The 263,583-nt window shown below is 43.3% G+C and overlaps 2 protein-coding genes across 2 annotated transcripts; one reads left to right on the top strand and one right to left on the bottom strand.

Moving 5' to 3' along the window:
* Positions 1 to 35,880: 35,880 nt before the first annotated feature.
* MTUS2 (microtubule associated scaffold protein 2) lies at positions 35,881 to 176,288 on the top strand. Its single transcript, XM_065730147.1, has 14 exons — positions 35,881 to 38,157; positions 42,537 to 42,777; positions 51,752 to 51,958; positions 123,886 to 124,047; positions 133,665 to 133,763; positions 137,599 to 137,807; positions 161,008 to 161,074; positions 162,345 to 162,559; positions 167,334 to 167,439; positions 168,993 to 169,066; positions 170,230 to 170,328; positions 171,413 to 171,532; positions 174,567 to 174,664; positions 175,992 to 176,288. Exons 1-14 carry the CDS (start codon positions 35,881 to 35,883, stop codon positions 176,206 to 176,208), a joined length of 4,191 nt encoding a protein of 1,396 aa, XP_065586219.1. The 3' UTR covers positions 176,209 to 176,288.
* A 6,483-nt stretch (positions 176,289 to 182,771) lies between these two features.
* SLC7A1 (solute carrier family 7 member 1) lies at positions 182,772 to 220,637 on the bottom strand. Its single transcript, XM_065730146.1, has 12 exons — positions 220,512 to 220,637; positions 202,223 to 202,606; positions 199,110 to 199,268; positions 197,295 to 197,469; positions 195,583 to 195,707; positions 193,886 to 194,108; positions 192,979 to 193,118; positions 191,373 to 191,475; positions 189,077 to 189,288; positions 188,691 to 188,839; positions 186,234 to 186,342; positions 182,772 to 184,519 (listed from the first exon to the last, which is right to left on the bottom strand). The coding sequence occupies exons 2-12, from the start codon at positions 202,590 to 202,592 to the stop codon at positions 184,410 to 184,412; spliced, it is 1,875 nt and encodes a 624-aa protein (XP_065586218.1). The 5' UTR covers positions 202,593 to 202,606; positions 220,512 to 220,637; the 3' UTR covers positions 182,772 to 184,409.
* Between the last annotated feature and the right edge of the window lie 42,946 nt (positions 220,638 to 263,583).

The raw sequence follows: 263,583 nt of genomic DNA on the forward strand, positions 1-263,583 counted from the left end.
TATTGGAACAAGCTGCTCAGGTGGTGGTGGAGTCATTGTCCATGTTCAAGAACTGTGGAGATGGGGCACTGAGGGATGTAGTTAGTGGGCATGGTGGGCATGGGTTGAGAGCTGGACTAGGTGATCTTAGTGACGTTTTCCATCCTTAATGATTCTGTGATTCTAATATGAACAGAATGGTTTTAGCCAACTGCCTGTCCGTATTTACCTGCACTATAAATGTCTGATGTAAATTCAGATGGATCCTTCCCTGGAATATCTGTTGGTTGTGTCTTGTGACTCTTAACGTGGGAATTCCTGAAAAGCTGCCCCAGTCCTCCATCCCCTCAGTCTCTGTGGAAAAATCCAGCCCATTATTTTAAGTTTACCATTTTACTTAGAGAGGGGCAAAAGGTTTGTCATGCTAAGCACGTTAACAGCTTTCTTGACAGATTAATTTACATAATGATTTTTATTTGTTATGTGACTTGTTTGCTATATGAAGGCATTTCCTCACACCCATGTAAAACCAGCATACCTATCAGTACAAACACAAATACTCCGTTATCTGCAAGGGAATTAAAACAATCACTGTTAATCACTCACAGATACAGAAAAGAATATTCCAAGCAAAAAAAGAAAAGCCATTTCCTAGTCAAAGATAGAATTCTTGAATTCCTTTTTAGCTACACTGGTGCAAATTGAGAGTTGCTAGTGTCAATTACATTTTGTCTGTATTTTCACTGACTTAACAGAGACAACAATCAGGCCCCTGGCTTCTAATCAAGTTTGATAGTACCCTGGTGAGTTGTTATAATCCCTGAAATGTCACTGTGTGCTAAGAAATCAATTGTGTTATGAAAATTGCTCAGCTTTTCAGTGGTGCTAATGTAATCTGGTCCAATTATCTAATTTCACCTGCTAAATAAAGAAACTATTTGGAATCCTTTCCAGTCGAGATCCATATTTGTAATTCTCAGCACATTTTTGGTCAAGGAAAACAATTTTCAATATGCATCATAGAATAATTAGTCACTAGCAAGTACATTGTCTTAAGTAATTTGTAGTTAAATTAAATTTGCACAGTCTGTGATTGCAAACATCCGAAAAGCATTATGTAAGGACAGAAATATGCAGTGAAATAGCAGAGAATTTGTATAGCTGATGTAAGAACGCTACCTTGCTTTATTGTACTGCAGTCCTTTGCTGTTGTCTGTGCATTGTGCTCATTGTTTAAAGTTGAAAATCCAGCATCTAAGAGTTGAAGTATATGGCATTTTGGGTCTTAGTATGTAAAAAATAAACATTTGCTCTTATACTGATCAGTGGGCTGCATTCTTAGAATCATAGAATCATCAAGACCTCTAAGATCATCTTGTCCAACCATCAACCCATCCCTACCATGCCCACTGACCATGCCCCTCATTGCCACATCCACACAGCATTTGAGCAACTCCAGGGACAGTGACTCCACCACCTCCCTGGGCAGCCTGTACCACTGCCTCATCAAAATAACAATTCCTCTTCTCCATTAGCTGTTCTTGAAAATTACACAGAAAGTACAAACTTATAGTTACAGTAGTTATTGCGTATTTTTTTTGTTAGCTCTTATGAACATCTGTCAGCTTTGGTTACTCCAGAGGAGTATTCCGTACTTCAAGGTCTTGATGTTTCAGGTGAAGATTTTCAGAGTTTTGTCTTTTGAAGGAAAACCTCATTTTTGTCTTCAGTGTACAATTATTAAGTCTAGAATGAATCTTTTCAGACATTTAGTAAGTAAAAAAGAAAATAAGTAGAAATATTTCCACCTTTTCCTATCAGAAATTTCCCAGGGAGCAGAACCAAGCTCAGAATTTTTGAATTCAGTACCTTGAAATAATCCAGTACATGAAATGAGCTTTTTGGAAAAACAAAACAGAACAAACAAACAAAAAAACTTGGTTTGCAAATCTCAAAATCTGGTCAAAAAGATGGTGATACCTTGGAGTATGAGCTCCAAGCAAGCAAACAAAAACAGAATATTTTAATATTTTCTTTCACAAATATATACTCCATCTGGTTTTGCTTTCATAGGAGTACATGGGTAGCTCAGAAGACTTTTCTTGTCTGCTGTGCTTTGTGCACAAATCCTCTGGGTATGGGCATTTTTTTTTTCTGAAGGCAATTTATTTGCAGTGCAGATAGCACAGATTGTTTCTGCTACTGCATGTCTCTGGTTCAGCTCCTGGAAGGTAACTGAGCTATAGTCCTAAAAGTTCTGGTGTACACAGTAATTATGTGTATGCGCTTCTCAGTAACAAGTGCACCTGAAACACATTTTTGTATGCTATAAATACAATACTAGAAGAAAACACAAAAGTAAGCATGCTCCCATCTGCAGTCAGTAGGCAGCTGTTTGTTGTTGGTTACCAAAATGTAAATTTCTGTCATTTGGAATATGTTGGATCTTGTAGTTGACTTTACTGTGTCTATAAAACCAAAGCAGTAGGTGAAGTTCACTTAGTCATTCTGCAAATAAGGTGGATAGCTACAGATTTGTTTATTTTCCAAAGAAAATAATGCCAGTATGAGTCAGTGAACATTTACTTTGTTCTTGGAGTGCTCTCCATTGTACAGAAATGCCTCAGAGCACCTGGAGCAGAGCTGCTTGCATAAGGTGGTTTATGACTGAAAGCTGACTAGTATTTGGAGTTAGTATGAAGTGACAAACTTGCAACAGGTTTTTTCTTAGAAAGCTGTGTTGCCCTGCAAATGATGTGTCATGCTTTTCACTCTGCTGATGCCTCACAACACACCATCATCCTGCCACACTGAGCTGCTGTACCGTATAGGATGCAAGGCGTGGCTTCCAGACATAAATATGATTGATAGACACCATCTGTGTCCTACTTCATCGTGTGATGGATGTCCCATTGACTCTTCAGATAAGGGAAAAGCTGCTTTTTTTCTTCACACTCACATTTCTTTTATGCTGAAATGACTCAACCATACAAAATGCACAAAAAGAGTTTATGCATTCAGGACTGAGAATAAGGTGAAAACAAGCAGAACCATAAATTAAAATTATTTTGTGGTCATGTGTGTAATAAAAAAGACCACATTTGTTGCACTGGGGAAATTCTTCACAGGAAGATCTGGATATACACATATTCCAGCGAGAATTATTGCCATCACAGTTTGTCTTTCTGGACAACTTCATCTTGCATATATCCTGTCTAAGTGTAAGATCACAGTGATGAGAATGCTGTGGACTTTGGATGATTTTTTAGGATTTCTTTTATCCTCCAAGGCTCAATCTCTTCGTAGTACTAGACCTGATAGTGGGCTGTTAGAAGGAATAGTGACCTATAATGTTCTTCCCCAGTGCTCCTTACAGACTGATCAGTTTATCATCTGCTTGTGTTATTATTTTTTTTTTATTTTTTATTTATTTTTCTTTTATTTTTTTTTATTTTTCCCAAGAGGAGAAATGTGGCATGTGGTAAGAACACACTAACAGCACTTCAGGATTATAAATTTGTTATAATTGCTCTATTACAGTAGAAACAAAAAAAGAATAACAAAGAGAAAGTGTTTCATATGATGTGTTAGTTGTTTTTTTTCTCTGCTTGCCCATAAAATACCGCTTTATCCCAACTATCTCCAAATATCACGTTTTATTTTCCAGAAAGAAAATTCTAAGCTTGGGGTACATTTCATTAAATCTTTGCTAACCACTGATGCCCAGAATACGTACTGTTTAGCATAATCACATTAAGTCCAATTTTCACAAATGCCTATGTTCCACCCTCCACATCTCTTAATCGCTAATCCCACCTCTGTGAAGAGCATTTTGGGAGAAGCATGCCATACAAGATGAAATTAAATTGTTCTGAGGCTAGTTTCTGAATGTTACATGGAAGATTTTACTCTTGGCAACACTCACATCAGCTTGCATTTCTTTCATATGTGAGGTAGAAAGTTGTATTAGTTTGCAGCCTGATACACTGACAACACAGACATTTTGTTAGCACTGTTTCATCCTGGGCAGTAGTGGAAAATGGAAAATCAACAGAGTGGTTGCTCTGGATGGAGCTGATCTACTGGTAACTCTTCACATCACTCCTGGGCAGGGATTAATCCTAATGCTGAGTAGGCACAGTAGTTTGACTGATACTGCAAGGATTCACATATTTAAAGGATGCTGTTACGTGTAGTTGTCAATCATAAGCTTTCTCTTTCCTGTATTTTGTCTAGGAAGAAAGCAAAAATTTGGGGGTGTTGCTGAGGAAAGGAGAATCAAGGTTAGTTGGTTAGTACTGTAACTGAGAAAGAACTGTTAGAAATGGGAGATAAGCATTTATAATAATAATGTGGAGGCATCATATAATACAAGTCTGGAAAGCACCTTCAATATTGAGTATTCCAGTGACAGCAAGCTCCTCTGGTGTCTTAGGATATTGGACCCAAGTAAAAGATTAATAAAATATTAAGCTGGCAATAGCTACTTCTGATGGATGCAATTGCTCATTATCTGAAAAACAGTCCAAAGAACTTAATCAAAAAGAAAAAAAAAATCACTATTAAAATTGTCCTCCTGAAATGATTTGCACATGAAAGAATCATCTAAGGATCATTTCATCTTGATTGTGCCCCATGCCGTGTATCAAATTACATCAGATTTATGCAGCAAGCAGCCATTCCTCAGGAGCATCTGGCTGATAAAGGCTTATTCTAGCCACGAGGCAATGAAATTGTGTAAGTCATCCCATTTTGTGGATACAATTCTTCATTCAGTCAGTGGAAAGAGAGTAAAAAATCTGAATGTATCTGTTATAATTTGTCCATCTAACCTGGGAAGTTTTTGCTTTGTATGACAGTGCCATCCGAAGCTGTATAGGGTAACCTGTTATCTGCACTGAGCTGGAACCTGCCAGCAGTGCATTCGACAATACATTACCCCATAAGGTAATGGGATTGCTTGAAATATGAGGCCCTGCTTCAACTGAAAAATGTTAGACTGTCCCTGAAAAAGTCAAAAATCAATTACGAGAAATGGATGTAACGTACAAGAAAATATAGCCTTCCTTTCTGATCTCTGAAAACTTCTATTAGCTTGCAGTTCATTGCTAATGTTTCCATAAAAATTAGATGTCTTCTCCCATAGGCCTTGCTTGAAAATCTCATTCCCTCTTCATACATACGGTGGCAAGAGATTCTGCATGGAAGTGTAGTAAATTGTTAAAGATATTCCATTTCATATACAAGTTTAATTATTGTAATTTTCTTCATGCAGTTTTTCACTTTCTGTTATAATAATAATGACATAGATAAGTAGCAGTAAGATAATACAGTGAGAAAGAAGGATTATAACGTGAAATGGGAATTAAAAAAAATAAAAGTTTCTCTGTCAGCAACACAGTAATAAAAAAGACCTTGGTCTGAGAGGACGTAGCAACTTCTCAGCTGCTTAAACTTAAAATCTAAAAATGTGTTGAAGAGAGTATGGTGATTTCCCCATGGATTCTGATAAAGATTTTACAGGTGCCCAAGCCAGTACTTACAGTCTTTAAGACAGCAAAATCTACTTGTCGGCTGTTGACTTCCCCTCTCCCATCTGAAGAGTTTCCAAAGGCTTGTCGTTTTGCAGGAGGATCTTGGGTGATTCATCTGAGTTAACAGAGCTAATGTTTGACTGCTTTGCTTGAGATTTTCTACTGGCACCACTGGTGTGCCTGAGCATGAGCTATGCACCCAACACTGGCCTCATGCCATTCACTCTTCTTGGTTGCCTGGTACATGTTCCATCTAAAATTGTTCTGTGTTTACTTTGTTTCCCTTCTGGGAGCAACCCTAATTTCACATGAATTGTAAAAGAGAGAAAGTTGTCCTCTCTTAATTGCTTTAAATACTGTCATTTTTTAAAATTATTATTATTTATTTTTATAAATAAAAGTCCAAATTGCTCTGCAGCAAATGCTTCAGATTCCCCATCAAATGCTGACCTGTGCTAGATGGAATCATAGAATTTGATATTTTTAATCAGTTATGATATAGGCAGTGTATTATACTGTGGCACTTGAACACTGTGTTCTATCTTGAGAAATTCATAGAGAAATCTCTACCAAAAAGTTCTGGGAGTGCAACCCAGCTGTATTAGACTGAGTTTATTTGCACAAGTTCAAACCATGCCTTCCCAAACCTTCTGGTAGTACTATGACCTCGTAGGCCATCAGTGTGAACAGACATCCCAACCTTCCTCACAGATGCCATGATCTTCATCAGAAGACAAGATTCTGGTTGAAAAAGGCAGTCTGGCTTCAATTTCAGAGTGGTAGGCACCATCTCTAGATAGTGGGTTGCTAGGAACCTGAATGCACCTCAGAACTGGAGAGGCCAGGACACTGAGAGATGCTGCTTTCATTTCTGTGTTCTTTGTCTGGAATGACAGTGTTGATCAAAATCATTCTTCATAATCTCCTGGCAGCATTTCCCAATGCACTGCTTTTTGGTAGTTTACAGAATAACACTTCTAGCAGTAACTGACATCAGAAAGTTGTTTGTATTCATTTAAAAGCTTGATCAATGCAAAAATTAGGTAAGGTTTGCAGGAAAGGTAGTATTGCTTATTATAACAGCTGATACAGCTGAAAAGGCAGCACTACATTTCTAAACTCCTAAGTCCTTGTCAGGATTGCTGCAGTGACAGAGACCACAGAGAAATAAAAATCTGCCACATCCATTTTAAAATGTTATCCAATGCTGTATTTTAGAACAAGGTTAGAGTAAGTTTGATTTACAACCGTAGCACGTGTTGCGAGTCTGGAATCTCAGTAACATTTTATCACCTAATAAAGAAGTTATTTATTTGACTACTTCTTGTGGCATATATCAGAAGATAAACAGGGTATAGATGAATAAACTATGTGATTGAGTGCTTTGTGACTAACCTGTTTGTTATGCCATTCATTCCTGAATTTATTCCACAATAAATACAGATAATACTGTTACATTTTCAACATAAAAGCCAACCACACAAAAAAAACTCTCCAGCTGGAGGAATCAGTGTGCTTTGCAAGAAGCACATTTTGTCAGATTTTCATTCTGATGGTCAGTTGCAAATGAAATAGGTAAGTTCTTATTTTCAGGATAAAAAGTGATGATAATTCATGAAATAATTCTTCCAGCTAAACAAACTAGGAAGCTTAATTAAATATGAAAGGAGTGTGTGTCATTCCATGACCTCACATTTCCTTTCCTATTAGCATGGTATTTATGGACATAAAGGGGAAAAATTATTTTTTTTTCATCTGACTAAATCTTATGTAACCTTAAAACTAGCTTATTTCTCCTTACCCTGTTCTGGAAAGTCTCATTCAATGTAAAATCATATCTACAGCTGTAAAAGATGCTCTTCCTTTTACACAGAAGTACAATATTTGGGCCCTGATGCAGTAAATGTAGGCAGATGTGACTGCAAGGCCACTCTCTGTAATCTTTGTTCAATTGTGGCAACTGAGAGAAGTGCCTGATGATAATTCTCTCCTCAGGAAGGGCAAGAAAAAGAACCTGGGGACCTACAGGCCACTCAGCCTCACCTCAGTCCCTCAGAAGATGGCAAACAGTTCATCCTGGAAACCACTTCTAGGCATATAAAACAGAAGGAAATCATCAGTAGTCCACATGGATTTGCTAAGAGGAAGTTGTGCCTGACCATTATAATGAAATCACCAGCCTCTGGACAGGGGTTAAAAGTGACTATTGTCTGCCTGGATTTCAGTATGGTCTTTGACACCACCTCCAATAAGATCCTCATAGAGAAGCTGTTGAAGTGTGGGCTGGATGAGCAGACAGCAAGGTGAATAAAAAATGAGTTGAATGGCTGGGCACAGAGGGTAGTAGTAAGTGATGCAGTGTAGCTGGAGGCCAATAACTAGCAAAGTGCCACAGAGGTCACTACTGGGTGCAGTCTTGTTTTACATCTTCACTAACAATCTGGATTGTGGAGCTGAGGGTACCCTCAATAAATTCATGAATGGCATGGAATTGAGGGCAGTGGCTAACTCACCAGAGGACTGTGCAGCCATCCAGAGGGACCTCAACTGGCTGGAGGGGGGCTAACAGGAACCTTGTGGTGTTCAACAAGAAGTGCAGAATGCTTCTCCTGGAGAGGAGCAGCCATAGGAGCCTGAAGGCACCCGGCTGGAAAGCAACTCTCCAGAAAAGGGCCTGGAGGTCCTGGTGGACATGGAGTTGAATGTGAGCCAGCAGCATGATTTGCTGCTAAGGAGGCTGACAGTATTCTTGGCTGCACGAGGCAAAGTATTACTAGAAGTCCAAGAGAAGTGATCCTTTCCCTCTACTCAGTGTTGAGGTGGCTGCAGCTGGAGTGCTGGGTCCACTTCTGGGCACCCCAGTACCAGAGAGACATGGGTATACAGGGAGAGCCCAATGGAGGGCCGCCAAGATGCTGGGGAGCCTGGAGCACCTCTGTTGAGGAGAAGCTGAGAGCTGGGACTGCTCATCTGGAGCAGGGGGACTCAGAAGATCTCAGCAATGTGTAAATATCTGAAGGGGGGGTTGCTAAGAGGATGGGGCCAGGGTTTTCTCAGTGTTGCGCAGTGCCAGTACAAGAAGCAGTGGACACGGACTCGTACACAGGAGGTTCCCTCTGAACTCCAGGAGCACTTCTGTGGTGTGTGGGTGACAGAGCACTGGTACAGGCTACTCAGTGGCTGTGGTGTCTCTTCCTTGGAGATCTCCTGAAGCTGCTTGGACATGGTCCTGATGGAGCAGAGGTTGAACAAGGTGCCCTCCAGAGCTCCCTTCACACCTCAACAATCCTGTTATTCCAATTCCGTATCCTGTTTCGAAAATTGATATTTGGCACCCATCTCTGTTTATCCTGTCTCCAAAGGAGCAAAGTGTAGTAGACAATGAGTTCTAGTGTCCTGTGGTCCTGATCTCCCTGAACTGAGAATAGGGATTCTGCCTACTCATTGTCAAATGTTTACATAGCTGAAAGATTGTGTTTTGCCTGTAGGCCTAGAAAAGACACTTCTTTTTTTAATTGGAGAAGTAATGTTCATTGGAGCTAAAACTTTCATTTTCCATCTTTTTCTTCTCCGTCTCTGCCTAATATTTGCTTACTTTTAATCATCTGCTGGGAAGGAACTGAGACTATTTTGCTCTAATCCTAATCATTTTTTATCCTGTCTTCTTTCTCCAAATACACTGTGTTTCAGTTGGTGCCTCACAGTTACCAACTTTGCATTCTGCTGATTATTTGGACAGACATCACGGGTCTTGTTAGTGGAGGTAGGGGATATAAACAATGTCCAGCCCCGACACAAGCTTTCGTTATTGATCACTAGGCCTCGGAGGGTGATGTAGTTTCGTAGCCTCCTTTCTTTCTGGACGCAAGATATTGCAGGTATTCACATTTTTTTCAGGTGTAACTGGCTAATAAAAGCCACTACATTCTTGCTGGCACTTGTCTTGCTTACCTTCAGATCTGTATTGACATCTGTGTTGGAAGTAATTGCTTAGATTCTGTTCAGTCAGTGCACAAACGTAGATGTTACTAGGGTGAGAATCACTAAACCTTTTTTAGATGGTTACAGCAGTTATTTCTGCCCATGGACTGCAAAGAAAGTCTGAATGCTAATATTAAATGCCTGAAAGGCAGAGGTTTACAGTGTCTGCAGGCATGGAAAGATAGGTGAGACTGATCTCTCTGCTGATATATATTTGGCGCTCTCCCCTCTTTATGTAAAGTGGATAAATGTCAGCTTCTCTAGCAGCTGCTGCCTCTAGTACTGAAACTTAAAGAGGAGGAGACACATTTTGATGGGGACCCCAGTCTGCTCCAGACCCTTGCACCCACTAATGTGCACCTCTGTATTGCTTAATTCACCATATTGACTGGCAGATGGACAAAGGGCAGGACCTCATTTTTGTGGCAATTCTCATCTCTTAACATGAGTGATTGAACCCAGTGGAGGTAGTCGGCACAAGCTTTACAGTCTTTGCAACATATTGTTTCAGTTTGAATCCAGTATGTGTATCCAGTTTGCAGCACAACTTTACAGCAGTATTGAGAAATATCACCAGGGCATTATTCTTCCTTTCTTAGTGACTAAGCATATGAAAATGTGATGATGTTTGACAATTTAACCATTGTTGAATATTAATCTAAGTCTTTGCTGAGAGCAATTGCAGAGCATAAGATGAAAGAAAAATAGCGTCTAAATTGCAGTTTTCTGAAGAAATCAGTTTGGATTTTACAAGTGGACTGTTAAAGTTTCTGCATTTTGTAGAGAACAGAGCAAGCCAGACTGTAGTACTAGCAGTACTAGCAAATTTTTGCCTTTGTATGTAAGTTGCATTGGAGCTGTCTTTTTTTTTTTTTAATCATAAAATGTTATCACACTTTCCTAATATGCATGTTAACATTTAAGTACTTCTCACATCTCTGTATCTTCAGAAAACAATTTCTTCTATTGAAGTGCTGACATTTTCCTGAAATAGGAAACACCCAATTCTAAACTTGATTTTCACAAAGTATATTATTAAACAAGCCATCTTTAATTATCTCCTCTTTGACTGCTTTGTTGCTTGAATTGCTCATTGCTCCTGCAGAGAAAATGAAACCCCAAATTTCCCTAATGCTTACGGTAGATGTCAACCAGAGTGCAGACTCTTCAAAGGACCTCTTCTCTGACCTAATCTCTGTGCTCCCCAGTGCTCCCCAGTGATTATGAAGTTGTTCTAGCAGTGACTGTGAGATGAGAAGTGATCACTGCTAGTCTTCATTATCCACAGAAAACCCTTTGTACTGTTGAAAAATGCAAGCTGCATACTGATTAATTTACCAAAGGCAACTAAGGTCATGGTTGCATATAAAGTGGGAAATAAGCCATGTATCTATAGGATAATCCAACAAGATGAGGAAGTAAATGAACCGTACACAACAGATGTTAGACATATCACTTAATGGATGATGGAAAGATACAGGGAGCCATGCAGGATAGTAAACACTTGGTGGTTATTGTGTACTGTGCACCTTTCAGTTTTGTGCCCATTTTTCAAAGATAAGTAAGGTTGTGTTGGGTTTTGTAGGCTTCTGCATCCCTCCCCTACAAATGAACTGGAGGCAGTAGAATGGAAAATCCTGAAAGACATCTTCCCTGCTTCTGGCAGAGAATTTCAGTTCAGCCTAATCCTAAGTGATCAAAGTATTGTGCTAGGCGGCATGTGATTTTGAGAGAACATCCTGGCAAATCAGTCTCTTCTATATTTGTACTGTGTGCTAGATAGCTGAAACCTCTGTTGAGACTTAGCTTTCCAAAGGATGTCATCCTGCATTTGGATATCACCAGACAGGATTGGCAGTATCAATCCATCAGTTACTGATTGGGCAGGTGAGCAGGCTTCATCTGTCAGGCCAAATTCTGTCAGTGTATCAAACCCCTGAGACCAGCTCTACCTGGGACTAGACTGGTGCACAGCTAAAAATGATCTTTCTTGCACCAGACTGTCAACATTGAGTCTGCAAATTTCATTCTTTTGTGTGTGTCTGACTCAAGATGAGTTTCTACTAAAGACAAACGCGTGTAAGGAGATACCTTGGATTTTGTAGTTACCATCTTTGCAGGAGAGTATGCAGTTGTGGTATTGCTGCTGGCATTTTATGAAAGCCAAGCAGGCAAGACCTCAGCCCCCACAAAAGAACAGCAGATTTTTTTTTTCATGTATTTGTACTAACAATCTATTTTCTTCTTTCTCATTTTTTTGCAGTCTTTTATTCCTAAGCATTCCTAAGCATGACAGTTGAACTCTCTGGGCCAAGTTTTAACTTGCAGCTAGTATTTATAGTGGAGAAGTAGGCCATGGAAAACCCAGCTTTGAAATGGAAATTCTGCCTCAACTACAGCCACAACAGGGCTGCTCACTGTCCTATTTTGTTTTCTTTTTCCCATCATCAGCCAAATCAGGCTCACCACCCTTGTTCAAAGGAGAAGCATTAACTTTCCAGAATTCCCTGTGCTGCCACTTAGGAGCTGGCAGATGCCATATTCAGTACTCCATGCATTTCAGCATGTCTTGAGTTTCTAAGAAAATACACTCTTTTCTTACTTCCAGAGCCTTGGAGCTAGCTCTAGGATACAGGGAACCCAAACATCATTGAAGGTATGTTATCTTATTACAGTGCTTGCATGTTATTTCTAGGCCATATGTACTTCTGCTGGATTACTCTCTGCCAGCTGTATGCGTCTGCTGTACCAAGCTTCCATGAAAATCAGTAGCTGGTCAGAATGGCATATGCTGTATAGTAAAACAATATTAGGTATCTCTGGGAACAGTTAATATGTCACTGGAAAGTTCCTCAAATCTTTGCCCAAGGGCAAAGTGAAGTGAGAGGTAAAGCGGAGGTCAGCCGAACATAAAGCTGGGCCTGCTATGTCACCGTACAACCCTGCGAGCTATTCTTAACATATTTCTCTTTTTAAGCTGTCTCTTTTGTCATTGAATTTGCTTCTAAATATATGAATTGTGATCTCATTCTCTTCTGAGGAGTACTATTTTTTTGGCAGATGGCAAAACTTTCTGCAGAGCGGCATACAAACGTTTTTGTGTGAAGCACACTTGTCAGTGATGCTCAGGAAATGGTCGGGTGTGCTTTGTGCCATACTGGTACACAGTACCTGGGAGAACGGAGCTTCTTGTCCAGCATAGCATGCCCACATCTTGCACAGGATAGCATAAAACGTGACTCCTCGGCATTTTCTCCAGTGCTGAAACAGCGTGATTTTAGCTGACAATCTTCCCTGGCCATCTGGTGAAAGAGTGGGAAAGAACTTTGCAGGGACTCATTATTTCCTAGATTAATATTGCTGACAAGTGCTCCACGAGGCAGTGTATTTGCAGGGTGTTACGCTACTAGAAATGCCATTAATTAATTTGCCCGCGATCTGCCAAACACTGAGATTCTCTATGCTGGCATTCTGCTTTCAACATCACCATCTGTGTACATCACAGGATATACTGCAGTATTGATTTCAAATCTTTCTTGAGATGTTTCCATTTTTGGATGCTGAGGTGGGACGTACTCTCGATCTAACTGCTTTCAGATGTTGCTCTGTAAAACAATCTTACACACTGATTAATTTCTCCCTTTATTTTTGTAAACCATTATTATGGCAGTTCATAATTATAAAATCTTTTAAAATATATTTAAAATAAGGTATTATATTATGTTTCAATGTAAACAGCAAAATACAATATAGACTATCCATATGTATGTATATGGAGAGATGACAGCAGTTTAATCAAAGATATTGACATAATGAATGTAACTGTCAGAGATGTTAAAACAGTGACAGAATTTATCCTGGTTTCAAACTACTAGAAATATATCAAATATGCTTAACCTGATTTTGCTTTCGCAGCTTCATTCGATTCTGATCAGTAATGATCAGAAGTCCGATGCAGTTCCTCAACTAGTCAAATAACTGTTGCTTTTTAGTTTCTCTATCTATAGAGTCCTTATGAAGAATAATTTCAAATTAAAATGGCTTTCGTTTCTCTTTGACCTTCTGAATTGCTTACTGTGGCTTCAAGGTCTTTCAACACTTGAAGTGTTCAAAAGCAGTCTGATCTCACAAACTGCTGTAGGTTATTCTGTTGTTAAACCAGATGCCCTGCCTTATTTACTGTGAAATGGAATAGTCACCCAGTGGAGCAACACTAAATTCACTGACCTATATTCATAGGCAAAGGAGAATCTTTGGTGGAACCTCAGGGATGGAAGAAGTATCATTTTATCTCTTCAGAGAGAAAAAGGGGGAATCAGAGTGTTTATAGAGGAGTTTACGTAGAAGAAAAATATTTGGGAGATTGATGCCTGTGTGGGAAAATCAAAGGCATTTTAGACTCTTACAGTGGAGACAGAGGGAAGTGGTGGATTTGGGAGTGGAGTGTGGGCAAAAGGAAATTGAAAAGGAAAGACTTACAAGGTGTTATCAAGGAACACTTTGTTAATGGAGCTGAAATGAGGACCTCGGTGAGAACAGTGGTCTTACTTGGGAGAAACTTCTGGATTTTGTGTTCAAAAGTATTGCCCCCTCAAAGCCCAGAGCAGGCAGGTGAACTTGGGAAAAGTAAAATATTGCTGATTATTGAAAATGAACAGGTAAGATGAGCCTACACCACTCAGTATCTTATGTTGTTAAATGGCTTTAGGACAACACTTTCTGACAACAGTAGTACAGTTAACCTAGAAACCTCCTAGAGATGCCCACATAAAACTTGTATTCTTTTGTCATAATTTGCATTTGGCAAAGGTTTTCTTTATTTGTACAAACCTCTTAAAGCTCAAACGCAGTGAAACTAGGGGTCTTGCACCTGCTTATCCTGGACTACAGGTGAAGTGTTATTTCATGCTCCAGTGAGGGGATTTGTGGTTTAGAGCCACTGACAGAGCTATTGGGAATGGCACTGAGCGTTGCTCTTTTCCGCATGCACTAGCTCTCTGCTCCTGTGCTGGGTGGTTTTAATTCGGGAGTAGATGACATAAAGAAGCTGAGTCACTACTGCAACAGAAGACAAGCTCTTGAACAGTGTGAAGTGTGAGACAAGTGTGGTTCCCAAACAGGCCATAAGATTGCACTTTGCTTTTAGCTGCTGGAATTTTAGGCGGTGGTTTTCCTTGAAGGAGTCAAACCTGTTTTTCAAAGGCTTTTCCAGAGCCCTGCCTACAGGATTCACCACTCCAACTCTAGGAAATACTGTTGCAAAGCAGGCAGACAAGACCTGACTTTAACCATATGAAAGAGTCAGGATGATTCAAGCCACGTATCCAACTTGAATTTCCATCAACTAGTCAATAAAGGATATACTGATACAGAGAATATTCAGAGCTGGGTAGGAGGCTGCAAACTGAGACTGCTTCTGTACGTTCATTGTTGACGATGAATTGCCAATCACCAATAAGCCAAATCCTAAATCTCAATTCTGGTCACTTTCACCAGTATGAAAGCAAAGGGTAGGTTGTTGCATGTTATTGCAGGTAGAGCACAAACTAATAGGAAATAGCTTTATATATAATGATTAAATTCTGAGATAGACAAGGGATGAATTAATTATAGAGATACAAGTGTTTAAAGTCCCCATCTACACTGTTTTCAGTAGTTTCTTTGATCGTCTCACTTCTTGTGCAGTGCACTGAAGACCTCTTTTCTCACATGAATATCTTCTGCTGCCCCTTCTCTGCACTGTGGGACTGGGACTCTTTGGTCCATATGTCCCTTGCTCTGATTCTTTCAGCTTTTTCCTTTCATTTCAAGACCAGTCTGTTATCACAGCAACTTGGACCGGTTTAAGCAACATGCAAGGCTAGAAAAACTGAAATAAAGCTGAGTTGTGTAGTGTGAAATGTCTTCCACTGAAGAGTTGAATGACATAGCATTAGAAAGGATAAATTTGAGCATCGCATCTGATTTAAGTCTGTTGCTCTCTCACAGCATGATGGTGCCCTGTGTGCTTGAGCTGTGTGTGTGCAAAGGTTGGACTTGATGTCTGAGTACCCTGTCTTAGCTTTCCAGCTGCTATTTATATTGCATTTGCTCATAGGACAGCCAGCTGAGAAGAGGACCTTGCTGAGTGAAGTGTTGTACAAGGAGTTTTGTACACTCTTTGACCACAGTTTGTAGCGAGTCTTGATAAGTCTTTGAGTAAGGAAAACCATGTAAGCTAAACACACAGGGCAAGCAAGGTCCAGAAATGGGAGAAAAGTCTCTGGTGAAATCTCCGTGAATCATAAAACCATTTTTTTTTTGGATTTGATCTTATGCTTATGGTCACTTTTTTTCTTGGATAACTTTCAATAGCCCATGGTAGCTAAGCAAGTGAAAAACACCTGTATCATGTGAATCCAACACCAGCTGTGAATTCAGAGATGCAACTTAACCCCTTGTTATAAAGGCTGAACCAAAGCACCTTGGTCCCTGATCATAGCAGAGAGGCTGGAACCAGATTATCTTTAAGTTCCCTTCCAACCCAAACCATTCATGAGTCTATGACAACAATGAACAGGCCCAGTATCACTAAACATTTAGCTAATCTTTAGCCTTTCCCCAAGCCCCAGCTTTGTATTGCAACGTTTCAAGTAATACCCTCTCACTAGATTATACTCCTCACTGAAATAGCTGTAATGTGTTTCATAATATTTTTCTGTCCCAGCTGGATTGTGTCATAGCTGATCTCTGAAGTCTTTTCAGATTAATGGGATTAAACTTTTTTTTTTTTTAATGCTGGATTTTTCTAAGCATGCTATTCAGTTGCCTTCCATACTCCAAATACTGAAAAGCTTGCACTGAGCCATATTTATTTCTTGACTAGACCCTGAATTTGCATGAGGGGATTCTCTGCATGGCTTTGCAGCCTGGCCCCTTATAAAACATTGTTTCCAACCCTATAGGATGGTGGTGCACAAATTCTAAGCAGGGCAAAAAAGAAGATGGAGTTTCTTCCAGGAAATAATTGTTTATGATGATGGGAAAGGATGATGACAGTGTGTCTATGTAGCTGCAGATTACATCTGGGAACCTAAATCTGAGCCTTGTTTAACTCAAGAAAGTGAGCTATGCAAGAAAGTTCCCAACTGGATGCATTCATGCTGAAAACTCTGCCCCCATCAAGAGCTGTGGACTCCACCACAGAATCACAGAACTGTAGGGGTTGGAAGGAACTTCTAGAGGTCATCTAGTCCATTACCCCCTGCCAAAGCAGCTCCCTAGCCCAGGTTGCACAGATAGGCGTCCAGGCGGGTCTTGAACTGTTCCAAAGCCTCACCACTCTTCCTGATAAGAAATTTTTCCTAATATCCAACCTGAACGTTCCCTGGTGCAACTTGGGGCCATTCTCTCTCATCCTATTGCTGTTACCTGGGAGAAGAGGTCAACCCTACCTCACCACACCTACTTTCAGGCAGTTGTAGAGAGCAATAAGGTCTCCCCTGAGTCTCCTCTGGAGTGAACAATCCCAGTTCTCTCAGCCACTCCCCATCAGAATTGTGCTCCAGACCCTTCACAGGTTTTTTGCCCTTCTCTGGATGGGCACCAGGTCCTCCATGTCTTTCTTGCACTGAGGGACTCAGAACTGAACACACCACTCAAGGTGCAGCCTCACCAGAGCTGTGAACAGAGCTGTGAACATCACCTCCCTGGTGCTGCTGGCTGCACTACTGCTGATGCAAGCGAGGATGCCGTTGGCCTTCTTGGCCACCTGGGCACACAGCTTACCATTCTTACTACTCTTACTATATCTTACTACTGCTATATACAGAGATGCTTGTATGTGTGAATATGTGTCATAAATTCCTCTGTACGATTGCATTTGCCTTATTTTTTGTCTGTCATGTCAGAACCTCACAATTGCTCTGAAATCAGTGAGTTCGAGAAGTTAAGTTTCTAGCTGTGCTCAACTTTCAGCTGTACTTTCATTTGTGTAAGGGTAAGAAGACAGAAGTAGTATGAGCTTACTAAGCGTCACAGATGAGGACAGCTCTGGACATGGTATGGTCCCACCAGTGCCAGATGTGACATCAGACTTTGGTTGCAAAACTGTCTGTCTTTCAGCAAGATAACATTCCATGAAAGTCATGGGAATAGATTATATTTTTTATTGCCTCCAAGATAACATCCTAGGTTTGTATAACAGCACAGAGTAAGATGAAGTCACATTCCAAACAGTGACTTTGCTTATCAGAAGGAAGCAGTATTATTTCTGTAGGCAACAGCCATGGCTAATAGCTTTGCTTCTCAAAAAGTATCTTACGGTGTGTGATAAGGTAGTGGCTTCATGCCACAGTTTCTCACACAGATCCCTATTCCAGGGAGATGGAAACTGTTGATGATAGGAGAGCTTTGGACCTTAGCTCAGAAGGTGTCTGTGGAAGGTGTGTGTGCTGCTGATAATTATTGTGTCATTACAACAGGAAGGCAGAAGCCAGCCTGAATGCTCACATGCTGTACTCAGATAGGAAAGCTCTTAGCATAATCTGCCACTGATCAAACAGGGCTTGTGCTAAGCCAGGGCTTGGCTGACCGCAATATTCCCCTGCCAAGGAGGTCAGGGGTAGGCCAGGCTGCTGGGAGGTGGTGGAGATAACCACCAGCGTTACTTACTGGTACAGCAGGGCTGCCTCAAGGAGATGAGCAGCTCCCATTTGAGATTTCTAGGTAGGTTCAAGAAGCACAGTCCAGACCTTGCAGCAATGGAAGTAGGTTAAAGTAAGAGGTCTGTAAGAAAGCAAAGAAAGAGAGGAATATCTCGTTGTCTAGTTCATAGGAGAAAGGGATATAGTTTAGCAAAATACTAGGAAATGAGATGTTACGGAGAGTCAGTTAACCTAACTCCATACTTCTTCAGTCTTGATAGCATACATTGCACTTTTCTTTCATTTTGTCAACTTTCCCAAAATATGAAGGGTTTCCTGGGAGTGACAGCTCTGCTTGAGAAAGGCCAGGGCTGTTATTTGCAAGAGGGTGCAATTTCCTCCTCTTCTATGATTACATTTCTTGGCTGTCTTCCTATTATTCTGTGTATTTCAGTCTCTCTTACTACTGATTTTATTTTCCTTTTCATTACAAATAACTGATTTCTCAACACTTCTATTCTCTTTCAATTTTTATAACCTCTTCAGCCATTAAGATTGTCTCCTGCCTTCTTTTTTCCCCTCAACTTTCCTTCCACTGACTGCAAATATTCTTCAGCACTCTGATACTGTCCTTGTGTCTGTCATGGGGTAAGGCTAATTGATATAGTAGCTGCAGTTTCTTTATAAGGTGGTGAGGTGGCTTCAGGCCAAGTTGATTCTCACCCTTTTGTCCTGAAATGTCCAATAAAAACAGGGAGTCAAAAATGTGAAAAATATGTTAAAATCTCTTCATATTTTTTTATTTATTCTTGATGATTTTGGAAATACTTTTTCATAGCTCATTTTTTAAAAAGTTCTTAAAAATAATCAGTTTTTCACTGTTACTTTTTCCTTCTTCATTTCTCTATTTAGAAAAAAGGTAGAAAATTTTCCCCAAGAATAGATAGAACTTTTATGGGATGACAGGTTTATTTTGACCAAAAAGCTATTTAACCTGTTTTAGTAATTCCACAAGGGTGAAAACCTGTTCTCTTAAAGACAGCAGATGTTTTACTGTAAATTTTTGTTGCCAGGATCTTGTACCAGGAGGGAGATGGGGCAGAAGACACTCAGCTGCACACTGTGGGATTCTACTAATGACATACGGTTTTTGTTATCCAAAGCCACAAACACCATGTGCATGTATTTATTTACTGTAGTATTTCTTACATAAGCTCTTTTCCAGAATACTCTGTGTTATTAAGTACTCAATGCCAGAAACAGGGTGAAGGGACAGGAGGACAGAGAAAAACAGAGAGAACAGAGAAGAGTTTCAGGTTCCAGGAGGGTAAGGTTCTGAAGAGGACAAGAGCTATCACCAGTCAGTGGCTAATCCCTGCTTGCTGGGCATTCCAGTCCAGCTGGTTCCAGTGCTCAGGAGCATTGCTAGCCATGTTCATTTTGTTAGCCCAAGTGTGGTCTATAAGGGCTGCCTCACCCTTGTCCTCACCCTCTCCCTTGCCCACTCCCCCTCCCCTTCCTCTACCCCTCCCCTTCCCATCTCCCCTCCCCTTTCTCTCTCTCGCCCTCTCCCTCTATCTCCTCTCCTCTCCTGTTACTTAATATTCTTTTTGAATCAAAGTATGTAATTTTACTGAGATTGCAATGCTATGAGAACACAAATGAGCACATCTCATGAAAAGCTTCATGTCAAGGGGCATTTTTGTTGTTTGGAAAAATTCTTGCCAGCATAACTTCTAAAACAATACAGTTAAAATCAATGCTTGGAAAACTTTTGTACAAATAGCAGTAATTGCAACTGAAAGGTATAATTGTCGTATCATTATCCGACATGATGAATTTGAAATGCCATTCATTATAAAAATAATAAATGGGACATTCTGTGTAAACAAAGTAATCTCGTTCACACTGTAATTTTCACAGATAATTTCTGTTTATGTGTAAAACCTGATCCAGCAATTCAATTACAGATGAGAAGAGAGATTGTACACAAGAACTCACATGTGCCACCCCAGTGTACCCATTCAAGTAAAGCAGGACAGTTTATGTTTAACAACAAATCTTCTCCCCAAAGCATTTTCTCCCCACAGTACCCCTGAAGAGACTACTCTTTGCATGAGTTCATCTGTCATTTGAAGTTGTTTCTGTGCTTTATTTGAATGCATTTTTGTCTGCAGATCCTTACTGAAATGCTCATTAAATTATTTTCAGTGCACAGTGTCTGAATAGGGCAGATTGAACTTCATGTGAGCCCTGATGTACCCAGGGCTTCAAGCTGCCCTGTTCAAGTCAAGGCTGCTCACACAGTGGCCTCTTCCACCATCCTCACCTCAATATTTAAGGTCAGAGCAAGATAACATAATTCCAAGTGATCTTCGTGAGTACTGAGATTGCTGTGTTCCCAAGCAGCAACGCACAAGTACAGGAGTAGAATAGCTTAGCATTTAATTCCCTTGAAATGATTATGATACAGCACTTCTGCTAATAGACATCTGGTGGTACTTTTCTCCCAGTATGCAATTTACCAAATATTTTCTGGATTTATTTGTATCTGAGATTGGGGTGGGGGGAGGAATTCAGACTTGCTCTAACCTGTGGGTTTTTTTTGTAATTCTCTGAAGAATCAGAAATGAAACATTGGTGGAGATGGGACACAAAAGACAGAGACAAGAGGAGACAATCATAGCTCTTAATTACTCTGCCTTTGTTCAGATGTTCAGCTTACAAAGCCTGTCCAAATTTTAGACAGAATGGAGACTAGCAACATCAGATAAGCAAAGACCAGAGAATTCATCATGTTGTCTCTGCATCATGAGCACCACTGCCTGCCAGGATCTCTGGGATCGCTGAGCAGCAGCACATCATCTCCCTGCTGTTGCATGGACCCCAGGCATTCCTATCCTGAAATCTCACGTATCTCTGCCTGGTTTCTCAGGGACTGGAGGGTGTAATTTATCCATATTCTTGGAAACACGTAGTGTCTTCATACAGATGAGACTGGACTGTATAATCAAGTGCTGTGGACTCTGTGATCTAATATTCCCTTTATCCTTACAATCAGTTCACAGAGTCCCAATCAAGTATGCCCTAGCACACAAATCCTATCAGTGCTGAAATCTGTACCTTGTAGTTGATCATTGAAAGCTGATTTAAACTGAGACTTGTGTTGTAATAGAAGGTTCTTACTTAATCATGTAACTATAAAGAACATCCTAAAAATTTAAGTATGTGCAGCACAACTGTAGTGCAGAAAGCACAACTGAAGTGCAGAAAGCTGGTTACACTTCATTTGCTGCCACTGTGACTGCATAGCGTTTGCTTTTATGTCTGAGAAGGGGCATGGGCATCCTATCAGGTAAGGGACAGTAGATCAGAGACACCATCTGATTCCTTATGCACTCACACCACTGGATTTTGGCTACTCCTGCAAAATAGATGTTATTTCTCAGTTAATAAAGAGGATGCTGAAGGGACTTCGTTACCTCTGGTTGTGCTTTGCACTTTCCCCAGGGATAAGATAAAAGAATTCTTGTGTGCTTTGAATAGAACAGTAGATGTCAGGACTATAGGAAAGGGAAGGGAGAAGATGAAAGTTGAAACACTATTACGTATACATGTATTACAGAGGAAGCAATTAGTGCCTTGTTAGGTTTTGCAAGGATTCAGGATCTGCAGAAGTGTCCCCACAGCTTGTAAAATTCTGTTTTTGCACTACAGCGAAGTCCATTACCTTTCTACAGTAAAGAATCTATCTCTGTCATTTTAAATATTATTCTGTAAATGTTTTGTAGTCATTCATATAAAATGAACTCCAGACTGAAATTTATCATGTAGTGTGTTTTTCCAAAAAATATATTATGCCCAAGAGAGCAATCATTTTCGCTACTTAAGCTTAACATTGTGTGCAAACAAGAGAGGAAAACCTTTCATGGAGTGTTCCCCAGTTCTCATAGTATCATGTATATAGCACTTAATCTGCTCCAACTCCTACATAGGCATGCTCTTTTTCACTGTCTTTAGCCAGTACTAGATGCAGCTTTTGCAAACAGTGAAAGAAAAGGGGGGAAAAAGGTGTTTCCAAATGGCAGCATGGCTAACAATAGTGCATGGTGGCTCCTGTCAGCAAACTTTCCAAGGCTTTTCACTAGGAAGATCATAGAATTGGACCATAGATTGGAAGGGACCTCAAGAGATCAAGTCCAAAAGTGCTGAAGTGCTAAAGCAGGTACCCTACAATAGGTCACAAGGTTAGGCCTCCAAATGAGTCTTGAATATTTCCATAGAAGGAGATTCCACAACTTCTCTGGGCAGCCTGTACCAGTGCTCAGTCCCCCTTACTGTAAATTAGTTCTTCCACATGTCAGTGTACAGAGCATCCACTGCTCTCCTCCCATCTACCCAGTCAGTGAATCCATGTTGAGTACTCCTGATAACCTTCTCTTCCAATTGCTTGGAGAGGGTATCCTGAACAAGTTGTTGCATCACCTTTCCCGGGACAGAGTTCAGGCTGACTGGCCTGTAGTTTCCTCAGTCCTCCTTGTTGTTTTTTTTGAAGACTGGAGTGACATTGACAAGACCTTTCACAGATGTTAGACAGTAGTTCAGCAGGCACCTCTGCCAGTTGTGTAAGCATGCCTGGTTACATCCCATTTGAGCCCATGGATTTGTTTGTGTTGATTTTGGCTAAGCACTCTCTGACCACATCCTCCTTGACTAGCAGGAAGTCCTCCTTTACCCAGACTCTCTCTCTTATGTCCAGAATCTTGGATTCCTGAGGTCTAGTCTTAGCATTGAAGACTGAAGCAAAGAAGGCATTCAGAATCTCCACCTTCTCAGTGTTCCCTGTTACCAAGGTACCCACCTCATTTAGAAGGAGACTCACATTTTTTTTACCTTCCTTTTACAGTTGAATCATAGAACTGTTTGAGTTGGAAGGGACTTTCTAAGGCCATCTTGTCCAACTCCTCTACAATGAACAGGGACATCTACAGCTAGATCAGGTGCTGAGAGCATGGTACAACCTTACCTTGACTATCTCAAGGATGGGGCATCCACCCCCCTCTGGGCAACCTGTGCCAGTGCCTCACTACTCTTGTAAAAAACCTTATATCCAGTCTAAATTTCCCCTCTTTCGGTTTGAAACCATCCCCCTTGTCCTGTTACAACCCACCCTGCTAAGGAGTCTGTCCCCTGCCTTCTTAGATGTCAGGTACATCTATCTTAGTTGACCAGAAGCATGGAGAAGCATCCCCCTAGTAGATGTTACAGCATGTCTTAGCAGCTGTATATGTATTTGTGCAAAAGACATTGCACATTCTAAGTAGTTTTAATGTGTAATTACAGTACAGATTTAATGTCTCTACAGATCAGATAAGGCTTCAAAAAGTCTTCCAAAAGATACTGGCGTGCACTTTTTGGCAACAGCATTTGCTGGAAGAAAAAAATAATTAATACACTGAGCACAGAGAAGCTATTTATAAATAGGCCTTCTTGATGTTTTTTCTTGCTCAGCAGTAATACATTAGCTATTTGATTCCGATTAGATAGTTTAATATAATGCTACAGTGGTATTTAAACAGTTGGCCAAATACAAGAAAACAAATCACGGTGTTATTAAAAATGCACCCTTGCGAGTTTTTGCACTATATTTACTGCCATTGGTGGCAGTCAAGCAGTGGAAAATTTCATGAAAGATAACTCATTTTCAGAGGGATAGAAAACCCAAGAGGCACTCTGCTTTAGGTTGTTGCTCCTGACAAAGGGTTGTTTTCTTCCTTTCATTATGCTGTTGGGTATTTATGTTCTCTGATTGCCTTGGATAGTTTACTGCAAGTAAACAATGAAACTAAATGAACAAGTCACTGATTTTTCCATACCAACCACTTTGTAGCATGAGGAAAATAGTTTCCTAATGCTTATCTTCCAGCACTTTTTCATAACAGATTTTTGATGATTAAAGCAATAGGTGTGATCCTGCTCTGGTCAAGGCATTAACAGTGCCTACAGTGATGCCTGTGGTGCAGAACTGAGTCAAGGCAGGAGAGATACTCATGTAGCTCTTTTCCCCTTCTTCTCATTTTCATTTTGTTATGGCTAATAATGATACTTTAGGACTATTATCTGTAAGACAGACCAATTGAACTGCTATTTCTTTTCCAGATTCAATCATCCAAGCAATTACATAAAAGTTATTAAAGCAGTTAGTGGTCATAATGTGTATTAGTCCATTAGAAACAAACCAGGTGTGACCTAACAGTCTTCATTGCTCCTTTTGTGTAGGCATTCCTGAAAATCATAGCAGCCTGTCCTCACATCTGCTTGACATGATAACAGCTCTTAGAAGTCATATCCAGGGAAAGAATCCCAGAATAAAGGATGTGAACTGTTGGATTGACACCCCCAAATGATCACACTGACTGTTCCATTTTTAAATATACAAAGTTACTCTATAGTATTCATGAGGGTTACCTCACTTCACTTTGAGATGGGCAACGTCAAGATCAGTCTAGAGATCATGGTACGAATTTGCCAGTGTCCTAAAATGTTTGATGTCAAGACATCCTGACTTCACTAGTGAGAGCTTCTGACACTAAGACATCCTTACTACTGCATCTCCATACACTCCTATCAAAATTAGGGAAACACTGCAACACTTACAATTCATAGCCCCATTACTTTTGCGAAGTCCAAAGTTACACAGATGTTTCTTGTACAAACTAACAAAGCTCTTCACTAACCAAGCTTTTCCAGACACTGATTATTTTGATTTGGAAGGTCTCATACAAGCAGCATACAAGTATGAACAGTTGTCTTTCTTCATGCTGTACAGAAGTGAGAGTTATGGCACTTGGAGTGCAAACGCTTTGGCCTCTACATAATTTTACTGTTCAGAGCCCTTGAGGTCTGTAAGATGAGTTAAGACAGTGAAGTTCAGCATATATGTAAGCATTTTCTGGACAGAAGCTTATAGCTCACGTAGTCATTATTTGCTCATGATATTAGTTCCTTTTATGCCTTTTTTTTTCCTAGAGTTTCATAGAGTAGTTGGAAAACAAGAATGGAAGGGAGATTGCTTTATTAATTCCTCCTTCTCATGGCTCGGAATTTAGGATTTCATCATTTCTAAGAGAGAGTTGTCTAAAATGTTCTTAAAAAATATACAGTGACAGTTCCATATCATCTTATGAAATCTAAGCAGGATGACTGATTAACTACCTTAGCTTTGTATAGTGTTTAAATATAGAACATGGCTATACTATTAAGCATTTTTCTTGCTTTTTTTCTTTGTATCTTCTGATTTCTTACTAAGCTTCTGAGCAACATCACGTTCAGAGCTATACAGCAGTTGCAGATGTCTCCAGTTTCAAGCAAAAGTTTCATATTCCTGTTTGTGTAGCATTTCTTCTTCCAACAGTTATATCATTCTGCCTGATTCTCGACATATTTATGCACTTAAAAAGACTCAAAATGTATGCAAAAGGTCATACAAAATATCAGATAGTACATATCCATTTCTTCTTTAGTTCTCTGAAAACACATACGTAAATCAATGTTTGCTGTTTTCCATTGTCATCTCCTTGTGACTGTTTCCAATCATCTACATTCCTTTCCAATTAAGGTCATGGTGAGTGTTTATCACTGATGATATGGCTACTGGTGCACTGTGGATCATGAGATAGAAGGAAGCCAACTGGCAGTAGACTTTTTATTTGTAGATCTCAGTGTAAAAATCCCATTCCAGGTTCAGAAGCTTATTTAGAATAAGGAGACAGTTTTACCTTTAAGTTTTTCATACACATATTAGCAGAATCATATGACTTCTAGCCACTGACAAAAACTTTTACAACAATAATTGTTTTAGTATATGTTGAATATTTGGATTTGTCTTCTGAGTATTAACAGCATGGCACTAATTTATCTGTGCTAAATGGATTTCTGAAGACTCTGTGCACTTTATGTTACATAACTATAGGCACAGTACTGAGTGCCCAGACTGGGACAGGTGGAGACTGCTTAAAACTCAACAGACTTGAAAATAAATAGCATGGCATAAATGAGACCCAGAATGACTGTATTCTTCCCTTTGCTGATGGCACGTGCGTGAGCTGTCATAACACACTGTTAAATGTAGGTAACATGCCTGTGCCACATCATCATGCCTCCAGCTTTATTACAGCTCCTCACTCAACAGCTTGGCTTCTAACCACAAAGTAGATTTACGTTTCAGGTGGTGCTGGCTCCATTACTGGAGGGCTGGGCAAATGATGGCTGCTGCAGTCTCTGGGTACTATTTTGAACTAAATACACTGTGTGGGAGATACAAGTAGTTATTGCAGGCACACATGCTTGCATTGTATCTTGTTCAGTGGAGTTTCAGCAGTGTGTCATGAAATGATCTATGATTCTTCCTGTTACGCTATTGCTATTAGAGTTAGGGAACAACTTGGTCTGGAGGTCACCTAGCCCAAGCTCTGCACAAGCTGGATATTAGGAAAAATTGCTTCTCAGAATGAATGGTAAGCCATTGGAACAGGCTGCCCAGGGCAGTGATGGAGTCACCATACCTGAAGGTGTTCAAGAAATGTGGAAATGTGGCGGTGAGGGACATGGTTTAGTTGTCACAGTGGTGGTGGGTCAGCAGTTCAACTAGATGATCTTAGTGGTCTTTTTCAACCTTAATGATTCTGTAAATCTATGAAAGCTGGACCATCTTCAGCATTAGGTCAGGTTTCTCAGGGCCTTATTGAATTAAATTTTGATAATCTCAGGACAGAGATTGTATGACCCCTCTTGTTGATCTGCACCTGTGCTTCACTTCTATCATTAAGAGTGTTTTCCTCATAATTAGTTTAAGTGTTCCTTACTGGGACTTGTGACTTCTGCTTTTTTTCCTTAGCTGCACACCTAGGAGAGGATTCTGGCTCCGTTTTCTCTGTTGTTCCTCTTTTTCAATAGTTGGAGATAGTCGTTATGTTCTCCTCAGACTTGTCTCTTCTAGGCTGAGCCAAGTTAGGTCCCTCAGACTGTTTTAATACATCGTGTAGGAATGATATACTCCAGATCTGTAACATCTCAGTGGCCTTCCTCTGTATAATGTCCAGTATCAACTTTGTACTGAGGTTCCAAACATGGATGTAGTGCTCTATATGTCTCGTTTATGCCAAGCAGAGGGAAAGATTGCTTCTTTGACCTGCTGGGTACACCCTTGCTACCGCAGCCCTGTACATATTTAGCCTTTACTAAAGGACACACCACTGACTCATGTTCAGTGTCCTCCACCGGCACTTGTCCTCCAACCAGCTCCACCAGCAAAGCTGGAAAGTCCTGAGCAGTCCCTTGGGAGACTACATCCTTCTTCCTTCAGTTTGTAGACACAGCCAGACTGGGGGGGAAGAGAACTTGTAGATGCTTTCTTTACAGGACCCCATTCTTCAGAGCTCATTGCTTTGTTTTGCCCAGAAGCCTGTCTGGTCCTCAGCCTCTTCTCAGCTTCTGAAGGAGGGAAGAGGACTGCACTGTTGGGTAAGTAGAGAGTGAAACTACAGGAAGGTGAGGCATACAGATTAGAGGTAATATCCTTTTTTCCCTAGGCTGAGCTCCTGGGTGCTTGCTAGTTCTCATTCAGTGTTTCTGGTGTGCTTGATAGTTTATTATCTGATACAGTCAAAAGATGCCTGATGCATAACTGCAGGTGCTGTTATTCAACTAAATAAAAAAAGTAAACATGAGTATAAAGATTTTAAATCCTATCATTGTATTACATATATTTTCTGTTGAAAAGTAGCATGAGAAAAATTCCCAAAGCTCATAATGGAAATATTTCACATTTTATTTATACATGTAAAGAGTGTGTGGTGATAGAGTGGTAAATAATAAGGTGATAGAATGCTGAAGCTGAGTCAAATTTATGCTGATTTATGAAAAGGAGACCGTAGTCTTTTGACAGAAGAATTTCTCCAAGTGCTTTTGAGCAATAGATACACTAAGCAGAACAAATATAATTGTTTATAGTGCACTGCTATGTGCTTGTACTACCCTTTCAGGATCAGTAGCAGTGGGAAGGTAATGCGTTAGCTGTGCTTGACCTTTCCAAATAATCAGATTTTGCTTTTTGCTTTCTGTGCTGTGAAATGAGAACTTCTTTGCCAGTTTGTCCTTGGTGAGCCTCAGCTACCGTGGACCCAAGATGCATGGGGTGCAGCATGGGGTTCCTGCTCCTGGATTTGTAGGGCAGCTTCTAGTTCAGTCAGTGCCTTGAGTGGCATAATTACAGACAGTCCTGCCTTCCTGGCAGTTGGAGTTACTCCTAGAAATCTGCTTCGTGTGCTTCACAGAGCCTGGTATGACACTGAGTAAAAGCACACTGAGCATTACACTCTTGAGCAGGTCGTTTTAACTGGTGTAACTGGAGTCCATTAGTGCAGAGTCCAGTCTGGGTTTTACCACAGTTTTGGTTTTGTAACTGCTTCTTTAAAACAGATTGGCACTGCTTTTTACCTTAGGTCTTAAGTCACAAGGAAAAATATTCTGTAAATGCAGATCAAACGAATTATAGACAAATGTTTTTTACCAGAGTTTAAGAACATGAACTGACTTTCTGATAATCCTTCTCAGTTCCTTTGGTTTTTACTGATGAGTTGCATCAGTATATCTGCATAAGTTTGACAGCATTACAAGAGCTGGTGGTGATTCAAACTTCAATGTGCAAACCTGGCAATCTAGAATTAGGGTCCTGAATCCATCTTCTCGTGTTCAGTCGAGGTGCTGCATTTACTTACCATTGGATTCAGTAGAACTCAGAAAATGATGGGGAAAGGCAGTTTACCCTTGGCTACACTTGAAGTTAAACTGCGTTCAGCACCATTTGAAACTGCTTTATCAGCAGTGGGTGAATGTGCTGGAATAGACAAAGCTTCTCAGTTTCTGTTTTTTGTTCAATAGGAAGCAAATTTATGAAGTTTTTTTGGTGTTTGTTATAACTAAATATATTTCTCCGTCTCCCAGATGTTTTTGGGAAAGCAGGAAAGATTTAGCAGTCTTAGCAACAAACAACAAAAAAGTTCATTTTGGAAACATTTCACAATCCCCCTTTCTGTGTCAAGATGTTGTGCTGTACAGAAATAAAGTAAGTGCTGTGCTGTTGTGGGGCCCAACGCATCCACCGTCCAGCTGCTGCAGATCTTTTGATATGGTGCAGTATGCAGTTGTGGATGGAGGAGGATGATGTCTGTTTCTGGCTGGGGCTTCAGGGTGACAGTGCTTGGTGAGGACAGGCAGATCCCTTTGCTGTTCCTTCCCATCTCATCTGATGGAGGAGAACAACAGGAGACAGGGGTGAGTCCACTGCCTCTTGTTTGCGTTAGCAGCACACCACTTCGTGCTTTGCTGTGCACAGTACTGCCAAGAGGCAAGGTGATGCGACGCATTCACAGAGCACATTCCCTGCCAACATCCAGGGACAAAAGGAAGAGTCACAGTTGTCTCTGAGCCTCGTGTCTGAGCTCAGCCCCAGGGCAACGTGCATGGGTGGGCTGAGCTGTGGCAGCACAGACTCGGTCTTTCTGCTGATGTTTGGCTCCACTTGTTTAAGAGAAATCAGTTTTTGTCATGACTACACTTCCTTCCAAGAAAACTTATTCACCGTTTTCTTTCTTGCCGTTTTCATTTGCTCTGCAGTGATAGATTTCTCTCCTGAGGTCCTTTGTTCAAGTCTTTCTTATACTGCCTGTGTTTTGCTCGTGGCTGTGGCATTATGGATCTGTGTGGACAGCTGCTCTCAGTGAGGGCTTTCCTTGCCTGATTTACCAGCTTTACAACTAAACCAGCCAGTATGTCTGCATCTAACACCATCTCTCTTCACAGTGGTTTTCCCTAAGGTCCTACTGTTTGTTCTCCTTTGAAGTCCTGAATTGAATGACATTGTGCCTCAGATAGCATAAGATGTTCCTGTGCCTTTAACCAGGTGCAGTTATATGAAAATGAAAATAAAACCAAACATTTGTTTAAGTTTAGCTGCTGTGGCTATTGGTCAGCTTCCTGATTGCCATTGCTGAGGCAATCAGAGACTTCTGCTTTTTGGGAGGGATCTGATGAGCCGTGTTGCTTAGATCAGGGTGTGTTGTCTTATCCAACAGTGAACATTTAAAAGCAAATGGAAATGTAAAAAAAAGAAGTCTTGAAAAAACACAACTATTAAGGCTTATGCCTTGTGGATACTTGATTGATGTTAATAATTAAAATAATTTGTCAGTTTTGATAATGAGAATCTTTAATCCCAAATCCCTTACTCCTTTGAAATAGCATTAAACAGGATCCTCTCCACATAACGTGCTCTGAGAATTTAGTCCTCACAGGTAATAAATTATTAGGGCAACTCCTCATGCTTATATTACAAAATGCTGTTTTAACAAAAGAAACATATATTTACAAGTTTCTTTTGAAAAGGAAATAATTTATGTACATTATTTGGTAAGACTTATGGTCTGTTTAAAGTTAAGATGTACTGATCCCCAGAGTGTAAGTGGAGATAAGTTAAGGAAATGTACAAAGATTTCCGCTCTTTGCATTCCCAAGATCAAGAAAATGCAGTGCTGGGCATTTTCTAGTTGTTAATGGCGGTGGGCAGGACCCATCTGAACCCTTCTCAGTGGTGTCCAGCAGTGTCACCACCTCATTTGTGTAGGCCCAGCTTTCAGGAGCTCAGGAGCTTGGTGAGGGGCAATGCCCACACGTTTGACATAGCTGGCATGTTTGGTGTGTGCAGTGTGCTTCATGTGATGTGAAAACAGGCAAAATCAAAATCAAAATGCTGACCGAAGAAGTGAAGAAGAAACATGTCTTCATAGGCTTAGTGAAAGCAAGAGGCAGAGCACTCCAGTGGATTTGTTATCTCACAGTTATTTAGGAAAAAAATGTGTAGATGGCATGACATTTGTATTTTGTACAGGACAGCCTCATCCAGAGTGTTAGAGCACTGCTTTCATACTTCCCTTTTAAAAACTTAAAAATGAATTTAATCTTGAAATATTAAAGTGTAAAATAAAAATACTTCTAACTTAGAAAATGTTGAGGTTCAGTGTGGCAAATGTTTACAACCTGTTTAGTTTAACTTGATAAAGTTTGTTTAATAGGAATATAAGTTTTGATAATTGTGATTAACTAAACCCTGTATTTTAGTGAAAAGTAAAAGGTAACCAAAAAGCTTTGCTTTTGCATATGAAATCTCTTATTCCTTACCACTAGTTATTTTATATACAGATTTGATACCTACATTTATTCAGATATAACATAGGCCATTTTGGAAATAATGAAAAGACTAAAATTTATTGTCTGTAATAGCATTAAAACCACTAAAACTTTGAAATTCTGAAATGTAGCAAAACCATACTCTACAAAAGCCACTGATCTTTTCAGATCACTTCAGTTTTACAAGTGAATATGAATTATCTTCCTATCATTTTCCAGTGTGTGAAAATGTAGCATTTGATTCACCATTTCTCTTCTCTGCCTCTGTCTGCACTGCTCTTCAAGCAGAATGTTGTCTACTGAAGAGTCTTCTTCACCATACACATCTGCCTTTCCATCTGCAGTTGGACTAGTTGTTCTTAGAGGTCTTTTCCAACCTTAATAATCCTGTGATTCTATGAGTAGGAACCACTGGGGAGTGTATCCAAATGTTAGTTCTCAGCCTTTCAAATCTCATTAACAAAATTAACACATGCTTGGCTGAGTGCTTCTTCACCACTTTTAATTAATTCCAATTGTATGTTACCCACTCCATGGAGTTTATTGGCTTTTTTTTTTTTTAGTGTCCTTGTATCAAGTTTCAACTTCCTTAGCCATTGGAAAAAGTTGTTCTTAATTATTTGGGCTTCTCAGGAAGACATTCACGCCTCCTACCCTGCCAGCACTGCATATCAGGTTGGATATTAAGAAAAATTTCATCTCAGAAAGAGTAGTGAGGCGCTGGAACTGGCTGCCCAGGGACGTGGTGGGGTCACCATCCCTGGAGGTGTTTGAGAACCGTGTGGATGTGGCACTGAGGGACATGGTTAGTGGGCATGGTGGGGGTGGAATGGTGGTTCAACTAGATGATCTTAGAGGTCTTTTCCAAGCTCAGCTATCCTGTGATTCTATGATTCTATTTACCTCATCTGTGGGATGTAGTTCTTGCAGTCCTGGCGTGAGATGATGTGGTATCTCTTCTTCCAGAGAAGTCTCCACACAGAATGCCATTGGTCTTCCCAGCAGCATTTCTCAGGAGACAGTTCTACATTTCAGGAGACTGTTGTTCATGCCACTTTCTGTAATAACTGCACCTCTTTCATACCCTATACAAATGTATTCTATCAGTCTTCTTCCCCAGTGGCTGGAGAGGATTTCCCCTGCAGGAGCAGGTGGTTGATGGGTGGCTGCTGCCCCCCTCCTTGCTGCTACAAAACAATTGTGGTTTTTTTTCAAGTAGGTGCAAACAAGTATTCAAAGCCACAGGTTCACTGGCAGATGGTTAACATGGTGTTCTGGTGCTTCTCATATACTATTTAGTTCTAGAAATCAGACAAAGCAATCACCTTAATCTGTGCACTGTGTTAATTTTACAGTTGTATGTTTTCTGCATATCTTGCTGTAAATATTCTGGTTTAATTTTCAGTCCTGGGATATGTAAGCAGCTGTGACAGTCTGCACCGGGAAATGCTTCTACAGGAGCCAGACTTCACACCACATTTTTATTTTTATTTATTTCTTTTCAGTTTTACTTTTCTGTGTGTTCTGATAATTCCTTTGCATATCTCATAATTATTGCTTCTCTGTTTCTGTGGCAAATTGAAAACAATATAACCAGTCAATAGAATAGTAATGCTTTACCATTATTTTCTTTTACTCAGTGCCTAGTGAGGATAACATCTCTAGCATTGTCCTTACACTGATTATTTTAGCAAAGCAACAACAAAAAAGCCACTGTTAACTATTTAGAAGTTCGTTGTTGCTTTCCTTTTCCAACCAGCTCTGTTTTACCAACTTGAGCTCCAGTCCATGTCAGGGGGTGGACATCAAGCAGCTCAGCTTGATCAAGAAGCTTCAGCTTCTCCCTGCTGTCTCCAGAGGGTGAGGTGGGACCTATGGACTAAAAGTGCTTGGGATGGAGTAGAACATAGGGCAGAAACTGCAGTAGCACAGGGGAATAAACTCTTGTAGACCTCTTGACTTAGTCTACCCAGACTTCAGCAAAGCCTTCAACACTGTCTCCCACAGTATTCTGGAGAAGCTGGCAGCCCACAGCTTGGACAGATACGCTCTTGCTGGGGAAAGAGCTGTCTGGAGGCCCAGGCCCAGAGGATGGTGGGAGAAGGACTAAAAGAGACATTGCCTGACCAGTGAAGAGCAACCACAGCTCAGGTTTCACAATGAATATGGAAATACTGTTATTTTCAATTTGGGAAAAAAAAAAAAAGAAAGAGAATAAGCAACACACAAAAACAAAAACAAAAAAAAAACCACAGAAATCGATGTATTAAAATATTTCATTTAATAAATACTTTTTTTTAAATGTAAGAAATAAGGACAGAACACAGAAGTAGTAAGTAGCTTAAAAGTCCTACTTTAAAACGCTTTGAGGATGAGATCTGTGATAACAATTCCATGGTGCTGAAGTGAAACTCCTACTGTTCTGTTTCATGTATTCATTTAATTAGCTATTGTTTGCTGAAGAGATGCAGCTATGCCAGGAGCACTGAACCCAGACTCATACGAAATGTGTGTATGTTCATCCAGAGAAACCAGGTCTGAGCTCAAAGGCAGTTAATGTGAGCAGAGCTGAATGACTGCACAGGCTGGGAGGACCCACTCATGGCAGGCATTAGAAACACGAGCTCAGCCTTGCACCTAAACCCTATACACAGAGCAGGGGACTTAATCAGCACTTCTAATTAGAGCCCCTGTGAGTGCTTGATTAGAAACCCAGCACAGCTGGGAGTGTTGCAGGTGCTTTGAATTCTGGGTAATGTGGAACACATTCTGATTTCCATTGTCTATCTTTTAGTTGTAAAGAGTACCAAACTATTCAAGAAATATCTGAGAGTATCTCATATCTGAGATATATGAGTATGGACAGAAGACGAAAAGAGTCACCTCATGAGTGGGGATAAGGAAAAGACAGAAGCATTTAAGCCTTTTTTTGCCTTAGTTTGTAATATTAATGCTACCCAATCATTGAATTGCAGAATCATGGCCAGTGGAAACAAAGACTTTCAATTCACCAGAATTGTAAGGGAATAGTGTATCAGCTTATCATTCATAAGCCCATGGGGACTGATGGATTCACTCCACAGTGCTGAAGGAGTCAGCGGATGTTGCAGCTGGACCCCTCACAACAAAGCACCAAAGGTCTTGCGTGTCTGGGGAGGTCCCTGTCAGCTGGCTGCTGGCCACCACCATACCCATATACAAGAAGGGCGTGAGGGAAGACCCAGGAAACAATACACCTGTCAGATTACTAAGATCCGACTTTCCCTTGATGAGCCCGCACTGTCTATGTCTTGTAATTGGTAATGTGTTAACTTTCTATGTACTATAACATCATGAAGGGAGGAAGGGAAGGCAGTGGATGCAATCTTTCTGGATTTTAGTAAAGCTTTGATGCCATCTTTCACAGCATCCTTCTGGACAGACTGTCCAGCTGTGAGATAAACAGGTTCGTGTTATGCTGAGAGATGAACTGGCTGCAGCTCAAAGGGCTGCAGTGAATGGGGCTGCATCTGGCTGGAAGCTGTTACTGGCAGTGTTCCCCAGGCTCAGTTCCAGAACCAGTTCTGCTCAACATCTTCATCAGTGATCTGGATGTATCCTTAGCACGTTTGCTGATGACACTAACCTGGAAGATGCTGTTGAGTCCCTGGCTGGAGAGCAGCCCATTGGAAGGGACGTGGAGGTGCAGGTGACAGCGGCTCAGCATGAGACAGAGGATGGGATATAGGGTGTCAGCACAAGCAGAGCAGTGATTTGTACAAGGCAAAGGAAGAAACCCATACATGTCCCCTGTTAGAGCTGGAATTTTAATGCTTATTTCTTGTCTCTACAGTGTTGCTTTAAATGCTTCAGTAGTAACTCTTTGTGCAGTAAAGGCATTGTTCTAGCAGTGTGAAAGTGCTCAGAGCCTTGATGTGGGGTTCTGTCCTCATGTTGCTGTTTACAGCTATCAACATTTTTAAATCTGTGCATCTTAAAAGCAGTACCAACTGCTCTTCTAACCAGGACAGTTTTAACTACATCTTCTCAAGACAGAGACAGAGATCTGGGCTATACTAGGAAACTTTTCTGGGAGTAAAGCTGTGGCTGAAAGAGAATCTGAACTGCTTGAAAGCACTCCATTCTGGAAGTTAGCTGATTTTAACTTTATTTTTAGATAGTATAATTCGTGATATTGATGTAATGTTGTCTGTTTTTTTGTTTTCTTTTAGGTTGGCTGGATTAACTGGCTGTCATTCAGACAGAACTTGACAGATCTATTTTGCTTTCGTTGAACCTCTCTACTGCACATCATTAAGGATTTCCTGGATCCCGAAGCTGCACTGAAGGCAACTGAGCAGCACAAAAATGTGACTTTGACAAGAGACTCCAAGCTTTCTGCTGAGGAATTTCTTACTGATCATTTTGTAATTTAAGCCTATAACTGAAGCATGCATAACAGTTAGTTAATCTGATAGGGGAAAAAGGCTTTCTCATTACCTAGGGCTGCCAAAAAAGCAGTCACTTGAAGCTTCAGAATGAGTGCTCCATTAATCCCAAACAAGGCATGTTACTCCCAGCTTCAGGACAACCGCAGTGGAATAAAAAATAATAATGAAAGCACAGTGAGTGTGGGAGATACCAATGCCAACCAAATCATGACAAAAGATAGAACCACAGAAGGGGATATCAAGGAACAGGGTTTGACAGATGAGGGTGGAAATATACACTCTGGAGGATCAGAGAAAGTTACTCGTCTGGATACAGAACAGCACAAACAAGTGTTCAGAGACTCTCGGACCTGTAACACCAGTGTACAGGAAAGTAAGCTGCCCTCAACCATCAGCAGGGAAATGGGGAAGGATAGCAGGACCAGTGAAATTAAGGATATAGCAAGGCATATAAGGATTAGCCGAGGACAAAGTTTGTCCAATTTAAAAAGCAGCACAAATGATGCTAACCTGGAGATAGTTTCAAAAGGCGACGTTGACTTCACCCAGAATTTTCCTAAGGGTAAAATGTCCAGGACTGTGGAGATGGAAAGAATAAAAAGGCTCTCTTTGGGCAGACCCCGTAAATTTTCTCCTCACTCTGAAACACTTACAAAAGAATGTGTTGGCCGCGTGTCTTGTAAACGTCTGCTTTCTGCATCATTGGATTCCATTGACAGATCACACCATTTGATTGGAAATACAGAGAAATCACAAAAAACTTCCACAGATCATTTTCTTGGGGTGGTGTTTCGTCCACTCGACAATACCTCAGAGGAAAATACTGTCTTTTATTCCAAACCATCTACCTCAGGGAGCAAGAAAGTAAGTAAGCCAGAAAATGTACCAAATGTTAACACTGAAAGCACACTGCATACTTCTCATACCAATCATCATTCAGCTGTTAAGCCCAATGAGATTGCTAGTAAATCAGAAGCACAATTAGGTCAGAGTGATAAAAGTAAGAAACCAGAGCTTAAGACTGCACCATCTCTACAATCTAAAAACACATGTCAACAAAGGATTGAGAGAATTATGGTGGTAGAGTTTCTGGGATGTAAGAAAGGTGGAAGTACAACAGAAAAAGAACAGAGAGAGTCTGAGTCTGACACATCAACATTCCAAACATCCCATTTTCAAGACATCTGTGATAAAGCAGAGGATCCCTTGTCAGATCGAGTTGTAACCTCTCCTGATGACAAACTGCCAAGTGATAACTTCACCATCCATGGGGAAGGAAGAGGAGGCAATGACAGTGGCAGTAGGGCAGCTACTCAGGTTAGTGAGGAAGACAGAGAAGTGGAAACAATATTCCCACTCACCTGCGATGGTAGTTCCAGTAGCAAAGTGACACCTAGAAAGAATGAAATTTTACATGAAGCTGATGCAGGTTGTACTCAAACAGTCGGTGAACAGGTATCTCTTAACATGAATCTACCTGACAGCACACCCTTGCAGGTTAATGAGGACAAACTGATGCAAGTTGAAGGAAACACTGAGGATGCTGCTGTGCCTGCTTCTGATCTCTTGGAACAACACGGAGTGTGCAGTGCAGAGATAGTGTCAGACCAACAACCTGACAACCACAACAGTGATGTCGAAACTTCAAGCTTTTTGGTTCCAAATAAAAAGACAGCTCCTGCACAGAAACATCTTCCAGATGCAGCACCAGAGAGCTGTAAGATTTCAGCAAAGGCTGACACCTTTTTATGTGTTCCAACTCATGTGCGCCCGGTGGCAATGCTGGATGTTAATAGTCAGCCCACACTATCAAACAGTAATTTGAAAGACCTTTATGCACTCCCCATTGACAAACTGTCACCCTCCTCAGTCCTACCTCCTGTTGACAGTACACAGTTGATAAACATATCCCCCAAAGTGCCTATGAAAACTGCCAGCAGCAGCGCAATCCCCAAACCTATCCTGGTCCACTCCAAGGGCTCCCTTGCAGATAAGGTGGATGTGGACAGTGACAGCAGTGAGAAACTGGAGGACAGCATGGAGGTAAAACCTGCCATACCCAAACCCAAACCTGTGAGACCTAAAATCATCACATACATCAGAAGAAACCCTCGTTCAATAGAGCAGCTTGATCCTTCGTTTGCACCAGCGGGACTGCCGTACGGTACCACAGCATGTGCAGTGCCCATCTCCACGGAGCAGAAGGCATCCAGTGGAGGGGAGGGGAAGGCCCCCAGCATCTTGTATGACAAATTTAAACCCGATCTCCAGAAGCCAAGGCTCTTCAGTTCTGGACTGGTGGTGTCAGGAATTAGGCCCCCAGGTCATCACTTCAGTCCAATGGGTGAGAAGTTTTTGCAGGAGGTAAGCAGGTGGCTTTGGCCTTTTGTATACCAAGTGGTGAATGTTTGCTTACTTGTTGCTGCCAGAAGTTAGTTCTCAAACCTTAAAGAAGAAGGAAATCCTAAAGCAAAGCAATATGTGATCATTAGAAATAAATGTGACCTTTTCTGGCACTGACCTTGATGTGCTGTCTGATCTATGACTGGAAGTTGTCACCATGTTCCTCCAGCATTTCCCAGCATACCAGTCACCTGCTAGAGTATAAATAGAGATGTTTAGATAGGAAAAGCCATGCTGTTTGATTATCCTTAGATGGAACTTAAGTTTTTTTCCAAAGAACATCTTTGTGAAATTAATGTAATTTGCCCACAGAGACTTTTCCTCCTTAATGGGACTTTTGGCAGGTTTTTGCAGTCTGAGCACTAGCAGTCCATATGCATTCTCTTATGTTTAGCTATACAGAAAAACAGGAGCTGTCGGATTTCATTAGATTATGTACATCATGCAGGAAAATATTTCCTTTTTGACTCATTTTAAACAGTTTGCTCTATTGCCTAGCATCTTAAGTAAGAAAACTCCTTTCCTGGGAAAGTTGTCCTGAGCAGCCAAAAGGTAATGGAATTCCCACTGCCCAGTTCTGAGCCCTCATATCTGTTTGTGTTTCCACATTGGTAATCTGGGCTCCCTGCAGTCCCTGCTGGCAGGTGAGCATTGTGGTTGAATGCTGTCATTGCTTGGTAGGTTGTGAAAGGACAGGGAAGAGGGGGTTATATTTAGTCCTGTGATATAGCCTTGAGTCTGCTGCTTTGGACCTATGGAAGCTGGATCAGCAGAGAAGCTTTAAACATAAATACCCAAGATCCCACAACTATATTTAATTTTAACCAAAATAACATTTTTTAAAATAAAAATTACTCTTTTTATATACCTACCTCATTCTATATACAGTATCCAAGGAACAGCCTTGAAATAACACATTCGTTGACAGAGTTGGCAGTCAGAAGCCAGCAAATACCCACATTAAAATTGCACGTGTGCATGTAGATTGATCCTTCTTGCATGTTAACAGACAGCCTAACAGACATATGTTGAAGAGATCTTGGAGTATAAGTTTTTGTAAGGGTATTATCTCAGACAAAGTACTCGCTACCCTTTCCCATTCAGGTTCTATAGCCCTTGCCTTATGTTTTTCATTCAGAGGACAGATTACTGAAGTCATTGTGAGCTTGTCTGTGCCAGCCATTACTAGGGTATGTTCACAATTTCCCTGTAAGGTGAGAGAAAATTGCTGGATTATTACCATTTAACTGAAATTAAAACCAACATAACGCAGGCTTTGCAGCTGTCTGGCTGTTTATAGGGTGATATGGCCTTCTCTAGACCATAGGTTTCTATAGTCCATACAGTTGGTATTTGGAAAATCAGGCAATGTCACAAACACAGCTGGGAACCAAGGACCAATTTCTGGTAACTGTGGAGGACTGCTCTTAGCATGAAAAAGACTCAGGTTGTGACACATCTGCAGTGTGGTTTCCTCTAGACTAGAGTTATCAGGACAACATTTATTTTCTGGAGAGGGCCCAAGGCATCTTATCCCCCAATATGACTGAGTGGATCTATCAAGTAAAAGAAAAGCAATTGGAATGGGTTGAGGTAGATCAGAATCACCCTGGCAAATTGACAGTGCTGAGACTCAGAGTTTTTGTAGACAAGGAGATGCTAGGGCAGGACGACTACTCTACATTAACTTTGTGAGGGAAACATTCCTAGACTGCCCTATTTCACATACCCGATTTGGGCTTCGCTGTACTTGGATCAGCATTTTATAGCTCTTTACATAGCTATGATGGGGGTGTTAATAGCTGCTATCAATCAGACCTGTAATCTCTAAGCAGCCTTCAGCTAGCTAAGCAGTAGGCACAATTAAATGCCCCCTTGGGTGCTGAGAGCTGGAAGTTGACAGGGAGGTGCTGTCTTGGGCACGACCTGTCTGAGGAAGGCTATTTGACAGTGTTATAAACGAAGCAACACAAAGGAAGGTGTTGAGCAACCTCACCTGCTGGCGGGGCTGCCAGCTCTGCTCAGAGTTACTCAGGCTGTGGAAGTTCCCAAGTGGTTCATGTGTTTGCTTGCAGCTCTTTCTGACAAGTTCATTAAATGGGAGGAGTGGGGAATGCACAGTACAGTTCTGAGCTGAGTTTCCTGTTAGCGAATGGGCTGTACTAATCCAAATCTGTTTTAGCAGCTCTGTAATGGCCTTATAATCAGTAGTTGCATATGGTTCTATGGCGTCCAGTTGAATTCTGCACTTCAGGAATTCTCTATTAAATACAAAAGAAGAAGGTATGTATCTACTTAGCAAGTTTATGTCTCTCTATGAGCTCAGATCTCCAAGAACCAAATCTTTTTCCTGAGATATTGTTGGGTAAATCCTTCTTACTTCTCTCAGCTTGAGAAAATATTTTATCCTTGCAATTACTATGTGTGCATATATCTGTGATACCTGTAGCATGCTGTCAATAAAGATGAAAATGAGGTAACTGGAGGTTTCATTAAGCTGACCCAGTTTATCAGAATTGCCTGCATTCTATATTTAAGGATTTTCCCTGTTCCTCATACTGAAGTACTTGGCATCGGTGTATTTATTGGCAGTCAATATGAGAGGATAAGAAGAGTGTAGTGAAATCTGATTGAAATAAATTCATCAGGGAGAAAAAAATAATGGAATCATACCCAGGAAAACAGGCTTGTATCTAGAAACTGAAAATAAGCAGCTAAGCATCTGCTACAATCCAGGCATAGAGAATCATTTGTACGGTGAAAACCTGCATCCCAACTTGTGGAAGTAGGTCAGTAGAAAAATGGAGACTGGGATATCTCATGGCAGGAAGTAGTACCACAAATTTAGAAACAGAGGAAAAATATAACACTTAGTGTTCGTTGCTTCTGTCCTCCTAGTTCCTGTGTGAAGACCTCAAAGATTCCATACTTAATGGTTTAAGGCCTATCTTGTCTCTTTTAGCAAATAAAAGATTTGCTAAATTAGGATTAAAGCTCTTGAAGCAGCTCGGATCAAAGCTTTTATAGCCAGTGTTAAAGTGCATATTCTAAATGCTTATAATTGCTAAATAGAAATTGATTTGGCATATTATATGCATCATAACTTGCAGCAGAGTTAATTAATTGCCAGTTACTTTTCTTCCTAGGTAGCCTATGGCACTTTTTTTTGATTAATTTTTAAGCAAATTTAGTTCAGAATTCCTATTTCCTAAGCCATTTTTTTTTTCTTCTGGCCTAAATAAAGTATGCTGAAGAAGTACTTGTGGGTTCTTTCTGGATTGTGATGATTTTGCATTCTATAAGGAAATACTGAATAAGTAGATCTTTACTCAGAAGAGCAAACAGTTCTTTGCGAATGAGTGAAATGAAAGTCCAGAGAGCTTTCTGGTATTGCTGTATGCCCTCATCCTGAGTCTGGGAAAGCAGAGCACAGAGGTGAGGGTCAGGCTGTGGATGCAAGAACTCAATCAGGGAACCAGGGCAGCTGTGTTTTGTAGCACTGATTTGGAATATTCTGACAGCCCTCTGAAAATACAACATATAGAAACATGTACATCTCTCCATGTGGATCTCTTCAGGAGCTCAGAGGCACAGATTATACTGCATATTTTATAGCAAGGACATAAGGATACATAGAGATTTTCTCACAGACAAACAATTTGACAACACCATTTGTCTCATAAAAAGAACTTAAAATAGCTTCGACTTTATGCATAACAGTTTAAGTTAAAACAGACTCTCTTTAAAGTACATCTATCTCAGTAAGTGTATTTTAAATAACTTCTAATAATAATTCCACTTGCACGCTCTTGGTGTATTCACCTATTTAAATAGTGTCACTTTTCAGGACTTCATTAAATAGCTTCATTTTCTCTAGCTGAAGATATGTTTTGTTTGTCTTTTTGCTTTTTGGGAAGATAGCCATTCTTTATTTGGGTTTGGCCAGATTTTGAGCTTGGAATATGTATGGAACTTGTTTTAGTGAGGCACTGCCACAGGTTGCCCAGAGAGGTGATGGATGCCCCATCCTTGAAGACATTCAAGGTCAGTCTGGATGGGGCTCTCAGCACCTGACGGAGCTGTAGGTGTCCCTGTTCAGTGCAGGGAAACCTTTAAGGGTCCCTTGCAACTCAAGCAATTCTGTGATACTATGATTCTGTTTGTGGTGGGGGGATCATATGGATTGGCCATCCCTTCTTTAAAGAGACCATCAGTCTACATGGGTCTGAAGCCCGGATTCACAAGGAGAGAAAGGTAGCTTTTACGAGCAATTGATGTATCCATATGATGTATACATATTGATTTACTGCATAATATCTGTGTTGATGATTTTTCTTTAGGTTGGGGAAAGGCCTGCAAAAGATGAATTTTGTCCTCCACCATACACTCACTATGAGGTCTCACCAAGTTTTTATCGGTCTGCCATGATACTTAAGCCACAGTTAGGACTGGGTGCAGTCTCCAGGTTACCATCTGCCAAAAGCAGGATTCTCATTGCAAGTCAGAGATCTTCAGGCACGTGTCTTCATCAGCAAGGAGAAATAGCGACTGCTCCCAGCCTCTATCATCCTGATGCTTCAGGTATAGTATCATCTTTCTTTCCTTTCCTTTAAATATAGTTACCAATAAGATATATATATTTCAGATAGAAATTACACAAAATGAGCAACATTTTGACCAGGTACTACAAAGCTCCAATAGCACTCTTTTTATCCTCAAGCAAGGCTGACTGTGGAGTCTGGGTCTTGCACAAAAGTTGTTGAGCAGGTTCATTGCCAAAGGAGGATCCATTTCAGTAATAATTCTCATTATGCTCTGTTTCATCTTCCTCCTCCTTGTAAGTGCCTGAAAAATCTTTGCTTTTGTCATGTGGAAGGCAATGGAACATTTTCCCCACCATAAAGACCCCATTTTTCAATCTGTCTGTGACACTGGACATCGTGTTGTTCTCTGAAAATGCGGATAGTGTTCAGTGGGAGAGACCTCGATCCTCTGAAACCCTGATATTCACCACTTTGGATACAACATTTTTGAAACCTTTTGCTTCCCAGCTACTGTGCAGGGCACAGCATGACCCCAGGCAGAATTACAGGGGAGGGAAAAGGAAGAGAAAAGTCAGAAGGAGAAATGTACAGCACCATGAGATGGAGAATAATCACCTCTGCAGTACACTCCTTGGTCGCCTGGAATGGCTTGAAAGTTTAACAACATATATTTAAGCAGCAGCAAGTTCATGAACAACTGAAAATCAGACATTGTCAGTGAAATAGAGCTGCTGTTAGCAGCCTACAACTCTGCGGAGATTTTTAGATTGTAGTCAAAAAAGATTACATTGAACAATGGCTTGAGGTCATACAGTCCCTCCTCTTGCCCCAGGACAGAATTCCTTTTGAAAAATGTTTATTTCACTTATTCATGAAAAACTATAAAAACCGCTGTAGTGATTTTGCAGCCTCTGAAGGAGGGCTGCTCCTGTACAAGACTTGTTTCAAGTTAAAAGTTTTTCCTTGGTATTTTGCCTCATTTTTGTTACTATTTACTTCCTCTAATATGTGAAATTGACGTGGCTCTCTTCCTCTTTGCAGCTATCTGGAAACTGTTTCTCTCCTCACTGTATTTTTCTCTATATCACTTAAACCTCATAAGAAATTTAGATGTGGAATGGAAGTATGCCAGAGTATTTTGACTTAACCAGAGAAGAGAGTGTCAGCCTCAGTACAGCCTACCAGGAATCAACATTATCAGCAAATCAAGGTTCTCTGTAGCACAAGGCTTTGCCGTTGTCCTTTACTATTTGACTTTGTATCTGGAGTCTATCTACACTGATGCTGTTAGAAGAAGCTGATCAATCTCTGCTGCATACAACTTAATTTTGCAGGATTATGCACTAAGTATTAGTTATCAGTTTAGCCCTATAAATTGAGTGCAGTCAGCACAGAATGTAAGAATCCAGGTGCAGAGAACAATTGGACCACATTTTCCATTTAATTGGAAACACTGCTAGTTTAGGATACAACTCAGATAAGCTCTTGCATAACAGAAGGAAGTTTGCTAAAAATGAGTGGAATATACAAATAGGTCCTACTAACAAATCCAATAGTGTTTTCTGCTCTTCAGAAATGAATATTGCCCTGATTTTTATTCATCCAGTGTAATTATCACTGATGATTGCAGGCATAACTTTCTTTAGCCATTTTTAATCTATAGAGAACTGAATATGTATATGTATTAATTTACTGTCTTTCTATATTGATGTTTAAAAATCTAAACACTGTCAACCTGACTGTCATATTTATCATCTGTAATCCCATCTTTAAAAATTCCAGTGAATGAGAAGCATATAGGAAGGTACTAACAACACTGGCTATTAGTACCGTTCCTATTCTATTGCAGTTCCCATTTCCTGAAGTTTTCCTACTTCTCAACAGCTGGGATATTTTGGAATCTTTATCACTGATTATTTCCTGGACCTCTGGAGGTCAAAGTTAGTCTATAGCTCTCTATAGTTTCCTTCCTACAGCTGTTATTTTGTTTGTTACACTCCAGCCTATTGATACCTCACTGTTTCAAAGAAACTATTAAAGATAACTCACGGTACTCCAATAATTTGTCTGCTATGTCCTTCAGGATCCTGAAGTTTGCTTCATCTGGTCTGTGGACTCTGACTGCTTTTATTGATTTTAAATTACCCAAGACTTGTTCTGGAGAGGCTGCTAATGTCTCCAGTTTTTCACTGTCCACCCCAGGACACCTATTTTTTCATTTCTGGCATCTCACTTTCTGTTTTCCTTGTGAGATGAAAAGCATGTCTGATTTTTTGTCTGCAACATCTTGTTCTGTTGCAAAGTACTTTGCATTGCTTTGTGATGATTCATTGCCTCCCGTATCAGTCTTGTATTTCTGATTCCTTTGATCAGTTATGTTACATTATTTTAGTTTTGGCATGTTATTTCCCACTTACAGACTTGAGATTAGCTTTTAATCACTTTACCTCTGCTTGAAGCCTTTTGACATGTACATCTCAAATGACTTAATCTTTCATCAGCATCTAACTTTTTAAACCAGCATATCAGTCTTTTCATCTTTGATAATTCAGTTTAAGAACAAATTGCTCGTGAAAGAGGCTCAAGTGACAGCAGATGGGACTGAAGTAGGAAAAGGAGAGAGAGGATAGTGGGAGGGCTGCCCCGAAGCCAGCAAGGGGCTGAGCAGAGGGGGTCAGAGAAGGGCTGGTGTTAACATTGTTAAGATGTAGTATCAGCAAGACGTGCCCATACCGATGCGGGCCATATGAGTCATATCAAACGAGTGATGTTCATGTACTCAACACCATTTCCAGCTTTTTATCAACCACTTTTCTCTAATTTGGCAGTTCATTGTGGTATTAAACTTTAATCTGATCTATTGTTTTTGATGCTATATTTGAGAAACAAGATTAAATGTAGCTTAGGTGTAGTCATATTTACAAATATAAGGAAAAGAAATGTGTAAACATACATAGTCAGTGTGTTGGTAGTGATGCTGGTAAGACCTTTGGTCATATGGGTATGGTGGAATGTGAGGGCTGAGTGGTCTGCAGCGAAAGCAGCTGGAGACCAGCAGGTATTTTTGTCTCAAGGATACCAGTCCTATCTTCAAGAATGCTAATCAGCATCTCTTGCAGCTCAATCCTGAGCTTTTAATCCACTTTTTAATCCCAGTGATTTCAGTCCTACCTTGAGGTCATGGAAACAGGGATCTAGTCATTTGCCATCCAGTGACAAAGTGCGGGGTACCACTTGGGCTCTTTAAATGAAAATTGCCATGGCACAGTATTGAGAACAGAGCCCATGCTTCGTAATAAGGACTTAATCCCCTCTGCCATGCCTTTCCTAATGTAGCAGTCGGCTTAAGCAGCACTGATAAGATGAGTGTTTTGGCCTGTGTATAATAATATTCATTAAAATGACTGTAATTGATAAATTCAATCCCTGAGCAGCTGTGGTAGACTGCAAGAGGTTTTTGTCATTGTAAGACATGCCAGGTAGGAAGTAAAATAATACTAAATGATCCTACAGTTCTCCAAGTGTAATGCCTAAAATGTGACTGGGGCAGTGGTCATTCTTCACGTGTAGGACATTGGGCATATGCACTGCCAGTGGCTGTGGGTTCCTTACTGCCCAGTGCTGCTCTTTAGGTGATGCTTTATGTTGGATGGGTCCAGCAAGCACTCTGAGTTGTAGGAAAAACATTGTGCACTGTAGGTAAGATAGGAAGTCCTTAAACAGTATATTGGGTGTCTGAAAGCTGAACATTTGTTTATTTTGTGTTGACACCGCTCTTTCTATGGGAAAGTTGTAATTCAAAACAAGCACTGAAGTATACTGTATCTATAACTTATAAATTATGCATATCTTCTCCTTGGTTATGAAGACTTGGAGCAAACCTGCCAGGATTTACATTCATTAGCTGATTATTTTAATAGTATTAATGTCTAATTTCGAAAAGTACAACAGAGATCTCATCATTAAAACTTTATTACATTTTTTCAGTAGTATTTATGGTAATTTTTTCTCAAAGAGCTAGTTAATGAAATCTTGTTTCCTTATTACCTCTCTGTGCATTAAATTTTCCAGTCCTGAGGGTCTTTCCGTTCCTTTCATTTCTAAATAAGTCAACTCTTGTTAAAGATTCATTTTATGTATGCATCAGGACAGCAATACTTTGTATTTACTCAGGCACATACATACATATGTGTTTGTGTATTTGCAGACGTATCATGGATTTCATTGGCAATGCTGATGTGTCTACAGCATTTTCTTGATAGGATTTCAGTTTTGGTTGTGTCGATTCTCAGGAATACCTAATACCTGAACAAATATGTGAAGAGTTATGTGCTCAAAGGGAAACACACAGCTCTTCATCAGCATCTTGCTGTGGACATCATCATCAGGCTTAAGACCTGGCCAAGTGCCACCATCTCCGCTCCCCACAGTAGGCACAGGGCAGCGTTTGGGGGTGTTTGAATCTGAAGCAGGAGATACTGAGCATTTCTTGCCATGTAACAGTGGCCTGGCTGATCAGGATTTAACTGATATTCAGCAGTGACAACTCTTTTGCCTTTGGACTGTCCCAGGCTTGGTGACATTTAGATAAGGGAGCATGAAGAGAGCCAGGCACCATCTGGGCACTGATGTAAAACCTCTGTTTTGAGGTGTAGATAATGAATCCTTCTGTTCTGAGTCCTCTTTACTCTGTTCTTCTACAGAGGAAAATCGTTTGTCAGTAACTGGGAAACCACAAGGATTATGGGAACAGAATCAGTTTCTGATTCGGAAGATATGGTTTTAATATCTGAAGATACCAAGATAGGGTAACTCTGAGGTGTCTTGAAAAGCTGCTTGTTTTATCTCTGATGGGTTAAGCGAAATTGCAGGTAGCTTCCTTGCCCTGGATTCTCTGATACAAACTGAGGAGAATGATCAGAGTGCCATCTAAAAGAAGATACACTCCCTGAGAGCAAATTGCATCTAATGATTACAGTTTTTAGGGAAATGTTTGTCAAAATAAAAAAAAAAAAAAAAAAAGAGAAAGAGAGTGAGAGAGAAAAAACAGCAAAAAAATAACCCCACTAGGAAATCGAAGGCTTAGCACAGATCCTGAATCACAAGTGGAGCTGAACTCTTGAACTGCTACTCTTCCTTGTATGAACACATCTGCGTAATTCATTACTTTAACATTTCATTTCTTTTAGCTAAAAGCTATTTCAGCTTTCACGGAGAAGTCACATTGAAGTTGCTCATTAGCTATACACGTTCATGGGGATGTCATTCGTATGCAGTGCAAATGCAGAAGTCTCACTCAGGCTCTTCTTAAGGCTCACAGACACATCTGTTTTGTGCCAGTCAGTTGCTATCTCAAAATGTTTTCGTGTTCCTAGGTGGGAGCAGTTTGAGGTGTCACAGAAAATCACTTGTGTGCCATGCAGACAACAGCACTTAATTCTATAATTAGCTTCAAGCAGTGAGGCAGCTGGAAAGATGTATACCAACTTTTTTAGCTTATTTTGGCAGATTTTTATTAAAATGAAAACTTCTCATTAATGTAACTTCTGTTTTGTACGTTTAGACCACATTTGCCAGACTGCTTCTATTCTTCTAAGTAGCAGAAAGAATATGCACCTTAAAACTTGATGTTTTTTAGAAAAAATGGGTGCACGAGGCTGCCACCTCCTGTGTTTTAATGAGTAAAAAAGCGTACACTGACTTAGCTTTAAGGATTTGAGTGCGTCCCTGAGGTGTGAGCCTGGAGGTCCTTGTGGTACAGACAAGTTGGATTACAAAAAGGAGTGAAAAATAACCTAAAGTTGATTATGAGTTTAAGATACAAAATATGGTTAGCTCAGGGGGAATTTGAATTGAAGTCACAAACTGAAAATTTCATAAGCACAAAGGTGTGAATATAATATTACCAAGTCATCAGCTCAAGTCTAAGAGATTGGATTCAAAGAAAAGGTGGAGATGTGGAGATGGGTGGTCATTTTCTGGTCCAGCAAGGTACTGAAATTGTCACTAAATACTAGAATTGTAGAATTGTTTGAGTTGGAAGAGACCTTTAAAGGCCATCTGGTCCACCCCCCTGCAATGAGCAGGGATGCCTACAGCTCCATCAGGTGCTCAGAGCCCCATCCAGCCTGACCTTGAGTGTCTCCAGGGACTGGGTATCCATCACCTTTCTGGGCAGCCTCTGCCATTGCCTCACCACCCTTATTGTGAAAAACATTTTCCTTATATCCAATTTAAATCTTCCCTCTTGTAGTTTCAAACCAGTTCCCCTTATTTCATCCCAGTACACTCTGCTAAAAAGTCTGTCCTTTTCTTTCTTACAGCCCCCCTTTAGATACTGAAAGCCACTCTGGGGTTTCCTCACAGCCTTCTCCAGGCGAAGAGCCCCAGCATTCAGCCTGGTTTGAAGAAATTTCTTCTTCTGTGATAGTGCTTATGCTTCCACACTCCCCCTACGGCACTCAGCACAGCACTGGCTGTAGGCACATAGTCACATAGCAGTGCAGAGAGGGGCAGCCTGGGGACTTCGTGCAGGTGTCCCAATAGTTAAGCTGGGGATGTGGGAGTCCAGGTGAACCTCAAGTTCCTAGGATAAATACATTTCAAATTGTTTTTAAACAAAACCATTTCCAACCCCTTTCCCCAGTAGATCTTGCCCTATTCTGCTGCAGGAAATTGGTGATATTTAGAACTTTTTTTCCCTCAAGTAGAAATATTTCTCCTTCCACTTCAATTTTCAGTCATTCTTGGGAATCACAGCTCTCCATTTGCGTAGCACATTCGTGGTTGCACATTTTTTTGAAGCTTGCAAAACGCACGAAGGACAGCCCCATGGCTTTTCCCTTCTGCCATTGACCTGGGTGGGTTCATTGCTGTGCTTAAAATTAAGGAATCAGAGAACGGCTTGGATTGGAAAGGACCTCAAAGATCATCCAGGTTCAACACCTCCTTCCATGGACAGGGGTGCAAGGTTTGACATGGATCCTCCTGTTTGCTTCACGTCAGGGGGCTACCATTAATGCAACACTGGCATGAAGTGATCTGAATCCCACATTGTATGAAGACACTCAAATAGAATCATAGAATCTTCAAGGTTGGAGAACACCACTAAGATCATCTAGTCCAACTGTCAGCCCACCACCTTTACTCTCTGGGCCCAGCCATCCAACCAGTTTGTTGTTTTTTTTTACCCAGCAAAAGTTACACCCAGCAAAACCATGGGCTGCCAGCTTCTTCAGGAGCATATGCTGTAGGAGTCAGTCATAGAATTTATTAAAAGCCAGGTAGACTGCATCCACAGCCTTTGTGTGGCTAATGTGTTCCTAATGGTGGTGACTATGTTGTAGTTTTTTGTAGCTGAGAATTTGTCAAACAGTGTTAATATCCTTTTTGTATCTGCTTTAGTTTCCATGGAATTAAACAGGAGGCATTACTTTCATAGCAACCTACGTATAGAAATTATTTCATTTGCTGAGCAAGGAGTATTTTCTAGTGTCTTTTATAGGAATATGTTTTATAGGAAAAACAAATTCCTTTTTTTTTTTTTCTGGATGTTACAGCTTTTGCAATTTCAAAAGAAAAGGGTTCATTCTGTTAAAAAAAAAAGATTATAGTGTTGTTACTGTCATGAGGTACATAACTATGTTTCAAAATCCCCATAACATTTTTTTCTACTCAAAGGAGTTAGTCTTATTTTCTGTAAACTCTCATCAAAGTGTAATGCTTCATTAAAATTAATAAGGCTTTGACCTACATAGTTTACAAAAGAATTAAGCAGTGTAATAAAGTGAAGACTATATTCTTACTGTGTGGTTAATTTCTACTTTTCCTTTATACTATTAATGTTTTCTGCATCCTTTGAAGTATACATCAGGATGATGCATGAATAGTTGTCACCAAATGGGAACAGAAAGTTGACTCTGTGACCTTTCTGACCAAGTATGTTGATGGTAGTAATGCTGCCTTCTCTTCTAACCCTGTGGTCACTTAGGTACTTTAGAATCACCTTTTAGATAACTCTTCTTCTTCTAAAGATTCCACAAAGAACAGGAATCTTATAGCACCAAAAATACAGAGAAAACTGTCCAAGGTTTACGTGCAGTTGGAGTAGAGATCCACCTGGTATCCGGACTCAGTGCTTCAGTCCTTCCATGAAGACAGTTTGGGACCTTTATGGACCCATCTTCTGGATTCGCCTAGAAAAGTTTGCCTAAGCAAACTTAGGCAAATATTAACACTTAGGCAATTAAGCAAATAGCAGGATAGGAATTAGGAGGACACAAAATGGGGAGAGGTGCCCAGCTGGCATTACCAGAACAGACATGGTAGCCAAATAGTTGTTGTTGCCTAACTCCATCCTCCGTAAGTCCTCTATTGGCAGTTGTCTGAGACCTGGGATATGTCATTCACGTAAGCTGATGTTTTACAGTGATTTAATCACCGTTGGTGGAAATGGCTAGTGGTGTGTTAAAAAAGTAAACTTCCCAGTCCTTGTTCCTGGGCTTGGTGCAAGAGAAGGACATTATCTTTTAGCAAATTTGAAAGAAAGACTTCAAAGAAGTATTTTCTTTGATGAAATGCAAAGAAGTCGTGTGTCCTTGAGGAGAACCATTGGTGTCCTGCAATAGCTTCCAAAACGGAGGCTAAGAATAGTGTGTTTGTCCATGTGTGTGTTTCTTTTAATTGACACATAAGAAATCTAAAAGTAGGAAGTGATACAGCATAAAAGAAGATATTTTTAAGAAAGTAGCAGACTTGAACTATGTTACTCTGCTGGAATTTTGACTTTATGTGTTACGGGTTCTTGCTGCATTCCACATCTTAAAAAGTATTGCAAACTTCAGTTGTTTCAAAAAATTACTTTTTAGTGGAGCACAGTGTAAGATACCACTGCAATTTTGAGCAGCCACTGAAACTGCTATTCAGTCTTTATAACAGGTTTTATTTGGCAATGTTTAGTATGTCCCAGATGAGCTCGTTTGTTAAAAATTCTTCCTTTCTCCTTCTTTCAGTTGATCTTAAGAAAGTCCCGTGTCCAAATGCTGCGAAGTCAAATCTCCCCAAGCCGTGTCCGTCTGCACTCCGCCCTCCAGGTTACTCGCGGTTGCCAGCAGCCAAGCTGGCAGCATTCGGTTTTGTCAGGAGCTCAAGTGTATCCTCTGTCTCCAGCAACCAGTCAAACGACAGTGCTCAGAGTGATCAAAGCAGGACAACCAACCGTAAGTCCAGAAAGTTCTTTTTGGGGAGTATGTAAAGGATTGTCCAGGCTGGAGTTTGCATACAAGACCTAATGTAGTCTTCACTGTACTCACTAATCATTTCTTTGCCACTGAGTTGTGAGTTTGGTATCTTGATCTCCCGTTATAATTTAAAAAAATAATAGATGAATAGTTGCTGGATGTACATGAACATAGGAGTTGTTTTCCCTGTAGCAGAGAAAATTGCTTTAAGGGTGAGGCTGAAGCATATTTCTATTTGTTGGGTTTTTTTTAATGTAAAATATCCCTTCATACAAGCTAAAGTGAGTAAATAACCACAGCAAACTGTGTTTGGTAAGGGCACACTGCAGCCGTGAAGAACAGTTTTGAATACAGAGCATCTAGAATGAACAACAGTCATTCTCATCTGCTTCTTTCTGTCCCTTAACATGCAGAGTAATAAACATGGTTTACGAAATTGGTGGTGTAATGCCAGAGGTATAAAATGGGATTGGCAGTGTTATCGTGGATATTGTCTCATCTCCAGACTTGGAAAGATCCTGTGGCTGAAATGTCTTTTCACATCCTATTTTCTGTAACAACCGTTAATTTTGTTAAGTAGAAAGTAATACCCGCTGGAGTGTGCAGTCCTTGGGAAGTGTTTGTGTGCCTTGGAGCGGGAAGGGAGACTGAGGGATTTGCATGCCCCTTTTCTGTCTTTGAAGACCAGATTGAGCCTGAACTGTGTCAATATCAAAGCAAGTGTTATCAGCCTGGGAGGAGTGCAGACAGGGGAGCAGGTGACATATAGTGCCACAGGAGACAAGATGCTGCAGGCTCCAATATCTTCCCAATCTTTCCATGTTTGTATTAATTCAAAATGAATGACAATAAGCAAAATGAGAATGGTTGAACACCCTAAGGATTTTCTCCTTTTTCTTTTATACGGGATCATTGAAATGTAGAAGACTGATGTGTCCAGGGAGCTCTGACTTTTTCAGTGTTACCAAACATATCCTTATATCCTTGTTTTACTGTTGGACTGTTTATTTCAGTTTAGTTCCTGATGAGTTTTGCTTTGAGAGTAGTCAATCTCTTTTGCTTCACATTTTCACCCTATATTTAGGTCTTTGGAAAGCATTTCTTTTTAGCTAGTGGTACAGTGTATGTCTTTGATTACATCGAGACATTGTTAAAAATAGAATTACCTAATTTCTGATAGATCTAAGTGACATCTTTGTGAGAAACGTTGTTATCTAGCAATTTCTGGTGTGAATCTGAAAAAAACACCATACAGTCATAACACTATCCTTGAACACAGTTGACACATACACGTTCATACATTTGAGAATTCTGTAAAAGGAAAATGCTCTCATCTGTGGAATCGGAGTCAATTGATTTCAGTTCAAAAACTGTGAAAGAAGCCTGAGTCATCTGAGACCCAGAAAGCTACATTTGACTCTTCTTTCATCTTAAAAGAAGCTGATTTCATTTGTATGTTCTAGTGTATTTTTTCTATTGTTTTTGTACATTGAACCCTTAAAATCTCAATCTGAAAAGGATGTGGAAGTATTTGATGCATACATTTTACTCCAGTCCACTTAGTTGAGGGTGATAACCATCTTCATCATTAAGATTAGGATTTTGTGACCAACTTGTGCAAGAACGTTTCTGGAAAGATATGAAAATTACCCAGAGGAAGTGTTCTGCATGTACAAATTCATGTAGAAACAAGTTCAGCCTGTCATCTCATGAAAACTGAGACTTGTCATTTCTGCTTTTGCACACAAGTTAGGTAGCTCTTCTAAGCAGTTGTCCGATTTTTTCCACTTCACAGGAGTGCAAAAGAGTAGGCACTTCCACAGGGTCATCTCTCTGATGTGGTTTGTGACATGCAGTGCTGCCTGGAACAGATTTCACAATGATTTTGTTTTAATTCCAAGTGGATAATTTGTCTTTAACTCCAAATGGATAGTGCTTCCTCCTGGTTGCGGCTGAGAGAGGGAAAAAATTTTTTTCCAAGGGAATCCTGTATTCAGAGCATTTGCCCTTGGATATGTCATTATTCAAGAATCCATCAAACCATTTTCTTTGTATTAAAGGCAACAAAATTCCCATTAATCACTGCTGTTAGGACAGCTTTCTTTCACATGTGATAGAGAAAAAGATATTGTTTCCTTACTGCTGAACTGATTAATAGTGTGAAACTGTATCATGTTTTTTTCCAGTTACAGTCTATGAGCCATAAAGAGTTAAATTAGGTGCCCAATACTCAAGGAGCACCAAATCGTTGCCTTCCATTCTACTGCAGCTTATTAACACATAGCAGCATACACTTCAGCACTCTCAGAAAGTAGCTGAAGAAGGAATGTAGGGAGAAGTATTGACTCAGGAATCTGGCATAACATATTCTTTCCTTCTCTGTCTGCTAGAAGAATGGTTTCATTTCAATTAAATAAACAGTTGAAACTGTAGTTACTACCTGAGATCATTTATTTGACTAAATCAGGCTTAGTAGAGGGCAGGATAAAGTTTCACTGATAATTTCCTAGCTCAGTAGGGTAGAAAATACAAAATGATCCAACTTCAGAAATCTTCAAAGATCTGTGATAACACAATTTCCTACTACAGCAGCATCTCTGAGTGTCAGTGAGGCAGAAATAATTGAAAATATCTTACAGACCTTCATATGTTATAAATAGAGGGCCTGCCTCTTGAAAATGAAGGGGCTCACCTCAAGGTCTTATGTATGCCTTAAAAATAATCACTGTGCACTGTGGGTTTCTGAAAAGCAGATGGCTTTTACTGGGTGGGAGGAAAAAACTGGCTTGTTCTGGGGGCAGAGTGTTTTATGGGAAACTGTGATTCTTGAAAGGGTCCTAATGTGATCCTGTGCTTACTTTTCTGTCTCCTGCCTGGTGTCTCGTGGTGCTGACTCTTCCCTAACTTGTGATGGTTACATTTCTTCTCAGAAATCCCAAGCAGCATCTCATTTTGGCTTGCTAATACTGATGCCATCTAGAGAGTAAAACCACTCTTGCTTAGAATGAGATATGGTACTTGTGCTGTGGGGAAGTTTGTTAATGGCACTGTGGTTCAGCAGCTTTGTTCTCAACTAGATTTCTACTCTTCCCCTGACCTGCCTCAGAATAGAAAGGATAGGTACAGCAGAGTCTGTGCTTTGCTCTTCGGCTGTCTCTTCTTGGCAACAGCTTGCATGTTCTTACTGACTCAATTAAATGGATTTGCAGTGGTGAGACTGTGCTCTTCTCCCATGACAGGGACAGAGTAGGCTGTGCAGCACTCGCCTGCTTGCTTTCTGCTCTTTCTTGGACTCTTGCCCCTGGGGTATGGGTATAAGCAGGGCTGCTGTTCAGTGATAACACACCAACTCCAACGGCCATGACGTCAGCTGTAATGGGGCTCTGCTCCTAGAAGATCCTATGCCACGGAGTGTGGGCTGCAGGGACATCTCTGGCATCCAGCCTGTCACCAGCTTCTGGGTCAGGAAGCTGACCTGCAATGTAGGGTCACGGTTCCATTTTGGCCATCTAAAATCCACTTTCAGGTGCTTGCATGCTGCACACACAAGGCAGCCAGAGTCTGTGAAGCCCAGCTCCCTCATCCTGTCTTCACAGGAGAGGTGCTCCAACTCTCTAGGCATCTTCATGGCCCTCTTCTGGACCCTTTACAGCAGTTCTGCATCTTTCTTGTGCTGGGGTCCCCAGCCTGGACGCTCCAGATCAGGCCTGATGAGGGCAGAACAGAGGGAGACAATTCTCTCCCTTGCCCTGCGGGCCACCCCTCTTCTGATGCAGCCCAAGATACTGTTGACTTTCTGTGTTGAGGGCACATACTGCCAATGCACCTTCAGTTTTTCTTCCAATACCCCAGTACCATCAAGTCCTCTGCAGGACTGAGCTTAATCCACTTCTCGCTCCGCCTTTACTGATGCTTGGGATTGTCTGAGTCCAACTACAGCACCTTGCCCTTGGCTCTGTTGAACTACATGAGTTTCACACAGGCTCATCTCTCACATCTGCTCAGATCCTTCTGGATGGCATCCCTTCCCTCCAGCATGTCAATTATACCACTCAGCTTGGTGTCACCTGCAAACCTGCTGCGGGTGCACTCAATCCCACTGCCCACATCACTGATGAAGCTATTAAATTATACTGGTGCCAATACAGACCCCTGAGGAACACCACTTATCAGTGGTCACCCACATAATTACTTTTATGTACAGCAGAATAGACTGTTAGGTGCTGAAGGCATCACATGGGAAACACCTCATTAAGCACCGTAGAACAGTTTTCATTTGTGGAGCACTGGATGAAAGAAGGATTACTTAGAGTGAGTTGAAGTATGATAACTGCAATGAGTTTGGAAATGGAAAGATGTAGCTGTAATATCAGGAAATACTTCTTAGTCATAAGGTCTGCTTGCCTGTTAAATAACCTTCCAACTCAAGTGATGAAAGCCACGTTGCCTGAGATTCTTAAAATAGAATAATAGTGTGTTGTAAGGGACAATTTTTCTCTGGTAAAGTGCTAGGCTAAAACCATAATGCTGTTCAGTATATTCCCACCTTTCTGAGTGCTGAAGCAATTTCTTTTCAAATGGAGCAGGAAAATGGTGATGAGTATTTGAAAATTTGAATTAGTATATCACCACAGCTATTTTTTGTTTCTAATTTTAGAAATAATAAACTGAGTTTTGAGTAACCTTCCACAATCTATTCTTTAACTAACAGGTTTAAGACTGGTTTGGGGCCTTTCCTTGTTTGGCCTTTCTAAATGCTGAATTTGCATTCTAATAAGAGAGGATGTCAAAGCATGCCAGATTTGGGTGGGCGGAGAAATGAGGTAATTAAAGTGAGTTTCTAATAGATGTCTGATTGCCTCTGAAAGGGTACAGCCTTCATAACGATGATGTGCTGGACTGGTGTACAGATTTTTCTCAAAATTACTAGTGAGTAAATACAAATATTTTCCTATATGAAAACACATTCCAGTGACATTTCTATGACTGATTTTATGTTCACTTTTCTTCACATTCAGTTTTTTTCCTTATGATCTTGTTCTGATATTAACATTTTTATGGAAGAGTTACTTTATACCATCGCCACACTCTGAATAGAACTAAAATAGAATGGTCTTGAGTTGGGATTTTCAGCTTTGTGAACAAAGCATCTGGAAAAATGCAGTATGTCAGCCAGGAAGTGAAAGGGCTGAAAAGACATTTTAGCTGCCTTCCAGAATTCCAATATTTATTTTTCATACTTTCATTGTTACAGCTGTGAAAAAAAACCTTCAATGGAGGCCGTGGAAGCGTAGGCTCAGAAGTTTCTCCGTATTTGCAGAGATGTAAAAGAAAGTGGTGAACTGTCCATTAATTTCAGTGGTGACTCCGGAAGTACTTTAGGTGTGATAATACTTAAATTGTTTAGATAATGTTTTTTTTCCTGTTTATAGCATTACCTCTTTCACTGCGCTCTGAGTGAGGGAAGCAGTGCCACATGGTTGGGATCTGCACCACTCTTCCTTTTAGATGTAGACAACGATGTAAAACATTTGGGGGAGACTGAACATACTCCTTTTCTGAGCTGAAAAATTTCTCAATCCCCCCCAAACCCATGATACTCAGTTCTGCAAAGTCTCGGGCTCTTTTTGTGAGCAAGAAACAGTTGAAACATTTTGCCAAGCTCTGCTGACAGCTCAGCAGAGTGCTTAATCATGATGTTTGTTATCCCATAAGAAATCTGCATTTTTAAAAGTAAGAAGGCCCTTCTTGGGATGCTTATGTGCTAAAATTGTCCTGGCTCAAACTTGTCAGTTCTAGTCCCAGTATTCGGCACTTATTTCTGGCTGGCTTTTAAAAAGTGACTTAAATGATCTGCCTCACTTTTCCCAACAATAAAATGGGGTGGGAGGCTGCGAATGGTTACACAGGTAATGGATAATGGAGTGACAAGGAAAAGGGTTGTGACAAATCCTCTTTCCTGGCCCACTTCCATGCAGGATTATTTGACTGATTACAAGCACCTAATTTAGTCACCGTGACTCTTAGTGTTTAAGCTGCAGAGGGCAAAAAGCAGTTCAAGGCATTGCACCCAGGCTGCCGGACACTGGTTTCCTTGGAGAGGGAAGTTATTTCTGTCACAGGCACACAAACCACCTCCTTTGTTTGACTCTAGGGGGATTGCTGGCAGCTTAGAATCATAGAATATCCTGAGTTGGAAGGGATCCCAAAGGATTGTGGAGCTTGGTTTGTTGGTCCATCTCTTGAATGTAGGGACAGCTTGTTTAAGTATTCCTGTACTGTTTATCAGTCCTTTCTTTATCTGAAAATTGTCCTGTGGTTGTTCTTGTGATGCCTTGGTCAGTAGGAAATCCTCACTGCTTTTCTTATCACAGTATAATAGGCTTCATTCAGTTATTAGAGGGATACAAAAAGTGCCACATCTAAAGTAACTATTTTTCAGTATTCAAATCTGTTTTTCTATAACATCTGATATACAGAGGTCTTGAAGGCAGTGCCCCCTGAGAGTGATGCTGGGGGTTACAGGAGGCTGCAACCCTCTGTGGCCAGTGTTAAAAGGCAGGTGCTGATGGAGTACCACTTTCAGATATGGGGAGAAGCTCAGAGCCTGCAGCAGGGACAGGCACAGCACATGTCCTGCTGGGGAATGACAGCACTCGCTGCAGAAGTACTGAAAATGACCTTTTGAAAATACAAAGGCAGCAGCTGGAATATATCTGTCACATCCAAATTGAAGCGCCTCTGAAGACCAGAGGACTCACTATTAATCATCTTCTTTCCATATTCTAATCTTCTTATTCTATCTGATAAGGCGAGCAAATGGTCTTTTAGAAGTGGACCTTGTGGACATTTATTGGAATGGATTAATCTTCTGTTTTATCCCTAAGAAAAATGAAGAAATACAGTTTTGAAGAAATGAGAGCTCTTCAACTTCTTGTTCCTAATTTCTCCCTTCTGTACTCATCTTCCTTCTAATGGAATCAGAGTTAAAAATCTTCACAGTCTGCTACTAATGAAGTAGGTCTTTGCCAGGACTTTTGAGAAGCATTCGATTCCAGCCTCCCTCTCTCACATATTAGCATTACATTGTATAACTCAATACTTAGGTAGGGTTAATTCGGGTTATCTAACTACTGGGGCTTGTTCCTGGAGGCAGCTCTCGCCCACATATTTCATAGACTTCAGTTTTTGTGCTCTTTGAAATCTGAGATTGTGGAAATCTAGATACATTCAAATCTGAAAAGAGGCTTCACCAAAAAGCACTGCATACTGTGTCTGGTTGGATTCTGCCTTTTGTGTTGTCCCTGAGATCAGAGGCACTGAGCACAGTGGGAGACTGGCTTTAAAATGCACAAGTCAAACAAGTGCCCAATTAAACTAACTACTGTCAGTGACAAATACCATTACAAACTTTGATGGCATACTTCTTGTTTTGTTTTGGTGGGGGTTTTTTGTTTTTTTTTTTTTGTTTGGTTTTTTTTTGGAAGGGAGTTGGGAAATAAGCATTGATTTAGAGATGCAAGAAGTTTGATGTGGTAATTAGGAGCCAATTTTGGGTCATGGTGAGACAAAGAAATATGTATGTCACAGTTTGGAATTACAGAATTCTTTCAAATGATTTTTGAAATAGCATTTTCCTATGTATAAGTTTTCCTTAGTGTCAGTGAGGCTTTTTCATCACCCATCTTCATTTCTCTAAATAAGAAGCAAACAACCTTGATGTTGAGTGAGTCTTTGGACTCTTTCAAGAAGGGCCAAATTAAACAAGTGTGGCTGAGGTGGTATTATTGCAATCATATTATGAGTAGCTGTTGTCCAAGGTGAAATATTATGAAATCATTATGCACTCAGTTAAATCCACAGCGTGCCTGACTTTCTGTAAACATGACCAAAGTGAAAAGTACTGCAAATATTACCAGCTAATCACATTTAGCCCACATGGTTTCAGAAGACAGAGCTGTCCTCTTCACGAAAAATCAATTAACGTAATGTTATGCCCTTGTAAAATGGAGTGTGGATAATGAACACAAATAAATAGGGATGTGTAAAAGTTGCATACTTTTTGTGGATCACAAATAGCTGATTAGCTTAGGAGAACCATGCAGGGTTAGTACAGGTATGTATTAATAGAAGAGCAAAGGAAGACAAACTTCAAAGACGATTTTAATCTTTGATCCCATCATGAGTCCTGCAGAATACTTGTGAATTCTAATTTAGTAGTGTGAGAAGTGTTACAGCCAGGAGAGTGCAGTGCTATTTATAGACCAGAACCTTTTCCCATGTAGAGATTGGGCTGGAATCCCACCCATGTCATTTTTTCCATCGCACTAATCTAGCCCGAACAGGCTAAAATTGAGGTCATTTATGTAAGACTTACAGGTGCTCTCAAGAATACCTGCAGTAAAAGGAATTAGCATCTTTTGCACCTTTCACTGTTGTCACAAACCTGTTAAATTGTGATCCAAGAACTTAAAAACTGCAGCTTTAATAGCCTTCCCTTCTGACTTGCTTCGTGGCTGTCCCTAGAGGTCTGTGTAAGATTGCATGAGGCTGGAAACAGCAACAAATATTGTGGTTCTTTGTCTTGCAACAGGTGCAAGACGACAGGCTTTCCATTTGGGATTTCCTGAGTTAATATAAATGCTAGAAGAAATTCAACTGAAGTCTGACATAAGTAAAATCAGCACTGGCAGAAAAAGAGAGAGTAAATTGTCACCCTCCAACAAAGAAAGTGAAGCTGAATAAAATGGAAACAACTGACCAGTGTTTTCCTCCTGGATGGCAGTTATCACAAAACGTTAGCCATCAGTGGCTAGCAAATGTCCAGTCCCTTGGACATGAGGCTGACACGTGGCAGCATGCCTCCCACAACCCCATCCAGCCTGGCTTTCAAACACTGCCGGGGATGGGGCATCCACAGCTTCACTGAACAACCTCAGATGAGCCCAGATCAGATAGTTCTTTCAAGCTGTGGACCTTTCTCCAGCTGAACATGGTGTTGGTCTTCTCTTTTTGTTTTCTTTTTTAAAGCAGCCTTCTCAAAGAAGACAATATTCCATAATTAAACTAGCAACAAAGAAAGTAAATAGTTTCTAATTGTCAAAGAAGAATTGGTAGTCATCTCTCTGAAAAAAAAAAAAACAAAAACCAGAGAAGCAATACAGTAAACCAAGGAATGAGTGGTTTTTAACCAGTATTTTTCTTCTTAAGAAGAGTATGTAATTTATGTGGCACTTTTTATAAGCTTCAGCTCAGTTCTTGCTGCAGAACATGGGGTGATCTAGTGTACTAATATTACTTTTGTAATCTGAGGAAAGGGGATTTCCCAGTGAACATTATTGCAATCATTTATTTAAACTGAAGGCCTATTTTTAGGTAGGTCCTGGGATAAAACCTTCCTTCTCTGACATGTTGTAATGTTGACTAAATGTATTATATACTGCAGCTAGGTATCTAAGGAATTTTAATTGTCTTAGAGGTACACAATAGCTTTTTAGAATTAGGGTATTTATCACTTGTCACAGCTCATAATTTTAGATACAGAACAGGCCTGTACACTGTCAAGCTGTGTGGGAAAGTAGGAAGAATGAGAGGTAGCATCATATTATCTGTATGCCATCCAAAGGCAGCAAAAGCTGGTTAAGTTCTGAAAGTGTCTAATATGTACTTTGAAGAAGCTTAAACTTGAAAGTAAGATGCATACGAGAATGTAAAAAACATAAAATAAACATTAGCTGATGCTAAGGAACTCACTCTTAGGCACACAGGTCAGTCACACTCTTTTGCTAAAGATATCTGATCTAAGTAACATGCTGAGTTCTTCAGTTTACCAGTGACCCTATGGAGGAAGGATGCTGGAGCTCAGCGGTGGTGATGGGAAGCTTTGGGGATGGCTTGTGCTCCTGAACTGTGCTCTACATGTTGTGTGAATTAAAAATAGATGCAGATAAAAAAATCAGATAGATTGAACAAAGTCCCGAAGCAGCTCACTAAGTCATATAAGCTTGCTATCAGTCACAGCTGGGAGTTCACACTATTGACTGTCAGGCTGAACAGTTTGCAGCTGGGATTAATTTGCTATTCCCCACTTCAGGGCATGCCAGCTATCATGTTAAAAAAAACCATTAAACCTCATCTAAAACATCAAAGATTGATACATTTTAAAACAGACAGGCTTTTTCATGAGGCCTACAGTCAGAGCATTCCCAGATTTGTTATCATGTCATTTTTATTTTCTTTTAGATTGGTTAAGATAGCTGGAAAACCATTCCTAAGTGGTGTCCTGCTAGCTGTCACCAGCTGGCTCCTGCCCTGAGCTGTGGGCTCTGTGTGGTCAAGATGAAGCAGAGTGCCATGCTCATGCCCAGCCCTGGCCTAAGTGAGGGCAGAGTGTCACAGGTTCTTGGCCTCAGAGAGGGCAGAACTTCCTCTGACAGCATTATGGTACAGGAGCCATGCAGTAATTGTGTAAATGCCTCTTCTATACACTTCTAATTTGGGCAGTAAAGATTTAAGCACTGTAAATGGAAGTGCTGGTTTCCTAATGACTCTTACTGTTTGCAAATGAGAAGTATTTATCAGAAGAATGATTAGCATTGACTTAACTTAGTCTCATACATGTCTGCACAGAGCCTCTCCTTCATCCTCTTTTCCTCTCTGTTACCACTAGTGACCCAAGGATCTGTGTAGTCATCTAATTGTGACTTCTCATCTTCCTATATATTGTCTATTTGGATTAGTTGGTCTCCTAAAATACCATGTTTCCTCTTTCAGCATCTTGGTTACTGTTGCATTTCACAATTCCCCCATGCTTCTCTGTTCTGCTGCTTTTCCTCATGCTATTAGACAAGGGACTGTCCTGTTGGTGCTGCTCATCAGCTGCTGTGCACGCTGCTGGTGATTTGGAAGACTGGAGCTAAAGCAGGAATTGTGACAACATTTGTCATCACTGCAGCAGAAACAAAGCTTTATCCTGCTCGTCTGCAGTTTGCAATCAACAAATGAAATGTGTATGTGATTAACTTTGGTAACGCTGCCTGTAAACTACTGCCTGCAGACTACTGCCTGCTTGCTTGAGCATTTACTGCATTGTAAAGGTGTTATGGAAGGATATTTCTAGAGGAAGCAAGTTCCACTGGAGTTTGAAACATTTTTCCCCAGATGAATTATAAAGACACCAAGACTATCTCCAGACGTGGCCTTCTGAACCTTTTGCAGCTTCTGCCTCCACAGCAGAGTCCTTCTATTGCTCACATCCGTGTCCTGACTTACCTTGGAGCAAGACTGGACGTGCTGCTGTCTCCTTTTGGCACCTGGGGCTGAGCAAACTGATTGCAGCAGATAATGTGCCTGATCAAATTAGCCCCACAGATTGAGCGTGCATAAATTCTGCCTGTGGCTAGCAAGCTGCTGATGCCACAGACATGCTTCTGATGGCATGCCTGATGTGGAGTGAGGAGCCCACATGGTGCTGCTATCTGCTGGTGTCTCATCTCATGCAGCTTCAGCGCTCGGAGGTGTGAGCAGGGTGAGGCTGTGACCAAATGGTCTCCTCTCTCTCAGTCCATGCCCTTGGCCTGGTGTTAGACCTGATAATACTAATACAACTGTGCATTGAGAGTAAGTGTTAAGATAGAGAAGCGCAGCAGAATCGAATAAAACCCTGACAGCTAGGATGGTAGGGCACGTAGCGTATTTTATGTTCTGTATTATATACTGTGTGTATTCCTGTATATTGAGTGATATTTTAATGGCAGCATTTTGGATATGCTTAGAATAAACTTGTTTAAATTCAACTTTTCTTTAACCTTAGCTTGCAGACTTGGGGTGGGGAGAGATAAATGTGCCGCAGTTGACACTGGACTTCTGTTTCTCATCAATCTAAATTCTTCTTATTGTATTTCAAACTATTCAAGGATGGCAACATTTTAGCAAAGATACAGTAATGAGTCATCTTAGAGAACTTATTGTTCATGTGTTGAGGGCTGGAAGGTTTCAGTTTTATGCTCCCCTTCGATCTTTGCAGTATTGTGATAGTGACTGAGTAATTCAAAGGAGTGGATAAAAGGGTATAAGAAGTTCAATGACAGTGTGAGGGTGCTGAAAGATGGGAAGGGATGGCTCATCTGGGATGGCCTCAGCACCCATTCCACTCCAGGGGTTCTTGAGGGTCACTTCCAACTCAGGATTACTCTGCAATTCTACAAAAACATTACACAATAGATTGCTAGCTACTTGAAGTGTACATTTTGTTACAGATACATGTAGAACACTAATTATCTGAAATATGGAGAACATCTCCCCACTGCGTTCATAGTGCCGACACCATTGATTCTGTGGAAGTTGCCTTGCACTATGTTGTTAGTTGGAGTGATGAAGTGTGGTGACAGATTTCATCTTTCCTGCCACATAACATGACTAGACACAGAAACCTTTATGTTCAGTGGGAAAACTTGTGTTAGTTTATTGGCAGAATGTGCAGATTAACATGCTGAGACTTATAAAGCAATTCCTGTGGAAAGGTACTGGTGAATATTGTATGCATCTACTGCTTTCCTGTCAGAAAATTGCTGGCTGGCAGGCAAACGTTATTATGATGCTGCTTTGTGGGAAGGAAAAGTGAGCAACGTGTGAATGTGCCATGTTTCTCATGAGAGCCATCTCAGAGCATACTGGAAGAAGATTTACATGGGATAGTGGGAGCCCTCATGCCTCACACCCTTTGTCCTGGTGTGGTAAGTCCCAGAGACCTGCAGATATGTTTCCTGGAAGTACAATTGGGAAACCATCCATCAGCTGTGGGAATGGTCCTCTAGAAAAGATGGCTTCCCTAAACCATATTAGGAGAAGCATGGAACACTGCAGAACTGTATTTGAAGTGTTTCAACACAAGTGTCATATTTACCCATTTCCTTTCATCTCCAGTGGAAGGAAGTTCTGTGCCTTTGGGGAAAGTTTTAGGAACATTTGTGCCTTTTTGGGATGCAACCTTGTTCCCTGCAGGCTTCCTGAGCTGAGAGCTTGCACAGAAGCATCTCAGCAGTGAAATAAGTATAGTCCTTCATCTCTATAAAGTTGGCTTTAGCATTTACCATATAAAAGTATTCAAATTTATGAGGCAGTTTCTCAGAGCTCAGTGAATCCTATGGGTGACTGTTACAAAAAGTGGCAGCTGGACTGCCTCCCTGTTAACACTGCACAGGGAAAAGAGGGAAGTGTGTGATGTGAACTGCAATTACAGCAAACTAATCAAAGAACAGTGAAGAGAGAAGTCAGACATTAAAGGCTCTTTCTCATGGACCATGAAACAGAACTAGAAATGTAGACTGTGTGTGTATGAAATACTGGTGCACAAATGCAAATCTGTACAGTCAGCATATATGCAGAAGGGACCATATTTGATAACAGTTACCTTTTTCAATTAGGAAATTATAATGAATATGTAAAATATTTCACAAAGCTTTCTTAGGAAGATCAGAGATGTAAGGTCTTTAAAAATAGGGCAGGACTGTGAGACACCCCTGTTGAAAAGTAGGACCAGCTATGCTGAAGTTATTTGGTGCAGATTTTTTCTTGTTTATAACGTGTTTAAATGATAGAGGGTCCTGAGCTTGCTTGTAAAACCTACTGCTCTTCTCATTTTTTGAAGATCATTGATGACATCTAGTCTGTGTTTCTCTAACAGGAGTTTGGAGCAGTTTCTCTGGTACTGTGAACAAAGGATACAATTGTTTCTGTCTGCCTAATACATATTTGAAGACCATTGTCATGTCTCATCTCAATTCCCTTCTGTAGAAGTAAATCAATCCAAGTGCTTCAGCTTTTTCCCCTTGACCATACTGTCAGAGACCTCTGATGATTTTCTGTTCCTCATCTTTGGACTTTTTCTGCTGCGTCTGAGTGTTTCCCCAAAAATGAGCTAGCTACATATGTTTTACTAAATGAAGTGCACCACCTGTCTGGCTGCCACCAAGAAGCATTCCTTCTTCCTACAAAGGATGAGATGTAGTACTGCTTCCAGTATTTATGTGCTGGCTGCTCCTGGAATAGCTTTAACCCATCTGAACTCCACAGCCTCTGCTCTCTCGCAGGCTGAGGACATGACACTTCTAAGTGTGTTTTATCCTCTCCTCTGTCACCTTCAAAACTTGCCATAGATGGAGGTGAGCATCCAAGATCTCCTTAAGCTGTGTTCAGAGTAAATTTGTTTGTGTCTTTTATTGATGGATTTGTGAAAAAAACAGCATTTAAAAAAAAAAAAAAAAGCTGGCATGTTCTTTGTGTTCCAGCCAAGCTCACTTTAACAGCCCAATCAAGTGAAAATACAAACAGCTCTAAAATGAAGTTGTTGAAGTTGCCCAGCATGAACTGCAATTGCAGCAGTTATTTTTCTCCTTAATTGTTCTGCAATGTGGGGACATTAAAATGTTCGGCCCTTTCCTTAATTTTATGGTCTGTACTGAAAGTCAGCTCAGCTCAGCTACACTGAGTAAGCACAGACTTATCTGTATGACTTAAAAATATACTAATAATTGTTCATCTGATCTATACATCATATTGCAATTGCTTGGACATATTTACCTTTTTTTTTCTTTCCTGGAGTTCATTTATTTGTTTTCTCCTCAGCTCTGTTGGAAACTATTATTTAAATCCCAGAAATTTTCTTACTAATGAAAATCAGTGTGCTAATTTCATACCAGCAATGCCTTAACCTATTCAATGCCAGAGGGACCCCAATGCAAGGAGGAGCCTGTGGATACAGTTTTATGAACATGCAGCACTCACACCAGCACACTGCTGATTGAAAAACACAGGAGGCATTTCTTCAAAGGATCCTGAATAAAGCCTTTGGTCCCATTTCCATACAGGAAAAAGGGATATTTTTTTTCATTGCCCTAAATACATTTGTTAGACTCCCTCATTTTTGCCTGTAGTTGAAGCTACGCCTAGGAAAGATTTTAAATGTGGCTAATCTATAATTGAAAACAATTGATGTATATATCTGACCTGACAAATATTTCAGCATTTGAAATCCTTTCAGATCCTTGGAGAGTGCTACTGAATCTGTTAAACATGCAGTTACCATGATTTAAAGATCCAGACCCTAGAGATAAAGTGACCCAGTTGTGCTCTACACTGCTGCATTGGTTTAGATTTTATTCATCCAAATGATTTTTGATCCCTGTAAACACAGTCAAGACTTTGGAGCATTGCTTGTGACACAGCAAAGCAGTGTTCTCTGCCAAAATCTCCATGGTGGGTTCATGGCCCTGTGTTGCACATGGCATTCAGTTTGCAGAGGCATGGCCCAACCTCCCTGCCACTAAAAGGTCTTTGAAACACTTCAGAATAACTGTAAGTTTCAGTGATAGTAGATGCTGTGGCAAAGAACAGCCTGGAGGTTTTGAACTCAAACAATTGTTTCTTCAGATGTAAATCTTCTCTGCAGTTACGAAAAAAGCAAATATTTTTCTTTCCTTTGAGGTACAGTGATGGCTTTAACATGATTTAAACTGCAATTCAGAGTTCATACAGTCTCTTAATGCTTTATTATGTAATGCTAGCTAGGACCCCCTTGTATAATGCAGTTTCATAATGCTTACCTATGAATTCTTCCTGTTCTAGAGAGAGAGGAAGAGATGATTGTATACAAAATGATATAATGCTTAGCAATTATACCTCCTGAAACAATAGAGATGCGTTTACTGGGATAAATGTGCCAATGTTGGTCATCATAGAACCCACTGTATTGAGCTGTTAAAAATTATGTTACTGGCAAAAATATGTACATATTTATCAGCAACTGTCGATATTTAAATGTACTGTCTCTAAAGTGGTTGTCTTTAAGGAAAGACTGTCACATTCATTCTTTATATTCTACATGGGACCTCTGACAGTTAAAGAATGCAAAAAAGCACATATGCTCTTTTCCAGGCATCCAGTGCTGGTGGCCATACCAAACAAGTAATGGTTGTAGGCACTGCAGGTAGATTTTGGAAAGCCTATGCTTCCCTATTGACAGCTGATACAGGGCGCAGCTGTACAGAAGGCTACACAAGCTCCATATATTTCCCCCACATACTTCCTCCTCTGAAGGCACATCCCATCATCCTTGTCCCATATCACTGCCCTGAGGTTGAATATTAAGTGTATTTATTTTGTCAAGGGCAAGCACACCTTTTTAGGCTTTGGTAGTGAACATTCCCTTTAATCACGTTTGCAAATAATCTGCACTATAGGAAGGAGAATTGTGGCTTATGGAGAAAAAATAAATAGATCAATGAGAATATAAACATACAAATTGTCTATAGCTTTTTACAAGGTCTGAATCTGAAACCCAGTTAGAGCAGAGCGCTCATAATTAACTGGGCCAGCTCAGGTCCAATTAATTATGGAGGAGAGACAGGTCTCTCCTCCACCTACCTTTGAACTCAGTCATCATGTGGCCAGAACAAGAGCAAGTACAGACCCTGAGCCTTGGGCAGCTTGTTGCAGCACAAGGAGCATTGAAAACCCCTTGCTGCATCTTGGCCTCCAATCCAACAGAAATATATACAGCACATCTGTAGCACCAAGACAAAGTACCATAAACAAAAATCAGGGTTGTAAACCTACAGTGCCCTGGAGCTGTGCCTGTAAGTGCCAGGGACAGGGTGCTGCTTTTGCACTCAGTGAGGCATCACCTTGTCAGAGGCATTACAACAATGTGTTTCACCAATAACATGAAGTTAGAAATTACAACACATTCAACCATATGCCCAGGGCTATCTAATCATTTTCTGAAAAGACCTGGATGGGGAGGAACTTGTTTGGACAGGATGGACTTTGCTGTGGGATAATTTAGTAGTGATAACAATAATAATTCCCTCTTCCATCTAGAGGTAAATGTACCTCGTCATTGTCGCACCTGAAATTTTGCAGGCTTGTAGGTTCTCTGTCAAAAGAAAGATTCCTATCACAGCTGAGCTGTGTTGTACTGAACACACAGTGAAGTAATGTGCTTGGGTGTAGCACAAGGAAGATGCTGAGTTGTAGGTCTCACCTCCCAGCGCATTGGCTCTGTGGCCAGGTCACGTGGATCTGCTGTGCGTTCTTGCACACCCAATCCATGGGAGCCTAATGAATCTGCCCTATATCTGAGTCCTGCTCTCTGGAACTACAGGTCGAGTTTACCATTGGTAACTGGTGATGGTGACATTTTGGTGAGGATCATGTGAAAAAGGAGTTGCCTACAAAATAACGTGTGTGTCTGTCTCCTGGTGTTAATGTGTGGTAGTGTTCTCCGTTCTATGAGGTGAGCCATGGTCGTTGATTGCTTTAAATCTGGATGCTTTCTACTCTGTCACTGTCTGAATATGGTAACTTTCTGTTTGTTATCATGGATGATGTATGTACTCTTCCAAATTCACTATTCTTACTGTGAAAGCAGTCACTGTAATCAAGTGCAGATTGATGGAAAAATTATTTCTGTGAATATGAAATGTTCCTGGAATACAGCATTTTCTGTTTTGCAATATGCAGAAGCTGGATCACAATTCTGCCATCTGTTATTTTTTGCCTTCTTTTTCCATGTACAGATGATGATCCTGGGCTGCAATTTCTCTCCAGAGAGTTGCTTGTAGTAGCAGCATCCTGCACTTCTGCACCCAGTCTATCCCACTTAACCAGTTCTTCATGAGTCATTTGTACTTTACAGTGTATGTTTTTATTCTAGCAGGCTGTATGGATTGCCTCATGTGCCATTGATCCACTCGGAGCCTATCTCCACTCTACCCTATTCTCCTTTGTTAGGGTCATTACTGTCTTGATCTTTTGACAGAACAGAATCCAAGATTTTTTCCATTCCAAGTATGCTGTGTCATTACCAATGATTTCTGAACATGAAGTATTCCAACCTATTTACATTTCTAGCCCTATTCTGGAGTGTGTATCTTGTACATTCTCTGGAAATTTGTCATGGATTTATGTCTCAAAGTGGTTCTACACAGGTTCCCATGTCTCCAGACGTGGTGCAAATCAAATCTTGAGACTGTATTGTCAGGAACTGACATGAGGAGTGGTTAGAAGATGTTCTCACAATCCCTCCTACTGCAGTGAAAGGTTCTGTGGGTTTTCTTCTGCCGCCTCCTTCCCTGGAAGATGGGCAAAAGAAAATGACCACATCTTCACAGGTCTTGGCCACGGATCTAGTGGGAAAACCTACAAAGTGCAATAGCTCCTTGCTGAGTTTAACATCCTCATTTGGGCTAAAGGGCATGCTTGGCTCCAGGCAGCTGCTTGCTTGGGAGATGTTTTGTCTGTCTCACAGAATTCCCCCCATGCACAAGCTGCAGGATGGAATATTTACACGAGGAAACAACAATTTCTACTTTATTCTGTCAATTTACAGGATAACAGCATCCGCAGACAAGGGCTCACCAGCATGTGTGCACTTGGAAGTCGCTATTGACTTAAGACTCTGCCCACTTTTCCTCTCATTGATGTATAGTTTCTTCAAAACACGCAGGCATTTTGCTGAGATGCCTTTGAGTCTCAGCCGGCTTCAAGCCAAGTTTGCTTGTCATGTAACCTTTCTTCTCCCCGTGTGCAATATGTTTGTGCTGGTTGCTAAGCAGATTACTTCCTAGTTGCATATTTAACAAGAATGAAAATGGTAACACAAGAGTTCAGAGGTGTCAGATAGCAACATGGTATTTTTTGAGTAAGGAAACTGTAAATAAGGGACTAAAATAATGATTACTGCTGCTTCCTGGGATGGATTTTTTATGCATGAAATCCTTGAGATTTTGCTACTTGTTGTATTTCATGTTGTGTCTTTACTTCCATCAATGGTTGAAAATGTTTGCCAAGACAGCAAGAAATTTCAGCAGAGAAAATGTAAGTAATGTAATATTTATTAGGAAATAGACATGTTTGAAGGTTTTACTATTTTCCTGCCATATCTTTTCTCCAAAATTTTGTTGGCTGTGGTGCAGTTATGCTTAGCCTCTTTATTTACTCTTTTCTGTATGATTGCCTTCAGGTACAGGTTGTTCTACTGAGGACTTACTATATTCTTTAGGCAAAATGAATCCAGATCATGTTTCCCATTTATGTCCTTGCAGTATAAAAACATGATTTTACTGACTGCAGCCTCCTGGTCCACAGAGCTTCTGTAAGGTGCATATCCTAAAGCGCGAGAAAGTCAATCAAACAGTATTGTCAGGTTAATCTCACTACTGAAGTTCATTTGAAGCTCTGTCTGAAAAAGGATACAAGATTTTATGTTAAGACTCCATAGTTTGAGTGTCATGAAGTACTGAGTCACCTGCTGGTCTGTATAACATAATAGCTCTATGCAATAGCACTTGATCTATGCAGGTCTCTGTGATTCCTTATTTAATCTGTTTTCTTTTTTTAATGCTCCCAAGCCCTGATTAATGCAAATATTTAATATTTGATAGCATACCCCTGGTAACACTGTTAGCTACAGGCCTCTAACTGGACTCTGTGCTACAAATCACAACCCTCTGAGCACTGCCAGACTGTCAGTCCACCTCACTGTACTCTCACCTATCCCACACTTTTGAAGCTTTATTACATGAGATGTAATAAAGACAGAGACAGTGTCAAACAACTTGCAGAAGTCAAAGTACACAATATCCAATGTTCTTTCCTCATCTACTCAGTCAGCAGTGACATCATAGAAGTCTACCAAGTTGTTCAAGCATGATTTTCCCATGCTGAATCCACACTGACTGCTCCTGATAACTTCTTCCAATTGCTTGGAGATGGCATCCAGAACAAGCTGTTCCATCACCTTTCCAGGGACATAGGTGAGGTTGACTGGCTTTTAGTTGCTTGTATCCTTCTTGCCCTTCTTGAAGACTGGTGTGACATTGGCTATCCTCCAGTCTTCAGGAACCTCTCCCTTTCTCCATAACCGTTCAAAGATGACAGGAAGGAATTCAGCTGAAAAAAGAGATCTCTTAATTCTTTTTTACATTCTCAAGTGTTTTATTCTTCCCTACTGCCCTTGACAAAAGCTGAACTACCCTGTTTCACAAGAATTATAGAAATGAAACAAATTGACAGTACACACTGGGTAGGGGAGAGAAAAAAAAATAAAAAAACTATTTATTTACTGACCTTTCCTTATCATACATGAAAGAAAGATAGAGAATACTGCCATCATTGCTAGTATCCTTTCCCTAAATGTGCTGGCATAACAGTCAGTATAAATAGTTGAAATGAACAGTTTTACCTACTAAGCATTGCCTTGTGCCTGCCTTCATTAAAATTTATCTGCTATCGTGTTGCCCAATCATCCACTTTGATTAGATCCTCCTGGAATTCCTCTCCATTCTCAGACAGTTTCTGTAACCTAAATAATTCTGTGTCCTCAGCAAATTCACCACCTTGCATGTTGCTTCCTCCTCAATATTATAACCAAAGTTGTTGAGCTGCACAGATATTGAGGGCACCTCTACATGTTCAGCTTGGCAGACAAAAAAATAAAAAATAAAATAAACACTATTTTCTTTATCGCTTTCCTTCTCTTTTTTAAAACTCTTGCATTCCCTGATACAGTTGCAAACTGCCATTAATATTCTCCCATGGGTGACTTTACTAGCAGACTTAGATAAAACCAAGTAAATGTGTTGCTTAGTAGCTTTGTGACTTCATAGAGTTCTGCCAGGTATAGTGAAGATAATGTATTCTGACAGAAATTTTCCTGCTATTTCTCTATATATGTTTAATCATCTGAGTTACTTAAGACTTCAGTGATCTTTCTTATGTTTATGTGAGTGTTTGTATTTTACAACGCAAGATGAGAAAAAGTGCATTCCAAAATTGAGAACACATTCCTACTTGTTCCTTTCAACAGAAATATTAAAAAGGCAAAACCACAATGCTGATGGTCCTCACCATCATTTCTGTAAATGAGTGGGGCTTGTCCACACTTAGCTGAAAATCCAATTAGGAAAAATCCCAGGTGCTCTCATTTACAAAACTGTTTCCACGTCTTTTCCATTTTCTAGAAATGTTTGCAGTTTGTCACCTAGCATTTATTTAGTTATTTCCTTAGTGTAGTGATTAATTAGTATTAGGAGAGAGTATATCTAGCTTATGTGCTATTAAAGGAAACTGGGGCAAAGCAGTCTGAGGATACCCAGTAATGGATAGATAAGATTTACTCTCCACATATGCGGTTATTTTGCAAGTTGTACTTGTAGATTAGAATTAGAAAGTGATATTATTTTCCTCCTTCTGTAATGATTATATTCACTTTAGGTGAAGGAGCTGCTGGTGCAGGAAAGAGCTAATTGCCAGTTGCATGAAGGGCAGATTAATGTAGGTTGTTCTCCCTCTGCTGACTTTCAAAGCTGTTGTTACTGCCTGTTCTGCTGTGGGTGCATTTGCATTACCTCGTGAAGGTATTTTTTGGGTCTTCAAAATGGAAAAGAGAATCTGACTTGATACCCCCAAAATGGATCAGAGCAGCAGTTTACCAGTTAGATGTTCAACAGCAGAAAAAGAACAGTGGGCATGCTCACATCCCAGCACACAAATAAAATACGATTTGAATTGTGAATGGTCCTTTGTGGAGCAAGGAGTGGAGCTTAATGATCCTTGTGGGTTCCTTCCAGCTCAGGATATTATGTGATTCTGTGGTTCCAGGAGAAAGTATCCTGTTCCTTGGCAGTCTTTTAAAGCATCACAACTCAGACAGATGAGTTCAGAGAAATCTATGCCTCACAATTCCAGCTTGGCCACGCTTGTAATATAATGTTTTCATCTGTACGTTCATCTCTGAGGAAATTACTCTTGAAATGTGTTTACTGAACTATTTGTGAGATTTGGCCACAAAGGATTCCATGCTGGCTTGGGAATATTTCCCTCCAGTGCAGTTGATACTCACAGCTGCTCAAACAGCAGCCATTTAAATGTAATTGCAGATTATGTCTTAACACTATGAAAAAAAAAAAAAAAAAGAGTCCAGATTTGAAGTGGTTACCTGCTCTGCTTGGAAACTAAGCATTTTGCAGTTGCAAAAGAATGAGTACCCAGCAGATGCATCTGTAATTGTCTGAAACAGCAAATAAATGAGAGGTTGGTGTTTATTGATTATTAATATTTGAATGTGGAAGGGCTCATGCTATTATTTTTTAATAAGGAAACTATAAAATTGGCTTGGGTATGGTACTACTGTTACATCCTTTTGTGCAGTGTGGTGTAGGGCATATTGCCATGGGTTTTTAACATTCCTCTAATGTCTTAATAATTAAAAGTAACTCTACATTTCTGACTGGAACAAGCTCTAATTGACTAACTGGTAATGATAAATTTTGGCTTCCCTTTGAATGGTTTATTAGTGCTGTCAGGATTTGTTTAAGTTCCTTCATCTACAGCATTTTCCCATACCATGCACTGAATGTATCTTAGAAATCACAATAACTAAAGCAACAAAATCAAGCTGTTGTAAAATAAGTGATAGATGTATGACATGAAATTCTCTATGCTAGAATTTCATGACATGATGGTTGGACTTTGAAAACACTGCTCTGGTTTAGGATTTCTGATCAAAACACCGAGGCACAGCTTGCTTTTGAATTGCTCAGCTGTTAAAAGGAACTGCAGTGTTGCTTTCAACTTAGTAGCTCTCAGCAGCTCATCTCTCAGCTTTCATGAAATTGTAGAAGGCCTGTTGGTCTTACCTGACAGTTTAGGTGATCCAGTTAAACCCAGGTATTTCTACTAGATGACCCTCCACTCACTTTGCTGTTGAGTTCCTGAAAGGAAGGCCATGTTCTATGAAAGCCAGGTGGGCATAAATCCTCTCCACAGCCAGACACTGGGACCACAGACATTTGATGAGTGCTGTGAAAGGTGGACCTGGGGCAAGGCTTCTTATGTCCTCCAGAGTTCTCACTGCAGTTCCAGCTCTCAGCATGTTACATTAGTCAGGGAAATGGAGGTCCCTGTCATAGATATGTATTTGTATACAAAAATAAACACGCACACACACACAAAAAAAGAAAAAAAAAACCAAACGAACAGGAAGCCACAATCAAATATCCCCAAAGTCTCCATGCTTCTTGGGAGCTGTAAATCTTAGAAATCTCATTTTACATTTCAGCAGGCTCACATATCTACTTGCTTTAATAATCTGAAGATAGCAACTACCTCAATTTCCTTAATGTTTTGAGGGACAAGCAACTGGTTACCGTTCTGTCTTAATTTTTTTTTTAATCTGTTGATGCAAAGAAGAAAATTCTGAAAGATTTTCTCATGTTATCTGAAAATTCCCTTTGTATATCTGTGCATTCTTTGTGCACGCTTTTGCAGAAGGTGTTCTACCATAATGCTTTTAATTATTTTTTGTAATGTAAAACTATATCTAATGATTCTGTATCTTGCTCTCAGTTATAAATCAACATTATTATTTTGAGAGTCACTCGATGCTCTGCGTGATCAACTGCAAACATTAATATGAAAGTATAATCAGAAGCTCTTCAGAAATGGTTGTAGATAAATCCTCAATAAAACAATGAATGGTAGAAATAATTTCTTCCTTCCTGACATTAGCTGTTGAACAAACAAAAAAAAAGCTAGGAGAGGTTTAATTTCCTTGCAGTTGTCATAGTGGGAAGCTGTAGTCTCAATGTGAACAATGTGTAGGTTCTAGTTTATATTGGTAGGCTTTTGGAACAAAATGGAGTAGCTTCTCTAGTGGGAGAAGCAAGAAAAAGATGCTGTTGTAATTTGTACATATTGTGGCCTAGATAGAGTTCTGGTTAAAGCTGTCTTTGTGAAGATGGGGCAGCTTGAAGTCTCAGGTGCTCTAATGCATGAACCATTATTTTTGAATCCAGAAGCTGAAAAATTTTCAAATCTGCCAAGCAATCAAGGGTTGTTTTTTTCAAGTTATTAAATATCCGAGGAGGGGTTGTATGGGAACTTCTGTGTCACAGCCCAAACCACTGAATGAGCACCTGAAGGAAAGACTCAGTCAGCTCTGGGAGCACAGGGATTTCACCTGTGTGACCAGAAGGGGCAGAGCCAGGCCCCATTCCTCTTTGACCTCATTTAAGGGCTGACTGCCGCTGAGGAAGGATCTCATCTTGGAGGTTCTTCATTTTGGGAGTTCCTTCCTCACAGTCCTCAGTCTTCAGAGGTGGGCATTCATTTTCATTCTTCTGTAACCTCTCCTTGTTCGCACTGGACTCTGTCTTTACAACATTTACAGGGGTAAAAAGACACTGAACAGGAAAATAAGGTCCACGTTGGACCTTTAGTCCCACTTCTGAAGGAATTCCTCCTAGCTGTTGTTTGTATCCGTTAAAGAACTCTGCATGTTTTATTGCAATTGAAGAGTGTTGTTCCTGAAAGGCTCCCACGTCCATTGCCACTCTTCTCACTTGTTATTTTTCTGAAGGAAGTATTTTCCCCTAATAGGTTACAATTCTTCTGGGCTTCCTGCAAAGATTGTGGGAAACCACAGGAGTGCTATAAACCATTAGCTTGATTTCAGAGCCAAAAAGGTTTAACAGCTCATAGTTCTGCAGAAGCTTTGCTGGACATTTGCTTTAAAGGGGCTCTCAGTCCACGTGTAGGTAAAAATATTAAATTTTGACAGATATTCTTCCTCCATCTTTCCTACCCATCTCACATTATGGTGATATGTTTATGATTAGGAAAGTCCATGAAGATTAGGTAGGTCTGAGCTGAAGGCAAGAGCACGAGTTAGTGAATTAAGGTCAGGATCAGGTTAAGCAGGGACCCAGAGCGAGGTCCAACCCAGTGGCCACAGGGCAAGCCTTTAGTGATGTGACCAGGAACAGCCATGGCTGTGACACAGCTGTGATGGATCTTGGGACCTGAGCCTCAGCCCAAGGCAGCTCCTGAGAGGAGGGTAGCCCTTGCCCTGGCTTCCTCCAGTCTTTTGTTCACAGCTGGTATTGCTGGCTGTAAATCCAAAGAACCAGGCAGAGGAAAAGTAAGGGCTAGAGAGATAAGCTTGCTGTGTTAGGACACTGAACTAAATGCCTGTAGTTTTACAATGTAAAACAAAATCAATAGCCATAGTTGTCAGCAAATATGAAAATAAAGAAGAAAGTATTGTGTCAGGATGGCACAAAAGGCATGCAAGTACTATAAAGCATGTAAGTAATGTTATAGAAAAAATAAAACACAGAATGATATCCATACTGCTGGAGAGATGTCTGTGAAGGAGGTGGGAAGAGCCTGTGGCTCAGAGCATTTTCTAAATGGCCTCAGTGATGCTTTCTACCTTATCTTCCAAGGAGGAGCCAGTGACTTGACTGTAGCCTATAACCATTTCCTCCTTTATTAGAGCTTTTGACAATGAAAGCTCTTCTGATTTCCTGACAGGTAATTCAAAACTTCTTTCTGAAGCCCTGTGAGAAGGGTCCTTAGGAAGTATTGTTGGGGTGTGAAAAATGTTTTGGCAACGCACAGTGTCCTACTAGTTTCTAGAGTCAGTAGCCAATAGGATCTAACTGAACGCAAGAGTAATTCTTATGCCTGCTGTCTGTGAACATCTGTGAGCAGATATTTTTATCACTTCTTTCAGTCATATTAAATTTAGTAACATCCTTTCTTGTATTTTGGTTATATGCAGAACCATAAGTTCTAAAGATAAGTCTGTGACAATAAGAAGTTCTAATTAGTTGAATGAGCCTTCAGACACATGGTGAGCCTTCTCTGTAAGTTTCAGACTAGCATAAAGAGTTCCTGCTAGTGGTTCCAGCTGGAAACTTGTGTAGAAAAATCATTGAGTGAAGTTAACACTAATTATTACTGTTTTGTTTTTTTTTAATTCTTCAGTCTTAAAGACAGGTATTGGTGTGTGATTGTGCATTGTTGTCCTGTATTGGGGTGTTTTAACAAAAGATACACCTTGGTTGTGATGTGCTGGCAGAGCAGGTGTTATCTCTTTGGTTTAATCCTTCTTTATGTCCCTTTTTCATTGTTATCAGCAGTATCAGCTAATTTTAAGCTTGCCCTTTGAATCTGACCAGCAATCAGATACCCTGACCTTCCTGCTGCTGATAGGGAAGGACTCTTTACTGCCTAATGACGCTTCATATAATATTCACTACCTCAGTGTTCCAATGTTACACTTGGAATCAAGGCACATGGTGGCTCTGTTTGTAAGAAGAAAAGAAATAAACTTTGTGTTCCAGTTTCTCATCTCTTTCGTGGAACTAGTGATGTATTTTTCCTTTGTTGAATACTCTCAATGAGAAATCATGAGGCTTTCGTGAGAAGGTCTTGAACTGAGTCTGCACAGAGAGAAGGGAAAGGATTCTTCACTCATTCTCACAATATTGCCCAGGGAAGTTGTTCTCGCTGCTTACAGTAGCTTCTGACTGTGAATAATTGCTATGCTCCTTTGTGGATAAAAGTCTCTCACATCTGACTGATCTTTCTGTTGTGATGGAGGCAAACACTATCTAAATGCTGAGTTTTCCCATCTTGAGCTCCAGCCTCTGTGCAAAGCAAAGAAAAAAATCTCAAAAAAACAAGGGCTGAAGCAACTTAGCTCAAAGTCAGAACAAAGAAATAAATGTGCTCTGACAGCATTAGTTGACAATGTCCTGCTGGTGAAAGGTGAGGATCAGGTGTCTAGGATGACTATTTTACGTCCATCTGACAGAGATGATGCTACTGATCCTGGATATTTTTTTTTAATGGGTGAGGCTATAAACTCTGATGGAAGTCTGTGGAGGCTGTTTTATGGTGTTCTTCTCTTCCTGATCAGTGATGCTACTGATGAGGAGGATAGCAGGCAGGCAACTATGTTCTTCTGCTTGCAGAGCTTTTCTATTTATTACTTTAAGCATCTGTCTTGTCACTTAGCTCCTGCTGTGTATTCTGCCTCTACGATTGTTATTTTATGTGCAAATGAACAAGGAAAGTAGTAGGCATTCCTAATAAAATTAGGATTAGGAAAATTTACATCTCCGTCCTTGCTGAGACTATGAGTTTTTGGACATAAGGAGTAGTAAGGAAGAAGAAGATTACCCCTGAAAGCTTTGAATGTTTGTTCAGCTTTAGTCATTCACAGTGTCCTTGATGATTTAGCTCTGTGTCATTGACAGATGCATCATTCTTACTTTGTCTTAGCAATTTTCTAAAACTGTTCTGTAAGTGAGAAAGACAAGAAGGCTGGGTGATTTATCCAGTGTATGTAATGCACTTCTTTTTCTTTTGATGGGAGAATTTAGAATTCAGAGTGACACTCCATGCTTCTTATTGGTGCAGAAAGAAAATGTTGATAATATGCTATAGCGAAAGAAGGAATGATTCAGCATTTGAACATGCTCAAGCAAAGATTACTTCATCGGAGAATAAAAAACAAACAAATCTTTTACAAACTCTGCAACACCATGCAGACCAGTGACGGGCCACAACTAAGTGGAGGTGGCTCATAAGTTCATAAGTTCATAAGTTCATAAGGTTGGAAAGGACCTATAAGATCATCTAGTCCAACCATCCTCCTATCAGTATCTCTACCCAACTACTAAATTAAGTCCTTTAGCACCTCATCTAAACACTTCTTGAACAGCGCTAGGGATGGTGCCTCAACCACCTCCCTAGGCAGGCCATTCCAGTGCCTGACCACTCTTTCAGAAAAGAAATGCTTCCTGAGGTCTAATCTAAATCTTCCCTGGCGCAACTTGTGGCCATTCCCTCTTGTCCTGTCATTACTTATCAGGGAGAAGAGGCCTACCCCCTCCTGAAATCCATGAAACCTCATGAAATCCATTTCCAGGCTTTGCTCTCCCAAATCCTGATGCAAGACAACGGAATTCAGAGAAGCAGAGCAAAAGTGAGCCCTTTTCTGCAGGAGGATGTGCTGTAACAAGAAAATGTCTTTTCTGACCAGTTAAAATAGATGGTACAAACTGTAAGCTGAGGAAGTCTAGAAAACTGTTCTGCTGACTGTATGTAGGTGTCTCTTTGAGACAGAGATTGATAGCCCACTAAATCCCTTCTACTATGTTGTCCAGGCTGTTGTTGGTATACTGGGAGCAAGCACAATTTGCGGAGACACTTGCATTGTTATTACCCCTGAGTAGGCATCTCATCTGGAGCTGAATTCCACCCTCTTCTCTCCTGTCATGTAAATCTTCAGCATTAGGTCACGTCTACCCCTATGTTCATTTCTGATTGCCAGCCAAGGATGCTGGAATTTTCGTAAGAAGGTCATATTATTTGCTTGACATTCCAGCTATACTGCCATCAAACATGTGGTTGTCATATGGATTGATATGCTCACGATAGCTGGATAATCATTATCTGAGCCCCACTATTAGATTAAATCTAGCTTGAGCATGCAGATCAGCCTCATCTCCCAGCTGCAGCACAGGCACACATCCATCCCCATAGCCTGGAGGTAGAATGTTGAGGCTTAACTGAAGTATTATTAAAATGAGCTCTACTCCATCAAGTCACTTCCATGCTTAGTGGTATGGCTTTTTGCTCTGCTGCTGTCACCAAACTGCTGGCATCACAGCTTTGTTAATTTTGGGGAAATCTGGATGCACACATCTTTCCTTTCTTTGTTTTGTTCTCCAGTAGTTGCTCATCACCATTTCTGGAAGATGTGCTTTAGAGCCCAGCTGTTTTCCCACATTCTGGCAGTTATGAGAGGCATGCACCATTTACTTTGCATAACATGATTTTGTGTTTGTTTGGTTTTTTTCATGCAGCATGTTGGGGTGCATGCTTCTTGTGCCTTTTCCTACCTCTGAGACTACTGTAAACTGACACACACAAAAAAAAAGGTGGGGGAGAGAGAAGCAGTCCTGTGTAGTTTGCATATTTTTGTTTATTGTAGCACTCTTGGGAAATCCTTGTCACACTTTGAGCTGGGAGAAAAAATCAGTAAGCTGTCAAAAGGTTGTGGTGAGGTGGTTGGTCAGCCTCTTCTGTGTAACTAGTGATATGATGAGAGGGAATGGCCTCAAGTTTCACTGGGGGGGGGAGGGATTCAAATTGGATATTAGGAAAAAATTTCTTCAAAAGAGTGATCAGGTACTGGAACAGGCTGCCCAGGGAGGTGGTGGGGTCACTATCCCTGGAAATGTTTAAGAAACTTTTAGATGTTGTACTGAGGGACATCGTTTAGTGGGGAAACATTGGTGGTAGGTAGATCGTTGGACTACGTGAGGCGTTTTCCAACCTTGGTGATTCTATGATCTTAAATAAATATATAAGTAATGGAGCCACAAGTAGTGCGCTCCACTTCTTTGTATATCCAGATTCTCCATGTCTGATTAGGAAATGTTTAATATTTAAAACTGAGGAGGCAAAGTATGAATTCTGGGCTTGGTGCAAAGTCCTGACTGTACCAGCAGAAGATAAATTTATATACAGTTTGGTGATGTATATTATTTGATGATGCATAAATTCTCAGAGTTGTTTAAAATGCACTATTTGACATTGTTTTGGATTCATTTGTTATTAACTCAGCCTTGAGGAAATAATTCAGTAGCTGTTTCATGTAGGGAATCTGAAACACTCTGTAAATTTCCAGTGCTTGATCCAAATCTCTCACAAAACTGCCCCTGTTCTCTTTTCCCCTTTGTCACACGGGTAAAATCATACAATCACAAAAATATCCTGAGTTGGAACAGGCCCATGAGGATCAATTGAGTGCAACTTCTGGCTCTTAAAATTAAGTAGGCTTAATTCACTTAATTACTTGTATGAACTGATTGCAGTAGTTATCCCTCACCACTTCATTGGAAACATTTATTTCCACTCAAAAATATTGATGGTTCCAACATAGCAAAATACTGACAATAGCAATAAGCACAGCAATAACTTGTAGCCAGTGTGTAATCTGGGCTTGATGTGTGTGTAATTGATAAAAATTGCTTTCAATTGTTTACAATGAAGGACCACACCATGCTCTCTGTATTTGTCACTATAGCTTTGTACTGGTTTTTGATGGCCTTCAGGAGCATTGCAATAAGACAGGAGGTCAGTGCACTTTATTGCTTTCAAATGAGTTTCCATACGGTCTGTAGTGTGTAATATAAGAGCTGAAGGCTCCCAAGCTTTATGATGAAGGCATTGTTTTGGTTAGGTTAACACTAGCTTGCAGGGGCTATTGTGATCCTCAGGGTCTGGCTCTGTGTACAGCCCCAGCTGAGTGTGTGAGCTGGTGGCTGAGGGGAGTGACAGACACTCTGCCTGGGCTTGCTTGTCTTCTTTCTTTCTTGGCTTTCAGCATTAATATGTGGAATATTCCTTATTACCCCATCTTTTCACCCCAGAGGTGCCAGAAAAGGGGCTACAAAAGGGATAAGGGAAATGTTGAGCCTTACACATATGTCTCTGAATAAATGTAGACTAAAAATTGCAATAGATTTAGAAATCAGAGCAAGATTTCTAAATACAGGAGAGAAGCTCAGGAAGTGCTTCTGCATAGAAGTAGATTAGAAAAGACCCACTGCTTTTCAGGTGGGGCTTGTTCAGCCTATGGACCGAGCAGTGGCTGATCGCTGTATCAGGTCAGTGGATTTTGACACATAAATTTTCCAGTCAGTCCCTATATTCTGCTTATGTTCCTACTCAGGTACAAGGAGTCTGATTAGGCCATACTATTTTTAAGCATTGTAGGAACATCTCAGCAGCAGTGAGTGAGCAGAGATGCTCCTGCTTTGATTTTTACACATACATAATAGCTATGATGTTTTTCATCAGTACTTTCATTCATCTCATCTTGCTCGAGTATAATGGGAACTGCCTACAGTTATATAATTTTCTTTTCAGAATTACAAGTGTGTCATCATAACTGTAGCTATATCCCCTCTCTTATTTTTTCACTGAGCATAAATAGCTGCATGTTCATGGCATTTAAGATGCCACTGTATGTGTATATGTTGACTGCTAAAATGGCAGCAAAGTGCTATTTTTTTTCCAGAAAATATGGAAATGTCTGTAGTTTCATCATTTTAAATGAAGAAAGATTCTGAATTATTTTTGGCCAGTGCTTTCACCTTCCTGAAATAAATTCTCCTTACAATTTTGACCTTAGGATTCTTTGGGATTTTCTCCTTCATTGTTATTTTCACTGAAAGAAAGAAAGAGAGGCAGAAGGAGAGGGGGAAAAAAAGTGCAATAGATGAAATTACAAAAAAATTTCTGCTGTATTTGAACACAGGGAGGATAAAGGTGGTAAAGCACCATTCCTGTGTGATGCAATATTGCTGTCAGTTTGACAAGGGTGGGGATCTTAAGCCTGAATTAAAAACAGATTTATCTGATAAGTTTTCAGATGATATAAATCAATTGTAAAATAATCTGTTCTCCGTGCTTGCATCGGAGAAAACAAATAGTATTGGGCAGGAGTTGCAGAATCACTCAAGCTAGACTTCGGAGAACTTTTTAAGAAGTTACAGTAGACTGTGAGAAGGCTGTAGAGGTGGTGCTGTCCAAGGTCTGCAGAGGGAACGCTGCTGCAGCTGGTTCTGTCTTAGCATGGGGAGATGGAGGAGGTGACCTTGCTGAGTGTTTCCCGTGTCTTTTTTTCAATTATGCTATTTGAATATTTAAGGCTATTTTGAAAAAGGTAGTATAACTTGTTTTCAAATACCTAATGGCAGGGAATTAATGCATTTAAGGAAGGTCAACCTTTATCCCTCAGACACTAATTTGTGTTTAACCTTACTAGCAGCAGCCTACTCCTAATAGTATAATTAAGTCTATTCCTCGATTTTTCCCAGGTTTGCAAAGATGTCTCACGTGGTAAATAGAGGCTTGAAGATTCCTTTGTGCATACGTTGACCCTGCCACTAAGAGGAGCTGAGTGCTTAGTGCTGGTGCTGACTTTCAGATCCCTGGTGTTAAATGGCTTCTACAGAAATTGTGGAGGAAAAGTTAAAAAAAGCTTTCCCAGTATTTTGATTGCTTGTGAAGATGTATTTTGGTTTTAGGCACACTGAAGCCAGAAGGGCATATTTCCACCTTGCCACTGAGAATTTCAGCATGACACAGCTGTGTCACACTGATTAACAGCATTCAGTCCTATAGACTCTTTAAAGAGGAAAAACATCTGAGCATCTCGAGTCTTTGTAGAGATAAAAAGTCTGGGGAGTAGTAACACACTGCTTCTGAAACGTTTAATTGAGGGCTCAGAAATAACACATGGCCACTGCATAACGTTCTCATTCATTGTGAGGGGTGGTTGGTCTTCTACCACAGGTGAATTTCATGTTATTTCAATTGGTTTTGTTTCCCAGAGCACTAAATTCTGAGATTATTGCTTCTGTCAAATGGTACCTTACTCCTTTAATCATTGCAGTAAAGTCAGTGGGTAAAAATACTTCATCTTCTGAGCAAAGATAAAAGGATCTGGTCCATAAGGAAAAGAAATCCCAGACCGCTGCAATTGGCAATTCACTGTTTTCCCTCCTTTGCTCATTTTCTGATGTATTACAATTTTTCAGCAGCAAGCTATTTCTTGTGTAATTGCATTGGAATACCTCGGGCTCAATTTTCTAATAACATTGCGTTTTGTGGGGAGATTAAATTTCATGGGTAGTCACAGTATATAATCTTCTCAGTTTTGAGAGAATATAACAGAAATTAAGAATATAACAGAATACCAATGCCTGCTATGAATTTACTATGTCGTGTTTTGAATTACTACCTTATTCTCAAGTGAAACTTTGGCCTGGCTAAACATTAAAGTTGTACAAGATCTTCAGCAACTGCTGATGGCTGTAATGCTGTCAGCAGGAGCTACTAGTTTAGATTATATCTGGTATTACGTCTGGGGCCAGACAATTAGAAAATTAGTGCATCTCAGAAATTGAAATCTCAGGTTTGCACTTCTTCCCTGTCTGATACTATCTGTACCACCTGTAGCTTGCAGACTTCTTTTAATAATTGCTGCATTAGACATAGCTGTGCCTGACGGAGGCAGAGGCATGGTTGGACAAACACGTCTACCTTTTGTTACAGGCTAGATTGGGCTTGTATTTGCAAATGAATATCAGATGGATGGAAGGGGATATCACCTCAGAGGTTTAACCTCTTCATACACAGAAACCTGTTATTTCATATAGCAACTTTAAACCCTAACTGTTCCTAGCCCTCAGTGCTCAGGCCTGCACAGGGACTTTCTCTGGTCCCAAGCCCTGGTGTCACCCCAGATGCCATCATTCGCAAGGCTGCCCACTTTAAGACAAAGCAGTGATCACCAGTTCACTTTAAATTGGTCACTCTTTTTAAGCACTGGTAGTAAACCCAGCTGCTAGTTGGGAAGCCTCGCTCACACTTCTTTCTACCTCCTTTGACAGCCTCCTAAATCCTAACTTCAGCAAGCAGTGTAGTTATGTTTTACTTGTTTTACTGATCCAGTTCTTTGTTGGAGAATAATCTGTTTCAGAGTGCAAAATCTAAAAAATAAGAAGAGAATTTGAGATAGCAAAGCTGATAGTTTCCTATTACCTAATGGTTTTGGGGTCTCCTGTTTTCTGTGAATTTGAGTTGATTCAGGTAAGGGTAGAGAGAGGGTGAGTCTGGATTGGGTGTTATGGGTTACCTCAGCAGAGGTGACTGGCCTCAGGAAGGGGAAGAGTTAACCTGCCTGTCCTCAGCAACTCTGAAGATCACCCTGGGCAGTGCCTCCTGGCAGTCTGTTTGGAGGTATGGCAGAATTGGTGACTGGCTGTAACACAAAGCAGTGTGGTTCACAGCAGCTCGTCCTTCCTCTTCCTGCTTGAGCTCCCCAGAACATCAGGAAAATTAGCCTGGTACTGCTGCTGCTGTGCACTGTGTTGGTCTGCAAAGCAGAGACACGTGTTGTCTGTGCAGTGCTGCTAGGAGTTGGGTTCTGATGTGCCATTTGGCCATGGTAAATAGATACAGACATACTAAAAATTGCGCAATAATAGAGGCTGTCTGTGAGGTGGAGTTGTGTTTTATCACTTCAGTGGGGTTGGAGTGCTAATCACAGCAAGGGCCCAGCAGATCTCTTGTGGCTGCCTGGAGCAGTCCAGCAAGCTTTATGGTGCTCTGCCCTTCCCTTCTCATCACTGGAGATCTGTCACAGTATGTCCATGTCCTACCTCACAGTGGTGTAGTTGTGCCATTTATCCGTGCCTACGGATGAGCCATTCTTCTTACTGCTGTGTCTGCTGCGGGCAGCTCCAGCTCTAACATAGCATCTAACATAGACAGGGCAGGCAAAAAACAATTGCTAATTATGGTAAAACTTCCAATGCACATTTCTCCACTTTCCTCTGTGTAGTTTGTGCCAGGACTTCTTTGTCATGTATCTTCCTTAATGTATAATGTACTGCGTCCCAGTGTCAGCCCCTGTCCTGTTCCCTGCCATGATCTCTGTGCCCTCCTCTTGCCCATCCTCTCCCTGAGCAGGGGGACAGAGAAGAACAGCAGTGATCAGCCCCCCCCATTAATCCCTGGACTGTTGCGTTCATAATATGGCTACTTCTAAGGCAGAGGCTTGCTAGATAGTGTGAGAAAATTGTGTTGCTGTTTTTTTCCTCAAATGCAACTGTGGGCCAAAAAAGAGGTATTTCTACCCACAACATGCTTATGTATCTGGGCCTGGTCCATGAATAGTATTTTAGGACTGAGCTGTACTTACATTTATCCAACTTGCTTCATTATGGAAATTATTTAGGGAGATGTAATGATACCAATGCTAATGGTACCAACACATACAGAGTGAAACATCAGACAAAGGGAAGTATATTCTTTAATTTAATTACACAGATTTTAGACCTACATACAAATATTTTTCACTGTGACTAACTAGGTTCTGGTGAATTTTCTTGCAGAGTGTTTGACTGGTTTTCTTTCTCCTCAGCTGAAAATCTGTGTAAAGGGCAGGCTAAATAATTCACACATGTTTAATATTAGAGTGGTGAGCTATTCCTTAAAGGCCAGCATTTCCTGACTTCGTTTTCATGCTTGAGCTGATCTCTGCACGAACCGAGAAGCCCTCCTGTAGCATGCAACCAGCTTTCTCACTTAGCTCCTGGACTTTTAAAAACAGCATAGATGGAGGTCTTTCCCTCAACCTTAGCACACATTTTCTCTCTTCCCTTTTTCCTTCTCATTCACAAATACAGTAACTGCTCACACCAGTCATATTCATGTCTGCTGCATTAGAAGTCATAATATATAGAATCAGCAGACAGCAGGATTTCACTTCCTAATGCTTCTCAAGTCATTTTACTCTAAACCATAATCACTGATTTGTTTTAGATGCCTTAATGTTTTCCTTTGTCAGTGTGATTTGTCTGGACAGCCTTGTGAGACAGCTCCTTTAGCTTTTCTTAACCATCAAACAGCAAGGAAGGTAGAAATAGTTCTTTCATTTGCTTAATTTATTATTGTTGTTAGAAAATATCTTTTAATACCTGCAACAAGTACTGAAAATGTCGCACATCATTTTGATTATCAGTATGAAATCTGAAGATGTAAAGAAACTAAATTGTACATTGCCACATGTGCCTCTGTTTTCAGGATAGAGCTACCATCTGTGTGGAGTCGCATACATATGATATCCCAAACTATTTAATTTGACTGAAGGTAAAAAATAAAACACATACATCCATATGACACAGCTCTTGGAGCTGCCCCAAACTCAATCTTTAGGATCACAGAGTCAGTGAATGTTTAAGGTTGGAAAAGATGTCTAAGAGCACCAAATGCAGCCATCAACCCATCACCATTGTACCTTATCACAGAACCTAGAATAATTAAGATTGGGGAAAAAAACCTACAAGTTCAGCAAGTCCAACCATTGATCCATCACCATCATGCCTACTGAGGCATGTCTCTAAGTGCCACATCGCCATGTTTCTGAACACCTCCATGGTCAGTGACTCTACCACCTCCAAGGGCAGCCTGTTCCAATGCTACCACTCTTTCATTACCCACATTCCAGTCTGAGGTAACAACTTTCTCAAACAGTTCTTCATTTTCTTGGCCTTTGTTTTTTGGATTTTCATGTATAGATGGCAATGCTGTGAGTCGTGGCTGCAAAGAACAGAGATACGACTCTTAGTTCATGAAACTGACACATACATCTATAAGGAAGCAGTGTAACCTTTCAGATCTCCTGAAGAACAGTTTATATGGACAACAGTAAGTCTTTAGGAAAGCTAGGAAACTGTTGGTGTATATCTTTTAGGTAGGCAGAATCCTGATTTACAGGGAATACGTTTTGGCCTGCACCATCTTAATGTAGCAGTGCTAGTGTCTAGTATCTTCTGGATGTGATTTTCATTTAATCCAGGAGAGAAGTAAATGCACAAAGAAATGAAGGAATCCATTTAACAAAAATGCATCACATAATAATGCACATACTGGCTGGAGATTTTCTTGTTACGTCCAATTGCTCACAATGTATAGTTTTACAGATTGCCTTTATTTCAGCAGTTTTCATTGTTCTGTGCATCTTCATATGCTTGAAGTTTTTTTTCATTTTGTCTGTACAATTTATTTTCAAAGGAGCTTTCTCTATTGGCTCTTAACTAAAACTTATGTGACAGTTTTGGTGTTTATTATGCACACACACCTCTATTCTGCTGAATACAGGTACGAGTACACACGCACAACAATCATATGCAACAGAAATGTAGAGAGGTCTGCAGGAGGTTGCGTCGTGAGAAATTCACAAGGTCTACAAGGGATTGTAAATTATCTGCAAAGCTTTCTGTGGTCATTGCTTGAAAGTCAGTGTATCTGCACTGGATATCCATGTCCAGCTGCCCCTCCACCACATGGTTATTAATTACCTGTTTGACTAATTGTGAGGCTTCCTGTTACCCTCCTGCTGATGATTTGCCCTTACTGGATGAGCATTGGCTGTGCTTCTACATCTCTTCAAGAAAGTACTGACGGGCATTGTTTGTTCCACAAATAAACTCTCTGACATCTTCTCAGGGTATTTCCTTGTTTATTCTTACCTTTGATATTCAGTTTAATTATTTCTGTTGAACTGACTCTAGTTATTTCCCAAAGAAAGTACTTACATATTAAACTTGTCCCTTCCAGCCATTCCTCGTCTTTCTTCTGCAGATTACCAGTCCCTAATGAGATAGTGCCTTCTTCTTTCATAAGCACTTGTACAAATTCACAATCTAAATTATCCATGTGTATTTTCTTAATTCTTTGTGTATTGCTGGATTAAGGGCTTCCAGCTCCAGACATTAGTACAGTCTTTCTGCACAGAACTCTGTTTAATCAATATCTGTTCAACTGGGAATCACTGTGAGGCACATTTCTGAGCTTTCTCCAAAAGCTGTGGACACGCTGATAACGTCCTTCAGACTCACTGTGAAGCCGTGCACTCCCAGAATCAGTGCTTAGTGGGATGATGTAATGGAGTGACCATTCCAGAAACCTGCAGGGGTTTTCCTGGTCATTTATTTGATGGTCTACAGGTGGCAACAGAAATCACAGAATCCTAGATTTATAGAATGGCATAGGTTGGAAGGGACTTTAAAAATTGCCCAGTCCCAACTCCCTGTCATGGGCTGGCTGCCATCCACCAGTTCAGTCTGCCCAGGGCCCCCTCCAGCCTGGACTTGAGGGGCTCCTGGGAGAACTGAGGTGTAACAAGGCAGAGTATCTTTAGATGAGCAACGTATGAAGGATAGCTCTGAAATGCTTAATGCTTGTTATCAGGTGGTAGGCAGCCTGCATTGAAACTGCCATGTGGGGCAGTAGATGAATTTGTGCTGAGCCCTCACTACTCAGTGAACAGCCCCACAGGGCGGTTTCTGGCACACCACCGAAACCGGGATCTAAAAGGAGTAAAGGAAAACCAGGATATGGCTCTGGAATTTGAGATTGTGCCATAATCCCTTTGCCCAGGAGGGTAGAGTTAATATTTCCTTGGCAACCTGTTTTGCAGTATTCTCTGTTTTGCAGCCTAAATGCTTTGTTAACTCTGATGCTGCTGTTACTTTCTGGACATATGTTCCTTCTTTTAAAATCTCAGCTTTGTAGGTAAATATATGAGCATTTTGTTTCAGAGTGAATTTTGTTTCATGTGCCAAGGTCCAAAAGTGGGATTTGGCTGCAATATTTTCACACAATTTTTAAGCTATGGGAATATGAAAGTGAAGAAATGTTTGTTTTCAATGAAATACTTCTGGTTAAAAACACACAAAAGTTTTTTTTTTCTTTTTTGTCTAGAAAGTATTCAGAGGAAATTCATGTTGCAACTTTATAAAGTTGACTGTAAATGGACTAAGACTTTATAAGGTAGAAATAAGCTGAGCTCACAGATAAAAAGTGACTGATCAGAAAAAATAGTGCTCACTATGGGCAGGCCACTTTGGTGAAAGGACAATCGTGGTACTTTTGATGAAAGTTGTGTTAGAAAATGAAAGTGTACTTAAGTGTATTTTAGCTGCACATTATCCTGTAATAAGCTGAAGATAGGCAGGAATTGTCCAACTTTTCCATGTTCCAAAGCCTGTCTTTGCATACTTGGGAAGCAGTCAGTTCTGGCGTGATGACTGCAAAGGGTGTTACCTTCCCATTCTGCCACAGGCACAGAAAATTAGCTGTCCTCTAGGGCCACATCTGATGCTCTCAAAAGGCTGGAGAGATGTATATTGGCCATCTAAAATAGTAATTATTTGTATGTTCGTCCATCAGATTCAGGGAATTTAGAATTGAAATAAAACAGAGTGGATGACAAGAATTGGTGAAATAGTATCATATGAAGCCTTACATCATTTTCCAGCCACTTAAACACATCTTGTGTTTGTGAATGCCTTCCCTGAAGTTGTGAGCGTGAAAGCAATTGCATGATTGCCTCTTTTTGTCAGACAGCTGGCTTTCTAGCATGGGCAATTTTCCACAGCAATCTATCACACCAAAACACTGCTCCTCTGAGCACCGCAAGACCACAGATAACTATGGCAGCAGGGAACCCATATGTAATTACTAAAATGATATCCTCTACCAAATTGCACAGAGTAGTCACAAAGGAAGGTCAGCAAATATGCATTGTTCCTCCTGCCTGCCACACTACAAGGAGTTTGAACATCAGCCCTTTCTACCTTTGCTTCTTTAGCTCTGCAGTTTGCTTTCAATCTCTTTTTATCAAATCTTCCAAATTAAGCTAGTGTTTTAGCTATCGTGCTTTGAGATCAAGATTTTATTTATCCGCTTTGAAAATATTAATGCACTTAAATGAGAAAAACACTGAGAGGTACAAGATCTGTCAGTTCCTCTGCACACAAGAAGAACATGAAAGCCTTTCACACAATTAACTAGATTTACTGTTGTTATTGCTGTGTGCTTTTTTCTGTATAACAAAGAAAAGAGCAGTCTAATAAAGGAATCAAACAAACAAAATGTCCTTTATGAAGTGGAGCTGATAATGAATATCTAAAGAATTTTGTTTCCCTCTTCACATTGATATGAAACAGCAGGTGATTTAACTGTGAATGGTACAGTAAATTAATATTGCCAAGAAGCACTGAGGAAGACACATGCCTCTAATGATAAAATATTGATAAAGATGTGACATCTCTGTCACATTAAATATGCTTCCCATTTGGTACTCTGGAAGAAAAACGGAGAGGGCAGCATTTAATCCAGTCATAGTCTATTAATGAAAATCTCATTTCAGGAGATGAGAACAGCTTGGAGTATAGACAGTTTTTAACAGATGTGTATCTTCTTTTTTTTATACAGACTTCACGCCTGCTTGTTTAGATGTGTGTCTGGATATCACTGCAGAAATTATAGCTGTGAGAATACTTGGAGTTGTGCATAAAAAGTCTGCAGTCTTCAGTAGATGCAATTTAAAGCATCAAAGTCGGAAGAGCTATCTGTGTTTTTATGGGAGTTCTTTTATATAAAGTGTGACCTATGTTCTTATTTACTGTATGCTTTCCTGCTCTCTCACAGACACATAGTGACCATCTCCAGTCAGCTCCAAGCACAGACAGAGAGAACTTCTTTTAACACCCCTCTTGTTACTTGCTGACAGGTCAATTCTCACTGACGTTTTTGCAGAGCAACCCCTCCAGTGGTCTCATGAGAAGGTCACAGGTTGGATGCTCAGCGAAGAAACATCCCAATGGGAACTGCCTGTAAAACATATGGCTCGGGTGACGTATCACCTTCCTGTGGGATTCAGGTTCATGGAATGGTTTGAGTTAAAAGAGGCCTTAAAGTCCATCCAGTTCCAGCCCCCTGCTGTGGGCAGCGTTGCCACCCATCAGATCAAGCTGCCCAGGCCCTCACCAGCCTCTAGGGAACACCTCTGGGCAAACCTGACACATGGTGTGTGGAACAAACAGTTTCAGAGTGTGTGTGACAGGGACAGACCAGCACAGGGAATACTCTGCCCACAGTCTCTCTTGTTGACGATCGTAGAATGCCTTGGGTTGGAAGGGACCCCAAGGATCATCAAGTTCCAACCCCCCTGCCCTAGGCAGGGCCAAATGATGTGGATGTTTTTCTCCCAGTGTAGTACTGACAAGAGGTGCAGCATAATTGATCATTTGAGAGCTGAAAAAATGCAGCTGTGAAAAGAACACCTCTGCCTAGTAGTCCTTGGACTGTGAATATGGTAAAAACAGCAGCATTTGAAATCCATACCTGGGAAATATCTTGTATCTTGTCATACATTCCATATCTGTACAATTTAGAAACTCCTGTTGGATTTTGTCACACATGAGTGATTTCCATGCTCAAAAAAATTTTAGAGATTTGTTCAAGTTTTTGTAGTAAATAATTGATTAGTCCCTCACACGATATTTTTCCTCTGTCTTTTGGAGCATCTGGAAACTAACAAACAAACAAAAAAAAAAACCCAACACTGAACAACACTTCTGAAAAACAGCAATCTTTTTAATCTGCTGCTGAAAAATGGAATACGTCCCTTATTTTTTTGTGAACTTTTCCACTATTTTTGCAGCAACACAGTGTCACATTCCCATAATCATAGATTCTGTGCAAAGGCACTTGAGATGAAAATGTCAAAGAAAACAGAATCCAGTATGTCTCCAAAGAGTAGAGACTAGGGGAGTTCATAGGCTTCTCTTGTTATTCTGCTGCTCTTCAGGGCTTGTACATAACCCAAAGAGAATAGGTTTGGGTTTTGCTGCTGCTGCGTGCAAGACTCTGACTTGCTGGTGCTTGGCAGGGAATATTCCCCAGATCTCTTGCTGATAAGGACAGAGGGAATGTGAAGTTACTGATTATACTATTTAAAGAAACTGAGAATAAACAAAATCCTGTTATCTTTTGATTTTTCTTTGAAAATTTAACATTCTTTTTTTTTTTTTAAGTAAAAATGTTTCCTTAGTTTTAAACAGTGAAAGCAAAGTGGACCCAGTGGCGTAATACATGGAGATGTTTGCTACCAGACTTCACATAATATTAAAACTATAAACCTGTCTTTGCTTTAATTAAACTACTAAAGCTGTTAATCTTTTAACCAGAAGAATTATTGTTCTGAAGGGAAATAATGGAAGTGAACAGGCGAAACCCATGATAAATTAAATCTCTCATCTTTAATTATTAATCATGCCATAATATTTATGTAAAACTCCTAATTTTTACAAGCCTACATGTCACAGGGCTATAATCTATGGCAGTGCTGGGAGATCAGGTGCTGGACACTGCTGTCCCCTCCCTCCCCATGCTGCCAGAAGGAGACAGGACGCAGTCTCTCTTGTTGACCCCAGGGATGCCTTGACTTTTGAGCTCTGCATCGCTGCACCCAGACTCCCCCAACTCAGTATTTTGGAATAAGAAGGTTGTTCGTGTTGCCACGGAAACCTTAATTCTGATTTCCGTGACTTGTTTGCTGGTTAAGATTTCAATCTTCAAAGCTGCATTAATTTTTCAAAGTGTAATATTGATATAAATGCATTTCCTGTGCAGTGTTCAAAACGTTCACAGCTGACATTGAGGGAAGGTAATTTAGAGTATGAGTTTTGTGTAGTTGGAGGTGATGATTACAGAGGAGCTGCAGAAGTGACTTCTATGCCTGTTTACCCTTGATAATTGCAGGGCTGCATCTTGATTGCTTGATATATTTTCATATATCTGTGGATATTCTTACATTTTCCATCAAACCAATTGGCGTCATCCTTCAAGAATGCACATATTGTTTTTTGGAATTTGTGACTCATTGCCTATTGGCAGTGAACAACAGAAGTCTACAGAATTTAGCCTGAGAATTACTTAATCACAGAATAATAAGGATTGGAAGGGATCTCTGGAGATCACCAGTCCAACCCGCTGCTAAAGCGTGTTCCCTGGAGTAGGTTGCACAGGAGTGTGTCCAGGTGGATTTTTACTTTCTCCAGAGAAGGGGACTCTACCAGCTCTCTGGGCAGCTTGTTCTAGTGGTCTGTCATCCTCACAGTATGAAGTTCTTCGTGTCTGTATGGAATTTCCTGTGTTCCAGTTTTTGCCATTGTCCCTTGTCCTGTTGCTGGGCACTGCTGATAAAAGCCTGGTCCCATCCACTTGACTCTTGCCCTTTAGAGATTTGTAAGCATTGATAAGATTCCCCTTCAGTTTTCTCTTGTCCAGGCTTAACAGAAAGTTGGTCAAGCACAGTCTTCCTTTGGTGAATCCATGTTGACTACTGCTGATTACCTTCTTCTCTTCCACTTGCTTGGAGATGACTTCTAGAATAAGCTGCTGCATCATCTTCCTAGAGCAGGTGGGGCTGACTGGCCTGTAGTTTCCCAGCTCTTCCTTCTTGCCCTCTTTAAAGACTGGAGTGACACTGGCTTTCCTCCAGTCCTCAGGCACCTCTCCTATTCTACATGACCTCACAGGGATGATAGAGAATGGGCTGGGAATTGCTTCTGCCAGCTCCCTCAGCACTCGTGTGCATTCCATCAGAGCCTATGTATCTGTGTGCATCAAGTTTGCCTAGATGTTCTCTGACCAGATCCTCCTTGACCAAAGGAAAGTCTTTCTTTCTACAGACTCTCTCCCTTTACCTCTAGGGTCTGTGAGTGAGCCCCATCAATACATAGGGACTGGGCAAGCTTCTTGGGTGATGGAGCACTGTCACAGCTGCACAGAGAGGTGGTGGAGTCTCCTTCTCCAGAGACATTCAAGACCCACCTGGACGCCTACCTGTGCAACCTGGGCTAGGGAGCTGCTTTGGCAGGGAGGTTGGACTTGATGGTCTTCAGAGGTCCCTTCCAATCCCTACAATTCTGTGATTCTTCTGGGAATTTATTACCAGCAGGGCTCAAAGGCCACATCACCATCAGACAGATGTCCACTGAAGTTATGAGACGAATCAGCATCTACTGCAATACACCAGCAGCTTAGGAAGGAGAGATTTCAGCCCATAGTAACCACACTTATAGATCTATAAGGAATAACAGTACCTATTTAGTGGATTCATCTGCCCTGATGTTGTCTTCCTTCCTCTCTCCTTGTATCACATAGCTTTGGGAAGAGCTGCTATGAGTGTCATGAGACAGCATCCCAGCAGACAGTCTCCATTGGTTTTATCTCTGGTTTGACAGAAATACTCACAATTTTCTTAAATTTCTTGATGACCCTTTTTCCTGGGTGGGCATAACCCGCAGTGATGGACATTTCTATGAACCCCCTGCACAGCTGTCCTGCCTGTGTTCCCATACCTGCTCTGCTTGTATCCCCCTGGCTTGCAGCTGGGCTCTGTGAGCCCTCAGGAAATGCATGAATGCATGGTCTGTGCTTGCTGTAATTCTCATGTCCCCGACTGCTTCTCAGGTTAACCGAATTTGAAGTAGATAGTGTGTATCAACCCCAAACTTCTATTTCAAAAAGCTGTAAGGATTGCGTATCATCCCCAAATTCTGTTCTGGACTGAAGCCTGTGCTGTGAAAATCAGAGTGGTTATATGGTGCTTACTGAACAGTAAATGGATGAAAATCTCTGGTAATATCCACAGACTGTTATTGATATTAAGTGGGAGCAGTGCTTTATTAACTTCTGCATGACAAAGCTGTGACAGTGTAACCTTCCCAACACCTTCTGCTCTTTTATCTCACGTCTGTGAAACTGCCACTGACATTCTTCCAGTGAATCATATCACAAGCCACCAGCTGAAAGATTATTTCAGTAAAGACAATTACAGGAGAGGCATCTTGAGTAGCTTTTCTGAGCTGAAAGACATGGACCGCACTGATACAATCTATTTGTAACATACCTAGTGTTTATTTCCTGGTAGCCTTTGTAAAATAGAGTCCAAAATAATTGCGCTGTTCCGCTTTAATTAAGCAGGTGACATTTTTTAAAAGCATAGTGGTGTAAGAGGTCCTGCATTGTATTTTTCTGTAAGTTATCAGAAGTCTGAAAAAAAGGAAATGCTATTTCTGATGCACTGAGCTTGTGTACCAAGAACTCCAGATCTTTTTATTTAACCTAGCGAATGCGCTTTTTGCACACTTTGTAAATATTATGTTTGATTGAAAATAAGTGAATTGTTGAATCAATGCTAATCTGAGGAGCTGGGCAATTACTCCCTCTTTGGTTCATGGCTTCAGACTTATTAGTGTATGCACGCTCAGTTGCAAGGACTGATTCATTTGGAATTGATAACTAAGTAAATGCTTTAAAATCTTTAAGCAGATTGGTCTGGTGGGACCAGTTCTGTGCTGCTCTGATAACTGATATTCTGTGCCTGTGAGCGTTGCCATTATTTGTGTCTTGAATTGATCTTTTGCTTCCTGCACTTCAAAGTGTTTTGCCTGTGGCTGCTGCAAGTGAGCATGAGTGACCACAGTGCAATCTGCAATTTTGCTTTTTGCAAAACTGACAAAAATTGAAGGGGTAACTGCAAGAATAGGGGTAATATAGCTAAGAGCCCTCTGAAGTCCCATGTATAAAACATGCTCCGTTCAGTGGTAAGATTCCTGAACAGTAATGTGGCATAGCAGAGCCACACTCACATAGCACAGCTAGTCCTGAATGGTGAGTCTGCAAGAAGTTTTCAGAGCCTGGCACAGTCTGAGACTGAACTTGATCTAAAAGAGGGAAGATTTAGGTTAGATGCTAGGGTGAACTTCTTTAATCACAGCATAGTGAGATCTTGGCTCACAGGCTGCCCAGAGAAGCTGTGGGTGCCCCATCCCTGGTGGTATTCAAGACCAGGTTGGATGGGGCCCTGGGCAGCCCACAGCAGGGAGTTGGAACTAAGATGGGCTTTAAGGTCCCTTCCAACCCAAACCATTCTGTCTTCCTGTGTTTCTTTGAATTTGCTTTTTAAGTACTGAAGGGTCAGAGCTAGGGATTTGCTGTGGTTAAGCTGTGATATTCTCTTGAATTGTATTAAAAGCAGAAAACTAAATACAGCTTTCTCAGCACTGTTGCAAAGACAGTAAATAGAAGGAATTGTGTTGCAAGAGGAAAATAATTGTCAAAACTAAGGGAGAAAATAACACTATCTTTGACAAAATGGGCAGCAGTTAATTACAGGCCTCGAAGTCTGAAATGCCTCTGCCAACATCATTTTGCAAAGTCATTCTCCTTTCACTGTTTTCACAGTGTGAAAGGCGGTACAGATATAGCATGATAAACGATGGAGTAAGAATCCGTCTTTCAATCTGGATCATCTATCTGATTCAAGCCAGAGAGAAAAAAAATATTTACTGCCCTAGCTACATGACTCACTTTGGAACCACTGTTATTCCCTGGTGCCCAAACTGTCAGAGGTTGTGCGTGTCCTCGGCGCTCCTCTGGCCTCTGTGGCAGCCCTCCTCCCTCCCTCCTCTCTCTTCTCCACACTTGAAACTTGAGGAAATGACAAGTTCTCACATTGTGTCCTGATAGCCTTCGAATGCTATTAAGTCAGAGGCCTGGCAGGCTGAGGCAAGAAATACATTTTAAAAGCAAAAAAAAAAAAATCTTGGAAATATTGTGTTACCACATCACTCCATTTATATCACAAAGGAGCGTCAGCTGGGTTGGTACCTGCACTTGAGTATCTGCATGGTTCTGTGTTTTGAAAATGCACTGGTGTTTCTTAAAACCCAAGTGAATATTGTTTTGGAAACATGTGATTTGGTGGTTTTGTAAGCTGAAATATTTGCATTCATGTAGCCAGGGTGATACGAGGATATAAAAAGTCACTAATTATGGGGAAATATAGTATTACTTATTAGACTATCTAATAGAATTGGGGGGAAAAAGAAGCAGTGTTGCAGACACACAAGGTTTTCCTCAGATCTGAAATAACTGTCATAAACATTAAGCTATATCTAACTACTTTCATCTTACATTTATTATGTTAACAGACAATTTAAAAGAAAAAAGTCCCTGGCATTTGAAGACTGGAGGTAGATATTAGATTAGGGAGAGGTGAAAAAAGTATTAGTTCTTCTAATAGAAAGAAAAGTAATAACAACCTGGATGCCTACCTGTGCAACCTGGTCTAGGGAGCCTGCTTTGTCAGGAGGGCTGGACTAGATGATCTCTAGATCATCTCTCTTCCAACCCTATAATTCTGTGATTCTCCATTGAGACTATAAATTCAACTGCCTACTTGAGTTACGAATTTCATGTCCTAGGCTTAGCTTTTGAAGGGCTGAGAAGTCAGAGATAGAGTGGTTATTCTGAGAAAACACACTTCCCGTTGACAAGTGGGTATCTTTGTCCTCTGCCAGTTATTTGAGGTGTCTTGTTCTGGAGTGGCCTATTTTTTGGAGGGTATCCAGTTTGTTCAGTGGAAGTGCATTGGCTGTAGGATACCTGGACTGGTGTTTCTGGTGTGGGATGCAGTTGCTGAAAGGAAAGCAGCCTGCTGCAGTTGGCACATTTTGCACTTAGGGGTCTTTGCTGTAGTACTGTATTCTGTTCTCCAAGAATTGTCCTTTTGATGTTACAATTAACGCACAAATAAAAGAGAGATGTAATGGGAAAACTACTTCAAGATAATCTGTCACAAGCCAAATTGTTTGTTGATGGTTTTTACCTTTTCTCTGTAGGATGGTTTATGATGAGCAGTAGTAACCACTGGGTTTTCATCTTGTACTCTGCTAAGTGTATACACAGTCCATGCCCCTGAATCCTTGATTAGGGTAGGGAAAACTTTCCTTAGAAAACGTGGACGAGGTGGATGTTCCTCATGTGCCTTAGGGCACATCAAAGGTGCATCCTGAGAGGGACCTGGACAGGATTGAGAGGTGGACCCATGCCAACCTCATCAAGTTCAGTAAGGCCAAGTGCAAGGTCCTGCACCTGGGTTGGGGCAATCTCAAGCGCAGATACAGGCTGGGTGGAGAGTGGCTTGAGAGCAGCCCTGAGGAGAAGGATTTGGAAGTGTTGGTTGATGAAAGATTCAGTGCAAGTCCACAGGGTGTATTTGCAGCCCAGAAAGAAAACTGTATCCTGGTTTCATCAAGAGAAACACAACCAGCAGGCCAGGGGACCGGATTCAGCCCCTCTACTCTGCTCTTATGAGACCCCACCTGGAGTACTGCATCCAACACAAGAAGGACATCAAGCTGATAGAGCAGGGCCACAGAAGGGCCACAGTGATAATCAGAGGGCTGGAGCATCTCCCCTATGGAGACAGACTCAGAGATCTAGGGCTCTTCAGCCTGCAGAAGAGAGGGCTCCAGTGGGACCTTAAAGCAGGCTTCCAGTTCCTCAGGGGGCCTACAGGAAAGTTGGGGAGGGACTTTTTATAACGACAAGTAGCAACAAGACAAGGGGAAATGGAATTAACTGGATCAGGGTAAACTTATACTAGATAATAGGAAGAAATTCTTTACTGTGAGGGTGGTGAAACACTGGAATAGGTTACATAGTGAGGTTGTGGATGCCCCATCCCTGGAAGCATTCAAGGCCAGGCTGGATGGGGGCTGTGAGCAATCTGGTCTAGAGGGAGGTGTCCCTGCCTATAGCAGAGGGTTGGAATTAGATGGTCTTAAAGGTCCAAATGGTTTTTTTCTATATTTTCTATGCCTGTTGCATTTGTGGAGGTTGACTTGCTGCTCTGCAGGGGCTGAAAATGTTTAAACATTCAACACTGTGGTAAAACTGATACAGATGAAAAACATATCCCCAGCTGCATTAGAAAGCAGCAGAAACTAATTTGGAAACAGCTGCCTTACCATACATGTAGATGGCAAAGTAAGAAAGCCTAGGAAGCAGTTGGGAAGGAAAAGAGTCTCTTTCTGCTATATATTAATGGAGACAAAAAAAGCAAAGGAAGTTATAGCAAGGTTTGGGTGTGCAGTATTGGTCAAATCCCACTGGAGGATTTTATTTTTGTATGCCTACTTGCCTCCTTTCTAAAAAGCTGTGATTGGTTTTTATCCTTTCCTTACAGTTCAAACACTTTTTTGTTTTGTCTTAGTGATAGCTTTATTCTTTGTGAGAGCTGCTTTATTTGGAGGTGAAAAAACAGAAGTGAAGTGGATAAAATTCTGAGCAGCATAGATGTCACTTCAGATTATGGCTTTCAACTCACCCTGTAAGGCTGCACAAAGAAGTAGAAAATGAAATTGAGAAGTGCTTGAGGATGGAACTGAGGGACTTGCTTTAATAGGGTCACATCTAAGGATTGACACTGGAGGAAGAACGTGTCCTGGACATCAGCTCATTTCTCATTTCTCATCTGCAGCAATACCAGGACACTCCTTTCACTGGTGCTTTCCTGTTTCAGGTCTGTGGTGACTGACCCCACTGGAATCTGCATACCCCTTTGCTTTCACTGCGGCTTCTGTAGCCCGAGGAAGGAGCATTCTCATTGCATTTTTCTGGAATACATTTCATTTAGTTCTTCCTTTATCAACACTCCAATGGATGGGTCTGTGACAGCTCTGTAGGTTCTGCTTCTGGGTAGAGACTTCACAAAGCAGGTGGTGTTATGACCAAAAATTCTTCATTCAATCTTAAGGAGAGAATAACAGAAACATGAGGACATGATATTACTAGATGATCTTTAAGGTGCCTTCCAACCCAAACCTTTCCATAATTCTACTTCAGGTGTCATAGACACTTGGTGGGGCTGAAGTGCACCATTTGAGATCAACTTGAACACACGTTAATTGGGAAAGACTCATTAGTGAGAATGACTGATTGAGATGACCAACTTCTCCCTGTTTAGCATGCCCTAAAATTTAAGTACACGTCAGAAATAGTACTAAATACAGTTACTAACATTATTGTTCGCATAAACAGAGGTGATGTGTATAAAATCAGCTTCCTTTCTTCTAGGGAATTGTAACAGCCTTTGCCTAATTACTAACATTTTCAATTGAGAGAATTTCGTTGTGATGAGTTGCCTGTTACTTGATGAGACATTTTGGGTGTAATTTAAATTCAGTGTCAGCGTTCCATGTTGGTAATATGATTTTATTTTCACTGTTGCTGAATTTACTTTACTCTGTCCAACCAATATATTTTAAATTATGAGGACCACAAAAAATCCATTTGCCACTCAAACACTTGGCCACTGTGAGTGGTGTTGGCTAAAGCTGTTTTATAGGTCACAGACCACATGCTATACAGCAAAGCATCCAACAATAGTGCTATAAAAATTATTTTGCAAATCATTTCTGTTACTCTGTAATATGCTTCCTGCTGCCTTACACCCACATTATTCTACCTCATCAAATCTGCATTTTTCTATGTGTAGATGTAGTGTTCAATATCCATCATTCTATCCAATGTATTTAAATGTGTACAAGATCCATGTCATTCATATGACTCCACTGAATATATTATGAACTTCTCCCTAATTTTGCTTTCTTCCTCTGCAATGACTGTTGTTGTTTTTTTTTCATTGTTTGAATTTAAATTAAATTTCTAGTGTCTTTTGCAGTTCTCCAAGGGAATTTAAATGTAGTTTTCCTAGGAAAGTGACCAAAGAGTAGGTTATGGTGTGGTTATGCACTGATGATGTCTAAGATTGTAAACAGCTCAACCTCTTCTGCAAAAGGAGAGGAAAGGGTTGGTTAAGTAAATGCTGTGCCACAGTCAGTGAACGAGGTTTTTATTTTCTGTATGCCTGAAGCCAGAGAAGATGAGGCTGTGAACTGGTATAGGTTTCCTTTGTGCTTGAGTACTTGACTAGTCATACAGTGGCCAAAGTGCTGTAGCATAGGATGTCAGTATCCTCAGGGATTTTCATAGTGATAGTTGTGCTCAGTACTTTTAGGAGCAGAGTGCAGCCCAACATTTAAAGGTATGTCCTCAGCAGGATCACATCTCCCTTGGAGACCCACTCATCTTCCTTGAGCACATTGTACAGGTGCCTGGCTTGATGAGGGATCGTGACCTGAGCCTCATTTTAATCCCAAGGAATTTTGCTCATGGATAAACATACTTATTTCACTGTGTATTCTTTATTATCTCTTTTTAAAAATGTTCTTTCGTAGATGAATGTGTCTCCATAATAACACCTGTGTTTTAATTACAAACATGGATAGCAGACACACCAAGGAGCACAGTGCTGGGGTGAACCAAATACAGTATCTGGAGACTTAGCCACTTTTTGGAGAAGCACTACCCCACTGTGAAGGTCAAGCCAAGCAATTAGTGTACTGATGTGGGCAAGGCAGCAATCTTACTTTGACAGAGCCCAAAGAAAACTGTGTATTTGTTTGTTGTCCTCTCCTGACACCACTCCCCTGCAGGTTTTTTCTCCATTAATTGACTTAAGTGACATCTCTCACTGTGAGTAAGGGGTCACAATGGAGTCCTTCAGCTGGGACAAGGGGAATGTGCAGGCGTATTTCCCAAAGCCAGGAAGCATGCTTCACTAGTATCATGTGCAGCAGCAGTGGGACAGCAGAGATGGATGCCCAGGGCATGCCCAGGAGGACAGGAAGGAAAACGCAGACAGGGAAACGCTGAAAGTCTGGCTGGAGCAGGTGAGGAGGTGTAGGTCTTGTCGCATCCTCCTCCCATTCCAGCTCTACAGGAACAATAGGACTGTGCCTGTTGAGCTGCAAGAACAGTGCTGCCCAGATGGCAGCAGGCACCCTATTCTCCTCACAGCCCGGCACCTTCTAACTCAGCCAGATGGACCAGATCATGGGAACAGGTGGGTGCCCTTGGGTCTGCAGCCTTGTGTTCAACACCAGGGAGCAGGCAAGGGAAAGAAGAGTTTTTACATGCGAGGTTTTCTAAGCCACCATTTCATCTTTATTTTGCAGAAGTGCATTGTATTCCTACATGTAGAGTGGGGAGGCAGGGCCAAGTCAGCACAAGGTCATGCTCTAGGGTGGTAACTTGAGGATTGGGGTGTCTGGCTCTTGCCTTGCCTTTGCTCTTAGCTTTTCAGCCTCCTTGAAAAACAAGTGTGTGGCAATTTTATGTTGCTGTCTGCTGTTCCGCAGTGCTGTGTCAGAGCAGGTTCAGGAGAACCAGTGGTAACACCAGAAAAGATTTGCTTCCTTTGTTGCTTCGTTGTAGTAACACTAGCTTTTGTAAAACCTGCTTGACTTTTTTGGTCACTAAATATTGATGATGTCTACACAGATATTTACACAGTTTCGATGCCTCTGAGCAATTACTCCCTACTCTGGAAGGATTGTCACTGCTTTGAACCTTGCACACAATTTAAGACAGCAAACAAGAGCAAGAGAGTCATGGTAATGAGTCACTCGACACAAAGGTGGTTGGATCAAAGAGGCTGTCTGTCATCTTTCCTGCCTGCGACCTCACGTAAACACTTCGTGCTCAGATCCTGGCTGTGCAGATGTGTAAATTATTCAAGCCAACAGACAAATTAGACACTATACATGCCAGAAGTGGGAAACAGGTAGCAGCAGAAGTCGTAGCTGTGAGATTTGTTTGGGGCAACAGAGGGAGTAACATGTATTGTAAAGACAAAAGAGTCGCTGTGCGATGTGTGGCTTGCACTGTTCTTGGGTCTTGAGGGGCCCATCTTTCAACATTAAAGAGGACTCTGAAATGTGACCTGTAAAATCCTTGGGAAGTACAGTTCTTTTCAACAGAAAGTTACATTTGCTTAGTGTCATGTCCTGCCCATTAGGGGTAGGTAAAGGGTCTTACTTCAGAGATACCAAAGTAAGTTAACATATGCAAGTAATATGTATGGAATTAGGTCAGGAAGGACACAGAAACTGAGACAGACTGAATTCCTACAGAACTTTATGTAACATCTTCTGTTGAATTTCTCAGTGTAGGATTTCATCCCAGGTACTTTGCATGTGCTAGCTTGACCATCGTGCTGGTCTGTCATAGCAGGGCCAACAGCATTGCTGTAGGAGACGTGGGGTGCACTGGTGTGGAAAATGCCCTGTTGGAAGCATTGAATGAGGCTGCACGTGGTGTCTGTAGCTTTCTTCTTTGCAAAGTGCCCTGCACGCACAATACCCAGTGAGCTACAGGCCAGGGAAGAGAAGGAAAAGCAAAGGAAGTATGCATCAAGACACTGTTATCTTATGGCAAGACTTTTTTGTCTCCTAGAGTTGTACTGAGAGTATGCTGGCTGTTATAACACGGGGAAAGAAAAATAAACAAACAAAAAAATACACAAACCTTCATTCAGAACCTATTTTTACTGAAGATCTCATACTGCAGAACTGCAGATCCACCAAATGGACCAGTATGGAGAGTGCTTTGAAGGTAGTCAGGGTGGGAGGTGTCTCTGTGGCTGGGGTGCAGCTTTTCACAGCTGTAGCCTCTGCTGCTTTTGGAAAGCAGGATGAGAGAGCTGTGATGCTTGTGGCTCAGAGAACTGTGGCAGACCTGAAGGATACGTGAGGTGCATCTGTATGAACATGAAGAGAAAACGAAATGGTGGTACCTGCTGGGACAAGTGTAGCATGAGGAGAGGAGACAGTGTATACACAGGCATTCATGAGGTTAAGGGGAGCTCCAAGACTGATTTCATAGAACCAAGTGCCTTAGGTTGGAGAGGACCTTAAAGATCATCCAGTTCCAATGGCACTGCCACGGGCTTTTCACCACCCAGCAGCTCAGGCTGCCCAGGGCCCCATCCAAACTGGCCTTGGGCATCTCCAGGGATGGGACAACCACAGCTTCTCTGCAGAAATAATTCAAAGGTGTGAGCACTGCTCAGGTGGGAGAAGTTGGGCTCAATCATAGTTGGGCTGGTGATCTACCTCTGCAAAAATAAACTTCTGGAAAAACTCTGGGAAAACATTGACCATTCTTTGGTTTTGCTGAACTACTTTCCTAAACAGTTTGCATTTATGCAAGAATAAGTCTGGGTCTGTCACGATTTTTAGTTATCAGTATTTTTTCATTTTAAAAACACCATGTTTTGGCTTATTTATTTTATATTTTTTGTCAGAGATGCACGTTTAGACATGCATCAATGCTCACAAGAGGAAATGATGCACCTTTTTTGAGAAGAATTTGTGAGGCCACTGTTCAGACAGGTCACAAAAACTGCAGCTAGATCTCATTCTCTACTTGCTCTACTAACTTCTCTGTAGGTGTTAATGAAGATATATAATTTCCCAGAATTACTTTGCATAGGAACAGTATGGAGATGCTCAAGAAGCATCAACTGAGGCTTTTTTCAGTTCCATGGAAGCTAGGAATGAAGCCTTACTGTGTGAAGCTTGAAGGGAAGGATTCACATGCCAGAAGGCTGATAACCCTATATTTGTATATGTCTTTATACATGGAATAGGGGTGTCATAACTTGTCAATATGGTCTAAAGGAAAGCAAGGTAATGTAGGCACAAATGTCATGCCTTAGGTGTCTGTTCAGTCCTTAGGATCCAAATGGTCATTAGATTCATTAGGTGTGAGGATTTTTTCCCTTATCCAATTGGAGGGGACCTTGAGAACTGTGAGCAAATGGCAGATCCTTCCCATTGCCACCGAGGTTTGCTAACACCATGGGGTTGCCCACTCTCCATTTAGAGCAAGAAGTCCACAAACTGAGGAAATAAATGTGTATGCCTGACACCGGTCCTGGAGCTTAGCATTGAAGTTCTCTGGGCGTCATATATGGGATTTGTACTGAGCACGGGAGCAATTTCTGACCTTAAACAGTATAACTCTAGCAGCTGGAGTGAAAAAAAAGGGACTGTTGGACCCAAAGCAAAAGCACTGAACTGTAAAGCAGCATCTCCTGTTCATTTTATTTCTGTTGGCCATTCTGTCATCTGGTTTTAAAACCGAATGGGATGAGGACTCACCTTGCTGAACTGGATTCTGAATCAAGATGTCTGCATCAGGCTTCAACGGAGGAGTTTTCAGGTCTAATACTAAGCTGCAAATTTAAAGCAGTCTCTTCTGTACTTTCTGCAACTATATTTGATGGCAGCTTTTTCAGAACAATGTATTTCTGATTGTACAAGAAGTCTACCACTTGCTTCAGCTAACCTTTTCAGTCATCCTGAATTTCCTAATGGTTTTCAACTGATTATGGCTTACATGTTGTTCACCTTAATTGGTGGTTCTTGAATGCTGCCTATTTTAAAATAACTCACACTCACTTCAGTTGCTTTCTAAAGGTAAAGCCTTTTCTTCTTCCTGAAACAGGAAGGTTGCTACCCTTTTTTTTTGTTAAATTGAGTCCATGCCATCATTCATATTATCACTTTGCAAAAGCTGCCACCTTTTTGGAAGCATTTCTTGATTTAAAAAATGACCCTTTTTTAACAAAATAAACCTTGTAGGCTTTTTTTCTACAAAAAATGAGTGCCTTTCACTGCATGGTTTTTTTAAGATTTGTTTAGATTCCTGTGCTTCAGAACATGTGCAGTTCTTGAATTTGGCACACAGTGCCCTGCAGTTTTCTTCCCTATATCCTATTCATATCCCAATTGTGAAAAATCTTTCAGCTTAAGTCCAAGAATCAGGGATCCAAAAGAAAAAGAGTCACCCCACTTCTTTGCCCATACAGTGCCATGTTTAGCAAATGTAACATTTTTCCAGTGGTGGCAGCTGTATTTTCATTTTACTGATAGCACCTTCCTTTTGGTAAACCAGAAGTTTTGCTTTGTATTACTATTTACATGTTTCTCAGTTTGGGAGGAGAAACTTTCTGTTCATTATAGCAGGACTGGTATATGAAGGGAAATTGCTCATTTCCACTTTGAAAAATCCCCTTAATCAGATTATAGTGAACACGTTTTCCTGTTATTTTTTTTAATCCCATAACATCGAATTAATTTAACTTAAACTCTTTCAACTAATCATGCAATATATCTTCCTCATGGGTGGAAAGTAAATTGTTCTTTACTGAAATATGGAAATAAGAGACTAGTCATTTCATTCTATCTTTTTTTTTTTTTTTCCACAAAAAATACTGGTGCTAAAATATGTCTTTCCCAGTTAAGTTACCAAACTGGTCAGTCACAAGCAGCCTGTTCCTTGTACCAAGCCTACTTCCATAGTATTGAATTATGGGCTTCAGTTTGGGTATTTAATATTTTATGGTTTCAAAATTAAACTTGCTGAATGAAACTGTATGCTGTGATTTCACCCAACAACTTTATGCTCTCAAGGATTTAATCCATGGAATATCCTATATTTTAGAGAAGATTGACTCATTAAGGTAAACCTCAACAGCTGCAAGTTGCCTTTGATAATGTAGAGGATTTGGAGGGCTCACTAATTCCTTGCTGCAGAACCTTTCTTGCACTCAGCATGCAGACTTTATTTGGTCAGAATAACTGATGAAGTGATGTTCAGGTTACAGTCCAGCAGAGCACTTAGGACATCACTTAATGGAAGCACTTGAGAACTCAAAGTTAAATAAATAGCTTGTTTAGGCATTCATGTATAAGCAGGTGCTTTAAGAGCAAAGCATGTTTCCCTGTTGCAGGAGCTTTCTGGTGGTAAATGGTACTTGCTGTTAGTCAAATCATCATCAAATGGCCATATCAGCAGCACATATTTCTCCTTCTTTACTGGCATTTCACTGCCTTTTAGCTTCTTTGATGCTTAGCAAAATAATGAAATCAAGTAACATATTACTTCATGAATATCTGGATCTTAAGTTATTGTACAGTTGAATAGAAAGAGAAGAGCTGCCATTGTGGCATTAATAGTGTCGTTATCCTTGCTTTTAATATTATGGGCCATTGTATTATTTTGCAAATGAGAAATTAAAGTCCCAAGCAAATTAGGTTTGGGATTCATCTGCCCTAATTAGATACCTTCAAGTTAAACTTTCTCAGTTTGAAGTTTTCACCATAGACTTCTTTTCTCATCAGCATAGACAAATAGGCACCTCTTGAAAGTGGTTCAGGTCTTCCTAGAAGGGGGTTTTGCAAATGTCACTTCTGTGCTCATTGTAAAGAGATTGTAGAGTGGCTGGTTCAATTTTAGCCCTGCTTTTAGGGCAAATTAACCCACAGTTTGCTGTGTTATTTGTGGCCACAGAAGTGTCAGTGTATTTTAGTACACTAAATACAAGTTTGGCTTTTTTTTCTGTCTTTCATACATGGACTTTGAATGCCCACTGGTCACAAGGTCTGAGGATATTTCCTCTCAGGACCCTGACTCACTCTGCTTTTGTTAGCTCATATTGGACATGATTGTACTAATGACTGCAAAAGTCCACAAACTGTTACAAGATTTAAGAGATGGGTACTCTTAGGGTAGCCAAGTGTAGAGATACTTGTAAGCCATTGAACTACTGGCCAGATGACAGCACTTCATTATATCAATACCAAATATCTGTGATTCTGTAATCCCTACTAAAAACTTAATTTTGGAGACTACTATTATGAGAAGAAGTTGTCTGTTCTGTTTGCTTTGCCTGTGTGTGTTTCACCTTTGTTAAACTTCATTTATCTGATGTACAGAATGAGAAAGTACCTCCCTTGTTCCCAGTGAAGGAGATGTTGATTTGCTGGAATTAACAAAACAGGCTTTCTGAAAAAGCCACGTTCAGGGTTACAGGTTTCTCCTATTGGACTGTGATGTAACTGTTATCCCCCAAAATCACAGTGTCATTCTCTTGCAGACTGATTTAAATGGTTGATCCTAAGACTTGGCATCAACTTGAGGGCTGGCAGTTTGCCTGAGTATGGAGTCCCGTCATGCTGTTACGTGTAGAGGCAACATCATCGCTCTGTCTCCTGACTCTTGGCTCCTGTCAGATTCTTTTCTGTCATTACTTTTCATTATTCCAGTAGGGGCAGAAGAGAGGGAGACCAATGGATGTCGCATTTATTTATTTTTTTTAAACCTCTTCTTTTCCTCTCTCCTGGTTTCAGGATCATAGGGAAGTTCTCCTCTTAGATGTAATATGATGCTGAGAGTACGGAAGGTCTCTGTCTTTTGCATAGATCTTCCTGAGCTGTGGGACAAGCAGAAGGAAAAGCTGACTGGGCACTGACCCATGTGTGGGCAATGGCAATGAAGCCATATGCATGCATGGGGCCAGAAGAGGCTCACTGCCCTCATCCCAGCCTCCCTGCAGTCATTGCTGCACTTTCCACCAACACCATCACCGGTTGTGTTTGTATTTTATGGAGTTACTACACGTGCTGTTGTTCTATTGCAAGGCTTTGATGGTTGCGTGGCAGTGAAATAAAACACGTCGCTTTCTAACAGTACTGGTTTCCAAAAAAGCCGATCACTGACCCATGGCTGCATACTTTTCCTCTCCCTGCAACCTGCGATGCTGGGCTGTGATCTCAGTTCTCACATGAACAGGGAGCCCTGCACAAATCAGCAGAGCTGGCATAGGCTGATAACTTCCAAAACTGGTGGATCAAAGAGGCTGAGAACAGAGGAGCATCCTGGGTTTTTGTTTTCACTGAAACAGTTTTCTTTTGACCCTATTTATTTATTTTATCAGGCAGATGATACCCATTCATTACATTACTCCTATTTGCTTTGTACAATTCTGGATTTACAGGGTAACTTGTAACTCAAGAACCATTTTCAGCACTTACAGGACTCTCCTCTTTATCAAATGCTGCGTTCAACTTCACCAAAAATAGCTTAACCTCAAGCATTTTTGACATTGTTATTATTCTCTTACATTATTATCTAGGCAAGTGGATTAGTTCGTGTTTCTATCCAGTTATTTTCCCAGTGTTATCAGATCATTAATAGAATTACAGATACACTGACAGAACAGCTGACAAACCAGGACTGAATGCTCCGCAGGAAAATAGACAGTCTGGTGCTCGGGCCTACACCGTGCTCCACCTCAGCTAAACTCAGATCCCAAGTCTTCAAGGATTGAGTTGGTTTATCTGAGGTTATAATCTCAGGACGTCACCACAGATTTTATTCCGTTTCCTCTATTTTGTCAGGATGGTGCCTGACCTCTAGTGGCGAGAGATGCTCATGGATCCCAGTCGGGAACAAGCAATTAACCAAAGTTGATGGGGTTGTTTACTATGTGCTTTTGTTGGAAAATGAAAATCAATGAATGTAATGAAAAATATATTAAAGTGGGATATGTTGCCAAATATGAATCAGTTTTTTTTTTTACCAATAACCTGTCCTGGAGGCTGAGCTTTATGATAAACTTTCAGATTCCATTGCTGGTGGTAGTGACAAGGGGGTAGCCTCTTTTTGAATGTAACAGTGATAGGATGAGAGGGAATGGCCTCGTCTTGTGCCGGAGGAGGTTCAGGTTGGATATTAGGAAAAAATGCTTCTCAGAAAGAGTAGTGAGGCACTGGAATGCCCAGGGAGTTGGTAGAGTCACCATCCCCAACAGTGTTCAAGAACTGTGGAGATATGGCACTGAGGGACATGGTTAATGGACATGGCAGGAATGGGCTGATAGCTGGACTAGATGATCTTAGAGGTCTTTTCCAACCTTAATGATTCTATGATTCTAACTCAGGACCTGCAAGAAATGTATTTCCTAGAGATGGGCTCTGTGTAGGCAGCTGATTTGTGCACTTCTGCTCTGTCTGGTTGGTTCCCATGCCATTTCCAGTGCAAAGGGCTGTTTTTCATCTGTGTACCTGCGGTCTACACAGAGCAGGGCACAGTGAGGAAAGCAAATGACACATCACTCGCAGAATCCCTCCATGACAAACATATGCCTTCACACCAAGAGCTGAAGAAGGGAAGGAAAAAAGACTGTTGGAGGAAGACCACCCACATTCTCTCCATGAGAAGACTTTTCCCAGTCATTAGGGGTGGGTCTTTATTCTGGACTCACTCCAAATGATGGGGAGCCAAGCATTTATTGTAGGAGAAGAAATAGCTCTTGGGAGTTGAAATATAATTAGGCACTGACTGTATAAAGCAACTACTTCTGCATCATGCATACACTGACTGTACATTTTGGTAGACATCTTCAGAAATGCCTGGAGTAGTTTAGTTGCTTATTTGGGATACTACTCAAGGTTTTGTATTCCAAGGTTTATTGTTGCAGGAAGATCCAGACTCATCCCATGCTCCAAACTGATGCATTTGGGCTAAGGTGACAGCAGGGCACTTACTCCGTCGAACCTGCCCACATGATGCTGAAAGGACAGAGTATTCAGCAATGCCAAAATGTAGATATGAAGCTTTTCTGTAACCTTCTGCTGTCGATCACTATGAAAGCAGCAAACTAGGTTAGCTGGATGTGTTAATCTGACAATACGGCTGAAGCTTTGTTCCTAGGTGACCTCCAAACCTAGGACTGTATGTTCTAAAAAGACTGAATAGCCTCTTATTGCCCTATGCCCTATTTCAGTAGTGAAGCAGGAGCACAGCCAGGTTCAGCCCCACTGTGCTAAGGGCTGTGCAGAGTATGAGTAAGTGACACATCTCAGCTCTCTGCTTTGTTTCTTTACTGAGGTGTTTGCTACCTTTGACCATCCCAGTTGAAAACTGTGGCAAAGGTACATCTATACACACATTTTCCAAAGAATTTTCATCATAATAGTCTTTGCTACATACCAGATGTCTTTGTAATTGTGACTGTTTTCTATATCTGTCTCACGTTATGTCTCAATTGTTTCGAGGCATCCTGTAAGCCATACTAGAGGAGACCTTTAATTAGTATGTTAAAAGGCCTTATGTAGACTGCTGTATTTTCAGAATTACTTGTTGTACAAGCAATTGAACATTCACAGAAAGGGAAGCCATAAATGAAGAGAACTTTCATCTTGCAGGCTCATAGAAGTTGTCATATGCTGTGTTTGTGTTAAATGGTAGTACTTATTCATATAATTAATAGCTCTCATAATGTCTTATCTGATCTGGACTGTAGGAGGGATATCATTCTTGAAGCACAAGTCTCTGTCTTTGTGAGTGCTTGGCTAAGCCTTGGCCATGGTGCACCCCACAGATCTAACCCTTGCCAGCAGACAAGGGCCACCCGAACAGCACAGTAGCACTTAATGCCCTACATCTCCAGCTCCCCCCATTCAGGCTGTGTACAAGTGGAAAGTCAATTTTTATGCTGGCTCAAAATCCCACTAGTGATTCTGCAACTTCAGGGGGCCCAAATGCTCTCCATGCCCTTTGCATTTGGAAAGGGCACCAAGAGGAAGAACCTGGTTGCAGATCTTCCCATCTCTTAGTAGACAGTTCTTCTGCTTCTGAGTGGGTAGTAAATGGAAAACACGACTCTGTATGAGTTCCTTGTATACAAGTGTGTGTTTGTTTATTTTAATGGGAGATGTTGAGTGGTCCTAGTTTTATGGAATGAGACCTTGGGGAGACCAAACCTCAAGGCTCAAGTAATCTGAGTAAGAAACACATGCATTTACCTTCTGAAAAATAGGCAGGCTTTCAGAAGTAATTGTGCCACCACATAAAGAGTTTAAAAACTTTTATAAATACAGTGGAGGTTGATTTCGGGTCATAATCATATCGAAGATAATCATGAAGCTTTAATTTAATGAAATATATTAAGCATAGCCTGAAAGCACTTCCTGTTCAGTAATCCACTCAAGTCAGCTTCTGAAGGATTCATGTCATGTTTAAGTTAATAATATATTTCTTAACAGTAGTTCTTTCAGTAGCAGATGTGTGACAGCCACGTTTATCATCAAACCTCCTCATGTAGGACTGTGCTCCTGTTTATCCTAGGTAATGTTGCTCCCCTGGTTTTCTCAGGAGTCTCTGGGTATCTCCAAGGACAGGCTGTCATCTTCTTTGGCTGATTGTCTATCAAAGACCCTTCTTTAGAGAAGAAACCACCTTCTTTGCTACCCCCCTATGCCTAACAAAGGTTCATGAAGTGCACAGTAAAATGCAAGCAGAGAAAGCAAATGCTGTCCATCACAGGGAGTATCAGAAGCACTGCCAACAAGTGGCCCTTCTTTCCCTCCCTGTTCATGTGTGTGGGGAACAATGCCAGGCACAGCAGCTCCTCTCTGTTCTGTGAGACATGGGCATCAGGCATGGCACAATCTGAAACCAGCACTACTACCAAAACCCATCCTTTGGCAACAGCCTGGACATCTGCTAGCATGCAACAGTTAGGAGCTCACCTCATATTTGGGCAAGAGGATGCTCTCATATTGTGAGACTCTAACTACAATCCTTGCAAGTAAATATAACCCCAAATGACTCCTTGCTTTTGACTGTATTTCCATGGGGATATCTGGGGAGTTGTCATCTGTGTAGCGTTGGAGGAAACCAGCAACTTCCAGCCATGGGTTATTAGAGAAGTGAGTGTATGGAGCAGTATTGCTACCAGACCCAGTGCTCACTCATATTCTATGTGATATATTCATTCTTAAATCCCCTATGCAGACCATTTTAATTTTCAAAATTTCCCATGATTTTAAAGTACGTGTGTATAATAGAACTTATTTTCCACCCATTTTCAGTGTGAGTAAAATTAGATAGGTGTTCCGCCATGAACGTTCATGATAGACCCTTAGTACCATTTTATAAATTTTTTAAAGCTTAATTTATTCCCTTCATATTTAAACCCATGAATTTCTCATTACCTAGCGCATCCTTCCTCCTGTAGGCAAACAGCCGTAGTTGCCACATGGTTTTAAAATGAAAGCTGTAGAGATCAAGGTGGGTTTCATTAATGAATTACTGCTGCGATATTGCACCACAGGTGCTCACAGCATGGTTGGAAGTGACTTTCACCAGAGATTTCTCCCATTTACCAGAACTGCATGGCTGCAGATGAAAGCAGACCAACTTCACCTCATCTACAGATAACCTGTTCTGTTTTTGGTTATTTTTTCCTGGAATGCTCTTAACAACATAAACTAATATTTACTTAATGCCTTAAATCCAAAGCAATTTACAATTAATCTCCATAGCTCTCTTGCTTAAATAATGATGCTGGAGAAGCCAGGCTGATGCCCCAGGATTCTTCTTCAGTGCAAAGTTCTGTCCTACATATCATCACAGATTTCATTCAGTTTTTCAGCGTGAAGACAAATGCTGACAGCAAATACCTTGTAGTCTGAAGCTCTCCTGAAGAAACCATGTAATAGTGACCACATGACACTGGCTGCTCTGAGGGTAGCGCTGGCTCTCCGCTCCCTTTCTAGGAAAGAAAGTAAATAGAGGGCACCAGCTGAAACCTGCAGCATCTTCATTTATGTTAAATTAAAAATTTTATGTTAAATTCAATCTGCTGTCATTTAGGTCACAAAGAAGAGATGAGCTAAGTGACAAAATGTAAAGCAGTGCATTCACCTTTTTTCAGCCAGTAGTTGTAGTCTACTTCTCCAGTGAGACTTTTCCATTGCCTGCGTCCTTCCCTCGCTTCAGGCAGTGGTAGAGCTGTGGCTGAGATGGGCTGGGCAAGTCCTCCGTGAAGGCTGTTTGGAGAATTCAGGAGTGAGCAGCACAGCTTTGTCTCCTCCTTCCTCTCCACGAGTAAGAAAAACACGCTCACTCGTGTGACTCACTGCTTGCTACCAGAATTGCAACAGTACAGTAAAAGTTGCCCCTATTAACTCTAGGAATTTTTAAGTGAAATCAAGTCCCTTACATATATAATTTTCCAATTTTGGTGCCAAAAGGAGTGTAATCTTTTAACAAGTTTACAAAGAAAATGAATGAAGGGATATGGTTCTTCTGCAGTAGGAAATCTGCTGTGTCCTGCAAGAATCTCCTTCCCTGATGGGGGTGGCTGTCTTCAGTAGCACTGCTACAGATCTGTGCTATTACCCACACGCTGTGGTGTCAGGGACCAAATGGCTCAATATCTTTGTTTGTGTTTAATGTAGAGGAGGAGCTTCTTAAGCACTTCCCAAAGCAAATACACACTTAACATCTGTGCTCACAGAATAGTGTGATTCAATATCAGAGTCCATTAAAAAAAAAAAAAAAGTATGTTTCTTTAAATAAGGGATCTGGGACATGCCCTCAGGTTATACTTCCCTGCTGAAGAAGGAGATTTAAAAAAAAAGACTAGAAGCTTCCTTTGCAGTAACAGCAGCTGTGATTTTCACATAAGCACCTGCCTTCAGGACCCAGGAATGTAGGAGTTGTTATTATATGCAACACCAAGGGCATGAGGTGAGGCTGCCAGGTTGTGGGGGTGAGGGGAACACTACAGAGCCAGCAAAGCAGTGCAGGATCTGCAATGCATATCTGGCCCTTGAGCTCTCCCAGGGCCTCTGCCCATCCTTAGCAGTGCTAAGAGCACTCAAACTCCTTGTCAAGAAGCGTGCGGCTTTGAAGATTTTTTGCTGCAACTGATCACTTGGATTACAATTTTATTGTAGGGAAAGGCTTAATATTCCTGCGCTCACGCAGTACAGACACTGTTAATTAAATGCACCTGCATTATTTGTATTAGCATCAAACATTGCAGATCATATTTCTGGCTGTACTTCATGACTCCTTAACCTAATTCAAAGTTTCCTCACCCCCCCCTCAACTATACAGAGCCTTTCTTGAACCTGTTAATAATTTCAGATAAATCTACTGGAATTTGAAACTGTACTACAAAATGAGAAGCTCTTCTACTTCAATAACTCATGTATCAAGAGTATGATTAAAAAGCTTTCATGTAAGTAGTCCCTTTAAGGACTTAACTACAAGAGGATTCATACAGAGGTGAAATTAATAGGATATTCCTCGTTAATCCTGCAGCTCAGTTTTCACTTGTCAGAGATGGACAAGGGAATTTATCTTCAAAGGTCCTAATTAAGGAAAAAAGTGTTGGCAAAGGTGCATGTAATTACATCTTTTTATAACATCAGAACTTTGCTTCATGATGGATTTAGAAACACGATCTTATAAATAGACTATTTTTGCAAAATTAAGTAATTTCTTCCCTACACAATAAGAGACCCAAATCCAGCCAAGCACCCAAGCTCTTAAAAGACCATCACTTGGAAGTTGTGAATGGTCACAGCAGGCCCTTGTGAATTTAGATGTGACACAACAAATGAAGAGTTCATAACTCTGAAATCGAGTTCAAGTAATTACATACTAATTACTGCCTAACTTGAAATTACATGAATCCCTCACGTCCTGACCAGGCATAGAATTATAGAGTCATTAGGGTCAGAAAAGACCTGTAAGATCATATTGTCCAGCTGCCTACCTACCACCAATATTGCCCACTAACCACATCCCTCTGTGCCACATCTCCACATTTGTTGAACACCTCCAGGGACAGTGACTCCACCACCTCCCTGGGCAGCTTGTTCCAATGCATTGCTAACCCAGCAGCAACTTGCTGCGATGCAGAAGACCAGGAAAGGTTTAATGAACATTTTGTAACTTGTATAACTCCAGTGCCAGCAACTAGTGCTCATCCAGGAAAGCTCCCCTCAATACATCCAGCTCAGCAAGAAATGTGTGTACAGAATGTAAATGGTAATATAATACCATCACTGATATTACTGCTGCCTGAGCAAATAGTGATATATTGTCATTTTTCAAAGTCTGACATTGGATATTACTGTTCTCTGTTTATTATTCCCCTTTCACTGTTCTACTCCAGCCTCTACCTTTATAGCCCTGTGGTTATCACTTCTACGTGCTTCAATTAGATAGTCTTCCATGATATTACTTATTAGCAGCATTTATTTAATTAAGAGGAGCTACTAAATTGAATGCTGCTACTACCGTCCAGTAAAACTTGAATAGGGAGGGAAAGAGGAATTGTAAAAGGACCAAATGAACAAAATGCTTGATACTTCAACAAGTGAAAAAACTAAAGATCTTTGTTCTGTAAGAGCACTGGAGGTTTTTAAGAACTACATTTTCTATGTTCTCCCTGTGGGTTTCAACATGATTTTGAGTTTACTCTGATGAGCTTTCTCTTCGTGAAAATGCAGTTCAACACCTGTTCCCTGCAAAACATTATAGACCAACTGGTTTAGATTATTTCAGTTTGCAGAAACAGAGCTAAAGCAGTTCGTAAAACATATTTAACTGAGCCACTAGGTCACAGCAATTTGTGCTGCTGACTTGAAAAATAACTGAATTTTGCTTGAAAGCATCTACGAAAGACTTTTTTTTTTTGTAAACGTGAGATAAGGAAAGTTTGTAATAGGTCACACTGGGAAATGAAAATTCAGTCTCTGTGGATAATGCCATTTGTAAAATGTACTTGTTTTGCTTGGTGTTTTTTCTCTCCTGGTGTAGGTGAATTGCAGTTTTACTTCCAAGCTCCTCATAATTGATGGTATTTACTAAACATACTTTGATCAAATTGATTAAGACGTTTTGTATAGGAAAACATCAGCAGATATTGTCTTCTTAAACTGCAGAAGGGCCTTTGACACTGCTCCTGATAAGATCCTCAGAGAGAAGCTGATAAAGTATAGACTGTCTGGCCTGAAGCCCTCTCAGCCTCTCCTGATATCAGGGCCCATCTCACCTCACTGACCCTCATGGAAGAATGAAGGGACAGCTCATAGGTCAGTGGGTCCTGCTTCTCCCACACTGTAGCTGGGGTTTCATAGGCTTTGCCTGACAGGAGTGCTCTATCCTGTCCCTTACACTTCGTAACAATTAAGCAGCTTCTTGGACATGAGTGATAAGAGTTCCCCTTCCTCTTTCCTTGTCTACTGGAGCACAGTGTCTCATATACAGCAAGATGAATGGTTGCACCCACTGAAGCCTCCTGTGATGTGGGAGAAGGGGACTCAAATGGTTCAGGTCAGCCAGGCTAACCCAAGCTACTATACAAAAGGTGGGCCAAGATTTTCCTTGGACAGCATATTGCTCATGAGGGTGCATGTCTGAGCACACTGAATCTCTGCTCTGAGAATAGCACTGTGTAGCTTTGGTGTCTGGCCCCACCTTTCTGCTCCAATCAAAGCACTGCTCAGCATTGGACAGCATGCTCAGCACTGCTCAGCATGGGACATCCCGTTGAGCTGCTTGTGGGCTCAGCCTTCACACTCTGAAATGGAGACATCTTTTGGCTTGAAACTCCTTCAGGGTTGAAAAGGTGATTATGAATAAGTAGTGTGAATTGAACTTGAATGTGAATTGAAATTTGAGTTAAGTTCTTAAGCAGCTTTGAGAATCTGTGCCTGGGTTCACAAAATGCAATTAATTAATGTCTAGCTGGAGACCCTCTCAGGTTCTTACATCTTTGAAGTTTCAATGTGGCATCTCCCTTCCCTAGCCCATATGTCATGCTCTGAAGACATTGTTAAGCCAAGGAAGGAGGCAGACGTATTTACGGACTCTTTGGTCTAGCACAGTTCCATGTAAACTGTAGCACTCTGTGACTTGGAAGTAGGAAACAAGTCTGGTTGCTACCAGACCTTACATACTGACAACTGTTAGGGCATTGCTTAATTTTTCCTAGTCTGGTGATCTGCGGCATACAGCTTGGATTGCTAAAACTGCTGGACATTCATTAACACAACTGGAGTGTTGTTTTAGCCTGTAAGTGTCCAAATAAGGCACTCCATCAGTACTCAAGAAAATTAGAAGTACCAATTCCTGGAAAGAGGCATTTATTAATGGTATAATGCCCACAAGTGTCACCAGATGTTATTTCTTATAAAAAGACATGTGGCTCTAATTTGGCACTTCTCACCTTCAGAAGGAACTTCTTACAAAGCAGATATCACTTCTAATCCTATCTTTCATGGGGGCCATGCCCTATTAAAAATGGCATGCCAATTCAGAAGTAGGCATGGTGCCATTGGAGCAGATGGTTATGAGCACAAGTTGTATTGTAGAGCTGGTGTTTGGAGAAATGTGAATGCTGGGACTGAAGCCTACGCAGGAACATCAGAATGTTACTACCCAGGAACAATTTTCTAACCTAAAGAAACCTAAGAAGGTTGATATATGCCATTAATGCTTTAGAGGAGGTAGAAAATGGATGTTATCAGTATCTTCTATGTGGTTGTTTAAGCTTTTGGGCAATCACTGGTGATCTCAGGGGCCATTCTAGCAGCTTAGGACATTGGAGCATTTATTTTCTCTTTTGGCAAAAATGACATCAGTGCTTGGTGTTACTCCAGCAGTGCCTGGGAACTGATGCATGTAGAAAACTACTCTGCTGGGCAATGAAGAGGAGAGGTGGCCCTGGATTTGCATTCACTCATCCTATCTGTAAAAAAAAAATTAAAAAAAAATAACCATCTGGTAATTTTATCTAGTATCATAGCATTGTAACAGCACAGACCCCCCAAGGATCACACTGTGCCACTTGGTCAGTGGCACTGCTTCAGAGCTGTACATTCACTTGTGTCTGCTGATGATTACACTGTGAAGTATTTTACAGCATTGAACTATAGAACAGTAACCCACTAAGCAGAGAAATAAAATGCTTAGTTGGCAAGCAGCAAATCTTGTTATCCATCTATAAAAATTGCCACTCTGTAGATAAAAGTCATAAATAAATAGTGGGCCTTAATTAAAGAATGGGAATATGTTCCAGCGTAGTGAAAAGTGTGTCGTGCATTTTTAAATATCACCTGATTATTCACAGCAGTTTAGGCATTTTCCTTATCAGAGCATTACCCATGGCAGTGATTTAAAATTTCATTTTGTACTTGGAAACTGGGGCACAGAAGTGCAGCCTAGAAAAACCCAGCGGAACAATACATCCCAACATTTTGCAGGCCATGAAAATTCATTCTGGCCTCATTCATCATCAGTTTTTCCTGCATGCTTTCTCTGCTTGTCTGTGTTGTTTGCTTGCTGTGTGAATTTTGAGAGTAGCTGAACTTCATCTTTTTGTTACTTGTAAAGCTCATTGAGTTTTAGGACTGGAAAGTGTTTTAGAAACACTAGTGATATCGGATCATTGCTGCAACAGCTAGACGTACCTTTGTTGTTATTAAACTTGGAGTCAAGTAGTGTGTAGGAGTCTCTGAAGGGATTGATACTACCCTGGGTAAATGTTTGTACTTCAGTGAAAATTTATGGTGCTAGCACATTCCCATTGTCTCAGGTGTGATTGCAGCTGTGGCAGGAGCTCGCAGCTCTACGCCTGTTGCCAGCACAGAGAACACCTGACCTACTGCAGAGAGCTGGAAACTTGCTCTGTTTCAAAAGGCTTTGCATAGCAGCCCACAAGACAGGGAGCCACAGAAGCAGCTGCTCTTGTATTCTGATATTCCTCGGGGACCCGCAAGCATTGTCAGACAAACTGCTTTTCTAGAAGGCCCCCAAATCCTCCAACAAAAGCAGACAATATTGCCATTGAGTGGAGGCAGGAAAGCCATGGCTGTGGGTTTCCAGAATGCAGCCTGTCCCATCACTCTTTCTTCTCTAAACAAGACCTGCCCATGCAACTTGGGCTTAGTTCACTTCTTGTCAAGCACAGAATTCCCCCCACTGATTTCATAGTCGTATGTAATATCATACCATATTCCATTTTGTAATTCTAGAAAAGGAGCAGTTCCTTCTAGTGGCACATAGAAGAGAGTCTTGCTCTTCCAAGAAGCAAGCTGCTGCAGGTCAGGGTCAGGTGGTGAAGAGGACATCACCAGTTTAAGGAGTGCATTCATACAGAGGGCTGCTTATCCATATGGGAACCTGAGAGATTTTGGTCCTGGCTTTCTCTGAATATACAGCCAACAACACGTAGCTGTCCTTGACTTTATAGAATCACTTCAGTTGGAAGGGACCCTTAAAGGTCACCTAGTCCTAACCCCTGCAGTGAACAGGGTCACCTACAGATAGATCAGGTTGCTCAGATCCTCTTCCAGCCATGACTTGTGCATGCCTTCACTGGCATAGTGGTGTTGGGATGAGTGGGTGCAGCTGGGACTCTCCAGAGTACTTGCAAGTCTTCAAAAACCTTCTTCCCTGTACTTTTTCACGAACTCTAGAGTAGGATTCTTTGGGACTCATAGTGAAGAGGTGTTGAAAGTGAGACTGAAGGCCTTTAGCTTCAGCAGATTGTTAAGTACTTCCCTGCAAAGTCAGCCATGCTGCTCTGCATAGAACACAGAGTCTGCAAAAATAAAGGGCAATTTGTACAGGTGAACCCAAATGACTTACCAGGTGCTTCAAAGGCAAGCAAGGAATCTCCCATGGTTCAGATAAAAAGCAAAAGTTAAGGAGTAGGAGGGAAGAGGTACAGTACAGGAGGAATGCAGTCACCTGGAAATTCTTAATGCATCTGGTGTCTGTTTGGGCTTTTGCTTAAAGAAAAGGAACTCAAAAGACTCTGGGAGGGCTGATCCTACTGACTCACCTGCTGCACATAATAGTGGCAAGCATTATCTCATGATGGACTGACAAGTACCACTTGATGAACAGTCTTTCTAATTTTCCTTCAAGAGGAAAATTCCTCTGTGCAAATGAAAACCCTCATGTTCCTCTCAGATCAGGAGGGATATGCAATCCTGTAACTTCTGCTTTGTTTCTTCTTTGCTATTTGCGAAGTGGAATCCAGCAACGTGTGTAGTGAGGTGGAGCCCTCTTTGTCCCCGCTCCTAGGGGACAAGATGCTGCCCTGTTGACATCCATGCGAGCAACAAGCTTTTGATTTTTGAGGCAATTGATACATGCCCTAATTTCATATGTGCTGTGGTGTTGTACCCCACCTTCCCCTTGCCCCCTTTTCTCAGGCTTAACTTCACTCCTTTATTCCTGATTCCTCTACTTCTCCCTGTGCATCACCTCGGGAGCACAAGGAATGGGACTTTTATGGCCCAACCATAACAGCTCCACTCTGCCACTTCTTTCTCTTCATACTTTTCCCCTTCTCCATCGTGGTCCATGGGCTGCAGACCTTCAGGATAAACCTGACCACCGCAGGCTCCTCCCCACAGGCAGCAGCTCTGGCCCAGGGCCTACTGCTATGGAGGCTCTCTGTGGCCTGCTGCCTCCTCGTGGCTGCACCCACTGCTGCCCTATGGACTTCTCCCTGGTTATGCGTGGATATCTGCTCCGTGTGGTGCCCGAGGGCTGCAGGGGGACAGCCTGCTCCTCCATGGGCCTCTCCTGGTCTGCAGCTCTGCCCTCCTGCTATGCTGCCCTTGGGGGGCTGCAGGGCAGCCTGCTTCTCCGTGGGTCGCTCTTGGTGAGTGCATATCCAAACCAGCAGTAACTTTGTGAGGACGCAAACAGATCGAGACATTTGCTTTTAGATGCTCCTGTCCTTGGGCACAGCTGCAGCTGTTCCACTGACATGACTTTACTGAAGTCAGTGGTCTTTCATCAGCAGATAATTCAGCACAAGGTCTTCTGTGGTTATTACACAGGTGAAGAGTCCTTGTAATTTGGGTGTAAAACAACTGTCTGTTGTGCCAAGAGGTTGTTGTCTACCCATCAGTGTGAATATGACAAATGCTGCAGGTTTTCCTTTTCCCACACAGAGTATAGCAGATTGTTTTGTTTGAATTTTTAGTGTGTCTCATTAGTTGAGCAAAGGTCAAATGTTTTTGTAGAAATCCATGTATACTGCCAATTAAATACATTAAATTAAGATGTATACAGGCAACCCTAAAGACACCAAGAATCTTACATTGTTTTGTCAGAGACAGAACGTATATTCTTCCTTTAATTTAGAAAAGAGGATTCCCTTTTCCATCCTTCTCCTCTAGTAGATTTTCAGTAAGGATGCTAAAAAAAAATCCCTCTTGCACACATTTAAGAAGCCTTCATCTTATAAAGACTGGGAACTTGAACATGCCGATTATTTTAGGAATGTTATCATTTCCATGCAGGCAGTACCTAAACAGTACTGTGTTGTATTGTATCATTTTAAATAATGGAAATAAAAATTACAGCCATTTTCTGAAATCTTGTGTATTCCTTGCAACTATCTCCACTCAGTTTTTCAAGCAAAACATTCATCCTTCTGCAAATGTTCAGTCCAGACATGCTGTAATTTTTTGCTACTCTTAGGCTTTCTACTCAATAGATAAAGAAGACACTCCAACTTTGTCTTTTTCAAATGTTAAGAAAAGATTGATTTCCTTATATCTACAAGAAGCCTGGAATGTGATTATTCCCTAGGTGGGAAATGCAGGAGGAAAGCAAACCCATTATAGGTTTTGAAAGAGCTCAATATAAACTGGAAACCTTGGCAACCCAAGATTCAATATGAGAATGTGATTGAAGTGGATGTGAGAGTTAAAGCAGAATTATTTTTTCAGCTTATTATTCAAATGTCTGAGCTTGATCTGGGGAAATGTTTGTAGGAAATCTCTCCTGGGTGAGAGAGTTCAGTGCCTTGCACCACTGAGACCTACTCTTGCCCTTTAGAGCAAGAACCAGTAATGCCCAAGTCTTAGGATGAGGGTATTGGGTGGCTTCTGTGGCAACTACAATGCCTCAGAAGATTGCTACACTCATAGATTTAGAAACCTCTTGATTTTCTTAGGAACCTCACAGCCAGATACCTTTAAGGAGCTGGCCAAAAACAAATTTGGTGTCCTTTTTAGAGTTAGAATCCAACAGCCACCAACACTTAGCATTTAAGTAAGTTGCTGGGAACTATTTCTATGTAACCATTTGTACTGGAGAAAATCCATGTAACTTTGCCCAAGTTGAAATGATAATAAGCTTTTACAGATTGTAATTGCTAATACAAGCTCAGTTTGTGTGCCACAGTTCATATACATTTTTTATGAATTTATAATTAGGGCAGTTTTGGTCTCCCTCAGGTTCCAGCTTTGGAAATGAAGAACAAACCACTCCGAAGGCATCTGCACCTTCTAAAGACATACCCAAGGGCAGCAGCAAGAGCACAACACAGGTATCGAGCAGCACAGCGACTCTGCGCAGGAGCTTACTTCCAGCACCGAAAACTGCCACTGCACCTGCTGGTAGGTGTTCCAAGCATGAGTACTTGAAATATCATCTTTATTAGGCCAGGGATTATATAAAACTTTGTTATGATGCCGTTTTACTGCTAAACCGATTAGTTTTCCTGTCATTCTTGGGCACATTGCCAAAGTGCTGATTCAGTCTCCAGTTGCATAGGGGTTTTTTGAAATGTAGTCAGCAATACAGCTTTGGTAAATTTGGGTCGGTTGTCCTTCTCTCCCCTTCCTGTGCATCCCACCTCCTTAGTGACAGAGCAGTGTGAGAAGCGGAAATGTTGTCGACTCAGTGCAAGCACTGCCCAGCTACAGCTGAAGTATTGGTGTGTTGTCAACACTGTTTTCATCAAAAATCCAAGCCACAGCAGCATACTAGCCACCAGGAAGAAAATCAACTCTATCCCAGCCTCAACCATTGCAGTAGTCCTGAGAAGCACCAAATGTATATATCACTAAGAGAAATCATCTTGCGTGGAGTTAGTGTAATATGTTAGTGAATGAAACAAACACCACTGTGTTTACATGATGGTAGTGAAATAAGAGATTATTTCACCTAAACAGTACCTGGATTTGTTCCACAAACTATCTGACACAAAGTTTCTCTAAAACCAGAGAGTGGCAGTTAGAGTAGACCACTCCATGGTCTAGGGTATGGGGTTGTGTATATACGGAGTAGGAAGGAATTAAATATAAAAGAGATTCTGTTTAAGTGTGAAAATTCTATCAAGTTCAGACTAGATTACCAATTTAACTTCCAAAGTAAATTAGTTTACTTAAGTCACCAGCCTGATTCTGTATGGCCCTCATTCAGCAGCTCCTTGTCTCTGTGTAAGTCTCCCAGGCCTCATTGTCACACACTACAAGTGAAGGAAAAATCAGTACAAAATATTACATAAAGACCTTTTGCACTGCAAGTTCTGGTCACACTATTTCAAGAAAAAATAGCTTGGTTGAAACACCTGCAGAAAAGGGCTTTCTGCTATAACCAGTGGCTTGAAGAATCTCCTAGGGAAGATGAAGCTGAAACAATCTCCCTCAGGTAGTCCACCAAAGTGGAAGTCAAGAGAGGTGGTCTTTTTTTCTATCACAGTCACCAGTGGCTCTCTCTTACTGACAGGAAACTGTATACTGCCATCATCTACACTCACTATGTGGGTAAAGACCAATCTGTCATCACAGTATATGGATTTCTGGTGACCAGATAAAAGGTGACAACATTTTTTTTTCCATCATCTTTTTCTGTTTTTTCCTTTGATTTTCCTTTCCTCTCTGAGGGTCCCTAGATAAGTTACATCATTTCAGGCTACAGTAGTTGATTAGTAGCAGATTTTCCCCTGCAAGAGCTTTTCTTTTTCAGCTAGTGATACGATATTGTAACAGTAAGCTTTAAAGGGCTATTTCAAGGTTTCTGCATTGCTGTTGTTATACACAATGGACGGGACCAAAAAAAATCCTACAGTTGTTCAGTGCCCTGGTGTGATTTTAATGTGAGCAAAAGTACCAGCAGATATATTTATGGTCAAGTCAAGAATTTTTTTATTAGAACAGTGTTATGATTTCTCACAATACAAAGTATCTGTTGGAAGCAAGGAGAACTCAAAGCAATAATAATGACAATTTTTTAGCAAGTCTAATTCTGCTTTTCTCCCAATAGCATATGAATGCTGTCTGTACATCCAATGTGATAGGGAGCTCTATAGGATATAATAAATATTTAAATATTTAAATACTCCTTGGACAGTTTTGCACATCTTTTAAATGATGAAGCCCCAAACTATCTTTTTAGGATTGAACTCTGTTAAATTGGAAGGATAATACTACAGATCAAATTAAGCAAGTGAAGAAAGGGCAGCAAAGTATTCATATTGCTCTGTGCTTTATGATCCCAGGAAAAAAAAAAAGCATCTAACAAAAACCTTTTAAAATTGTGTCAGATACCGTGTTTTAAATATGCCAGAGAAAGTGCCTGAGTGTGCTGGAAAGGCCAGTCTCCAAAAAGATGTCCTTGAGCAGAGAGCCTGTGAAGTTGAAAGTCTGCTTTTACAGCCACCGTACGAGGTCTGCTTGTACTGCCATTGCAAATGGAAGGAAGAGCTATTGCTGCCACAGGCAACCAGCCTATGCCAGGCAAATCTGAGAAGACTTCACAGAGAAGACTTTTAACAGTAAGAGAGCAGAGAGGTAAAATCAGTGTTTCAAAAGTGTTTAAAGAAATAGTAAACATTAATCCATCCCCAGTCACCCATCTTGGGTCTCCGATGCTGGCATGCCTTTGCAGTGAGTGCTGTGCTTGGAGAGTTAGCAGCACTGATAAAAACTTTACCAGTGCTTCAAACTGAAGATGAAGGAAGTAGTCAACTCTAAGTGGACCAGGGATTAAATGTCTTGAAAACAGGAGTTAATAAATTGATAATATTCTACAAAACTATCACATATTGGCAATTGGACAAACAATCCAATGACCAGGAAAGAAATCAGAATGTAGAAAGACAGAACTATAGAAAACATAAATTACTTGAAACATTTTTGTCTTAATATAATTATCTTGTTTCACTGACCATTTTGGATGCCCCTAGATTGAAGATAGATTCCTTTGTTCTCAAAGAAAATACAATTGCAAGAGATCCCAATACCAGTTTTGAGGAGAGGCTTAGAGAATGATTTTCCCAGTAGATGTATGTTCATTTAAATGCTGAAATAAGTGACATTTAAGGGAAAACTCAAGAATGCCAGGTGTGCATCTCCAGAAGTCTGAGCTGGGTATGGGTTTAGTCTTATCACGTTTTCCTGGTTGTCAGTATCGTCCATTCTTTAACATTATGCGTAAGATATCAAGGCCTATGATGACAAAGTAGCTTGGAGGATAAAAAGGGAAGTGGTTCATCTGTTAGTTCCTTCTTGAGAAGGAGATTCTTGGCCTTGTGAGACCACTTGTTGCTTAACTTGTATTTGGAACTGGATCACGAGGACAGCCTCTACAGAAGGGTGATTGGAGGGGCACATGTCTGCCTCCCATATCAGCCCACTTTCTCCACAGCCCAGGCCACTGTGGTGTCATGGTTGGAAGGAACAGAACCACCCCAATTTACTGTTTCTTTTCACCTCATGAGCAGTGCTGCTGAAGTCAGCCATGTGGTAAAATTTTTGAAAAGCAGAGGAACCACAATTATATATACCTACCTCCTACATGTTCTGTGTATTTGGACAGTGGTACAACAGATTTTCTAGGTGTAATACTCCTAGTAATTATTACTCCTAGTAATAATTGCAGTAGAGCTTGACACTACATATTAATTTATAAACATATACTGTGTAGCAACCTGCTGTGTACAGTATGCAGTTATGTAAGCAGGGTTCTTAGAGTGTGCCACTGCTACAGATAGGATGCACAGACACTGTATGTATTGTCTTCAGAATCTTCTACAGAAGTAAAGAGCATGGAAAATATTTCACTAAGAGTAAGTCAGTCTTTTCAGTATAGAGAAAGTTTCTGAAAGAATGAAAAATCAAGTGATGTAAGAAATGCATTTGTATTTGAAATTCAAAGAATTACCTTAACTGTTTATGAATAGGAAATGATTTCAAAAAGGAGCGTATCTATCTATTTTAATGATTAAAAAATAATTAAACAATTTAATGTGTTAGATGTTACCTGAGAAGACCACCTGCACTGCAAATTCTCATTAAAAAAAAACAAACTGACAACTGCTCAAGAAGTATTAAGCTTCTGATATTGCAGTAAAATTGCTTGTCAAATAAATTGGGCTAGAGGGCATAGATCGCCTTTAATTACTTAAAAAGGACTTCCATAACTGCTGCTTTGCAGTGATTCAGATGGTAAAAAAGTCCTGGGATGAGACAATAGCAGTGTAAATCCATTGTCATGCAGATTGTTTTGAAGACATGAACTGATTATTTCTTGACTTGACTTTGGAAGAGTGCACTTTATCAGTTTTCGGAGGTGTGCACAGCCCTTTTTGGATTTTATGAGACCCCTTAACATATTTGCACATCTGTCAACATAGAGAAAGTAAAATAAAATAAAACAATACAAAATACTTGAAAGGAAAAACTGGCATGTGTCCTGTAATTTCACTTTTAAACTGTTTTGAAAAATGCAGTGATAAGCCAAAGTACTTACCATTTCTATTATTGCTTTTTATTTTGTTTTAAGACTTAGGTGAAAGCAGCTCTCCATCTGGAACTTTGCACTAAGATAAACTTTGGAAAATATATAAGCTTCTTCCTTCCGCACATTGATAAAAATAGGTGATCTTTTATGCACACACATGCTGAATTTTCTGTTTTAAATGTTGGAATATGCGGGGATATCTGCAGAAGGAAGTGCTCAGAGGCAGATTAACAGCTTCTCACCTTTTTGGGGAGGTGTTTTACAAACCCTGTAGCTTAATCCTCACTGTGGGACAGTCCAGATTGTAAATGAAACCAGGATCTAATTCTGTCATAGTTTGAACAAAAAAAAATATTTGAAAACATGCATATGGCCTGAAACCTTTTTCTGTAGTTTCCTTTTCATGCTCAGGTTCCTCTGGGAAAGGCTTTGAGTATCTCAGCTAGCTGCAGACCTCAGATACACAATGAGGTGGCTGGAAAGTGGCTAGACCATGGAAAGCCCTGTTGATAAATAGTTAACTTCGGCATCCAGCAGGGATTGATACTGAGCAAGTATGCTTCCCTTGTTCATTGAAAACCTGAACAGGGGGAGGGAGCACACTCTCAGCAAGTTCATAGGACAGAGAATTAGTTGGTGTGCTAGAGGTTAGGGCTGCAGTTTGGAAGGACCTCAGAAGGCAGGAGAAATGTGGCAGCAGGAACTTCATGAAGTCCAACAAAGGCAGATGCAAAGCTTTCCCCATGGGGATTAATGCCATACAACAGGATAGGGCTAGCTGGCTGGAAAACAACTTTGCTTTGTAGAATTACAGAGCTGAAGGACTTTATGTGTTCTCTATGTCTTGTGGGGTTTTGCGTGTGTGTTATGGAATACCTATTTCAGCCTATTAATTCTTATTTAATGTTTATCTCACAGACAGGTGGCTATTGTTCCCCATAAGAAACTACATAATTTATGTGCAATGACAGCAGTGATAAAGAATTCATTTGGGCAACTTGTTACTGCTAGGCCCATTAAATTAAAGACAATCAAAAGCATTGTTCAGAAAACTAACCCAGTCAATTCCTGAGCTTTTACAAGTACCAGTAAATCATATGTAACAGGGCAGGCTGTTAAAGACAATCACTCATGATGAAAAATAGCAGGCTGGTGTTATTACAGCTCTCACCAGCAAGCTCACACTGTAAAACGTGCTTCTTTAAATCAGCTTCTGCAAAACCCAAACAACGCAGCCCCAGCAGGGCGAGGGATGATCTGAGGTCACTGTAAGGGGGAGGAATGAGGACCAGTGTGCTGTCAGGGATGGAGGAGGAGAGCCTGCTACTGCTCTGTTCTCCCTTGCAGACATTTCCTGTTAAAAGCTGAACAGTACATACCTGGTATGTTGTGTTTGTTCCTGTGAGGAATATGAGTATATGAAGTGCTACGCTGCAGGTGGAAGTGAGACTTTCAGCTGCAGGTTTTCCAGCCTCTTCCCCTGGAACTGCACTCCGAAACTTGGCTGTAGCACAACTCTGTGAGGACACTAAAGTGCCATGGGATCCATATAAAATGACAGTAAGAGGAAGGCAGGCTGTTTTACCTCTGCAGCTAACATGAGATGTTTTAAGCTAACCTGGATTTTTCTATTCAGTCCAAAGAACAGTTCAGATCCTCAGGGTGTTTTGTTTTGTTTTGTTTTGTTTTCCCTGGAATTTTTTTAATACTGTATACAATTTTTTTAATACAGGAAGAAAACACTTTGAGACAAATCATTGTAACAGTCCTTGTCCTTCTTTTTTCTCATTAGACAGGCTTTAAATCTGAAACAAACACAAAGGGGAAACTACAAGCGTTAGCTTTTTCTGCTTCAACAAATATGTAGTCTTTCTTCTACATCTACTTACTTATTCAAAGCCTTTCAGTCTCATATATCACAGGATGTACAGAGTCCCTAGAGAGAATTAGACTGCTCTTATTCTACAGAATCCATCATATTTCCAGATTTGCTCACTTTGTCTCAAACAGTATATGCACGGGTGTGTCATTACTTGTCAAGGACATGACTAGTTGTGGGAGTCAGGGGGAAGGCAGGAGAAAGCTCGAGGTGGCTATCTGTGTCTGTGAGTGCCAGAAAGCACTTCCTCAGGGTTTTTGAATGTGCAAAGTGCTTTTTTTAACTTATAAATTATGCCTGACAACAGCTGGTATCCAGATGAATGCAGCCAGCCCCATTGAATCGTTCATGACGTCCACAACATTCTGGGATCTGGTTTGGAATAAATACTCAATGCGTAATTTATTAGAATCAGTCTGAAGTGTGAAAGCAAATTGAAGCTCATCCCACTGTACCAACTTTTGAAGACTCAGAAAGGTACAGGCAAATACCTAGGCTGGTTCTGCAGCAGCTCTTAAGGAGATGGCTCAGATGGTGGCTGCTTGGCCCTGGGCACTGGCTGGGGGTAGACCAGCAGCTTTCTGTGTCTGCTATTTCCAAGAGATTGTCGGGTGATTTAAATTTAGTTTCTAGGACATTTTGTTTTTGCTCCTCCTGTTTGGTTTGAAGTGGTTTGTGTTAATTAGGAAATGTAAATACCTTGCCAGAACTGTGCATTTGGAGCAGAAGTAAATGCTGTAATCACACTGGTAGGAAATACTAGCAAGTATTCATGTACAAAATTACCTTCTGGCCTGAAATATATATTTCTTTATGCAAGAATAGCTTTTAAAGGAGAGGAAACCAGGAAATGTATATGGGCACCTAACATAGCACTATGGGAACTGCTGTTCCCCATTTCCAACCTGTGGGCTGTAATAGTGAGAGTTTCAGTAAAGTTTATTGCAGATTATAACATCAAACAGAATTTGAACAGTGCACACATTCAAGAAACACACACTTGTGGTGCTTTGTTTCCTGTTATAGTTGTATGCGATGTATTTTCTATTGTTTTCATTGTATACACTAAACCTTTTCACTTTTCAGATAAAGTGTGATGGTCAGGGTATTATTTTATTTTTTTTTTCTATTCATTCAGAACCATCGTAATGACTAAACTGTGACTTGTTTCCTGAGTCACAGTGGAGTATCAGACTTTCTTTCTCAGCAGTGTGTGGTGATAGGATGAAGGGAAATGGCCACAAACTGAAGCACAGGAAGTTCTGCACAGATGTGTATGGGAACTTCTTCCCAGTGCAGTGAGGGAGCAGTGGCACAGCTGCACAGAGAGGTGGTGGAGTCTCCTTCTCTGGAGACGTTCCAGACCCGCCTGGACGCCTACCTGTGCAACCTGGGCTAGGGAGCTGCTTTGGCAGGGGGTTGGACTGCATGATCTCTGGAGGTCCCTTCCAACCCCTACAATCCTGTGATTCTGTGAAAAACCTTTGAGTTACTTCTTGGACACTTGGGTAAAGAGCTCATCCTGCACAACTTCCCGCTGTGCTATGCCCTACAATACAGCATTGTGCTGATCATCACGTCAGCACTCTCCTATTTTAAATCTTTGGACAAACTATTTTAAACTTGAATTTCTCTGTCTCTGGGAATTGAGAAAAAGACAAACTATGTCATTTAAAAATTAGTTTTCTGCACAGGGCTGGCCCATCCCGTAAGGTCTCCCTGCAGGTGCTGAGTTCAGCGAGGCAGTAGCAGTTTGCTCCTGGGAACTGTCCTTTCTTTCCCATTCTGCAATTCCTAAATCCCTCCTTGCTTAGGAGCTGCTGTCAGGATTGTTTTGCTCAGGGGGGAGAACTCAAAAAATCTTGTGAACTGATGGAGGCAGTTATCCTCACTTCCCCACTTTGTTATCAGTCTTTTTCTCCTGTCTTTGCCAGGATAATTGGTATCTTTGTTTGCAACCTATTTCTAGCTCACTCTGCTAATCCCTCCCATGCAAGAGTCCCTGATGGGCACTGGCTGTGATGCACAGACCTCATGGTGCCCTGTACAGAGTAGTGGAACCCTCCGGGCTTCTCTGCTGCTTTCCTCTGCTTTCTTTCAACTGAGCTCTAATTGGGGAATTGCTGTTCCTTGCTTTGTGATTAAGGTTAAGATCCTGAACTGATTCCCCAGGTGTTCCTCATTCAGAACTTCTCAAAAGCAGTTATGTCTATGCCCTTTGTTTCCACTGAAAGCGTGAGGAAAATGTGCATTATCTTCCATGCTTGTGCTTGCCATTTGACAAAGAAAAATTGATGGATGAGCTTGAGGTATGGCCCATTTGTGTGTTGTATTTTTATTCTGAAATCCGCTACAAAAACAAGGCCTTATTGCCTTGAAAAGTTAGTGCTCAAATCTGTAACCTTGCAAACTATATCTCACAAAACAAGCTGTGCTTTTGGCTTGCACTTCCCACTTCATGTTGCTTTTCGCTCAGTCCTTAGTAATGAAATGGTGCCATAAACTTGTTTTATGTCCTGCTCTGTAGAAAAGTGCAGTGTAGCAGGTGGTAGGCACGGGAAGCTTATACCCTCCGTCACGTCACTGTGGAAAGTGTTCATCACAAATGAGAATCATGACCTCAACGTCTCAAATTTACAGCCAGCAGGGAAGGTGGAGATGGACCAAAGCACTGATGTGAAGAAGGGTTCTTCATCTGCTGGTGATGACCGATGGAGCAATTTGCCTAGGAATAGGAGGAGAGGCTGTTAGACTTCAGGTGCCATCCTCCAGCAAACGCAGCTGGACACGAGGCCTGTGTACGTGCCTCCGTGCTCTGCAGCTGCACTTCCCAAGCAAGTGCTGAGACAGAGCTAGGAAATAGGAACCACGGCTTGTGGAGTGTGGCAGATGCTGTGTCTGCAGCTCTGCTCACAGGGCCTGACACAGGTAAAAGTGGCAGGGTGACCCTCAGTCCCAGGGAAGCCTGCTGCTGCTGTTGTTACCAGTGGTGGCTTTGGTGAGGGGGGAAGCTAGTCATCTACTAAATGTCCCTGGAATGTATGATCCCCATATGTAATTATCACTTTTCTCCACTGTTGAAACAGCTAGAGCACATTTCTGTAGAGCAAAATGGAAGACAGTGTTAGGGTCTGGAGCACAAGTCTGATGAGGAGCAGCTGAGGGAACTGCAATTGTTTAGTATGAAGAGGAAGAGGCTCAGGGAAGATCTCATTACTCTCTATAGCTGCCTGAAAAGAGGTTGTAACAAGGTGAGGATTGGCCTTTTCTCCCAGGTAGCAGCCATAGGACAAGAGGGCATGGCCTCAAGTTGCACCATGGGAAGTTCCAGTTGGATGTTAGGAAAAATAACTTCTTAGAAAGAGTGGTGATGCATTAGAACAGACTGGCAGGGAGGTGGTGGTATTCCTGTCCTTGAAGGTGGTCAAGAAATTTGGATATGTGGCACAGAGGAACATGGGTTAGCAGGTTTGGTGGTGATGGGCTGATGGTTGGACTAGGTGGTATTAGAGATCTTTTCCAACATTGTGATTCTATGACAGAATTCTCTGTGCAATTGCAAGCAGAATTATTAAATTGATTTCTTTCTGCTTTTTTTTTTTGAAATAGGCTTAAAGAAAGAAACACAAAAGGATCAGGATGCTAATAGACCAGCTATCTCCTCCCCTAAGAAATCAGCAGTGCCTGCCACCAAGCTCCACTCACCAGGTATTTATGAACCCAAAAACAATTTCAGGGAAGATTTCAACTCGTCGGCTTTGCATCTCTAGTTAATGCACTGAAATCTGAGACCTACTATTGTTATGTGAAGATTGATGGTGTCCAAGGCTCATTAAGCTGGTGCTGAGTACAGCAAGCTTTTTCATACTGGTGCATGAGCTGAATAGCTTTATGTATCCTTTGTTACTGCACTGCAATCATCTTTTTTTCAAAACAAAGAGTTGTTGTTATTACATGTTTAAGGGCTTTGGAACATTCTTTTATCATTATAATTTTCTTGTATAAAAAGAACAGATTCAGTGAAATAAAGGACACCTCAAACAATTACCTGGAGAGATACTGTATTACTTGCAGTCTACTGACACAGTTGTACAGAAGCAGTACATTTCCTGTATTATTTCTAGGCATGATTAGAAAACAGTTCATCTATAGAAAGTCTTCAAACTGTTAATTTGCCCCTGAATGTTAGATACAAACATGTAATGGTATTTCTAAAGAATGCCATTGTTGATGTACTAAAATACAGAAAACTTATTTCTGTTTAGTGTGCCTTAAGACATGTATAGGGGACCTAAATGCTTCTGTAAGTCTGGACTTTTGACTAACATACTTCTGAAATAAGTGGGCCTGGCCCCACTAGTTTTGTTGTGTTTGCCATTTCTGATCTGTTACCTCATTTTTCAGACTGTGGTTAAATAATTTAAATATCATCTCTGCGGTGATACAATAGTTGAGTTAATAGATATGGAGGGTAGAACTCCTTGCTTCCTCAGTTGACAGTATATTATAAGACATATGAAGGAGTTCTTCAGCTCCTGTAACTTGCATCGAGGATCTCTTCATTTTTACTAAATTTAATGTCAGTTGCTCTCCTTTCTGAACAACAAAATCGAGAAGGTTAAATTTAATCTTTACAGGCACCAACAGGAATCACAGTCCTTCTTCAGATGCTTGGGTAGAAAGATGGATTTAATACTGTCCTCTGAAACATGTAATTTCCAGGCTGTTTGAAGCTGGTGAGGTCATCGAGAGAAATCCAAAGAGAAATTTGCTGCAGAGAGTACCAGGCCAGCAGCCCACCAATGTTTATAACAGTGGGAGTCCAGTTTAAGAACCATGACTGATGGTGGTTGTGGCAGCATGGTACAACAGAGCTGGTTTGCTTCCACCAGAAATAGAAAGTAAAATGGTGTATTTGCTCGGTTCTAAGGGAGCTGACATTTCTGTTGGTGACTTAATGATTTTCAAGGTTTAAGATCGGATATATCCAATTTATGATGACTCAAACCTTCAAATGAAACCTTCATTCTCCCAGGAGGTTGAGTACCTGTCCTCTCTCTGTCAGATTCATTTAGGATTTCCTAGGTTTGGTTATTTGAAATTATGACAAAATTGTTTATCAATATAAGGACCAAATAAGAAATAAAACTCATCTTTTTTCTTTAGAGTGGCCATGAGCATTCTTTGAAATAACAGCAATAACAAAGAAATAAAGAAAGATAATCTTTTTACCTACTCAGTAATTTTGCAATTTAACCAAAGCAGCCATTAAACAGAACAAGGAGTGAGTACAGCAGTGGCCAAGGGGCAGCACACCACCTTTCCCCCACCAGGGTCACCAACGTAATGCCATGCAGCATTTACATTTTGTGTCACAGTTTCTGCAGGTAACCCCAGCCCAGCTTCATGTAGCCATGAAACAGGCTCTAATATCTTTGAATGCCATTTCTGAATTGTTTTCCCTCTCTTCCTGATCCTTCTGTGTGCATTTCTTGATTTTCACTGCTGCTTTTTGGCTCTCATACAAACCCTCTTACATAAGGATTGAATATGAATATTTTTTTTAGCTTTGGATCCAGTCTTCAGAATTAGAATCAGTCCTCCTAAAGACTAACAAGAATGTTTTGAAACACAATCTTGTGTTTCAATCCATTTTATCTATTATACAGTACCATTCTTGAGGTCTGTGCATGGCTATGAGTGTGCCTGCAGGACTGTGTCATCTATTTCTGACTTGTGTCACTCTCTACACTGCTTATTATCAGAACTCTCAAATCTGTGGCCTCACTTCTCTTTCCAAAATGTTGGAAGTTGAGCAGTCAAGAGGCAAACGAATGGCATGCCCCATGTAAATCCCCATGGACTGTGTGATAATTGTGGGCACATTCTATGGCAGCTTAGCTCAAACACTCAGGTAAATAAAGCAGACCTGGGAGCTTTGAGGCAGATCAAAGGGGTTCCATAGTTTTAGTGATCAATATATCTGATCCCTTGGTGCCCCCATCAGCACAAAGGGCATCCAGGATCAGGGCCAGCATCATTAATATATACCCTGTTTTGTTTGGAACAGCACAAGAACAAGCTGCTTTTCAGACCTAAGTAAACTGAGAGATTCAGATTTTTACCTAAGGAAAATGTCAGTTTAATTTACAAGGACAGCTTATAATGCTGACAAGGACGACATAGAGATGTGTACTTCAAATAATCTACTGAACAGGAATGCTGGAAATATGAAAGATAAAAACAATGGTCTTTATCCCATTGTTGTGTTGCTGTTGCAATTAAATTTGGACTGATTTCAGGGGCTTCCTGCTATACTTCTCTGTATGGTCTATGTTACAGCATCACCATGCTTCCTAGAAGTCCAGAGAGTTTTATAATAGAAAGATAGTTATTTGTGGCTTCTACAAATAGCTTTTTTGTGAAAATGCCAGTGGCCTTGTTAAGAGTCCCTTTAAATGAAAGAAAGAATCTGTAGGAAAGCATCCATTCTTGGGGAGGGAAAAAAAAAAAAAGAGGTAATCATTTTGCTGGTTCTTAATGCCAGGAATCTCTCACTGACATATCCTGTTGTATTATTTGGATCTTGCAACATGGTGAACTTAGTGGTGACATGAAACTTAATATTCCTCTTTGCAAATGTAAGTCGTGGACACAGATTTTTAAAGCCTGTTTTGAGCTACAGCTCTTTGCATCAGCACAAGATACTGAGGCCCAAGGGAGTATCTCTGTTGGTGCTGGCTCCCTGTACCCTAGCTTGGAGGAAGGATGTAGTTGAGCAGACTGGGAGACAGGCTCTCAGTGGCTTCATGTAAGCTGTGGGTAGATCTGAAAGGGAAGGAGGAGTGCACAGCGGGGGCTTTGCTCGGGCAAAGAATTTTTCTGTTTTTTAGGAAAGAGAGTAGAATCCATGGCAGAAGACTGTCCCCTGCTACATTCATTGCTGAAGGCTAGTTGAAGATACTGTTTCTGTATTATTTTTCAGGGATTGTATACATAAAACTACAAGACACCTTTATCCAGGTCCTTGAATAACTGACCCTTCCTGTTAACACAGAATTGTTCAGCTTTCACCTGTTTTTAGGCCAGTGCCCACCATCTGTAGTAACATACAGAAGCAAGGTGCCTGACTCCTTTCTCCAAGAAAGAGCTAAAAAGCATTAGCTGCTGAGAAGCTGAGAGCAGCAAGAAGGTTCAGTGTGCTGGACAGAGGTGCTTGTTGTCCAGCTGACCATGACAGTTTTCAGAGATTTCTTAGAAAGCTCAGAAGATAAGGATGAAACACATTTGCCCAGTCCCCACCAGAGCACTGCCACTTTTGCTTCATCTTCAGAACCTCCAAAGAAGTTGAAAATTGTCTCTAGCTGGATATGAACTTAGGATTCATTTCATTTATTTATTTCTTGAAAGTCATCAGACATCAGTATGTGCACTACCAGAGCCTTTTATGTTATAGGGCCGATTCTTAAAGGTTTTAGATACTCATAAGGATTACGTCTGTATGTGTAAAGCAACTGACCTAATGATCTTCTCTCTTATGTAGGACATCCCAAGCAAAGGTCTGCCACCCCAAGAAACGTATGCTCCCCCAAACCAGGAGAGAGTCGAGATGCTGAAAAGCAGTTCATCCAGAAGCTGAAGGAAAAGTGTGATGAGCAGTCCCGGCAATTAAGCAATATTCGAGATGAGCTTAAGAGGACCAGCTGTGGCTTTGATGTCCTTGCTATAACAACACAGCACTTTTTCAGGCAGGTAAGCACAATGGATACAGTTTACCATTGGATAGATACTTTGCTTTTTTACACCATTCACTTGCCCAAATTTATTCCATAGTCATTGAAATAACAGATACTATGAGAAAGAGAGTATAAATGGATACGGTGTATTTGAGAATCAAAGTTCAGAAACTTTGAAGAGAAATAAATGTAACAAAATCCTTTGTCACAAATGTGAAATACTTTTTGGAAATTCTTAGGGGTGAAGCTGGTACAGAAAGTCCCAGTCCTTGATTTGCAGACGGAGTGGAATCTGTAGCTGAGATATTCACAAAAAAAGTGGAAAACACTCAATACATTTAGACAACCAAAGGTGATGGATGAAAGAAAAGATTTCCTTTCTCACAACACTCATCTGCTGCTCCCCTTCACCACAGTTCAGGAAGAATGGTCACTGTTACAAAGGTGCAGTTCCTGAAGAGCGAAGATAACATTAACTCAGTATTTCTGAAAGTACGTTAGCAGGTATAGAGAGTATCACTGTCAGTAACTGGAGAAGCTTATTTAGTCACTGTATCTGAGACAAAATGAGTGAAAGATTGAGGGAGTTGGGATTGTTAGCCTGGGGAAGAGAAGGCTCTGGGAGACCTCACTGTGATCTTCCAACACTTGAAAGTAGCTTACAAGCAGATGGAGGTCTGAATTTTTATGCAGGTAGATAGTGACAGGACAACGTGGAATGGATATTAACTGAAAGAGAAGAGGTTTAGGTTAGATGTTAAATGGAAATTCTTCACTCAGGACTGGACCAGGCTACTCAGAGAAGCTGTGAACACCCCATCCCTGGAGCTGTTCCAGGCCAGGCTGGATGAGGTCCTGGGCACTCCGGTCTAGTGCTTGGTAACCCTGCTCACTGCAAGGGGATTTGAACTAGAGAATCTTTGAGGTTCCTTCCAACCCAAGCTATTCTATGATTCTGTGGCTTGTAGGTATTGCTTCACTCAGCCTAGCTGGGCTCTGAATCCTAATCTGGCTCACCTGATGCCCACTTATTTGGTATGTCTCAGATAAAACTGTCCCAGCTACTTTGTAAGATGATCACTGACAGTAGAACCCAAGGTTTCAGTAATATCCTTGATTGCTTGTTTGTCTGCTTTTGGAAAAGATGAGTAAGTTTGCAATATTATATAGGGGAAAGAAAAACAAAAAAACTGAATTCATCTCCAGTCTTTACAGATTCTGAAATACTTTATTCCGTTATTTTTGGAATATTAGTGCAAAAGGTTACCTTTGAACTAATACTGTGGTTCACACTTTTCCCTAAATACAAGCTGATCTTGCTCGGGGAAGCTTGTCTGAACTGAATTTTTTTGAAGCACTGTTTTAAATAACTTCCCAAGGGACTTTTCCCCTTTATTTTTCTTTTGTCTTGACATTTCTGGGCCTGATGGGCATTTTGTGGTGCCTTGTTGTTTTTTTTTTAGCTGACTGTGGAGTGTCCTTGATTAAAGCAGAAGGAAACAAAAAAAAAAGGGCACATCAGTGTCTGCTTTGTCTATGTGTCGGCCACTGGGGAGAGATTTTTCGTCTCGTGCATCATTCACAATTGCTGAAAGAAGTCTGAAAGTTCGGCCATATCTCCTTGGTGTCCTCTGGATATGTTTTAAATGAGAACAGCTACTGTATCAGTTTTGAGATGGCTCTCATCCTGTTGGTGTGTGTTCGATCTGTCCTGAGAATACCTCCTAAACTGAATGTGGTAGGGGACTTAATTTAATAGAGTCCTCTCCAAGTTGTATCTGAGCATAGCTGTGCCTCCTTTTCCCAGACAAAGACACTCCAGCCTCTCACGGTAGTGAGCTGCACAGTCAACATGAGCACAGTAGTTGTTATCCTTCAGGCACTCACGTGGTTGCTTTTTTTGTGAATTGGAGGCATGTGGTCACTTCCAGAAGGCTATCTGCAGAACCAGAGATCCAAATTAATTATTGATAGACTTGCCTGTATCCATTGTGAGCTGCAGTGATGCCAAAAGCCTGGTATTTCATGCTTGAAGATCTACATGTATTAGGGCTATCTGAGACTGCTCATGTAATTACATAATTGTGCAGTTTATTGCCTTGCAACATAGACTCAGACTTCCAAGTTTTTTGAGTGGCACTTGAAAATATGATCTCGAGACATTTCTGAGACAGCATTATTGTCTAAAAGCTTGAGCTAAATTGTCAGGGTAGCTTGGAAAAAAGAAATTTCTTCATACTTTTCTCATTGTAAAAATAATAAAAATTGTATGTATTTGTTTCTGAGAAGCCTGCAGCAGAATGAGGTCTGAGTGAGACTGCAGTTTGCTGAGGGAATTATACACGCTCAAAAATTAGGGGGGTGTTATTCCAGAGAAGTTGCCACAAAGGCCAGAAGCATCCTGGCTTGCTTTCTCCTACATGAGAGGCAGGGTGGGCTGTGCAGCCACTCTGCCTTTCAGAGGAGGATGTATCTTCTGGCACAGAAGGCAGTCAGTGACTGCAGAGCCTAGGCAGCTGACAGACCATCCCCAGCCTGTAAAGGGCCCCAGAAGTGGGAGGAATCTCCTCTGCAGAATTAAAAGAGGAAGAAAAGCTAGTGCAAAATTTGTGGAGATCGTTACCCAATGGAGCCCTGGGGCATCATGTTGTCAGCACAGGCCATATGCTGGTCTGAAAGTGCTTAGCAAGGAAGAGAAAAAGGACATAGAGATCAGAATAGATAGAAAGGGCTATGTGTGTAGCTGTTTGTGCTTTAATGGGTCACTTCACTGGTGGTCAGAGAAGCAAGATAGTGTGTTAGGCCACATTCTGATTTATTACTGTACACGTCAGCTTAGCCACACAAGCACAGTCACACTTGCAGAAGTGGCAAGTTGGCATCATGTATCATCATTCTGTCTGAGCAAAGCCCAGGTCTATTTGTGTTTTACCATCCTGGTATATATCTTAATGACACTGGCTGATCATGAGCCAGCAGTGTGCCTAGGTGGACAAAAAGACCAAGAGCATCCTGGCTTGTATTGGAAATAGTGTGAGCAGAAGGTCCAGGGAGGTGATTGTCCCTCTGTACTCAGCAGTGGTACAGCGGCCACACCTCGAGTACTGTGTTCAGTTTTGGGCTTCTCACCACAAGAAAGACATTGAGGCCCTGAAGTGTGTCCAGAGAAAGGACAACAAAGCTGTGAGGGATCCAGAGCACAAGTCTGATGGGGTGCAACTGCGGGAGCTGGGATTGTTCAGTCTGGAGAAGAGAAGGCTCAGGGGAGACCTCATCACTCTCTACAGCTGCCTGGAAGGAGGTTGTGGTAAGGTGGGAGTTGGCCTCTTCTCCCAGGTAACAGCAGTAGGATGAGAGGAAATGGCCTTAAGTTGCACTAGGGGAAGTTCAGGTCGGATATTATGAAGAAGTTGTGAGTCATTGGCACAGACTGCCCAGGGAGGTGGGTGAGTCACTGTCCCTGGAGGTGCTCAGTGGCTGTGGAGATGTGGCATTGAGGGACATGGTTACTGAGCACGGTGGGGATGAGCTGACAGTTGGACTGAATGGTCTTAGAGATCTTTTCCAGCTGTAATGATTCAATGATACTTTAAGTCTGATTTGCCCAAGTTATAACTCAGCTCTGATAAGTAAACAGAGGTCCCAATCCTGCTTTGGTGCTTGCTAGCTTCCTGGGGCTAGGAATAGCCACCCATATCCTGACCTGAATACCTGTTTCTCTCCATTCACTACATCTGACCTTACTGGTCCCACTGCAGCCCCCAGATGTCTGCAAAGTCTCACAGACATGTTTGACTGTGGGAGAAAGTGAAGAGTGTATGATATACAGCAGTACTTCATACAGATTGATTAAACATCATCTAAACCAGTTTGCTATCCTGGGGCAAAGCCTGGGCAATTAAAGCCAATGACAATTCACAATGGACCAAAAATTAAAAAAAAAAGTCAGAAGTTCTGACATAGTCATTTAGAGAGCTGTGGGAAGTAATGGTTGCAGTGCCTGTGGACAACTGTTTTTAACGTTAGTTAATTAGTTCAGGCTCAGAAATGTACACGACTCCTGTTGACTTTGAGGATTACCTCAAACTTATTCTGGAGTACATTGAGTTTCGCTGTGACAGTTACTGATAGAAACGGAGGTGATAGCATGCAGACTTCTCAGAGAAGGTATCACCAGCTGCCCCTCTAGCGTGAATCTCTCCTGACCTACTCTGGCTTGTTAAGCACGATAATAATGATGATCCTGACCCAGCTTCAGCCCGGTTCAAACTGCGTGACCAGCAGCTGTCCCTCTTGGAAATGGTAACAGTGCCATCTATAGGAGAGTAGCCCGAAGTGACAACATTGCACTGTGTTACAGCAGTGACTGTGCAAAAGCTGCTGGGGACAGAGAGAAGAGCCAGGAGCTTCCCTGCACATTCTCCCTTCTATTTTGCAGAGGACAGGCCAGGCAGACCATGCTGTTCTGGAGCAGTGCAGGATACATACGAAAATATACAATAGCCTGAGATTTGCTGCCAGCTTCACTACAAGGCTGCAGGTGACATTACTGGTCCATCCCCAGCTCCATCTGCCCCAGGACACCTGTATTTACTAGTGAAAACCAGTGATGGGATAGCAGCTGTCTTATATTAATGAACCCTTCGAGAATGAGGTGATGGAAGAGAGTGCTCTGCATCGTGTGGTTTTGTGTTCAGTCAGTTATTGCCATCAGGACTCATCTGGAGCAGCCACAAAGTGCTCCAAAGCACCAGAGGAGATGCAGGGCTGTGCCAAGCAGCACCTGCTCTGTGGCACAGTTGTTCTCTGATAATGTAAAGGGAGCAGAAGCTATAGGAGGAAGCAAATATCTCTGCCCATTTCACACATATGGTGTTCCCTGAGCATACCTTTTTATTCCTTCCCCACTGTGCGGTCTCCAGTGACCAATTGCTGATTGAAGATAATTAGCCCTTGATTAACACAATTTATATAGATAGATAGAGACCAGAAGGCTGTGCTGCCATTCTTCAAGACCTGGACAGGCTGTAGAGTTGGACTGTAGAGGGAGGAACCCGATGAGGTTTAACAAGGGCAATTGTAAAGTCTTGCACCTGGGGAGGAATAACCACATGCACTGGAACAGGCTGGGGGGTGGCCTGCTGAAGAGGAGCTCTGCAGAGTAGGACCTGAGTGATCTATTGGACCATAGGCTGGCCATGAGCCAGAAATGTGTCCCTGTGGCCAAGAAGGCCAATGGCATCCTGGGGTGCATTAAAAAGAGCATGGCCAGCAAGTCGAGGGAGGTGATCCTCCCACTCTACTCAACCCTGTTCAGGCCATGTCTGGAGTACCGTGTCCAGTTATGGGCTCTCCACTTCAAAAAAGACAGGAATCTTCCAGAAGGAGTGCAGTGGAGGGCCATAAAGATGATAAAGGGCATCTCATCTATGAGGAAAGGCTGAGTAATCTGGGTCTGTTCAGCCCATCTACTTTACCTTATCTTTTCACTGTTCTTAATACCAAATCTTCTGCATTTCTACATGAAATTGGTTTTGAAAATTCTAAATGATGACAAAGCTTCTTTCTAATTCTTCCTCCCAAGTAAACAAAGTGTTTTGTTTGTCTTACAGTAACATGGTTTTGATATCCTTACACAGTCAGGCTGCGTTTAGCCCAAGGGAACTTTTTTTTTTAGGATACAGAATGAAAAGATTGAGTTGTTGTATCTTCTCTCACTTCTTCCAGGAGCCAGAGAAACACTGAGCTTGCTCTATTTGGGAAATCAAGCCAAACCACAATAATGATGAGGGAGAAGTGCCACTTCTCTGAAGTTTATTTTTGGGCTAAATTCTAACATATTTTTCATTTTTTGAGAAAGTGGTGCCCCTGAAAACCAGAAGTGAGTCTTTCTGACAAGTGCTGTCTTTTTACCACTGTGCTGTGATCAGGCACAAAAAGTATGTATTTTTTCCCTAAACTCATTCTCATCAACAGTTGTGCAAATAAACCATTTTCAGCTCAATTTGAAATAAGCACTCAAAACATTAGCCCAAATTACTTTTTTGAAGGCAATGGCAAGAAGTGCCAAGCAGCTTATAACTGGTGAAACAAATTTTGCCTCTAACACAAAGTGGGTTAAGAGTGAGTGCCAAGCATCTGGTAAATGTGAGTTCATTATTTATTTTGTTACTATTTGCAATCTCCGTGTAAACAACTGTCTTCGACAGCCTTGATTTTATGCTGCATTCAGAGGGAAAAAACGGAATGAAGATCAGAAGTGGATGATGGCAACCTCCAAGTGAGTGGTTGCTTTCTGATATACATGAGGAATTCAGTGGGGCAGCAGGAATAACATGAAAAGTGATGGTGAGCAGTAGGTTCCAGTGGTAATACAGCCATTGTTCATGCAGGAGGCAGAGCAAAATGGAAATCTCAGTGTTTTCACACAGTTCTTCAACAAAGAAGTCAATGGAAACGTGTCTCTCTTCTATATCTCATGCATTTAAATCTTTCAGAATCAGCAAAAATTTTGTTTTCTGAGATTCTTAGTTGCTTTTCTGTCTTAACATTGGAGAATCTGTTCCCAGTCAAGGACCCAGTGTGCAAGAAATGATGCTTATGCCATTTGAGGTTACACAGACATCACCAGTCAAAGTACCTGAGCACTTTCCAACCTCTTCTGAGGTTTGGCCTGTGTTTCATACCAGGGAGCTTGGAAGCTCTATTACCTGATCTCTCCTGGCCAGAGGACAATATGTGGATCTTTCTCCTGGCTTGGTCTTAGCACCACAGCCACTCAGCACCACCAGGTATCCACAGGTGCTTGTGCTTACTGGGGTTATCTTTCAGGGAAAAAGCCCTGAATGCATCATTGTCCCTCCAAGGCAATCCAGTAGAAGCCTGATCAGGGTTAGAGCCACTGCTTCCAAATCAGAATGTTCCAAAGGTGGATATTTGGAAAAATTTCATCTCAGGAGGAGTGATGAGGCATTGGAACTGCCCAGGGAGGTGGTGGCACCACCATCCAGGGAAGTGTTCAAGAACCATGGCAGTGTGACACTGAGGGATGTGGTTAGTAAGCATGGTGATGATGGGTTGTCAGTTGGACTTGGTGATTATTCTGTGATTCTATATTGGATTCAAGATGCGTGTATTTTTCCTGTTTCTTCAGAAAAATAAAAAGCAGTATTGAATATTTATTCTAGCATCCAGAGATTTCAGCATCCTTAGATCAGTACTTTGCATCATAAATGTATTAACAACATTTACTTTAAATGTATGAGCATATGTTGTTGATATGGGTACCTGCAGTCTCTCTTTTGTAGGCTCTTCATGGTTGCTGTGCACATGAAGTGGTTAGACCTGTGCCAGTGTCATTGTGGAACTGCTTAAGTGTTTTAAAACCATTTATAATGTCACCAAGTGAAAATTATTGTGAAATGAGTGGGAAGTAGGCATGCTATTCTCTGAATTAATACCTTTCTTGTCTCTTTCCTGTCTCATTTTCAAAATAGCCTGAACAGGAGTTGTATTAGTAGGTGCTTCCAGATAACCTTTCCTGGACAATTGAAGGGAAGTTTTGGAACAGGAGTCCAAGGGAGGTCACAGTTGGCCTAGAGTGGGAAAAAATACCAAGCTCCTCACTCAAAAGCAGCAGAGACCACTGAGTATTTGACACCCATATACGTGCTGGTGTTGACTCTCAGGGTTCCCTCTGGGACCTCCTTGGTCCCTGTCACCTGTGTGGACAAGCTGGGGAGCCAGCAGAGAGGTGACCCTGGAGCTGCAGCCATGCCTGCATAGCATCCAGGAACTGTTATCCTCACATAGGGAACCAGGTATGCACACTAAAAAAAGGGGTTGGGGCAGTACATACATACATCATCATACACTTGTGCATGCATCATCTTTGTGCATTCCTTTCTATCTGGCTATCCTTCTGACAGGACTGCTTCCAGTGGGCACCTTCATCAGCCCTCATGTGCTGCCCCACCTTCTCTACCTTCTCTCTGCTTTCTTTTTAGAACTGCATCAAAAATGCTTTTGTTTGGTGGCTTTACATCATTTCCATGGGGAAGTGGCATGGTCTCATTAATTCAGATATGTCTAACGATGACTTACTTAGGCATCATAATAATAATGGTGGTAATGATCAGTGATAGTCAAATTAGGGAGCGTTACTGTTTCTGCAGCCTACTAAGAGGGATGATTTAATATCTGTAACAAAGATCTTGCAATGCTAAATGGCCATCAAACCATCGATGTGCCAGCTTTTTGATTGCAGAAATAGGAACTTAATTGCAAATGTAGCAACAAGCAATCAATTGCCTTGATTTGTTTTTAGCCATCACAGTTTATCATAGATTCTTGTAGGGAAAGTCCTGCCTTAGTTATTTTATCTCCTACAGCAAGGTCACCCATTTAGTAGTTGAAAGGAAGGCAATGTATGTAATATTTCTGGGTTTTAGTAAGGCTTTGATGCCATCTTTCACAGCATCCTTCTGGACAGACTGTCCAGCTGTGAGATAAACAGGTTCGTGTTATGCTGAGAGATGAACTGGCTGCAGCTCAAAGGGCTGCAGTGAATGGGGATGCATCTGGCTGGAAGCTGTTCCCCAGGCTCAGTTCCAGAACCATTTGTGTTCAACGTCTTCATCAGTGATCTGGATGCAGGAGTTGAATGTATCTGCAGCAAGTTCACTGACTTGGGAGGTGCTGCCAACTCCTTTGAGGGATGAGCGACCTTGCAGAGGGATCTGGATATACTGGAGCATTGTGCAATAGTCAACAGCATGAAGTTCAACACAGGAAAGTGCTGGGCACTGCTTCTGGGATGGATAATATCAGACAGAGGCACAGACTGGAGCCGAGTGGCCAGGAGCAGCTCAGCAGAGAGCTGAGACAGCAGCTTAGCACGAGCCAGCAGTGTGACCTGGCAGACAAGGAGCAAACTGCATTTTGGGTAGAATTAAGCACAGCACAGCAAGCTGCTCAGAAGAGACTCAGGGGAGACCTCATTGCACTCTACAGCTTCCTGAAGGGAGGTTGTGAGGAGGGGTTTGGCCTCTTCTCCCAGGCAACAAACAGAAACCAAGGAAATGGCCACAAGTATTTTTTCCCTTAACCCAATGTACTGCACAGCCTGGCACATGGGATGTTCTCATAAAGTTCCATATATTTACTGATATTCTTGCCTTCACCTTTTGCTAGATGGTATTTTTAAAAACAAACATACTATAGAGGAACGTAACGTAGTCAAAGCAGTGGCTGAACACATGACAGTGATTCATTTTAAAATAAACATGGAACAATTGAATATATGCCTTATATTTGTGTAGATACTATGCATATGTTTATAATGTTTGAAGTTCTTTCCCGTAGTCTTGGGATGTTTTCTGTTGCACGTAAGACAGAGTTTCACCTATCCTTGTTAAAGTGAAGTACTGGAAGTTGCTAGGTTTTAGGAGCATTAAAATATACTCTGTCTTTTCTTCCCTTTCCCCAAAGTTATTTTTAAATGTTATTTGCAGAAAGACTTCAGAAGATTATTTACTGTTTTTCCTCTCCACTGCATAAGTTACAGTCTTGGACAGATTTAATTCACTGTCTTTCCAAAATTACAGCTGCAGTCCCAGGAGGTGAGAGTGTAAATATCATAAGTCTTCTTCCATAGATCCATCAGCAGACACATTTTGAGCTGCTGCACAGCAGGGACTTTGCAGCAGTATGGTGGATGTTTCCCTGTCACGGAAAAGTCCTGGCAGATGTGAGGTTGCTCCAATGCGAAGCAAGGTTTGAAAATAGAGGAAGAGCGTGAAGTACAGTTCCCACCTTTTAGCTCTTCACTATTGCATGTCATATCTCAAAAAGATTTTGTATCAAAGTGGTGTCAGAAGAGGAGTGCTTTATTAGCAAAGCTCTGATTTGATCTTTAATTTTGCAGGTTCATATCCCTGTTGCTTCCCACGTAGATTGCGGTTACATCTTAGCAGGCAGGTAGCCACAGGTTTGACTAGCAGACTGCAAGTGTGCTGCTCATGATCATACAAAACCAGAGTGTTCACATTCTCATTGATCCCTTTTTGGTGAGTGACAAAGCAAAGCAGGGCTGGAGTTCTCTTGAATAATGAATCTGAGTTGTGTAAAACCAACCCATAGGCTTTATCCCTTCACCCCGTCGTCCTGTGAGTGGCTCACTGCAGGGAGAGCCTGACTCAGGGAAGGCAGTGAGGGTTGGACTCGATGATCTCTAGAGGTCCCTTCCAACCCCTACGATTCTGTGGTTTGTTATTTGGACCACATGGTAGTATGGAGTGATCTGGGCCACTTAAATGAAGCATGTCATAATATAACCAGGAGTCAGTGAACAAATGCAAACACAGAAGGCAGGTCATGCCACGGAACTGTGGGTTGGGTGTCAGCTGGAAAGCTATAACTCCATGAGTAATTAGAGTTTCTGGTGTCAGTGCAAAACAATCTGATCTCCTACTGTGAGTTTGTGTTAAGAAAAAGAGTGAAGGCCTTTGATTAAGGAGAGACAGTGAATAGAAGTTAAGAGGATGATGTCACATGCACGTACAGCACTGGGGAAACTGATACTGGAATATAACATTCAACATCAGTGCCCACAGTTCTTCAGAAAACAATTGAAACAGAAGAGCAATAGGGAGCTGTGAGGGCTGGAAAAACCCTTTGCTGTGAGAGACTGCAGAGCATAACAGATTTTGTTGGGAAAAAAGACAAAGTGGCTGAATCCAGTGCAGAAGAATCTCCGTAAGAAGGTCCTGCTGTCCAGAAGGCTCTGCCTTCAGCAGTGTAAGATGCAGAACCCAGTGGCTGGAAGCAGAAGCTTTGCACCTTCAACATGTGAGGAAGGGACACAGTGTTGGTGGCAGAGGTGATTGGGTATTGGAACAAACCACTCTGAGACCTAGAAGCAGCTCCACACCTTTATGTTTGCAGTTTGTTGCCAGAAGCCTTCATCAGATACAACTGCTGAATGGTAATCATGTAAAATACAGTGTCCTGAGATGAGAAGATTATATTGTTTGATTGAATCAACTTTTTGTCCCTGAATTCTATGGAGATCTGTTCCATATTATATGTTCCATATCTGTTTATTGACCCTTATTTTAAGGTCAGAAACCTTGTTCAGATATTTATTAGAAGATCTGCATGCAGGACAGCTGTTCTGATGCAGGGCTTCATGTTCCTGCACCTTCTTCTGAAGTTTGTGAGAATAATCACTGCTGAATGCAGGATCTGAATTAGATGGGCCACTGCTACAAGGCATAGATGCATGGTAGTTACTATATTAAAAAAACTCTGACTTTATTTTAGCTATTCTTTCAATGGAAAATATGTCCTCTTGATATTTGAGATTTAGATTGGATGGAAGGAAGTTTTTTACAACAAGAGCAGTGAGGCACTGCCACAGGTTGCCCAGAGAGGTGGTGGATGCTCTGTCCTTGGAGGCACTCAAGGTCAGGCTGTACAGGGCTCTGAGCACCTGATTGAGCTGTAGGTGTCCCTGTTCGTTGCAGAGGGGTTGCACCTTTAGGAGTCCCTTCAAACTCAAATAATTCTGTGATTCTATGATTCTTTCTGTGTGCTTACAGCCATCCTGAAGTGTATAGCTATGCTTTTGGATCAGATGCTCTAAACAGCCCATTTCTCACCTTGCCTTCAGGTCTGAGCTCCCTGGTTCCAGATGTGAACTCTATAATCTCAGCTTCAGTCTCCTGGAATTCCCTCCCTTTCTCTCACCCCTGAGATCTGATTCAAATGCTGCTTCATGCAGCCCCATCTCATATATAACAGAAAACATTTCACAGAATCTTAGAATCACAAAGGTTTTGAGCTGGAAGGGACCCTTAAAGGTCATCTAGTCCATCTCCCTTCCAAGGTCAGAGACAAATGTGGCCAGATTAGGTTGCTCAGAAGGTGTTGTCTTTTTTAGTAATGATGTAAGGAATGATTATTATGATTTTGTCTTGAAAATAACTTAAGTACACAGATGCTAGAAACAGAGAAAATAGTATAAATTATGCATTTAAACAATGAACTCCAAAAATGATCTGAGTAATGTTTTCTTTGGATAAAAGAAGTCCCAAGTCCTCATCTGAGATACCAGATTCTTCTTATTAAGAGCTCCCTGGTAGTAGAAAGCCCTGTCCCTGCAAAGCTGTTGGAATTTTTGCTGCTGCCATTGCTGTCGCTGGTATCAGCACTCATCCCTTGCTCTGCTCAGCCTCACAGTGCAGCAGCTTCATGTTCTCATTGGCTTTGGGCCAGGATAGCTCAGTGGTGGTAGAAAGGAGATTCCCAGTTTGTTGGTAAAAGAAGGGAACGTTTCTCTGAGAAACCAATGTAAGAAAATGGCCATCTGCTTCCAGATACTCAGAGGTTTGGAATTTAGACATAGCCCTGGGGGTTGTATATTCCTGGGCAGAGGGCAGGTGAGGAGTTCAATGAAAATATGCATTTGTTTTCATTCCTTGGGATCTTGGTGGATGAATGACGTTTCATACAACGAAAAGATGAATTCCTTGACAGCAAGAGCTGGCTGGTTTGGAGTCTGTAGCAAATGCTCACTTTGCACCACTCCGGACATCAAGAACTAGAAAACACCCTAATAAAATATTGTCCTCTGGTACATTTTAATCCATGACCTTGCAAGCTACTGCTGTAAAAATAAATGTAAGGCTGCACTAGCAGAAATAACAAAGCTCTGAAAGAATTCCTTGTGGATCTTCACATTCTTCTCATATGAAAAATGAATTAAAAACTTGGTTAGATGGCTGGGCTCTTATTTGAGAAACAGAGAGCAGGTAGCTCTTGTTAATTACTCTAATACTAAACATGCTATTCTTCCAGATATACAATAATGTAATTGTATCATTGAAAACTATATTAAAAATGTTTCCTTCCACACAAGTCACACAAAGATCATTAAAACCTCATGGCACTGAGTAATACACAAAATGTGAAACTCACTATAAATCCAAGGGAAATTGCCATTCCAGAGACATCTGGCATGACCTCAGCTCTAGCTGAATCGTCTACCTGAAATTAATGATTGACTGTTCAGATGTTCAGAAATCCCCAAATCACTGTATTTCACTGTCGGATTCTTTCTTTGTAAGTTAACCTGGAAAAATAGTGTACACAAACACTTTTGCCCCAGAGAAGCTTGCCCTGTTCTAGAGAGGTTCTCTCCCACTTGCCTGCTTCCTTGCTGGTTTAGTTTTAACACCGGTCTGACTCACTGCCAGGTCTTTGCCATGAGCATGCCACTCAGCAAGCTTCTGAACTTCTATTCCAGAGTGCTGGCATCGCCTTGCTCTGCCCCATCTGGCACTGCCAAAGACAGAATGCTTTGTGTCACAGCCGGCTTCTCCTTATGTCATCGTTCAGAGGTGCTTGATGTCAGTGTCACCATCACCTCTCACCACTGACTGCAGGGAATGGCAGGAGGTGACACTTGCTGGCTGCCTGACTTTTCTGTCACTCTCTAGAGCTGAGACATCACAGAGGGTCTCAGTTATGCATTAGATCATCTGAACCTGACCTTCACGTCTCTCCTTATCTCCTCATTCCTACAGTCTGCTGTTCCCCATCCCCGTCTCTGCTGCTTGGCCCTTGTTTTCTGCTGTGCTGTCTTCAGAATGACTTTTCCTTCCTCCCATGTTTCAGTTCTGCTCACAGTACATGCTTTGGTTTCTTTTCCAAGTGAAGCTGTTTTTCAACTTGCGGTGTATCCATCTGTACCCATTTTCTCTCCCCATAGCTCAGTGGTGTTTGTCCTCTATATTCTTGCTCCTTACTTCTCATCTCCTTCAGCTTTCTCCTAGTTTACTGTTTCTTGCCATAACCACCGATGCTGCCCTACCAACCTATTTCCAGAGCTGGCAGTCATCTTGCAAAAGAATTCATGTCCCTTGAGGCCCTTTGTGTGATCTTTTCCCACTCTTGCCCTTAGACTGTTTTCTATTCAGCACAAGTTAAATATTTGTTTGACATACTTCTCATGGTATGCCCCTCAGCACACATTTTCAGTGCTTCATAAAAGATGGATAATGCACAGTTCACTGAAGGATCCTCCTGCTCAGTGACACACCTAGTTCAGTGTTACAACCATCATCTCCCTCCTGATACAGTAAACAGAACAGAGCTTCTTCACAAAACGTTGGCTTTAGTTTTCCTTCTCTTGTTTTCCTCCATGTATCTCCACGGTAAACACTGTGGAAATGCAGGGAGAACACGGAGTCTCTCCTACAAAGGGTAGCCAACCTCCATGAAGCAAGGAGTCGCCAGGTCCTACTGGTTAAGAATCCAGCTGCTTCTGTGTGTTTCTCATGTTTATGCATTGGGTTTGGGTTGCTGCCTCTGCAGGGATGTGTGAAGGAGGGCAAGAGTGTGAGGAGGGGGCCGGGCTCTGATCCCTGTTTGCTTTCCTCAGAACTCCGCTCCTTTTTTCTGTTGTCCCTCACAGATTCCAAGGAATTGGGACTCTGATATGCCACAGCATTCGGTGCTGAGTCGTTTTGTATTGCACTGCCCCATACAATAAGGGTCTGCCTCTAGCTAAAGCCTCTGACCCTTGCTGTGCTATAAGCAGTGCATGTTAAATTACAAAGATAACCCTGTTACTTATTAGAGGACCACTGAGAAGATCTACCTGTTTGCCTGGAGCTGCTCTGCAGCAGTGATTTTATCATAGGCTTTGTGCTAATGTGACAACACATTTGGAAAGTTCAGTGTGTGGAAAATCTTAAGCAATTAAGATTTTCATTGCTTGTGTCACTGCACCCATGGTGTGCATCGTTATGAGCTGCCTGTGGATTTCGTACAGAGTTTATTTAATGTTCTGTCTCATGTGTGAAGACTTGTAATGAAGAGCAGTCCCTGTCAAACAGCACATCCATCCCAGCTGGCTTGTTTGGCCAGAAGGAAGCAGGGTGCAGGGCAGAGGGCCTGGGGTGTAATCCTGCTGGTGATGGGAGCTCCCTCAGGGACACTGGAAGTTGCCCTCACTGTATTGTGTATGCTCCATTTCCCTTTACATATGGAATCTGTGGGAATTAACTTGTTCCTCTCTGTTGGGCTTCTTAGCATGAAAATAGATAAGAGCATACACACAAAACAAAATGTAGAATATGTTTCTATGCAGAGTTCTGTGGTTTCTCTTTTATCTTTATGTGAATAGACCTTGTAGCAAAAGCAGCTGGATAGATGCATGTTTAATTATCCCTGTAGGTACAGTTCTGTGTTATTCATATATATACCCATATACAGGCACATAAACATACATGAAGTTAGGGGCTGTATATATTGCAGATTCACAGACAATCTTCTTCACAGTACCCATAAGTATCCTACTTCAGGTACGTGGCTGTGGGAAGTGTAGTGCTATGCCAGCCCCCTGAACATGCGTCTATTTTAAATCCAGGAAGGATTCCTGACTTCCCCTTGCTTGGGTGCAAGTGGACATCAGCACAAGAAGATGGGTCTGATGGTAGAGTGGGAATCCTTTCTTGTGAGGAAGTGGTAAGTGTGATCAGAGTATGGTTTCAGAGTAGACACCACCCATTATCTGAACCCACTTCTTGAGTGCAAGATCCTTGGCAGATCCTCTCCAGTTTGGCTTTCTGGGGCCGTCACATCCATTCTTTATCTCAGTGAAAGTACACTGTGAAGCATTTAGTGGAGGGGGACGTGTGATATTCAGCTGGCTGTGCTTTCACTGAAGAATGCAACCTGATCTTTTGCCAATTAAATTATTTGATAAAATACACTCTGCGTAGCATGATAAAAAAGAGTAGGAAAATATATGTATATTGTGTGCATTGTGATTTCTACGTATTACCATTATTTAAAATATAGGACATACCAAAGTAAAAGTAGAAGCTGTCAAATTTTCTGATTGTAATGAAATAGTTTGGTGTTGGAGAATGGGTCTATGGATTAGCTTGTGAATGAGAAAGAGAAAAAAAGGAGAGAAGGGGAGAAAGAGAAATAGAAAGAGAAAGAGAAAGAAAGAAAGGAGAAAGGAGAAAGGAGAAAGGAGAAAGGAGAAAGGAGAAAGGAGAAAGGAGAAGAGAAAGGAGAAAGGGAGGGAAGGGAAGGGAAGGGAAGGGAAGGGAAGGGAAGGGAAGGGAAGGGAAGGGAAGGGAAGGGAAGGGAAGGGAAGGGAAGGGAAGGGAAGGGAAGGGAAGGGAAGGGAAGGGAAGGGAAGGGAAGGGAAGGGAAGGGAAGGGAAGGGAAGGGAAGGGAAGGGAAGGGAAGGGAAGGGAAGGGAAGGGAAGGGAAGGGAAGGGAAGGGAAGGGAAAGGGAGGGGAGGGGAGGGAAAGGGAGGGGAGGGGAGGGGAGGGGAGGGGAGGGGAGGGGAGGGGAGGGGAGGGGAGGGGAGGGGAGGGGAGGGGAGGGGAGGGGAGGGGAGGGGAAGGGGGAGGGGAGGGGAAGGGGGAGGGGAAGGGGAGGGGAAGGGGAGGGGAGGGGAGGGGAAGGGGGAGGGGAGGGGAAGGGGGAGGGGAAGGGGAGGGGAAGGGGAGGGGAGGGGAAGGGGAGGGGAAGGGGAGGGGAGGGGAAGGGGAGGGGAGGGGAGGAAGGGAGGAAGGGAGGGAGGAAAGAAAGGAAAAGAAAAATACATGGAAAGTACTGTAATTGTGTGAACAGTAAATAGAAATCATATCATGCACATCATAGAGGAAAACATTGATTCCGTCAGCGTAGAAAAATGATTAATACCCGAGTGCCCTTTTGCCATGTTTATAGTTTAAGCAGCTCCCTTGGGATGTGTAACAAAATCTAGACATCCTTCTTGGACTTCAATTACCCAATGGTTTTACCCAGGGAGATCCTAACAGTCGTTTCCAGTGAAGTCAATAAATGCTGGAGTACCTTCTGAAACATACCCCGTTGAGTACTTCGTTGAATGCAACTATTTTAATGTTTTCAAATGTAATTTTAATATTGCCACTGCCAATTCTATAGATTGCGAGGAGCACCTCTCTTTGTAGGGCTTACCCCTATTTTCATAGAATCACAGCATCACCTAGGTTGGAAAAAAGAACTGTCAGCTCATCAACCTGACCTGCAATGTCCCCTCACTAAACCATCTCCCTTAGTGCCATGATTTCTATTTCCAGTAAGGAAACAGCAGTACCTCAGGTGGTTTATAAGTGGCAGCCCGAGTTTCCTTGGTTCCTATTGAGCTCTGCCTTATCCACAGAGCACTCATTACCTATTACCTCTCCATGAGGTTACCTCTTCCCCTCTCCTCACTTTCCTACATCCTAGGCTTGTTATTTGCTTTATTCAGAGCTGTATCAAGACATTCATCATAGTCATTTTATGACTGAATAAGCAGCACAGTCCTTAAGTTTGCTGTTATTTCCAGCTGATGACTCTCCACCTCCCATTGAAATTCCTGTTAATTGTCCCTAAGAATGATGCCCTTGGACTTCATATTGTTTCATTTTTTAATCATGTCCACTCCTGCAGCCCTAAATATCATCCAGTTTGACAAGCAGGGTGTTTTGACAGACACATAAAAGGCTTCCAGTAAGGTTTTAGACTGAGAAGGGTACAAATCACAGACTTTGGCAAAAAAAGAAAAAAAAAAAAAGGTCCTCTAGCAAGGGTGAAATTATTTCACTGTATTCAGAAGTATCTTCTTACTTCTACTTTCCATCTGTTCAGGAGCCAACCAAATTCATTTCCGTGTGTTTCAAAGAAAAGTTAAGTCTTACAGAGGCATGTGTGCTGAGTGAGATTTAATTTTTTATTATTTATTTTATCATGATATGAAGGTCATGAAGACGATCAGAGGGCTGGAGCATCTCTCCTGTGAAGACAAGCCGAGGGAGTTGGGCTTGTTTAGCTTGGAGAAGGCTCCAGCCCTTCCAGGACTTGAGGGGTGCTTATCAACAGGAGGGAGACCGACGTTTCATGTGGTCTGATAGTGACAGGACGAGGGGGAAAGGCTTTAAACTGAAAGAGGGGAGATTTAAGGTAGATGTCAGGGTGAAATTCTTTACTCACAGGGCAGTGAGGTGCTGGCACAGCTGCCCAGAGAAGCTGTGGGTGCTCCATCTGTGGAGGTGCTCGAGGCCAGGATACATGGGAGGACTGAGCTGGCGGGAGGTGTCCCTGCCCATGGCAGGGGTTGAGGCCGAGTGGCTTGAAGGTCCTTTCCAAGCCAACCCGTCCTGTGACTGTGACTGTGTGACTCATCACATAACCCAAAGTGTATGTTAGCTTTAATTTGGAGGCTCAGAACTGCGGTGCCCAGCATCCGTGTCTCAGTCCTGCTTATGCAACCGATAGCCACGCTTTAAGGAAAAAAATAATAAATCATTCCGAAGCGTTACAAAACTCTCAGCGCTCACTGCAGAGCTCTGTGCTTTGCAGTCATACGCATCGCCGCGGGCAGTGATCTTGCTGGGGATCTCAGGGAGCGTTTCAGGAGAGGGGCAGCGGCGCGGGGTGTGTGTGTGTGTGTGCGGAGCTCCGCGAGCCGCAGCGCGCTGCGAGCGGCGGTGTCCGCGGCGGAGAGCCCGGGGACGTCCGGGCGGGGTGCGGAGGGACGGGACCGCGGTGATAAATGACCTCGAGCGCAGCATGAAGATCGCCGTGACGAGGACCCGCTTTTTGGGAACAGCCCGGGCTCCCTGTCGGGTTTCAGCGCGGCCGGGGCCGGCGGAGATGCGGGGGCCGTTGCCCTCCGTCCCGCCGTTGTCCCCGCCGTACCGACCCGGTTGGGCGGCCCCGGGCCGGAGGACCGTCGTGACGGCATCGCCGCCGGGACACCGCACTGACGCTGCGGACCAAGATGGGGCGCTGCTTCTCGGCGGAGCGCTGCGAGGAGCGCGCGGGGCCTGGGGACGTCTTTACCCCTCGGGCCGGGAGCCGGGAGCCCGGGGCGGGGAGGAGCGATGCTCGGCGGTGCGGTGCGGGGATGTGGAGCTGCTGGCGCGCTGTCAGTGAACGTGCGGAGGTGAGAGACGTCAAAGAAGTTGGGTGAAGTTTCGAGAGAGGTCGGGCGGCCCCTACCTGTCGGAGGCACGGAGGTAGATGCTCAGCTACAGGTAGCAGGAGGCTGCAGCGTGCGACAGAACTTGTCGGGTAGAGCCAGCGCTCAGTGCTTCGTGCTGTGTTCCTGCGCCTTTGCCTGGGCTTTGTGAAAGCGAAGCGGGGAGGACGAGCGCATGCATTTAATTTGCTTAATAACAACTATCTTGGCTAAGGTACGTCCTTGTGCAGTGTACTTCGTTAGAGTTTGGCTGTTTAAGATACTCATCTGCTGCCAAGTGAAAAGCTGCTGCTGTCCCCCGCTTACCTAGTAGTGTGTTTAAATGGAGCTAAGGACAAAGCCAGGCTTAGTGTGAAACTTGTGGCAGTGCAGTCACTGGGGGCTGTCCTGGTGGTCAGCTCCAGCGGTGAACCTCGGGCAGAAGGAAGTGATGGGGGAGGAAACCTGCTGCCCAGGAGCGTGGCAGCACCCCTGTTGGAGGGAAGGCTGCAGGTCGTTGTGTACATGAGGTGCAGAGGACACTCATTTCATACTTGTAGTCATTACTCCTGCAAGCATCAGCTGAACTGTTTGTTGGTATGACAGGTTTCCCAATGTCTATTTTTTTCCCCTGACAATGTTCCCTGCCCCCAGGGAACTCTGAGTAAAACCCAACCATGACTAAGCACCATCTGCAGGTCAGAGTCTTTTTTTTCTTTTATCTTTTCGATTTTGAAAGCTGTGGATACAGGAAAGCTGTTCTGAAGGAGTGATGTTAATAACCCGTGCAGTGCCACGGAGCATCTGTGTTCAGTGCATATTTTTAGGTGGCAGTGCAGAGCATTAAGAAATGTTTGCAGACAGTCTGTACGTGTACTCAGAGCTTGGGATGCAGCATACTGCAAGTGCATTATTAGTCATCAGGGAGGAGGAGCACGTCCCTTTGTGGCTGTGACTCCCACTGCTCTGGTAGCTTTCCCAGCTGCAGGTGACTTTGTGCACGGCTCTGGGCAGTTTCTGATCATCCCAGCTTACCCTGTGTCCTTTGTGAAGCAGACCTAATATTGCTTATTGTTGTGTTTGATTTTTATTTTCAGAACTTACAGCCACTGTATGTGATGAATTGGAAAGTGGTCACGTTCCTCCCCTTGCCTCCCTGCCTACCTGCCTGCTTTTCTGGAACTGCACCAATAGGGGTCCTGCCACTGTCTGTCCTCAGGGAGTTTCAAATTGAATTGGGAATACATAAGCACCACATTCAGTGTCTGGTTTGCTTGCTGCAGCGCTGCTGAGACTTCAGCAGGAGGAATACTGGGAGGTCTGCGTGCTTTAAAGCTTATGATAGGAAAGAGAGATGTTACTGGAGCTTTTATTCAACGGAGCATTAGTTTAAGCACAGGGCTAACATATCATTCTACCTATTTTGTTTCACATTTTCTTCTGGCTGAGGAGATGGGATGTATTCCAGATGCAAGGCTTAACCATTGTGTTAGGTATGAGGTGCCAATTTCCTGTATCTCCATCAGGAGTGTGATTTTAGGTTAGGAGTCATACATCAGTCTCAGAGTCATTTCTTGGGATGCAGCCAACGGAAGACCTTTCCTGTAGGTCTTCCAAGCAATAATTACATTTGCCATTCATTAAAAGTACCTAAAAAAATATTCAAAAGAAAGAAATAAACAACAACACTGTCTTGCTTTCACATTTGGGAGGAAAAAAAAATCCTGAGTCGGATCATAGCAATTTTTTCTTGATTACTGCAATGAAGGACTGGGTACTTGCAGGCTCCTTATGGAGTCTGTGGCCTTTTCACCCACTGGAATCTGCTGTAGCCCTGGGTTGGCAGCTGAGCCTTGAAGCACTGGGTTGGATCTGACCCTCAGTCCCCACAAGCAGCTCTACTCCAAGTAGTGCCCGGGTGAGGGGAGGCTGCAGAGCTCCACAGGTCTGCTGAGCCTATAGGGCACAACCTGCAGGAGAGCAGAAGGGTTTCTGCCTGCTCTGCCTTCTCTTTCAAATACTCGCTTGTGGTAAATATAATGAAAATTGATTAATTCAATAGGATATCCTGTTAATTTTGCATCTTTTACACTTGTTTTGGTGGACTTTACCTTGTGTGCTTGGGCATTTTCTAATCGTTTCGATGTTTCGAGGTTGAACCCCTATCAATCTCCGCATTTGATCTGATGGCTTTTCATTCCCACTTCGGATCCAGTTTCACTCTACTGGAACACTGGGTTTCCCAAGCACAGGCATTCCCAGTGCCCTGCTGCACTGGCTCTGGTGTGCTGGTTATGTGCTGAGCCCCACTGATGATAAGAGGGAGAGGCTTTTTCATGTGGGATTAGTGTCATGTTGACTCTGGTCCCAGGAATGCCTGCAGTCCAATCCTATCATGTTACACTGACAAAGCAGGTTACAGTAACAGAAAATGTCAGGGACAAAACAGAAAATGTCTGCTCACCTGTAGGGGCAGGCAGTGATCTGTGCAGGGCTCAGAGCCTCCTTGCTGTGGATTGTTTTACTTTTGGGAGCGAGTAACTTCAATGGGCACTCCCCATCTGCGAGTCCCATATCCAGTGTATCCCTGTGCTGGATAGGACACTTCCTGACTCCAGGGGAGCTACTGGGAAGTGTGGGCAGATGCAGCAATACTCTGCGTACTCAGAAAGGGAAACGTTACCTCTATAAGAACGCTGCTTTCTGCGCCTGTACGATGGGCACACATCAGGTTATTTTAATCTGGATCTTTTTGTTTCTTCAAGGCTTTTTTTTTTTTTCACTAAATCAAAGCAAAACAAAAACCAATTCCTAATGCAGCCTGGGAACTCTGCAGTCCTGGCAGGCAATGCCCTGTGCATTAGTCAGCAGTGTCAGGGTATGGAGCTGGCTCCGCCAATCACATCCACCAATCACTCGGTTTACAGCAGAATTTTCTGGGAAGTGAGTTCCTTGGAATTGGTAGAAGTCACCCCACAATGACACTGTGTAAAGGATTACTTCGGATTCCAGGTTACGATTTCCTGGTACTACCACAGTTAAAGAAATTCTGTGTTTCTCTTAGCAGAGCTGAAGTTAAATGCAGGAAAAATAGAGAAACATTAGGCTCTGAATTTTATTCCACTTTCATTAGATTTGTACTAGTCTTGTTTGCTCTTTCCATCTTTGCTACCACGCTGCCTTGTTTCTTGAATGTGATTTTTCTGTAGTGTCCTTCAGAGATTCATGATCCTTTCTAACCTGGGACACATTTATAGCAGCCTCACCCAGCCTTCCTAACACACCTGTGTCCTGGGTGACACAGCCAGCATGTCCACACAAGGTCTACTTTCCTTTGCCTTCTCTCTAACCTGATTCAGGACACTTCCCAATTTCAAGCACCTTTGTGCTGATAGCAGTAATGCTGGGATTTATTGCATTAAACCAATAAACTCCTATAGGTTTTCCTGAGGCTTTTCTTTGTCAGTTTACACAGCACTCGTGAAATATCCACTATCAAAATCCCACGTTTCAGTAATGAAGCCTCTGCAGTGTTAACAAAAACATGTTAACAAAAATATGGTTTGTGTTTCCTTTGTCCGGCTCATCTGTTTTAATGCCTTAGGTATTCAGATTTCTATTGAGTTATGTCAAGGAAAGGAGCTCATATCCTTTATGGACAATAAAATAATCAGAAAGAAGTGTGGAAATAGGCATGACCGTCTTACTGTGAGAGGTGTCTGCCTGTGGAGGGTATGTCCACCATGTCTAGAATGGTGTAAACACAGTAATCTGCTCTTCAAATTCAACATAAGCATACTATTTTGTTACCATATTACTATGGTAGATGCAGGTACCAATAGTGTTCAGATAGAATTAACAATGTCATCCTGTATGTGTTGTCTGACCACAGATGGTTCACAGATCGAACAGAAAATAGTAGACAAGTCTTTTTAGACACAGGAGTAATTAGTGTATTCAGTGCTGTCATGAGCACATGGCTTTGTGTATATGTATTCCTACCAAACAAAGGTATTTGTGGCCAATGATGATGGCTTTTAAGCTTGAAAAACTGAAGGAGTTCATTATAATCCTCCCTACCCATCCCACCGCCCCCAAAAATCTGAGGAATCATTCTAATCTGCTTTACTAAGTGAACATGTGAAGGTGCTTATCTGGGATAAACGCAGGGACTATATACATATTTCTCTCTTCTTTTTTTTTTTTTTCCTTAAACAGAAAGAAAATGCTGTTGTGAAAATCAACGAGCTAGGAGTTGAGATTGAAAAGATCAGGGAGGAAGTTGGTAAGTAGCACGAGCAAAGTAACAACAAATGTGTTCCTCTCAGTTTACACAAAGTCTGGTTTTCCCTATGATCTGATCCTGGGTAGCCTGCATACCATGGGACAACGTTTCTACTGAATCCCAGTGGCAAGGGGATTCTGTGATTTCACTTTGCTGTTGTTCTGCAGACAAGTCCATCACCATGCACTGAAACTAATTGTATATCATCTGTACTAAACAAGCAGCTCTTCATAAACCCACCTGAGGGTGTCCCTTTGGCATCTGAAAGGGAACTATAAGAAAGAAGGGGACGGGCTATTTATCAGGGGCTGATGCAGTAGGACAGGGGGAAATGGTTTCAAACAGGAGAGGGGAGGTTTAGACTGGATATAAGGAAGATATGTTTTATAGTAGCAGTGGTGGGGCACTGGCACAGGTTGCCCAGAGAGGTGGTGGATGCCCCATCCCCAGACACATTCAAGGTCAGGCTGGACGGGGCTCTGAGTGACCTGATTGTGCTGTAGGTGTTCCTGCTCACTGCAGAGACTCAGACTAGATGACCTTTAAAGTTCTCTTCCAACTCAGATGATTCTGTGAAATTGTGTCATGTAGTGGGAGGATGGCTTGGTGAGCCCAGAGTGGCTCTGCCTCCCCTTGAGGGAGACAGGGCTGTAGATCCTTCCCAACAGGGAGGGCTGTGCTTTGCCTTCGCATTGCCTCTGACAGCTCACTGCAGAAGAGCTGAGCGCAGCCCTTGTCTGATGCCCAGCTTTTTGTGCTCCCTGCTGTACCTTCTTGGCTGGTTGCCATTTGAGATAGGGATCACAGTCCCCATTGCCAAAGGGTACTGTGGCAATAGCAAAATGTTACTTACAGTTACATCCTGCTATTTGACTTCATCCATCCTCAGCATCACTCTCTCAGAGGAGCTGCTTCTTCAAGTGCTGAGGAAGGGCACAGCTGAAGCTCTCTGCTGTGTATTCGCTTCTCAGTTGGAAACCCTACCTCTTGGATTTGCTCTCCATTGAGTTTACAGCAGGGAACAGAGGCTCAGTCTGCTCCCTTACTTTTGTGATTGGTGGTATGAAACCAGATGTGTTTTGAAACTGAAAGCAAGCTGCAGTAACCAATGCCATGAGTGTGAGATGAGTTCTTGCCAGTGAGTTCTTTGCTGCCTTTAAAGCAGAGCAAACTTTGGGTGCTAGTGGAGATGTATACTCCACCTGTGTAATATGAGGGTTATGATGTTCCCATGTTCACAGAGCCTGACTATATGCTCTTGTGTCCTCAGCCATCAGCACAGAGAAATGGAAGAAGATACAAAATGAGAAGGAGGATCTGGAGAGGTACTTAGAGGAGGAGGTGACAAAGCTTCGCTCACAGCAGAAGGAGGAGCTGCAGATGCTGGAGCAGCGTCTGCTCGAGGATTACAACATGAAGATCGAGAACCTGCAGGAACAGCAAAAGCTGCAGCTGGAGCTTGTCAAGACTCAGCACCTGCACCAGGTCAGTTCTGTCCTCTTTGATCCTGAAAAGCAGACCATGCCAGTACTGAGTGGGTTCAGGTAATGAAACACACTGGCAGTCTTCAACACGAAGACACTGCTAGCAAACTGATGACTAGAAGAGAATATTCCAGACTGTCTTTATGGCATTTTCCTCTTACTGTTAAGTGTTTCAGTATGGTTGCATGGTACATTGCCACATGTTTTCTTAACATGCTTCCTGATCTTTTACAACATAAATATTAGCTCTGCTCCCCACACCTACTTGCTCCCCATCCCACCTATTAGAGTCAATTTATATGAAACCAATGGTTGAGCAAGAATCTGTTATACAGTAAGTAAGGCCAATGGAACCCTATCCATTATTATTATTGCAAATGCTGCCTCTGATACAGTGAAATGGTGGGATCCGTGTAACACACAACCTAAATATCAAGTGGATGGTTGGACTAGGTGATCTTATTGGTCTTTCCAACCTTAATGATTCGGAGCTCAGTAGGTCGGAGCTCAGCAGAGGCTGCAGTCCACAGTCTTAAAGCTCAAACATTTGTTAAAAGGGAAATGACCCCATTTATGCCCTGTGAAACTCCTGAGATGGGAGTGAAAATACAGAGATGATGACAATTTTATGTCATTTGTGCTATGTTTACAGCATAATGCCAATGATAAAGCAGGGCTGGTACACGGCTCAGACAACCACAGATAAGCACACCACATCCCAGCCTGTGCCCCTGCCATCCCAGGTGCCACCATGCAAGCAGAGGGGACAGCAACACTGTGTGCCACTGTGCTCTGCAGCAGAGCAGTGTTATGGGCTCCTTTGTAGCCTTCCCTCAAAAGGGAGCTGCAGGCAAAACCTCCCCTGCCCAGCTCTCCCACCCTGAGCTGCCTGCTTGCTTCCTGCTTGTGTACTCGGCTGTCAGTGGACCCATAATCTTTGACAGCTGATTCCAGCAAACATATTTTTATGGGGATGTTTCTTCTTTCTCCTGCGTTAAGATTTGGGTTAATTCCTCTGGGGGGGAGCCTGAAGCTCTGTCTCTGGATTTTACCCATTTTAATTGCTGTGCCTGTTAGCTGTTATTGATTTGCAGGGCTTGTAAAGTGCAATACAAAGACTTTATGTGACCCGTCTCTTTTGTGCCAGGCAAACTGTCTTTTTCTGTTGCTGCATTGATTTTGAAAGATGCTCTGGATGATGCTGTAAAACATTTTTTTGTGCCCTACACAAGAGTTTTCACAATCTTCCTCTGGAAGTACATAGCATCTGTTCTTGAACCATGTCTCTTGGTTCTCATTTTAGTTTACGACAGACGTTTTTCTTACAAAGCTCCTTGAATTTTCTGCTTTGGGTTATGTTATAAAGGAGGGGGTGGCATTTCCCAAAAGCTTTGCCTTTTTTATCCTTTTCACTGTGTTAAGTGTGCCAGCTTGTCTTGAAAGAGATACCAGCTCTAGCTGCAAGCCTTGCCCCTCCTGGATCATCAGGCATTAGCATTTGTGAAGGAATTTGTTCTGCAAGTTAATTTTTTGCTAAGAGAGCTGATGACTTATCTCTGCTCCTCTTTGAAGTGCTCCTCCAAGCTCCCCGGACCACAGGGTGGGTGGTGACTTTATTCCCCTCAGGCTGATCGCTGCATCTGTGGGTTACACAGGTCACTTGACTACCAGCATACCTATTTTTCTCCTGTCCTCATCTGTTGCAGAGCTATTAATCACCACACTGTAACAATGGAAGTGCATCTTCCCTTTAGTGGGGCGAGTAATTCTCCCTCCTCCAGTCCTTTAGTTTGCTCCAGAACTCTTAGTTCTCAGGATTACAGAAAATAGTGCAAACTTCTCTCCACTGCTTCAGAACCTCGATTGTGAGCATAGTTTTTCTGTCTTTTCAATCCATGGCTCCTCCAGCATCTCATGATGAGTTTTAGTAGTTTTTTCTCTCCTGACTCATACTCAGCTGTACTTGCATCCTGTGCTCTTTGCTGTCAGAACCTGGCTGGAAAGCTGCTCACCAGTGGCTCTTCTTGGCCTCTTGGCCTGGAATAGGACAAGGAGAACTTTGTTAGCCTGGGAACTGAGTTGCCTGAGAACTAAAGATCCATAACAGCCTCACATCCAAAGGGTTTGCTATCTCTGCTTCTTCATCCTCTTAGAGATACAATGCTCTGGAGAGGGGAAGCACTTGGCTCTGAGCATGCTGCAGTACACTGCCTGTTCAAAGGACTGGAATTGTTCATTGCTCATTCTGCTGAGCCAGGAATGATCAGGTGTGACAATGCATGCCAGTATTTCTGTGCTCTTTGCAAATAAGTGCAAAACTATAAACCCGTGGTCCTGGCTTGCCAATGTTTCTTGAGCAGTTCAGCTTAAACTGTTTTGTCCTCCAGCCCTCTGAGCTCCTACTAGAGCCTCCCCTTCACTTGGGCTTATGAATCCTTAAAAATCCCATATGAACTTCTTTTTATAGCCAGAAGTAACTGTGACACTGGATTTACGTGAGTTGATCAAGCTTATGGAGTAAGTTAGTGGCAGGGTTGGAACGTGATCCAAGAGATCTGGTTCCAGCTGCCAAGGAGACAATCCGCTATGAAAACTGCAGGCAGGAGGTCACACTGGAAGGTTAAAAGGAGTCATTTGGGATGGGAATATAAAGCAAGCAGAAGACAGAAAAAAAAAAACCCTGGAGACTATTTGAAAGCTGGAGCATATTTAATTGGCCTTATAGATAAATAACCTGACAAGGATCATGGCAGAGAAAGGAGACCCCATCACCTTCTGAGGATGTCAGAGTTGATCTTAATTGTTCCTATGGGGTGCTGCTGAGCTGAGCAGCAATTAGAGCACGAGTAAAGACTTAAGTAAGGGTGAGGTAAAGAATGTGGCAATGCTCACACGAGGCATGCAGACTGGGAGAAGTCAAGTGATTGTTCATATCCCATTAGCAGCCTGCTGGGTTATCTAACCCCCACTGCCCCGCTCTTCCATTTGGTGTATCAACGAGCTGAGTTCCGTATTGTTTTGTGAACAGTTGTCTCCCACAGTTTTAAGAAAATGAATTTGTATCATTTTAAATTCCATGTTTAATGCCTTTTTTCATTCTAAGAAATAACTTCCTCCTGTCTGATATGAAATATTGCTTCTGTTGGGTGATCTAATACATGTGTTTGACAGTTAAATGCAGTGAAGTAATTATTTCAGTGAAGATGTGCTTGGCTGCAGTATCTACCATTGTTCATTGTAACAGTGGACTAAAAAGCTGTGTGAAGCAAAGTGACTTTGCAGTGAAGAGCTATTTCTTGGTAGAAGTCGAACACCTTGATTCTGTGCATTGCCAGATACTACAGACAATGTGCTCCATATAGGGGACGAGATCATTGTGATTACAACACCTGGAAAAGCACATCAGGTCTGAGTGGTAACACTTGGAATTGCTCTGGCAAATACTTGAAGCTGTGAGGAACTGGGGGTGGATTACAAGGCTTTTCTGAAGTCAGTCCCTCTAATAGTCATCCTTCCAGAGCTGACAGTCTCACTTTGTTCCCTCTTGAATGGCTGCTGAATAATTGAGACTAGGGAGACAAGTTTGAACTTTGGACCTCGGTTCATTGAGCTTGGCAGGGAGCTTGCTTCCAGCCTTGATTTTGGATCTCTGTCTGCAGGATGGATCCCCTCCAGAAAGATGACTATAAGCAGAACAGAGGTGATGCAGGTGGGCCGTGTTTGGTTATCCACATGGACACTGCTGCTGAATTATGCTGCTGCAGGGCTGAGCTTTGCGTAGGCAAGGAGACAGAACTGTTCTCCAGCTCAGACTGAGAGCAGAGGAGCTGCTGTTCCAGGTTGTGCTGTGCTTGCCTCACAGTCAGCAAACTTTTCAAGGCCACTCACTGCCAATTGGTTTCAGGGGTCAGTCAGAAACATGAGACTTCTACATACTCCTCTGATTTCTGAAGCATTTTGCTTCCTATGAGCTGCAGAGCTGAACTGGGACTAGGAACAGGCTGCAGGACAGGATGCACGGGAGCTTTCAGTTACCCCCTCAACAGCTCAGTCTGTGGGTCTTCCTCACTCAGAATTGTCAGTTTAGAAGTGAAGAAGGAATTTCTGCAGATCAGAGCAGGTGCTGTCGTGTCTTTCATCAGTTTACTGGATGTGGACTCAAAGAACGTGATTCAGGAGGACTTTGCTATTGATGACTCTGTAGGATGCTCATTTTCAAGTAAAAGTGTGATAGATCGTGATTCATTTTTAAACCTACTGGTGATAAGTTCAATGTTTCTCTAGAAATGAATATTTTACAACTATGAATAATTCATAGGCACTTTCATGGAAGATAATTCAAGACTGTGCAATTAAACTCACTGCAGGAAAATGCCACAAAGAAATAAATGGGATTACTCTGAACTGAGCAAATTTATCTGACCATCAGAGGGAGCCGGGTTACTAATACAACTTAGTTTAGTCAAACGTTGAGATTTTTGAGCACTTTCTTTTTTCACTTAAGGGCATTATTGCTTTGTGCTTTCTTCTGTACCTCATGTATCGTTTTAAAATTGGAAGAGAAAATCGTCGAGCAGCAGTGACAACACACTGACACTCACAGAGGTAACATGCCTCTTTCGTAATGAATAAACCTGGCTCATGTACAGGGAGTGTCACATTCAGTAGATCCCTTTGCTGTTTCCAGCTCACTGCTGCTGTCTAACAGTGGCTTGTCAGTGTGCTGCAGCACGTCTAACCGTGTGCCCGTGCTTCCATCTGCTGTCATTGAACAGGTGTCCAACATCACAGCTGCCCACGAAACTTCAGTACTGGAGCTGGAAAACAAACACAGCATCTCCCTTGTTGTATTGCAGGATGAACATGACCGCAAGATGCAAGGTAAGCCAAGGACAGCCCAGTGGTTATTCCAGAGCAGGAAATAGCCCTGTTAGTGCATTTGTGTAAGCCTGGAGTTTTCTTCCCCTAGGGCAGCTGAAACAGAAAACCTGTGTTGGTCTGTGTCATGTGGACAACCAGGTTCATGACAGGACAAGGAGGAATGGCTTTTTGCTAAAAAATGGGAGATTTAGTTTAGGCGTTGGAGGAGACATTTCACTCAGGGTGTGGTGAGGCCCTGGCATAGGCTGCCCAGAGAAGCTGTGTGTGCCCCATTCCTGGAGGCATTCGGGGCCAGGGCACCTCTGGTGTGATTTGTCCCTACCCAGGGCTAGGGGTTGGGCTGGATGGGCTGTAAGGTCCCTTCCAACCCAGCCCATTCTGTGCTTTCTTGATTCCGTGTTTCTATGCCAGGGGTAAGGCAGGGCCATATGCAATGCATACAGCGTTCAGCTTGCACCTGAGAGTGCCCGAGTGGTCTCTGGGACGAAGACAAATCTTTCCCCATGGGTTGCTGAGTCCAGGTGCCACCTCACCTCACCAACAGACTTTTTCTGAAGATCCTGGGCTTCAGAGCCCTATCCCTGGGCTCTCAGGGTGCTAAAGCTTACTGAACATCTCTCAGTGACAGTGCTTAAAAGCTATTCCTTGCTTGAGGATGCACTCATCTCTGCATTTTTGCTAGTATTTTCTAATGATAGAAGTTGGGGGTAATTATTAAGGACAAAGCGTGTGCTCCTGCTCCTGCTGTGGTTGCAGGATGCCCTCCTGTGCCCATCAGCAGCACTGCAGCCGCTGAGCAGAGCCCTGAGAGCCGCACTCGTGCTGTCGGCAGGGAGCGATGCTTAGAGGGCAGAGCCCCGTGGGCTTTGGCACAGACACGGAAAAGAGTGTTGGTGTGCTAAGAAGGTAATACTGAATACTGAGTATTGAGTACCGAATGCCAGTTTCGTGCCCTTGGGTTGGAGGGTAAACTATTCTACTTTGTTTATTAACTTCTGGTTATTAATCAGTCCGAGGAGACTTTTCTAGCAGTGAAACCCTTCATCATATAATATAAATAGAGGACGTTTTGTCTCCAGGGTCTGGCAGTGTCATTAAACCTTACAGGTCCTCCACAGCTCCTGGAGAAGCACCATTATTTGCCTTTTTGCATCCAAGTTGCTGGCTCCCCTTTTTATCTCCCCAAAGAAATTGCAATCCAAACTCATAAATGTACCTAATTTGAAATCCCTTGGCTTAGGGATACTCACCCTGCTGTGGTTGTTTGCCCATTTTCATACTGAACCTTTTTGGATTACAGCCCCTGGGAGCTGACAAATGTGAGAAATCCAAATTTGGCCACACAGACATAGGGGGACCACTGAAAGACTGGGAAATGCTGATCCTCAAAGTAGCTCTCCCAGAATCCCATGGTGTGTTACTACTGCTTTCTTCCTCAACCTCCATGCCCTAAAGCTGCTTCCCAAGTGGTGCCTGGCTCCCAGTCTCTGTGCTCTCATACCCTGCTCTGCTGGACTTCACTTAGCAATGTCATGTCTGTGTGTCTTCCCCAGAACTGGTTGCTGCTCACGAACTGGAGAAAACACAATTAAAGGAAAACTTTGAAAAGATGCGGCTGTGGCTCCAGGTTAGCAGTTTTGTTATTTCCCACCCCACAGTGGTGCTGGCAGAGCACACTGGGTCCTCACTTCCTACCAGCTGTAGTTTGTGGTGCCCATTGCGAGGCCACTGCTCCCATGTGTCCCCACACATCCCTCCAGCACAGGGACCCTTGTGCCAGGCTCAGCTTCTCTAAAGGCCTCTTCTGCTCCATCTGTCCAAAGCGAGATGAGCAGCCATGGTGCCCCTTGGGCTTTTCTCCCTGCTTTGCCTGATTCAAAATATACAGTGTCTGGAAGAGAAAAGCAGGCAAACCTAGAGGGAGGAAAATGCAGCTGGGGTTCGTGTTAGCTTTGGAAATCTTGTGTGAACAAGATGCATGAGTACAAAGTGCCAGCTCTCTTTGATTGTCTAGTCAGAGATAATTACAATTTAGAACAACCCCAACTGGTGTGTGTTGTTACATGCAGCATTTGTCACTGTGCTCCTCGTGCAGCATTTGCAGTTCCAGGTGTATCAGCCTCTTCTGCAGTGCGCACTGATGCAGTGTTACAGCTGAGAAGTGACAAATACAAAACATAAAATGTGGCCTCACAGCAACTGCAGCTTTTACAGGTGTATGGAAGGCACAGGGATGCCTTTCATGGGAACAGTAATAAGATTGCTTAAAATAGCACATTGTTCCCATGGATAGCTCTGAGATGTCATTCAAAGCCCACTCTTAACTCATGGCTGCTCATTATCATATCAGGAGCCCCCAGTAGGCTGGAATGTTGCCAATAAAGGTGGAGGAAGCACAGTGAGCATCTGCACTGCCCCATTCAGACTGCAGGAACTGTTCAACAGGTCTCTTTCATGCCTGCACTATAAATGCCAGCTGTCTCAAGGGGGCATGGTTGTTCTTATTCATCCCAAGGTGATGGGGTGATTTAGCACTGAAGACATGTAATGGAGCAGTGCCAGCTGGTGGCAGCTAGCTGCAGGCGTTGCAGGGATCTCAGGCTTCCCCGAGGCACTTCGTTATGATAACCCCATTGTACATTCAAGTGTCTTTGTGTTAAAAATTCACCTGACAGTGGTTTCTGAGCCTTGGTCATCTCCCCTGGTGGTTGCACAGTTCAGATTGGGCTGTGTGAATGTGAGAGGAGTGATTGATAACATGGTGATGTGGTCATTTCTCCCCTCCTCCAGGACCAGGTAGACACCCTCACCTTCCAGAACCAGTCCCTGAAGGCCAAAGCAAACCTATTTGAGGAGGCTTTGAACAAAAACAATGAGGAACAGATTCAGGTAGTTGGCAACTGTTGTTATATAGCCATCACGATATGTGCTTCTGTGTATGGCACACAGCAGTGTTAGCAATGGGATCCTACCTCAGAGGCTGGGGCTCATGCTCCAGTCATGACCCCAGATCTTGAATTCTGTGGAAAAGTCAGCACTGATAGCTTTGTCCTGAATACACCTCAGCACAGGGCCATTGTCAGTCATCTTCCCTCTATCCTCTATTCTTTCACCCAACATATGTAGCTCTGTTTCCAAATCATTCCCTGAACTCTATCTCATGTGATCATCTTTTTCCTCTCTTTCTCTTTACTTTTTGTCTTTTCACACTTAATTCTATTCACATTCTGAGCAAACTTCTCTGATGTTCTCTGCATTCCCTCATTTTTTTCCTCGGCCTCTGTGGACAGACTGTCACATCATTAAATATTTGTTCAACTACTGTCTATTGGGGCCAAGTTATTAATTTACAGTGTGTAAGTGAACACTTTCTGCAGTTATTTATCTGAAATGAAAGAAACCTAAAATGAGTTTTCTTTAATTTGGGTCATTTCAACGTGTTCACAGCACTGCCCCATAAGCAAGACAGTGGGGGACAGGGAATGGACATAGTAGGGTGAGTGAGGGGCTCTGGAAGCTTTTAGGGGGGAAAACTCCTTAGGAAAGGAGCACAAGTGTCTGAAACTGGCTTGGCCATGGAAACAGGTAGCATCAGTGCCTTCCATGCCTGCTGCAGTGCTTTATTTATAAAGTGACAGGACAAATTTTGCTGTGTCACCATGATGTCAATGTCTGCTACTCCAAGACAGCTCACTGCTGTGGGTTACAGTCCAAGAAATCCAGAAAACCATGGATCAGCAGCATCTCACCCTTCTAACCACGAGGCTGGTCATAAGGAAGGTAGCAGTGGCTGCCCAGATAAAAGGGTGTGCCACAAGAGAATATTAGAGTTCAGATTGGCTGGGGAAGCAATCTCCATCTGCCCTTCATAGCAACAACACTCCTAAACCATTGGGTAGACTTGGGAAACTTCACCTGGTGGCTGAAGATGCGTTTGTGGCTGACACAGACAAATTGCTGGTATATTTCCTAGATGGCAAAAGCTCCATATCTGCACTTAGAAGAAGATCTGAAGAGCTTAAAACATGTTCTGGAATTGAAGAACAGTCAGATCCATGAACAAGACAGGAAGATTATGGAGCTAGAGAAACAAGTGAGTTGTCATTTTTTTTGTTTCGAAGGAGAGGTAGAAAAGTAAAAGTTTGGTTACAGCAGATGAATTTAAAAAGGGTGAAATGTCAGAGTGACATAGTTAAGTTGGTTCCTGAATGGCTGTCTTATTGTGCTCTTCCACAGCCAAGCACACAGCTTCTTCCACTATAACATCTCCGTTTTTCACTTAGAAATTGGGATCTTTTCCCACCCATTTACCTACCCATGATAACTGGACTTCTCCCACACATCTCTTGCCCTGTATTACTTTCATACCTGCTCAGCCTGTGCATTAGATTGTGAGGTGAGGAGCATAGGAAGAACGGAGGAAGGGGAGCTTTGTGGTCCTCCAGGGTTTAATGTTGTACAGCAGCCTGCACTGTACTCCCCTGCAAGAGCCAGGTGCCTCTTAGGACTGGGAAAGGCAAGGGTGGGGAGGGCTGAGCCATTTGTGTCCTGCCACTGCTGTGAAATAGCAATATTCAGCGAGCAGTCCCTAGCAAATCTCACACTAGGAGAGCTCTCTCCAACCCTGAGTTAATGCTTTTCTGCAGCCTATGCCGTTTTCTCATCCTTTGCTTGTGGGGATCCCTGATGCAGAACTCTGGTTCACCATCAGTCATACTTTTTGTTGGAAAGGGGATTCATTTTGTGAGGAATAACTTACAGTGACAGTGAATGTGTGGTACGGTGACAGGATGAGGCATTACCTCAGCTGGGGAGCTGGGACAGCTGGTTCAGCACAACATTCAGCAAGATTTGTTTCCATTTACGGGGAAATTTGAGAGCTCAGATGATTATTTTGCTGAACAGATGCTTGAGTAAGTGGATGTGGAGAAAAATGCCTCCTTACAGCTGAGATTTGTTAACTTGGCTCCTTCCAATATACTGCTCCTGAAGCAGAGCCAGCATCTGAACACATGCACTGTAGAGTTATATTGAAAAAAAAAAAAAGTCATCATAGCTCCCAGTCGTTTAGCTGCTTTTGCTCACTGACCACATGCAGCACACAGCCCTGCTCCTGCCCTTTATCACAGGCACAACTGCTTTCTATTCCAACATCTGCCTCTATATGTGCAGGGAGCACCTACAAGGGCATCTCCAAAGGCTCTGACAGATGGGTGCCTCATAGGGAGCAGGTGGGCATTTCAAACACAGGGCCAGGAGGGTGACGGGGTCCTGAAAAGGCTGTGCCCTGAATGAAGCAGAGGTGGATAAGGCTGATGGCCTACTAGAATTAACTTGACCGTTTGGCAACCCTAGCCACAGTAGAGGGGTTGGAACTAGATGATCTTTAAGGTCCCTTCCAACTTAATTCATTCTTTGATTCACTGAGTGTGTGCTGTCAGGATTGTAGGCTTTCCTGGAGGTCCTGAGGCTCTCTCCCTGCTCTGCATTTCAGCTGAGGTCGGCAAAGATTATTTTAGTAGTTGGGTAGAGATAGTGATAGGAGGATGGTTGGACTAGATGATCTTATAGGTCCTTTCCAACCTTATGAACTTATGAACTTATGAACTTATGAAAGACACAGCAGTGGCACAGGGCATGGTGAGGATGGCCAGATTTGGTGGGCTGGGAGGCACTGCTGAAGCTGGGAGGCGAGCTGGGACATGCAGAGAACACGAGTGCACTTTTGGTTCCTTGCCTACTGGAAATGAGGGTGTTAGGAGAAGGGTGTTGAAGGTTGCACTCGAGGGAAGGAGATGCAGCTCTCCTATGCTTTGTGTTGTCACAGCTACTACTTATTAAAACCATTTTGGTTAGAGAAGCAGCAAAGGTACCTGTGACAATGATTCCTTCCTCAAAGCATTTCAAAATGAGGCCAGTATCTGCTCTAACAAAATGTACTGTGGTGGGCCAGAATATCTCAGAATCAGCGACATCCTTTACAGTTACCTGCACGGGTTGGAAATCACTGCTTAAAACTGATGCCTCCACCATCGGGTGTGAGTTATTGCTAACCCGAGTGCACAGTATTTTGATCCTTTCTAAAAGATTGGGAGATTCAGTAACCAAGCTGACACTGAGATAAGGTTCCCCTGCAATATCTTGTTTTCCTCCAAAAGTGTTGAACTCAGCAGCGTTCAGACTGCAGGAAAAAAAGCAAGAACTAAGGTGATAAAGTATGTGAGACTCAAAACTTGAGAAAAAAAGACAGAGCACCTGAGGCTGTGGTCATGCCTCTAATTGTATTTGTTATGTAATACACTGCTGGTGACATCCTCCAACTCTGTCCTTGGACTGTCCGCAGCAAAAACTGCTTCTGCTTGGGGTGGGATCCATTTCACCTTATTGTAGCTGCAACTGTCAGCAGCAGGGAGATGTGTCTCCAAAGGGCACCACAGGGGTTATGTTTTATTTGTGCTGGACAAGACTAGGACCCTTCTGCCCCTCAGTTTGAAAAAAAAAAAAAAAAAAAAGCTATTTCAGTTCTGCCTCCTGTCGGTGCTGTGTTTAGTTACCTCAAGTACTGTGTTTAGTTCTGGGCTCCTCAAGAAGGACATGGAGGCCCTGAAGCATGCTTTGAGAAGGTCAGTGGAGCAGCAAAGGGTCTGTAGCACAAGTCTGGAGGGGAGCATCTGAGGGAACTGGGATTGTTCAGTGTGGAGGAGGTGGGAGTTGGCTTCTTCTCTTGTCCCTCTGTTGGTACAGGATGCCCAGGGAGGTGGTAGAGTCACTGTCCCTGGAAGTATTCAATAACCATAGAGACATGGCAGAGAAGGACATGGTTAGTCGGCATGGTGGGGATGGGCTGATGGTTGAATTAGGTGCTCTTAGTGTCTTAGTGGTGCTTTCCAACCTTAATGGCTCTGTGATCCTATGATTCTATGAATCAGCTCTGCTGATGGCCACACCAACTTCACCAGAATGAATGGGGTGAGTCGCTTCTCTTAAGCCTCAGTTGCAGTCAAGATGACCACCTCCATCCATCTTCACATTTCAGAAGTTGCTTTGGGGCTAAATAAAGAACAAATCTTATTGGAGTAGGCTTCGGGATTTCTTCAGATGGAAAAAATAACCTCATTTTGTTGCAGGTTGAGAAGAAATTAATCCTGGAAGAAAAAATCACTGTGCTGCAACAGCAGAATGAAGAACTCAGAGCCAGGATTGAGCAGAACACCGTCAAAACAAGGTTTGCTGATATACTCGTACTCTATCAGAGCTTGCCATAGAGGCTACAAATTTTAACTGCCCAAGGCTGACACTTATTTCAGAAAGAGAAGAATTAAGTATATTTCCTCTTGAAAGCATGTGGTTATCCTGCTCTGCCCATTTTATTAACAAATCAGTTTTATATCAGGGTTTGTTTACTGTAACATGAGGAAGGTCGTCTGTCTGTAAGTTATTTTCACCTGACTGGAGTGACAAGGTTCATTGTCATAGGAGACATCTGTTTTTGGGCTGGTGTGCCTTTTTTTTTCCTCAGCAAATGCTGGTTAGAAAAGGCTGTAGTGGGGCTTTGGGTATCATGTTTATGGCCTGTCTTGTTGGGCACTGCAAAAGAAATAGAATTCCATGTGTAGCAAAGCTTTCCTATGGAGCTATTTCTCCAGGGTGTGCTCCTTGCAGACTTTCTCATGCTGTTTGGACTGTGAGCTCATACCACAGCTGTTTCTCTAATGGGATCATGAATAGGATCTTTCTCCTCTACTGGGCAAGCAGCTTTCCAGAATCTTCTACCAGCCCATATCTTTTAATCCTCTGACTCTGCGAGTGCTGCTTTGGGGTTCAACATTGACAGAGGAAGGGGAAAGAAGCAGACATACCTGTACCACATAGCTTTGTTGCTGTAGGAAACTTGGCCAAAGCAGCAGCAATTCTCAGTTGCCAGAACCCTGGAAATGCATGATGGGCAGCTGTGTTTGTACGTCAGGGTTGAGAAGCAAAGGTGAGAGTTTCAGCTGCCACTGGAGTTGACAGCAGAGCTGTGTCCTTGATTACAAAGAGAAATGCCTAAAACTCAGGCTTGCCCCTTCTCCACCGCCCTGGAGTGGATGGAGCAGCTCAGCACGCACCTCTGGGTTAAGGTGTGCCATTGGGCAAAGGTGGTTGGGAAGCACAGGTGTCTGTGACCACTATGGCACCAGGCTCCACCCCAGGGGTGGGTCTGGAACCTCTGAGGCTAAGGGCACAATTCTAGGTAAGAACTGCTGCACCAGAGAACAGATTGTGCAAACAGAGGTCACAGCACCGTGCTGGGCACCTGCATCCCCCATGTGCTGAATGAGGGGAGATGATGATCCAATGAGTTTCACTGCTCTTGGGGCTGAAACTAACCCAGCCCTGAGCTGACAGTGATGAGGATGCCTGAAGCCTCTGGACGTACCCACGTCCCCAGGCCAAGGACTTGGACAGTTGTGTCCCAGCTGCAGCCCTGGGAACAAGGTGGGGAGGTGTGGAGGGAGGTGGGTGCCTCCTGCCCCCTCAGTCCTCACGCACTGTCTGGCTTCCCTCCCCAGGCAACTGTCTGAGGAGAATGCCAACCTCCAAGAACACGTGGAGAAAGAAGTGAAGGAGAAGAAGCGGCTGAGCAGGACAAACGAGGAGCTGCTCTGGAAGCTGCAGGGCGGAGATGCCACCAGCCCTGTGAAGTCCCCCTCGGCACCATCCACACCATTTTATCGCTGCTCATCAGGGAACTCCTCGCCAGCCAAAGTTAGAACCGTGCGGCGCTGATCCCGCACAGCCCTCCACCTCAGGCACGTTTCCAGCTGCTGAACCTCACACCCAAGGAAGTACCACCATCAGCAGGTGCCAGGGCTCATGGCTGCAAGCATGCTCCGTGGCTGCACAGCTTCACATTAGGCAGGGATCTCCGAGAGGCCCCGAATAGGAGTTCGTAGTTTTGACACTTTCTTTAGGGTAGCAGAGAGAATAGTGGTAAGTTAGGATAGGAGAAAGGTAGGCTAGCAAAAAGGTTTAGTTTAGTATGGTAATGATTTCAGTATGGTTAGAGCTGTTGGAAAATGCTACATCACAGCTTTGTTGGGATGAACTGCTGCTGCAGTACTTCAGGTTAGTCTCAGAGTTCCAGTTGTGAATATTTCTGTATATGTATGTGTTTATATACATGTATGTACTGTACCTTTATACCTATATATAGACGCACACACATATGTATGTAGTTGAAGAGGTTCAGAATTGCATTTTTTTATATTCTTGGATACTAAGTGCTGATCTATTTTCATTACAGTCAGCGGTTTTCTAACTCGTGCCTAAGACTTGTATCAAAACGAAACGCATTTCTGTTGCGCCTCCCAGGAACGTTTATACCCAAACTAGAAGGAAGTCCCACAGGAATAGAAGCGCCTTCCAAGTGACCACCAAGTGGTACAATCCTTAACACGAACACCAGCGACTTTGTCATTCTGAGACAGTACTGCCTTGAGAACATCACCTTTGCATTGAGCACCAGATGAGAAACGCCAACCATTCACTGCTTTTAGCTCTTAGCGTTGATGTTGTAAGTAGGTGGGGATAGGATAGAGGTGGGAAACCCAAGAGTTATAGTGAATTTGATAGAAGTTTCTAGGTAATGTGTTTCAGTTCTAAACTCTTTAGCTCCGAGATTGCTTTTATCTCGCTCCCCCTTGACCTGGTTTGGATACGGTCAGAACCTGTGTGTGTGTGATTATACCACGAGATGAAGTCCACGCCGTCTGCTGCTCTGGTCCACTGGGGTTGGGATCAGCATGTGCAGCAGGATAAGGGCTTCCCACCTCCCCCCTGATCCTGATGCGCATGCGTCATCAGGGCCCAGAACATTCTATGAAACCAAAACATTTTATAAAGTAGTTTGGGGTTTAAGGGGAATAACAAAAGAATAAGATGGTTGGGGTTCAGGGGGAACAACAAGATTGGAGGAGACAACAGGATCAGGGGAGACAGCAGGAACAGCAGGTGGACGCAATGGACATAATCAAATTTGCATGGACAAAGAAAAATATACCACAATGGCAATTAAGGCAACAATCAACACAAGAAGAATTTGAAACAATACCAAAATACAATTCCAATACACGATTGCGGAAAGTTACAGAGCTGGAAGGAATGGTGGTCCAATTCGCCTGGCTTGGGGGTCCGTCTACACAGCAAGAAAATTTGATTCAATGCATGCATTGTTTAGGCCTAAAAACACCCCTAATATATAAGCCCCTTTTTCGTGGTCCCTCTTGTACCCAGTTTCCCCGACTCCCTGTAGCATATAGCCAGCGGTTACAGCTCCTGGCTGGGCACGTCCAGCAATAGGAGATAATGCGCTCCAATCCGTTGGCGTCTGATTAGGTCATTGTGTGCGAAACAGCATCACGGCAAACAATCCACGTAAGCACGGTTCCCAGAATTCCCCCCTCTTTAAGAGCACGCAGGTGGTCTTTTAGTGTCCTGTGGGCGTGCTCAACCACTGCTTGCCCTTGGCTATTTTCCAGACATCCAAAAGTATGCTTGATGCCCCAGGCACAGCACCAGGCACCAAAGATGTGGCTGCGGTACCCTGGGCTGTTATCTGTCTTCAATGCTTCTGGAGCACCCAATACCACCACCGCTATGTGAAGGGCTTGAACGCACTGGCGGGCCTTCTGGCCAGTCATGGCGGTGGACGATATCATACTGCTACAGGTATCCACCGTGACGTGGACACACCAGAGGCAGCCAAAGGCAGGGACGTCAGTGACGTCCATTTGCCACAACTCATTTGTTCCAAGGCCCCTCGGGTTTACCTCCGCTGGAAGTGGGGCACTATGACCGCATGCAGGGCAGGCAAGAACAATGTCCCTTGCCATAGACAGTGTTATCTGGAATAGCCTATGCGAAGCCAGTGCAGACTGGTGAAACTGTGAGATTGCTTAGCCGCTGTGCTATCTAGATCAAGGGATGCGTGGTAGCAGGTGCATCTGCCACCCTGTTACCTTCAATGATATACCCGGGCAACTCCTGATGGCTATTAACATGTAACAGGAAAACTGGGTGTGTCTGCAATGACAGGGCCTTGTAGAGAACCGCTGCTGTTGGCGTGTGGGTCTCGCAGCAATCTTTACAAAGCTGTGCCATGCGAAAGCAATATTGGCTGTCAGTGACAACATTAATCGGGGTATGGGCAAAATTCCGAAGTGCCAACAAGATGGCCTTAAGCTCCAATTGCTGTGCTGAAAGGCTGGGGTCTGTGTGTACTATGGTCGTCCAGGGCTGCCTTCCCTTCCTGCTTCTTAGGGCAGTCGCGCCGCATGTGGCCCTTCTCCCCACAGCTGAAGCACGCCCAATGGGGCTATCCTGTTAGTTGCAAAGCGAACGCTTGCAGGGCAGCTGTGAGGCGGCCTCGTTGTGAGGTGACTCCTGTTCCCGCCCAAACTCGCAGCCGCGCTGGAGGTGGCTGAGGCTGAAAGCGCTGCAGTTTTGAACTCTGGAGGCGCTCCTCAAGGAAACACTCTTTCATGACCGCTTCCCGTGCAACGCCTGGCAGGCTGCTCGCTGCTATAGAGCTTTGCACTCTGTGGGCGGCTGCTGGAACACGGGGCGTGATGCAGAGGGCTGCACGGGAGCAGATGAGGTCAAAACGTTCCCTTCCTTACCTACCCATGTCCCACACCGCTGCATCTTACCCAGTGTAGCACAGCGTGTGAGGGAGCCGTGCCCTGGCTTTGCTGGAAACATACTCAGGACACTCAGACAATTTGGTCACCGCGGGTGCATTCCTCTGCAATGCTATACAAACAACAGTGAGGTTGGGTTGTTTTTTTCTCCTTTTTCTGAAAAGTTTATTTTTGTAGCAGCTTTTGCATGATACTGTGATGCTGAGCGACTTGAGCATCTTGTTAGGATAGACCCAACCACAGCAGCTGCCATTGAAACACACTGCTGGATGGTAGTGTGTCCAGCAAGTACAGCCTGCAAATAGAATAGCTGCACACAGCAAGGCCCTTCTCGCCAACGCAGCGTGACCACTCCCAGACCTGCTGCGTGCACAGAAAGCTGCACTACCTCCTGCAGTGTCGTGCTTCAGTCCGCTGATGCAGTTCTGATGGGATGAGATGACCCAGCCAGAGTAGTTATCGCGATCTGATCTCAGCTTCCCCACGTTGAACACACAGAGCATATTATCAGCCTGGGATGAGCTGGCCAAGCCCGGTCTTCATTTCTTCATTGTTTCCCTCTATTTCTGGTGCTTTCCTACTCCTATTTTTGAATTAAATTGTTGCTCAATAATTGCTTCCAGCAGTGAATTGGGAGTGCGGCTTCAATACTGGGAAAACCAAGACTGGCCCTTAGTTCTGCCATCACTTGGTGTCACTGCCAGCCCCCTTCCCTTTGGACTGCTGCCTCCCAACCCTGCCTGTCACTGAATGCTTCCTTGGTGTGATCTCCAAACCACTGCAAAGCTCAGAGCCCAGTGGGGAGGTGCCCTGGTCCAGCAACCCCTCCTTAGGGGGATGTCACAGGTACCTCCCGAGCCCAGAGACAGGGAGTTCCACCCTCCCCAGAAATCATTCCTGTTTCTTGCTCTTCCTTCTCCTCATCTCTGCAGAGGGGTCAGGCTGCTCATGCCATGGGGAGGAGGAAGCTTTTGCTGCAGACACCCACCACAGGCTGGCCCTGGTGCTGCTCCCCTGCTCAGTGATGCTGGCACATCTCCCCTGGGGACAGGGTGCCCACAGGTGCCTGGCCCACCCCATAGGGACCAAGGAGGGGGGGTCATCCCTCAGGCAGCAGCTTGGAGTTACCAGATGCTTGCAGATTGAGCACTGAGGCCTTAGTGCGACCCACTGCAGGGCTCTGGGGGTGGCACAGCAGCAAAGGCCGCCGGTGGTGGTGTTGGGAGGGCCTGGGGAGCCCCTACCAGGTGCACGTCAGGTGTGTTCCGTCTCTGCACTGACTGCTTGTGTCCCATGGACACGCCCCGGAGCCCTTGTACAGTTCCCACGCAGCAGGAGTGTTGTGGCCTGCTTCACTCTGTGGCTAATGAGAACACGAAGAGTCTGTATTATTTCGGTTCCGATGTACAGATAAGTGTAATATATTCCTGATAATAAACGCACGTGCCAGCACACGTGGTGAGCGGGCGCATGAAAACTGGGGTGTCCCGCTGTGTTTTCTGTATGTCCCTGCAGATACTAGCACGAATGGAAGGCAAAGCCAAATCCCATTGCAGTACGTGGGCCCATCCCAACCCTGCAAATCCCCCAGGCAGAACGTGCTCGGTGTGCAGCCCTTATTTCCCGCAGCGAACCAATGTGGCAGCAGCGGGGGCAGTGTCCTCCTGCGTGCAACCAGGGCCATCCTGCAGGCACTGCAGATCGCTGTGGGATGGAGGTGGGCTCAAAAAGAAGGGCCAACAACAGGCATCGTTCATCTGAGTGCTGACAAAAATGCTTTAATGCTGTACCACTTAATGGGGAGTGAAGCACCCAAAGCTTCGCTTGGTGGAGGAGTATTTACAGTGGCACCAGGACAAAAGGGAGCTGTGTGCATGCGAGGGGGCAGGGTTCATGCTCCAAAACGTGAGGCTTCAAGCACTGCACGGACGAGGGGGAAAAAAAAAATCAAACCAAAACAAAAGTTAAAAAAGATAAAAAATAGATCTGTTGGCTGAACGAGCATCAAAACTATTTAACACACCTGTTAGAAATTACCATTAGGAAAATAGACCATCAAAACAGAAAGGTATATACATTTCACTTAGTAATTAAAAATAAAAACTATACAGACTCTTCCATGGCTTCGGTCCGTGAAGTCGCTGTGCTGCCCATGGCCACTCGCCTTCGCTCTGCGCTCGGGCAGCTGAGGGCACAGCTCAGCCCGGGGCTGATTCCCTGAGAACATCCCAGGAGGTGCTGCCCTCCACTCCCTGCCCGGGTGGGCTTGGACACAGAGAGGGAATGGTCCCATGAGGAGGGATGGGGAGGAGATGCAAGCTTTGTCTCTGCGAATGGAGAGAGCCCACTGCACTGTCCTCTCCACAGGGCTTTGGTTTTGCCTGGGGGGGAACGATGGCGAGCGCCCCCTGGCAAAAGCTCCCTGTCCCACACAATGGCCGGGTGACCGCCATGCAGCCACACGAGAGGAGGGTGAGCTGCACCCCAAGGGGTGAGAGAAATAGGAAATGAAGCCAGAACCCACCCGGAAACGATCTTCAGCAAACAAAGAATGACGTTTGTAAGGAAGTATGCAAAAGCTACTCGTGATTCTATGATTTTTTTTACACCAAAACCCCTCTGTGGAAAGAAAGGCACTGCTGTAACAGCAGTTTGCCTCTGAGAAAGGCTGCCTGGCCACGTGTTGGCAGCTCTTCTCCAGCAAGCTCCTCTCCAGGTCGGCCGTACTGAGGCCACTCCTTGGGCAGAGTCATTGCGCTGGCACAAAGGGTCTGCTCCAGCACCCAGCAAAGGCAGCGCTTCTCTGTTCCCACCCCTCCATCTAGCAAAATGCATCTGTACAAAATATCATCATGAAACAAAGTCATGGCTCAGCTATTTACAAAGACAAGCTCAATGAGGAGAGGCATACACCAGTGAGGCGATAGCAGCAGTTGCACATCCCCAGAGATACCTGGAGTGACCCACAGGGCGTGCAGACATCAGCAGGGATGCAGGGACCAAAAAAATAAACTAATATATTCAATCACCTGTTTGAAAACATCACCCCAGAAACGGGCAGCCAAACTTCTACCTTTCAGCTTGAAAAACCAAGCAAGGTGAGGACGTGGCAGCGAGGGCAGGGCAGGAGCAGGCAGCAGCAGCAAAGTCACAGCATGCCACTGGGGCTTCCCCCCAGGGCCAGCACAGGCCATGGTGCACTGCAACACTGGAACACAAAGTGTGGTGAAACAGAAGGGTTTTCCCTAATGAAACCTCCTCGGAGAAAAAGGAAACAGTATGAAAAGGAGCCCGACACAGACTTCCTCCTACGTGCTGATATTACCACAAAAGCTGAAATAAAAGGACGGAATATAAATACCAGAGCAGATCCCTAAGACAACAAAAATAAGTTAACATTTATAATTAAAAAAAAATGCATATTTTTAGATTATTTTCTTTGGAAACATAATTCCATCAGAATTCAGCCTCATGGAGTCAGCGCTGAACGTCTGAGCTGCTCAGAGTTGGTACCCAAGGTAGAGAAAAAGGTCCTCGCATTTTTGGTACAACAGGAACCTTCCACGCCCTCTGAGTTTCCATTTTGTCCCCCACTTAGCACATCCTCACTGCTTTCCAGGTTGTGGCACATGTTGAGCCCGTGTTTAAAACAAACAAAAAGATCTCAGCCTCCCGGGTTTTAAGTCTGATACTCTCCTCTCCCTGCTCGAGTAAGAATTCGTATGTGCGCAAGGAAAAAAGGACTGACAGATGGTCAAAGCCATCTGCCAGCCTGAAAGCACCCTGAAAATACACCCAGAGCACACTCCCTGCATCCACCTTCAGCCCTGAGAAGTGCCTCCCAGCGTGCCAGAAGGCCAAGACTGCAACTGCTGGCAGGAGGAACAGCTGTGCTGGAAACCTGCAAGACATGACCCACCACAATACAACTGAGGGAGGTGGTCTGGTTCCCCTTTCTGCTGCACACCTCAGCTTTCTGATGCTTCCACAAGCTTTCTTTAGGGCAATGAATTTGGCTGGGGAGATATCTGAGGGAATCTTGGTTAAAACTGCCTTTCAGCAAAGCCAAGGCCACGTCTGGGCTGCTGACTCAACACGCACCCTGGCCTCACCTCTGAACTTCACAGAATCACAGAATGGCTTGGGGTGGGCAGACATCTTGCATAAGATCCAGCTGCTCAAAGCCCCATCCAACCTGATTCCCAACACCTCCAATTCCCACAGCCTAGGACATGCTGTGCAGGCAGCACAAGCATCCCTGGCCCCACAGCAGCACGTGCTTGAGCGAGAGCAGATGCTGCTGCAGGGGGTGGGTGGGCACCCTGATGTCAAATGTTCACAGCCTCTGCTATTCACACAGCTCATGCTGGGGCAGCTCCTCTGACTTCCAACCAACCACATTTTCAGAGCTGGGCTCAAAAGCACTCCTGCCACCCCTCCAGTTCAGCCCCACTGCTGGTCAGCTCTGACGTGAAGAGGTAGAAGGCTCTTTGGAGGCACCTGTGCCATTATAAGGACATTCAAGTACTCGCACCAGATACTTCTGTGACTAAACCCCAAATCCCTCTGCTGAAGTTAGCAGAAACATCCATTTGCATTATCTGCACACTGCCACGTGACCATCCAACCGACAAGCAGCGACCATAAACCTCCCAGCACTTCACAATAGCAGTGTGTTTTGAAGTATGTGAACACCAAGCTGAAAGTTAAATGCAATAAAAGCTATAAACCTGGTGCTCTGAAGAACGTAAATCTTGCAGGTGCTTTCTTAACAAGGTGAAAGCTCACGTTTGTCAAGAACCTTTTCTTTGTATGTACATGGGCGGTACAGCTCACACCAGGCAGAGGAAGGGTCTGGTCTAAGTGTGACAATAGCACTGTGGATGTGCTCTGTGTAAGGGGAGGTCATTCCCAGGGCTACTGAAAGAAGGGCCTCTGTGAAGCCTGGTTTCATAGCAGCATTTCAGGTTAACTGGCACACAGAAGCAGTTTTCTTTTTACACACTGATAAACAAAACAAAACAACAGGAGGCAGGAGGGGGAGTGCATGGCCCCAGACCAGCTGACAGCACTGCTGGGAGCAACCAGTGGGGCAGCTTTTTTTCCTTGTGATCCCGTTAAACAGCGCTACTAAGCAAACTGCAAGCTGCAGCAGCAGGCCTGGGGGTTTCCACACTGTGCTTCTTCCTTGCTGCAGTACTGATTCACCAAATGCAACACTTCAGGAGCCCCACGGCACGGCTGCCTTCGCTGCAGCAGTCCCCAGTTGCCCATGAGCTGCACACGTGGTCATTTACAGCTGTCTGAGGCAGTGTCCACGCTCCTCTCCACGTCTGCTGATGCTGCATATGAGGCTTCCACACTGTGCCATATTCCATAGGAAAAGTAGATGATAAAGCCTGCAGGAAGTGAGGGAGAGAAGGAAGTTAGCTCTGTAAGGGGACAGCCACCACTGCTCACACCTACAGTCGTAGATAAAGGTTACAGCCCCCGTGACAGCCAGCATCTCAGCAGGTCACATCACAGCCCGCCTGTGAAAAGAAATCTAGGTTTAACCCAGGTTATAAAACCAGCAGTTGGAACAAAAAAAAACAAATGAGAAAATAAAAGTGCCAACACGAAGGCTGCTCCTCTGCACACCCTGCTTGTGCTGGCTCACAGCCATCCTACTGCTCTTTCTTTTAATACAGATTCCTCACATGGTGACACACCTCTCTCCTTCTTCAGCTTGTTTTTGATGCCCGCTGTGTTGTAGTAGGCGAAGAACGGAGTCAACACCAGTGACATCTTAAAAGAAGGCCCAGAGAGGACTTTTCACATTAAAGAAACAAAAATGCACCATCAGCCCAGTTGGTTTGCACAGTGGGGTTCCAATTTTGGATGAATTTCAGTATGGCACTGCACAGGGCGGCACTGGTTTAGCACTGAGATGTCCTGAGGCCAGGACTACCTGGCAAAGTGCTAATGTTCATAGGTTAATTGGAATGAAAAAGGGAATGAGAAAACAAGAAAAATGAGATCTGGACGAAGAATAAGCTATCTGGAGCATGGCTTTTGCCTTCATGAGGTTCTAAGCAAATGGGCAGCTGCTTCAAACAGCCCTTGCTGGTTCACAGAACCACAGAATCACTGAGGCTGGAAAAGACCTCCAACATCATCCAGTCCAACCATCCACATACCATCAATATTTCCCCACTAAACCATACCCCTCAGTACAACATCTAAATGTTTCTTGAACACCTCCAGGGATGGCGACTCCCTGATCCAGTGCCTGACCACTCTTTCAGAGAATAAATTTTTCCTAATGTCCAACCTGAATCTCCCCCCATGCAACTTGAGGCCGTTCCCTCTCATCCTACTGTTGTTAGGTGAGAGAAGAGGCTGACCCCCACCTCACCACAGCCTCCTTTCAGGCAGCTGTGCAGAGCAATAAGGTCTCCGCTGAGTCCCCTGGTCTCCAGACTGAACAATCCCAATTCATCTGTCTCTGACCCTCCAAGTCTCCTATTGTTACAGGAAGAAGTTACAAAGCAGTATCCTGGGAAAGCTCCCAACTGATGACCATAGACTGATCAGGCAATCACAGTGTCAGGCCACACACTGCTCAACATCTTCCCTGTGTACGCTGAGTACAAATGCACAAAAACCAACAAAACTGCAAAAAAAAAAATCACAGAATCACAGAATTGTAGGGGCTGGAAGGGACCTCCAGAGATCGTGCAGTCCAACCCCCTACCAAAGCAGCTCCCTAGCCCAGGTTGCACAGGTAGGCGTCCAGGCGGGTCTGGAACGTCTCCAGAGAAGGAGACTCCACCACCTCTCTGTGCAGCTGTGCCACTGCTCCGTCACTGCACTGGGAAGAAGTTCCCATACACATCTGTGTGGAACCCAACAACTACGTAGCTGACCATGAAGTCATTATGGAAGCAGCACATCAGATGCAAGACAGGCATTTTTTGTCCTCACAAGAGTGTCACGACGTTTAAATTTAAAACAAAGCTAGAGACACACTGCCTAAATGGCCTCAGTGAAGTCAGAGAGTCACCCGACAATTAAAAGAGTGCAGAATCCAAACGAACAGATAGTTGTTTTTTTTTTCTCTTTTGAACTCACCTATGAGCATCCAGACTGCAAACCGTATCCACGTGCCTAGGTCTAGCTGCATCATGAGGTAAACGTTCACAAAGATACTCACAATAGGAAGAAGGGGCAGAAGAGGTACCTGAAAAAGCAAAAGGGATATGTTACATCCACAGGGCAGATCAGTGGGCAGGCAAGAACATTGCATCCCTTTCTAGATGGGGCATGATGGCTGCTACCACCACTTCAGCTGATCTGAGAAAAGTCAAGGTTAGACCTAACTACAGGAGGTGAGCCTCCTCTGTGACCACCACTCACATCACTCTAGTCCATTTTAAGAACAGTTGTCCCAGCTTTGTGGTTTGGAAGGAGACAAGAAGACAACTTCAGCTGCAATACTATGAGGAGAACAAGCTAATAAGGAAAACCATGGACAGCACCGTGGCAGGCACCAACTGAAGAATAGGATGGGGTTAAGGAAACATGAGAGGAGGGACCTGAGGAACTTCACCCAGGTACTGAAGTTGTTAAGCAAAATACAGCAGGGAGGTGATCTCTTGAGGTCTCATCCAACCTCCACAATTCTGCGATTCTGTGTGGTTCTGAAATGATTCCAGAACAGAAGAAAAGCAGGCAATATTGTAAAAGACCAGAGCAGCTATGCCAACAGTGCTTCAGTGATCGGAAAATCAGAACACCATAAAGCCAAAGTGCAAAAATCAGAACATGACAAATGTAAGGGATACATGGAGAGACAAAATCCAGAAGGAAAAACGTCTGTGGTGCAACCAAGAAGAATGTGAAAGGAATTTCCTTCAGTTGTAAGGAAAGGGAGATTTTAAAAAACAAACAAAAAAACCTCTGAAATGTTTTAAGCCTTTCCTGAATTCAATTTCACACACATAAAAAAGAAAGAAAATCCACCACATTTATGGTGAGCAGCCATCCACATCACTAAGGGGATGGCCACGCAAGTCAGAAAACAATAATTTTTCCTAAATTAGGCACTGTCAAATCGCATGGAAAAATGACATTTCCCTAGGATGGTGAGGTATATATCTAGAGATTGCAGAATGGTCTTTAAACTATTAGTAGGCTTCTTTGAGAGCTCTGGGTAGACCTGGAAGGTCTGCAAAATCTGGGGAAGAGAGACAAATTACCTATTAAAAAGAAATACAGGTAAGCAACTGGGAAACAAACCAGTCAGCCTTGGATTCCCAGAGAGATTCTGGAGAAAAATCACTAAGCAGTCAGGCTGTAAATGCCTAGAAGACAACAAGGAGATAAGAAACAGCCATTACAGATTTAGCACTGACAGGTCTAATTGTATTTTCTCCTTGGACAGAGGAGTGCCTGAGGAAAAAAAAAGGGGAGAGGGAAACTATCCTGAGTCTCAGCGAAATTGATCCTAAGAAGTAAGTTCAGAATATACAATTCAGACAGCAGTTCCTAAGTCTTCTGCTCCTGCATGCTTCTGTTTCCACTTCTGGGGCCACAAACCCAAGATGATTGGCAAACACTAACCACAGAAACAGTCAAAATGAGAGCACTTTGGAGGAAAGGATCAGAATCTCAAACAGTCCTTGTAAATTGGAGAAATAGCCTGTAATCAATATGATGAAACATGACCTGCAGGATTATACTGAAAAATGATCTGTATTTGTCAGTATGTGCTTGAGCAAGGCAGGAAAATGCCAAGAGTTTGTCTTGCTTAATTCTGTTAAAGAGAGAATGCTCATCCCATCATCTCCATAGCTAAGAGCAGAACATGAAAATATTAGCTAAACGTGCGTTGTGGAAATTTAGACTGAGCTAGTGGGAAAAGCTTGCCAGCTACATGGACAACAAACTACTTAAAACATGACGAGAAGGGCTGGTGTCCTTTCCCTTGGAGGTGTTAAAGGACTGAACTGCCCCTTTCACATTGGTCCACACACACCCCATCTGCTAGAGCTGGCAGAAGAACTGCTGCTTTTGAGTGGGTGTCCCTTTGATTTTCATGCACAAGCTTGCTGCTTGGGGTCTCTTTCCTATAGCCACAAACTGATGTGGCTGTTCTGAACTGCTGAAAAGCGTTCCCTTTCCCTCCAGTCTCTGTTTCTTCCACAACCTATGGCCACCTGCTTCCAAAAGCATGCTGTTGCCCTTCTCATCTGGCCACATCTCTAGAGCAGGCTCTAACCTCTCAGCATCTCCTGGAGTCTGCTTCTACTTACACTTCTTTCCAAGTCCTCTATAGTTATCTCTAATCTGACCACCCATGACATCCTCTCCTCATTCCCTCCTCCACATCTCAGCTAACTCCTTCAGATCCCCCCTTTTTGTGCTGAACTTGCTTATTCCCATGGGGGTGCTGCTGGGTAGACCACTATGATTACATTGTCCATGTGACCATTTAGCCAAGTCCCTCCTGATACAGTTAACATGCATTTCCTCCTCCAAAAACCTCCAAAATAGCTCTTTTCTAACTTCACCTCCAAGGACACTCACCTTAAAGGAAAGCTTAGTTTTGCTTTCAGGCTGTTTCCATACAATGAAGCTGATAATGAGAACAAGGATTGCAGCAATAATCCATACTGCCTTTATCAGTGTGCTTGGCTCGAGGGCAGTCAAGACACAGCTGCCCACGATAAGGAAACCTGTGAACAGACACCAAAAGCTTAGTGAACTGTAAACCAAGAAAATACAAATTTCCCCCCTCACAGCCTCACAAACCAAACCAGTGTATTTCTTCTGAGGTCTTTAAACCTGAAGATCCTCAGATCTTAGTGAAATTGCAATCTTTAACAAGCAAGGAGGTGAGCTCTGCCACCATGGTGAGCACAAGGATCTACCAGCAGGCTCACTGCCCCAGAGCCACGCTGCCTGGTACTTACCAATGATGCAGGTGGAGATGTTCACCACCAAGCCAGAGAACTTGGAAGGGTCTGAATTTGGGGGGCACAGTATGGCTTTGAGGGAACATTTCTCCTCTTCCTCTGGCAGAAACCCAGTCTGAGACTCACTCGTGCTCACAGATTCGTTGTTATCTGTCTCCTCTGTTGTTCGAGCCATCTGGTATGCCAAATTAGGCTGCTCTGGCTGATATCTAGGAAAACAGAAGCGAAGCAAAGAGCTTATTGGTTTGGTACAGAGTACCACACAGAACACTGACTGCACCCTAGATCCTTCCAGCATCAGAACAGGCATACATAATTTCTACAACCTTCTATTTCAGAAGAAAATATGAGGAATAACAAAGCCTTTATGTGAAAGAAAAAAAACAACAATTATGTGAGCAAATATAATCAGCTATCATCACCTAAAGCTTGGTTGCAATGCCAGTGTTTTAAGATGACAGTATTTCCTTTCAGAAACCTATCACCCAGATCACCAGATTATTACTGGGTGATAGCAGTGAAGACTGGAGAAGCAATTGGCAGGAGAACAATCAGGTGGTCATATCCAGCCTATGGGGTTATCTGTGGCTGTTAAGCCCTCATGTTTTGGTGTGGAAACAACTGAACTAACAGCTCAGCAGATATCACTCCCTAGCAGCTGCCGAGCACACCACACAGTGACATCCCTTGTGCCCTGATCTCCTCTGTATCACTCTTCTGCTACTACCATCTACTGCCTCATAATGAAGGCAGAACAAAACAAAGAACTGTAGGTTTTTTTATTGCATATGTGGATAACACCTCATCCAACAAGGCACAACCGCACGGATCCATTCAGAAAAAATTCTTCCAGTATCAAGTTTCTTTAAAACTTAGGTTTTGCAGGACAGTCTCAGCTACAAGTCTAAGGAAAGGGTCATTTTGCCAGACCTCTTAGGATCAGTCCTGTGGGGATAGGCTGACAATGAGATCTTTTGTGACATGTGAATTGTGAAATGCAGTGAAATCCTTGGGTCCAGACACAGCAGGGTATTAGTCACAGCACCCTACAGCCCTGGAAACAATTTAGTTGCTCCTTCAAAAGGCAGCTAAATCAGCTGCCCAGGCTGCTACAAGGCTGTCTGTCAGCTCCACAAATCTATGATGGGGAAAGTGCCATATCATTGAGACTGCAGCTTGCAAAAGCAAATTAAGAAGCCATTTATAGCTACATGGAGAAGAGGAAGCCAGGAAACCAGAGGGAAGGTATGAAGGGCAAAGAAAATCCTCTGGCTCTGTACAGAGGGGCATGGTGAATGGCACAGGCACAGAGCAATGGCAGTAAAATACAGTGTTGGCCCCTCATCAGCTGAAACCTGTTCTTAGTTCGAGGCACTTGCTGTGAGCAGGTAAAAAACATTCACTAGACTTTTAATAACTCACTGAACACATAAAGGTATTTTTCAGCAACATCTTCAAAATCCAGTTCTCCTGGGTAGAGTGCCTATGTCCGTGAGGTGCCAAGCAATTAAAATACTCAATCTTCATCTTATTTGGGGGAAGCTATGGGAGTTCAGCTCTTTTAATAGACGTGCACTGAGTCACTGATCCTGCCAAAACACGTTCAGCTTCACTGCTGATGCTAGACTTTACTACGGCTACTTCACTTCCTGGCACAACCTGCAGCAACTTCACTGCTGACTGAAGAGTATCCTTACTGGCTTTCTCAAGGATGCAGCCCAAAGGCAAAACTCAGGAGCAATACAGCCTTATCTTGCCTCACTGCTGAGGTGCGAGCAGCTGAACTCTCACTCTAGGGCCTCAGAGGAACAGCACCGGAATAAGGAACCTCCACGCATTTGATTGTAAGTTGGTTCTGTTCTTCAGACACCCAGAAGGAGCCAGATGTCCAAGGACAAGCTGCTCACAACAGCTCCTTCCAATGCTCTCATCACAGTATGACCATTCTGCCAGAGACACCTTTCAACAGCCTATTTGCTCATTAATCCCTTCGCAAAGACAGCCTGAAACTGCATCCCCAGTGGGAACAAGTGTAACGATGAAGCAGACATCCAGGACCACTCATCTGTCACTTCTACCCAACAGCACATCTCCTAGGAGATTCAGGGTCTGACTGCTGCTAACCAAGTTCAGAGGACGCTGTTGCACCTCCAGCTAGTACAATCCCCCATGCCCTCGAAGAAATGAGTCTTTCATTTCAGAGTTCATTTTCAGTGGGTCTATAGAAACAAAGAGGGCATCCGAATGCACAGGGTGGATTTCTGTCTGTGCAAGGCTATTTCTACATCCATACCTCAATACCAATACGCAGGCTGCCACCAAGGAGTAAGCCAGGAGGGTCCCAATAGACATGAGATCCACAAGGTCTTTCAAGTCGAAGAGAAAGGCCATAATAGCTGTGGGAGGAGAGGAAGGTAAAAGGGAAGAAAACACTAACACAGCAGAATACGCACCGAAGCATTAACAACAACACAGCACAAGTGTGACTGTTGCTCAGGACCTGGCAAGGGAAACCCAGTGAGACCAAGCCACACTGGTATGGGGACAGGCAAGACTCATTAAATGCCAGTGGTCTTATAACTCCCTGAGCCTCACAGGATGTCACAGCACAGGAAGCAAAGGAACCATTTATTACAGTAGGTTTTATAGTAGGTTGCCAGCCTGTTATACTTATATGGGTAAGCTGAAGCAAGGGCATCCTATGATACACCTGTAAGAGAAGCAAAGCTGGAGTGACATTCACCTCTGATCATCAGCAATGAGCAGGTGTTTAAACCACAGCCCGGCTGCTCGAATCCCCACTCATAGCTGTAGCATCCCTTAGACCATACAATCTGCCATCTCTTACAGATTACTTTGCTTTCACACTCTCACTAGGCAACTCTTTGTTGTACAGACCTTCGTATAAAGGGTTTCAAAGCTGAACCTGACCCAGTCTGTCTCTAATGCACTGCCTCAAACTCAACAGCCAAAGCAATGCCAAATTCCAAGCTTCAAGTGCCCCCCATACCTGTAGCTCTGGTTGCACTTTGGTCCCACAAAGAAGAGACCACAAACCAAATTTCTTTCTTTCTCTGGCTCTTTATTCCCCACTCAAGGCTCCCTGAAGAGAAAGGTGGCAGAGAAGCAGCTGTATGAAAAACTGCAGGGCCTGGGTTGCAGCTGCAGGAAGCTGAGCTGTTTCATCAGAGCTTAGAGCTCATTGTAACAGTTTGGCAACAACGCCTCAAAGGTGGCACATTCCACACCAGTGGCTTATCCCAGATTTGGATGGCAGAAGGTAAAGAGAAAGCAGCAACACCCTTCTGTTCACTAGGCACTAAGAGGAAGAGGGTGGCTGTGAGGAGAGGATAAGCCACCCATCTTTGTTGGGTATTTTAATTCCCTTTAATTCTTGTGACAGAGGGAAGGAGAGGACAAGACTGCAACCAGCTGTGACAAACTGATTAACAAATGCCTGTGCCACAGGGTCCATCTGCTTGTCTCCAACTGCTCTGGTGTCTTCTGCTGAGCACCTTCCTACAGACACACAGTGCACAGGTCCTGCAGACAAGCTGGGCCAACGGCCACAGGGATGCTGGGACTCAGCTGGCTGCCACTGCAGGGGGTTAATGATTTGTAAAGCCGACAGAGCACCCAGGGAGTGGATGAAGGCAGTTCTTGGCATGAGACAGGATGTCAGCAATGAGCTCTGAGCAAGAAGCACAGACACGCAGTGAGCTAGTCACACTCACCCTGCCCTTGCTCTCCCAGGCTTCAGAAACCCGGGACACGCTTTGGGAAGTCATGCTGCGCAATATATCCAATTAATAAGTGGGCTAGCATCAGGAAGACTTATCTGCCCCTAGGATGAGATTACGTCTCTGCTCCAATCATGCATGCAAGCCTCAGGACGTTACCTGCAACGGCTCCTGATGTCACTGTTGCAATTATTGGAGTTTTCCTCTTCTCATTGACTTTAGCCAAAAATTTAAAGAGAAGTCCATCTTCTGCCATAGCATAAATTATTCGAGGCATAGGAAACATGGAGCCAAGGAGACTAAGAACACAGAAGGGGAAATAATCTGCTTAGAACACCCCCAGCAGAGCATAAGCACAAAAAAGCAATCAAGTTTACCCCAGTACAAACTGAAACAGGTGGCTCAGCCCCTTGAAAGGCTCCCTCTGTATGCCCAAGTTGCTAGTAGCTGGAAACTAAGTAACAGCTCCATGATTTTGGATATCTAAACAGCCTGGAGCACAAAAGCAGCCTGATACTAATGCGGCAGAATACCCTAACTTCTATGAGTCTCTACAGTTGCTCATCTAATCACATATGTCTAAGTGGAAACAGGGCTCCTGGCCAGATGCCTGTCCTGCAGGCAACCTGCAGACAGACTGCCCTCGTTATGGCGAGCCCTACATGCTCCAGAAGATGCACCCTGCACTATCTGACATGCTTCCACCCAGCAGGCAGGACGCCTTGCAAGCAAACTGTGCTTGCACTATGAGGCTGTCTCCATGATTCACTGACTTTAGATTGATATTCTAGAGATGCACCTACTGGGTTTGCTGCTAAGACAGGAGTTTCTGAAGTGATATTGGTCATGAACATCTCTGGGATTTATCACAGGGTTAAATCCTAGCCTTTTTGATGTCAATAGCTCTGAGTTTCATCCCCAGCCCTAGCCCTTCTGGTAACCACCCAGGGGCACATAAAAGCAAACAAGCTGAGCCACTACACAGCCATGTTGTGCAGCATTTTGTAAAAAAGATGGAGATAAGCATTCACTGCGAAAGATGCACTAATGAAAAGCAGTGTCTCACCTTGTAGAAAGTGCACATAGGGAACCAACTGCCACTGCATAATTGGCTCCATCCCAACCTACATACTTAAAGGCATTGGGTAATGGGCTATTGGTATCCAGCTGGTAGTAAGGCATCATGAGTGTCAGGGCAGCTGACACACCAAAGTAAGCCACAAAGCAGATAAGCAGAGATGCCACAATGCCAATAGGAATGGCCTTCTGAGGGTTTTTCACCTCCTCACCTAGAAGAAATTGAAATAAATATCAGTTCATAGACAAGCAAGAACTATCAGTGCTCACTATCGTGGTGTAAGGAGCCCTTCACATACCCCACACTGGCTGTTTGCTCCCAATTGTGCTGCTCTTCTTCTGACATAAACATCTGAGGAAGACTTGTAAACCCATTCACAGAAACAATTTGGATTAAAAGCAGTCCCTTCTCCAAAGAGTTAATTTATCTCCAACTACTCCTGCAATGCCACTGATAGCATGGCTCTAAAAATGGCTTAATGGCTACAAGTGACAAGATTAAAAAACTATCACACAATTGTGGGGCAAATATTTGGGCAAGAATTTCAGCATGCATCTCCACCAAAGCAACTGCACAGTGGCAAGAGCACTCTGTGTACCCAGTTCCAGGGAAAGTTACTTTGCATGACATACCTGAAAACTCTATTTTCTTTAAGTAAAATTTCGGACTGTCAAGCTGGGGTTAAGGTGTTAAAAAGATCCTCCTAATTCAGGCAGTGATTAATTACGAAACAGTCTTGAGCCTTCTCTGTCCTGCAGAGCTGCTCATTTCACAAAGCATGCGCTTCTGAGGCTTGGCATTTCAGGAGGATGAACCAATAAGCAGAGATGCATATACCTCTAAGTCAAAGCCAGATTAATGTGCTTCTCCACGGAGAGGCCCTAGGGCTAGCTGAAGTAATCAAGCTATAGCATTTCTCAAGCATCTTGGAACACAAGGCAGTACTGTTTTATCTGTCTTTGTGATTATCTCCTATTTCTGTTCCTCAGCTCTTGTCAAATGTGAAATTAAGGATAATCCTTCCTTTCTCCAGGGGAATTAGATTCTTCTAAGCCAGGAGAAATGTGACAACCCTGACGGTTTCTTTCTAAGAAGGAGATCTCTGAACCCTTGGAGATAAAAACTCCCTTTTCATTTTGAGGTATGGCTTTAGGGTGCAGACTCCTCCTCAGAAATACCCTCTTTCTGTGCCTCTTTAAATACTCTAAGCCAGTGGAGCACCTTCAGTTGAAGGCATTGAAGCATCTTACTCCAGGAATAACCTAATTAAAGCATCATCTGGAGTGGGATGTTCAAACTCCACCAGTCACACAAAGCATCTGAACCTGGATTTTCTTGCATGCCAAGTCAGTACAACTGGCTATATTTTCTATAGAGCTGGACCTGGTTAGTGCTATCAGTGCGCAACCGTGGGATAGGGCCCTGGAGGCAAAGAAGAAAAGAAGCTGTTTTGATGGGTTATGCAGCCTACCACAGCAGCTAGAAGGCAACATTCATGCACCCAGGGACTTGGATATACTCAGCACTTTGATTATCAGGAGCAGCTGAGTAAAAAATAAATTATGGGCTGAAGTTAAAATACGGATAATGAAAGCAGCATCCTGGATTACTGATCATCTGTGCTGAGCAGTGTTACCAAAAGCCAATCAAAGAGCAACCAGGAATGAAGACATCCTCCATCTTACCTGTTGTAGCAATACAGTCAAATCCCACGAAAGCATAAAAACATGTGGCTGCCCCTGAGAGGACTCCTTTCAATCCATAGGGCATAAACCCTCCAACACCATAGAGCTTTTCTCCCTGTGTTTGACTAAAAAGCATGGCACTGGGTTAGAAGCATTCTGCCCAGGTGGGAACAACAAAACTATTCGTGCAGCTCACAGTGACACCCACAGCTGGAATTCAAAGGAACATGTTCTCCTTTCCACATGCCAGTATACAAATACTGGGCAAAATGCTAAGCCCTACCCACTGCTGAGCCCAATATATAATTCCTAAAACAGAAGTCAAATGAAGGTGAACTATCCACTGTTCACCTAAGATGGACTCGGATGAAGCGTGAGTAGACACCATTGAGCAATGCAGGGCACCAGGACAGCCTAAAATTCACCCAGGGCTGCAACCTCAACTTCAAAATTCCCTATATCGACTTTGTATCCAAATCCTGAGGGAGGAGAGGTGCGACCACATCTGAAACATCAGATGCTGAGCCCGATACAAAGTTTATTAAAGTCAACAGACAGACATCTAATGACTTCTACACACTCAGGATCAAAGCCCTATGTACAACTGCCTGTGTTGAAACACTGTCTAAAATACCCTCCAGTTCAAGTTAACTGAGGCCACTCAAAATTGAGAGAAAAGCCTTTGTCATGACGAACTTAGGCAATTAAATTAAGGGAAATCCCAAAACTGCCATTCTTATCAGGAAGAATCATCCGAACTCTCTTGTAGAACTTCCACCGAGAGACGAAAGCTCACTTGTTATTTACAGAAATAGTACAACCCAAATATGGATTACTCTGAAAATAATGATAAAGAAAACCCCAGATAGACTTTACAAAAATAGTAAGAGCTACGGGTGAAAGAGCTACAGTTATACTTTGAAGCTGCTGCACTAATTGCTACTTACATGGGAATAGCAGGAGGGAATGAGGGGGGACCTTTCCTACAGAAGCAATTTGTTCACAGGGAAGAAGTTCACAGCAGGCTGAATTTTGCAGAGAAGCTCAATAAGTGGCTTGTATACAAGCCAAACTAGAGTCATGCAATATTTATAAACCTCTCCAGCTTGCACCTAACCGTGTTTCCTTGCAGACCAGCATGAAGTAGGGTTAGATAGCAAGCCAGGACTGTGCTGATGTATGCAGAGGCATCCAAAAGCCACAGAGTAGTCACACTGTGTTGAACAATCGCAAGCAAGAAATGAATGGCCTTGTATCACTGGCTACTCTTATAAGCTCCTGAATTTTGGTCTTGTGTAGGAATACAGGATTTTGGCCAAGTAGCAAAATGTCATTAAAAATGGATTTGTGATACGTCTGCTGCAACGCATTAAAACGACCTGCAGTTTGCCTCCTATCTTCTCATGCATCTGGGAAGAAGTCTCCAAAAAATACAATCGTTCATCAAGGAAATGGCCAAGGTGTCCAAAAAAACTACACAGCTGTACTTGGTCAAGGCTTAATACAGGCACAGCAGTCAGCCTGGGGAAGCCCTGAGTATGAGGTTACCTGCAAAGCTCTTCTCTTTCCACTTTGGACTCCAGTCATGACACGCCAGAGTTTGGTAAAGGAGGGAACCATCCTATCCATAGGTTCCCTGAATCTCTCACAAATTTTCCTGTAAAAATGAGTGTACATCATTTTTAAATCTGAGAAGACAAGGTCCAACTTACTTATTTCCATGAATGCCATGGCTGGTGTTGTAAATGTCCTGTTCAGTCAACTGCCAGTTTTTAACAGATCCTTTCACAAAGCCAGAGACCACGACGAAGCCGATGACGAGGATGTTGATGCAGGTGAACACTTTGTTCACCAGGGCAGATTCCTTCACACCAAAAGTTAAAAGCCCTGAGAAAAATGGAAAATACGCAGTCAGGTATTTCACCAGCAGAGCGTGCATAGGGGGCTGCCAAAGGCAGCACAACAGCTCACTTACTGAAAACATCAACGCTGAGCTCTGCCCACTGTAGTATTTCTGCTCCTCCACAAAGCCAGGCAGCTCAGGTAGGTCAGGATTAAGTCACCAGGAAAGCTAAAGGGGACTCCAGCCCACACATTACTGACATGGCACACCTTCCCACATTAGAACACCAATTTGATATATGCTCCAGATAAAAGTTTTACCTCATAGCACTGTGCTGTGCCACCCAGATACAGTCACACAATCCACCCAGCCACCTGGAGAAAGCACCAAAAGTGTTTTTTCAGAAACATTGTCTTAGAGGTCCTGGCCAAAGGCAGATGTTACGAACAACATCCACCTTTACTTGTGAGCAGCAGAAAATATGATACCATTTTCCACAGAGACTGAATCCAGGAGGTCAGCTACTTACAGCTCAAGGCACAGAACAAGACAGCATCACAGGACTCCTGCTTTGCCAGAGAGTTCAGTGAGAACAGGTTTTCAGCCCATGGTCTTAAGAAAGTCCATCAGGAGAAGAGTACATTTGCACGCTCTGGCAACCAACACCTCACCAAGGAGTAACTCGGCCTCTCTGAGGGACTCTGGTAACTTCAGGTATCTGATTTTCAAGAACCCAAACCTTGAACCTATATTTAATAAGGAGACTAAGAGATAGCAAAACACTTAACATGGGCCAGAGGACAAAAGAAGCCCTACATGGTCTCCTTACTGCTACCCCAAGGCATTTCAAGGAGAGGGGAGATTCCTGTGCCCTCACATTTACATCTTTTAAACTAGGAAAGAAGCTAAGACAGCCACATAAGAGATTCAAACTCCAGATGCCAAAGCATCACTGGCTTATGAAAATCGTCCCAGTGAGCATAGCCCATGCTGGGAGATGCCCAACCAGATCAGTTAGAAATGTCAGGATAAATTTGCTGGGCAACACTGCAGCTTCTGCACGCTGGAAACCAGACTGGTACATAAGAACAATTATTTTTCTAATTAGCCTATATTTTGTAACGTTTTGCAAGTTCAAGAAGTTGGCAAAGTTTAGAAGGATTCTCATTTTTAAATTTTTCATAACTTCTCCAAATCATGATCAAATTCTTGGGACAATTTTGGGGGAAAATAAAAAGAAAAAAATGGACTTGACTGATTTTCACACATTTATTTCTCTGAGGTCTTGCAGTCAGTGCCAGTTATCATTGGGAGAATAAAAGTAGAAGAGCAACAGAATTAAATTCTTGTATTAATAGGATTGGGAGAGGGAGAAGGATTAGCCTTCCATACCTGATTGAGGATAACAAGTCACCTTTTCTTTCCTTATATAAAATTTGACTGAAGGTTTTAAAAGTGGCTCAAAAATATCAAGAGTTCTCCCTTCTAATTAAAATCCTTGTAAACAGGATATGCCCTGTGCTAACTCCTCTGTGGCTATATAGGTCAATCCGACACCCGTAGTAAAGAAAGAGCCTTAGGAAGCTGTCCAAAACAAATGAGGACTTCGTGCCCATTCTGAAAGCAAACAGCGAAATGACAGAAGGTGGAGGTCCAATACTCACAAGCCCCTCTGGGGATTTACCTGTTAAGATGATGATTATCACCACAGCAAAGATGTCTGGGTATTTTGCCAGCACTCCTGGAGCATTCATCGTCATGTATTTCTTACAGAAGTCTTCAATGTGCCCACCTATGATTTCATCGAACGTGGCACTCCAGGCTCTGGCCACACTGGAGGTTCCTGCCAGAGAACAGAGAGGATGCGGGTCACTCTTGGTGGATGGCACACCATCCAAACTCAGGACACTTTGGACTCCAGCACTGGAGCATCTGAGTGGCACAAAGACACTTCTGGCCTCAGCTTGCTGCAGTTCATGAGGGCTGACCCAGGATGTCTGAGCCTGGGATGCTACCGGGGCCAGAAGAGCCATTCCAGAGAAATGAAACAGCAGCAACCAAAAGTGACTGCCAGTCAGTGGTAGCACTGTGTAAAACAAACAGGTTTGGCTGCCACACAGTCTGCTTCTTATTCTCCTGTGTTACAGTGGCTACTGTTAGATTACCAATATTTTACACTATATATAAACACATCACAAAATTAGATGCTGTTATATAATTACTACTGTATCTAGTTTACACAGGGTTTTTGTGTCTGTGTTTTTTTTAAAAGAGGGTGGCTTGCTGTTGGTTTGCAGAGCAGTTCCTTAGAGGACTCTGTGCACTCTTCTACCCAGAACAGTCTGTCCTGACACAGGCATCTATGGGCAAGCTTTCAAGTCACAACTCAACACCTGCGATTGTGTCAAAACCCACCTGTGCTTACCCACAGCACAGCTCTCCTCAGCAGTGGTCAGCAATACCAGCAGCAATGCTGGGAATGTTCTCTGTGTTACCTGGCTGGTCAACAGCATCATAATAAGGCACAGATCAGGCCTGCCTGGGTACCGTGCTGTTGTTTGAGACATGGAGGCACAGGCTGTGACTGTGTCTAAAGGGATGGGACATTGGTACTGTTAATCCAGAAAAACTCCAAAAGTTCATCTGTATCGTATTACAAATTGGAAAAGGGTTTTTTTTTGTTTGTTTTTTTTGTGTGTGTTTTTTTTTTTTACTACTTTCAGGTGTTTTTTTTTTTTTGTCTTGGCAGCAGTATTTCATGTTCTAGGACAGGAAGAACCAGCTCCTGCATGCTTTATGTTAATGCCAGTGGCTTGGAAGCCAGTTCCACACCATTATCAGCAGTTCTCACAGAACTTTGTAACCAGCAGCCTTGGGAAGTGGGGGAATTTGACATTATTCCACCTGGATGATATCTTTATTGCTGCTGAAGAGCACGGAGCACTGGGCCTGTATCCAGGAGGATTTACAGCTTTGGGGTCAGCATGACCTCACCGGTTGGCCTGCCAGCCCTGTGCAGTGCTCAGGCCGACTGACCCACTCGGGTGTGAGCTGGCTACAGGAACAGGTCCAGGTGACCGTGTGCTCTGGGAAGGACATCCCAACCGCAGCCACTTCTCCAATGATGTTACTACGCATGACATTAATCAGCTCCCAGCAGCCTCCTCTTTCTGAAACGTTCCCACCCCTCCAACAATCTGGCACAACTCCCATCATCCCAGAAGAAATTTCAGATCAGATCTGGCCATGAAGGCCTCCTTCCCCCCACCATCTAGACCCTGCCCAACTAGTTGAATGCCCATTTTTCCTCATTCCCCACCACCAAGACCCTTCCCCAGGCACTACCACCACTCACCACCAGCTGGCCACCACAATCCCATTCCACACCCCACAGTATTTTCTGAACAGAGGTCTGGAACCTCAGTAAAAACACCAAGTTGGCTGAGTCCCTCACAAATTTCAACTCTCGCCATTCTGGTTGGATTCTGCTTAAGGATGGTGGCACTGCTCAAGAGTGTAATGCTAGGGAGGTAAATCTCCTCATGAATTTGCAACATCAGGTTTTGGGGCCACGCCTTCTTCCACAGCTATGTCAGTCATCTCGGAGGTTCAACATCATAGTAGGAAGGGCCACCACGTAATGGACTGGGTAAGGAGCATGAGCAAAACTACTCAGCATTACCTTTCTGGATCAGAGAATAAATCACTAGGAAATGCATTCCACTTTTGTATGCGTTGCCTCAGCTGAGTCCATTTCAGAAGTCTGGAGTAAATTATATGTTTAACTTTGTTTAAAAACTATTTTTATCTCCTCTCTGCAATGATCTGATTCACAGTAGAGCCGTTTTGGACTCACATTTCCTGAGGAGACAAGTTTAATTGACTTTGTTTTTTCAATCTCTCATTTCTTATTAAAAAAAAAAAAGAGCGGAGGAAGAAGAAAAGGTTTCAGGTAGCACATGGATGAGAGCCAGTGCTACCTCAAACAAGCAGCTACTACATCACTGTGTCACTCTCGATATGATCTTACCCTCCTCAGCATCATGGGAACTAATCTCATAAAACACAGTTAAAAAAAATATCTTCCTTTAATCATTCAGCACAACATTGTTTTTCATTTTAACTCGTAAGTTCACTCTCAACTGGCAAGTTGGTTGCAGCCTTACTTACAGGCAGGGTAGCAAGCCCAAATGTGCTTGAAAAGACATGAATCCTTAATTGGCAAAGAGTGGTTTAGTTTTAATATGTCAGCTGAAGAGTACACCGCATGCTCAGAGCACAGTCCAGGGCCTCTCCTAGTGGGAATGAAGGGCTTAGGAGGGATTTGCTTTGGACGTTTCAGAGACTGTGAACCTGCAGCTCACCCTATGCTTAATCCTGCAACCAGTCACGAGGCAGAATTCTGATCTCCAGGTAGTTCGAACAGGTTTTGAAGGGACCAGAAATTAATCCTTAATCAGCCAGGAGCTGCCATGAAAAAGCACCCTTCTGTCAGCTGCTTCTTTCTCTGCAAAGGGAACGCTCTTGCTCCCTGGCAAGCGTGCAGCAGGCAGGATGGACAATGTGGGAGTTCAGAGGATGTAGCTGAAGTAATAATTCACCTTACAAACCCTCAGCCTGCAGGACAGCACTCACCTCGCCAAGTGATGGCAGCCACAGCCAGTGCACCCTGCTGAAGGGCCCTCAAATGTTCGGCGAGTGCAGAACAATGCAAGCATGCAAACATGGCTGATCGTACCAACAAGGCTGTCATCCTGGACTAACACTAGGGTCTCGCTGCACGCCCACTGTACTCACCGATAACGTAGGAGAGGATTAAATTCCATCCCGTAATGAAGGCCCACAGCTCGCCAACGGTCACGTAACTGTACAGATAAGCTGATCCCGTCTTAGGAACGCGAGCACCAAATTCTCCATAGCAGAGTCCAGCCAGCACGGAAGCCAGGGCAGCGATCAAGAAGGAGATGACAATGGCAGGTCCTGCGTTCACCCGTGCCACAGCCCCAGCTAGTACATAGACACCTGCCCCCAGAGTGCTGCCCACGCCCAGGGCCACCAAGTCGAAGGTGTTGAGGCACCGTGAGAGCCGGCTGTCTTCTCGAGTGCAGTCCACATTCTTCCGTCGAAGAAGCTGGTTTCCAAACTTGATAAATTTCTGGCACTCCATCGTTGTCTTTGGGCCTGCAAGAAAGATGCTGTCATCACTAGGCGGACCAGCCACGCCCCACAAAACAGCATCGCCGCACTCCTATTACATTTCAGCCCAAGAATCTCCTCCTCACTTACCTTCTACCTTTCCACATGGCAAAATGTCTCCTGAACATGTTATCTATGCTTAGCACAGGGAGGTGACAAAGGAAAAATGCACAGTGTTTCTGCTCCCTGCTCCCATTCATGCTGATCCCAGGCAGGTGAGCTGTCCTCCCCCCTGGCCCCCACACCACAAGGGACACTAATCACCTCACAGCCACACTGTCCCTACACAAGAGGGCTCATAGGTTCATTAGGTAGGAAAGGACCTACAAGATCATCTAGTCCAACTATCCTTCTATCACTATCCATACCCAACTACTGTACTACCCAACTACTATAAAGGGCAAGCCTTTATACAAACTCTGTCCTTCAGATTTCAGTGTAGTTTTCCCGGCTGGGAACTTAAAAAAAAAAAAAAAAGTAGAAATATTTATAGATACATACTTATATAAATTTTTGAAGTCTCAGGGGTGAAATAAGAGCAAAACTTGTGAGCATTACATTCCAGAACAAGGCAACACAGGTGCTACTGTCCCTAGAGCACACAGCCATGTGCACTAGGAGATACTGTTTGCACATCAACACCTAACAATGCCCATGAAGCCTTTTAGATCATGCTTATATTCTAAGATGGATTGTACAGCAGCAACCAACTTTAACTTATAATGCAACATCGATCGCCGAAGGTCCCCACGTGCATCCACTACACCTGGGAGTATAAGAAACAAACTCTAAAACATGAACATGTTTACCTGTAACTTATGCCCTTGCCATACCTGTGCATGGACATGTTTGTGTGGTCAAATGGATGTGTGCAGCAGTTTCAGCTTGCAAGCAGCTGGCACAGCTCCCTTGGTTGGGACTTTATGATGGGATTAGCAGCAGGATGGAAGAAATTCCTTTCTTTGGACGCATCCTTCAGAAAATCCTTCTGCAGCTCCCCTTCCCATAAGAGAGATGCATCTTGCAGTGCTACATCATGGGAAGATTTTGCTATGCAACTTATCAGACCTACACATTTGTCCATCTGTATACGTGTCCACCTGGTACATTTAGCAATGCTCATTTAAACTACGACCAGTCAAAACAGTAGGGTCAACAGAAATGCTGTCTCTGGAGGCCATCCTAGTAGGCCATCCTGTAATGGAGGCCTTTGCAAAATCCATACCTTGAAGATGTATGTCTCTAGACACAGCCTGGGTAGGGAAGCTTTGTCCTGCTTTTTGTGGTAAAACGAGGAATGTTGCTTCAAAACTCAGAGAACAGACAGAGAGCAAAGAGCACGCTGCTGCTCCTTATCACACTGCCCAGATGGGTGCATCAGGCAGGTAACAGAAGGAACTTCTTTCTTTCCACATTGTCAAGTCTAGCCCCAGTTGTCACAAGATATGATAACCTAACACCCCTCCCATAAATGTATTGAGCTCACCCTTAAAACTTTCTAGATCCACGTCTTCACTGCTGGAAGGCTCCACCAGCACTCTGCCCTCCAGGCAGATCACTTCAGTAGGCAGCAATCATCCCTGCACTTTTGCTCAGAACGGCCTTTCCCCTCCTCGGGTTACCCAAGGGTACCCTTAGAGACCAACCATAATGCCTCAGTCTTCATTTCAGGTTGGATATTAGGAAAAATTTCTTCTCAGAATGAATGGCAACGCACTGGAACAAGCTGCCCAGGGAGGTGGTTCAAGAAACGTGGAGGAGTGGCACTGAGGGACATGGTTAATGGGCACAGTGGTGACAGGTTGGCAGTTGGTCTAGCTGATCTTAGCGGTCTTTTCCAACCCTAGTGATTCTGTGATTTCACAAGCCCTGAAGAAACGGAGCAGTCCATGGCCCTGTCTGCAACAGCCCTCCTCCGAATCACCCTCCTGAGCAGCAGTACATCCCATTAGCACCCTTCTATCTCCTTGCATCAGGAGTAGCTACCAGGAACAATAACAGCACTCCCAGAGCAACCACCAAGAACCCCAGTGGCCATCTCCTCCACAAGTATCTGCTCTCTTTTCCCAGTCCCTGGCTTTTCATTAACATGTTCCTTCTGTACCTTGCTGGTTTCCTGGTTGTTTTCATCTTAAATAGCCTTCTGTGTGGCACTGTGTAAAAAGCTTTACTCAAGTCAAGATAAAGAGAGCTACCACTCTTCCCTTTATCCTTTAAAGTAAAATAAACCCCCTACCTTCTTTGCACTTCATATTGAATACAACAGTCAGATGAATCTGCAGATTAATCTGACCATTATCTCTTTGCTATTCCCCATGCTGCACGCACCACTCCTATTTCAACAGGGGATTCACTATGCTGGCTCAACTGTTTCCATGCCCTGTTTCTTTCTGATCATCCATCCCTGACCCTTTTCTTCTGAGCTGCTGGTTGTATTCATCCTCCTCAGCTCTCACTTTGCTGTTCAGCCTTCATCCCAGCAGCAGCACCCTCATTCAAAAGTCAGTAGGAATGTAACATAAAGCTCTTTGTAGCAAGGGTGTTTCACTAAGATCTTCTGGATTACTCCTAATTCATACACCCAACATAACATGTACTTAAATTAAATTGGGGGAATGGTTAACAAGGCATGTCCAGCAGACAGCTGGTCCAAAACAACCTCCTCATAGTGCATGCAGTGCAGGAAGCTGGTCCTCAGCAGCAAGCACTTTGCTCTGCAGACCTCCACAATGCAGTGCTTGTTCCCATAGATGCAGCGTAAGAGGATGAAGGCAGCTTCCATCTCGGACCACTCCTGGCAGCTCCAAGGTGCCCCAGCACAATTTCCATATGGCACTTTCATCCTGGTTTCAGCAGCAGAACTTTCAAATCTCTCTTAATTGAGAGAGGGAGGAAAAATGATTCTATTTAGATGCAATGCTGGAATGAAGCATTCACTTTCAAATGAGTGGTGCCTCATCCGCTAATGATGGAACAGTAATACACACTGCACACTAACACTAATAGCATGCAGAGAACGTAGAGCATGTAGACAAAAATATTACTCACTTCAATTTATAAGGAAGAAGTGAGACTTGTATTTCATCAACTCCAGCTAAAACCTAGCGTAAAAGGTGGGAAAATTCATGCTAAGAAACTTAATTGAATCCGTCGTTAAGTCCACTTCTTCAATTTTGCCACCATACCATCAAGGGCAAAATCCAAAAACTCTTCATTTTTCCAAGACAGCAGTCATAAACCTGGGCCTCAAGCCTACCTCTCCTACTGGGAAAAAGTAATTAGAACTGCAGGAAGAAAGCTGAGCACTGAGAAGCCTCACTGTGCCAGGAACTGTCCAGACCACCAACAGCTCCTCAAAGGCAGCTATGGTCCAGAAAAACACTGACTCCAACCAAAGGAGAAAGGCAGGTTTCAGGCCAGGCTTCTAAAAAATCTCATTTGGTGTACCATGGAAATTCCCAATGCATATTGAAGGGAAAACTATTTTGTCCCCCTCCAGCAGGAGGACAGGTCTGTTTGCCAATGTTTATTCAAACATTGGTTCTTGCATGCAGTCTCCACTGCACCTGAATCTCATGCAAACCCACGTCAGCCAGAACTGCTCTCTTTCACCTGCCTACTTTCCCTAAAGCAGGACAGGGCAGGACAAGACTGTTGCCAGGAAGGTTTTGCTTAACACCCAGCAGACTGAAGGAGATCCCACTTGGTGCCAGCACCCTATGACAACTACAGCAATGGGGCTATGCCCATCTCAAGCAGTGACACTGGTGGTTGATATTTAGTCTTGAAGAATTCCAGTGCTGCACAGCAACCAGGACAAAATGCTAGAGAAGATGTGAAAAATCCTCTGAAACTAAACAAAGAAAGCCCTTCCATAAACTGCAGCCAACTATGAGCAAGATACCCACAGGAAATGTGTTCATGGAGTTGTTTTCCAAAGCCAGGCTGAAAGTCAAGACCACTTTGACTGACAACCACGCTCTGGATTCCAGTGCAAACACAGGCTTGTTATGCAGTTCAGAGACATCAAGAAATGCCAAAGGACTGCAGAAAAACAGTTTGCTTCTTGCAAAGTTAATATTTATGGCAAGGTTTACACGGCAAGGCTCTGCCCAGTGGCCCAAGCCCATGGGGATCTCTGCAGGACCCAGAGCTGAACATCGCTGACGTACGGAGCCGAAGTGACAGGGTGCTGCCCTGGGGGCTGGACTGTGTAATGCAGGAGAAGAAAACACTTGTGCTGTGCACTCACCAATGAGCTAGTGCACACGTGGGTTTCTGCAACAGCAAATGTGGGAATGGGGCTAACCCTAAGTGACAAGTGGTGCTAATAAAGGCAGCCTGACCTGCCTTGGTCTCATAAATGTCTCCAGGCAAAGGCAGACCACGGGTTCTTGCAGCCATGTTCCTTCCTTCTTCCATCATCACTTTAATCCACAAAGCTGGGGCTGCTAACCCTTTCAAGATTTGGTTCAAAGCCTCTGTTTCAAAAATGTATTGTTTAATAATACCTGTAGACCATTTATTTTCTACACAGGCATTTAATTTACATTTGACTAAACATGTTGCATTGCAAAATGAAGGTATCTCAGCAGTCCCAATCCAGTGGAATTTTTATCACAGCATTGAAAATGAAGACCTGATCCCTGACACTCCCTCTTTGCCACACATCCTAACAAAATCCTTCTTGGGCATGGTGTCCCTAAGAGAGAAAGAGCCCCTTGCTTTAGCAACGGGGACTACAGCAGGAGCGTGGCCAAATTTTGGAGGCTGAGGGAGGTAGTATTTATTCATTAGAAAAAACATATATATATTTCATATATAAACTCAAAAATCTCACTAGAAATGTATTTCAAACCAATTTAATTCCTCAAGCATATCTACAGGTATTCATAGATGTATTACAGTTATCTAGAATAAAGCAGAACTGCTTCCTATGGATAATTTGTTTAGAGGAAAAAGTATTTAATTATGACTGACCTAGAGAGGCCAATCTCCTGAAAGCGGCTCAGTGCCAGCAGACAGCTGCCTTCTGGCTGATCTCAGAAATCAAGATGTCAACTCCATCCTGCCCAAGAAGCAGTGGGAAGTTGGAGGGCCTCTCCTGCCAATAAAGCAACACCTATAGTGTGCCAAGCACTAACTGTGAGCAGGGTGCAGGGCACCCGAAACTGCAGCTGTTTTTTGCATCCTTGCGCATACAGAACTATCTTCCATTGCACAGATGATTGAAGACTATCCCAAGTGATCTTATACGTTGGTTATTTTCACTACCATGTGGCAAAGTGGCTTTCAGCAAGGAGAAGCATGAATTTTTTCAGGACACCGATCTTTCGGTTTGCAGCACAACAACATCTTAGCGGATGCAGCAGAGGGGCCAGTACACCTCTGCCCCAAACCTTTCTGATATCGTTTGTTATCTTCAGAACTGCATCAAAGAGTGACTTCGGCAGAGATTATCTTTCCCTCCTTAGAAGTTGGATCTGCCTGTGATCTCGCTTTTTGAAATAGCTGCTCTTGCCTTTGAAGTAAGGAAATGCGTTCCAGGCTGGCTCCCTGTGCTCCCACTCCCAAGCACACTTGAAATGAGGACTCCTTTTTTGAATGCATGGCCCCTGCTTTTGCAACACCGTGCAGTCCTAATCACATTAAACAATATAAATTACTCTAGAAATGATGGTAAATGGTACATAACCACCTTCGATCTAAACTTGATCTAAATGAACTGAAATGGGCTCTGCACACCTTTACCCCTCTGACTCTCACCATGTCTACTCCCTCATCACTTAAAAACACCACTGGGTGCAAAGAGCCTGATTTCTATAGCTCCCCTCAGCTCCTGCTTTTTCTGCTTGCTTCAGTTACCCACGGAAGCACAGACAGGCAACCAACAGGCTGAAAAGCCAAATCACAAGCATGGCCCTTAGGTAGGAAGAGGCTTCACCCCAAACCCTGAGGGGCACTGGGGTTTCAGCAGGACGGAGGGAAGCGGCTTTGAGAGCCCAGGGAAATAGTGACTAGCCTCAGTAAGTTAGCAGTGCAGCTCTTGGGACAGGGTTCACATCCTTGGGTGAGATCCTGTCCCACCGGACTCAATGGCAAAACTCCCACTGACTTCAAATGAACCAAATTCCACCCATGCCTACTGGTCCTCGTCCTGTATTTACAAGGCCTTTTATGTTTGTTCCGTGTCCAAACAGTTGTGCCTTGTCTGTATTGTATTTTGAAGTAAAATAAGATATTCTTCCTCCCCTTATCTAATGGTTAACATACCTATTATATCAGGTTTATAGATTTCCTTCCCCATTAACAACATTTTTAAAAGGGACATTCTTCAAAACAATCCTGTAAGAAAATAAGCAGCCTTGCATCTGGCTAACAGCAAAAAGTAAACCATAACAAACATCTGTCCAGCTAAACATAAAACATCACATGTAAAAATAAGCTGACATGGCACCATTTTACATAAGCAGTACTATCACTTCCTAAACAATCACAATTTGTTTCAGCTTCTGGAAACTACTGCTCAGTTATTTTAAGGCCTTGCTGCTCCTGAGAATCTTCTTCCCAGAAGTCAACTCCAACATGCAGACAAGCATAAAACTGAAGCAGATTACATGGAACAAGGACTTTTCTGCTAAGCAAAAGAGAAATCCCTGCTGCATGTGCAATGAACAGCCCCAGTACCCTACTCAGCCCTGTCCTACATATGCTTTTGTCCATTACGAAACACAAAGGAACCCTTGCTGCCATCAGTAAACCTCCTTCGTGGCAAAATGACATCTCACAGATGGGTTTTATTTTTCCTCAGCATCCTCTTGCTCTTCAACAAAGGTTTCCCCACACGTGGATCACTACAACGAACCTGCAGAACAAACAGCTTGTGCATATGTCACGTTGGCACATCTGGCAAACAATATGGAATAGGCTTGGCCCTTCATATTTATCATAAACACAGCCCAGTTCCTAACAAGCACATGGTGATGACTTCTGATCCAAACACAGGTAACAAATGCCTCTGGAAGCTCTTTCCAAAGGGCTGGCTTTGCTTCTTCCATCCCCAAGGTAGAACCGCTCACAGAGAAGTCTATTTGGAAAAAGAAGAGGTGATAAAACTGTACTCCTCCTACTGTCATTAGCATTACAGATACTTTGGGGTGTAAGATTTTACTGTACAAGACTGCTAGATGCAAAAAGGTTTTGTTGTAAGGGACCATAATAGAGCTGCTGAGTGCTTTCTGAAACATCATTCATCAGTGAGGGAAGTCAACAATAAGTGAGGCACAACAGGCTCAAGCATGTTTCAAAATGCTTATTTACCTGCATTAAACCATGAAGTGTGTCAGACAAGGCATTTCTGAAGGATATCTCTTGGAAAAACTACAAATGGTTTGTTAAGTTAGCCCATGAGTGACACAGCAGAAGCAAGACAGCAACAGAAGAAGCTGGGTTTTGCATATGAACATCTCAAGACTTTTAGAAGCAACGGACACACAATCAGACTCTCAGACTGATGCAACTGTGTTTCCAAAGGAGAAATCAGGCAGTTTAGAGAGGACAGCCTTGAGACAAGTGCTAAGATCTCACAGGTTGTGGTCACAGCAATTTGCAGATGCCGGCTACCAGAGAAAAGTCTTTACAGTTGATTAAAATAAAAAGCATGCCCATGCAGTATTTTTGTGTGAAGCTGGAAGACATCCCAACATGGCAGTGGGAACAGCCAGCAGCCCAAGCCAAAAGTCACCCAATTAACTGCACATCTTTGAATTGGCTTTACTGAGGAAAAGATGCCATTGTGCTGACATTGTGCTGACGTACTGCAACCAGGCAAGCCTGGCCTATGTACTGTCAAATTGTTGTCTACTTGATTCACTTTTTTTTTTTTTTTTACATGAGCATGTGCATATTTATATACACATTTACACAAGGATAGAATTACATCAGCATGTATACATGAACGTAGTGTTCTATTTCTTGCCAATTCTGTCATTAAAGAAAGCATCACTCATTCAAATAACATTTGCTACTCAAACAAACTCACCCAGTTAGACTACACACTAAATAGAGATCAACACACAGTGTGCAAAAGCACAGTCTTAATCACCCGCCTAAAGACACACTGCCTATAAAAAGGGGACTGCATGCTTTCCTTTTTTGAACACAGCTGTTTTAACAGCACGAGGAATGTGTTGCTTGGGAACCAACCTTCTGCCTTGCACGGCTGGGGATGAGGCACTTTCTGTTCTTCCAGCTCCTGAAAGACAGGGATTGCAGAGGCAGCATGTCCCACTGTTCTGTGGACATCTCACAGCCCTGGAGGCTTCCTTCCACTGGACGAGTAGCAAGGTGCCCACTGAGATAGCAAAGATCATCCTGCTTGCAAGATTAAACAAAATTTGATTCTATGATGATCGTTATCCCAAGTCCAGGTAAGAACTCCTAACTCCAAATAACTCATGAGCTAGGAAATTGTCAACATTTCACCGCTTTTTGCTTCAATGTCTGCATAAAACTTGGTCCAGGTTATTTGTGATGACACATTCAAACATGTTTCAAACTGACTAGTGATTTTTGACCAGAATAAAAGAAAGGTTCCTACTCTGAAAGTCCTGAGGGGGATACTACTATCTCCCAAACTGAGGCTCCATGGAGTCCATTCTTGTCTGCAAAGCTTCAGCTGTGATTATCAGCAAGGGTAGCCCACAGTAAGCCATTTCACAGGTAAAAGGTTGGGTAGATATGAATATTATAAGTTCATAAGTTCATAAGTTCATAAGGTTGGAAAGGACCTATAAGATCATCTAGTCCAACCATCCTCCTATCACTATCCCTACCCAACTACTAAATTAAGTCCTTTAGCACCTCATCTAAACGCTTCTTGAACAGCGCTAGGGATGGTGCCTCAACCACCTCCCTAGGCAGGCCATTCCAGTGCCTGACCACTCTTTCAGAAAAGAAATGCTTCCTCAGGTCTAATCTAAATCTTCCCTGGCGCAACTTGTGGCCATTCCCTCTCGTCCTGTCATTACTTATCAGGGAGAAGAGGCCTACCCCCTCCTCACCACAACCCCCCTTCAGGAAGTGGTAGAGTGCAATAAGGTCTCCTCTGAGCCTCCTCTTCTCCAGACTAAACAATCCCAGCTCCCTCAGCCGCTCCTCATAAGACTTGTGCTCCAGGCCCCTCACCAGTTTTGTTGCCCTTCTCTGAACACGCTCCAGGGCCTCAATGTCCTTCTTGTAGTGAGGGGCCCAAAACTGAACACAGTACTCGAGGTGCGGCCGTACCAGAGCTGAGTACAGGGGGATGATCACCTCCCTGCTCCTGCTGGCTACACTATTTCTAATACAGGCCAGGATGCTGTTGGCCTTCTTAGCCACCTGGGCACACTGCCGGCTCATGTTGAGCCGAGCATCAACCAACACCCCCAGGTCCTTTTCCTCTCCACATTCTTCAAGCCATTCTGCCCCAAGCCTGTAGCATTGCATGGGGTTATTGTGGCCAAAGTGCAGGACCCGGCACTTGGTCTTATTGAACCTCATCCCATTTTGCTCAGCCCAGCTGTTCAGCCTATCCAAATCCCTCTGAAGGGCCTCCCTACCCTCAGGCAGTTTGACACATCCTCCCAGCTTTGTGTCATCTGCAAACTTACTGAGGGTACACTCAATTCCCTCGTCTAGGTCATCAATAAAGATATTAAACAAGATGGGCCCCAAAACTGACCCTTGGGGGACACCACTCGTAACAGGACGCCAGCTGGACTTAACTCCATTAACCACTACCCTCTGGGCACGGCCCTCCAGCCAGTTCTCCACCCAGAGAAGAGTGAACCTGTCCACACCACGGGCTGCCAGTTTCCTTAGGAGAATACTGTGGGAGACCGTGTCAAAGGCCTTGCTGAAGTCCAGGTAGACTACATCAACAGCCTTTCCCTCATCTACCTGTCTGGTCACCCAGTCATAGAAGGAGATGAGGTTGGACAAGCACGACCTGCCCCTGGTGAACCCGTGCTGGCTGGGTCTGATCCCTTTATTGCCATGCACGTGTCGTGTGATCTCCCTCAATAACATCTGTTCCATAACTTTCCCTGATACCGAGGTCAGGCTGACAGGCCTGTAGTTCCCCGGGTCTTCCTTACGGCCTTTCTTGAAGATGGGAGTCACATCAGCAAGCCTCCAATCTTGTGGGACCTCTCCAGATAACCAGGAATGCTGATAGATGGCAGAAAGTGGCTCGGCAATCACCTCTGCTAGCTCCCTCAGCACCCTTGGGTGGATCCCATCTGGCCCCATGGACTTGTGGGAGTTCAGATGGAGGAGAAGATCTCTGACCGTCTCTGCTTGAATCACAGGGGGTGCATTATGCACCCCGTCCCAGACTTCCAGGTCAGGGCAAGTACCATTTGGATAACTGTCCTGTTTATTATCCTCTTTGACATGATCTATCAGACTTAACTTGTAGTGGGGAAGTACGACAGCTTTCCAGCTGTGGGCACTATGAAGCACTGCAATAGGAAGATGCAAGTTTCCACCACCCAAGCATTTCAGAAACAAGTTATAGAAATACCTCTTAATCTAGATAAAGATCCTGCATCACAGACTTGGGTGCAGCTAGATAATATGTTTGCTTTGGCAAGGCTAAGCCTTGACACCATATGCTCCTACCCCCAGGCTACCATGTTTCACTCCTACAGCTGCATCAGAACAACCACACGGTTAACTGCTGCAAATGGGATCACTGAAACAAACCCAATTCCTTATATTCCCATTCAAAAATCAGGGCCTTCCGTTTGTCGTTCTCTCCAACCACTTCACTGATTTGATTTCCAGCCTTGCAGTGAGACAGGGCAGCAAGCAGCTGCAGCCAGCACTTGAGTTGAAGGAAGACTGGGGACCCCTAGAGTGCTCTCTGCCTTTTCAGTCCATAACTCACACTGAGCCAGCATGGCTCCCCCAGCAGCTTGGAAGAGCCCAGCTGAAGCGCAGTAAGCTCTGGGAGGAGGACAGCCCTGCATTCACCATCTGCAGCTCCTGTGCATCCAAATGTTCTGGAGACACCTCACTGATAAAGGGCATCACACACTATGAGAGTCACTAGTTTCTGATGAAAGCCATTTAATTGAAAAATCTCCCACCAGCTCAACTCCAGTCCCCTCAAACAGTTCCTCAGCGTGGCTTCAAATTACATCCTGCAAGAAAACGGCTTGATTTAACTCCCTCAGTTTGTCATAAAACCTGAGGGGATCTCCACTGATAATGAGACCCGCCAAGCGACAGCCTGAAACAGACTGCTAGGGACTGACTGAGTGACAAAGTGCCTGTAATCTGCCAGGGGTTTGGCCCTGACAACAAGCAGGAAAACATTATGTGCCAGGAAACAATACTGAATAAGCAAGCTTCCATCTTCTTAAACCCAAATAGAATGGAGACTGAGCTTTGCTTACCCAACGTGTCTGGCCATGCCACTCAGCAAGCTTCAGGCATGGCCGTCATACAGTCCTTGGATGTGCAAGGGAAATGTCAGTGAAGAGATAAGGAAGGAAGCCAGATCAAGATAGAAGTTGGTTTGTTACTGAAGTGGTAGAAGGGAAACAAAGAATCCCAACACTGATGCAGACAAACGGCATCCTGCACAGTGGGACACATCGCAGTGAGACGGATAGACAGAAGGAAGCTTCCCCAGATGTTTAGTTTCACCAAGAAGGGCAGATCTGGACAGGGATTTTCAGGCATGCAGAAAGGCAGCTGCACTGGTGCAGCTTATCATCCTCTTGTACTAAGCTCTGGTGAAGCTGCACCTCAAGTACTGTGTTCAGTTTTCTCATTCAGTTTTCTCATTCAGCATCTCATACAGAAGCCTGGCCTGCCTCAAAACCTGCTTCTCAATCCCTGAGATGGAAGCATATTTTTCATGTATCCCCAACAAACTCCCCAAACAAAAATTTTGGTTCTCTTCCCCCACCAGCGTGGTACTCAGTGACAGAGATAAGTGAAGTCACTTACAGCTCTACTGAAGAAAGTTGTATGCCTATCCTTAAAAATAATTATGTCCCTATCAGCAAAGGGATGTCGTTTGGAGTAAATATTTCCTCCCACTGTGAAAAAGCAACTTATCAGCAGTCTGCTAATACACTTTCAAAACCTCATTATATTTTTTCATATTATCATTCCGACATCAAAGGAAATGACTCTTAATTATGTTTACAGAGAAAGGAGTTATGCAGAGGCCTAAATATGACAGTCTGAGGGGTGTTGCATTATACATTTCAGTGAACTTCTAGCACGTACAGTGCCATGTCTCCCCAATCCCACATGTCACATCTCAAATCAGAAGCTTTGAAGTATAATAAAGTCTGCTGCAGCTGTCAGGCTCTTGAAACGACAGCAGGAAGGAAAGGAACTGCTGGCCGTAAATATTCTGCTTAGTTCCACAGCACAGGGACTTGGAAAAAATATGGGTCATTTTAAAGCAAAGTAACTATGAAACAAATAATGATTCGTATTTTCCTCTCAAAGGAGTCAACAGCAGCATGAAAGCAAAGAGCAGCTGCTATGCATTCGTTGGTGCTATGCACCATGCTGCTCTGCTCTCCAGACACTTCCTTCTAAGAAGGAAGCATCTCTAACATCTGTGCAGGTTTCCCAGGAGGAAGTAGAGCACCACATTGTGGCTTCAGCACAGACACGAGTTTCCCTGGGGGTATCCTTGCATTTCTTCACATGCCATACAAGTAATGAGGGGCTGCTAGCCAGCTCCAAGCAGGTGTTTGGGTTAGGACACCATCTCACAGCCCCCTGTAATCAACAGGCAGAGACAGGCACCTCTGGGTGTAAGTGTATGCCATCAGAGGTGAGATGGGAAGCCTTCAACAGCTCCTGCAGGGTGCAGATTAACAGGCAGCTATGGAAACTCTGGCTTTGACAGCTCCACAAGACAAGAATTTGAATCTAGAGATATCAGAAAAATGAAGAATCATTGTTCTTGCAAGGAAATAACAGTGGCGTTCCTCAGAACCTTCTGAACAAAGCTTTGGATGTCAGGATTGCTTGAGCACTGATCCAAACCTTCAGAACAAAGCATAAATATTTTGCTTCTGCTTTTCTCCAGTTGCCTATCATACTTTCACTGCTTGTGTTGGAGCTTTCCTGAACTGATCAGATCCTAGAGGCCAAATGCCCATCCTAATTTGTGACATTGATCAGAGATAAATCTCACAGAAGTTCATTTTCCTAATGGGACCTCAAATACCTATTGCTTTCCCTTCCAAATTGTGGCACTCCTACCCTAACACATTGCTGAGCTCTGGGCGTAGCCTCTTCTCCATGCTCACAGTGTCACAGCATTTTGTTCCTTACTTCTCTCTCTTCCAGCAGATCACTGAGCCCAGAAGGTCCTGCTTACGGCCCCTGTGGTCAGCACGAGCATGTGTATGACAGTGCAGCACCTTTGCACTGCACAACTGCATCAGCTAAACTCAGGTAGGGAACTGGGTGAAAAACTGAGCAGCAGTTGCCTCTGCCCATGAACTGGACACCCATGAACAGCCAGCAATGGTGGGTCTCTCAGCAAGCACAAATGAAGCTAGATGTGCACCTAGCTTGTAACTCAGCCCTCCTCACCTCTATTAAAATGCCTGGCAATGTAAGACACTTAAGCTCACATAGAGCCAGGAATAATATGGGTCAGAGCACACACTATTTAGTTTGAGAATATGTTCTCATTTGACAGCACAGCTTCCAGGGATAAAAAAATGATCCAGTACAAGGGATTTTAACCAACCTGCATGAATCAGCACCTGGGACAAACCCAGCTACATAAAAAGCTCACTGTTCTGTTTTATTATTTTTATTTTTAAGAACCTCCAAGTAGTTAATCACAAGCTTTTAGAAGGGAATGACTACCAAATAACCCCTGAATTCCCAGAATAGCATTGCTCTCTCTGTAAATATGGCTAGCAATCAGTTGACAGGAAAACTGAATGAGGAAGGCAGCTCAGCTAAGAAATCAGTAGTGTATCTTTTCCTATAGACCCTACTGCAATTCTCAAAACCGCAAAATGTGAAAATTAAGTTTGCTGAACTGTTTTCCAAGTGAGCGAAGAACTGGAAACTCCAAAACGTACTCCCAGCCAAAAATCTCACAGCATTTCATTTTGGAAGCTCTGGAACAAGGCAATTCTCTACAAGATACTCCTCATGGGATTCCCAGCCCACCACTTTGGTGGGCTCAAGACAAGTCATCCATCTGGTGAGAGTGGCTGCTGACACGCCAGAGGCGAGGCAGCTCAAGGACACAGGGTTTCTACAAGCAGTGAGAAAGTGTGAGTCCCAAATGCCAGTCACTGGTACTCCCAAACATCCAGGAACCACAGGCAGCAGTGGAGAATCCTGCACTTGGTGGATAACCACAGTGTAGGTGCTGACCTCCGTGTGTTGTCTGACCGAGAGAATCAGGTATGTCTTTCCTGTAGGCGGTGATATTGCAGCAAAGCACTACAATGGGAGCGTTCAAATACCAGGAGAAACTCACCCACTGTGTAAACAGCCACAGCTCTTCCCAGCATCACTGAGGAATCTGAGAATCGCAAGTTCATTGAGATAAACATTCAGACATCTACTGTGCTGACATTTACACAGGAGCTAATCCTTTTATAGTCAGTGGAAAGCAACTCTCAGGTCACAATTCATATGGGATGAGATGAATCACGCCACAGGAATACCCACTTCTTCAGATGCGCCATACTGGGAGATGGGGTTGGCAACACTGGATGTAAATGATGGCATCTAGACAGACAAATGCTACCTTCAGTGCAGTGGGGCTACTCGATTGGGTTGACATTTACACAAGTTGCCCCCAATAGTCTCTGGGCATTAACACTGACCTAAGTTTCTGCACCACCCAGCTTCTCCATGCCACTGCTCAGTACAACCAGCTTCCTATGCACCAGTTTGAGCCAGCAGGACATCTCAGCTCATCCTCCAGGAGAAGGAAAGCAGCTCTACCACATCCCACTCTGCCCCATCAGCAACACCACAGCTTGGCCAATGAACATCTGCCAAGGTTAAGCTGGCATCCACAGGGCGCATCAACAGCCAAAGTAAGTCACGTTTTCTACTTTCTGCCCCAAAATGAACATGACTCAGCACTGGACATCCCAGACAGATATGGGCCAAGAGAAGAGAATGAAAGGTGTCATTTTGTGCTCCCTGAAAGCCTGAATACAACTGGAAGTGACATTTCTGAGAGGCTGCTGAATTTTCATTAACCAGTCACGGCAGATCAAGATTGAAGAACTTGATAGGTGAACAAAATGTCACAGAGGCAGTAACTGTAACAAGATCTCTGCCCTAATTCACCCGCATTGTACTTCTTCCCCATCTGAGTGGAAACAATGACACCACCCCTTTTTGCCCTCAGTCCTACACAGGACAGACTCACCAGCTGCACCCAGCACCAGCAGGATTGGCATGTACCAGCCCTTCACATGTCACATAAATTAAAGCAGAGCCACAGAGCTTAGGTGCAGCACCATACTGAGTTGAGTTCCACCTAAAATGCATTACTAGACTGGCACAGGAAGACAGAAAAAAAAATACAGGGAGTGGCAAAGCTTTTAACAAAAACACAGCTCAGATAACACTGATACCTGCATAGATTAGAGAGAGAGTAATGTGTGGATTAAAGAGTACAATGCAAATGTGTAATAACACATTTTGACCCACATCCACAACTGAATTAGAAGCCTGGCTGGTGTCAGTTTCCTTTACAAGCCCACCCAAAACCAGGAGTAGCTTCTGAATGTCTTCTCATTGCTATGCATGAGTCTACAAGCAGCCAGGCTCAAACACATCCCAGTGTGGAATGAATCAAGGACTGAGCACCCAGCAGTCATCCTGCTTAGGAAACAGATCTGATTTGGAGCCAGTCTGATTATGGCACTCAAGCAGCAGTGAACAGTAAGTTTGACAGCTGAAGGCAATGAAAGACCACAGAGTGTCTGGACAGAATGGAAAGTTTCTGCCTGCTCTCTCCCCAGATCAGAGGTAGACGGTGAACACACCAATGCTGCTGGGAAGCTAGGTGTGTGTGTGAGTAACCACATGCAATGCTTCACAATGCAAACATGGTGAGAGCTGAAGACTAAAGTGAAACAAGCTTCCCTGTTTCAGGACTCAGACACACTATCAGAGCAGGAATAATCCCTTTTGCTTTACTGTTTCTGCATGCTGCATCTTGCCCACAGGAACAGCCCAAGCCTCTCCCTCAATGGCAGAGACAGTCAACAAGGAATAACTTGGAGCAGCAGAGATGTCCCACAGCACCTACAGGTGCAAACACACCATCCCCACATGCTCCCCAGACCTGAGCAGGGGTGACAGAGGTTCCTATGACAGCAGATGTCTCCATGAGGTTGTTCCTCAGGGCAGGAGTTAATGTCTGTAAGTGACCTTACAACTAAGCTGGTGGGAAAGAGAACCTTAACTTTCAAGGCATCAACAACACTGTCTCCTTGGCTCTTCTGTCCACTGTGAACTCTTCAGAGCTACAATGCTCTTCTTGTCCTCAGCCTGCACAGCAATGAAAATTATACACTGCTCCAAAACTAAGACTCTTAAGAAGTCCTAAACCTTCTTTCTGACTTTATACAAAAACTTCTTGAGTTGTTTTTACTGTTCTTTTTTGTTTCATTTTGTTTTTCCACTCTACCTTCTGTGACACACGCATTTAGACACTCATGTGCCAGAGAAGAGCTCATGGAGCAGCCTTGTGGAGAGGGACTTGATGGTTTTGGTGAATGAAAAGCTGGACACAAGCCAGCAGCATGCCCTTTCAGCCTGGAAGAGCAACTCCATCCTGGGCTGCATCAACCGAGGGATGGCCACCAGGGAGAGAAAAGGGACTGCCCCTTTCTACTCTGCCTTTGTGAGGCCTTATCTGGAGTACTGCGTCCAGGCCTGGGCCCACAGTACACGAGGGATGCAGAGCTGTTGGAGTGGGTCCAGAGGAGGGCCATGAAGATATCAGCGGGCTAGAATACCTCTCCTACAAAGCAGAACTGAGAGCTGGGCTTGTTTAGCTTGGAGAAGAGAAACTCCAGGGAGGCCTCACTGCAGCCTTCCAGTAATTGAGGGGAGCTCATAAATAAGAGGGAGACCAACTTTTAGATGAGCAGATAGTGACTGGATGGTCGGAATGGTTATAAACTAACAGAGGAGAGAGCTAGTTTAGATGTTAGGGCGAAATTCTTTACTCAGAGGGTGGTGAGGCCTTGGCACAGGGCACCTGGAGAGCTGTGGATGCCCCGTGCCTGGAGGTGCTCTTGGCCAGGCTGCATGGGGCCCTAGGCAGCCTGGTCTGCTGGGGAGCATCCCTGCCCATGGCAGTGGTCGGGTGGGCTGTAAGCTCTCTTCCAAACTAAGCCATTCTAGGACAAAAAGAAGAAACCCATCAGCCAAGGCGGCTGAAGACAGATGAAATGGAAACCAGTCCCTTCCCTAACTGCAGATGAGAACCAGCAGCAGGGCAGCTGCAGCGAGCCCCAGTAAGGGCTGGCAGCCCGGCAAGCAGCAGGCTTCCCTTCCCTCAGGGCTGGGGCCTTCAGCTCCCAGCACAGCTTGTCCTCACCGCGCTGCTCCCGTAGCAGCGCACGTAGGGCACGGGGCCGAACCGGGACACGCGCGTGCGGCCGGCTGAGCTCCCCAGCCCCGCTCTGGGGGGAGGGCTCCGAGGAAGGCAGGCCGGCGGGCAGCCCCCGCCGCGACTCGCGACCCCCAATATTGCATCATGCAAAATGGATTCCGCACGCACCTCACGGCCCAAGCCCCAGCCCCGGCCCCAACCTTAGCCATATCCCCATCCCTGCCCGCGGCCCCGCTCCGTGCCCGCACTCACCCACGGCCCCGCCGAGGGCCGGCCGGGCTCGGGCTCACGCGTCAGGCGAGGCGGCACGGCGGGCTGCCCGCACAGCCATAGCAGCGCCCACTCCCAACCACCGCTTTACAGCTCCGAACCGGGCTCGGGCTCCGCCCCTGCCGCGTTGAATGGTAGGCCCGGCCCTCCCGGGGTGCCGCCCCTCGGCGGGGTCGTTCTTGTAATGCTCAGGGGGCGTTTGTGGGGGTCTCCAGCAGCCGCTCAGGACGTGTACAGTTGCTGGGGTCAGAGTGGCTGGACTAGGCCGCGCTGGGTGAAAAGGGCTTGGGTCATGGAGAAAATACATCATCAGTGTATTCACTACTGACGCAAAGAGATACGATGAAATTCGTCTTTAAGTTGAACATCTACTTGACACGTTCCATTTGAAAATTCTCAGATAATATATTTGTGTGACTTCATTTTCAAGCAACGATATACCAAAAAAAGAAAAAAAAAGTTAATGACTTTGTTGGGAATCTTGAAACTTGTTCTCAAACTCCTTTACCAAAACTGAAGCTAGCCTTAAGTAAGTTTCATTTCAAGTGCTGCTAACGGCACCATATATATAAGCTACTTCTTGAATATCATACTCATTATCAGTATCTCTAATGAAAAACTGAGCCATATCTGTAGCATCAGTACTTTCATCTATCACCGAAGCATAATATTTGAAATTAGCAGCTTTACTCTCCAAATTCCTTTTGATGGATTTTACTATTTCTTCTGTTCATCTGGTGTATTGTAAAAGGCAGAGGATATAGCTGCCACTGTCTGGTTTTCAGATCACCCAAGAAGAATGTTGGTCACAATTCAGTAATACAGAAAGAATACCTTTCCCCGTTCCAAGGATAATGGCTCACTGGAAAACTCATAAAGGAGATGACTGCCATCCACTAGAACAAGTACTCTATCAGGTTGCTCAGGGCTCTATCTAATCTGGCTTTACACTTCTTTCCTGTGCTGGGGGCATAGGACTCTCAGTGAGTTCTTCTCCTAGTCTGTAAACATATCTGAGATTACCCTGACCCAAGTGCAACACTTGGCACCTGGCTTTGTTGAACCTCATTAGGTTTACACAGACCCACCATTTGAGTTTATCAAGGTCCCTCTGGATGGCATCCCTTCCTTCTGCCACATCAACGGCACTGCTCAGTTGGGTGTCATGAGCACACTTACTGAGGGTGCACTTGATCCTATTTTCTATGTCATTGATAAAGATGTTAAAGAGTACTGGTCCCAAGACATATCTCTGGGGGATACCACTCATCACCAGCTTCCACATGGACATTAAGCCATTAATCACAACCCTCTGGCTGTGGCTTTCCAACCAATTCCTTATCCATCAAATAGTCCACACTTCAAATCCACCTCTTTCCAACTTTGAGATTAGGGTGTGGTGGGGGCCTTGCATGTGTCCAAGTAGATGCCATCAGTTGTCTTCCCTTTGTCCATTGATGCTATCATTCCATCACAGAAGGCCACCAGATTGGTCAGGCATGACCTTTCCTTGGTGAAGCCATGCTGGATGTCTTGGATCACCCTATCATCCCACATGTACCTTAACATCTCTTCCTGGAGGATCTGTTCCATGATCTTCCCAGGCACAGAGGGAGGCTCACCAGCCTGTAGTTCCCCGGGTCATCCTTCCTGCCTTTCTTACAAATGTGAGTGATATTTCCCTTTTTCCAGTCCCCAGGGACTTCTCAAATATGATGGAGTATAGCTTTGCAACCACATCAGGCAGCTCTCTTAGGACCCTAGTATGCATGTTGTCTGGCCCCATAGACTTGTATAGACTCAGTCTCATGAGTTGGTCTCAGACTTGTTCTGTCCTTACAGTGCAGGGAGTTTGCTCCCCCAGTTCCCACCAAAAGCTTCAGGGATGTGAGGTTCAGGGACATAAAAGACCAGAGTCCTGGTTGTCAGTTAAGACTGAGACTTCCCAGTATCTGCTGTAGCCAGTTGTCCTTCCTCACTTATCCAAGGATATGTGATTGGCGTATGTCTTCTGACCAATGTACCTGTAGATCCCCTTATTGTTGGTTTTAACATCCCTCACAAATTTCAGTCCCATCTGTGCCTTGGCTCTCCTAATCCTATCTCTGCATGTTCAGACAGTATCCCTGTATTTTTCCCAGGTGACGTCCGTGTTTCCACTGTCTGTACATGCCCTTCTTTTCTCTCAGTTTGACCAGTAGGTCTGTGCCAAGTCATGCTGGTCTCCTGCCACTTTCACCTGCTTTCTTTTTCTGAGAGATGGAGAGATCTTTTTTCCTCAGAAAGGCATCCTTTGCTCCACTCCTTTGTCTCCAAGGGCAGCCTCCCAGGAGATCTTGTCCAACAATTCCTTAGACAGCCTGAAATTCACTCTCCTGAAGTTCAGAGTCCTGACTCCACTCTTTGCCAGGCCCACATTCCTCAAGATCATGAACTCAACCAGGGCATGGTCTCTGCAGCCCGGGCTGCCTCTGATCTTAATATCCTTATTGATCTCCTCCACATGGGCGAGCACCAGGCCCAGCAACACTTCACCTCCTGTTGGTCTGTCCAATACCTGAAACAGAAAGTTATTGTAGATGTACTGCAAGACTCTTCTGGATCACTTGTAGCTCACCATGTGGTTTTCTCAGCACATAACTGGGTGGCTGGAATCCCCCATCAGGAAGAGAGCCTGATTGCACAATGCCTCCTGCAGCTGAAGCAAGAAAGCCTCATCAACAGGCTCCTCTTGGTCAGGTGGCTGCTAGTAGACCCTGTCCACCAACTGTCCTTTATGGCCCAGTCCCTAATCTTAACCCACAGGCTTTCTTCCTGTTCCTGACTGTTTCTCAGAGGGAACTCCTTGCAATCTATCCACTTTTTAACCTAGAGAGCAACTCTCTCACCCCTGCTACCTTGCCTATCCCTTCTATAGCCCTCAGTGGTGGTATTCCAGTTATGCGAATCATCGCACCATGTTTACGTGATAGCAACGAGATCATAGTTTTCCAAGCACACCAGTTTCCAACTCCTGCTTATTTTCACAGTGTGCACTGGCACAGAGGCACTTCCACTGGGCTTTTGGATACATTGCCTTCCTAGAGCAGCCCTCCCACAAAACTCTGGGACAAATCTGAGGTTTTTCCCCACGGCTTCCTAAAGTGACTGTTTCCTAGCTCTCTGTCACTCAGCAGTACACCCCCTTTCCAACTTTAAAGCCCTGGTGATGATCCCAGTCAGTTTGCTGCCAAGTATGTTCTTGCCCCTCCTGGACAGCTGCATCCCATCCCACATCAACATTCCTGGTTCACTGAAGGTGTGCCCTAGATCATAGAACCTGTAGCCTTTGGTGTGACACCACACACGCACCCAGTCATTCAGCTGATCCGTTCTGCTCTTCCTGTCAGTATCCCAGTCTCCAGCTGGGGGGACTGAGGAGAGTACTACCTGTGCTCCAGATCTCTTCAACATCTTCCCAAGGATCGTAAAATCTTTTCTGATATTTTTTAATTTCCTGGTTGCAGCCTCATGTGACCCAGATTGAAAGACCAGGAGGGAACAGTAGTAATTGGGCTTTATCACACCCTATATCCTCTTCTTGATGCCCTGAATGCAGGCCCCTGGCAGGTAGCAAACCTTTCTAAAGAGGTTATCCAGGCAGCAAATGGGCACCTCAGTGCCTCTCAGCAAATAGGTCTCCATTCTCTCCTCCAAATCTGTCTCCAATTACTAAGACCCTTTGCCTGTTTTTAGTGACACCAGTTGCGATTTGGGTCCTCAGTTGGACCTTTTTAATGTGGTCACTCCTTTCTGGTTCTGAGACTCTGTCCATATCTTCTTTCCACTCCCACATCAGAGCTTGAAATCTCTCAGTTAGTGGGAATTCAGGGGCAAATGGGAGGCTCCTACTTTTGCCTCATGCAGAGACTAAGGTCCAGCCTCCCTCACCCTCAACGTGTTTACTCTCTGTCAGGTGGGAAGCATGCTTATCCTCCCCCTGGCTGGGCCCCAGGGGGAGGGCAGTCTGTCTGCCCATGCTGCACATGATACCAGGCATCAGTCTCTCAGGCTGCTGAATAACTCTCAGCCTGGAAACTTACTCTCACGGCCTGGTCAGCTGCTCAGAAAGTTCAAGTTGGGCACACCTGCACCCATACCACCTCTCACCTACTTCATTCCCTCAGGTCATCTCCAGATTCCAGAGCTCCCCACAGCCAGAGGTCTGGGCAGCTCCCTTGTTCCTGGGTAGGTCCATCTGCATGCACACATCAGCCCAGAAAGGCTGTGGGCCCCTGTCTGTGTTTTCTGCCTCAGCTTGCCTGCTGTGCCAGGTGGTCAGCCAACCCCGTGCAGCCCTAGATTAAAATTATCATTAAAAAAATCACATAGTAATGTTAAAAGTTTATGCTCTTGTGGGGTCGCATTACTGGCTGTCCTGGGCTGTGTGCAGCTTATGGGCTGCAGGTTGGACGCCTCTGATCTAGACTGATGTGCTGGTCCTGAGGATTGTCCAAACAGACCTGTTGGGAAACTAGGATAAAGCAAACACATTAAGACACTTCCTTAGAACACTCTTTTGATCTCCAGCAAATCCAACTGAGACAGAAATGATATCTTTGTGTATAGTACATATAATACCCTTGATGTCCTTCATTTCCATTACATTCTCCACATTCCCTTGATCCCTTGCAAAATGTTAGCATTTACAACATCCTGTGAGATAAAATTCCACTATGTTGCCACACATAGCTTCAAATACAACATTCTGTTTCCTTTGACCCTGCTGCTTGCTAGGTTTCCTCTTCCTGCTCTGGCAAAGACAGTGGACAACTGATCACTATTTCCATCTCTGTTCTTTGCAGGCTTTTACATGTCTTTATCACATATATCTCTACCAAGACCTTTCTTTCTAGTCTGGAAAGTCATGACTTGATCATCCTCTTTACAGAAGATACTTCACGCCATTGGTCATCCTCAGTGTCCTCCTTGAACTTTCTTGTCTCATTTTGAGGAAGCTGCCCAAAGTGCACTGGGTCACTCATAGCCTAGAAAGACCTGGTCACATCTCAATTACACTCAGAACTGCCCCTGCCTGTAGCACCCTCCAAGATGGCATGTCTATGCATGTGATAGCTGCCCTGGGCCAAAACAGTGCCAGGCGTCACCCTAACAGTGTGGTATTCAGTTCATCTATACTTATGAGTTTAACAGAGCTGAAGAACATTAATGGAACTTGGTTATCCTTTTGCTAAGTAATTTAAAGGTCCATGGCACCATTTTGATTCATGCCATAATTGCTCTAAATAGCTCTTAGATACAAGAGTTATTAGCACGAGTAAAATGTTTACATACGTCTACACTGGGTTGGAGAGTGAAGAAGTTTACTAGTATGGACATTAAGCATTCTGTTCCATAAGCATTTTCCAGCTTGGGCAAGCTTTATTTTCTAATGTAAGAGCAGTTAGTATGGCTGCTTATGATAAAGTGTGTAAGGACATGCCCCAGTCCTGTTTGACAAAAGAGCACACATGTGGCCTACATGTGTGAGAATAGGGAAACATGAATACCAGTACAGGGCTTAGTAGGCTGCCCAGAGAAACTGTGGATGCTCTTGTGCTCAAGGCCAGGTTGTATGAGTCCTGGACAACCTAATCTACTGCCTGATTTAGTGTTTGGCAACCCTGCTCAAGGCTGACAGTTGGAACTAGATGATCTTTGAAGTCTCTTCCAACCCAAACCATTCTGTAATCCTATGATTCTTGTCTACCACAAAAACACAGTGGAAAAGGCAATGAGATGGACTGACATACTGTGACTAAGTAGTTGAACTGTTCCTGCAAAATTTGTCTAGACAAATGTGAAGCTGTAAGAATGGTTACCAGGGTAAAATAAGAGTGGCTCCAGAGACATATGGGATTTTCAATAGCTTTGGTTTGGCAAAGGCCAGGCATCACCTCGGGCTGCACTCTCTGAACGTCATTTGAGTGGAAAACACTCATGGCTACAGCACAATTGCACATGTTCCCTTCCATGAGCACAACACAGACTAGTCCACTGCATGGTATCAGAGCAAGAAACTAGGAGCTGATCTCCAGGAAAAGGCACTGCAGCCTTCAGATCTGCATACAGTTTGTGTCCTGGAGGCAAGAGAGGAGGATCTGGAAGCTGCACTCACTTTCCACGCTGAGGAGATGAAACAGGGCTTCCCTGCTTTTCAAGAGTAGTGTGCAACGCTAGATCTTCCTTTTTCCAAATTAGAGTCATATGTGCCAGAAAGAAGTCTTTGGAACAGACACTGCCTTTCCAAGAACCAAAATGCTGTGATATCATTACTCCAGGTGAGGTGGTGAGTCCCAGTTTCCATAGCATCTGAATCTTCCTAGTATATTTCTCTCATAAATGCCTTTCTTGGTAAATTCTGGTGGCAGTCCTGACAAGTGCCACTCTGTCAGCATTATATATGTATTTTCTACCTGTGACAGAAGCCTCTGTCCCATGGGCTCCACAGTGTGGGTTACAGAGAAGGTACACTGCAGCCACCAGGTGAGTCCATGGGCTGAAGGGCAGAATTCCAACCTCTGTCTTCCCAGACCTGGGATATAAGCTGAGTTTGAGAAAAGTGATGCTCAACCCATACATTTTGTTCACCCTGATGTTTTTAATTAACAACAGGTTCAATGATGTGTCCTAGTGACAGGTAAGATGAATTTTTAAAGCAGTTTTGAAAGGTACTTGATTGCAATATGCAGTGTAAATCAAACGAACCTTGATGATCTTTTTATCTCTCTTCCTTCTCTTGCTTTGCTGTGAGGGTGATTTACTCCTTCCCAAGTCAGCAAGCCTTATGATAATAACCTTTGGCAAATAAAGTTACTGAAAAATAATTATGAATGGATATTTTCATCTCACTGAGAGGATTGTCTTTCCTGCTATGCCCAGAGTGATACTCTCATGCTTTTTGGTTTATTCCATTGCTTTCTTCTCTGTTTGGGTGTTGAGGAACTTGGCATTAGTTCAGCAACACAGAAATAAAAGGAAGAGCATCAAACAAAGGTGATATAAAAAGAGCTAGGCCAAGAGGTCAGCTTTGAATCAGACATTTTTAATGTAAATGTAATGTAAAATTTTCAATTTTACAGTCTTCTCGAACAAATTTTATTACTGCAATGCTGAAAATGAGAAATTCCACTTAGTAAAATGGCAAGAAGCGTGCTCTATGTATTTTCATAATTTTACTGTAAATCTAAAGGGACATCTTGGAATGCACTCGAACAAAGCTGCGGGGGGTGGTGGTACAACGTGAGGCTTTTTGTACTCATTTACAGCCAATTTTTATCTGAAGCCACCACCCTCAATCCCACCCTTTTCTCTGTAATCTTTTCTTAAAATAGCCAAAGCTAACATCCTGTTACCCTTTGGGTCAGTCCCATTCATAACAAAGTTGTTCTTTCACCTGCTAATGTGCTTGGACTACTTCTCTCATTCATTTTCTCTCTTCTCTCTCTCTCTCAATCTTTTTTTTTTTATGTTCCCATTAGGATCTAATGGGTGTAGTGGACTTCCTTCAAATTCTTGTGTTTGTTTGGGCGGGAAGCAGGCCATGATTTTATTGGAAATTATTAGTATAATTCATGTGATTTCTGCTCTCTAAAAGTGCTGGAGATGAAAAAGTCCTTTGTTCTTTCTGCTCTTGAAAGATCATTGTTTCTGGCAAAGTCATTTAGCATTTTTGACACTGTGAAATGATATCACTGACAGGCAAAGCATCGAAAAGGGTACCCCAGGCATGCCAAAGGATACCGAGAAATGCTAGGATGATTTTCTTGGGAAAACCACAGTGCCTGTGACATACATATGTTGTCCTTTTGGCTTTGTACATTCATAATGACATAGAGGAATAGGTTGGATTGAAATGGACTTTCCATGCATCGCAAAACAGTTGGTTCAGTTTTCATTCCTGGAAATTTTGGTGGGTTTTTTTTCTATTTCGTTTTGTTTTCAGTGAATTTTGAACTAGTTCTTTAATTCAGCAAAAAATTCCTCAGAAATAAACTATTAAAGACCTATAGACTATACAGTTATATAGTCTTACTATTGTTACTTGTCTTACCGTTGACATCCTCTGAGTCATGTTGCTCTTATCACGTCTCACACACAGCAAGAAACTCCAGCTAATCAACTGCTGGATCCCATTCTTCTCTCACTGAGTCTCTCAGTATCTCATTTATTTGCAGAACAGGACCAGATATTTTTTCCCTTGCACTAGGTACAGCTGGTTCCTGACAAGCCATGTCCCTGGCAAAATGACCCGTACAGTCCATTGCACAGCTCTGCACACCTCCCTTGTTGCACTGCTCTTCTGCATGATGGAGAGCAGGACACCTGAGAATGGCTGTGTAACATCTGCTGGGAACATGCCACAGTTGTGATTTATAGGTAAGTGGATAGCACATTCATTGTAACTCCTGAAGAGACACTCCGTGCCTCCACTGAACCAAGCATCAAGTGAAGTATCCGTTGAGTATTTCTCAACCTGAATTTTCAAGTTATATTTGGGGATTTCTCCATTCTGCTCAGCTGGGCATTTATTTTCCTCCTAATTAGCAAATAACCTCTTCTCCGATGACTAAGGAAGAATTAAATTCTAAAATATAGTTTCCTAAGCAAACAAGCAAGCAAATATAACTCACAATTTATTAAAAGTTAAAATTCACAGGGAACTAAAAGCTGTATGATTTATTTTTGGTTTTGCTTTCTTCGGTAAAGAATAGTAAATCCAGGCAAAATGAATCCCTAACTTCAGCCGCAGTGACAAAACATTCTTCCAGTGGGTTTAAATATTGAGTGGAAATCAACCTCAGATAGATTTGTCCATCTTCAGGATCTCAAATTATTAAGTCTTGATTTATAGGTGAAAGAGAGGCTGGATTTCATTTCTCTGTATCTCAAGTCCTAAATCACTTTCAGCTCAGAATTATGAATAGGAACAACTTGGAGAAAAAAACAGTTTCATTTACTTGTTCCCAGATCATGCATCCAGGCCACATCAAAATCTTTTACATTCTTTTTTTGTGCGCATTTCAGTGAAGTGCTTTTCCTGTTGCATCTCTGCAGGTAGAACTCTCAGTTAGGAAACTGGAAGGGGGTGGAAGATGTCTTTCATGTTTACAGTACACAGCACTATTTGAAGCATGTCTGTGTGAAGGTAGAAAGTGTTGGCTGTTTTGGGTGACTCCATACGTTCAAGAGAGGAATAGTCCAAGATGTGTGGACGTGAGCCAGGCAGTGCCAATTGGCTTCAGGCCCTAAGACTCTCTCCACTTCTTATGGTATAGATAAAGCTTCAGGCATCTTGGAGGAGACAGCTATAGAGTGGTCCTAATAAACCCCAAGGCATTCACCTTCTGCTATCTCCCAGCTTTGACCTAAGGAAGTTTAATCAACCCAATCAGGTATTTTTTGTTTGTTTGTTTGTTTTGTTGTTGTTGTTTTTGGTGCTAAATGCATTAAAAGAAATACCAAAATAAAACTGATCCCAAGATGGATCCTGAAGGAACTGTATTAGTATCTTCCAGGTTGGTATTCCTCTTTCAACACTGTAAATGCCATCTTCCTCTCATTAGTTCCTTACTGCTTTTTACCTTTTATACCACTTAGTTCATAACCCTTTCTTCAGTCCACACAGTTCCCAAGACAGCACTGTATCACTTCCGTTACTCAAGTCCGAGCAGATTATAGAAGTTGCATTGTCTATAAAGTTATTTTCTTTAATGAAATACACCACATGGTCTCATTTTGAAATATGATGTGCCTCTGCATTCCAGTTTTCATTTAAAGCCCTACCTTTATATAGGTTTTCATTCATCTGTGTGTTAATATCTTCTCTACTGCAAAAATCCAAATCCCATCCCATCTCCAACCCCCTGCTGCTCATCCAGTTGTGTCGTACCACATCTAATTTAAAAAATCTTTAATAGAAAACTTTACTTCCAGATTTTCTATTATGTGCTCAGATCTCCTCACAGATGGAGATGGAGACAATCTGTATTTCAGCTAGTGTACATCTGTACACTGCGGGTTGTCTTCTATCAGTTTCATCATAAATTGTGTGCATTCCTGCTTCTAACAATACTGGTTTGCCATTCTCAATACCTTTGCTGGAAATTTTGGCAGTATAAGACAAAATCTAAAAAAGCACTAAGAGGCAATTTTGTTTAGGGCCTCTAAATTTGATGAGAGCAGTGGTCCAAGTACTCCTTGAAAGTGGAGACTGTTGCCATCTGATGATATGTTTCCACCTTCCTGAAGGAATTAAGACCTAGTTACACCAGCTGCAATCAGAGAACAACAAGCACAAGTGTGAACAAATGAATTCAGATGGCACATTTTTTTAAACTACCAACTGGACCCCAAGAATTCTTTAGGGAATTCTGATTGTCCTTGTCTGACTGCCCTGAGTATCACAAGTGTTATCTCATCTTCGCTCTCCTTTGTCACACAGGAGTCTTGCACTCCACAAAATCAAGGGGCTGTGCTTAAATGAGTGGGTATAGAGTACCGTGTGGCCTGGTATCTAGAGAATTCTCTCTGCAAGTAAGATAAGAGCACATTAATTTGAGAAGGTTAAGTTATATTCAAGAAACCCAGAACATAGCATGTGGAAGATTCCTACCAATTCAGGTTTTGTAGTTATTAATGGCACCTACCAGTACTCTACTGAGATCATCCAAGATATTCTCAGAACCATCTGAGTCATCCTAATCTCAGAAGCTGTATTACTAAATAAAATGAACTGTGTTTTGTTCTCTGTCCTTAAGGGCAAGCTGCACATCACAGCTTTCATCCACGTAGGAACACCCTCTACTCCAAAACAAGTCAAAAACAAGATGGCCACCACCTCTCTGGGAAGAGCAGGCCCGTGTTATCCCCCAGACTGTGCCCAGGCATTGCTGGGCAGGGGCCGCTGTTGTGCTCAAACAGTACCTGGATCAGGATCTATTAAACTTGAGCATGGGCTGTCATCACATTTTATGGACAAAGATAGGAGTAGTCAGGGAGGGCGACACTTCGTTATAGACTTAGAGGCAGACAACACAGAGAGATCTCTTCAGAATTTCCTCGGGAGCAGTTCAAGCACCTTACAGGTTGTGGTAGATTCAAGTCCTGGGAATGTTGCCTTCATTTACTAGACAAGGGACTTAAAGCATCTTCCTCAGCATTGTGAGTTTTGTTCCCAGAGCCAAACTAACTTCCTACCATAACAGCCTTGCATACCTTCTTGGATCTCCTCGCCCTTGATCTAAATGTGATCCAAATACTGTGTTTGATCTCAGCCTCCCACTCTGTACAAAGCAACCCTATTTCCTCCTTTTTTTTATTTGGTTGTTATTTATACAGTTAAACCTTTCAGCATTATCTTTGCAGATCTTTCAAGGCCTAACACAGCTTGACTTTTGGCACTTGTTGCTGAATTCTTAAGTTTTCTGACCCTAAAGATTCAGTGGCCTAGACTGATCGACTGCTTTATCCGTTCCCATAGACTGTTTACACCTAATATCCTTCCGCAGGTATTCTTTCATCCAGGTAACTCAGGAGAACTTCCTCATTAGGTTTTTCCCCTTGTTTAGCTTGTAAATTCCAGAAAGATTTTCTGCCACTGATGTATGTCCTCATGCTCCTCTATGTTTAACTCCTATCAGAAGCCCAAGACAAAACCAAGTGTTCTATTATATATTAACTAAGAAAAAAATGACACCAAAGATACCTCCTCTTTTACTTGTGGGGATTAGTAAGTGTGGTACTACATTGCTTTATTCTTGAGTTTACTGACAGAACAGTAAACTCTTTCATATTGACAGTAATATTCATTCCTGATATTAAAGATACATTAGAGTACTAGGTCTTTATAAAAAAAGGTCTCAAGGTCTCTAACATCATCCTGTTTTTCTGCTTCACTGTCCTTTCCCAGATGATTCTGACTCAACTGCTTTCTCTCAGTTTTCTTTATTATCTGCCACTGTATCATCACTCATCAAAGCTCAAGAAAATAAATTCAGTGTAAAGAATTATTAGTAAAGGAAGAGAGAACAGTACAAAAGCAATGTTATTGCTCTGCTTCGAGAACTGTGCCCACACCTTTAAAATGAAGACACCAGAACCTGAAAGGTTCAGAGAAGGACAGGATAAGCAAGAAAGGTTTAAGGAATGGTTAAAAAGGATTCAATTGCTGAGATACAGCAAGAGATGACTGACAGAGGATAGAAGCATAGAGTCATTAAGTTTGGAAAAGACCTCGAAGATCATCCAGCCCAACTGTTAGCCCATCCCCACCGTGCCCACTGATCACATCCCTCAGTGCCACATCTCCAGTTCTTGAACACCTCCAGGGATGGTGACTTCAACACATCCCTGATGTCCTCCTCTGAACAAGGCTGCATCTGTAGCTTCACAGCAGTCCATCATCAACCTGACAGCTCAGGAGAAGCAGCGAGGCTACCAAAGCTACGTTGGTTGCTCCAAAAGTAATGCCTCCCGTTTATTTCCACGGAAACGACAACGGCTACAAAGAGCACGAGAGCACTGTCCGATAGAGGCAGTTCTCTGACAGATGTGCCGACAGAGATGCGAAGCATGAGCTCGAAAAAGCCGATCTCGTGAGCGGACAGAGAGAGTATTCACTCGTTTCCCACAGCGAGAACTGGGAGCTGTCGTACGACACCAAGGATCAAAAGTTAAAAATAAATAATAACAATTAAAAAACAAACAAACAACAATAACAAAAAAAAAAAAGCCATGCAATCTCCGGTCCTGCGGAGGTCCGGACGCAGGAGGCCGCGGGAGCCGTACGGAGCCCGGGGCACAGCCGCCGTTCTGCGGCGCCCCCGTGCGGCCCAGCGCGGCCCGGGCGGGAGGCACGGTCCTCCGGGAGGAGCCTCAGCCTGTGATTTTAATGGGATGTTAGAACCTGACAATCTGGAGGTCTTCGTTTCTTTCCACGCTCCCTAGCCAAGCTGGAGTTTCCAGCTGCGCAAATGGAGAAACCTATTAAATTCCTAACAAAACCCCTAACAATTCTTAACAAAATCCTACTTATTGACGTTAAGATGAAGCAAAGAGAAAGCATCAAACCCTGCAACGGTTGAGGACTTGCTTTCTTTAGAGGTGGTGTGTTTATTTCTCAGCCAGAAACTGGGTCCATGCATGATGCAATATAGTATGAGGGGAAAACCACTGACACCAAAAACCTGTACTCTGGTGAAACCAGGTGTTTTGGTTGGCTTGAATGAGGTGTAAACAGTTTAGGAAGTACTAGTGGGGCTAATGTTGTCTCCATAGTTATGGCCATGTCAGCTCTTGAGCAGAAAGGCTGCCAACTCATAGGATCAAAGAACTGAGTTGGAAGGGACACGTAAAAGCCACCTGGTCCACCCCCCCTGCAATGAGCAGGGACACCTACAGCTCTATCAGGTGCTCAGAGCCCCATCCACTCTGATCTTGAATGTCTCCAGGGATGGGGCATCCATCACCTTTCTGGGCAACCTGTGCCAGAGCATCACCACTCCTATCATAAAAATCTTCTTTATATCCAACAGAATTCTCCTTTCTTTTAGTTTGAACTCTTTTCCCCTTGTCCTATCAGAACAGACCCCTCCTAACATCTCCCTAATGACAGGACACCTGCTGAAATCAACCTGTCCCACATCTGGCTCTTGGCATCAGGAGAGAATGCTCCTGAGTGAAAAGAATCCTGCTTCTTATTCAGAAATTACCACTTACAGTTTACTGACGGCAAAAGAAGCCATTACTGAAGATCTTATTTGAATCTGCTTAATTATACCACAAGACACAAGGAATTTGAAACTTAGCATATGTCAGACCTCTCCCCCACAAAAATTATGCCGCATCAAGAGATAACCTTGTGCTTCAGGAGGAGTGGGTTTACTGCCCTTCACAGCTCAGGTTCTTGCCTCTTGCTGCTCACATACCTAAGCCACACATCCCCTGGCTTTATAAAGTTGTAGTCTGTGTTCCTCTGAGCTGATCCCTTTTTCTTTGTCTGAATATCCCTACCCAGCTGTCCTACCAAACCTAAAATTGACTGAAAAAGTAACTTTTCACGTGTCTGTGGATCTCTCTGTTCTTGGCCAAAAACATGTCAATTTGGGTTGACAGCTTCAACTGCCTGGACCTTCTCTGTCTTCTTAGCCATCTTAGTCTGTACCTCATCAAAGCCACCTCAAAGCTTTTGACTTGTTGCATGAGGGTCCACATTTGTCTGGGTAAAGCCACCAGCAGTTAGTAGGGTGAAAGCATTGCTGGAGATGGCCATCTCCTGGTCCTTTTTGAAGCTTTATAGATAAGCTCAAATATGTCATAACAGATCCTCCCCTTCTGTTGATTTGTTTAGCTTTTTTTTCAGCCCTACAGAAATCTTTAATCTAATGTATTCGGTAAATATGTCATGTTGAAACAGTTCCGACCTCTATTTCCTCCTTTGCTTTACAGTTTCACAGTCCTTCCTGTAAGGGATAACCTGGCTTAGAGCAGCTATGAACCCAGCCTCTCTCAAGCTGAAATCACTGAGAGTGCTTTTCTATGTTCCCTCCTTCCCCCAGACTGTGCCATGACAAAGCAGGAACAAAGCGAAGTAGATATGGACATCTTTTCCAGACAGATTTTGCCCACAAAATTTGTTCTTTACTTGCTTATGATTTCCCCCACCCCAATCTTCTCTGCCTGCCCCTTCCACTCCAAGATGGCTAACTCCATCCAGGAAATCAAAAAGGGATGTTTTACACAGTCTTTGGGGAGGAGGTACCACTCTGGCAGGACATTTGAGGATGACAGAGGGAATGGCTTTTAGGATGAGTGGTAAGGGAATTAAGTTGTAATAGGAGAGGTTCAGAATGGATATTTTGGAAAAAATTATTCTCAGAAAGAGTGGTGAGGCATTAGATCAGGCTTCCCAGGGAGGTGGTAGAGATATCCCTGGAGGTGTTCTAGAAACATGGAGATGTGGCACTGAGGGACGTAGTTACTGGGGATGGTGGGGGTGGGTTGGTGGCTGGACTGGATGATCTTAGAGGTCTTTTCCAACCTTATTGATTCTATTACAGCAAAAACACAGTGTGGGACTGTAATACAGGTGGTGATTTTTATACTTGCCTAATGTGACCCAGTGTTTCTGCATATTTAATCTTTCTTCTGCAGCCTCAGGACACTCTGGGCATTCTTAGTCATTTACTTTCCATGCCTAGGTTTGTACACAGATCTTGGATGCAGTCCTCTGGCACGTCATGGTAGATGTCTGTTGAAGATTTTTTCCAGAAGAGTTACCATGTTCAGTCATTGTGCCATCCAGAATCTCCCCGGCCTTTCCCTCCCATTCTCAGTGTTTAATATTTTCCTCTGGAGCACATTATCATCCTGCTGTCTCTAAATAAACATTTATCTTTCGGACAGCAGAGACTGTTGTAACATTGCTCTGGTATCAGCCCTGTACTCTGGGACCCTTGCTGTCTCCTGAAATGCAGACTTGGTGTTCACTTTCTCCAGCTTTCCCCGTTGCTTTTCCTTTCTCATGTTCTGGCAAAGGGAAATTCAGACCAAAGGTACATAGTCACCTCATCCAATGTTTTCATGCTGAATAAGTCTGGTTCTACCAGTCTTTGAAAGGCAGCGCAGCATTACGTGAAACCAGGGCTCTGTCATCACAGGCTGCAAATAAAACCTGTGCCTCTGGCTGCCACTGCTTGGCCCACAGCCTTGACCTGAAGCTTGGCTGACTGAGTCTACAAAGACATCGCTGTCCCCAAGCAAAAGCTGGCCTTATGACTTTCCCTCACCACTGAGCCCCCCCATTCCTGCCCGATGAACGATGGGACTGGTGGCATCACAAGGACACACTGCCCTGGCACAGAGAGCAGGGAGGGCAGGCAGGCCCTGGAGATGGGCCGGGGGACACAGCAGCCGTGGGCCTGGAGTGCCATGTCATGGAAATCAGAACAAGTCTGCAGCGTTTTGCAGGCATTAACAGTCACAGAGTGCTGGCTTTTGCCCTTCAAGGGAGAAAGGCTTGCCAGGAGCACTGGAGCTATTAATTGAGTCACAGAGTAGACATCATTTGTGCATTTAAAGAGTAGAAAGCTAAGTGTGTTCTGCAGTCTCTCCCAGCAAAGGACACTGACAGTATACACTCCTCACAAAGCCCAGGGCTGTGTGACACATCTCTGCAAGCACAGCTCTTTCTGGCTGGCTCTTGCCAGGCTCCCTTAAAGAGACAGCTCCCCAATTTTTTTTCTTTTTTCCCAAGTAAAAAATAATAATAAGTAATAATCAAGAAAATCATAACACATAGTTTCGCTTCCAGCATAATTGAACTCACTGATTAAAACTGTCTTCTCAATTTCTGAGTTGTATGCACTGGCCCTTTTGCTGAAATATCTCCTCTGGATAAATCCATCCTCAGGCTGTGCCTACAGCTACCCTGCAAACCTACTTTTGCCCTTACAGCTGCATCGCAAAGAACTTCAGTTGGTTCCTAGGGTTTCTTCACCTGAATAAGATTTGCACCCTATTTTTTTTCAGACAACTCTGTAACATGCACCTTCCAGGTACTGCCTGAGGAAGACAAGGCACGTGTTTTCTTCTTGGACTAGACGATCTTTCTGTCTAGTAGGACAAGCATATTGCAGCTGTCTTCCATTAGCTTCGCTTTGTTCAAACTCGAGTACTCCAGCTGGTGCCAAATGGCTTGCTTTGTTGGCTCTTTCCTTTCTGTAGTGTCTTCCCAGGTCACAGAAGTAGGAAAAAATGCAGCATGTAGGGGCCTTGTGTCAATTCTTACCCCAAATGCAGCATCAGCTTTCCCAGTGTTACACCTGACAGCTGTTTGCTAGAAATGCCCTTTCGAAGACCCTGCAAGGACAATCTCCATTGCTCCCTGTATAAGTGAAACAAAAGATGGCTGGCCTGGTGAAACATCTCGTATGCTGAATGCTGAATGCAAATCAGTGGTGGCTGGAGAACATGGTGTCTCCAAAAGAGAGCACTGAATGGGAACAAACACGCTGCTTTGTATGGCTCTACCAGAGACCTGATCAAGCCAGAGCATCAGGTGCAGAGAAACATCTGGCATCAAGCACACCCTAAAGAAGACATTCTTGCATGCAGTGAAAGTCCTCCCATCCAACACACTTACTGCAAACCTTGGACTCTCCATCAGCAGAGGTTTTTGTATGTTTTTCCTACAGTCATCACTGCTGCAGATAACAAAATGCTGCTGCCCCCTCTCCCTCCCAGCCTTGCTCTCACAGGCCCTGCTGGAGGGCCAGGGAACCTTTCTATCACTGTGAGCATGATGCATGAGTTGGGCATTTCCAGGTCTGCCCAGGATCTATCAGAGCTTCCCAATCACTCAGTTCTGATTTCTCACTTGGTTCAATCTCCCCTCTCTTCAGTGTCCACCCTTTCTGCTGAGATCCAAGATTTCACAAACAGCAGCACATACATGTATCTGAGCATAACAAATTGGGTTTGGTGCTTACCTGAGCTTGCATTTCATACCCTGCCTTGGTAAGGATTAACTCATGTAGGTTTTGCTGCATGTCCGCTTTTACCAATAGCTCCTCTTTCCATGTAAATAAAACCATTTCTGCCACCACACTGCTTTGGGCACCTGCATCCAATTCAAAATAAAGAATACCCAGCTCAGGTTTGAGCTGACCACCCACGTGTGGTCTGGAGCTGTCGGCAACCTCTGGCAGTGCTGCAAAGCAATGCAGCCACTGCAGTTTTTCCATCTCCTTCCAAATGCCGAGCATTGTCTCTGTCTGCTCTGATTATACAGGCGCTCTTTCTTTTCCTAGAATGGCTTTCCTCTTTCACTGAGGGTATTTTCCAGTTTCTTTCACAGTGCGGCAGCCCGTGCTGCTCAGTAACCTCGCAGAGCTGAGGCAGCTGGCAGACTCTGCTCCCTTCAGCATTAGCTATCATTAGCTCTTTAGCACTGCATAACAGGATGCTCTGCTCAGCACAGCAGCATGCCCTCAGCAGCTCTGGCAAGAGCCTCCAAAACACTGTTGTTTGCAACCCCCTGCCAGAGGGTGCTGGAGCTCAGCTTTCCATTGGTGAGCAGGGAGGGTTCTTTGCTGGGATTTGTCCCAGAAAATGCCGTGCTTCCTCAGGTTGAATTCCTAAAAGCTGATGAGAAACACACTGCAGGGACCAGACCGAGATGGGCAGCTTTTATTTAAACAAGAAAACATTGCGTTGTGACAGTAGGGAAACAACAGCAGAAAGTTAAGAAGAGAATGAGAGCGTTCTATGCACAGTCTCCACAGGAACTCAGTGCTAGCAATGCCTGCAAGGCTGGGGTGGTCCTACCGCCTGGTCCTGGCTCTAGAAGAACCTGTTTCAAGGCTGGGGATGGTTAGACAAAGTGGAAAATAAGATTCAAGCAGTTTAGTCAAAAAGCAGGCTGACAACCAACCCCCAGAACAACTCCATTCTGTATTTGATGGGCCGAGGGCTGAAAATATGCTTCCCTTCAACCTGATGACTTTGAAAAAGCAAAATCTTAGAATGCTGATGCTGGCAGCTTGGATTAATTTTTTATCCCTTTCAGGAGGACAGGATTTTTTTCTGCTGAAGAAGCTCTCACAACCCTTCACACCCAGGCTCAGTGCAGGGAATTCATCAGCAGGTTTTATGAGTGAAAGTTAAAGAAATTTATTCATTTATTTATTTATTTTTGCTGCGAGAGAGATCCCTGAGTGTCAGAAAGACTGTAGTTTGATGCTGATTTGATGCCAGGGAAAGCAATTACAGCAGATACACAAGCTGAGAGCACCAAGAAGCAGCAGGAGACATGGCAGGGTCTGGCTAATCCCCTAGGCAACATCAACCATGTTATTACTTGACACCAACCACTGAAGAAACATCAGCATTAACCTGCTTCTGTAGCAGCTTTTCCAAACAAGCTAAAAGCAGCCTGCACTGATGGCAAGGCAAAACCAAGCAGCTTTTGTATGCATCTGGTGCAGCAGTAGCTGAGGTGATGAAGGACATAAGAGCCATTAGACACAGATTTGCTCCTTAGAAGAAGGAGGGATAAATCATAGAAATATAGAGATTTCATACTCAGACAGGACAGACTGTTCCAAGGCTGTGATAGAGATAGATACTCCTGAGAAGCTGTACAAATCTTTTCTGGCTTAGTTCAAGCCTTTCCCTTTTGGCAGGAAAATATATGTACCAAACAGATCCCTGCAGCCAGGGTCAATATCCAGAGCACCAGTTCAAGATGTTGCCTGCATGGGAAGACATCTGTTGAGCTTAAAGCCTTTTAAATACCACTGCTGAGCTGTAATTTAAGTGAAGAACTGAGCTTATGATAGAGGCTTGATGAGAATCCCAGTTCCAGCTGAGAAGTTGAAGGCAAGCCATATTTTGCTGACAAACCCTGTGCAGTTTCAGTTTCTCAGAAGAGCTGAAAGAGCCTTACAGCTTGTTGCGCTGTTCTGAGCTGTAATGTGATGCGGTTTGTCGTCACGGGACTTAAAGGAGTGGTACCCATGCACATAGCCAAGCCTGGCAGACCCAGAGGGACAAAAGTTCTCCTCTCTGCTCTTTCTCCCACTTCCCACTCAAGGAGATGTCCTAACAATTTTCTTATTTCTTTGTAGGCTATTTACTACTGTAGCCTGATTTTCCTCAATATGAACCCTGTGCTATAAAGCACAGAAAAGGGAAGTCCATGGCATGGTTCCACTGGGAGCTGGTGACTTGCTCCTGCAGCTTGGCTGGTGGGTGCTTTAATCATGGTCACAGCACGTTATGGGTGTCTCTGATAACCTGGAAATCAGGGAGAGCTGGAGCACACACCTCTCACAGAGACTGGCAGTTGAGGATGGACCTGGCCTAGTCAACTCAGTGCCAGCAGGATGCTAAACCCTGTGGTGCTTTCTGGGTCTCCCACTCTTACATCCAGGCTGTGTGCTAAACAAAACATTAGCTGCATTCAGACGTGCAGTGCTAGAGCCAGCCCTTTGCTTTATCCAGACTTCCATGCCAGGCATCTAAAACAACAGAAGAGCACAAGGGAGTCAAGCAATCAGCTCTCTTTGAACATCTTTGTCAATGAGCAGGAGCTGACCTGTTTCACCTGAACAGTCAGTAATGGCCCTCTGTATCTGACTGGTTCTGAGCCAGCCACACTTGGTGGGTAGACTCAACTAAGACTACTTTTCATCATGTAAAGTCCGCCTTTGCAAGATGCAGCATGCTAGAAGAGAGCTGACTTCACAAAATGATACAGCTTTAGCCACATCACTTTGATCCTTCCTTGCTTACAGAGCACACTGAGAGAGCAGTGAAGCCTATGAAGTTCCACCTAGAGGGAACTGATAACACAACGTATTATTGACTTATCCTGGCCTACTGGGACAGGGAAGGCCATCCCCTCTTATCAGTCCATTTATTCCAGTTCATCACAACTTTTTGAGAAATATATACGCATAAATACTCTTAGGAACAGGAAAGTAACCAAAATGGGATAAATGTGGTTGTTTTGGAGGTCTCCTGAGTACCAGATAGGCCAGTTTTGTCTTTGATGCTGATACGTACATTCAGGGACAAGTCAGTGAAAATGTCAAGATCCCATGTCTTAATTTCTACCTGAAAACCACACACTCCTTTCCTCACCACACCTTCCTTTGCCTTGCCTCGTCTTGCTTCACCTCAACCTCTTCCCTTCCACCCAATGTGGGTTGTAAGAAACAGGATCAGACCAGATCCTAACCCCTAACCCCTTTGCTCTCTTCCCTCATGGCAATAAGAAAGGGCTACCGTGGTTTTCAGTAACTCCCATCTCCCAGTGCGTTCATCACAGGCTCAAACACCTGCCTTTGTGACCACTTAGAATAGGGAAAATCCTGGGGTAATCCCCTACTTTGCAATGGCAGCAACTGGGAAACCACCCAGCACACATATATCCACCCCCACCTCAGTGTCATGCGGAGCAGAGGCACCAGTAGCCTCAGAACCTTCCCAGGGGATGATGGCTCCTAAAAAGCAAGCATTGTCATTCCTTGGGTATGCACTTGTCGCAGGAACATTATCCCTTATGGGAATATCTCTCCTGCCGGATACGGTATGATCTTTTATGGTTATGTTTTCTTATCTAGAGTCCTTGCAGCAAAAATACCAGTTCCCGTGCCCAGGCAGTTGTTTTCTTTGGTCCTTGTAGAATGGAGGAGGTTCACACAAGTATTTTCCATCCCATGTCCAAAACAGGATGATAGCAGTTCTGACAAATAGAAAAGAAATTTGGAGTTTGTCGTATTTCTTCATCTGGCCAGTGACTCATTCGGCACTGTGCCCCAGAGCTCAGAATTAAAACTCAGATACGTTCCAGTTTGCAACCCATAGAAGGAAGCATTTTCCCCTCTCTGATCCAGGACTCTCCCAGTAGACCACAAAGTGTTCAGCAAATAGAATAATATATCTTCTGTACTATATGTAATGAAATTATATTCACCACAGTTCCTACTGGGAGTTTTTGAACTCCAGGTTTATTTCTTAAACAGCCACCAAAGGTTTTCTGCCAGAACAAATAATTAAAGAGAGAATGGAGAACCTTGTCTAATGGATCTAAGTATCTCAAAAGAGATAAAACGTTAGGTTTTACTCAGATCATTTTCTAGGGGCTGTGTTGCAGAGACATATATGGTTATAGGGCAAATTTACATGAAGCAAAGGTTTTTAAAACTTACACCTGCTTACCCACATCAGAAATTCCTTGAACAGTTCAGAACTAGAATAATCAGTCCATTAAAATAATTATCACTTAGAAATGCAGCATTAGAGAAAGGTAATAGCATGTGAGCTGTCAGCCTGTAGGATATATGTATGATTTAGCGTGCTGGATCCATTTTCCAATTACAATGAAGCCTGTGCTAGAAGCAACTCTTAGACAGGCAATGATTTTAAAAGACCGTCCAAAAATAGCTCTATTATTCACATTTTTTTAAGAGGATTCTCTCCAGAAATTCTCTAGTCTCCAGGGCAGTGACTCTGCACAGACTTCGGTGAGTTCTACTGCATATTTTTGGTATATCAGAACTTGGATTCTAATTTTGAAAGAAACTTGACAACATTGGGAAAGTAAATTAAGCAAAATGAGATGGGGAATGGTTCTGTAATAAGAACAAATATAACTGCAGTCAGGAAGTCTTTCCCCTTGAGGGATAACATTCATGCAAAAAATGCAAAAGAAATCAATTCATGCAAAATTGGAGCAATCAGCTCTTTCTCCAGCATATAGATAAATCATGGAACGATAGAATTGATAAAGTTGGAAGTAACCTTTAAAGGTCACCTACTCCTACTCCCCTGCAATGAGCAGGGACACATACAGCTAGATCAGGTGCTCAGAGTCTGACCTTAAGTCAGGCCTATAGGGACGAGGTATCTACCACCTCTCTGGGCAGCCTTTGCCAGTGCCTCACCACCCATGTTTTTAAAAACCTTTTCTTATATCCAAATTTCCCCTCTTTAAGTTTGATACCGTTTATCCTTGTTCTGTAACAACACACCCTGCAACAGAGTCCTTCCCATTCTTTCTTAAAGCCCCCCTTTAGATACTGAAAGGCTGCTCTCAGGTCTCCCTGGAGCCTTCTCCATGCTGAGCAGCCCCAGCTCTCTCAGCCTGTCCTCATAGGAAGGTGCTCCATCCCTTGGGTCATTTTAGTGATCCTCCTCTGAACATACTCCAACAGCTCCACATCTCTCCTGTACTGAGGACTCCACATGTGGATGCAGTACTCCAGATGAGGACTCACAGTGCAGAGCAGAAGGGCGGGATCACTCCCTTGCCATGCTGGCCACGCTGCTTTGGATGCAGCCAGAGATACAGTTGGCTTCCTGGGCTGCAAGGGCACCTTGCTACTCACATCCAGCTTCCCATCCACCACTACTCCCAGGTCCATCCCGCATCTTGTACTAATACCGGGGTTGTCACGACCTAGGTGTAAGACCTTGCACTTGCCTCTGTTGAACTTCAGGATGTTCACCTGGGCCCACTGCTCAGCCTGTCTAGGTCCCTCTGGATGGCATCCCATCCCTCTGGTGTATCAACTGCACCCCACAGCTTGGTGTCATCAGCAAACTTGCTGAGAGTGCACACAATCCCACTGTCTATGTCACTGACAAAGATGTTAAAGAGAACAGGTCCCAGTACTGACCCCTGAGGGACACCACTCATCACCAGTCTCCATCCAGACACTGAGCAGCTGACCATCACTCTCTGGTAAAATCTCACAACCAGTTCCTTGTCCATCAAACAATCCATTCGTCAAACCCACATCTTTCCAATTTGGAGAGGAGGATGTTGTGGGGTACCATGTCAAAGGTCTTACTGATGTCCAGATAGATGACATCTGAGGCTCTTCTCTTGTCCATTGAGGCAGTTATGCGTCATAGAAGGACACTGGATTGGTCAGGCAGTCACACAAACTATAGATATGTGACCTTCCTGTATCCTCACAGCTTCTGCACCTCTACTTGAGGAAGAAGTACCATCCACAAGAGCCAGCTATCATCTTGGACCTCCCAGTAGGGAACTCTGAGTTCTGTAAGGAATTAACTTTTGGACAGGCTCCTGTATTGGCATGTTACCAACTAAGAGCTGAAATGGGTCAGGGTACAGCCATTTGCCAAAATGACAGGTCACAGAATCACAGAATGCAGAGTTTGGAAGGGACCTCTGGAGGTCATCCATGCTGAAAAGCCCCATTCTAAGAACTGCCACACAAAATAAGGATCTCTTCTTCGTGTCACTAAAGGTTCACTGTTTCTGAGCTCAGAACTGATCACTTAGCCCCTGTTTAATATTTTAAACCCAGAGAAGAGTCTATTCTTCTTTTTTCCTTTACACTTAGGTAAACAAAATGCTTAGCAATAGCACACAGAAAATCCAGCTTGATCTATCTACTTTCCTCCTGTCAAAGCATATTCCTGTAAGTGCCTTCAGCATTGGACCCCACGTTCAAACATGGTTTCTGCATTTCAGGTGTGTTAATCAAGATATGACAGAGGTAAACAGCTCGATGCATGCTCCCATTATTCACCTCTTTTCTCATCATCCCTTGTCACGGGGGGAGAGAGATCTGCAAAATTGTTCAAAGTTTTCCAGGGACCTTGGATACTCTTCTCGCTTTACCAGAACATGTTCATCCAATCAAGCAGTTTCTTATGTACCATTTCACGTGCTTCATAGCAGCAGCATCAAGGATCTGTTTGGACAAAGCCTTTTTGTGTGCAAAGCTGCCATTGAAACTCATCAGCTGCAGATTTTAAAACGAAACACTCTGTGAACTCTGTACAGAAATAGAAGTGAGTCGCACAGAAAAGAAGAAAAAGCTCATTTCAAACAATTCCAAAAGAAACATTCCAATATCTTGACTCAGTTTGAAAATAATTAAGATAATCTGAAAACCAAGTTCAAAGACAAGCAGGAAAGAAAGGCTCCCACTTCTAAGAGAAACAGCCTTGTGGGGGGCACCGACACATAAATATAGTGCAACTCTGTCATTACTGGGGTGTTAAAGTCTGTTTTAATAGACAAACCCCACATTTTCACTCATTTACAGTTCCTCTTGCTTTCTTTTTCTTTCCTAGTGTCTGGGTACACAGCCCAGACATCTCTCCAAACATCCCTCCCAGCACACTTTTATACTTACCAACACTTCAAGGATATTTTGTTTAACATATTGAGAAAAACAGTCCCTTGCATCCTTCCAGAAAGAAGCATCAGCCACAGGCAGTGGTTGAGCTCACAGCATCCCATCTCCAGCTGGATACAAACCTTGAGATGCAACAGCTGGAAACAAATTCACAGGGAAACTTCCACAACCATTGCACATTCTGGTTTCCCCTGTGACATCGCCTCATGGTGAGGGGTCATCATTTAGCGCAAGCTGCTTCCAATCATTTATCAGCTTGTCCCTCCCCAGTTGCAAACATCCTCCTGCCATTTTATTTATCCTTTGCGTCCCTTGCTCTCCCCAGGTCCTCCTCTTCTGCTGCTGTTCACTTCACAAACACTTAGGAGACTGCATTTAAAAGTTATTACATCTGTAAATTGTTGGTGTCAGATCCTCAGCTGGTGACATCCTTAGAGCTCTGTGCAAATTGATAGCTCTAAGGCCACATAAGGCCCTGGAGGATGTGAATCACAGAATCACAGAATCATTAAGGTCAGAAAAGACCATTAAGGTCTTCTAGTCCAGCTGTCAACCCACCACCACCATGCGTACTGACCGTGTCCCTAAGTGGCTCTCCTCAAGCTCAAGCTCATAGTGCAACTTCTTTGAGATAGGGACTGTATTGGCAACGATCAAAACAGACATCTGAAGAGATAAAAAGGTGTCTGTGGAGTCTATCTGCAGTCCAAATGCTTAAGAGAAAAAGCTTTTAGCCTCTGAAGTATGAGAAAGATGGTTAAGGAAAGAATCAGACAGGGACATGGTTTAGTGGGCAATATTGGTGGTAGGTGGACAGTAGGGCTGGATGATGTCAGAGTCTTTTCCAAACCTAATGATTCTATGGTTATGCAATGCAGCCCCCAGTAATGTCGTGTGCGATTTGGGATTTTAAAAGGGTTAATGTTAGAAACACAAGGAGGCTGAGCAGGCCCCACACCACTACTGTGGGAGGGAGAGGCTCAGCAGGGTAGATGGCAGTGCACAGTCCTCCAAGAGGTAAGAGCTTAATGTCTGCTGCTCTTGCTGCTCAAGGTGTGCTGCTCAGAAAACAGAAATGTGATATGGCACAGAATAAAAGCTCTTATTTGGTTTTAATCTGCTGGAACATCAGCATTTGGCAACAGCAAAGGAGAAAAGATCAAGAAAAATATACCGTATGCTGTGTCAGATAGCTGTGACACTACTCATTATTTCTCCACTTAAAAACAAGTCAAGTATAGGATTCAGATTTTCTTGCTTTACTCAGAAGTAATTTCCCTGATGATGAATTTTGCCCTTCCATTTACTCCCCTCTGGTGTGAATTTTGTCCTATGACAGACCATTGCAGCCACCATTGGGATCAGAAGGGACTGAATGAAGGGCTCTCATTGTTTCCCCCTTTCCATCACCTTGCTTTGTTTCTTTTTGATCCGAAAAAGAAAAATCACACCATCAGTGATACGCCAACACGAGATTCACTTTACCACCCACCCTCTGGAATTGCAATGAAATTGTGAAGTCGGTCTTCAATGATATTTGATTGATGGCCTTTGAAGGTGGGATAAGAAAAGTCAATAAAGTCTCATTTCTTACGAATGCCTTCGCTGCTGCTTTTTCATATTTGCCCTGTGGGATGTTTGTCAGTTTTTCACACAGCACATAACCAAGTTGACTTATCACAAGCAGTTCTTTAAAATAACACTGGAGGAATTCAAGGATTTTACTTAGCACGTATTGTGAAGAAATACATCACAGCTCTGTCTGCATTAGCTATAATCCCCTAATAACCCAATAGGTCTCTTCAGCTCCAGCTGGCAATGAAACTGAAGTTATTTAGGCCATAATTAAGATTTTAATAATAATGGAATTTCTTGAAATTCTTTTTGGAGAAAATCGTTCTTTAATGGTTCTTCAGACCAGCATTAGCTGGGGCCAGGTGAACATCTCACAGAGACTCTGAGAGAGGTACGCTGCTCCCTCTCAGTTCTGGGCCTGTTGGAGAGATTGGCTGCTGCTCACTGTGACACACGCTGGGGAAGAAATGGCCTGTGAAGCATCAGAGCATGATCACCCTCTGCCCTTTGAAATGCATGAAATCAGACCTCCTGGTCAACACCGATTGATTTCTGGTGTCATCCTAACAAAAGTAATTATCCTAATTGCTCACTTGAAGCATTCCAGGTGCTGACAATAGGTGTGTCCTATCAATGGTGGACTGTGTCCAGAGAAGAGCAGTGAAGCTGTGAAGGGTCTGAAGCACTGATGGAGAGGGGCTGAGGGAGCTGGTGGGACTGTTCAGTCTGGAGGAGATGCAGGGGAGACCTTATTGCTCTCTACAGCTGCCTGAAATGAGGATGTGGTGAGGTGGGGTTGGCCTCTTCTCCCAGGTAACAGCAACAGGACGAGAGGGAACGGCCTCAAGTTGCACCAGAGGAAGTTGGATGTTAGAAAAAAATAATCTCAGAAAGAGTGGTGAGGAAGGGGCTGCCCCAGGAGGCGGTGGAGTCACTGTCCCTGGCAGTGTTAAAGATCTGTGGAGATATGGCACAGAGGGACATGGTTGGTGGGCACAATGGGGATGGGCTGACGATTGGGCTTGGTGGTCTTAGAGGTCTTTTGCAGTCTTAATGGTTCTGTGATTCCATGTGCTTCATGGAGCCAGTTACGATGTAAGGGGCTATCCACATCCATGGTCCTGGGGGTGAGATGTTGCCAGCTTGCAGAACTTGGTGATGAGCTCACTCCTCCGAATGGCTGCCTTCTGCCAAAGCCTTGGGCGTGTGGGAAGGACACCTGGATCCACCCGGAGATCCTAAGCAGGAATGGGCACTGCACCAGCAACAGTGTGGAAGGGGTGTCTGGAAAGATTAATAGGCAGAGGTAGGTGGGGAAGCTGGAGGAGTGAAAAATCGCTGTGTGTATGTTATAGTGTAGCACAGAGCAGGCCCACAGCCCTCAGTCTCCCTGCATGTTCCTGTCAGGATGCACTAGGGCTCCCATCTGAATCCAGAGTAGTTGCCTGGCTGCTGATGGCCAAGTAATGTGCTTATATCTTGCTGGGGAGTCCCTGTCTGGGACAAACTTTATGAGTTCCTAATTAAAATCCAGGACTGTGTGACATCAGGCCTGTCAGCTTGTTCCTGCTTCTTTCTATGCTATGTCACTGCCAGTGGGTTCCAGTAGTCTAACAACAGAGAGCCTAATCTGAATTTTATTCCTTATGGAGATTTCAGGACATTGCATGTCTTCAAGAATATATCACTTCATATAACTGGCAACGCTCTGATATGAGTCAGTCTGTGAATCAAGGAGATAAAATCAGAAACCAAGCTGAACTGTGCTCTATTCTTCAACCACACAGAGGTTTTTTTTTCTGTCTGATCAAATGAATTTATTCTTTTTTTTTTTCCCTACTTTTCCCCTTCCCTCTGCTTTCCTCTTAATTGCCTTTAGCTGGAGCACATCCTGCCCCAGGTGCCCTTGCCAGGGCCTCTCCCAGATCCCCAGGTGATGTGACTCAGTTGTACAGGACAGGAGGTGATGTGCAAGCCGAGCCAGAAGGATGCTCCCAAAGGACATCACAAGTTTTGCTCCCCCATATGTTGCAGTGCTGCTCACCAGGGTTTGCCTACAAGTGCTCCAAAATCTGTCTGTCCATCCCTTTCGGGATGAGATATCTGACATACCAGCAGTCCTATCCATTTGATAGACAAGATGTCCAGGTAGAGAACAATCACAGAATCAGAGGATGGTTGAGGTGGGAAGGGAGCTCTGGAGGTCACCTGGCCCAGCCCTGCTCCAGCAGGGACACCAGAGAAGGGTGTCCAGAGCAATGTCCAGCCAGCTTTGGAAGGTCTCACAGCCTCTGGGCAGCCTGAGCCAGTGCTCCATCACCTGCACACCACCAAAGTGCTTCTTGGTGTTAAGAGGGAACCTCCTGTGTTTCAGCTAGTGCTCAAGGCCTCTTGTCCTGGCACTGGGCACTACTGAAAGAACCTGACCCCCCTCGTCTTGGCACAGCAGTATAAAAACTTCAGGATTTTACACACTGCTGAGATCTCCTGAGCCCTCCTGCTGCAGCCGAGCAGTCCCAGGTCTCAGCCTCTCCTCACAGCAGAGGTTCTCCAGGCACTTCAGCATCTTGGTGGCCCTCCACTGGGCTCCTTCCAGTACATGCAAGTCTCTCTGGTACTGGGAAGCCAGCACTTCAGCTGCAACCTCACCAACACTCAGTATAGAGGAAGGATCACCTCCCTTGAGCTGCTGGCCATATTTTGCCAGTGCACCCACAAATACCACTAGTTCCCTTACCAGTCTGGGCATGCTGCTGGCTCAGGTTCAACTTGGTGCCCACCAGGACCCCCAGGGCTATTTCTGCAGAGTCTCTTTCAAGCTGAGTGCCCCCACGTCCTGGTGCCTGGGGCTGTGGCTGTAGAGGAGCAGAGGAGGTGGTCACAGCCTCCACAGCCTCACATCAGGCAGTCCTGGTGAACCAGGGATGGTGCAGCCAAGAGCCTCAAGCCAAGGTGAGAAACCAGTGCCACGTGGGAGCTGGAATTTCCATCTTGCAGGGAATTCCCCAGTTCTGCAACAGGCTTTTAGTCTGCTGTTGGATGGAAACCAACAAGCTTTGGCAATTTGTATCAAATGAAACCTTCCGAAGATGAGCAGATCCTTTGATGTTTGTCAAAGTGTTTGTTGTCATTTCAACAACTGACAGGGCTTTTTACATAAAATGGATTTCAGAGCAACACACTGCCTCACAGAAAAACCGAGCCAAGCATTTTGCTTTGGAAGGGCTGAAGCACAGTACTTCATTACTTTCGTGCAATGCTTCCTTCCAGGCTTCCAGGATCTTATTTGAAAAATATTTGTAAGATGTTCCTTTAAAAAAATGCCCCATCATTTGATATGTTCTCCTGGAAAAAGAGGGTGATCTGTCCACTGCATTACTCTTGCTAAGAAATGGAAACGATTTTACTGCTCCTGCAGCCACAAGCCACCTACGCTACATCCTGAACATTCAAAAAACACTGCCATGTAACTAAAAAAAAAGCATTCCTTTCTCCCAGATTTTCCTGAGTATGAAGCAAGATGAGATGATCTGCAGGACAGGGGATGCATCTCATTCTGTCACATTTAGTCGTCTAGGGTCCCATCTGGAATGCAAGATGTGCAGCCTGCACCAGTGGATGCGAATTGCTGCTTTGGTCTGGTGAATGTTATGCACCTGTGCTCTCTGGTGACACATTTATTTCCATCCATTTGTTCATGATAGGTGCACCTTTCCATCTGCCTCAATGGTTATGTGTGCCCAGGAGGCAGTGCAAGACACTGCCAAAGGACGAGCACTCCTTCAGCCACATAAATCAAAGTTAGTGCTTTCCTTCTTGCCCAGGTTTGTTATCTCAACTAAGTCAATCCCACCTGAATTCATGGAAGCCAGCTATGCTCATCTGCATAAAGAACGTGTTTTATCTGTGTGAGAAGAGTGATGAGATCCCTCCTTTATATAGCTGTGTTTTCCATTTTGTGTCTGCACTAACTGCTTCCGTTCATTTAATTATCCATTTAATATCCGCCACCCCTCTGCTGCTACCTGAAGTGTACTTCAAAGCAACAGAACATGAGCTGGGTGCATACAAATTTCAAAGTAAATCAAAGCAAAGAAGAAATTCTGAAAGCTATCATCAAACCTCTGCACTGCAAAGCTTCTCAAAATGTCCTCCCTCCCAGCAGGCAGCTGTGGTGCCTGCAGCTTCCCCCTGCTTCAGTGGCACAAGTTTAGTTCTAGGAGGGACATGAAAGTGCCAGCTTACCATGGGGCTCCCCAGCATGCTGACCCCTGCCAGGACCCAGCTCCTTCCTCCTAATTCTGATGTGAGTGCAGACAAACTGCAAACTGAATCCCTGAGAGGCCACTCCTGAAATGTGTCCAACTCTTCAGTAGCAGGGCACTTTCTTCTCCCAGCTGTTTCTCATCTCTTATTTTCTGGCTTTCACCTCATTCTTTGCAGCCAGCTCACTTCCACGCTCTCCATCACTGCCTTTTCTCATGCTCCAGCACCCTGCCCCATGCAGCAGTGTGGCCTCACATGTGCCCATCCCTGGCTTCAGCAGAATGTAGGAAGCGTAGAATCACAGAATAGAGTCATAAAATCACCAAGGTTGGAAAAGACCCCTCAGATCACCCAGTCCAACTATCCACTTACCACTAACACTTTCTCAGTACACCATATCCCTTACTACGTCTAAATGATTTTTGAACACCTTCAGGGACAGTGACTCCACCACCTTTCTGGGGCAGCCTGATCCAGTTCCTGACCACTCATTCAGAGAAGAACATTTTCTTAACATCCAACCTGAATCTGGTGCAACTTGAGGCTGTTCCCTCTTACCCTGTCACTACTTATGTGGGAGAAGAGCCTGACTTCCACCTCACCACACCCTCCTTTCAGGCAGTTGTAGAGAACAATAAGGTCTCCCAGGGGCCTCCTGCAGACTGAATAATCCCAGTTCTCCCAGCTGCTCCCCATTAGGTCTGTGCTTCAGACCCCTCACCAGCTTTGCTGCCTTTCTCTGGACACAGTCCAGGGTTTTGATGTCTTTCTTGCAGTGAGGGGCCCAAAACTGTTCAGTTCACAATACTTGAAGCGTGGCCTCACCAGGGCTGAGTACAAAGGGACAATCACTTCCCTGCTCCTGATGGCAACACTATTTCTGATACAAGCCAGGATTGGCCTTCTTGACTGCCTGGGTAGAATACTGTCTCATTTTCAGCCAGGCATCAACCAACAGCCCCAGGTCTGTTTCTTCTACGCAGTCTCCCAGCCACTCTGCCTCAAGCCTGTAGCACTGCCTGGGGTTCTTGTGGCCAAAGTGCAGGACTTGGCACTTGGTCTTCGTGAACTTCACCCCACTGTCCTCAGCCCAGCAATCCAGCCTGTCCAGATCCCTTTGAAGGGCCTTCCTACCCCCAGGCAGATTGAAATTTCCTCCCAGTGTGGTGTCAGCTGCAGATTTACTGAGGGTGCTCTTAATTCCTTTGTCAATGATGATATTAAACAGGATGGGCCCCAGTACTGATCCCCGGGGAGCACCGCTTTGCAGAATCACAGAGATGTAAGGGTTGGAAGGGACCTCCAGAGACCATGGAGTCCAACCCCCTGCCAAAGCAGCTCCCTAGCCCAGGTTGCACAGGTAGGCGTCCAGGCGGGTCTGGAACGTCTCCAGAGAAGGAGACTCCACCACCTCTCTGTGCAGCTGTGCCACTGCTCCGTCACTGCACTGGGAAGAAGTTAATTTGTGACCAGCTGTCAGCTGGATTTAACTCGGCTCACCACTATACTCTAGGCCCAGCTCTCTAGCCCTCCAGCCTGCAATTTCTAACCCAGTGCTAGTTTCAAAACCCTGTTTGATCTCCAGAGTCTGCAACATTTCCAGCTGATCTTCATTTTTCATCTCTCTGAATTGGAAGGATATGGAACGGAAGGGTGGACTAATCAGTGGAATAGGCTGGATTGCTGTATCCAGAGTGTCAGTGGCTCAGTGTCCAAGCACAGATCTATGAACAGCAGTGTTCCTCTGGAGTCTGTATTGGAACCAGAACTGCTTAATATCTTTATTAATGGGAGTCTGAATGCACCTTGGGGCTTGCCACCAGCTCCCCTGCTGGTGGATGGGCGACATTCCTTGCTCTGCTGCAAAGGGCATGTGAGCTGTTGACTGGGGGCCAACAGCTTTGCTTCCCACATGTTTGCAGAGGCAGCTTGACCATGAACAAAGACACCAACGAAGTCCAGACTGGGGCTTTGGGGTGTTTTGGGGGGCTGCTGGTGGTATGCAGTTAGCAGCTGTCAGATGGCGCCCATCGCAGGCAAACTCCTTGTATAAGCTTCTCACTAAGGAGCATCGTGGGCTCAAAGGTAATTTTGAAATCTAATTTAAGCATCGGTTGAGTGAGTAGGAAGGCTGTCAGGAAGCTGAATAGCATAGGAAGGCCTCTGACTCTCAAAAATGTCAAGGATTAATCAGGGACACCTGTGCATGAGACTAGCTTCTGAGTAATCCTTTTAATGAAAAATGATTACGTAAAGTAATTCCAGCCCTTCCTCCACTCGTAGCCCTGGTCACAATTCAAAGACAGAGAGAGGGAGAAAATACAAGTCGGAGACCTCTGCACATTGCTAATGGGTCTCCCTCCTTCCCTGCAGGAACCCTACTATCTCACTTCTAGTTCTACTACTGGAGGCAGTGATGATGAACAAGAGGAAGGAACTCACCGACCCAAACCAAAGCCCATTACAGTAAATGGAAGCTGCCCATCAATCTCCCCAATCCTTCATCCTGCAGCACAGTGAGAGCCATCAGCAGCATGGCTGCTTAGGAATTATTTAGGTTGAGAAGGTCTTCCAAGGCTGAAAACCTGGATTTTTTTTTTTCTCAAATCTGCATCTCGTTTAGAGGGATGGCCAAATTACTACTCAGCAATCTTTATGCCCTTGAAAACTGTTTAAACTACTAGAAGAGCTTTTCAAGGTTATTTTTTAAATAAAAGTATGACTGCCCAATATTAAGCATTTCTTACGCCCATAAAACCAGCGATGAGGCAAAGCAAGCCATGGTAACATCAAGATATGCTCCCCCCTGCAGCCTCACTATGGGGCTTATGGTGCTTGAAGACCGAATATGTAGAGCACGTCAATTTATGAGATTGGGAATAATTTCAGGCTATCTCAGGAAGATGCTTTTAAAGCCAGTGTGCATGTTTAAAGGACCAGAAAGACAGGATTTACTGTTAGCTGTTCAAAACAGCTAATGAAAGGCAGAGGGACCAAAGTCTCATATCCCACCAGGCTGGGTCCCAAATCCCCAAGTTGCCCACTGCGTTTTGTTAGGAGTGGTCAATGACATCAAAAGGGAAAAGGCAGACACGGCTGTCTAGCAAGTCAGATTTCTCTGAAATACAAGGCTAACATTAAGAACCTGTGCTCCAGCAGCAGTGATTTGCATGCTGGCACGAGCAGGCAGCACTAGGGCTTGCTGCAGTCTTTGGGGGACAGAGCAAAAGGTTGAGTGCTACATGTACCTGGCAATAACATGTGCTTGTAGCACAGACTTCTGCATTTCTACAGCTGACAAAGAAATCCATCCTAGAACACAGGAGAGTCACAGACAAAGGCTGGGAAAGCTCTTCCCCATAAATGCAGCCTTGTGGGTTCTCATACTGCTGTTTGTGGTGTCCTGGGAGCCTTGTGGAGTCACCACCCAGGCCAGCAGGAGCTTCATCCATGCAATGCTAGCACCAGCCCACCAATGCTCATCCTTTTCCATCATTCTGGCATAAAACAGTTTATCCTTACTTAGCTCATAGAACAGCTTTCTACTTTTTTATCCCTGTTGGAGTGGCTCACTGAGCAGCAGGAGCAGATGGCACCCCATCCTTTTAACCCCAAGGACTCATCCCAATCCCTGTTCTTGCAGGACCCCTCCAGGAACCCCAGCGCTTTCTGCTCCTCAGAGCTCAGCTGCAGCTCCACTGCACACACACATAAATCTCCTTAAAGTGAGCTTTAAAAATAGATGAGACCCAGAGGCATCTCCAGAGGCAGGGATGGTGCTCAGCATCGGCTCACCGCTTCCCTGCAGCTGACACACACAGTGGCTTTTGCCCATTTGTTACCCACTGCAGCTTTGTGACATGGCACTGTGTGTGGGGAGCAGCAGGGGCTGCATCCCCCCAGCCAGCCCACCCAGTGGTGCAAGGTGACCGTGAGCATCCAAGGTCTGATTAGGAGCAGGCTGTGCCAGTGTGAAATCGCCATAGAAGAACATATATATATATATTTTTGCAGGTGAGCATGGCACATCACAGGATGGATCTCCACTTTCCACTGTTTATAGCAGATGAGCTCCACGCTGTGCCCCCCACACGGGGTTCCTGCTCTGCATGGCTCCATGCCCGGGCACTGCCACACTTACATGGGCTGCCAGACTCACTGCAAACAAGGTGAAAGCTCTCCAATACAACAGCCTCGACCACCAGCCACACAAACCCACCAGCAGCCAAGGTGTGGCTTGGGAGCCTTTCACCTCCCCAGTACACAGCTCTGCTCTCTGTCACAGCAGAGCCCCATGCATGGGCTCTTCTCCTCTGTAGGGCTGCAGGCTGGGGACGAGGACAAATAAATGGCTCTTGCACCAAGGATTCAGCAGCATCACTCAATAGTGTTGCTCAAAGCGGGGCAATTTTAAATGGATTTTTTCTTTTTTTTTTTTTCCAGAATTGGGAAAGCATTTGGAAATAAATACAGGCCCTTACCATGACACTGGGTGTGCTGCATGCATGAGAAGTAAGCAATGAACCAAACTCTATCTTGTAGTTCTGAGACTGGAAAGCCCTCAGGCAATCTTTGCACAGAGCAAGGTGAGCAGTGAGACCTGGCTGGGCTCCTCAGAGTGCAGCTGGGCAATGACAAACCCCGGGAACAAAGGGACAGGACAGCTGCTGTGGGCAGCCCTGCTGAAATTGAGGTCAATAACATCCCTTGCTCTGGCCCTGCCACTGCCAACCAGGCAAACAGATCCATCAGGAATGATTTCCCCTTCGTTACAGCCGTGCTGCCTTCCGTCATCTTAGCCTCCTTTGTGCACTCCGAAATGTGTTCTCCTGGGAGGTCACTCTGTGCTTTTCACAGGGACCAAAGCAGGGTGACCAGTCTGGAGCTGCCCAGCTCATCCCTTTGCCTGTCTTTGAGGATGCATGCAAGCTTGCTTTCCTCCCCCTGGCAAAGACATCACACAAGCTCCACAACCTTGCCAAGACCAGCACTGTTGTCACCCCCAGTCTGCACCCACAGACTCATGGTGTCACACCCACCTAAGTGTGGTGGCAAGTCTTCTAAACCTCTCACTTTGTGCTCTTCAGTTCTAACAGTGACAGAATAAATTCATGGCAACTTGTATCTGGTGAAAGATACAAAGATGGAGATTCAAACGGATTCACTGCTCACCACAAATGTTGTTGTCTTTGCTCTTTGCACTCATTAAGAAGTGTATCAGCTGAGCTGCAGCTGATGGTTGTGAAACAAGCCTTCCTAAGATTGTTGCTTGCTTTCTAAGACATAAGAAACAACAGCAGCGCAGTTGAAGTGCTGCCATCATCACTTAGACTTACAGATGTGTTTCACAGAATGGCTTAGGTTGGAAGGGACCTTACAACCCACCCCCAGCTCCAACTCTCTGCCATGGGCAGGGTTGCCTCCTGCCAGTTCAGGCTATCCTGGGCCCTATCCAATGTGGCCTGGATTGCCACCAGGGATGGGGCATCCACAGCTTCTCTGGGCAGCCCTATCTGCCCTCTGCGGCTGCACTATCACCCAGGCAGAGCCAAAGACCAAACTGCCCAGGGAAGCTTAACTTTCCCCTGCCAGATCCTCACAGGGCGAGCTCAAAGAAGAGTCATGGGGGAGGAAGGACAGCCTGGATGCCATCTCGCTCAGACACGCAGAGGGCCTCCTCACCAGCAGGGCCTGATGCTGCTGCTCTCAGATGTGAGTGAGGTCTCATTGGTCTTCTGGCAGCCAGGCCTGCCTCCATGCTGTACACACACACTATGATCAATACCCCTGCTTACAGTTCCATTTCCACTGACATTTCCAGGGTGATTAAGGAGTTATTTCCCAATCTCACCAACATTTAGCAGCAAAAGCAGACAGTCTCACTATTCCCACTGACTCCAAAGAATTGCAGCTTCAAATTCTACACCTGGATCTGTCACTGGTCAGCCTATGCCCACTTGTTGTTTTGCTTACATTGGCTTTCAGTTGAAATAGTTCCTCCCAGCCCCTCAGCAGTTTCCACCTGCACATGTATAGGCAACACACAGATTTATTTCGTTGGACTGCACAAGACATGCTCTTCGAGCTCTTCAAGTTTGGATTTGGGGTGGTCCCATGCAGAGCTGGGAGTTGGACTCGATGACTCTTGTGGGTCCTTCCAACTCGGGATATTCAGTGATACTTGCCAGCACTCACTCCAAGCTGGCTAAGAGGGCCTGCTTTGCATATGTCTGACTCACAAGCACTTTATCAAGCTCTTGGCCAGGTCAGAGAGGAGCCACCACCCCCGCTGCCATCACTGGCCTCATCCACATCTCCAACAAACTTGCTCTTCTCCCTGGCAGCACTTCTTAATGCAAAGCTACCTGCACTAGTAGGAGTAGCACTCTATCAAGAAATATGCTGAAGAACTGCTGTTCTAGAAGATTATCAGATGTCAGCATTCGTCAGCTGTATTCAGGATTTAATATCACCTCAACACTACACTCCATGCAAACCCAGTGTGGGGAGCAGCAAGCAGCCAGTGCTTTCTGATCCTGATATCTAGGCACTGCAGCACCTCTCATCCTTTCTCCTTTCCCTCTCCTTTCCCAATGCATTACCTCCTGCATTGCAAGGAGGAATCCCACAAGCAATTCTGCTTCGTGGCAACAAAGCACATGGTCTTTTTACTGCTCCACTAATGCTTAGCTTCAGCGAGAACCCCTTCTGAGATATTTGTCCAAGCAGCACAATTAGGGATTCAGCACACCTTCAGTTTGTCTCACTATGCACAAGCACGCAGTCTCAGACCAGGCAGCTGCTGAGCCCTGGCTGCCTCTCGCTGGTTCCAGCATGTCTGGGGCTGGCGCAGGGCTGGAGGCACACGAGGGCGATCACATTTCACCATCCTGTCTTCTTACTCAGCATTCAGTGAGCCTCAGTCCATCCTTCTGCAGCTCCCACTACTTATCCCCAGGTTTGGCAAGTTAAGTTGCATCCAAAAGGTCCACAACGTTCTTCTGCCCTGAAGTTTTCCTATGAAACAGCATCTCCTGTCTCATTCTCCTACACACATCCCAGATGTGACAACTGTGAGGTCTCGGAGGCACAGGAACGGAACCACTTACATTTAAATATCTCCCAGCAGCTGAGATGGTGTGCTGTGCATTAGATGCCAATTACGGTGTGCTCTCAGGAGCTCCATGATGTCAAGGTTCTTGTGTTTTCACTGACCCATAAGCACAAACATGATTTTTGTCTCCATTTTTCTCCCCGAGGAACAGGGGTAGCTCTGGCACCAGAGGAACACAACAGGCTTCCAACAGCAGCTGCCCATGGCACGAGGGTGGGTGGTAGGAAGCTCCATGTGGGCTTTCTGCTGGCCAACTCACGCCAGGAGGAAGAGTGAAGAAGTTTCTTTACCATTAAGTAAAGCCCTGGAAAGCCCAAGTGAGCTCTACCTCACAGGCAACTGCAGCAGTGACCTGCATTGCCCCACAGCTGAGGACAGGGCTGATTTCAGTGGCATGGCTTCACCTCCCAGCAGCCAATCAACGAGTGGTTTTGTCATCGTAATCTTCCCAAGGGTGAAAGTGCACTGGCAGCAGAGCAGCCCCGAGGGAAATCCTGGGGCTTTGCTGCAGATGGTGGCAGATGCCCCGTGGTGATCTCTGCAGCCTGCATCCTGAAGTACCAGGCAGCAGGAAATCAGAATGATGGAAGCTGGAAAGCTTTCATGGAGATATAAGAGATGGTCGCTGCTCAGAGGATGAAAAGGTTCATTTCCCTTTGCTGGATGTTTGCTGACTTCCCATGGCAGTATCTCACCACGTCCAAGGCCTGCATGCTTTAATCCTGCACCAGGGGGCACAGCCACGATGCCAACTTCTCCCAGAGCTGGGCTGCAGGCTTCCTGCTACAGCCACAGCAGTACCAGGAATGAGCAGTTCCTATTTAGGGTCGTGCAAGTTGCAGAAATTAAGGAACCAAAACCCAGCCACTCTCAATTTAACCAGTGCAAGAGATGCAGTAGCACAGAGACACCGATACATGCTTCCCTGTCTTGGATTCAGTATCAGTAGATGAAAGACAGCATGAAAGGAAATGGTTCAGTGTTTCATCCCTGTATCCTGTCTATCCAAACAAAACAGTAATTGCAATGTATTCTCTGGTAGAGAAGTCAAAATGATTACTACCTCTACAAACTCACGAGTTCTCTGAATTGGTAACAGCAGGATGCTTTGATCTTGCTCTGCAGTCTCCGAAGAGGCATTGACTGCTACCCCCTAAGGAAGTACACTTGGCATTCTCCATCATCTAAACACAGCAACTTATGGCCTCAAATCTGCACCAAGAAGACACCAACATCACCTTAACTCTGAGGTGAGTTTGTGAAGATAAATTCCTACCATGACACAGGATACCTTGGTCTGTTACAGGCTAGGGCTCATATTATGCTGTTGCTTGCACGTAATGGAGATGGTGATGTGCCTGAAGTGTTCTCCCTCCACTAAGAGCAGAGCTCTCACTAAGTTTGTAAGAGCTGAAGGACAAAAAAACAACAGCTGGAGGACAAAAATTAATACGTTGCTGAAAAAAAAGGCTTGTCAGTGATCACAACTGTTCTGAAATGTCTTACTATGCTTATAATGACCCATCCTTTTAAAATCTGCTTCGCTGCCTCAAAAATTGTATTTGGAGAAAGCCAGTTCCATTGATTTCATGAACAATATTTCTGACATAACTGAATGGTACCTTGTAGGGTGAATAACCTGAAAGAAGAGTATTCACAGAAAATAACGGAGTGGATGGTATATTTTGTAAGGCTTATCTGGGTGGCATACAGGCAACCAGTAAAGAAAGGCTCACCGTTTGCAGATGGTTGAGGCTTGCTCAAAACTCCACAGGGGAGAGATCTCCAACAAGAGATCCTTCCCCAGTGGTGGTCAGCCCTTAAATGGGGTCTTGGAGAGGTGGAGCCAGACTCCATCCGTTCTGGTCACACAGGTGCATTGCCTTCACCTGTGCTCCTGCAGCTGACTCAGTGCTTGCCTCAGGTGATCAATCAGTGGTTCACACCATGATTCAACAGTTCCCATACATACTTCTACTTTAAAGAGGAATTTAAAAACTGGGCCAACAAGACTGAGGCAAAAGCAGAAGCTCTCCATCCATTTCCTCAGTGCTCATCACCATCGTAGACAGTTTCACCCACCATGCTCTTCAAAATCTCCACCACTTCTGCTGTCTGACCATTGTTGCTAACACTTCCCAACCCCTATGGAACTGGCCATGTTGCCCAGAACTCAGCTCCTGAATGATCCAGGTAACTGCAAAGCTGCAAGTGGTGCAAGTTACTCAGCTTTCTCTAACCATGCTTTACTTTACATACAAAATGGAACTTGACTTCTCACTGCGATCGATTTAACGTATGGGTAAAATACATCTCAACTTCCCAATTTTTTTTTGTCAAGCTTCTTATTAATAACTTTCACAATTTTCTACTTCATTGCTCATTCCTTTATCATCTAAAAAAATAGTAAAGGGGACAACCATAGTAACAAACAGAGGATAAAGTATTTTTCCCCCCCAGACCTTAGTGTAGTATAATAAATTGGTAAACAAATTGGTTACTGCACTGTAAGACATATACATGGCACAGGACAACTGTTTCCAGCAAGTATGCTACTCCAGCATGAGGACTTTCACCAGCTGTTATCAAGAACCATGTATTATTGCCAGCTTCCTGAATAATAACAAAGGCCTTTTATTGTGCCCTGAAATTAAACCTGATTCTCACAAATTATGGTCAAGACTCAGTATCTAGAAGAAAATAGCTATCCCAGAAGAAATAAATGAGGTAAGAGTCCTTCATGTCTCTTCAAAGATCTTGATGTTTCCTCCAACTTAATGGCAGAAATTCCATCAGTTTCAGTGGTGCAACTGTTAATGCTCTAAACATAAATTTTGGTACAACATGTAATCTACAATCTGCTTAAGCTTATCCATTTAATTAGTATAACATTAGTGAGTTTTAGAGAGGAGCACATCCATCTTCTGCTTGGCTTCTTGAAGAAGGATTTGTAAAATGAATCTTATTAGAGCACACACCGAACCACAAAGCACACAGCATTCACTTCCCCAAAGATCAGCAGCAAGAGCTCCTCCCTGACTCTCAGCCAGCCCAGGAACAGCTGCCTTCCTCCTTACCTACAAGGGAAGAAAAGAGGCTTTTCAGAGCATCATCAATTTTTCTTCAAAATTCAGTCTCTGCACCTCCCACTGTAAGGGCCGTGTACTACACAAGTGTATTCAGAATGCAGGGATCACCAGGTTAACAGCAACACACCCTAGCACAACCAAATGCACCCTAGCACAACCAAACCCAACCAAGCAGTGGCTGTGCTTCCTCCCTCCAGCAGCTGAATGAGTCCCTCAGGCTGCTGAAACAGTTCTACCACACTATCATTTAAGAAAGTAGAAGTTATAAGATTACTTTCATTACTAACAGGTGTCATTCCTCACACGTGCTAATACTGATTTACAACTGACTGCACATGTGGTGGTGTGGGAGACAGATGTGATCCCTCCGTGACATTTCAGGATATAAAAGGTTCTGATTCATCCTCTCCTCTCATCCTTAATGTCATCTATTAAGTTATCCATTGGGAAAATATCATTCCTGTTCAACAGTGAGAACCAAATGTCAAGCGCTCTAATACATTTCCACACTGTCCGACAGCCCGGCCTTGCAAAGATTTAGTCTTAATCTTTACAGTCTGCAAGTGCTCTCTTGATTCCAATCAATAGGAAAGAGAAACACATGCATGAGCTTTAGCAAGGCAGAGCAATCTGCTGGGTTTGTTCTGACAGATCCACAAGACAAAGCATCCAAGGAAAGAAAACCCACAGATCTTTCAGCAAGCCCCCTTTGTAGTTTTCCATTCATCCATCACCGCAGCAGAAACACCACAGAATGGACTGAGCTTTAAGAACTTGAATGAAAATTAAGGCAACAGTTCTGTTTGGTTTCTGCAGGAGTTGCGTTTAGACAAGCTAACATTTTAAATGTCAGGCACTATTTACAGATTTGCTTGGACAAGCACATATTCTTTATTTGTCTTGACAAAAGGGAACTCCGCATACCTCACTATTCAATCCTGCCAAATATTTTAACCAGAAGTTACAGGATTTTTATGTATTCATATGGTATTAGAGTACCTAACTACTTTTTGAAAACATGCTGACCTTTCAATCAGTTTCTAAAATCAATGCATTTTGAAGACTTCTTTAGCTAATAAAACATGTTCTGCCTCAGCCCATTGTGTTGTCATAACCAATTCCCAAAATAACTTAGATGGGCAACACTCTGGAAAAGGGAAGTTCCATTTTATAAAGATTTTTACCGTGAGAGCACACCGAAGGCCCTGCCCAGGAACATGTTTGTGTGGTCACACGACAGGAATGTTCCCACCTTCCATTTAATTATATGGTGCCGACAACTTCATCCTTTTCCAAGGGGCTTAAGCTCTGTAACAGCATTGGTTTGAAGCACTCGAGATCTGAAATCACCACACCAGTGAAAACAAAACTGAGGAGATAAATTCCACTGACATTTCTTACCACACGTCTTCCTTAAAATTCCTTATTTAGCTTGCAGACTAAGAAGCATTATTAAAGTTAGCTACGGACCCGATCGCATCCTTTAAAGCACCACCAAAATGCACTACAGTATTTTTTTATTTAGTTTACAGGGGAATCTATCAGTACAGGTTGCAGAAAGAAAATGTTTAGTGCTATTTACAGTTCGTTTTAAAACTCTGCTCTATACAAATTTAATTCTGATCAGTATGAACAATATTTCTGTAAATCTACTGCATATAAAGCATTTCATCAAAGCAATAACAATGGATAAAATAACCAGATTACATCTGAATGATGCCAATCATTCGAAAAAATGATTATATAGAACATCTGTAAGAGCTGTGGACACGTAAGTACAGAACACAATGTCAACCTGTGACTTTTTTTTTAAAGGCTAAAGCTATTTATATGGAATATTGTTCTATTATACTACACGCCAATCTATATTTAACTTCTATAGTTATGTATTTTATAAGATTTTTATTAAATATATTCTACACATATTTGTAATTTCAGCCAGGAAGAATTCCTCCCCAGTGAAAAAAATATAAAATCTTTTATTTTTTTTTTAATTTTTTAATTTTTTTTACAGGTTTAGATGAAACTAGCTCATGCTTCAGTGCTGTGCAAATTTCTTTAGCATATCAACGTTTAAATTATTGATATGAAATAAAAGAATGGCATCCTTTTTAATTATGTATGCCTTAAAAATCAGCTTCTGATTTTAATACAATTGCAAGCACTAATACCAAATGCAGGTTACGTAAAGAAACAAAACTAGTACTATGGCAGAGGTTTCTCTTTTTGCTTTTTAAACTTTAATAATTCTTTTGAAGTCTCTAATGAGTAAGCATGACACTGGA

This window comes from Cyrtonyx montezumae, unplaced genomic scaffold (genome assembly GCF_038088225.1).
Source record: "Cyrtonyx montezumae isolate F1298 unplaced genomic scaffold, pur_monq_1.0 scaffold_12, whole genome shotgun sequence".
In the NCBI taxonomy this organism is placed as follows: Eukaryota; Metazoa; Chordata; class Aves; order Galliformes; family Odontophoridae; genus Cyrtonyx; species Cyrtonyx montezumae.

What these genes read in the sequence shown, in the direction of transcription:
- MTUS2 (XM_065730147.1), top strand. Translation starts at nt 35,881, where the DNA reads ATGAGTGCTCCATTAATCCCAAACAAGGCATGTTACTCCCAGCTTCAG. An exon ending in AAAGATCAGGGAGGAAGTTG is followed by an intron (nt 161,075 to 162,344) that starts GTAAGTAGCACG and finishes TTGTGTCCTCAG; the next exon opens with CCATCAGCACAGAGAAATGG. An exon ending in AGATGCGGCTGTGGCTCCAG is followed by an intron (nt 169,067 to 170,229) that starts GTTAGCAGTTTT and finishes CCCCTCCTCCAG; the next exon opens with GACCAGGTAGACACCCTCAC.
- SLC7A1 (XM_065730146.1), bottom strand. Translation starts at nt 202,592, where the DNA reads ATGGAGTGCCAGAAATTTATCAAGTTTGGAAACCAGCTTCTTCGACGG. An exon ending in AATCCTCTCCTACGTTATCG is followed by an intron (nt 199,269 to 202,222) that starts GTGAGTACAGTG and finishes GTTCTCTGGCAG; the next exon opens with GAACCTCCAGTGTGGCCAGA. An exon ending in GACATCAGGAGCCGTTGCAG is followed by an intron (nt 191,476 to 192,978) that starts GTAACGTCCTGA and finishes CTCCTCCCACAG; the next exon opens with CTATTATGGCCTTTCTCTTC.